This window comes from Temnothorax nylanderi, unplaced genomic scaffold (genome assembly GCF_030848795.1).
Source record: "Temnothorax nylanderi isolate EJ_2023f unplaced genomic scaffold, tnyl_v1.0 TNYL_tig0167_pilon, whole genome shotgun sequence".
Classification (NCBI taxonomy): Eukaryota; Metazoa; Arthropoda; class Insecta; order Hymenoptera; family Formicidae; genus Temnothorax; species Temnothorax nylanderi.
Window position 1 is genome coordinate 152,036 of NW_027249229.1, and position 246,944 is coordinate 398,979.

The following is a 246,944-nucleotide window of genomic DNA, read 5'->3' on the forward strand; positions in this document are numbered from 1 at the left end:
CCTGAATTTCAACTGTCTACCTAGACCCGACGGCCTCCGGATCCGTCGAAAACGCATTGTCGTGTGAGAGAAATAGTCGGCTCTACAACGATCTTAGATCGACATTGTAAAAAAGAAATACGTTCGATTGAACGACAAAAATTGGTAGTCGTTTTCGTTCAAAACGAATGTCTAATTAATTGAACGGATTATACGGTAGTGCAATAAATTTCGTCAATGCAATTCCACTAATTATAGTAATCATCGAATCGACTACGTGTTTATTGTATTAATAATATAATTTACCCGATCAGCTGAATATATTTGTCTAAATGAGTTTTATTCGCTCAAGCGTTAATTTTATCCATCCAATTGATGAGCGATAAAAAAAAGAAATTCACAATTAAATTTAAGAGCTCTCGTTACATTTTTATAAGCCGTTAAGATTCGCAAAGCATCCGTAACAACCGAATGTATTACGAATATTAACCGCGAATAACGCAGGAATATTTTCGCTTGTCTTTGTTGCACACGCTTATATACGACTTATAAATGACGGAACAAAATTATTCTTGTTGTTTCTCGCGATTTTACCCCTTACTCGCCATCGTCGTATACGAGAAGCTCGCGCGTTATACAAGGGATCGCTATGTGTCCGGTTTAAAAACGTGCCGCATGACACACAAGGGTGGTGTATCCACTTGTATACGGAGCAACCAGACAGGGGATCGAGAAGGAGTGGCGGGAGCAAGGGAAACACGCACGAAGATTGCATACATTCCCGACGGCAGGTGGGGGAATTCGGTCCGCGAGTAGTGCCGACGAAAACCGAGACCGGCCGAAGCCCACCGGTGAAAGATGGAGGGAGAGAGACAGCGTTGGGAAAAGAGAAAGAAGGATGGAATGTCTGTAGTCGCCGTCGTGGCGAGGGAGCACCGTAGGGGCCGAGAAAAGAAGAGAGAAAGAGAGAGAAAGAGAGACGCAGGCAGGGACCTTCACATGAGTCTTCTCTTTTCTCGCTACCCTAGGTTAGGTGCTATTGTAATCGATTGGAGATGTGGGACTTCCCCTGATCCTCTCTATCCTTCTCTATCTTTTTCTTTCTCCTTTTCTCTCCCTCATCTCGCTCTCCCTTTCTCTCTTCAACCCTTGCCTGCTATATAGACTCGTTATTCATTGTCTGGCAACCCCCGAGTGCGCCGAGTATGAAGGCATGCGCACCGACACACTATCACGTGCACATGACCCACACGCACAGGCGGCACGGAACTCCAAACACATATACACGCGCGCGCGCGCACCGCACACAAAATGGATAGATACGAAATATCGCGTGCGGGGTATAGTTTGGTTTGAGACGCTCACCGTGAGGTTAGAAGCGAAACACCTTGTGTTTGCGACGTTTCTTTGCATAGGACTCTGCCCGTTCATTATGAGGTATCATGTCCGGCAGGGCATCTGTGCCCTCGTTCAGTAAAGGGTATTATATGCGCCCTGTGTTTCCCAGCGTGAGATCTTGTTATATAAATTTCGTCGATGTGGATTAAGTATTTTTGCTAGAAGCGTACTCTTGCGCAGCGAATGCCCTTGATTGGCATGAAAATTTTCATTAGCGTGTGTCTTTCGCATATAAACCTCAGAAAAAAAAGAGATTTTATTTTTAGCCTTTCCTTCAAGAAAGGTTGAATACAGTGTGGTTGTATTTTTTTTTATTGAGTGATCTTTATTAGCTTTTCCAGTTGTTTAAAATACGCGCTCGTTTCGTTATGAGAGAAAAGAAGAGTATACTGTCATCTATGGACATGCAGTACGGCGGGATGTGATTCCGTGAACACACTCAAGGAGTGTGCTTCTATGCATATTACAGTAAAAACCGAATAAACAATTTCCTAATTATAATATTGTCCAAGACCTGGATATCAAGCACTTTTGGTTAGTTCAAGTACAGGGGATCACGATGATTTGTCTAGAAGTTAGTCAGTCTTTTATGATTAATAAAATGATCGGTCTTAAATGTGCAGGTAAAGGTAAAGGTAAAGGCACTTTTCAAGGAGGCAGGCCTTGCCTAGTTAGTTACTTTTGTTGATTCTTTAGTCATACGTTTGAGTTTAATAGCGATTGAAAAGTCGTATTAACAAGTAAACGCGTATTCTCGTAGAAAGATGTGAGCGCATTCCAAGTCTTTTGAAAATTATCTGCTGTAAGTGTAGTATGCTTCGTCGCCATCTTCAATTATTTCAAAAGTATGTAATTTATAAGGTTCTTGATAACCGAGATATTTTTCTTCCGTTACTTTCAACCCATTATAATGAAAAATGCCATTCAGCAATAATTTTTGTATGTTTTCTTTTAATTCTACTTCTGCTTCAGTTACTGGCGTTTCTGTTACATATATTGAATTTATTGACACCAATAAAAGTCTAACAACATTAAGCGGATTGATAATCATTTCCAAAGATGTTAAACTTTCTTAAGATTAGTCTTAAGATACTGTAACTTCTCAATTGCTGACACCAATTATTTGTGTTATCAATTAAGAGTATCTTATTATCTAGTTATAGATATATAAAATATATTCTTTTAACTCTCGCTTATATTGCTTCTTATTACTTACGAATTCTTATATTTCATTTCCGCCTCTTTCAATACCAAATAAACAGGTGATTGTAATTGTCCGTTTGCAGAAATTGTAGGCATGACCAGTTTTGTCCGATTTTTTGTCACGTCATCTGAAACAAGTCGTTTAGATACATATTTTTCCCTGTCAAGGACCGCGACATTCTCCTTTCTGTTGTTTCTTATTATATTATTGAGGGTCTTTAATTATTTTATTATAATTTTACAGAACTTCCTTGGTATGCAATTTGTAATTGTTCTTGATTTGTCTTAGTTGAACGGTTTATAAATTTTGTTATATTTCTTGACATTGTGACGTGTTTTCTTTGAAAATTTAATATTCACGTTGCTCCTGGTTTAACCCGTTGTGGTCACACCTCCAAATAATTTCATAACGGTCACACGGGGTCCAAGCGTCGAGATAAAAGGCGCGACGCGCTCGTGTTTGTCGATCGATAAACAGTCTCGCTCGGCGAGACTTTCGGTGGGCCCACGTTTATGTCACAACGTCCGTGGTATCGACCGTGATCGGTCGTGCGTTGTCACGCGTTACGTTAATTCCGATAGTTGTTCTCAAGCAGTGTATGCTTTATTCTTTCTGTTCCTAAACTGTGCGATTAAATACACAGTAATAATAAAACCGTGTTGTGGCGTGCTATTATTTACAACTCTACAACAGGTTATGGGCCCAGCACGCTTCCACTGCGTGCAATTCTATAGAGAGATTCTATAGAAAAACTTGATTCTTCTTCAAAGAATTTGATCTGTCGTGGATGTCGTGGATATTTGTCAATAATTTTTTTTTGATTCGTGCGTCCTCGCCTAAGGTCAAAATCCATTTTTTTTTAGACGTGACACTACCCACTAAGACCACACGGGTGCCAGCCTTGCGCCTTATTGAACAATAAGTAGTGGAATGTGAATATATTCATTTATTTTAATGTATAATACAAGAAAATGTTTACATATGTTTTCTCGCTTCTGATAATCTACTTCAATATAGGACTTATTTCACAGTCTCCGATTAACGATAGACTGATGTTTTCAGCACGAAAGCGCCCAAAGCGAACGCAGTCTATATAGTACGTAGAAAAAATCGATAATCTTCATCTTAATTATTACCAAGAAAAGTTTCCCTTCAAATTATCTGCTATGTTTGTGGACATGTTATGTTTATTCCTAAGCAAAACATAAGCACATTCTTTCCTTTAAAAACTCATCTATCCTAACGCGTGCTAGGATTTTTCCATATTAAATTGGTAAATGCTCTAATTTTTTTGTTACTTTCAGCCAGTTCTTTTTCGAACTCATTAAGCCTTGAATTGAGCTGTTTGTTTGATTTCTTTAAATTTTTTTTAATTCTTTGTTTGATTTTTTTGAGCTGTTGAATCTGTTGTTGAAGTGATTTCTCGTTTGATTTTTTTTTAATTCTTTAATGGCATCGATCTCTCTAAATGAGCATAATGACTTCAATGATTTGGTCGAAAGCAATTTGGTCAAATTCTACTGGGAAAGTTTCCCTTAAAAAAAAATGCTAATCGTTTTATTTCATTATAGAGTTTGCCGAAAGGGTCCTACGTTTTCGTTAACTTTCTGGATTTCGTACTCTGTGAGATGTACCAATTTACAAAACTTGTTGCCATTGAACTCAAAGTAAATAATGGATAGATTATTCCTCCAAATTATTCTTTCGAATTTCAAATTCTTCGTTTCGCGTATTATCTGAGCTTTGTTGCATAATTGCTTATGAGGAAAGAAATCTTTCATTCACTCTCAGTACAATACGAGCTGCATTCCCGAAATTTACTGCCAGTTCTGAAAGTCTTTATTCCATAGGTCGCTGGTTCAAATCCGGTTCGAAGGACCAATTTATGTGAAGTAACTCTGCTGAGTACCCTCGCGATGCGGTATAATCTCGCGACGCGGCGCGTACTCTGTTACACGGCGACGAAAGAATTACATCGAAGAAGCTACGAACGAAACTATTACGATCCGCTTGCCGCCCGTGACGCTCGACGTCCCGCAGGTAGACGCTAAATGGCGGAAAGAATTTCGCGAATCGTGCGGCCAACTTCACTCGCCAGGAGCAACCGTCGCGAGAACGCCACACTTGTCAGGCGACTTTGATTAACTCCGAAATCATCGATTTATGAACACACTGTAGCTATCCCCCACGGTCGAATATCAAAACACGATTCAATACGAAGTTAAACGTACGACATTAATAGAGACTGTGATCTCTGTGATTGCTAATTAAACACGTCGCAGCACTACTCGATTGTACGGCTCCGCCAGTATCTTTAATCCGTGTTCCGAAAACGACGCAATAGCAACTTTACTCCGAAACCGTGCGACACGACGCCGCGACGCGAGTCAAGTCGACGGCTGAGAAAAGCGAGACCGATCACCCGAAAGAATGTAATCGAATGCGATATACCTCGTTCATGCGCGAAAATCAGCAATATCGTCACTTATGATCGCGCGACACTTTGCACGGCACTCCCGGTATTAATCTCGCGACGCGGTCTTCTGACCAATCCTCCCGCCCGCATCATCTCTCTTGCTATCTATTCGCGTAATAATATAATGAGATAATTAACTCGAGATCAACCTTATTTATCTTCTTTTACAAATATACATGTTTACTTATACCATATTTCTTTTCTAATCTTTATTTTTACTTTTCAATACACAAACTTAGATAATGAATATTTTTGCCAAAAAGGATTTAAAATATTTTTTAAGCTGAAGTAGATTACATTCGGATTTATATATTTATTCTATACTTCCTAATGATAATTTTTATATAAATTTAGCATCAACGCGACATTACATTAGAATATGATAAAATAAGCGTAAGAGTTGTTTTTCATAAGATTTAATAAATGTGCTAAAAATACATCTTATTCATTTAGGCGCCAAATGTAACATTGAACGCAAAAACTTCGTAAGGCATTCGTCCTATACCGGATCGATCGTAGCATGAAAATTCTTCTTTACCTGAAACACAAATGTAACAAGATGATTAATATAAAGCAATGTTTATTCAATATTTTGTATTGGAAAAACGAGTAACTTACCAGTGTTCTTCTTCTTCTTCTTCTTCTTCAAAGGCCTCCATATCGAATAAACGACGTAATCCAAAAATATCGATGTTCCCGTGAGTTTCCCAGAAATCAGCGTTGTATTCCTGGTCAATCGTCCTAAACCAACGCACCCAACGCTGGCGCGCCAAATTTACGAATCCTCGTATATTTATCTCGTGCATGTATATATTTTATTAACAATTTATTCTCTAGTTAATAAAAAATATGGGCCGATTTACCGTCTCCGATTAACATGATCCTCCGATTAAACTCTTCGGCTCTTTCTAAGGGGGGGGGGGGGAGATCCATAGACTTGCAAGTTGCGAGGAGAAGACGGATGAATTGATAAGGGGGATTATTTAAAAATGGGAGAATATCTCTTGGAGATTGAGGAAAGGTTTCCTCAATGTATTTGAAATAAGAGGCTTTACTAGAGTATAATCCGCAATTAAATATTACATGGTTAATATTTTGTTAATATTTTCCATTTCTTATGTGGCTCCACTGGCTCTTTTGCCGGCAATAGTATCTGGTTCACAGAAGCAGTTAATGCACGGTGAAGTTGCACATTTGTGTATTGAATTTGACATTTGTATGATTCTTTTATTTTATTCAATTTATCGTTCAATACTTGTCTCAACGTTTGACCGTTCCTCTTATGTGTTGTCAGACAAAGACAGAAGGGGTCGTGTTATGATCGAATCAACGACGAGCATTGCCGGTCAACTTACTCGTTGCCGCACAGTCTGTCGCCGTTCGGCTGCCTTGCCAAACGACTCGCATCGCTGATGTTTGATGGTAGATATGCTGAAAATGTTTAAAATCGGAAGTAGGGCCCCCGAGTAAATAAATGATGAAACACTTGCGAATGCGTCAGCATATCGCATCTAATGTCTGGTAGCATTGCACTCTAGCTTGCGTGCGTAGTTCCTGGTTAGGAATACCCTCGATGATATAGCTGATAATCTCCGTATCTGAGACGGGCACTCGATTTTTCCAAGCGTCACTTTTTCATGCAGGTAGTCCGAAGATTTTATCTGCGTTCTAAATTTTGTTTCGAGTTCGAGTTTTTTTTAAGTTTAATACAAAATTTAAGTTTAATACGAGCATATATGAAGACAACGATCTCGGTCGTAACATCAAATTGCATTTATTTTTAATAGTATGTTTTTTATTGTTGGTTCTGGATAGTCCTGATCAACTACTTTCTTGAAAGTTTGAAACTTCAGACGCACTCGTAACATCAAATTGATCTGGTCGTTGTCCATACATTCTTCTTCATTCTTCTTAGTTCTCGTAGGAGGTCATTGCAACTTAATTCGACGCAGTCAACCTTCGAGTAATACCATTTCAGCGCCTTGTCAGACAATCTACTGGATATAAATTTGTCTAACTTCCGCATCCTTTTCAGAAGTAGTCTTCTTCTTCCTCTAGGAAACTCTCCATCATTTTTGCTTCCTCATAGAGGAAGCTTTGTTTTCGTAAAAAAAATTTTTTTTTATTTGTTTTTCTGAATGTGTTCAGAATGTTCTAAAACGTCGAAAAATTGTAATTTTAAAAAATGTCTGTATGTATGTATGTGTGTGTATGTGTGTATGTGTGTATGTGTGTATGTGCCAAATTTACCGAAATTTCTATAACTCCAGAACTAATCAACCAAATCTTAACGAATTGTATATGAAATAGGGGTAGAATTTTCCGGGGAGTGCTATAGAATGTATAGTTTTTCGTTATCTATTTTCTGGAAACCGATTTTTAAAATTTTTTTACCCGTAAGAATTAGAAAAATTAAAAAATCGGTTTCCAGAACATCGGTAACGAAAAAAATACACACTCTATAGCACTCTCCGGAAAATTCTACCCCTATTTCATATACAATTCGTTAAGATTTGGTTGATAGTTTTTAAGTGTGCAAGTAGAAACCTTCGCTCACAAAGCTTCCTCTATGAGGAAGCCAAAACAAATAAATAAATACTAATAATTATGCATCGAATAAAATAAAAGCTTAAGAATTATAAGTAAACAATGTGCAGATTTCTACTTGCACACTTAAGAACTATGAGGAAGCAATGTGCAAGTTTCTACTTGCACCATTTCCACTTTTTATTACTATAATATGATAAATTCATTTACATACTATCTGCAAATTAAAAAATCAATAAATAAATAAACAGATTATACTATATATAAATAAATATAACCACACGCACAATCTAAATATAAATGTAAATATATTTATGATAAATATCGTGCAAATTTTGATATGTTTTTTATTTATTTTACTTCCTTTAACGAATAGTCTTCGATTCGTCGATAATTCAGTTCTTATTGTGCTCTTCCATTTAACATAGTCCCTGTAGTAGGGATACTGTTCAAAATAATCATAAATAGAAGCTACTTTCAATTGTCTTTTGGGTGCCGCCTCGAGCGCTTTTACTATCAACTCCTTGATAGTCCATGCGGGACGCGGCGGTGATACGGGAGATCGAACTTTTTGTTATTATTTGCATTAGCTCAAATTTTTTTCTGTTTCTCGCATTTTTGTTGAATCTCTTGTAAGACAGGATATTGTTTCTGTGGGCATTGTATCTCTTGTATCGATGACGATCGGGAGAACTTTAAAGCCTCTCGCTCCTAGAAGTATCTTTAGCAGGGTTTAGAGATGCGTATTTTGCCAGCTTGTCCCTTTTGTATTCTATTGTAGATACGTGTTTTATGTATTATGATTGTAGATACTATGTTAATATGTATTATGAAAGATAATAGGGGTACTCACCTATTTGCATTTTTTTAGTTATGACAGCTGTCATGTTTCCCGTTGGTATCACAGGTGTAGAACAAAAAACACTCCTTTTGCGCCAGAAGTTAAATTTTACATGATTGCAATATATGTAGAAAATACTCACGGCAACAATAAGGGTCCCAATTAACTCGGCAAGTACCATCGTGAATCTAAAATAAGGGGAGAAACAATTCTTTTACTCATGTTCTACTCACAGCAATATGTTATTACTCTTTCACAAATTGGTAAATAGACTCATGATCCTCTCCTTCCACTACTTTGTTGACTTTATCTACATAAGGATATTCGCAATCAACATAGGTCTCATAATATAGTTGAGAATGGGATGCCATATTTTCTTTCTGGAAAAAAAGATGAAAGATATGGGCTGCATTCCGATATTCACCAGTACTGAAACATTTATTTTTATTTCATATTTAGCGAGTCGCGCGAAAAGCCGATTTTGTTTGTGTACTTTGACAAGATTTATAATAACCGAAAAACACAATAAAAGGTTCCCATAAAATAATTGTTAATATGGAAATAAAAGTTCACTTACAATGGTTTTAGCTGAGATCCTCGGATCAACACGCTCGCAAGTAGCTTGGTAATGTCTTTAGAGATCGCTGAGTCTTTCAACGATTCGCAATGTCAAGACTACTATAATACCAATCGTATTCTAGTATAAAGTCAGGTCTAACGTCGTTATCCGACATTGTTTTTGTCCTAATTATTTTAAGTAAAGAATCTTTTTTTCCGACTGGACCACCTAAAAATTGAGATTACAAAGTTTTCACGTATTTGAAAAGAGAATGCAACCTTCTTAATTTGCTGCTTGTCGCCGGACCCATTTTTGCAGGTCCCGTTATTCTTCCTGTCGATGCCGCTGCTTTATTTATATCAGCTACTTTATCACCATCACTAATAAAGAACTTCTCGAATGGGCCAGGACACCAATTCGCGGTTTCTATCATAAATTTTGTGCTTAGATACACATCCTGTGGATGGAAGAAAAGCTTAGCACAGGACTTGCATGCGATCACCTCAGTTTTTAGTAGACTTCTTACATGCCGAGCATCGATACTCGGCGTATTCCTCGTTTATTCCGCTAATATCAGCAGAGACAGTTAATTGATTCGTCACTTTCACACGTCAGCGTCAACTATTCCAATTGGAAAATTTAAAAAAAATTTTTTTTTCAAGTTTTTTCTAGTTTGTTACGTTTGCAATGAGCAATGCTATTTCTACTTTTAATTATTATATTTATATCTTCTTTAAGTAATTTTATCGAATATTTATGTTTTTCCAGGTTGTTTTCAAGAAACCCTCTGTCTTTACTAGTCAAGTTTTTTAAAACACTTCGTATTTGCCGTGCATCCTCTCCCAATACTAATAACCAAAACACATTTTGGAACTCTCTGATCTGTCGGTTTAAATATTGAATTTCTTCTTCTTGTGCTCTGATTTTGTGTTCGCCGCCGATGTCTACCTGTCGTACGAGGCTTTGATGACCTCTATACGAAATGCAGTTCAATATTCCGGCTCGATAACACTCATGGCTAACCCCGGTCTATGCAGATATTCTTTACACAACTTTTTAACACTCTCCCTTACTTCTAAACCACTCAAAAATTAACACTTTTACGGAGCGATGTTTCACACGTCTGCTTCTGCTGAGAGAGAGAGGGTGGGGGGGAGAGGGAGAGTAACGATGTATAAAACAAAAATCAAAATAATTGAAAATACGATTAAGTAAATAATTTGATAACTGGTTTGTAGCTTCTGGTATATGGCAAATAAAGCGTCTATCAACATTAAAAATACTATATCCACCAGCTCCATCTCTAACCGTTTAGGAGTTGTGATTTTTGTAAGATACAAACGTTAATTTTTCTAAGTTCCAAGGGGTGGCCTTAGAAAATTTGACCTCCAAGTGTCTATGCCAGGTGACTCCAAATGTCGAGAAACGCGTTTTGGTTTAAACCGATTTGGTATTATACCGTCTCAGTACTGGCATTCAATGCTCTCTTTTTGCCAATTCCAGTACGGGCATGGTACCTTAAATTTACCGGCATTACACCGTCTCGATACTAGCATTCGACACTCCTTTTGCCAATACCAGTACGGGCATCGTACCTTAAATTTACCGGCATTACACCGTTTCGGTGTATTCATTATTCAATACTGATTCAGATAATGGGCTAGTACCAAAATGTTATTGTTTTAATACTGGTCTTGTACTAGACCAGTACCGAAATGTGAAATCTGTTTTTCGGTACGGTTTCTGTACCTCGCCAATATCTAATACTGGTCCGATGTATGCTATTCCCACATGGGTATCTTTTAATTTTTGAATTTCTTTGAAACTAGGTTGAGTCCTTGAGGCGATATGATGCTTGAATGCTGTCTTTGCAATATTCTTCTCTTCTTCGGTCCAACATTTGCGAATACATTTTCCAAAGGGAGATGCTAATAATAAAGCAAATATGTAACAAATATGTCGTACAATTCATACTGTAAACAATGGTACTTACTTGATCGTTTCTTTTTATTCTTGTTAGTCACTTGTGAGAAAGATGATGAAGAATTATTTGTTGAAAGACTTTCATCTGTATTATTTTGATTTGCGTTCTTTCTATGCAATTTTAACCTCGCTTACACACACACACCTGTCACTCTCGCTAGCACCGGAAAAAACCTGGATATCTTTTATAATAAGTTATTCAATGAATGTACGATGAGCAAATGGACAATGGAACAAAGCTATTTCGTGAAGGAAACAGGGTTAATTAAGAGAGCCGTTCGCTGTTCTCGGTGCGAAAGTTTTATTCAATCAATAATTATAATGTTTGAATGTTTCGGTCTTTGTTTAGACCATCTTCAGCATATGATAAAATGTATGGTAAATTTTTGACACTCTAACGCGGTGGAATTATCAGCTATGTCAGCGAATCAGATTTGTGCAATCGAACATATCTGTAGGCTCACAATCAGCAAAAGCGGAAAAAGATTCTCTGCTGCGAACAGCTACTATTGTAACTGCGAAGTGCGGGTAGCGGTCCTACGCGCGCGCTTTTATTTACTCGACCTTCTAATATCTCGATAATGAGTTGCCGATTTTAGGCTTCTGTATCTAAAGCATAGAATAGCTTTCCGAGGTTCCGCGTCATGTACTCGTATGAAGTATCTTTGCATACTGGTCTCCTTTTTCCTTCTTTTATTTGTCATTTGTACATGATTTTAATAAAATATTTTGATTGCTTACTATTAAAAAGAAAGAGTGTTGCAAAATGGCGTATTACTTAACCATAAGGGTAATATGCCACAGTATAAAATACTATATACATATACAAAAATGTAGTAATTTAACTTCAAAAGTTACGTTATTCATAAAAACAGTGCAAATAGTCTTTAATTTTTAAGATATGGAGTATCGCAATTCGAAAAACGATGAATAATAATATTGTCTGTATAAAGAAAATCCATTTTAAATTTCATCACAAACAATTCCATATCCGTCAATTCTGAAACAATTCTATAGATACATCTGTTTGTTGCACATATGCTAATGGCGGTATAATGATTTCGTTACACGATCGTCGAGTTCCAGTAATCGTTGTCTCGATCATATACATAGCTGGCAGAAACAGCATCGATGTAAATCAACGAGGAAAAAAAAACTGTCCGACGTACAAACGTAACCGTAACAACAAAAACAGACGGATTATGTGTATGTACGCAATATCAAATGTATACGCCATTATGCTTGGATCGATAATCTACGCAGCTGTAATTAATTAGTACGCAGGTATATCACACACAGCGGTACGCATCCGTTCCTCCCTTCTCACATCTTTCGAAACACGCAATCGTATCACGAATTTGGCGCGCTAAAATAACACTCTCGTCCAGAAATTTTTTTTTTTTTTTTTTAATATATTGTTATGTATGAAAGAGTTATAGGACATATTTCCCGTAAGTCGGCGCTGCGCATTGTCGTAGCGCTTTCGATAGTCACGGAGCGGAAGCGTGCGTGGCGCGTGATTCGGCTCTGCTCCGGTATTCAGAACCGAGTTACACGTGAAAGGAAACACACCGTTTCTTAGACTCTCCGTAAATCTATCCAAAGTTTTTGCCTGAGTTACAGTTTTCCCATGACGAGATTTCTCAAAAGCTTGAAGAGAAAGTACTCGTGAAAACAAAAAGTCACTAAACTCAATCCAGGTAGGAGGGACCTTAGAAGATCCTAACGAATACTCCCACGCCTTTAATGACTCGGCATCCAATCGTTGAGACGCGATAAAGACTAAGAAATCATCCCAATGTTCAACGGGACGGCCAAGGGTTTCTAACGTTCTATAAATCTGAGTGATAGAAGAATATAACTGTTCGAGCTCGCTTGCAGAATCCTTATTCAATCGTTTAAGAGAAAGCAAAGATCTCAATGAATCATTGACCAACAATCTCTTATTTTCATAAAAGTTAACCAACGAATCCCACGCTTTTTGAAAATTATCCGAAGTAATGCTAGTATTCTTAATGAAGAGAGATGCTGAACCAACAAGACTCGATTTTAAATATTGTAACTTTTCAACTGCTGATACGTGAGGATTTGTCCCGACGATAGAGGTAAACATGTCCTTAAAGAGCAACCAATCTTGTGGGGATCCATTTAGGTCCGGAATACGGATTCGCGGTAGTCGCGTATGTTGCGTGATCGCAGCACTACTAGACGGCTGAGAAGCAGATTGAGTTGATGTTGAACGAGCAATCGGATCTTGATCAGATTCTAATAAAGAAGTTGTAGTAAGGGACAGTCGTCTCGTCCCTCTAATGTTAATGCGGGTGCCTGATGCATAGGCAGGGAAATTAACAACTCTCACTCACTTAATGTATATCAAGATATTAGTATATTTAAGTACATGAGCTTCAGAGAAGTTGTTTGGCAGATTTCTTTTGTCTCTCTCGTTCCTATTTGCTCCCTACTTCCGTACTTTTTTCGTTCTTCCACGCCGATCATCGTTACAGTTAGTTACGGTCAATGCTACACCTATCTTTTTATCTTTCGTATTCACGATCGTCAGATATTTTTTCCTCCAAGTAATAAGGAGATACTCTGTCTTGTATTTCTTTTATTTTTTTCTAGTTCAAGACAAGTTCAATATTCATATTATGGCCTTGAAATGAGATTTTAAACTTGCCTTGATGTTTTATTTTTTGATTAGGGTTTTTATGGCTGATTGCTTCAGCATAGTTATCCCGAAGTTCTCTATTGACCTTTTTCAGCTTCTCGTTCGAGGATTCAAGCACTGTGATCTTTCTACACAGAATTAAATAGCCATTATTTTTCAAATTTGTAATAAAAAGAATTTTGTACTATATATTATTAAATTCACTCCCTTTCACTGACTAATTATTCGTTTTCTGTTAAACTTTGTGTCAAACGTACAGACACTACATCTTATAGATTGTTATAAAATGTAATTTAATTAATCTATAGAGAAAGAGATGTTTCTCTGTCTTTTAACTTTTCCTATACAAAACTATAAAGATAATATTTTTTAATGACTAGAATTTATTATTATGTTGAAATTAAATTGTAAAGAAGTATTATCGAAGAATAAAAATGTCTTGTTTCGGCAATTCAATGCGATTGAACACAAAGAACAGATTATAATTGATCTAAATTACGTGGAGATACTTTGCTTTTCCTTATGTGTAGGGTTCGTCACTAGATTCTTCATTTATATCTGAATAACTTATTGATTAATGATTCGAATAATCTAGAAATCATATTAATACTATTCCTCCAAATCCATTGTACACTAAATATTCGGCTCAGTGTATTATTTTGTGAAGTGTCAGTTACTATTTCGTACGTTTCATTTACACGTTTTGTAATAGTTTGTTCACCGACTGCCATAGTATTCGAATGATTACGTGTGATATTAAGTTTTTCACGTGTAGTAATATATGAAACATTTTTGAAGTTCGTGTATGTTGGTTTACTGAGATTAGTCGAGTTTTCGATTCCATGAGCATCAATAATTACCATGAGCACTCCAACAGTCAGAATAATCAATTTCGACATTTTTTAATTTGTTATTAGACTCTGTTATTAGACTCTTGTTATTACACACTGGCTTCTAATGGTATCTTCACATGCAAGCGTGCGAACTTGCAGTATAGAAATTGAGACATAAAGCCAGCGGCGCGCGTTGACACCGGCACTACTACTGTCCGCGGCAACGTTACAACCTGGAGAGACTTCATCGTCTCTTCATGAACGCGGTAGCCGAACATTAACTTTTCATAAATTTTCTTGTGTTCATTGGCTGTGTGTTCCGTACTGCGTTGGTCGCGGAACTTTTCTTCGCGCAGGTTTGAACGTCGGCGAACTGCCGGACTGGAGCGTTTTGCTTTTGAAACGCCAGGCTTCTCTGCAATTTCGGAGAGCTCAGGTTGATCTTCAACCTTTCTTGGGTACCTGGTACCCCTCAGAAATTTATTATTAGTAATCATGATAAGACGAAAATAATTACATAAATTGTCATTATTTTCAAATAAATGCTACTTTATAAAGCAATTATCTGTACCTTCAAATCCTAAATTATTCAAGTACCGTTAACTTCGAAACATCCAACGAATTATGATAAGGCAAAAATGGAACGAATGCTTACCATCTAGAACGCACTCATGTTATTCTATACTTTAGAGAAACCGTATCTTATATTGGAACTTATATGAATTTAATTCAATAAATCATTTTAATTTATATTATTTAGAATTTTTTCTTGAATACACCGTATTCAATCTGTTAACGTATTTTTTTTCTTTTAATCATTAAGCTATGAGATTTAAATTGATCGTATAAAATTAACGAGATATGTCGGAATTAGAACAACCAACATCATCTATATTGGTTGTTGTAATTGCAATTGTATTTTTTTAATTTTACGATAAATCTGTTTTATCTAATTAAAATTAATATTATATATTAGATGTGTAATTTTCGAAAAATGTTGATATATCGTTTAAATATATCATTTCATTAATATATCAAGATGCACACGACGTGAAAAACGAATGTACGTATATAAATATTCAACGAATGAAACGCATCGCACACTGAGACGAATGTATGTTCTATATAAAATACATTCTCATTTGTAAGCTATTTTTTTCGTTGATACAAGCGGGTCGATCGTCCTCGATTTTGTTGTCGTCGTTAGCAGGGACGGATCGTCGCCACAAAATGATTTGAGGCTTTCTCAATTTCTGTAACTATTTTCTTTCAATTTCTCATTTTACAAAGTTTGCAATTACATCAATAACAAAAAATGGAATAAAAAATAACACAGCTTTTTCGACACATTTTTTGTAAGACAGGTTCAATGCATTAATATTTAATTTTGTTCATATATAATGAATTAATATAATAAATTAATAAAACAATTTTACTAAATTTCATAAATGAAAGAAAACCAAAATTAATACTAAAAAACAATGGATATACGAAATTTGGGGAAATTAGCGCATCTCCAGTCAGCTGTGTAGCGTGATACGAAAACTAAATTTTATCAAACATGAATCCGCAAGACGCCGAACTTAATTTGATTCCCCTCACTATGAAAACGGAAAAGAAAATAATTCAGCTTAACTCTTGCCGCAATAATTATAACTTAAAATGTATTCGCGCTCACGCGCTGCTTATCCTATTTCTATCGCCTATATCTATTTCTCGCACCTCGCCGTATCACCGGCAATTCCGGTGTTGCTGTTCCTGCCAACCGGCTGGTCGTCCACCCTCGATACGATGACCACCGGCTTGGTGATAGTTTTTACCTTTACCACCACTGGCCTCCCGCCAGCTGAGGTCCTGGGGGAAGTCACATCAGTGGTCGACATTCTCCCCGTCAGCCGCGTAGGGGAGGTAACTTCCGCCATATATAATGAATTAATATAATAAAACGACCTAATATCTTAGTAATAGTATTATGATATTTACAATTATTATTTAGAATTTAAAATTATTATTTACAATTATTTGATTTTATTATAATTGTTGCTATATATTATTATCGGTTAAATTGTTTAAAACTTCCTTAAGGAGTACAATGTAAAAAGTAGGATTAATTTCACTGGTAAATGAAGGAACCCAATTTTTACATATTAATATTCTTTAGATAAATATAAAAGCAAATGCCTACGATCGTAGATTGGCAGGTTACTTATTTACTATTGGTTTTGGTTACCGCACAAAGAGCGCATAAATAGAGGCATAACTATATAATTTCTTTGTTAAATTTTGGTTATAAGATGAGTTGTTTAGGCAGACGTCAATTATATCTTCAAACTTACGTTGGACGAAATTATATCATCCAAATTCGATGAAATTGTATTATTCAATCCAAGTTTGGAATTGCAATTGAACCGTCGAAGTAATTCAAGTTTGTCCTTATCTGTCTTTAAACTGTCGCACAGTATATGATTTTTGTGTCTGCTTCCTTGCATGTGATTAGTGCACTGTACGCTGTTCGCTATAAGTAAAGTATGAAGCGCTGGTATAAAGTCGTCTCATGAAGCTGGCCATGGTGGCTCAGTTACATGATGATGCGCGCAGTAGAAGAAAACATCTGCCGGTCCTAAATAATATGGACAAACGACAGCGTCTATTCTTAATTAACGAAATTCAACGACGGAAATTAGCTGTTGAGCTATTATTGGATTATTAGATAAACAAATAATCATAGATGCAAGAAAATAAATTGCATGCAAAAAAATAAAAAAAGGGAATTTTACATATGATATAAAAGGTTCAGTACATTAAATTTATACTGAGTTATAAAATTAAAATTTTTTGCCACTTTTCACATTAATTTCAATTTTCTATAGTTTGTATTATATGAATTGGATACTAAATTTAATAGTTTTTTGAAACTTGTAAAAAAAAATCTGTTATCATCTTAATTACATTACTTTGTCATTTTTAGTCGTTTTATTCAATTTTTTGTTATTATCTAGCTCATCATCTGATGTTACTTTTATATGTAGAATTTGACTCCGTTTTTGCAGATATTTCACTTGATGATGTAACATTAGGAATTGTATAATTACAAATTTTTATTATACTATTTTGAACAACCGATGTCACAGATTTTTTTATTTCTTTGTTTTTTACTCAAATTGAATAAATTCTTTAAAATTGAAAAATCTGATATTATTGAAATAAGGAATTCGATCGCCACCTCTCGCAAGGGAATGGCGACCTACCGAGAGTGTAGGTATCTTTTGTCACGAGCACCCTCTATATTTGAGGACTGCTAACAACCTGCCCCGTTAAAAAAAATTAAAAAAGAAGTTACTACTCAGAGAGATAATTATGGCAAACATAATAAAATTTGTTATTAGTTCAAGCTTCATGGACTTCTTCTGTCGCAATTCATATATTTCGGGCGTTGCTAGATCTCTGTTCGTTTTCCTCTTTCGTATATTCGGCATTCTAAATTAATAATAAGAGTCATTGGAAATAGATATGCATTCGTGATTATGTCAAAAAGATAATTCGCATACGACACAGCTTTCTCGCAGAATGATGGTCATCTAAATGTAGATGTGTTTGGTAAAAAAATCACACATTTATATTCAAACTTAACTTGCCTGAAATGAGGATTAATCGCGGATCGTGTAAGATAAACAGGGGAAACGCCGATCGTTGACTCAATCTTCTTCGTTCGTTATAAATGTAAAAATAAAATGCACAAATGGCAAAACGTTGCGTCAGCAAAATATTTCAGGACGACACACGAGACACGTATCCGTGTACGTGCTGTCGTACGTTATTCTTTGCTACGCGGATTGACGGACCCCAGTGCCACCGCGAACGGTCTGATCGCGGTACGGCACAACAAATTATTTATTGTAAGAAATCTTTATTCAAATCAAGATGGTGTACATTTATCGTGGATCACGGCCGATCTGACTTGTCTGTTGTTTAGAGAGGCACTAAACTCAGGCCGTTCTCGTACCTGCTACATCATAGTTCGGTTGTTTTGAAAGCCGTTTTCGACTAAAGTTAGAAATTTCGAACTGTAGTCTGTTCTGGCTTAATTTAATCGCTTTAATATTAGTTTTTTTTATCTTAATGACGAAAATTCTGATGAGGACCACTTTAATTTGCATTCTCGACGCGAATATCCGCACAGAATTTGTATAATCATTGAAGAAGAGCATCAAGAGATACAGAGGTACGTTCAGTAGCTTGTTTGTGAATCTCCGCCATCGTCTCTTTACTTTTAGAGAGTCTAAACTTCTCTAGACGGCGTTTGGATGAAGGTTTTGGTCCTTTCCTCTTGGCTTTATCCTCAGTCTCTGAGCTAGCTACAGCTGATAAACAACTTGTAAAGGCGTTTGATTCTAAGTTTTCTAATAAATTGGTTCTATCCGATTGTGATTCCTCTGCGATGAATTCCACTTCAGTCCTATGTATGGGCGAATTTATTTAAAGAAAATTGACAACTGAGAGAGAGAAGGTTTTGGTCCTTTCCTCTTGACTTTAGCCTTAGTCTTTGAGCTAGCTACAGCTGATAAACAACTTGTAAAGGCGTTTGATTCTAAGTTTTCTAATAAATTGGTTCTATCCGATTGTGATTCCTCTGCGATGAATTCCACTCTTCAGTCCTATGTATGGGCGAATTTATTTAAAGAAAATTGACAACTGAGAGAGAGAAGGTTTTGGTCCTTTCCTTTTGACTTTAGCCTTAGTCTCTGAGCTAGCTACAGCTGATAAACAACTTGTAAAGGCGTTTGATTCTATAAGTTTTCTAATAAATTGGTTCTATCCGATTGTGATTCCTCTGCGATGAATTCCACTTCAGTCCTATGTATGAGCGAATTTATTTAAAGAAAATTGACAACTGAGAGAGAGAGAGGGAGAGAGAGAGAGAGAGAGGGAGAACGGCTTCGTGGTCACTCATATATTGAAGGTCTTTGTAATTAATCGATCGAGGTATCGGATCCGCACCCGAACGGTATTGTCTTATTATAGTCTCCGTCGAAGATTTTTCAACGGATGATAAGTATTTACATTTCTGCGTCTTTCCTCGTCAGAAACGTTTTCTGATTCTTTATGAGTCTTATGTCGCCCCAATGAGAGAGTCCCAGATCGTCGATATTTATACCCATGTTATGGACAATTTAGGTTAACCTGTGTAAACACTCGCGTAAACGTAGTAAACAGTAATAATAGATAATTACATAATAAAACAATTACCTTGAATTAATCGTCGCGTCGCGTAAAGAGTTTAAATTAGATATGAATTAATTGATATATAATTGCTCCACCAAGTGGAACCTGCACTTACTATTTAGGAGATCTTAGAAAGCCGACAACCCCAGTAGCAGAGTATGTGTGTACTTGGCGCGAGACACTACCGTGTCTCTTGATCTAAGGTAGAAAGAGACTAACAAATATCGCAAACTATAAAGGAATGCGAATTTGCGCAAGCGATGTCCAAGCCTGCTTAAATTCGCCAGAATTTGTATAATCATTGAAGAAGAGCATCAAGAGATACAGAGGTACGTTCAGTAGCTTGTTTGTGAATCTCCGCCATCGTCTCTTTACTTTTAGAGAGTCTAAACTTCTCTAGACGGCGTTTGGATGAAGGTTTTGGTCCTTTCCTCTTGGCTTTATCCTCAGTCTCTGAGCTAGCTACAGCTGATAAACAACTGGTAAAGGCGTTTGATTCTAAGTTTTCTAATAAATTGGTTCTATCCGATTGTGATTCCTCTGCGATGAATTCCACTTCAGTCCTATGTATGGGCGAATTTATTTAAAGAAAATTGACAACTGAGAGAGAGAAGGTTTTGGTCCTTTCCTCTTGACTTTAGCCTTAGTCTCTGAGCTAGCTACAGCTGATAAACAACTTGTAAAGGCGTTTGATTCTAAGTTTTCTAATAAATTGGTTCTATCCGATTGTGATTCCTCTGCGATGAATTCCACTTCAGTCCTATGTATGGGCGAATTTATTTAAAGAAAATTGACAACTGAGAGAGAGAAGGTTTTGGTCCTTTCCTCTTGACTTTAGCCTTAGTCTCTGAGCTAGCTACAGCTGATAAACAACTTGTAAAGGCGTTTGATTCTATAAGTTTTCTAATAAATTGGTTCTATCCGATTGTGATTCCTCTGCGATGAATTCCACTTCAGTCCTATGTATGAGCGAATTTATTTAAAGAAAATTGACAACTGAGAGAGAGAAGGTTTTGGTCCTTTCCTCTTGACTTTAGCCTTAGTCTCTGAGCTAGCTACAGCTGATAAACAACTTGTAAAGGCGTTTGATTCTATAAGTTTTCTAATAAATTGGTTCTATCCGATTGTGATTCCTCTGCGATGAATTCCACTTCAGTCCTATGTATGGGCGAATGTATTTAAAGAAAATTGACAACTGAGAGAGAGAGAGAGAGAGGGATGATGATGAATCGCTATTTATTAAGCGCTCCGGGATTTCTCCCTTCAAGCGCATATACAAAAGATAGAAAATACAAAGTGACAAAATAACAAAAATAATATGTACATCTGTAACATATGTATAGAAAAAAATAGAGAAAAAGAAAAAGAAAATAACAAAATAGGAGTATCGCTATTGTTGACTTTGTGGATGTGTGTTTAGTAAATATTGAAATAAGTCACACTTGAAAATCCCCTTCGTGGAGGCATTACGCAAGTCTAGTGGTAAGCCATTCCATAGTTCGGCCGCAAAACTAATGAACGATTTTTTATATAGTTCCGCTCTACATTGAGGGAGGGACAACGACCTCGGGTGAGATCTTGTATCGCGCACTGCCTTATCGCCCTTGTAAGGGGGGGAGAGAGAGAGATTGATTGATTGATTGATTGAGCTTTATTAGCCTTCTCGGCTATTTTTTACATAAAATATCCTTAAATTAATTCCTCTACATGAGGTACAATATATTCTCTTAACCTACGTTTGAATGGTTCAATTCTTTCGCATTGTTTAATTTCTATCGGTAGGGCGTTATACATATTCAAACCTTCATAAAATAGACTTTTCTGTGCGCTTCTCGTCCTGCGATATTGAATTCTAATATTCTCAGCCTGCCTCGTTTGCCGTCCACTCACATCTCCTACTATTTCTATTCTATTACTTAAATGTTTTGGCATTATGCCTCTTACTATCTTAAAAATAAAAATACATACATTGTACATTAGCCTCTGTCAAACTTAAGAGTTTGCAGCATCAATTCTACCTTTGTATATCGCGAGCATTGCAGTATGACTCTCATGGCACGGTTTTGTGCCACTTGCAGTCGATTCAGTTGCGTTTCACCCATGCCTACTAACATCGTTGCGCAATATTCAAAGTGAGGCGCTATGATAGACTTATACACAGTACATCGAGTGTACACCGATATATCATTTCCTATTCTATTCAGAAAACTCACTTTTTTCCCTATTTTCTTTAACATATAATCACAGTGATTCTCCCAACGGAGTTTACTATCGATCATTACACCCAGATGTTTCGTTATTTCGACACGCTCAATTATAGTTCTATCCAAACTTTTTACTATTATGTCTGCTTTTATTTCTTTCCTTATACTTCTAACTATCATATATTTGGTTTTATCTGCATTCATTTTTGCTACAACCCTCCTCGGGGACAAAGCTCCTTGTCCTGTAGGTCTGGTTACACCAGACCCTCCACTTATTGCTGCCATCGGATTAGGGGTACTATCACTTGATGTTGGAACACTACTATCCTTCTTTGACTTAGTCCCCTTTCCTAATGGATCTGATTTAGGCATCTTAACTTGATCTTAGCAACCTAGATGATATATCAGTGGTTGCTTTATAGTGAGCTGGTGAAGTTGGAACAGGAGATGCAATTCTTTCAACTTCTGTGGCTGTAGACTTAGTGTTAATCACTAATTTAGTAATCAAATCAACCTTGTTTGATACTTCTTCTAGCTCCTTCTTAATCTTATGCTGGTTGTAGCAAATACAGAGAGAGAGAGAGAGAGAGAGAGAGAGAGAGAGAGAGAGAGAGAGAGAGAGGAGAGGGAGAGGGAGAGGGAGAGGGAGAGGGAGAGGGAGAGGGAGAGGGAGAGGGAGAGGGAGAGGGAGAGGAAGAGGGAGAGGGAGAGGGAGAGGGAGAGGGAGAGGGGGAGGGAGAGGGAGAGGGAGAGGGAGAGGGAGAGGGAGAGGGAGAGAGAGAGAGAGGGAGAACGGCTTCGTGGTCACTCATATATTGAAGGTCTTTGTAATTAATCGATCGAGGTATCGGATCCGCACCCGAACGGTATTGTCTTATTATAGTCTCCGTCGAAGATTTTTCAACGGATAATAAGTATTTACATTTCTGCGTCTTTCCTCGTCAGAAACGTTTTCTGATTCTTTATGAGTCTTATGTCGCCCCAATAAGAGAGTCCCAGATCGTCGATATTTATACCCATGTTATGGACAATTTAGGTTAACCTGTGTAAACACTCGCGTAAACGTAGTAAACAGTAATAATAGATAATTACATAATAAAACAATTACCTTGAATTAATCGTCGCGTCGCGTAGAGTTTAAATTATATATGAATTAATTGATATATAATTGCTCCACCAAGTGGAACCTGCACTTACTATTTAGGAGATCTTAGAAAGCCGACAACCCCAGTAGCAGAGTATGTGTGTACTTGGCGCGAGACACTACCGTGTCTCTTGATCTAAGGTAGAAAGAGACTAACAAATATCGCAAACTATAAAGGAATGCGAATTTGCGCAAGCGATGTCCAAGCCTGCTTAAATTTGCCAGAATTTGTATAATCGACATTGTACAATTTTTCCAAGTTGTATAAAAAAAAAATAAATGCGATTTATGAGTAGAATTGATTGGTCGAGAATGTTTTGCTTAATAGCAAAAAAAAAACTGCAGAATCATAGAAGGCACCGCGATGTCCTGGGGAACCTTCCGCTAAATCGTTTCATTCTCCGACATGCGATCCGCCGATCACGTCGACGCACCGCTAAAACTTAGGCGACAGATAGCAGTTTACTTTTGATTTCGTCGAAACAACGGCTTTCAAAACCTGTTATTATTGTTATCGCGAGTCTTAATATAGCGTGTTATTCCCGATAATACGTGACTTCCGAACTTGCGCAACTTGCAAAAGACTTGACTCACGAAACTTTATACTTTGTCAACTTTGGAAGAAAATTTATTTTGTATCGTAGAGAGATAATTATTTGCACGGAGTCAGTTGAATTATTTTTATGCGGGAATTATTATTGTATTCACGCTGATGCAGTTATGAAAACATGAGTAAAGCATTGAATTTTTTTTTTGAGGTATCAAAAGGCACGATGAAATATCAGAAAATAGAGAGACCGAAGTTTTCATACACGGGGCACAAATTGTTGCTTGGGAGCTTTGCACGTTTTATAAACGTTCACACGAGTTATCGCGGTAAATGTACCTGAAACGATTGCGTGAAAAAATATTTATTCCGTCTGTTTATCCTGACACAGTTTTATCTGTATTTGCTTTTGCGATATATATATATACACGTGTGGATTATTGCAGATAAAAACTCACGCAGCTTCGTTCTTTTGTGTTTTTCCGAAGTGGTCGCTGTAACTAAGCTTCATCAAGATAAAGTCTGACACATCACCTTTAAAACCTATATTAATTTTTTTAAAATCGCAACGTACACGAAAAAGAGCATCTCTCTTTACAATTCGATTAAAAGCTGTCTATTTGAATATTTATTAATTTTATGAAGTGGTATTTTCTTTCTGTCTCTCTCTTTCTCTGTCAAAATTTAAAACTTTTGACCTTTCTCATACATGTCAAACGCAACGCCCTGTGATTTCATCATTATATATATATAAATACCTGCATAATTAAATTCCCGTTAAAATATTTTGTATTTTCAATGTCTCGCGTTTCAAAAGAGACACATTCGACAACTTTCCCGTGTCAACGTTGAGCTGTTTAGACTGATGCAAAGTTAATGACGTCTATTTCCGACGTGCATTTGCTTTTGCTAATTAAAAGGAGCTAATAATGTCAACAATAGGCGAGTTTCTGTCTCAAACAGGTAGCGGATTTTCATTGCAATCCAATACTCGCTAGAGAAAGCTGTTTGAAACACTAGTTGCTTAACATGATGCAAGGTGCTCGTTACGACGACGAACATCAATTCGTGTTTTTTTTTTTCACGATTCGGTAATCGGGGACGATAATCGTTTCTGACTGTTAATGAAGCTTAGTGACACGCCGACAAACCTCTCACGAATTTGTATAATCGCGTTTAATGAAGCTTAGTGACACGCCGACAAACCTCTCACGAATTTGCATAATCGCGTTACTTCCGTTCACATGAATATTATTTATGGTAAATCACGAGATTAATTTTTTTCTTAAGAATGTTTATTGAACACCATACAAAAGATATAAGACTTTACAGCAATTCCAATAAACAAGAATCTTCTTATTGCGAGATTACTTTGCGGTAATGTGGGTACCTTCGAATGAGAGACGGCATTTCTTCCTTTTTATCATATGTATTTAGATTTCACCAAGATCAGAGTTTGGCGGCGATCGTAATTAATACAATTGACTATCGTGCTTACATCGTCTTTTAAATCAATCGATTAAACCACGATACTTATTAATCAACTTTGGTAGATTCCCAATCTATTGCATTTGATTTACTTGTCCATCCACAATGCAGCTTCGATTTACGATACTGCATACGATTATAACGGCATTCGAATTGAAGTGATTGACTGGTCGACTTTTTGCCAAATCGAAATACTCGAGAAATAGTATCGGGATAATCGAGAATGGACGTAGCGATCGCGCGATACTGTCTCTTTTTCCCGCCCTTCGATTATTCTGTTCGATAAAGTAAGTAGCTTACATATGATAGAGCCGCGTGGAAAATACCTCGAATGTTTGAACACATTGTAAGTAGCTTACGTATGATAGGCGCCGCGATGAAAATACCTCGAAACATTACTGCTGTACTGTACGATTGTATGCCTTAAGGTTCAACGTTAATTTCCTCTCGATTTTCCCGGGAAATCGCGAGAGGTGTCGATATCTTCGATCTTTGTTTTTTTTTGTCTTTCTCCTGTTATTGCGTTTAACTGGCTTACTGACTTCCGAGAAAGAAAATTGCGGGTGTCGATCCGCACCGGCACTTCTTATCAATGTCGCGTAGAATTTTGTAATTTCTTATTTTTGCAATACATAGTGCATAATGTGTGAAACTTCTCTTATCGGACAAAGTATGATAATAAAATATTTAGTAAATACCCTCTTGATTGTCGTATCTACATTGACGTAGCAACAACTGGTCTTGTGTTCCAGGCAATCGATATTTCTGAAATAAAATATAACACATATTCAATTGATAAGAGATTACAATATTCTACAGAGATTTCGCGCTCTTTTATCCATTGTAGTGAATAAGGGCGTAACTCCCCCAGTGAGCTCACTTCTGTGTTTTAGACACGCGTGAAAAACGAATCCGCAATGTTTATTGCAAGGTTTATTGGGAACAACGGAGATCGGAGATCGTAAGATACATCTCCTCTCGTAACTGTAACGTCAGAAATTGAGCTCACTGAAATTATAATCTCTACCGCGCCGAACGGACGGGCCGCCGCGCCGCCGTCGCCGCCGGGGTAATAAATCGCGATCGAGACTTGGCGAGCGAGCGTTATGTACGCATGTCTTCTCGATCCGGATCCCTTCTTTAACCTTAGGAAAACCTTCGCGCTTTAATCGGTTCGACCTGAGGAAGCGGATAACTCGCGCGTCGCGAACGGATTTCAACCCTCGTTCGCGCGCCGCTTCTCCTCTTCCTCCTCTACCCGTATCCCGAGCGAATCGTATCGTGGGGCGACTTGGTGCGAAAGAGGAAATACAATCGATACCGAGAGAGAGAGAAGAGAAGAGAGAGAGAGAGAGAGAGAGAGAGAGAGAGAGAGAGAGAGAGAGAGAGAGAGAGAGAGAGACTGGGAGGGAGAGAGAGAGAGATAGAGAGAGATCGAGCGAGACTCGCGACGATGCAACGTACCATCGCGTGTGTGTGAGCGAGGCTTATATTATATATATAAAACTCTTAACCCGAAATATTCCTCTACCGAAAAATCTCGAGGAAGACGAGGCGATCTCCAGGGTTTTGATCTAATTAACGTTATCATGTGTACATAATAACGATTGAACGTCATATTTCGTGAAAAATTAACCGAGCGGTTTGGTCAGATCTTGAATTCGCAAATTTTTCCAGTTTTATTTCTGATCGCGAAAAATTTGTCAGGATTCGAGAATTCGTCGCGAGAACTCTGGATCGCTGAGAAACCAACGTAAAGCGGATATTTCGGTTTAAGGCTCAACGACATTTGTGTCAAGTAGAATTTACTATCGCGCGTATATATGTGTATATATGTGTATATATGTGTATATATATGTATATATACACGTATATGCAATATATATACACACACACACACACGTACGTGTGTGTATATGTACGTATAGGCAATATGTATGTGTGTTTGCGTATGGGAGAGAACACGAGCGGAATTCGGCCTGCTGATCACTCCGTCCGCGACAGGCACACTGTAATTATATGCATTGTAAATACTCAATTGACGAAGTACGTTAGGCAAAACACACGTACGCATCGCGTAATTGTACATATTAAACATGGAAAAGATATTTGTTAAATATAGAATATGTTACGTTTTTCAAGAAGCCATAATGTTTCGTTTCTCATTTCTGCCCGCTATATGTGTCTCCCCTATCATAAAAACTTCCGAAAAGGTTCTCCGTTAAGAAACTTTTTCTTCTATTTTTTTTAGAAACATTCTTCCTGCCGAATCTTATTATTATAGATTGATGCAAGATAATCATCGTCTTTATACTAACATTTATGGATTTTTTGATTAATATGAGATATCGGTAAATATTTTTCGAGATATCGAGACAAATATTTTGATTAAAAATATTGGTGTTGATTAGTCAAGTAAATTCCATAAAAGATTACAAAATAAAACATTTCATGAAACTTTCGTTGAGAGAATGTCATTCCCGAATATATATAAATCCTGAATAATGAAATTCAACTATCTTATGTTATTCCTCATCCCTTACGTATTCGAATATGGGCAACAATGCCGAAGATCAGAAGAAGGGAAGAAGATACGCAAGATACACGAGGTAAGTGCATTCTCTACTCTGTTAGTCTTTCGGTCTGATTCGGTATCAATGATATTACCGAATAGCATGAACTTGAAATAAAACGCGGAAGAAAATCGACGAGTGTGAAATTACGCATGAACTCGCAGGACGAGGAATAATTCGTACGTCGTCCGCGAACTTATATAGCACGGACACGCTCGAACGCCGCACGTATGAACGGACGGGGATAATTCACGTTGATTAACTCGGGCAAACGTTATAGACAGCGACCGGCCGCGGCGCGCGATTAAGTCGAGTACTTATTATTACTTAATCAATCAGCGAATTAAACGGTTTTATCGCGCGCGGTCCCGTTGTGGTAAAAAGCGCGCGCTTAAGGCGGTCCGCGTCTAATGCACACGCGCGCGGCGACAATTAGCGACGCGTCTCGCGCGCAATTAGCGGACGCGGCGCGAATAAATGCGCCGTAAACCCGCGCGGGTTTCGCACAATTAATACGTAACATTTTAAACAGAGATACGCGCCGCGCTACGTTCTCGGGCGATCGGGACGCGCGTGTTTTACGATACGTCATTAACGTAATTACGATTCTCGAAGTCGGTTGCCTCGTGTTTCACGTGGCGCCCACCTACGCGTTTTACGCCGCGTACGTGTACAGCACCGTACGGTATACGCGCACCGCGGATCCTGGCACGGCGAATAAAATGTATTTCACTTGAAAAATTAGCACCGGCTTGATTTTACCGCGTGCGAAATGCACACGGCGCACCCCTCCGCGCGCGCGCGCGCGCGTGTACGTAGCAGCGGGCGGAAAATTAATTTTGCGTTTTCGTATAACCGCGATCTATAATGGAAGCGCGGTCCGGTATCGATACGCTCGGGTTTCACATTCGGGGGGGGGGCTCTACCCGTTTATATAATTCAAACGGAATAATAGGAAACACGCTCTCTCTCGGCGTCGAATTAGGCGTCGGTCCGCGCATTAGCGCTTGGAGCGCAGATTAATTAGCTCGGTAGGCTTCGGAGATAAATTAATTCGCGTTTTTCGCGAAAGTAAACATTTTTCTCTGGAAATTTACGCGTAATTTTTCGTCTATCTGTTCTTAATTTATTTTTAAGACAATCGATTACAAAGGTAACGTCTGATGACTGCAACGTAACAGGATGGAAAATATTTGTTAACTGGTCGTTCACCGGGCGCGTCTTGCCTACTGCAATTTGCATGCGTGTATAGTTTTATCGCCTATTGCAGTTGAATTATGGATTGCTATTGAGCTATTGAAAGCGCTATCTACTTGCAGCACACATATCATTACGCCGCGTAAAAGGTTCGCAATTTTGTTTGGATAATTTTATTCAAAAACGCCGCTTTAAAACTGCTATATCTTGTTATTCAAATTACGAAAGTGATATTAAAAAGGCTCGAAAAACGGAGGAAAAGGCAAAGGAGAAAATCTCCATAAAATACACGCGAGATTCTTTTAGCTTTGCGCCTCTTCGATAAAATGTCCTCATTTTTGTATCCCCGGCGCGCATCTCTTCCTCTTCTTTTTCTTTTTAATTATTTATTTCACACGTCGCAGAGGAGGTGGAAGGAGCCTCGCGACCGCCATTGAAATGGAGCCTTCAATTATCGGGATTGGATCGGGATAAATACATTAAAATGAAATGCGCGCGCGATAGTAACGCGACATCAAAGATCGCGATCGGCCGCGCGATACGCCGTGTTTCGGGTTTTCATTATCATGAGATATTAGTCCGCGTCATTTGTTGCGCGCCGCTGCCCTTTGCCATCGCGGCTCCTGTAAATGGCGCTACTATGTTCGATCGATCGCGAAACAAACATTATAAAATGACACGCGGCGCGGCTCCGCGGCCACGCGAATGCGGATGACATATTCGCATGGAAATGTAGCCCACATTAATTTATTCGATGTGTTGTTGTGCACGTGTTGCTAAAGGAATATTCATTACGATCCTCGTCCCGATATCGCTACGGCTGTAAGGGAGAGGGGGGGGAAAAATTGTATATCTCTATGCTGATAATTATACGCGTACGACGTCGCACGACACTATTCTCGTCTCGCGCGGTTTTCGGGCGATTTACACGGAATTTCGCACAGAAAACAAAAAAAAAGGGTATCGACTAGTTGCGAAACGCAAAACAAGCGACTGGTACAACAAAGAGAATAAATAGATACGATATTTTTGGCGATGGAAATATTGCATATCGGGCAAATTACATGTAAATTAACGCGAATTCCTCTCTAGATTTCCGAATATTCTCCTTTTTTGTGGGAGTCTTTCATCTCTCGGGATAACGATATATAGCATCGAGCAAGATATTTTCACTCAAGTTGCAAATGTTTTAAAATCATTCCTTTTTTTCCCCTCGTGCACAAAGCCAGCGAGCTGTTTGTCAAAGTCGAAGAGCGAGAATATTCACTGTCAGCCACTCTAGATATTCTTTCGATCCGTAGCAATTTGCCCCGCCTAATAAAAAGCTGTACAAAATGTTGCAAAAACATATTTCTGCCTCGAAAATGATACAAAAAAGAGTTCTGTAAACACGAGTTTGGAAAGGCTTTCCTTTCCGAGAATCGGCTTGGGAGTCTCTAAAGATACAAATATAGCTGATAGATGAATAATACAATAAATGAGATAAAATAAGTAGATGCAAAATAACGAATTCTCTTTCTTTTGTTCAATTTTGCTAGAAAACATTGCTCCTAATAAATGCCGAAAAATGCACATAAAGAAAGATGGAGGTTCAACAAAAGGCGCAAATAATATGTCGAGAGTAATTCGATTTATTCAAAGCGGTAACGCTATAGACCGAGATATGTCGTACATATATTTGGCAGATTCAATTATTCGCGAGTGACAAATTCCTGCCAGGAGTATGTGAACGTGAGCGACAATAATATAAACACAGCCGAGTTATTCGAGTATAGAATCACCTCTAAACATTCTAACAGTAGCCTACTGTGTAAGCTAATGTGAATCTGGAAATTCCGTTTGAAATAAATTCCGAATAGATTTTCCTTATAAATCTCACTGTTTGTTAATTACCAAGATATTTAAAGTTGAAAATGAAGATAAAAGCGAATAATACCGATATAAACTTTCGCGTACATCAACGAGGAGGCTCGTATCGCTCGGGAGACCCGAAATGGACCGAATTTGTGTCGTTCCTGCGAGCTATGCGGCCGGCCAGGTATGAAAAACGCTAGGTGCAACGGGGAGGGACCCTTCGGATCTTCGGAACCTACAGTTATGTAGACGTTCGATCGAGAATGCCGAGAACACGCGGTTCGAAAAAGGCGTGTAAGGAATCACCATGTGCCGCTCGCTCGCACACAAGGACGGCGCGACGGCACAAAGGAAGGCAGGTACCTGCCGTCTGGCCTTTCCCGAAAACCCGAAACGGGGCCCGGACGACGACGAGAGGGAAAGAATTACGGGGAGTGGAGAAGGGGGAAAGAGACGCGGGAGTGGAAGTAATCGCACAATCGGGGCCCCCGTGAAATCCTTGCGCGATCTTTTCCGTCCCGTTCCCCCCGTTGCACGCGCGCGCGCACGCACGCCGCTACCTGGCGGAAAGGGACAAATCCCTCGTGCCGCATGTGATTAAGTCCTTTTCACGGAGTCGCGGATCCAAAGGAAAGGAGAGAAGGACCTTAGGAAGGGCAAGAAGGGGCGGGGGAGCAAGAGGGAGAATGCAGCAGGAAGGCATACCACGGGCCTCGACGCCGCGGGGCATTGTGCGCGTCGTGGACGACAAAGGACAGCCCGGGCGGACGGTCGGGCGGGAGGAAGGAGGAGGTTGAATGGGGTGAAACGGAGGGCGGGAGAGGTGAAGAGGGCGAGAAGGGGGAGAGGGGAGAATGCCTTCGGAGAGGAGGGACCCACGCGGATATTCATCACGGAGCGGGGTGCTCCGGGGCGGACAGGCATCGGCGCGGCTATGAATGTAGGAAACTACCTGAGTGTTGCATCGCGCCGCGCGCTCTCCTTCGCTCTTGGAAATCACCGACCCGTCCGTCCTAGAGCGCGCGGACCGTTATCCCGGCGCGGCGGTTTCGGAGACGCGTAGGCAGCAGCGAATCGGCCGCTTTTGAACAACGTGGGCTCTAATACGCGTATAAATGAATGAGTAATACGCATCCAACGATGAGGCGTGAGGTCAGTCTTGAAATCGTCTCGCGAATCGTCGGAAATGCCGAGTAAATTTTCCGCGTGTCACGGATAAAACGGCAGAAGCAGATCTTGAGAAAATTCTCGGGATTAAAGGACTGCGTCGAGATGTATCGAACGATTGTGCGAATAATAAATTCTCGATAAAAATTAATATGAAAATCTCGCGATATCACGCGAATTAACCGAGGAGAGGCGGTTCTCGTCGCGAAATAAGATGCGTCGTGGATAGAAACGCGGGCACGCGAATATTCGTCCAATACGGTATATAATGAATAGCGTTTTTAGGTATATGTACGTACGGTGTAGGGGACTCCCCGCGTTTTATTACCGGGTGGTGCAAGTCGTAAAACTGCGTATAAAACAATCGATGAACTGATATTTTCGCGTTGGACGGGCGCGGGCGGGGTATACGCGCGATGGAACTGGAACGAAAAGGCACGAGAGAGTACGTCAAATTGGTTCGTTTCGTTTTTGTGCGTGGCACACACGGGCCGTGATTTATTGTCACAAAATGCTCATTACTTGTTTGCACTGAAATCGAAGTTCCCCGTTTCTCTCCCCGTGGCTCCCGCTGGGTGAAATGAAAAATATTACAGTCATTACACGTACATTGTAGATCACTTAAATGATTAATTAAAAATAACTAATAATGATTAATAACAATTTAAGCTTTACGGTCAGAATCGGACGGGTCTCTGGGGCTCGATAATAATTTATAATTCGGAGTTTATGAAATAAATACGTATTTATTAAAATTTCACGTGCAGTTTATCTTTGTAGGCCGCAAATTCATAAAATTGTTACTTTTTTGTATCATATATTTCAATATTTAAAAGTATGTGTGAAAGATGCATTTTGAAAGATCTTGGCGATCATTAGTGCTTATGATATTTTGCGAAATAAAAATTTTGAAGACAGTGACGTAACAAATAAATATCACTAATAATCGGCACACACATCAATTTCTTTGACTTCCACTTTACGTCACAATTCTCATGAATTGTTAGAAAAAGAGATAATAATAATAAATCAGTAACTGATATACTTAGTAAACTGCATACCTACTGTGTACTGTATCATTCGTTGCATCTTGTTATCTCTGTATAATAATATCTCTCTCCTCCCGCTTCTCTCTCTCTCTCTCTCTCTCTCTCTCTCTCTCTCTCTCTCTCTCTCTCTCTCTCTCTCTCTCTCTCTCTCTCTCTCTCTCTCTCTCTATCTATCTATCTATCTATCTATCTATCTATCTATCTATCTATCTATCTATCTATCTATCTCTCTCTTTCGCAAGGCAATGTTTTTTTTTCTAGATTAAAAAAGCTCACCGTTATTGAAAACCGACTGGAACGCAGAATCATTGTTGGATCCTTTCTATCGGTCTATATATCTCCCTCTCTATTTCTCTTTCGTTGGAAGAGAGCGGGTCGGTGACGCGGTGCGACGCGACGCGACCGCACAGCGCTTTCTCGGAAGCGGCAGAGTACCAAGAATTTTTGAGGCGAGCCGAGAAGGGACAGAGAACGCCGGTGCCCGAACGAACGATGCCCGGAGGGTTTTAGGAGGCGTGGTACGGTGCAGTCTCTGCGTGGGACAAAGAGTGGAAGAGGGCGACCGAGTTAAAATCTTTATTAACATCGGCCGCGCACATATAGCCGGGGGAAAAAATGTATCGCGGTCGACAGTTTTTCTTTTTTTCGTCTTTTTTTCGTCTTTTTTTCGCCTCAACGCCGCGAAAGAAATCTAAACGCGATCGATTTCGAATTCGCGCGATTAATATATATGCGAGTTGAAACTTCGCGTATTGTTTAAAAAAGAGAAATGGAGTAACGGAAAGTTACTTATGCATGTCTGGACATGCGGATCGATTCTTCTGTGGCTTTTCTCGCGTGCAAATTATAGATTAGTATTTGTGTGTATAATATCAGTGTGTACTAGATAATTCGATAAATATATGGTATATGGAATGACGTCTCTCTCGACGCGCTGCGGGCGTCGTAAGCCTCGAGGAATTTCGAGAACACTCGAAGATTGTTTTCTTAGCGTGCGTTCGAGTTCGGGCACGATGATCGATGGATCACATTGTTTTCACAGAGCGTTCTAATTTTTAATATTAAATATTCTGCTAACGCGCGCTGATCTTCAGATAAAAATCCTATTAAAGTAAAGTCAACTCGAAATTAAGTGAAGAATAACGTTTTTCTACTAATTTCCACACCCCCTAAGCTTAACTCTCAAACGGTCTCCCATTTCCTACGGGCTACAAACGAAGAATCGTAGAACCTACAGCCTGTAGAAAGTGAAAAGTCTTTTCGCCGGTGGGATTCGTCGTAATATATCCACAAGGTTCAGATTGCTTAAAATTTAGTAGCCGTGTACATTTCTCTTGCATTTATTTACTCCTCTCGCGTTTCTCTAATATGGTATTGTAATATCTCATTGTGTGAGGTGGCCATGAATCGGTAATTTTCGCTGATCTATTGACTATATACACGGAAAAAAAAGATTAGCTCCTATAGCAAAGCCAATCGTAAAATATGGATAACTAACATTTTTTGTAGCGAGAGCTATAATTTAGCAATAGTAGCAAAACCTTTTGTTAAAGTTTAATAACTAAAGTTTAATAACTAAATTATAGCTTTCGCTACAAAAAATATAGCTCCTGCTGCAAAAAAATGTTAGTTATTCATATTTTATGACTAGATTTGCTATAGTAGTAGCTAATCCTTTTTTTCCGTGTACGTATTTCACACAAGGAGTTTCAATGGAGTTTTTCCTTCTCCTCCTCTTCCATTTCCATTCCTCTTCTCTCTCTCTCTCTCTCTCTCTCTCTTTCTTTCTCTCGCCTTCTATTTCTCGAAAGCTCCGCGCAGGCAGGAATGCGTCGAGAATTCGTACAAGAGCCGCGGCCGAGTGTTAAAGGATAACGTAGAATGTGGCAGGAGTGGCGGCGGGCTGTATGATGGTATTACCCAATAACAAACGTCAAAAGCAAAGAAATGTACGTACACTCTCCCGCTGTCACTCCTGCGTCACTTTCTGTCTTTACCTGTCTTGATCCGACGCGAGGTAAGGCGCCAGTGACACGAAGTACTGCGGCTCGCGAGAAGGGACGAGACAAGGGCGTATCGATAAGGCTAAAGAGGGATAGGGACGAAGGGAAATAGGAAGAGATAAATAAAGGTAGAAGAGGAGAGATGTAGCGAGACGACTAGAACGGAAATAGGGAAGAGATAAGAAAAGATAGAATGATAGAGAAGCGGGGAGAAGGAGGAGATAAAAAGTGAGACAAAGAGGAGTAGGGCGAGACAGGAGGCGATAGAGAGAGCAAGAGGAGGAGGAGGAGGAGGAGGAGGAGGAGGAGGAAGAGAGGGAGGGAGAAAGACGGAGAGAACAAGTAGAAAGAGAAGAAAAGAAGGGAGAAAGAAACAGGAAACGAGACTCTCTCTATTCCTCTTTTTCGGTTCTTACCTTCTTATTTCTCTGAACATGCGAAGCGGTTTTATAGAAACAAATGTATATAGCTGTACGATTATAAAAAGATGATTACTGTTTCGGGCTGCGAAGAGCCGAGACATTAATCTTCGGCGGGTCTCGGCGCCGAGTCGATAGTACCGCTTGCAATTATCGATCACGCTAAGGGCACCCGTAAAATCGGTCATTTTATATATGGAACGGTAGCGGGCAGGAATTCGCGATATCGAAAGATAATTCGCGCTTACATTTCGCTCGCGCAAGCGCGAGCGCTCGCGCGAGCGTTCCGCCCCGTTTTATTAAAGTAACGTAATCCACCGCTACGCGGCGAGTAAAAATTATAGCCATTACCTGCATTATCGCGTATCGGGTTCCACGGGCCACGCCCGACCGCTTATTAACTTCATTAACTAATCAGGATTTCGAAAGGTGCGTGTGCGTGCGCGAAAGCGCAACCGCGACGACATTAATGTAACATTACATATCTGGTAAATGCAATCGATTTTACGCATCCGCATACATAGAGATGGCGGAGGTATTATCGATCTTTCTGATTTCCATAGCCGAAAGCAAGAATTGAGTATCGTGGTCCGCTCTCTTTCTCCAAAACTCGAACGCGGTGAGGTACGTTATCGAAAAATCGATACTTCAGGCTGATATCCACGAGACAGTTTGAGGAGCTCTAAAAAGATGCTAGAGATGCAGATGAAGATATTAATAATCGTAGACGATATTTTTGAAACGTGTATTTTTACATTGTGGAAATTAATATCATTAAATGTTATATTTATGTACAAAGGGAGTCAATAATAAATAACATTATACGCACGAAAATAATTAATATCGAATATCACGGGATGGAATCTCTCAATGCTAGATTCTCGAGCGAGAGTTTCGAGTTGATCTTTCATTAAAATTTGGTACGTCATCACTCGTCGCGACTTCTCGACTTCCAATATTCAATATCCCGACGATTAAGCGTCAAATGAAATTTTCTGTTAAGGTAAAGTCGAAGTTAAGTCTAGTCTACTTAAAATTAATCGAGTGCCAAGGTAGGTATTCTTATTTATCTTGTTACACCCGCGAGGACTTAATTTGCGAGAGCAATTTCGACGTCGAATATATTCGTAATTAGGTTCGTCTGGAAATTTTCCGCCGAGAAGAAAATCGGGTCCAGGTATAAAGCCCACGCTTTATAAAATTTGGTGACGTAGTCACAGAATATATGTATATAAGTAATATATATAACTAATTGTACTCAAACTAATTGAACTTGCGTCAATTGAACATTACCAAAGTAGATACGGAAAATTCGTTGATTAAAAGCTAGGTCTGACAAAATCGATTGAGCGTGGGCAACGTATAGTATGGAATTTCTGAACATAGACAGGCGACTATCTTCTATCCCCCAGTATCTTGAGAATTATCAGGCGATATTTTATGAAACAGTGACACTAGGGGAACTCTGCATGCGAATATACGCGAAAGAGTCAACAGCTGACCGACAATAAAAAGGAAGTGGTCCGTACTGCCCTTGGACCCTAATAATTTAACAAGGGGGAACCGGGACCCTTCTAACGATGATTTCCTCTGGAAAGAGATCGAAGCTTTTTCGTGACGTAACGAAATCATCTCGGAACGACGCACAGTGGATCAAAATGACAATCTAGCTGGACAAAGGTGTTTTTTTTCGAAGGTTAATATTTCTTGTGATAAATAATTGCGTTTTTAAGAGAAATAGCAGATAGTTTATTTTCTAAAAAACACTTACATTCGTATTTGAAGATGCGTTACAATTGCTTAAATAGGCCTTATAAATCTTGTCTAATAAATACATTAGTAGCAAAATATTAAGTTGTTATTCTAGCACATGAATAACAAGAAATATTCCATTAATATTGAGGTACAGTTTGAGTTAAAATAGGTAAATATTGTTTAAGTTAGATAAATATGGAGAGAGGCATATATATATATACTTTTTAACTTTATTAACAAATTTCACAATAGCCTTTTGATAACATTGTCAATTTTTAATTATTAAATTTCTAAAGTTTGAAACTTAATAATATTTAGAAAAAATATGCTGCGAGATCGTGCTATACTGCCGTAATCTTACACAGCATACTATTCGCTGATAATTTTTTATCATTCTTATTATTTAAAATTAGCTGTTGCTTCGTAAATATAATATTTTTTAAACATTTAATTTTCTGCCATTTTTCACAAATATGTCAAAAACGATTTAAAAGAAAATATCACGTGTTTACATCATTGTAGAAGACCAATATTTTTGTTGTAAACATACGTAGAAAGGAAGTGATAAATATGTTTCACTCGTACTCACAACAGGTACAATTTTTATATTTAAATTTTATATTTAAGATGACATGATTTGATTTGACTCGCAATGGACGACAACTGGCTTTCATTGGCAACCAGCAAGACGAGCAGCGAATTCAATTAAATGTCGAAAATGAAAAAAAAACAAAATGAAGAAAAGTGATCTAACTAGAAGTTTAAGTTTGTCTTACAGTTTATTCCATTTCAAAGCGGAAAAAAGTTAAATTTGAATATATAATGAATAAGCGGGAATAATTTAAATTATATGTTTTACTCAATAAATAAAATTGTGTAAATTAAGTATTAAATGTACGCAATTTTATTTTCCTTAGGCATAGTATTACAATTGCAAGACGTTGTTCTTTCGAAGTCTGGCATGAACGTGCAGATAAAACACGTCTTGAGTTCTTCATTGTATCTTGCATATATGTTTTTTTAATGATAACAAACGATATGATGACGGAGTTTATGATATGATAATGGAAAGTCACAAAAGAGCAAGATATCGCATAATGATATCTTGCTCTTTTGTGCAGACTTTCCCATTTATTTCCTTCATTCTGTATAATTATTTTATGAAAACATTTTGATACGATTTTAGTCCACTCTGTATAGATAGAAATATACAAATATGTTATTTGCCGTACGTATTTCACATTAAGCTTATATATGTATATTATACGCGTTTATTTCCTATTTTGGAATATATACTTGCGAATATTTATTTTGTACGACGAAGTCTCGACGGATATGTTTCGACGGGTTCGACACGAAAATGGCGATTTATCGCATCGCCAGATTATAATGCGCGATTAATTAATATGTCGCTATTTCATTAAAAAAAAACACGTTTAAATTCTTCTCGAAAGTTAATACAGCATGGTTTACGATTTAACTCACGACTCGCGTAACTTGATATGAGGGAGTCGCGTTCGTGAGATTCAAAGTATACATATCGCGAATGATAAAGTTATCATGAAATTATCATCATGAGTAACGCGTTTATCGGCACGGGTAAAGTTACTTCGAAGCTGAAAATGTATCCAAAATGTCGCATCGTCGCGTCGCAACAACAGATATCGAGGTGTGTGAATAACATGGACAGAAAACGTTGCATAAAATAAAAGACTTCCGTTAGCACAGAACGACTACAAATAAATTGTCGTGGATAAAGAACGCGCAAATATATAATAACAATAAGATTTCAACTTCAATAATAACGAGGACGATTTAATCGGACATGTCAATTTTTAAGCGAGAAATCGTATACTAAGTGTACAGACAAATACGCGAACAATACGTTGCATCGATTTAATCATAAAATTTGTTTATTTAAAGGTACATGTATAAATAAAATGATCGACGATTCTTTTACACTGTAGTAAACTAATATAGGAAACACACGATACATATATTGCGTCAGTCTAACACGATCTGTTTACTATACATAGTAAACTGATAATTTCGGATATAATGGAAGTTAACGGATTCTGCAATTTTTGCCCGATTTTTCTCGAATAACCAAATAAAGCTGCAAAAATGATTTCCACGCAAATGTAATGGAGAACAATATTGCGCATACGCCGTAAAAAAAAAATGTGCGTGTAAAAATACACAAGAATATCCCTTTAGGGAACAAGCGATTTAGATTGAATGTAAATAAAATCTATGCCGTTTTTTGCACGACATTTGCTTTATTGATAAACAATACCAGCTGTGTATGTGAAAAATATCCGTACGCGTAGTGTTCTGAAACTTATTTTTTTTGCTGTTCAATTGGTATTTCTTTTTTCTTAAAAAAAGTTTCTTTTTATTTCTAATTGTTTCTAGCAGGTAAAATTTTATCCAGGTATATCATATTTGTGGCGAATATTAATAAATCCATCTTATGGAACACGATCTAGTAAATAAATTTGGCATTTTAGAAAATACAATCTTCTAAAATCTTTGCGTTTAAATTTAAAAATAGAAGCACATTAGTATAATTATGTAATAGAATTCTAATTTTTTTAAAACGTTTATCACTTTTATTAAAATATCTCTCTTCTTCTGTCTCGTTTTCTCTATTTCTTATAGAACAAGCTTCCTCTCAAAATTCGAGATGCGGTAAATAATTTTAAAGTCAGTAATTTATAATTCCTTATTGGCATTGAATGATTAATGCAATATCTTTCTTAAAATTCTTCCTCCTTTGTCTCCCTACACTTTCCTGTACACCTCTTGTACGTTAACGTTACCTGTTAATTCTGCGCGTTCTTCGTCTATGTGTAATTAATTTTATATTTCAAACACCCAACGCTTGTGAAGTTACTGTTTCAGAGTGCGAGCGAATTAATCTATTTATCTTTCCTGTACCATATCTATCTCCTTCATCAACAAGCTGGAGGCTCTTTTCAAACGAACAAATAAGTGTGTCTGCATAAAAGGCGCGCATGTACAGCGAAAACTCATTTTCGACATTTTCGGAATGATCCTTTGTGGAATGAGCGATTCGATTTCAAGCGTAGTAGAAAAAGGCGCTCCTGCCGCCGCGCCGCTTCGGAGCATGCACGCCGGGCTCGTCCGTTATGGATCTTACGTCACTCGGACGCTCACGCGCGGCTCCCGCACATCGGCGGATATATTTCGTGGAATTCTCGTTTCTCGGCTCTCTCCCTCTCCCTTTCTCGGTCTCTCGGTCTCTCCGTCTCTATCCGCGTCCCTCTGTCCCTTCCTCTCTCTAGTTATCCGTCCCGCTCCATCTCTTTGTGCGTCTGTCTCTCATTTCCATTAACTCTGCACAGCGTTAATATATACGTACTTATTGCCCGGCGAGGAGGACGCCAAAGCGCGAGAATAGCGTTCCGCCCTGCGTTTCGACAGTTCCGCCGTACGTATATGTCGTATGTGCACATACGCGTGCACACGCGCTATACGTGAAAACTCGAAACGCGCTATCTCGAAAACCGTACGACGACGGGGAGAGAGACGGGGGGAGGGATATACGCTAACCGTACGTAATAACGCCACGAAAGAGAGGATACACTGAAATACACTTGGCGAGACCGAAGACCGAAACGCTGAGACACGCCGGAAGCAACGAGATGTGCTTACCCCCGGTGTCCGCGAACCGTATACAGGGTTCCTCCGAGACGGGTGCGGGATAATGCCATCCTGGATACCTTAAAAACAGAAGAGATGCGAGACAAACATGGTCGTGGGAGCGATATACGAAGTATACGTATATTAGCTCAGGATTAAAAGTGTGTTTCTCGCGGGCGCGGCTTGTATTTAATGTATTTTAAGTTTCTAACATATCGGGTTTAACAACCGCGGGTTTAAGCCTGGCGAAATCTCCCATCCTGCCTATGACCTATGACAATCGCATTACTCGTTTTGACGCAACAAGATCCGTTTTGTCAACGCCGTTACGCGTTCGAGTAATGGGGACTTTCAACGAAATATTCGCTGTGGAACGTATCACCCTCTCCCCTTTCTCTATCCGCAAATTATGCAGGGATCCATCATCGGGATCTCGTTTGCGGCGGTGGTGAGAGACAACCCCGCCGCGCCGTAGGAAACCGCTTCTTTCGACGGCGCCGTCGTCCGATCGAAGTGGCAGGCTCGCGCGAATTTCCGGAGTCGCGCTCGATACGCGCAATACTAACGTCTAGGTGACGTATACCTTTCCAAAATTGCAACAAGCGCGCGGCGTCGCGTTGTCCACGGTCGAAATACGTCCGTTCTTACGTCACCGTTGCGGGAACGCGAGCGAGCGTGAGTTCGTCCGCGCGCGCCCGCGCGCGCTCCTCTCCGCCCGCGATTGGCAGCTACATTTTGAAGAATTCTCCGGACTAACCCGTCTATGGATGGACGGGTTCCTTCGCCACGCTCCTTCGCCCTCCGCGCGCCGGCTACCGCCCCGTTCCATACCTTCTCTCTCTCTCTCTCTCTCTCTCTCTCTCTCTCTCTCTCTCTCTCTCTCTCTCTCTCTCTCTCTCTCTCTCTCTCTCTCTCTCTCTCTCTCTCTCTCTCTCTCTCTCTCTCTTTCTCTTTTTTCTCTCTTTTTCTCTCTTTTCATCTCCAACTACTCTTTTCTGGGCCTACGAGACTTCAACTCCGCGCCGGTAGGTTAGGTGCCCCTTTTTGCTTCATTGTACGTTCGTCGGTACGTTTTTGTGCACATCTTCCCCATTCCCTGCCCCCGGCCCTCTGCCCTCATCCCCCTCTGCCCCTATATCGCCGGTCCGCCGCCTCCACCTACCTCCGGACCGCCCTCTCACCGGCCCACCCTATGCCCGAGCGCTCGCTTTTTCCTATTTTTTAACATTTTCTTTTCTTCAATGCCTTAAAATGCAAAAATAAACGAGACCCGGCCGGCCGGGAAAGGAATTGACCGTCGCACGGCGGGCCGGGATTTTTGCAGAATTCACGCGGGCGACGCGAAAAAAGAAACTTCTCTCTGAGAATGTCGGCCGCGGCCGGCCACGTCGAACCAGAGAGAAATTTTCTTTTTGCGCGCACTCCCGAAATTCCGGCCGGCGCGCGCCCGCGGCGGTGCGCGGACAATATGAACGCCGCCGTGGCCCGGAGCCATCGTCTCTGCCCGTTCGCCTCGTGCTCTCTCGCTCGCACTCGCGCTCGCGCGCCCCCCGCCCTGCGCCCTCTCACCCTGCTACGGCGACGGCTGTCCCGCCCGCACCGACCGCGCCCGCCGCCACTCCTCGGCGGATCTCCTTGTCGCTCGGCATCGCCGGCCGGATAACTATTGACCGGGCCTGCAGCGAACGACGGCGTCGTCTCGACGACGCCGGGCCCCGCGGCGTCGCGGCCGCGTCGCCGATCTTCGCGTCGCCATCGACTCTCGAGGACGATCCCGTCGTCGCGCCCGCCGATCGCGCGGAAACGACGCGGCCGTCGCGTCGCCCGATCGCCGGCGCGGACGAAATTTTTCCGGCCGCGCGGCCGATGCAGGCGGCATCTCCCTCGCGCGCCGCGGCCCACCCTCGCTCGCTCTCGCTCCCACTCGCCGCCGCCGCCGCCACCGCCGCCACTGCGACTCACACTCCGCGCCCGCTTCCCACTTCCCACTCCGCCGCCGCGCTCGCGCTTCCCCATACCCTCCCGCGCTTGCTCGTTCCCACTCCCCCGGTCGCTTTATTCGTCGTGAAACTTTTTATGTTGTATATATTAAAGGGAACGTATCAACCTCCTTTCCGTTAAAGCGGATAACGCCAAATTAACCCGCGCGGCGCCGGCCACGGCCCACGTCCGCGACGTTTCCGGCGCGTTCCACGGAACTCTCCGCGCCGATCGCGCGAGGAGGTGAGTCATCGAGCGGGGCGATGGAGGTCGCCGATGATTTTTGTTCCGAGTAATTGTGCGGCTCCGGACCGCGACCGGTCGGCGAGCCGATTCATCTCCGCTTCGTTCTCCAACGGCGAAACGAGTCAAGGTGTTGCGTGTAACGGGGAGAGGAACGCGCGCGTCCATCCGACAATTGCGATTTTGGGCGCGGACTCGCCAGCCGGGTGTCTCGCCGTCTCGGCGTCGCGCGCGCGGCGACGTGTTCACTGACGCGGACACCGACTGTCGCACGTCGGGGTAAGATCGACGTGCGCTCTCTCTCTCTCTCTCTCTCTCTCTCTCTCTCTCTCTCTCTCTCTCTTTCTCTCGCTCACACTCTCTCTCTCTCTCTCCTCTCTCTCTCTCTCTCTCTCTCTCTCTCTCTCTCTCTCTCTCTCTCTCTCTCTCTCTCTCTCTCTCTCTCTCTCTCTCTCTCTTTCTGCACGCTTACGTGGCATAAGTAATTACGCCGGAAGCGCGACGCAACCCTCTCGCGCGCGTCACGTTCGCCATTTCCAGCTGGAATGTGATCGCGAAGCGTTGGACGCCTCGTTTTCAATATTTCTTGCTTTTTCTTTAAAATCGCAAGGAGAGTAAAAACGTTGCTCCTGATAAGCGCTGAAAAAAACGGTACAGGATACATTTAAATTGTCCAGACCCCAACGTTCTCCGTGCCGCTGTCGGCAACGACAGGCGGCACGGCAGTCACGGCACCCTTGAGCGAAAGGGTTTCACGAATTTCGCCGAGTCACCACGATATTCTCGTATCTCGCCGCCGCCGTCGCATGGCCGGGACCTTAAGGGCCGGCAGGTGAAAGTACCCCCATCGGGCGCGCAAGACTGTCTTTTTTCCTCGCTCGTGTTCCCCCGTTCCCCCCCCCCCGGTCCCTCTATTCCGCCTGTCTCCCCTCTACAGCCGCGCCCCGCCGCGCCGCACCGGACCGGACGTCGCTCTTTCGCTCTTTCTCGCGCGCGCACCTCCTTTTTTTCGGGGCGAACGATCGGGAACATGTGGCGCGAAGGTTAGCGAGTCGCGTAGCGTTGCGTCGCTTGTTTCTCTCCGTTACGTTTACTTTTGTGCAACGTGCTCGCCACTGGCGTAAATACGTTGGAATTTACGACACCTCGCGCGCCACGCCGCGCCGCGCCGCGCCGAGCGTAAAAATTGTTTGCCCAATCGATACGATGACGTAATAATATGTTACGCGTAGCTGACCGGTTTTTTCGAAATTTTATCCGCCTGTGGACTCTGTGGAGAGCCGCGAGGAAAAATCGGAGGTGCGTCCGATCTTAATATTCAAGATGCGATCCTCTGCGCGCCGCGCCGCGCGCGCGAGAAGCGGAGTTCGACCCCGCCGCTGTTACGCTGGTAACTGCCGGTGCAACCGTTTGCCGATTGGCAACTTGACGCGAGCGTGCCGTAATAACGGCCGATATATAAAAAGTAATAATCGCGGACGACGGGCACGCGCGCGATTGGCTGCGCGCTCGCAATTCGAGGCACATTCCCGCTCGCGCGCGCGCGCGCACGCGCTTTGATTCTCAACGCACCTCGTCGTAACAGCGATTTCGGGGCGATAATTCCGCATGGGCCGATCGATCTTGGAGCAATAATTCTACCGGGCAACGCGCGAATGGCTTTTAAGTATACGTTTCTCGATTCAAATATATACATACGAGATAAATTATAATCGGGAGGCAAGAGCGAGAGTGGCTCGACGGAAGGTACAGGACTGACGAGCTAGTTTTGCGGCCTCTTTTTGATCGTATTATAGTAAAAATTGAAGAGAGGAACAGATATATACGTTATAAAGATTTCTATATTAATTAATAATAATATTTAATTCTCTTCCTTGCCACAATTTCATCCCTACTCACTTATTTCTATTCCACCATTTTATGTATATAAAATGGCGGAATAGGAATAAGAGAGGGATGAATAATAATTATATATATCAATAAATAAATTGAAAAGGGCACAGAGCCGCAACAAGATCACACAAGATGTTAGTGTCGTAATCTTTAATTAGTCAAAAATTGACAAACGTTTCGGTCTGACATTAGGCCATCTTCAGTGTAATAAATTAAGCGTTACATATAATGTAAAAAAATTAAAATTAGAGCCGCAGTATACGCAAGAAACAAACAAAATAACCGAAATTAAATCTAATAAAATTAAAGAACCGCATATTTACGCCCGCATAAAAATAATTATATATATATATATGCTCTATTCTTTTATTTTGTCGTATTTTAGCCCCTAGCTAGACGCGACAAATGGCGTGATTTTTCGGTGATGCGTACGGCACGCGCGACGCGACGAATCGTTGCCGCGAAATTCGGCAACGCGCGCGCTTTAATCTTCGTCGCGAACTTTCGATACGTGGCCAGCATTCCTAATTCCGATCGGTCGCCGATGCGATGCCGCCGCTGGGGCACAAAAATTTCTGCGCGTCGTGCGTTTTTATTTCCTTTTTCTTCTCCGCTCGCTCTGTTTTTGCTCTCCCTCTCCTCGGGGCGAACGGCGAGAGTTCGCATTATAAATGGGGGGAAGGAGGGTTGGGGGTGAGGAGGGGAAGGGAAGGGCGCTATTTTAACAGCGGCGCAATTCCATTTTCCTCCGCTTCGGGATACGAAACTTTAAAGACACAAGAAAATAGGAAAAATTCGAGAGCCAGTATCTTTAGAGAAGTATATGTCCAACAAAAAGCTTTGTCGAATCTGCCTAATTTCGAGGCTCCATCTTTTCCGGAGCGGGGGAAAAAAATAGGAATTGCGATGAAGCAACGTTTTTACCCCGTAAAATACAAGGATATTAAAATAATACGAAATATCTTCATAATGCGAAATGCTGTTGCAGCTTTGTGTAAATTCTAGAATTTCTCTTATAGGCAAATAGAATGGTATGACTGAAAAAATATCCACTCTGACTCTGCTCGGGAATTACGTTATCGCGAATACGTTAATTGTTATCGGAAGATATTCTCGTATGGCGTCCCACCACCATTGCTGCTGCGTATTATCGTTCATCCGTTGTTACGATGTTTGTCTTCCTCCTTTTAATATCTCATTTTATACTCGGCTTTGTGCTCATCAATGATAACGTAAGATACAATTTAAAAATAGAAATATAATTTGTTATTGTTAACTTATATCACTTATTCACACGCACGCATGTTCCTGATGATTTTCAGCATAAACTTTTTTTAACATTAAAACTTGCATAAATTTCATACCTTATGAAGTAATTACGTGAATTAGAAATTCGATTATTTCGTATTAACAGATTTCGCAATTTTAGATTTCAATTGTTTTGTTCATTTTTCCGGATTCTAATTTTCTACGTAATAATATTCGTGTCACACGCGAGAAATTACGAGTTTCATAGAGTTAAATTCGTGGAAATCCAAAAATTTTGAAAACTGTGATTATTCCGGACGCATTAATAGATTTCGCGATTTATATTTTTTTCTCTAGCTTTCCTACTTTTATTCATATTCTCCTTCTCTTTCTCTCTCTTTAATTATAACTATTTTTTAAACAAACTCTCAAATTTTATGTCGGAAATACATTGTGTATGAAATAAAATAATATAAACTATAAAAAATGACACTACATATAAAAATTCCCTTAATCAAATTCGCAAATTTTGTTTTACCGATACATTTTTGTTAATGATTAAATATATAATTGTTAAATTATTAAATTCGTTAAATTCGTCGCAAGTCGGTGAATTTCTCGTCGTGAGTGTATTATGTCATGACGTGAGGAGTGCAATCGACGTGGGACGACACACAGGAAAGCTCCTGAATCGCTTCCGACTACTGTTCTAGATGTGATTGCAGCGGAAGATGCATTGGTGGACGTCGAGGGATATCGCGAAATGATGAGTGATAAATTTCAATTAATTTTACCGTCGGCGTGTTTCTTTTAGTCACGCTCTTCTGCATTTCGCTCTGAATTTCACGTTAATCACGTTATATTTCATACAATCAAATATTGAATTATTAGAAAATCAATATTAATTATTTAGGCTCAAAGTAAAATCCTCTTTTGAAAAGGTTGCATAATCAAATCTGACAAATCTATAGCCTGACATTTCACACCGTGCCTCATACTTCCTCATATCTCCATATCCACGCGTCTCACGTCCCCGCGCCCCACACTTCACAGCCCACATCTTCATACCTCACATTCCGGATCTTATATTTTCATATCCCACACAACTACATCTCGCCCTTCGTATCCCCACACCACACATAACTCATACGCACATACGGAGAGAGGGTTTTTTTTTTATTCGGCAGGAAAGCTCTTATTAATTTTAATTAAGTCCGTATACCTTAATATATTGACTATTAATTGAGTTAATAAGTAGAAGCTAATATACGAATTCTTATAAAAGAATCAAAGATTTTTATTTGAATCGTAAAATGGATTGATCTTTTAAATACAGGTTTTTAAAACGGAGATCCGTGAAAATAATGTATCCAAATGATTGAATAAGCTATAAATATGCGATTTTATCTACGCTTTTAAGTGATCATCGAAAATGATTTATAATCGTTTTTATAATGGATTTTGTTGACATTATGTCACTGTAAAAATAATCTTTCGATTTGCATTGGACCTGAAAATTAACTTGTAACGTCAGAACAATCTTTTCTTTCAAAAAAAAGGACTAAATTTGGAAACTTTCAATGATATTCCTACGATAGCCTAGTCGTAGTGAACGTATACTTCCTAAAATAGAATGTACAGAGGATAATGGTTTAAGTAGATGATACAAGGTTTATCATCGGCGTTAAATAAATAAATATTACGATCGAAATTAAAATTATATCGAGTGGCCGGCCGCCGAGTGAACGTGTAATAAGGTCACCCGGAATTCATTTCATTGCGTTGCATATTATGCAAGTTGACGTGCAGTTTGATAAAGAGAGCAAGAAAGCAACGGCTATATTTATCATCGGCGCGCAACCGTTGTGCAACCGTTCAGGAATACACGAGACCTAGAAACACGCACGTAGGGCAAGATACACATTTTTTTTCCAGCCGCACACCGGGCGATTTTATTAATTCGCGAAAATACCGCTTAAGAATGTCAAAAGCATCGCGTTAATTCTTTCATTAGCGAAATATTTTTTGAAAGAGAAATATTATACATAAAATTTATTATACTCTGCTTCAAATATTTCCAAAACACGTTTTCCAACAATTCCAACAGATTTTACAAGTCTCCCCGTGTTAGTCCAAGAAGACCTCGCTACAAAATAAATAATGCATTAATTCTGCATCGCCTGTATACTGTTTCTCTGTTAGACACGTATATACTATTCTACGTGTAACATAATGTCGGAGATCGAAAAAAGCTTTCAGCTTTTACAAACAACGTGTAATGATATTACAGATCAGTCCTGTGAAAGTTTGATAAACGTCACCTTAAACCACGCCGCTGACATCGACATTTTCTAGGGCACCATTAACACATTCTTCAATATTATAATTGTTTTACACGAAGTTGTAGAACGTATTTAATAAATTATCAGCGAAAAGTACGCGAGATTCCGCTCGTTGCGTGCACATCCCAAAATAATCTGTGCGTACGCTGCGACAGAAAGAGAGAAAGAGAGAGAGAGAGAGAGGGAGAGACGGAACCACACACCGGATCTAAATTCCGTGAATAAATGATATTTCATTAGGGCGGACGAACGAAACCGGGGCTTTGTTGCGAAAACGTCACTGCGCACTGGCTGGCTGTCTGTCTGTCTGTCTATCTGTCTGTCGGTCACGCAACGAAAAAAAAAAGAGAGAAAAAGGAAAAAAAGGAGCGTGCGTTTAACACCGAAACCGATTTTCGCGTTCTCCGCCCGCTCCGAAACGGAAGGCCGGCGACCCACGCGCACTGGATTAACTTTAAAAAGTACACAAAACCTCGTTGCGCGGTTCTTTTTTTTCTTTGATCTTCAGGGAAGAGAGAGAAGGAGAGAGAGAGAGAGAGAGAGTGCGCTCGCGCGCGACTCCATCCCCTTTAAAGCGAGTTTTTATTTTCTCCGCGCTACGCGCGCCTCCACCCTCCCTCTCTCTCTCTCTCTCTCTCTCTCTCTCTCTCTCTCTCTCTCTCTCTCTCTGTCTTTGTCTCTCCTCCACACTTTTCCTCTCCCTGTGATTTGCATTCGCTTCGGAAAAAAAAGGGAAAACGATTATCTCCTCCGTCACGACAAATGATCTAGCCTGATTTCGAAAGAGGGCGGAGGAAGAGGGAGGAGAAGGTAAGACGGGTTCATGTTTCGACTTAAATCCATGCAACTTTAATCCTTGGGGTGCAAATTCTAAAGTGCGACTAGTTTCGAAAAGCTCATTTTTTCAAATTTTTACTTCTTATACAAATCGCTTTACCCCCTTCTTCCCCCCCTAAAAAAAATCGCGAAGCAAAATATTTATTACCAAACATTTTTTTCTCACCTCATCTAATTTCTTTTCTAATAATAAGTTTGTCCTTTTAATAATGACGATTCGCGAGAAAGCGCATCGTTGTGGAAGAAAATATTAGTAAGAGTTGTGAACAAAGCGCTTGTTCCGTTCCCTCCTCCCTCGCTAATTCCGTAACGCAAAAATTGAAATCTGAAAGCCGCGAAATTACTTCGCGTTACATCGCATTATCCCGGTGGGATACGCGCGAACGAAACACGAACGGAGTCGTGAATTTCGCGTAACTCAAATTATTCGCCTCGCATCCATATACATTAACGCGTTTTCGCGTTAGTCTTCTTTAAGGTTAACGTATGAGTCGTTATTGTTATCAAAGTGGCATAAATCAAATTTCGAAGTATGCGACGAATTTAAGGTCGATCCTACGTTAAAAAAGATACGATACAATTATTTTTACGAAATTGCTATACAAATGGCATTTGGAGCCTCTTATAAAACGTTTAGTTTCCGAGCATTTTCGAATCCTTTTTAAAAAGAAACGGGACTCGCGAAAGGAGTACGGTATGCAATCGCAGCATTTTCATATCTATCTTTTAGCTCCTAACGAGTTGATATTAAATATACTGCTCTCCTATCAACTCGCTTAACATCATGAATTTTTATCACGCGTAATGTTTTAAAACAGTTCTATCTAAAACAGTAATAGATTATAATATATAAAGATGATATAATTTTCATATTATAATTCGGTGTTCCGATTATAACATAGAGCTTGCAATGAGAAATAATTTTTTTAAAACATATAATGCTTCTAATCGTACTTACAGCCGTGTTTTTGCTAGATATATGAAATCAATTGTGTGTGTATGCGCGCGCGTGTGTGACAACATACTATTTAATAAATAAATCTTGAGAATTAACTTGATATTCGTTACGTCGCGTATTTGCGATAGCAATTCAATTAAACTCAAATAAAGTTTGTCTTGAAGTAAAACTTAAGCTTTGTTTTTCGCAGGTTAATATTGATTCTTGAGAAAAGCTCACATATGTATGTACATTAATTTTAAATTTCACATTTCTTCGGAGACGTGGGAAGAAAACAATTATTTACATAATATATATCTGATTTAAAATCCAAGAGATTTTTAAAGCATTAAATTATTTTCTGAAGAAGATAAGCTTTGATTCTCAAAAAACAGATTTACTAATTTTTTAAATAGACTTATTAATCAAACAATCAAGCAGATTGTCACTTTAAAGAAAGAAATAATTTTTGTGTAATAGATTAAACGATTATATTTACTAATATAAATATCAACTAAATTGAAGTAATTTTTTTGAATCAAATCAGGATTCGAGTTTCAGATTTCTATTCTAAAACGTTCTCTCACTTCGAATGAAATTGTTATCTTAGGCGATCAGTTCAAGAAACGAATCGTAAAATGTGCTATAACAGCTCATTTATCGGAATCAGTTTGAAACACGCGGAAATTCAAAGTATTCAGGAAATTTTTTTCATAGTAATTTAAAAATTCCAAGTAGCGAGAGCGATTGAGGTGTCGTTTGTTTGGCAACGCACGCAAGGTCGTCGCGCGTGTTGTCATTCACGCGGCGAAGTTCGAGCGAGCGGGTAGATAGCGGCACAAGCCGTTCCGTGTGCCATCACTGCCATCATATTACCTCCCGAAACACGATCATGTGTGCACGAGAGAATATTAGAAAATATCAAACACCGTCATATACCTCGTGATTATTATATACAGTAAGCAATAATAATTACGTGCGATTGAGAATTCGTGAACATATCGAGACGGCTGCTCATCGAAGCAGATACATTTCGCGCGATTTATCATTTCTCGGAACGATATGGAACGGAAATTGTAAACCGCGTTTCCCGTTACTTAAGGGTGACGATTTTCCTCCTAACGATGCCTGAATCCGAATGTATCTCGCGTTGCACTTTGAACTTTTGATCTAAATGTAATTTACCCACCGTTTCGTGATTGATAACGCGGAATAATGTACGAATCGCGACGGATCGGGGTCGTTCGTTTGCCTGTATTGATTCCGCATTGATAATTGATTTGAAACGGAAGAAACGGAATATTTGAATTTGGTGTACATTGTACATTTATTTCGTAACGCGTTATAAATATCTCGTAGAAGGCTAGTCTGGCTGGCATTCGGCCTTGGTGTTTGTCGCGGCTCGTCGAAAGACCACCGCGTGTTGTCATTTGCGCGGCAAGACTCGAGTCAGCGGCACAGGCCGTTCCGCGTGTCGCTATATTACCCCTCGAAACGCGATCGCGACGAATATTAGAAGATACTAAACGCGATTATTTCCTACAACTAATCAGCTGTTATACTGTAAAATTCGTTGTGTCAAATCATACTCAATTTGAGTCACTTTTAACCATTCACTATTCCTAGGTCGCCACTGTTCTTATTCAAAATATATCGTTAATTTAACTAAAACAATGTTAATTTAATTAAACCAATGAAATTATAATAATATTGTTATAAATATTGTTTTGGGTTAAAATAATGAATTTTGACATGACAGTTAAAAGTAACAAAATGCTATCTAACTCAAGGTATTGGTTTAAATTTCATCCTTTAATATTTAACAGTGTATCGCCTGTGCGATTAAAACGTTAATTGTCGTGATGGGCATTCGTAACTGGCGCCTTTTAGCCCTGATAGTCATTGATCGGCACTATCATGATTTTTTAAAACGCTTATAAATCATAAATGTCATATAAAATTTTGTTATTGAATATTTATCATTAACATCGAACGTTACGATGCTTACAGAATTTTGAATAACATAAATAGCTGTCGAGAATAATAATCATTTTCTCCATAAATAGCTAGTTAACAATGTGAAGTGCGTTACTCCGCGCGTTATCCCAGAAAATATAGTCTTATTTAATCATATTACACGATATTTCATCATTATATGCTTATGACAATGGGAATTCTACCGTAGCGTGCACGGTAAGGGATATATACCGAACGCGCTCGGTAGACAACGTGTTAATTAACTCCCACGATTAACGACTGTAAATTCATCATTTCTTTTATCGAAGCAAGTATTTCGCGCAATTTGTTTCACTTCACCAAATCGAAGAGACAAGGGATGCGAGTCACGGATTACTGTTTATTGCATCATATCTGTAAATGCGGGCGATATAATAATTTTTTTAACAATTCGAATGTATCTCGCAAAACGCGCTTTGAATTTGCGTCATTTTCGGATTGATTGTGAGAGCGCAGAGTAATACGCAAATCGTCAAATGTTCGACGTTTCACTGTGCGGGATTCGCGGATGTCGAGCGGATCGGGCATAGAGCTTTGTTTTTTTTTTTCGCGTTATTTCTCCGTCGCGGTGTTCAATAATAAAGTGTGCGTCGTTCGCGATTAACATCACGAGAATGCCGTGTGCAAAGTGCCGTGCGATTATCCTATTCCGATGATTAGTACGCGCGGTCGTAATTAATCATGCTCTCGCGTGTGTTGCGTCGTCAAGTGCAGCAAACGAATCTAAGAGGAGAAGAAGGCCTGGGAGGCATCGAGCGACCTTGAGCTGAGTAAACTAGGTTTATTTCTAACAAGTGATAAGTAAAAAGGGGACTCTTTTCGCTCAAGTTATGACTGTCATTTTGATTTTGATTATGTAATAAAACTATGATCATTAGCCAAGTTTTACTTGGATTTCCTAGCAGAAAATCACGCTATTTTTAGACCACCAAAATTTGAAGGTAGTCGCCGTTACTTATTTCTCGCCGGAGAACGTAAAATCATTTCGATTTTGTTGTTATACTGCTGAAAATGGCTCAAAACGGAGTTAAAACGTCCGATTTATAATTATGTATCTTATTAAAGATCGATATAACGTCAACTTACGCACCGTCAACTGCGTTGAACTCTCAAAGCCCCTTTTTACTTGTCACTTATTAATTTCATTATCGAGACTCTCTCTTGTTAATTTGTTAGTTATCCAATTATTAGTCTTTTTTCGTTATTTTATTTGTTACTTTGCAGAGTTATTATTTATAATTATTTTATGTGCAGGCAACAATTATTCTTTTAGATATTAATTATTCCGGGCATTGTTACAATTTACATATATTTTTCTGTTTTATAGTTTCAATCTAGTCACAACTCCGCCGCTGCGTGTCGCATCGGTGAGTGACATATTTTTTTTTAATTTTATTAAAGTAATAGATCTGTATGAAAATTATATCATGTATGTACAATATGCGTGTTCATAAAAGTGTGTATATATCAAGTTAAGAATATAAAAATATTATATCTTATAGAGATCTATTACTTTAGAATAGACAGGCTAGAACAGGTTAACAAATATTGATAAATCTTGGAAATATTTAATTTTAGAAATTGTGTAACCATCAATTTATTGAACACATACGTGAATTGTCAAGCGCAAGCAAAATTCCTCAAGAAACTTCGATTGAGAACACTATCAAGATATAATATATTAATAATTTTAATTATATATTTTTAATATAAATTTTTATACTGTGTGGATTATAATGGATATAATTTTCAATTTGGTTTATTGCTGAAATAATTAGAGAAAAACAAGAAAAAAAAAGAGAAAGAAGTAAAATGAAATTACGCTAGATAGAAGCGCATGTTGTGATGCATTTTTAGAATATAACAATTTTACTTCAATTTCTTTATGGCGTTTATATTTCATGGATAATGAAGATTGGAACAAGAGATATTTATTTACACCGTATGATTTATGGCGGATTTATGCGAAATAAAAATAAATTATCTAGCACAGTAAAATTGTTAATTTAGTTGTGTATTACTTTTATTTTCCCCTTCCTAAATATATTTTTAATAGAATTTGAGATGTATATATATATTTGGCCTCTCCATATGTGCTGCCAGAATTAAATATTATATAAGCTAGTGCACGAAAATATATATTTACAGATTCTTTTTTATATTTTATAAACACAAATAAAAGACGTACAGGAAATATATTATTGTCAGATAGCATATTTAATTAATGAAAAACGCGCTAATAATTATTGATCATTTTTATAATAAATAAATCCTAGTTTTTCATAGCCTATCTACCTTCATGTATTATATTTACTGTGCTTTTTACATTACTTGAAACAAATTTTCATCACATTTCGCGATATTCGAGCAATATTTTAATTCTACAATCAGCTGAGGACATACTCTCAATTGATTTCTAATCGAAATGTTTATTAAGCCGTCTGTATCTCAAGATACGAAACTTCCGAGTGTCTCCCCTGATACGGTTGATACGAGATTCATGTAACGACTATAAACTACAAGCCTTATGTGTTTTTTTTTTCATCGAATCTTAAGAGTATAAGACTATAGATAAATATATAAAATATAAATTGTTATCCGTATAACGTTTTCGTTTGCTGATTCCGCAGCCACGCGGAACGAAGGGGTTGGCAAGCCGGTCTTTCCCTCCCTCGACTCGGGAAGGGAATATTCAAACGCGACGTCGCTTCGCCGTCCTCCCCCATTGAATTCTCCTGTTTATAATTTAGTCCCGCGTCGGTTCCTAGGTGCCTGCGGATTGAAAGAGGGAGGGAAAGAGAGATGGAATTCACAAAAGTCACTATTTCGTTTTTTACAATATTAACATGTACGAAAAAATATATTCGTATACGCATTGCTTTGCGTTAATTTATTTTCGCCGAAATTGTTTCCCCTAATTACCGTATTGCCGGTGCAATAGCATTTAACAGAATTATATGAATTCATAATATTATGCCGCGATGGTAGCTTCAACGTCGATTTTTTTTAATTTTAAATTTTATAACTTCTATTGTATTTTGAGAAAAAAATATCCAAACTTCGTGTAATTATTTTATTCTCGCTAACAGAAGCGGATTTCAAAATTTCGCAAGCCTCACCTCTTTCGTCAACCCTCGGACGCTGCTCGCGTAAAATCAGTTTAAATCGATAAACCGCGGTGTATTTGTATAAACGGGCATTTCGAAAAATCACCGGCTGTATTTCGATTACGATCCGCGGTTTGCTGAGAGCGCGAGATAAACATCGGGAATAATTTGTCTCTTTCGGACCAAGTAAACTTCTCTCGCGACAAACACAATCGTCACTCGGGCAACGTCGTGCGCATACCTGATCGATCATAGGAAAACATAATTTCATTACGAGACGGAATATTATTTCCATTAGAGCGTACGCGCGCTCCTATTTACACGGCCGCGCTCGCTCTCGCTTGCTCGCTCACTCGCTCTCCCGCTCGCTATAGCATAACAATAACAACGCGGTGGAGCGCGTATACGTGTGTATCTGACAATCAGCGTGTGTGCGTTTATATATACGCGAGCTCGCGCGTCGCGGATAATCCAAAATTCAAAGGAAAGAGAGAACTTTATTAGAGTAGGATACAGCATGCGCCATTCGTGCGCGTTAAATTTTTCAATTTCCAGAAAGTTGCGCTGTGTTGATAAAATATCGTGTATTTTACGCTACGCAGTCGCGAAGCAAAACCCTAACGTGTCAAAATACGCGATCTTTACAGTGACACACACGGTCGTTTACGAAGTCACGCACAGCGGGAATCAATCGAGAGAGAGAGAGAGAGAGAGAGAGAGAGAGAGAGAGAGAGAGAGAGAGAGAGAGAGAGAGGGAGAGAGAGAAACGAGCGACAAAGAAATCCGTCGAAATTTCCGTGATTTCGAGTTTTTAACTTTAACCCGCGCGTCTCCTTAGTCGGGGATGTAAAGTCGGAGTTTACAAGCTTCGCTTCTCGCGATTTTTCCGTAAGGGGTGAAAGTAAGATCGATAAAACTTGTCACGCGGGTGCAGGATTTAGGGTAGAGTGCCCGAATGTTCTTCCATTTCGAAATTATATTAAAAACGCCGGAGCTAATTTTGTTATGTACTTTTACCCGGAAACGAGATGCGACAGTAAAATATAAAATAAGATATTCTGCCTCTCCTCTTCTAACTCAATATCGTACAGAATTGAAGAACGTCAGTTGCGCATCCGTATCACTCGGATGCATTAGACTGTAAAAGCGACAGGCAAAGGGTCTGGCGTTGGCGCGACTGTATAGGATGAATAGTTTCTACAAGCTTAATTAGGTTTTTACAAATCTACGTGTTCCTTGAAAATAGACCGTAAAAACGCGCAACATTGTAGCCTATTTCCTCACGAAGAGCTCGCCGGACGAGCTAAAATTTTTGCGACTAGCCCGTATCAAAAATTCGCAAAGGCAAAATCTCGCGAGCGAACGACGCAAATTAACGTCCAGCGAACCACGGCGGTCTCATTAAGGGAGAGGGTGAGAGAGAGAGAGAGAGAGAGAGAGAGAGAGAGAGAGAGAGAGAGAGAGAGAGAGAGAGAGAGAGAGAGAGAGAGAGAGAGAGAGAGAGAGAAACAGAGAGAGAGCGAGACAGAGATAGATAGATAGATAGAGACCGAGAATTCCGTGTCTCTCGTCGGCCGAAATAACCGATCGATTTTGCACGTAATGTAACCCTATATATTATCCTGCGACGGTGCACGAGGGTGCCTTGAGATTTTCAATTGAATGCGTCACAGGACGTCCTTCTGGGCTTGGCGCGCTCGGGCTCTCCCCCGGCCGCGCCGCTCTCGGCCGGAATAGTATTGTCGCGGCGCGCGACCTGCGATATTTTCCATAATTACCATGACGTCGCGTTCGCGCCCGATCTTCCCGACAACGTCGCGCCCGCGACCGGAGCTACCTTCTCAGAGATAAAATTTTAATTTTCGGCCCATTCCGGGGCCGCCAGGCGAGCTGCGGTCGCGACGCTCGCGGCGCGACTTCGGCCGCCGGCTCGGACAAACATCGTCGCCGGCGAATGTTTCGTCCGGCCGCGGACGACGTTCGCGCGCGTTTCGCGTGCGACGCGATCGCGACTGGACGGCCGCGTCGTCAACGCGTCCGCTCGGCGTCGCGGAGGACGCGACGAGCCGCGAGACGTTCGCGCGGCGACCCGCCGCGCGTCGCCGAGCGTCGCCCGCGGCTCGCGCGCCGCAACAATACTTTCCCGGCCGGCGCTACGTATGGTATATTAGGATTAAAGTGGATCTCGCGTTGCGCTCCGTTCCCGGAATAAAGGGAATGCCACGATATTAAAGCCCGCGAGACAGGGCGAGCTACGGCGGTGTCCCGCCGGGTGCACGGCACCCCGAAATACCCGACGGTCCTTCGTTCCCTTACCTATCTACCTGTCTACCTATGTGCCACGACGCTCTCGCCCTCGCCCTCGTCGTCCGCCCGCAAAAATCCCACCTGCCGCTAAAGGGTTCAGAAACGGGCAAAGACGCCCGAGATGGACGTCTGGCGGTGCTCGAACAGTACGCGAGCGATCCGCTTCAGAAATATATTTAAATTCTAGACGTTTATTTTTCCAGAGAGAAAGAGAGATGAAGAAATACTATATATGTCCGCGTTGTACTTCAATTAGCGTTAACATCTTCGAGCGTCGTTAACTTCACTTGAAAGATGAGCGAACTAATAATGAAGACGAAATGACTGAAATTCGAAACGTAATTGAAAGTTACTAATGCTGCATTAGGAAGATATTTATATCAAGTATAATGAAGTAGTTTTATATGAAGGGAGAAGCTTCTCTCTCTTCAGGCGTAGATTCCCAGTAGCCATTTTCTATCACAGACTCCGATAGATGGTTCTAGACGGTTCCACGTCGACGTACCCGCATGGCTTTGGAGAAAAGATAATGAACGTGGCGTTAGTCGGCTATGTAGGGCCTGCATGTCGGAAAGTTAAGCTTCATTCGGGGGGAAGTAGTCTAACTCCCAGACGACCATAAGCGCGCCGGTAAGCTCCGGGCGAAACAGCGGCCATCAGTGTATCATAAATACATCGGTGCCGCGTCACGTGTGGGTCGTAGGTTACTAATGGGCGAATTAATTAATTATTAATTTATTCCCGCGTATTAATGGATACTGACGCGATTACGCGGATGTATATTTGCGTTACGATTAAAATCCGTCGTCGAATGGAAGTTTCGCGCGGATTTACAAATCGAAAAATACTCGCCGATTGATTTTACGGGCGGTTAATTTTTTTTTACGCGCCGCCACGCGCAAATCGAATTTTCTTACGCGCGCGCGCGACGATCGCAAACCGGCTGTCTAGCCGGGCCGCGTTTTTAAACTTCGACTCTTACGAAGCGACGGCGAGCTCGCCTCGTATAAGTAAATTTCGGAGCTTATTGGTATCGCTGATGTAACGTTACGCGAAATTGTAACATAATTTCGTTAGTATTACGCTGCATAATTATACGCTAATGTAACGCTGTTTCCTCCTAATATAATGTTACAGCGTAATAAAATTCTTAAGAAACTTGTACGTACATCATATTACGCGTAGCCGCGCAAGCCGGGAGAGAACTGGTTTATTCTACCGTAAATAATTACGGTACTAGAGCTAACATTCTCGCCCTGAACGTTATTATAATATACGGGGAGAAAGAAAAAAGAGAGGCGGTCCCGTTGAGTCGGGCGCGATGAATTTGGATAAAATACGATTATAAACTGTCGCGATGTGTCCACGTCGAAATTCTGACAAATGCTACTTTCCGACAAACATGCGTTTCGCACGGTACGCCCTCCTAAATTTTCATTTACGATCGTTGCGTTTTGATATCGCGCTATCAGATAACTGAATTCTTAAGAAGCTCGCATGAACCAAGTTTTATGGTGCAAATGAGTGAAATGGTCGGTCGACATTTTCCTTATCTTCGACAAAAAAAAAGCACAATATGTTTCTTCCTTCGACAACTTTCGAAACGCGCAAGAATCGTGAAGACGATCCCAAGATTTGTCGACACTTTCTCTGATAAGAAAGTTAAATTAAGTTAAAATATTCTTTCTGTCGGCGACTTTCGAAACGCGAAGATAATCTTGCGATTTTTGTACATTTCGAAACTCATCGAAGAAAGAAAAGTTTTGTAACCTTTCCCTCAACGACGAAATGTACCTAACTAGAATGTGTGAGCGAAGTGGTCGTTCCTTATGCTAATTACGCAGAGTTCGCGTCAATATTCGATCGTATTATCGAGCAGAGACGCGATCGATAATGGCTGGCAAGTTGTTTAACGTCGATACTCGCCGTCCGCCGACGCAATATCGCGAAATGTAATTTTTAACGGGGGACTCAATCATTTTTCGAAACGAATATCGGGTTACTGCCCTCCCTCCGCCTTCCACCCCTGGTGTTTCCCCGGCGATTGTTAGAATATTTCGTTTACAGGCAAAAAGTCGTGCTCTCTAGAGGCGAATGGGGTGTGTATCGTGAGTACTTCACTTTACGATACCACCACAACATTGAGAAAACTTCGTCTCTCCCTCTCTCTCTCTCTTTCTCTCTCCTCTCTCGAACGCGAAATATATAATTTAATTCTTAATTTTTTTTCTTTTACATTACTTACATAATCTTACGTATAACATTACCTTTACCGATCTATTTTTCATATTTGCACTCTTCCATTTTTTTTCTTTCGAAAAATGGCTTTCTCGGAGAACTGGCGTTACTCAACGTTCAATATTCCCTCTCTGCAACCTTCTATAAATTCTCTCCATAAATTATGTAACTTAAATTTTACTTATTCCTGCCACATTTTTCTCTGTACTTCTGTTTACATATCTCTCCCTTATACGACTCTCTCTCACTCTCTCCGAAATTTTTCTTTCCCGATCGGCTTTTCTCAGGACTCGCGTTGGTCATGTAAAATACACATTCCCTGAGATATATAATTTAGATTTATTCATTTGTCGTTATTATAATTTTGCATATCTTCATTGATCTACTTTTCAGTCGTATATTTTTACGCGTCTCTCGTTTTTTTAAGGGGACCAACCCTCGCGGCTTGTTCCGACCGGCGCGGCGTGGCATCGGTCGCAAATGTCAATTCCGAGACTAAGGATACGCGCGCATGCTGCGCGAGAGCGCTATCGCGCGCGGAAAGTAATTTCGGCAATACATCTCCGCGGAAGTTTCTCCGGTTTTTGTTGCTCTCTGAAAAATGGCCCCGACTGATAACGCGGATACGGCGCACGCATACACATGCCCACACCATACACACACAGGGATGAAGATATTATTTCATTATATTCCGCGTCACGCTCCTTCTGAAATTACGCCCGGGGCTACGCGCCATTCGTCTGTTTCTCTTTCCCTTTCCCCTCTCTCTCTCTCTCTCCTCTCTCTCTCTCTTCTTCTCTCTCTCTCTCTCTATCTCTCTCTTTCTCTCCTCTCTCTCTCTCTTCTCTCTTCTCTCTCTTCGCTCGCCTCCTTCCTCTCTCTCCCCCCCCCCCTCTCTCTCTCTCTTCTCGCGCTTCCGCATCATTGTACACGCGCCGAACGCGGAACAAATACGCCGCATTAGGTATACATGAGCAAGGCGTTTGAGAGTTTTGGAGTCCAATCGGACGTAAAACATTATAACGTTCCCGGTATTTTCGACCGTTCCGTTTTTCCGCGGTTCCTGTGACAGATTTTTTCCGATTCGATCCGATTTTTCTTAGTGAGGAAAATTATCGGCGTAGAGCCGAAGTTCGTATTTATCGCGATTTCTTAATTCTCGACATTAGATATCTTGACGCAGCTTTAAGTTAATTTTATTGCATTAAAGTTAACCGAGAAATAATTTTTCGGCAGCTATTTAAATTCTTGCGGAATAATTCGCGGTGAAATCATGCAGTTCTCGAAAGAAGATCTATTAATTTTGAATAATTCTTCGATAAGATTATACAATTCGCGATATAAGATATACGCTTGATACATATATGTACAACGCTTGAATTTTGCGCGGATAGGATCATTTGAATCTACAGTACGTACGGTGAAAGAGAGCCGCGCGTAGAAGGCAAAAATGATTAAAACGCGGTAGGCGCTATTTATCGGCGAACATGCAGTAACAATGTTCGATGTCGCCGATAATGCGTTGTTACGGGGTTACGAGGTTTACGCCAAAATACGATAACAATAAAATCACCCGTGGTTACCGTATCGAACTCGATTACACTCTACATCGGACATTGTGCTACCGCCCAATAGAGCCCCGGCACAAATACTGATTTCGTGGTGCATGTTAATTGATCTTCTTGTATGGAGTAAAAAAAAAAAAGAACACACAAACCAAAAAATATGTTTTTAATCGGAAACGTGGTAGAGCTTAAACGATCAGAGTTCTGTTAAAATATTTCATACTTATATGCCAACATTATCGTCGAAGAGCGATTCGCATTAACATGTCCGAGAAAAAGGAAGCCCAAAAATCACGTTTTTTTTCAGAAGCAACCAGTAAAGGTGTAGAATCATGAATATATGTATTTTCAAATTAAATAAACGATACGAGTGATAAATCCGATCAAGTTTTGAAGCTCGTATACGTGTAAGCAATCCTTATTTCAAAACAAGCTTTTTAACGCAATTTTATATGAAACTACAAGTGTCTTATTCAGTTATCGCGTTCTTTGACTGATTGAATCCACCTTCCTCATTACAACAGCGTAGATGCGTGAAAACTGATAATGAACCTATTTCCGTCCGCTTCTCAGACACTCGGGTGTAAGAAGCAATAAGAAGCGTTCCCGAGGGAGCTCAGAGGAAGCTCCTCCGCGCGGGCGAGCTATCGCGAGTTTTCGCGCGAGCCGCGCGCGGCACGCGCCGCCGTATTTCGCGCGACGATTTTAATTTCGGCGAATTTCAAAGGCATTTTTGCGAAGGATGGGGAAGCGTCAGTTAAAGAGCGGCAGGGGGTAGGGGGGTACCGCGAGGGGGAAAGAGGAGGAGGAGGAAGAGGAGGAGGAGGAGGGTGGTGGGATGAGGCGGGAGGAGGTGAAAGAGGAGGGAATCGTCGATTGGCTTACATGCCACCTGTAGCACCGCGGGAATGCGGTCGACTCGCGCTCGTTGTGATATCGCTTAGAGGTCGGGAAGGGATTCATCAATAAAGTTTACTATTTTTCCGATATCGTTTTTCCAATTCTATAAATCGTCGTGTGCTCGGCCCCACGGCTCGTACACGGCAACCGTGCGCGCGCGCTCACATATACATATACACACGTGCGTGCGTACGTGCAACGTATCCGCGTACCTACTCGCGCGCCTCGTTCGCGCGCTGCCATACACACGGCCGCGGCCGTGGAGCCCAGTTATGAATGGCCTACGTCGGTTGACGTTAATCTGCCACTTCATCTCTCTCATCCAACCTCCGCGCGCGCTCTCTGTACCGCGCCAATCTCACTCCATCCCGCCGTACCCCCGGTCCTCCTCCTCCTCCTCCTCCTCCTCCTCTACCTCCTCGTTCTCCTCATCCGCCACCCTCACACGCGCCCGCCTCGAGCACCCCACACCGGCGCGCCCTTCCGCGTGCACTCCATCCCCCAACCAATTGTTTCGTCGGGGGAGCAAAAAAAAGGAGCACGAGAGAGAGAGAGAGGGAGAAGGGAAACGACGGGACGGAATGAAAAAAAGGAGAGAAAGAGAGAGAGGAACTCTGTCCCGACGAAAAAATGCTTCGGCCCGTCCGTCCGTCCGTCGCGTTACATACGCGTGGTCACCAAATTAAATCGCTCGTTGTTTCGGTCGCACATCCGTCCGTTCGTCCGTCGGCGTGCGAGAAAAAAAAAGGTGCGGGCGGGCGAGCGGGGAGGGGATGGCATTCATGGGGTATCTTGAAACGCGTGCGGACCGTTTTGCAGAAAACGCCACAGGTTTTCCGCGATCTACTCGTCGCCGACGAGTTTCGCGGTCGCGTTTCAGTGGCGGATTTAAACTTACCTTAGAGTGTAATACGGATTAGTCGCTCTTTCTCTCCTCTATCTGTGAAATAAACAAATGATGAAAAGATATTTTTCTACTATGTCAGGTCTATTTTACAGTTACATTTAGTTCGTGTGCGAAATCAGTCTTGGATTTTGCGCGAGAAGCGTCAGATCCGAAGTAAAACACTATGAAGATTCTCCAGACAGCTTATTATAATGAAAAAGAGACGTGATTTAAAGATAAAATTGTTTAAAATGACAAATTTATTTGCAAATCATATGTGATAATGTCGATTTCGTTTACAGTATATACCTTGCCTATAGAGCACAATATTACCTTTCCTATAGGCTCTCTATAGAGAGCCATGCAGAATATTAGCGTATCTAAGTCTATCATATTATTTATAATTTCAATTTTTCACCATTGCAATTTTCTCTATATAAATGTAAAATTATTTAACATTTAAAGTTCCAAAGTTCTGACAAATTAAGATTTCTGTAACACAATACCGATAATGAAATCTTATCCCTTTCGTACATTTCCAGCCGGCTCTAATAATTCTTCGCGAAACTTAATTTGTGGCTCGCTTACTAAAATTAATGTCGAACATCCTAAAGTCATCCGCGCGACAAACTCTTGTCTGAGGGAAAATCACTGGGGCCCGTCGTTAAAATTAAGATCGAAGCTTTCGTGATATTCTGTTTGGTGCATTCGTTGGGCGATTAAAAATTTAAGGGCGATGTCGCTGCAAGCTGCCGAATAAGAGCGCTTTCGCACGGCCCGGTTTTAGCATCGGGCTGCGGTGGTGGTCCAGTAGTCGCTCTCCCGACGATGCCGAAGGATACCGATCGCTGTCCTGTAAGATTTATTTGACGACACGAGGGTGGAAAACGAGGGCGAGGGAGGAAACGTGGGAGATTTCAAAGGGAGCGCGATCATTCATTCGGTGTAAGGTTGAAGAAGGGGAGAATTCGATCGAGAGGGAAAGAAACATTTTATTTTTAACTCTTGTATTTTATTCCCTTGTGACAGACGAATAGTTATATACTATTTTGTACATATGGAAAGTATCAAGATAACAGAACGAATTCTCCGGATCATACATTTCACGAGCCGCATAGCGCTTGGAAGCGCTTTTTTCATTCCATATACAATTTATATATTATCTATTTAACACTGCGCGGACACCGTGCTTTCGGAGCACTCACCCGGACACCCTGGGACTTTTAAGTCCAAAAGGTTTTTGAAAGCGTTCCTGTGTTACAAAAAATCTATAAAAATTCATGTATCGTCCTTAAGGTTTCAAAAAGTGATTTCTATACTTACGTAGGCCGGAACTATTGCATTTTTTCCATTCCCGTGGGAATCATAAATGAAAAATCGACTGTGCCTTAAAAGGCCCATGGTGTCCGCGCAGTGTTAAATTTATGTAAAAATCTTAGCATAACGACGCGAAAGTTCTGAATCATCAAATATTCACTAAAGAGTAAATTATTGATCTCAGGATGAAAATTATGAAAGAATTTAGAAGTTTAAAAATGTAAAAATATATATTATTATCTTTCTATGTATATAAAACATTTTTTCGTTTTAATCTTACGAGCATTCTCGGATTTAGTTACGGAGAAATATATATATATAAATTCCGATGTTTCATGATCGCGAGGCCATAAAAAAGGGCGTTGCCTTAGGACTGACAGCTTTAAAAAATAATCTTGAGTAAAAAGTAAGTATAGAGCATACATGTATAGCGACACGCGCACGTGCGTACACGATCGCGAGACGTATCACAATCGCGCGGAAGGTCGGCGCATATAGGCTAATTAAATTACATATAGTAATTACAATCTCGGAGTCTCTTACGACTGGCGCAGCGTTCGCTCTCTTTAAAAATACGATATTCTCTACGATATATGTACAGCACCCGCGATTATACACACGGTGGCGGAAATCAGCAGGTGCATTAAATAACACGCTTCTTACGGCGGTATAAGACGTACGTTGTAAGAATAACAATCGGCAGCGTTAAAGCGCACTCGAGCACGACGTAATCACTTCAATTTCGCGTAACTTACAATCATCCGTCCGCGTGGCTGCATTGTAGTATATATAAACACTACTTGTATTTATGGTCCATAACTTCGACAGACGAACACTTCGTGTTCCCTGCGTGCATACGTTGTTCAATACCATTGCGGAAGGTATTGGAGCACGAGGCTCGTCGAAGGATGCGTTCTTATCTAATAACTTTTCACCGATTAAAAAGGCCGATGTGAAAATTTATTTCGTACGCGATTAAAAAAAAAGACGTTCCATTAGCGACGTATTAACGTCCACCTCTAAGGTCTGAAGATGATAAAACGAGACAATAAAATTATACTACGTAACTGTAAATAATACTACTGTTTATAATACATGCTCCTTTCCGAGCATCCGTATAAAGGCACTCCTTTTGTAATAATGTATAAATCTCACTGTTACTCCTCCATCCCTCGCTCGCGTAAATAAATTAAAAAAAAAAGAAGAATATTTTCGCAAACACACATTAAAAGTATGTATGTACACTTGAAAGCTGCGCATGGAATGTGAATACAAAAATTCTTAGGTACCTACGAAAATATTAAATATTACGCGAATACCTAAATTATAATTTCCGCCCAACGAGACTTATTTTCCAATTATTCTCTCGGCTCCAATTATTCTCTGACTCAATCTTCCCGACTTTATTCAATTTTCATTTCGCTTAAAAATCGTGCGTTACGTGACATAAAAATTAAAGCAACTGAATTTTCACCACGTTACAAAATTGTACATACGTGTGATAAAAAATTACGCGCGAGTTTGCCCTCGTTTTGGGCTCCGTCCGCGTTCAAAGTGCATCAGAAGGTTAAAGCTACGGTGTTCTTAAATAATGTAATCAACCGCGGGAGCGGAAGTGTAAATTACTGATAAGAACGAGCGGAGCATTTGAGACGCCGAGAGAGAGAGAGAGAAGTCGGCATGAGAGGGGGCGAGTTTAAATATCTCGGGTGGACGATTACTAAGTTATCTCCCCCGTTGGATTATCATCCCGTGCGATTAATTGGCTCGATACTTGTAAGCCCCGCGAGTTTCTTACATTATATATCGGATCGGTGCAAGTCGGTGATAGGCAGTTCCGCGCGGATCGCCTGCGAGCGTTCTTCCGACCCTAGCTCGTCACACTTCGCACCTGCATCGATGTGCGAAAAACCTCTCGCGATCGATGCATCCGTAACTCTGATATGTGCATTTCTTGTTTTTTTCCCCTCTTTTTTCCAGTGGAATGTAAAACGTTCGTACTCACTATTTCGTACTGAGCAATTTGTACGTTAATACGAAAATAAATCTCGTGCGTTCCCCGGCATTCGATCGCGGCTTCGAGGAAAACCACCACTAAGAGCTCGCATGTTACACATTCCTCCCTCCCCTCCTGATCGAATCAATCGCCTCGGAAAGGACGTTACTCCGAAATCCTTATTTCTTGGGAAACGCGAGGGCCATTTGCCAGCATCGATACAATCGTACGGAGCCATTCTGTCGCTGTCTCATTCCGTTATCGCTCATTTATCAATGGCCGCGATGCAGCCGGGTTTGTTGCATAAATGCGCGCCTACTTACACCGCGGTGAAATATTGTAATTCGTTACTTCCTGATACTCGCTTGTCCTCATCTCTCTCCCATTCTTTAAATCAGCTGTTTCTCTATATACCTATCATTTCTCATTTACAGTTCTGATGTATTTACTTTATTTATTATCATTTCGTGTTATTTCTCACTTTATATCTACATTTATCTTTATTATATTCTATTATTATTTGTTTTCGTTACCCCTCTCTCTATCTATATGTATAATTCTTCTGTACAGAATGTATTTAAAAATACGTGTGCGTATCTACGCCCGTATATGTGTATGCGTACTTTGTATATATGTACATCATTAAGCTAAGAGAGTGTTAAAGGTTAAAAAGCATTGAGCCAAAACAAGTTAATACTTATTTTTATATTGACGTCACTGGTTTAAAGAATTTTTTATTATTATACTATTATTAGAGTATCTTTTCCTAGTATTTCTCCTTTGTCTTTTAAGTCTTATTTTCATATGCACGAAGGTAAAACTTCAAGTTTAGATGTTCATATTTGGAACTTTAGTATCATAGAGGTGTAAAAGCGGTATCATTGCCCTCGCTCGTTAGTATGCAACTTTCTATTATGCTTCTGCTCCTTTACGTACGACACGTTACGACTACTGTACTCGGTAAAATTGATATTATTATTATTATTATTATTACTTAAGAAAAAATCAGGTACAGCAAAAATATACCTATATTTTTGGAACGGACGAGTGATTCGATCTTTTCCGAGACGAATGACGTGATTCCATATATTCCCCGCACCTTGAAATCGCTCTCTTATCGTCTAGGTGAATGTGTCGCGCTCATTCCCTCCAGGTCGTGATGTCCTTCATCTCCCGGCCCTCCGAGACGTCGACGACGCCGACGGCGGGATTGAGCAGCTTCTTGGCGCTCTGCTTGCGCCGCACGTCGTAGCCGCCGATCTGACCGTTCTCCAGGGGCTCGTTAAGGGCGTGCGTCGCCGCGACGGCGGCGGTGCGCTCGAGACAGAAGTGCCTGCACGGCACCGTCACGACGAACAGGCCGAACAGAACCCCGAGGACGTCGCCGGCGAGAACGTCCCACCAGTGGTGCCGGTGGTCGCCCACTCGGGTCATCGAGCACGTAACGGCCCACATGCCCATCAGGCACTGCAGCCACGGCTTCAGAAACAACGTTCGGTTCGGCAGACGGTTCTGCAGGTACCACTGTACGCGGATGCGACAAAAAAGCGAAGACGTTTTTACAAGATGAAAAAAAAACGGAACTCTCGTGTTAATATTATTTATCTGCACGACTGGTTCTATTCTCGTATCATTATAATAATATATTTTTATTCGGCGGTGAGAAAAGAAAAGCGAGAGGAAACCGTTCCGTAATATATCTTCTAACCGAGCGCTTTGTTTTTTTGTTCTTCCTTCTTTCTTATTTAGAAGCGGATGAGTTATACGTTCGTTTTCGAGAAATTTCGCGGCTCTCTCGCATTCGTCCATCCGTCGCGCGCATCCGTTCCGTGAAAATCGATATGCCGCCGGTGGATTTTTTTGCGGATTCTTTTCCGTCGTTTAGATACTGACTATCGATACCGGACGGAAGTACTCGACGCCGACACCGCAGTTCTCTGTATTGCCAACCGGTAGCCGAGCTTTACGGATAAATTAATTTGGACGTTCTCCTTTCCCGATTTTTTTAACGGTATAAAAGAATGATTTTCGTTAAGTTTTTACGTTGTAAAAGAAAATTTTCTCAAATTCTTACCACCAAGAAGATGCTCGTGTAGACGGAAAGAGCTGAGTGACCGGAGGGGAAGGATTTGCTGGAGTCATTGACGAACCAGTTGGAGAACTCGGTATTCGTGCACGTGTAAGAACTAACGTATCTACAAAGAAAATTCGGAAACTTCATTGTTTTCGTTGTCTCGGATTAGGCACGGATTAAGATAATATTTAAAGTAAACGTTTTTAGAAAATTCGGAGTGATATTTCGAACAAAATTCTGATACAGCTTCCATCTCGATTTTACTAATAATATATGGACAAATGGATACTTTATTTTACTGCGAGGATATTTTTGAATGGCATATAAATCAGATAATCCGGCAAGTACGTTGAACGTGTTATAGAACTCTATGTAACCGACCGCATGTAGCAGCGAGCAAGTTTACCTTCCTCGCGATTGATAATATCTTCTATGATTAACTATATACAATGTACACTCTGTTTTACATTTAAAAAAATCTATCTGATAAAAAAGATAAAAAGCTGTCGATTTATTTTGCGATAGAGCGTGAATAATAAGTCCGCTCCTCGTGTTTTATTTCTCGGCAATCTCGGCATTGCTGAGGACTTACGCAATTATCGCGTTTTATACGTAGGTGCCTGGCATGCGTATTTTTCCGTATTTCTTTGCCGGTGCCCGTGTCGCGTACAATGCCCACGAACACCACCATTCGCGTCCACCAGGCTACCTACACGCCGACGACATAAAGGACGACCCGATTCGGCCTAGATGGCATAAGCCAGCCGGGACAAAGAAAGAAGCGGGTAGAAGAGGGTCGGTGTGCTTACTCATCGGTGCAGTTGTCCGCCTCGCGCGGTTTGCACGTGTCGAGAAAGTGCGGCCGCGGCTCGCCGATCAGGAATTTCATGATCTCGCAGACGAGCGTGAGCGTCGTAATCCCCGCGCCGTAGTGGCCGTACCAACGCCAGATCTGTCTACCCCGGGTGCCGTAACACGACGCGCTCTCGTAACTGTCGGCGGGATAACAGACGTATTCCACGATCCATATCTGAAATCGACCAAAAAGAATCCTAATATTACTCTCGAGCTGACTCGTTTTAACCGAGCTGAATCGAGAAAGAAAGATGGATCTCCTTTTCTCTGTACATACATCAGAGTAAATTGTTGTTTTTTTTTTGCATACTGCCACTCGTTTCGGAGTGGAGATTATTGAAATATATAGGAGATACATCTATCTTCTTTTAGTTTTCTTATTAATCAATAATTCAATGGTCTTACTGGATTCTTGCATGGAACTTTTCAGTTCCAAGACAAGAAATAAATTCAAAATTTATGAGCGTTCACAGCGCAACATTTTAGAAAAGAATAAGAATTATATTATACGACATACAGTCGTCGATTTTATCGAGACTAATTTACATTTCCAACATGACTTACATGACTTACATATGATAAAGAAAATGTAAATGTATCGTAATATCTGGTTGAAGTAGCATTGCATAAAGCATATTCAGCTTCAAGTATCTTTTGTATAATAGGCGACTTATACAGAGCTTCAATAACAGTTTTTTCAGTTTAGCATAGAGAGCAAAAATACGAGAAACAAAAATACTTACCACTACTAAAGGCAGGCCTATACTGAAGCCTATCAATATGGCCACGGAGATTGTGTCGCCTGTGAATTTGAACGAGATCTTCGGGTCATTGCAAAAGAAGCCTATTTGCTGGTATGGTACCACGTTGAATTCCAGAATCGCCAGGAGTACGGTCACTAAAATGTAATAAACAGTCACGAATCAGGATAGACAGATAACAATTTATTCCGTTTAGGAGAGATTGCAACTCTCTGAGATACAATATTTGGAAACTAACTTACAACCTAATCGCAAGTCAGAATATCGACCTTATACACGAAAGAATAGTTTTGCAAGAAGTATCTAAAAATCTAGCTAGATACAGATTTGAAAATAACTTTGTTGGACCATCAAAATAATTATGTAGGACGCTCGAGCATTGATGATGATGCAGCAAAAAGTTTTGACATTCTAGCCACCAGCTTAAACGTCCTACATAATTATTTTGACAGTCCAAAAATATTATTTTAGGTCTGTATCCAGCTAAATTTTCAGATATTCAGCAAAATCGTTTTTCCGTTAGAGATGACGTTAAGGCTATTCGGCGCCTGCAATACTTAAATCAGCACTCTGTGCATGTGAAGAAAATGACTAATATATTCTGAATAATTTAATGACGAAATCTGCTTTTGTTATACATTGGGTACTTATTGTTATTCTATGAAAGATACCAATTCAAATCGTTTGATTGAAAGAGTATTTAAATTGGCAGAATCTTTCAGTCATTTTTTAAAAGTTTACGAAATTTCCTCAGCCCATCTTATTATTAATTACAAAAAATAGTGATCTAGTGAAAGTGACTTAATTAGGGGGAGGGTGGAGATTTTAATGTTCCAACAATAACTGTGTTATAAGTCCGACAAAGAATTGACGCGCAGTTTAATAAGTTATAAAATATGCGTACCTATATATGTTATGGTCAAAGCTCGAAACATGGGCAATCCTAGGATTGATTAATCAATTCTGCTGAACGACCAAGCGTCTTGGTCAAAGTCTTCATAGTAATTTGCTGATATGTGTGTATAGACAGTACAATACCGCGGCGGAGTCCTTCCTCTGCATAAAAAAACTAATCTAACTCCAAGCCTATTCCTAAAAATTGCATTAACCAAGACGCTTGGTCGTTCCGCAAGATTGACTAGTCAATCCTAGGAATACCGCGTTTCGGACTTGACCGTAACATATAGATACACACACGGAAAAAAAAATAAAGTTGCTTCAATTAAACGTCGACGTCACGGGCTGCCACAAGCATATGTAGTTAATTGAATTGGACCAAATATTTAAATTATTAAAACAATTATCTGATGTTTTTTGTTCATTAATATTGATGTTGCATCAATAAATTTTATCTCAATAACACTGATACTGTTGATACAAAAAATGATGCTGTTGATACATCATTTTTTTTCCGTGCACAGAAATAATATTAGGTTATTAAGATCCAAGCTCGGATCGTAAGTGGAATTTTATTCTAATTTGATCGTATATCGTAACTGTCTTATGTCTCTTATTAAAATATTTAAGAGCTTGGTATTGAGTATAAAAAATTGTGTTTACCATGACATTTAATTTTTTCATTGTTATGCTTGTTAAAATAATAGATATTTCGCCCAAAAAACTTGGCGTTGCTAAATAAATATGCATGAAAATGTTTCATGCGCATGTGTGAAGTTTAAATGAAGGACGAATTTGATTTAAAATGTGAATACATATATGTGCAAAGTAGATTTAAGATAATCTACCAGTATATATATGTATATATAGAGAGACGGCTTCCTTTCTCCACGTGAAACATTCGCATGGATATTTTATTGGCAACGCCAAATTTTTTGGACAAAATATTCTGTTATTTTAATAAGCATAATAATGAAAGAATTAAATGTCCTGATAAACACAATTTTTCATGCTCAATGCCAATTCTTTTGCATTAAATATTTTATTATTCTTTCTTAAAATATACAACAGTTTGTTTCTAAAGATTTATTCCTACTTGGTGATGCCATTCATACTTTTTGTAGATAGAATATACAACAGCTTCTTTCCAAAAATTTAAAATTAATAAAACATAGGCCCAATAGCTTTTTCCTAAAGATTTAAAATATACAATAGTTTTTTTCTAAAGATTTTTATGTATGATAGAACATAGCAGAGATTAAAACAACACGGTTTCACACACATAATGATATTTCGGCGCGGACACTTGTGACACTCCTTTTTATCATTTTTAAAAAAGTATGCGTGTTATGCCGCCCCTGCTTTCCTTGTACATGTCATATGACTAATACAAAGTCTAACATGTGAATCAAAAGCTCACGTATTTACAGGAATCATCATCGCATACGTGACCGAATATGTCGCGTAATCGAGAGATTGCGACTTCCTTATTGATTTTTAGCGCCATTCGAGAAAGATAATAACGGAGAAAATATTTGCCAAGCTTCTCCTACTATATTTCTCGCAATTTTAATACTCTTCAAGTTTAATGCTTCCGACAGATGAAACGTTTCAGCGTTTGTTGGTAAAGACTCTCTGATAAGAATCATCGGTCCTTCTGATAAATAAATCTGTGTCTAGACATGAGAGTAATCACTATATGAATGAGTCGTCTAAATTCCGACGAGTTGCGTAAGGATAAATAAGATTTCCGGAGCCGCAGGTTGGAGCGCGCAAATGAGCCGGAACGAAGCCTATATGCCGCCGATGCTTTCCGCAGACCGGCGAAAACATTGGCCCGTATTCTCAGTTAACTTTTATCGATAAAAACGCGCTTTTATTTCTGAGATGCTATAGTTACGTATACGTTCACATACCTCATACGTTCATATACTTCATACATTACTAGCGCGCTTTTATCGATAAAAGTGAACTGAGAAGACGGACCATTCTCTGCGTTTCGCCCACGTCAGTCGCGAACATGAAGCTCATCTTCCGGAATTAGCGCGCAAGATTGAATGACGCGTTCCGAAGCGTACAGCGATATATAGCGCTGAAAATCTAACATATAGTTCACGTTATGTGTACTGTCAAGTACATTTTGGAATGCGTCCCAAGCCAAGTCGCGATTGCAGCACGATCGAATGAATTTGTAATCAGATAACGCGCGCGCGGTATGACGAGCGTTTTATCTCTCACGTACGTATATTGAAAATTCAACGTTTTTTTCCCCCCTCGTACGCACCAACGGCAAAGTGATTGCGACGAGACCACTTGATCAGCAGACGCGGCGTCATCCTTCGTCTCTCGACGGCTCTCTCTATCTGTCCTTTTTCTTCCTTCGCGATAGAAGGATTTTCCTCGTGACGGTGCATCGTTCTCCGACGAGCGGACGATCGCGCATCCCGCGGCAGGAAGGAAACGTCCTTTCGACGACACCGCGATGTTACTTACTGCTCGTGCGCTCGTCCGTCACGCCGCACGCGAACGGTTCTGACCACCGAGGCGCTCGCATCCTCGCATGTCGCACGTCACGTTGTCAATGTGATTTAGCGCGCGTGCGCAATCGAGATACGCGCGAGATCACATTCCAATCGCTGCACACGAGAAAACAATTTCCTCCTTTCGGAGCAGTGGGAAAAAGTGGCGGGAAGAGACAAAAGATTGATTCGGATCTATAATTCGTGTTTATAGACTCGTCCGTTACGCATCGTGTATGTACATGTTAAATATTAAAAGATGAAATTTAAACCAATAACCTTAATTTAAGTAACATTTTGTTATTAAACCTTAAATTGATAACAAAATATTATTTAACTTAAACCTTTTATTGATCTTGAATCTTAAGTTAAATAACATTTTGTTATTTTTAACTACCATGTGTGTCGAAATTTATTATTTTGACACAAAACAGTAAGATACTATTTTAAATTTTAACTCCACTGCAGTTTACTTAAATTAACGAAATATTTTGAACAGTAATGGCGACTTATAAGAATGGTCAAAAATGACTCAAATTGAATATAATTTGACACTACGAATTTAACAGTGTATATCACTTATCGATATGTATGCGAATTCGATTTACGACCAAAACAGAGCAGAGAACTCGCAACCTTGATTTTAGCGAGACATTTTCTGAAGAATACATTTCAAATCGAATTCTTTCTCGGGTAAGATATTCTCGGGCAGTATATTTTATTATAAAATATAAATAAATATAAACCATTTAGTGTAAAGTACAGTAAAATGTTTAAAAATTTTATGTAATTTTCGAGGAGATTCAATTTCTATATTAGGACTTGTATATTATACGCAATGTATTTTTATTTAGGATACTATAGGTCTAATCTCCCGTATAATATACATCCTAGTATAGAAATACATCTCATATTTGCATATTTGCGGGAAAAAATTTTTTATATACTAATAATTATATATAAAATATGTTCGCATATGTTTTCTCTCTCTTGTATAATCTCTGTTCGCTCGTCATATATAAGAAAAATAATCTTTTGCATTGTTTTTTACAACAAATAAAATTGCGATTAAATTATATATTCTTATATTTTGTATATATAATTATTACATATATGTATATGATTATATATAGGCAATTTTTTATTTCTTTAAACTTTGTTTTTTTTTTGTAAAGAAACAACGCGAAAATTATTCTTTTAATTATTTTCTATAATTTTTCTTCTTATTACTTTTCTTGTCTGTACGAACGAGGAGATTATACGAGAGAAAGAAAACATATATACGGACATATTTTATATATAATTATATAAAAAAAATTTTTCCCGAATTAGGATATGTACAGCCAAAATTATTAAGCACTTTATTAAAATAAAGTTTTTTCAAAATAGCATTTATCTATTTTTGAAAGAAATAAAAAAATTAACGCACTTATAATAATAATTAATAAACGCTCCAGTAAACACCTTTTAAACAATAGAAATCTTCCCTGATATTAGATTCAGTACAGCATAATGATTATAAGGGTGCCTAATAATTTGACCAAGGTTGTATATTATGCATCTCGTATTTCTATATTAGGCTGTGTATATTACACGCTAGAGAAACCAAATTTATTGTTAGTCAAATTTCAATGTATCCGGTCATAAATATTAGATACTCGGGAATATTGGCTCGGTGCGTAGGGTTACGCGAATAATATTAATAACATAGTCGTTCGGTGAAGCGAACAACATGGTTTAGTCAATTATCTGAATGATAATTCTATAGGTAAATTATGCAATATACGCATCTGTCAACGCATATACGCATCTGTAATTTTATTAAACCGTTGACGGTGTATAATACGTCTATCGATTCGCTGCTCGCATTTGTTGCAATTGTAAAATTTGTAACGTCGAAAAAGACAGTACCTGATATAAAGTGTATCGAATGCTCTATGCAGACATCGTAAAAATACAAAAATTAGTACGAACGACATACGGAAGCCTCGTATCACAACTATGATGCATTCGAATAGGAAATTTGTCGATAAAAAAAAACACAAGGAAGTATATGTCAGATTATTCATTCTAATGCTGTTGTTTCCGTACCGCATGTCCTACCACAAAGGGATTTCCATTGTGGTTACTTTAGATTGCGAACAGGATTTTCTAATGATATATGATTAGCAAAGTGACAACTCAATGACATTGTGCAATAGGTAAGTTATCGTAGGTAAATAACTATGCACATACAAACTCTCGCTCTCTCTTTTTCGTACAAAAATTCATATACATAGCATATAAGAGCACAAAGATAACAGTAAGGGCTTGAGTGAACTGGAGTAAAGAATGCAAAGCAGATGTAAAATTCGCTTTTGCGAAGATACCACTAAATAGAGATAATATTGGAACACACAAAATGTTTTTAGCCAATGTTTATAATTTGCATACTTAAAATTGTGAGAAAGTAATGTTCATATTTATAATTTGCATACTTAAAAATTATGAGGAAGCAACGTGCAAGTTTCTACTTGCACACTTAAAAACTATGAGGAAGCAATCTGCAAGTTTCTACTTGCACACTTTTTATAAAATTTTGAATTTTTTGAGAAATGTCCGTGGTTGCTCCAACTTCCGCAAAATTTTTTTAATTTTTACTGATTTCTAATATTTCATGAGCGATTAAATTTAAAATCTGTGTCCGGGGCAAAGTCGTCACCAAGCCACCGGGGCGGACTCGTCACTGTTACAACTTTATCCCGGTAGTTTCATTCTATTTTCCGTTGCAAATGCATCATTGTATTTCTCAATTGCAAGAAAATGGTACGCACGTACGTACCATCGCAAAATGACTCCCGTCGACAAGGAGCAACTCAGGAAGGCAGTTCTTGCGGTGAAAAAAGATAAAATTAAGACACAAAAGTAGTCGCAAAACAATTTGGAGTCCCAAGAACTACGTTGAACGACTGGCTGAAGACAAATAATAAAAGAAGAATAAAATAGCACACTTGGATGACGTGGCTGTACAATGTCATGGAGGCTTCGGGCGAAAATCAAAGTTAAGGAAGCAGCAGTGGTCGGAATCCGACGAAAACTTGGATAATATGTGCTGCGTGTGCTCAGAAATGACTGAGAACAGAGCTGACAAGAAACAGTGCATTTTGTGCGAGCGTAGGGCACACAAGTGCGTGCGCTTTTCTCGTAATTATTTTCCGCCATCGTGTTTTTAATTAATAAATGTTTCCATTTTTCTATTAAAAAATAATTAATAAAATGCATCCTATCATTTTTTCATGATCGGAATTATGTATTTTTATTTAAAATCCAGTCCGAGAATGGAGTGACAACTCCGCCCCGGGGCGCGGGGGTGTGACGACTCTGCCCCGGCAATTTTGACATTTCAATTTTTGCACCTTTGTCGTTTTTACTCTATACCGATTGAACAAAGCGACATGGACCAAAAATGCCCTTATAAATTTTGTAGCCAAGGGTTTATTCTTTACAACGGTACACCACATTTTACTAAAATTATTTGTTTTGTTGTTAAAAATCGGCACCGAAAAAATAGTGACAACTTCGCTCCGGTCTCTCCTATATAAAGTGGTGCAAGAAATTGTACTCTCTAATTGCACTTTAATTTACGAAAATTTTTTAAAATAAACAATAAAAAATATTCAAAACTAAAGAAAATTTTTTCTTTATGCTCATATATTCCTTGACTGATTTTATACCAACCGTTCTAGAAATCTGTTCTAGAAATGTAAATATCTATAAACGTACATATACGCATGTATGTATACGCTGACGCATGTATGTACAATATATAAAGGAAATGCAAGTATTGTGAAATACTCTAAGCCTTTCTCAAAATAACTTGAAAACTATTAAAGATATAACTAAACTCAGTTTTTACTGACAATGAATTGGCTACTATGAAAGGTGTATTTAAAGTTTTAAAAGTAAAAATATATTTACAAGAATTAAGTGCACTTGTACAATGTAAAAGGTATTGCGGCTGGAAAAGCAAAATTAAAACGTTTAGTTTAGGGTAACTCCGATATTTACGCTGCGCGGGGATTTACGCCGCAGAAGTCAGAAAAAATAGAAGGAATGAAGGTATTTGCTCGCAATTATTCTGTTATGTGCCTTTATGCCATATTAGTATTGTGTTGTAATTTCAGTTCTTTACTGTTAATATTAACAAAACCGTCGTAAGTTAAATCGATTTTTCAATGTAGTAAGTAGCGAAATCATATATTACGACCTACGTAAAATGATTACTGTAAAGAGTGTAAAAGATTTAATGATTATTTTATGATACATAAGTGTAAAGGGATAGTAAAGGATGGAATACAGCAAAATACACGTGCATAGCTCTTGTATTCTTTGTTTAGCTTGATATCTTGTATATCCCACTTGTTTAGGATATATGGCATTATTAGCGTACAGGATTTATGCCATAATACAAACACTCTGTAAAAATCAAAATCTCCTATGTGTTCTTTTTTCTTCTTTTTTTTGGATTATATAACAATAACCTTTAATGCATCTATTGTTCGTCTATTTTCTTTTTAAAATGCTTGCATTTTTGAATGTAGATGCTAACGAATTATGGAAAATAGCAGTAGGATATCTCCTAATTAATGGTGAATAAAAAACAAATTCTTTAATGTTTATCGATGTTAAGTATATGATAATGGCATATGTATAAAATCCGTAACTTTATTTACGAAGAGTTCTTTCCTGATCGAACATAAATTGTCCAAAATTTTGAAATCTATTGTCACATGACTAGTTTGTTTGTATTTTATTTGTATTTTGTGATTCATTTTAAGAATAATTAAAACAAAATTTGTTATAATATTTTAATAACTGACGGCATTCTTAACAATGTAGAATTGTGCAAAATAATGATTTATATGATAACAAAACATTTAAATAAATAATAACGTTTTTCTGTTTCAATATTATTTTAGATGTAAACTTGCAAGTATTTTTTATAAGGTTTATTTAATACTATAATTACAAAATTATTGACAAGTAAATATATAATTAAAATGCCAATCTGTTACGTGCACATTCATACGCATGCATGCACATTATAGTGAAAGAGCTAAAACTATAAATTTGTATCATATCCACGATAAAAATTTTAATAAAAAGTTTAAATAGATTTGATATTTTATAAATTGCTGTTAATTATTTGTTTTAGTAGTATATTTATAGCTACAACCATTAGCTATAAATGATCTGCGACACAATGAATTTAAGACGAGAATGATTAAGAATAATCGACTTGTTTCAATAATCTGCATTAAAAATGTATATTTTTAATATTATACTAAATCTAACATATTCAATTATGTGGTTTTTCTTATAATGCTAAAATAAAAATAAATTAAATAAGGCATGTTAAAAGAGCTGTTTTTATTTATTAAAATTAAATGTATTGATAGGACAAGCGAAACTTTAATTGACATAAAATATCGTAGAAGAATATTAAACAACGATACAAAGTTCTTCTTTTAATTCTAAATGCAAAATTCAGTACTTTTTGTGCTGAAATGATAAATTAATAGTCTTTGCATTGAGTATTTATTCAGTAAAGAGAGAATTGCGTCGCAGCACAAATAGTTAGTTAAAAAGAGCAACAAGAAACGCTAGTTTTTGCTTTATCAATCATCGCAGATTGATAAACTTCGAACGTTTTAAAAATATACAGTCGCGACATCATATTTCAAGGAAATCTTACATATGCCTACATTTGTTACATATAATAATTGCAAAAAATGTTTTAATTTTGGTATTCGATCTGGCAAATTTTACAGAAATTTAGAAAACAAATCGTTTGTCTTATTTTATTATTGATACACTATCTCAGATGATATAAAGATTTTCGTATAAAGAGAAAAATTATACAAAAATATCTTTAATAAATCTTATTTGTTGTAATATTGTTTGATAAAGATAGATTATAAATACAGATCATATATACATGAAGAATCTAAGAAAATGTTAACTTTATGGAATTACTTTTCTGCTTTTTTATATACAAAAATTTTTTAAAAGAAAAATATTGATTTAATCTTTCACTAAATATAATTCGGCAATTTTTTTTTAGTAATGCTGTACTTCTAAAATTGTATATATTTTAAATAAAATTGCGCATTTACAAAATTGATTGAATATAGTTGCTTTTATTAATACTTAAATTTTTATTTAAATAAAATATTTACATACACACTGTTTTTTTATGAGTGGACATTGCATGTGTTAATTATGTTTTTAATTAACTAGACATCCCAGACGCGCGCTATTTAGTTTTAACATTACACACAACTGTCAAAATATACGATGACAGCTACTCATGAAGTAAGCGCAGCAAGAGAATCAATCGGCATCGCGGAAAAGCGACAAAAATAAACTTCGATAGATTCGAGTATCGACTTTACATGCCTTTTTTAGATATGATGATGATATGAATGATGATGATGATGATGAAAAGCTTGTTTTTATTTCCTATGAAAGAAGATGTTATTGTATATAATACGCAATTGATATATGACCATGTTCTTTTGTGTAAATCATTGCTATATATAGAGACAAGAAGAAAGAAAGAGAGACACCGATTATTAAATCAATGCAAAGAAAATATGTACGTGCATATAAGCTTGATCAGTTGCATAAATCTGTCTTGATATACGTTCGTCGTACATCTGTTAAGACTGTTGTGTAATATTTAAGTTCTAGGAAGTGTTACTTCGCAAAAGGAATCACTTTGGTTTAAAATATGTTTGCTGCTATTTTTGTCTTCGCACTTTTAATAATACATGCTGCGGCCCAAATATGTGAGTAAATGAGAAATACGTAGAATCTATATCATCGCGCGCATTTGATTTATTCCATATTATCAGTGAAAAGATGATTTTGTCGTGATTTTTTAAGCAGGTTGGTTGCCGTCACGTTGCGGGGCAGGCGGCGGGTCAGGGGAAAGCCCATGTGTTTTCAAACACAAACTTGTGTTTAGTTCGCGTGAAATAAACGAGTTTTAGCAAATGAATATGTGGAATGCATTTAGGGTAACTCCGGTATATATGCCGCATCTAAGGAAAACTTAATTTATTGAGTACTATTTATTTTGTGAAGGAGAAATAAAGCTACCACTTAGGTTGGAATTTTGAATTTACAAAATACATTGCGTGTACTTGGCGCCTTTTTTTACCTTTTTTGAAAAAGGTAATTTTGTACTGATATGTATTTACACATGCAATGTAATTTGATAAGTTACATCGATACAACGAGTAGATACGCTGTTCACTATTATAGTAATTTAAATTTATTCAAACTTTGCTTTGAAAAATGATGTAATGATTATATGTTGTGCAAATAAAAATTCTTAATAGTCTGTGGTTTTTTTTTAATATTTGTAAATTTAAACTTTAGTCGTAAACACGTAAAAGAGATGAACGACGAGACCGATAATATAATCCTCCAAAAAATTTTAAAGTCTCTCTTTAACCAAATTACTCAGAAATCTTCATGATGCTTCAAAAAAACGGCGATTTATCTGTATAGGTTTGGAGTACGTTTTCCACGTGGAAAGCTTCATAAGTTTTGGCTCCGTCAAGCGTGAGTGCGCCCGCCACGTGTCGCTCGTAACCTTTTTTGTCGTTAGATAAAACGCGCACGTTCGGCGTATAATCCAATTAGTCGCGCAAGGCACAAAAAAAATAATGCGCTACCTCACACGCTGAGTACCACGTGATAATTACGATTTTCGCTTACGTAAAAAAAAAAGAAAAAAACGAGTGACACGAACGATCGTGACGCTCCAAAGCGCGACTTATAAAAACATTTTACGGCTTGTATATTATCAATATAAAAAATATAAAATATGCCGTTTCTACATAATGTGACATTAAATACAACATGATATAGTTGCATCGTTTATTACCTTGAAAATGACTAATTTTTTTACACATCTATAAAATCGGTTTCATTCATCGTTTTCCATTTTTTTTTTAAGGCGATTATTAAGTTAATATTCTCATATTCCATTAAATCGTAAATTCTCATTATAGATATTATATATTTTGAATTTATATATTTAAAAAAAATAGGAATTTTATTCGCTTTATGCAGAATTTCTTATCAACTTGCCGTCAAAGAATGAAAGAAATCGCAACATGCCGTGAATTTGTACCGATGAGTGTTACTTCGTGTGGTAGTCACATGTTAACACGTGTATTTAATTACGTATAAATAATCGTGAGTGTTTCATACTTCGACAAGTGCTAACAAAGTGATTGATGATAACGTGAATAATTTCATTTAAGGTCGGTTGTTCCAACCTATTGGTAAACTAACTAATAGTTAAATCATATGTCTATCCTTGTTTAATTTAAAAGAAAAACAAAGACATATATGATTTAACTATTAGTTTGTTTACCAACAGGTTGGAACAACCGGCCCTTATTCGTGTTTCGCAGAATCTTTCTCGGCGATTTTAATTACTTAAGGATAAATTTGATATATATCATTTTATTTATTTCTTGGATAAACATTTCCTTTTTACGCATTTTATCTTTGATTCTAGAATAACCAAGTACAATCTCACAAGTATAATCAGACTTCAAAGCCATAAATTTTTTATAAATAATTTTATAAATGAATTAAGATGTAATTAACCCTTACTCGCATGGAGTATAAAATACACTCCAGCCTTAGGAATCTACTAAATTTACAGAGTAAAACTTTTTTTTCGATTAAATGCACAAATTGTTTTTCAATTAAAGAAGAATTTTTGAGCTTATCTTTATCTAGAAGATATATAAAACATTATCAACCTTTATATGATTGTAAATCATCAAAGAGAACAATGAAAATTGAGATATAATGTTAGAATGTAATGCACCTCACGCGAGTAATTATGTTTAAAGAACTCGCGAGAATAATGTAGAGTTAAACGTCTAAATCTCATTTTAGTTTAGAATATTTTACAATTTACGCTGTATATACATTATGAAATAAAGTTATGCATAAGATAAAACAACAGTTGCGCAGTAAAAGTCAGTATCAGCTGAACAACAAAAATTAATAATAGAATACTAATTGGTATGCCTATATCATCTGTAAACATATTCGTTGTAAACATAAAATCGAATGGAAATGAAATGTAAATGAAAAAGCAGTGCCAAGTCTTGTAATTCTCGCGTAAATCAATGGCAAATTTTTATCGATTATTCTATTAAATACATATAATTTAATATACAATTTTAATATAACTTTTTGTTATAATATTATCGTATAACATAAAGCAATATCACAGCGTCAATTATATAACATTTTGTTTAGATATTGGTAAAATCTAAAGAATCGTGAATAAACGCGCTTAAATTCCACGTGTCGTTGATGACGTGATGATGGACTCAAAATTGTCAGAGTTAATTTAACAATTTAACGAAGCACGTAAATCTTCCACTACGCAAACTGAAATTGACGACTTTCCTATTTATCTTACATATAAATTTGGCCTGACTCATCTTATCAAGTCACGGAAAATATTCTGCGTCACATATGAATAATTAAAATTCGTCGAAATAAATTCTGCGAAATTGGAATAAATCACATTATGTTTCACGCGCGTATTTCTCTTTGCGTTAAAAAAGGATCTTATCGATTAATCGCCGAAACAGTCACACTTGAACAATCCGAATATATTCTGTGTAAATGTGCGTGTCATCTTTTTTCTCATTTTTATATGACAGATAAAACTCATTAAATTTGCTCACAGCGAATGAATCATCTTCGAAGTAGAAGCAAACAAACTCGATCGGGAATCAAATATCCAACCTGATTAAATATCACCCTTGTTTTTTCTTTGTGATACATCTCCGGATTCGTGGCAGCCTTGATCTTTCGTGCTGAGTGACTATTGCTATCATATATACATATATAGAGATGAACGAGACGAGCAAATTACGGAAATTAAGTGCCCTTTGTCACACTTTCGCGACGGGGGATATCTCATCGCGGCGGAGGGAAAAATGAGTAGACGAGTAGGGAATTGCAACATGTATCGTGATTCATTCCTAATGCATTTCAGCGTGTAGCTATGTAAGCCGGGAAACAGTGGGATGCCTTAACACGATACACCGTTGAAAATGTTCTTCTAAAAATTTAATCATAATATACAAAAAATATTATGTATATCTATATATTAATATAATTATATGCAATATGTATTAATATATTTATATATGCTCAGCTGCGGCTTTGAAATCATCGAAGTACCAACATTTCTTATTGATTTTATTATCTAGCAATACCAATATTATCATATTTCGCTATTCTAATAATTATTTCAACGATTATAAGTATGCATCTTATATTCGATGAATATTATTTTATTATATTTATTACTTTATTTTGTAATCATATTTTTTAACACATTTTATCGGAGAGGTCACTCTTTTCTCAGTTAATATTCAAAAAATTATAATCTCAGTAGCTCGTTATATAATTTTCCATTTCGCGGATCTTGCGTGCTTACGGACGACCGTTAAATCGCACGATCCAGCATCGGTCTCGTGATCAAAAAGATGGACCGGACAACGTTTTAACTTCCACGTGGTCCGGCGTCGTACGTGTGCGCGGGCACATTTACGGCATTTACGCCCCTAGGACGATCCCTAAACTCAAATTAGCCTTGAGTTCTCCTTAATCCGTTCCTGACTAACCGTGCGTGTCACGCTCGCTGCATATGTGCGAGCCGGAGAGGAACGGGCGATGAGTGGCACACATCTGTAAGCCACAAACGTTGCGGGGGAGAACACAACACCCACCAGTGTGACATACATGGCTGCGTCGTAATCGTTTATAAGAGGTTAAAGCCCTGTTTCATACTTCGGGATACATATTTTTCTCCTTCTTCCTCTTTTCCGTTTTTTTCTCTTGCGAAAATCTGCGCAGAGTTCATCCGCGAGACATGTGATTAAGTCGGCACAAGGATAGAAGAAGAGGATAAAGAAGTTCAGTCATCCCTCCCTTCCTCCCATCGCCGGGAATAACATTAATCTAAAATTAACTTATTTAATTTTTACTTAATTATATGGACATGACTCTTGTCAAATTAGAATCATTAAGATCGAATAAATCTAATTTAAAATAATTCACTATAGATATGCATGCGTAAAAAGGAAATGTATCTAATTGTAAGTTTCTTTTTTACTTTTCGCCGTCTTTTTGCAACATCTCATCAGTCATGGTGACATCTTATCAAGATAAGTATATTTTAGTTTCTTACGTAAAGATAATTGCGTACGCAAAATAGTCAACTTTGATTATAACTCGTTCGAAATGAATATTAGTCTTATCATGTTCGTTATCTTGGATATTCTTTCTGCATATAAGAGAGACTTGGCTCATTAAATAACATTCGTATACGCTTGTATTGTCGCATCACGTATACGGTGCTTAGAACGCGAGATCGTGCAGCTCATTGCCATCATTACGCGACAGATGCACAGGGGTATTTAAAGCGACACGCTCGTAAAAATTCTAATTAAACACCCGCCCGTAATATATTGCATTACACAAAGCGGCACACCCGTAAAAATTCTAGTCAAACACTCGTCCGTAATATTGCATTACACAGTTCGTGGTTTCCCTGTCAGGCTTCATTACACGCGCGGTTTCACCCTCGGCGAATGCGCTCCCATGCAAAAGACTGCACTCGTACCGCATAAGCGACAGGAGAAAAAAAACGAAGAGAAAAAAAGAGAGAGAGACAAGCCACCTCGGTCAGAATTCGATTCTCGCGTTTCTATTCTGCGTCTGTGATTCGTCTGACGTATCGAATAACGATTGATTAGAAGTGACCGAGAATCTAAAGTTAAATGTCGATAGATGCAAAAGCTTTACCTCTCTTTTTATCGATACACAAAATTATTAAAAGTATTAATTAAATTCAATTTAGTTATCCTATAACAAAAAAGGTCGTCAAGTGTAATAAATAATAAAAGAAAAATAGATCTAAGAACTCTCCATTTTTTATAAAAGCATTATAAATGATAAATTTTTATAAAATTTACATTTTATTCAACTTTCCTATTTTATGACTTCTCCTCGTTTATAAATATAAATATATCTCTTGATGTTTTTTTCAATCGAGAAGAAAGTTAGCTCACAATTTTATAAACGAGATAGTTGCCAGCGAGAATGCAATGCTCGCGATTAAATTAACCATAACAGCGCGCCAGTTTCCGCGAAGTTTCGCGCTTTTAGCTGTTCAGGAAGAATGCGCGGCATGTACTTCCGACTATTCACGGTTTGCTTGCTAATGCAATAACGCCAGACGCGCCAGTTAACAAGCTAACACTTCCTCCCGTCGGGCGTAAAGACATGCACATTCGCCGGTTACGAATATTTATGGGGCTAATAAAAGCCATGCCGCGCTCAATTAGCGAAATGGGCTTTAAATACTAGATTTGGCAAATTGGCTATCATAGACGGAGTAGGCAGTATGACTTGCATCGAGGAAGTAACCGCAAAATTCAATTTGAAATTCCCCATCCGTGAGAAGAATATATGTCTGATAAAAGGGCAACGATAGCGCGAGTCTTTTCTGAGAGAAATCAACCAGCTATGGATTCATATAGCAAAGCCGAGTGTATCAAAATCTGAAAATTGTCGAATACATATAGGTATGCGGATAATCCTCGAGCTCACTTTATGGAATTTCGGTGCAAACGTGAAATTACATTCACGGCGGGAACGCACAATAAATGAAACTTCAAAATTCAATTTACGGGAATTACGTGACAAAATGATTATTTCCGCAATCTTTAATCGCGAATTTCGTAAAGCACGCCGGTACTCGCGTATTGATGAAATTTCTTAATTAATGAAATACTGAGGAGAAACGATTATAAGCTTTTGCCGAAAAAATAATAAATTAGTCTCTTCCACGCGGAAGAGAGCAAATAAACTCGACTTGAATATTTGTAGAATTGCTGCATAAATAATACACAATTTCTCTTGTGATGACTTTTTCCTCTTTTATCGTAATTTTTGTTAGATAACGAATTTTATTGGATATCGAGACGAACAAGGATAAGCGAAGAACAAAATAATATATAGATCAACATAAATGCGAGAAAAGTAATTATTATCTTTCGTTATATCGAGTTTGTATCTCTGTGAAATTAATATCCCATTTTCAAAATTTTATTATATATATTTGTAATATAATTATTAATTAGGTAGTTCTGATTCTTTTCCAAAGAGTTCTAAAGTAGCCCAACACAATTCGAGAAGAACTGAGGTTAAAAGCAAAAAACAATTTAAAGAAAACGGGACGCCAACTTTATGTTTCCGTTATTTGGAAATTGATCTCACGACTTTTTTTTCAATCAGAATATCGATTTAAATTATAATATTTTTAGTCATCTATCTTTTCGGATCCCTATCTTTTGCACTTAAGAACTCTTTTCGAAATTCTTATCAAGAATTCTCGAACGCTTTAAAAACGAGAAAGCTGGGGAATCGATTGTATCGAAATTCTGAAAACGGAGTAGTGCTTAAATCGCAGAGATCAGAGATAGTTCAAGTACGGTAAGAATCCGGGACTTACTTCCCAACGCCAGGGCCAGATCCACCATGTATATCCAGCGTAATGTTTTTCTGCAAACACTCATGATCTTTTCGGTGCGGGACGCCGTTATGTTGTTGATGTCCTCCACGGTTTCCTCCGCCAACGTTATAGTGCTGCACCTCGTCAACTGCTCTGTAGATCTCTGAAAAAAAAAAGGAAAGAATTTGTTGAAAGATTGACACACAGGTTAAACACACACTGTCAGAGATATGAAAAATATGAAACGTAAGACGTAGTAATACACAGATTAGTTAACAGCGCGCGCATTCTCTTCCGAAATATCATGCTTTATATTATATTTTATTATATAATAGATAATAGCATTATGTAATCCTATATCTCGAATTTCCCTACTCTCGGTACAGTATCTAGATTTCTAGATGATCAAATTGATCGGCCGGCTTGATTACGATTTATAATACATCGAGTAAACTATTACCCGCTGAAGTCACGCTTATGTGACTTCATATCGAAGTCCAAAAGACGGGGTGAGTTTTGCTAATGACGCCGATGACGCGTGTGTCGACGGATTGAATAACATGATACATGAGTGTTGCTACATGCCGATCCGCGATATACCGGTCGCATCGGTTTTCCACCGCAAGCTGTAGTCTCGCGCGAGATGCAAGCGAGTTATTTATTTTTTTTTTAACGTGGCGGTGCGTTTTTCGTAAAGTGATCCCCTGTCAACGGATCGCCCGTTTCGACAACACGACAACTTAATCGAATTACGCTTCGTCGGAAAACATAAAGCAACTCGTTTCGTTGACCGTATTATCGTGGATGTTATCGCTAAACGAGAGCAGCGCAATAATTTTCTTTATCATGGCTTGCGTATTAAAAATCGTTAAACGATATTGGGAAATATATTAATAATGTTTTTGTCGCTAATAACAGCGGTTAACAGATCGCAGATGTTGGAAATTCTATCACGCTGCTTGAACGTCCAACAGGAACCAACCTCTTAACGGCTCCCAGCCGCCCTTGGCATACTTGTCGCCCCCAAACATTAAGCTTTGTTATATCTAAATGTTCTAATGCGATATCACGAAACGATAGCTTTACTTACATTAACATGAATATCAATTTTCGCACGATTATACCAGCGTGAGGAAACTTCGGAGTTTTTGAAAAAATATAAAATTTTGAACGTAAAATTTTAGTAGTATTTTAAACAGCATAATATATTTTATTCACACATATACTATTTTAATAGTATAATATACCTTAAATTATACTATAAAACTTGAAAGAATGTTGTTCGTTCTCAAAATGAGGGAAACAAGATTTATATTCACAATTGTTCATTTTATATGAAACGGCCAGAGCAATAAATAGATATACCAAGTTACTTTTGAATACTGATCAAAATTATTGAAGTAGATACTTTAGCATGCTTGTGAAAATAAATACGTGTAGGTTGAATGGTATTTGATTGTATCTTCTAAATCTTGAAACAGTCGCGTATACAAATAACTTTGTAGCGGGACACGCGCGGGACAAAGACGAAAATGCAGTCGTAAGACGCACGTGAATCACTATCGTTCTCAAAGAACAGAAACATTGCCCTTAAATTTCCTGCCACCAACGTCGCAAAGAAATTATTTCGACCACCTGTTGGATCTACGGCTTTCTTTCACGGCCTACTCCGGTCGTAGTATACACAGTAAAAAATTTTGTGTCAATGGAAGTCCACTCTCAATTTTGTGTTAAAATAACTCATTCATTGTGTTATTTTTGACATTTAGAAATGTTATATCGACATTTATAACATTTCTAAATGTCAAAAATAACACGATGAATGAGTTATTTTAACACAAAATTGAGAGTGGACTTCCATTGACACAAAATTTTTTACTGTGTATACGTGCAACTCTAAATCACTTCAACCCGTTTTTTCTACTTCTTGGCAGAACATCGTTCATGAATTCGAATGGATTTGTTGTGTACTTCCGATGAAAAAAAAACAATACATAGGTTGTGAATATGCTTTGACTAACAATAGCGGATGGGGCTAAGTCAAACCCTAATGTCATCTGGATTTAAAGAATTTCTTCTGTGACTCCCCGCTGGTTTATGAATTTAAGTCAGTTTCGGCCCAATGGTATGCACCGGACTTACGAGACTGCTCACCTTTTTTTGGACCCTTAGTTTCAAGCAACATACAGTCCCAGGATCCGTATCTTTTATGGGCTAATGCAGGATAGTGGACATAAAAAATATAGGACATAAAATGTGTAGGCTGTCCTCACTTTCTGTCCCGCATAATCGGCAATTCTTTTGCTCAGTAAGTTCGAGTTTGAGCCTTGAAGGTCTTGTGAGGTCAATTCCAATTCTCAGTTTGTTTCTATTGCCATATACATTGCCAAAAATTCCTTCGTCCTATTTGACAAAGGATTCTTAGCGGTTTGGATTGTTTGCAGCCACCCACGGCCTCTGATGAGATCAGGTGCTTCTACCCCAAGTGACTCTCTTCATGGTTTTTTTTTTACCAACAAAAGAAGACATCGACAATCTGTTCAGCCGGGTCGATCTGAGTTCCTAGCTGTGCCAGCATATCGCCGAGTATGATTTGATTAATTTTACTCGGAAATTGTACATGTTTGCTTATACATCCTTAATATACAAGACATCTCATAAAATTTGCACGAAATCTTAAAATTCTTCGTTTTTAATGAAAAATCCAGAGCGTAATAGCTTTCTTGAATTTTGAACCTCAATTATTGTAATGTATTGTAATGCTTAAATACAATTTCTACATTAAGGTCAATTTGAAATTAATTTAAAAATCGAATTTTGTAATATATTACGACTATTCAATTTTTCAAATCTTAATCAAAATTTTAATTTAAAAAAAATAGTTTTTTTTCTTTTTTTTTTAATTTAAATGTATGCTTCTCTCTATTCTGTTCAATGTTGCTGAAATACAATGCACATAGCGAAAACGTATAACTTTTAGCTGGCTTTACCATCGCATTCAAATTTTACTGTAAATATATATATATCCGCGATATATTCTTTACAACTCGAACTTTTGCTGTAAATCCAGGATGCAATCTTTCGTCCATCGTAAATAGAGGTAATAATAATCGAGCGTGTTCCGAGCGGAAAATCCGGCGATTAATCGGACGTCGTCGTATAGATTGCGGTACATCGATTAACGACACTTGTGCTCTAAAACGCGATAATACATCCGCGTTTCGCGGAGGGGGACTAGGTACGCGTCCAACTCGGTCATCCACTATGAAATAATTAAGGGGAAAACGACCGCGGGGCCCCGTTGGACAACATCGAGGGGTTTCGCGTATAACGCGAGGGGGCCAAACGTTGCGTACGCGTTCCTGCGACTTTCTGCGCATCATTTTTCATTACTCGCGTCAATTCGAGGCTCGCGGGTGTCGTTATTCCCCCTTTCCCATGATAAATTTTAATCTTTTTACGTCCGCCGTACATATTTGCACAATTCCAATCTCGCGCGTGCTATTTCTACATATTGTTAATCATCATGCGCATGTTGCCCACCGATAAAATACAACCTATGCACGAAATCTTCTCCGTTTTCTGAATAAAAAATCCAGAGCGTGATATCTTTCTTTTTAATCTCAATTATAATTTTAAATCTTAAAAATTAAATTTAATTAATTAATTAAAAATTAAATTAAATTAAATTAAAATTTAAAAATAAAAACGCAAAATGCAGTTGCAATACGATCTTGAGATCAATCTTCGATCGGTTTTCCTTCTGAATTTATCTTCCGTCCGAATTTTAATAAATAAGTATAGCAAGATAATTATAGAGGAACATGTACACAGAAAAAAAAGAAGTATCAAATCAGCACTGATATACTTGTATGTACACAAGAATATATAATCTTTTTATAAGAATTTTAACTTTTGATTTCAACTTCTTTTTTATTGAACCATATAAAACTTCATTTAACTATATAAATGACTTCATTCATTCAAGCAAGTTTTCTTCGTTTAACGCAATATAATCTCATTTCAAGATTATATATTGCATATATACAAGCTTATCAGTGTTGATTTGACACTTCTTTTTTTTCTGTGTACAATTACATATTACAAAAAAATAAATTATTTTATTTATCGTCAAGAAGCTGATTATTAAAGTAGCGAATAAACGAATGAGCTTCGATTGCAATTAATTGGGTGCGAAGTATTTGTAAGAAACATTTCGTAGATTCTCTCACGTGCGCCGACGGCAGTAAAGGATTCAACAGATAGTTAAATCTGTCTTGAAAGCGATATTGCTGCACAATAGCGCAATCAATTTCGGCAGATCAGCGAATGACAGTTCCCACAATCTGATTCAAAAGTTTATAAATTGGTAAAGTTTTCATTAGCCTTTTAACGCGTCATGTGTATACGTATTAATATTAATAAACTGTGGTATAGTTTGATAAATTATGTAATAACTACTGTGTCGGATATTACGAGGTAAAAATTATCCGAGATACGACAGATAATGCGTTTTCTATCTGTTGATAAATGGAATTATCTACAACTTAATGTGCAAACATACAGGTGCTATCGGCACCATTATTCGACGCATCGAATAGTGCACATTCCGACTACAGTCGTTGCTCGGAAAAAAAAATGAATATTTACGTTCGGCCGCATTCGTAATTTTTCGACGCAGCAAGCGTAATAATCATTACGGTTAGCTATCTTTTCCAAAAGCTGTAATTTTTAGATATATGCCGATATACTTTTTCGTTATCGAGAATATCCGTTTTCACGTAACGTTAGATAAAACACGTTTACGGTCGATTTGTCGGTTCAATGTTCGGTGAAATATACCGGCAACAAAACTGCCGTTGCATGTTGCAACAACGCGAAATAAAAAAGGAAAGAAGAAAGATATATGACAATCGCGACAGACAGATATTTTAATTATAGCTGGCAAATAAAAAATTCGAGCCGTATTATGTTAATTAGTTACGCATGAAGCTGAATTATGTATATAAACGTGGTACATGGGCGTGCTAGAGGGCGAGATAAACAATACTAAATTTGCATATTTACCATTGTATGTACATTACGTTCGTCTCTTACATTTTTTTACGGGCACGTCGCGTCCCCTTCTCTTCTAATTTTTTGACGTGTAACTCTAAATTCCGTCAAAAAAGTAGACTGAAAATATATTATAAAAAATATAAGAGAATTATGACGCGACTATGAGAAATGCTCGTTATTTTTTTGTTAATCTGATCTTTTTGAAATATATCGCTTTCGAAATTAGATTTTACGACAATAAGTCGGTAGAGGTACGTATTTTGCACTACCCCTCCCCCCTCCAAACCTGCCAAAGTTTTCATTGGGGTATTGAAACAGGTAGACCGTACGCAAGAGATGTGTACACACGTCCTACATAGAATCCAACCAGAGCTAAGTTTAGAACGAAATGTTACAGGTCACGAGGCGCACTAAGCACACGACAAATTATCATCGACTATTCTCAGTGATAACGCGAAGGAGTACCTGCGTGAGCTGCACTCAATCCCAAGATCTAGAACTTATCATCGCGCATCGTTGTCGACTGGACTGACCACAGCTCGCTCGTCGGAGATAACTTGATTGTCGCTTCTCACCTGGCCGCTCGATAAACGTGGAACTTGCGAATTTGCGCGCGACAGCGAGGCCGATCGGAGTCGGTCAAGCTCATCGCCGGAACTCGTAAAAGGGCTTTGAAAAAAAAAAGAAGAACAGTTTCGCACACCAAAAAAAAAATGTGCACACGTGCGTCCGCGAAATCGTTCGCGAAATCGGGATCGCGGCGGGTCGCGATCTCAGCGAGGGGATCTTCCGGCAGGTCTAACGAGACCGACGGTCAAGCTGCAACTGCTCGCCCGCCAATGAGTCGTACCTCGCATCTCCAATCAACTACTTCCTCGCAAGCTCAAATTAAATGTTCTCTCTACCCACCCTGCTTCCCCACTACCATCACCAACCACCACCATCGCCGTCATCACCACCAACGTGGTTTGTCGTTGTCGCGGCTGCCGAACGGACTCCCGCGTGTTCTCGCTCTGCTCACGGTTTACGGTTGCGTCGCGCATTGTGCGAGTAAGACCCTCTCTCTATCGGGGGGCCCTTCGTATCCTCCGGCCCCCTCTCGGATCGTCGGACCCCAGGGTGAACGAGGTTCGAGTCGGTCGGATCCGAAAATGCGCCGCGTCGCATCGTGCAGATGTGCTCTCTGCCCTCATTCGACCTTTTCGGGGTCTTTATGTTGCGGAGACGAAAGGAAGAATTAATTCTTGCTTGTTTGAGATGGATTTATAAATGTATCGAGTTCGCGCGATGTGACGTTAATTTAGCTCGTTGTATAGTTTATCAGATTCAATATTTAATAATAGGAAATATATTGTAATAAATTATATAAATAAAATTTAATATAAAATATGAGAGACGTCCTTTTTTGTGTATAAAAAATATACTTGGAATTTCTAACTTTATTATACTTTAACTCCTTTGAGGCCTTTTATATTGTGAACGGAAACAGAAATTGTAATTGTTATTCATTACTAGACTTATATACAATAATTAATTCCGCGTTTATTTGTTTTTTAAATCTAGTATGTAATAATTAGATTTAACAATAATTAGTTTAAATAAAGCAGACATAAAATGTCATATTAAGCAATATTTGTAAATATATTTTTACTTGTTTTTATTAATGCAATATGCGTGTTTTTAATATAATATGCAAGTCTATTTTCAACATACACTGTTGAAAATAGAGGTCCTGTGTGTTAAAAAAAGTCCTTGTTAAAATTTTTGTGTAAAATAATCAACACATACGTGTGTAGATTTAACATATGCCTGCTATGTTAATTGAATTTTACAAATTCAAAATGTAAAATAATTAAAATAACTTAAAAAATATGTTAAAGTAACACAATTTGAACGTATTTATTAATTAAAATTTACAGAAAAAGAATGTTGATTTTACTCTATAAAAGAAGTAGGAATAAAAATTTACAGAAATAGAGTGTTGATTTTATCTTACAATCTCAACTTCAACATAAAAGTTATGTTAATTGTACACATAATTAACTTCAAATTACGATCAGAATTACATTTCCTTTCTGTTGAAATATTTTAACATAATATCAGTGTTACCACTTAACACATCCATATTATGTTAAATTAACACAAAAATTTGAGTGGACCGTTTTGGACATGTGATTTATGTTATATTTAACACAAATTTTCCAACAGTGTACGGCATAATATAAAAACAGATGGATGTAGAAGAAAATATTGTTTTGATATTTAAAGTAATCAAATACCGAAAATTATTTCTTCATTTGTTGAAATTAGCAATTTAATTCTTATATAGTATAATTCTTATATAACAATTTAATTATTATAAGTCAGTTGTAATGTAGTTAGTAATTTCATATTTAGTATCATATTTAGCGTCATATGCTGATCTTTTACATCGAAATAAGTATATCATCACATTCATCACATAATCTGTATATTAAGCACACAGTGGCGCAATCACAATCGATTTAATGATTGAATCTGATTACTCTCTACAAAGGCAAAGTAAGCTGTTCGATTTCATTTGCTCTCCCATCAATCGGATAATTCATTTCTAACAAAATAAATTATAGCGGTGCATTCATATGTCAAATAGGTATGAAGTTGAAAAAGTCAGCAAAATCCAGTTTCTTCTAATTTACTATTTCTGGCAAGCAGAGCGATACAACAAGACCCAACAAGCTACCTTTCTTCGTAGATTTTTTCGCTTTTGTTGCAAATGTCACATATTATACGTTATACTTCATCAAACCTGAGACTGATGATATAGTTGAATCGAGTAAAATTTCCAGTACATTATCAATAGATATTTCTTGATGTTGTTTGTATAAGATATAAGATTATTATTTTATATTAATTAATGTGCAAACAGAAAATTGGGAAAGTATCTTGTAATTCTACAGGAGTGCTTCTACCTCATTTGTTAGGAATCTCAAACAAACTATTTTACCTGTTAAATTGTTTACCAACTCAGAATTGATCTTTCCTTCAAAATGAAAATATTAAGGTAAATGTCCCAATTAGTGACGTAGTAACCTCATCGTAATAATAAATTGATAAATTAATAATATACATGTTAAAGAAGGTATACAAAATTGATTTTGTTAGACAGCTTGAACATTTGGGATTTTAATTGTGTTATCTTTTTTTTATTTATGGACAGATTTTAATTTGTTTATAATATTTTCTCAAAAGTAGCTGAAGTACTATTTAGTGACATTTCAGTTTGGTTTTGTCCCAATTTATAACATATACATGCCTCTGACAGGCGACAAACATATAAACGTCCCTATTACTGACAAAAGGTATATATATTAACATTCTTATTACTGATTATATATTACTGATATTACTGTTTTTATAAGAAATATTAAACACATTTAATAATACCGTTTTGTATTTAACATAATTTATTTATCGCCGGCATCGCCAGGTACTCACACTTTTGCGGGAGTCACACTAACCTCTCCGGGACTGGAAGCCTAATATTAGGCGTTGGAGTGGCGCCGTCTTTTTCGTAGTTCAACTGACAAGGACAAAAATGTTCTAGCACTAAAACTAAAAAGATCGTCCAAAAAAGGGGCCGGTCTTGTAGAGGTTAAGGAGCCTCCTCCTCCCGTGACAGTTTTCTCTTCGGAACAGTATAATAGTTACTCGGATATCATAAATTGGTACAGAATTATATGAGTGTTCCTATTACTGACTTAAACATGATAACTTATAGGTTAAGAACTTACATTTATACTATTTATTAAATTGTACAGAGGTAAGTTATGATATTGATGCTATTTTTTAACTTTATAATAAATAAGATTTATAAACTACATGTTCTTTTTAGAAATAGATACGTTTATATCATTTTATATGTATTTATTTCGGAGTTGTCAGTAATAGGAACAAATAGATATTCTAATACCGATTAGTGACATATATGAATTAACTACGAAAATTACGAACCTTGATATTTTTCTGCTTAGAAATATTCTTAACTTTCTCTCGACTTGACAAAACAATTCACTTACTTCAAGTTATTTAAAGCATAACTGCATAGACCCAGCAAACAGACATCTCGAATCAACAGTCAGTTTCTAAGATGACGGAGAGCAACTGCGTTCAGACTGTCGCCGTCAGTGTACGCTTGTAATTATGATGTTTTAACATTCATTACGGCTTTTAATTTTATTCAAAATGTATTATAATCGAATATAAATAAAATTTAGAGTCTGAATACATATTTAGAATAAATATTGGATCCGTATTAGTTGATTTATTAAGGAAAATGAGTGCGATTGTCATAAATTGGGACACCGTCAATAATTGGGACATTTACTTAACCGAGTTTGTTGTAACTTTACAATTTTTAAGTTTAAGCTGAACAAGCATATGAAAGTACTCGAATAACAGTATATTGTACATATGCATTGCATAATAATGTTTGTACATGATAGCATGAGTTATATACAGCACGTCTAGATAAAATTTGTGCATTTCTTAAATCAACATTAAATAGTGCGCACGCGCACACAGATACACACACACACACACACACACACACACACACACACACAATATTGTATAGAAATTTTTTATTGAAGTGAGAGATATATTACGAAAGTATACAACAGTCATGTTCCGAAATTAAAATGTAAATTTTGCTCAGTTAATTTTGCCTAATCACTGCATGTGTCATACAAGTTATTTTCCTAATTACATCAATATGAATCGCAAGAAATCAAAGACGTGTAAAGAAAAAGTAAAATGGAAGTTATAGTAAAATGGCAAGAATCATATGCAATTGCACAACCTATATAGAAACAAATCTACTATGTATTCATTATATAAAATGCAAAAAAGATAATACATAATGTAGTGTATGGTCAATAAGAACAATTAACTGGGAGAAAAGGGGAAATATATTTGCTACACAGCAGCATTAATTATATTGAATTTTTAATATTCAGATTATTTAATATTTAACTATTTAATTTTTAATATACTTACAAAAAAAGTTTATCCAGAACAGTGCCGCGGAATATTAACTCTTTTATTCTCAAATTATTTAATAGCTATACAAACAAAGTATTTGTTTATATTCTTTCGTTTAAGAACTTTTCTACGTATTTTATTTTTATTTTATTATACTATGTATAATAGAGTTTGCATTGTGAAATTATTGTATATGATGAAAACCTTTATTTTTAACTTTGATAAGTCATAAAATATTTCAAGAAAGTTATTTTGCAAGACTTTATTGTATTTATGATAACTCTTATCACCAAGCCGTAACGACAATAACTAAAACATTCTATTTTACCTTATTTTACCGAGTTGTAAAATACGTATCAAGATATGTACATACGTGTTATCTATACAAACGTAAAGTCGTGACAGTCGTAGAAAAGACTAAGGAACTAATATACATATATTCACCGATATGAAAATATAGACAGCAACAATATTTTATTTCATAATTCTAAATACGCAGCCATATGGCTACAATGGAAACGAAAAGGTTAAGAAATAATAATTTTAAAATTTATTGCAAGGAAGAAAAGGTGTTGTATGATAAAATGGGCTAATTTCGTATCAATTCGATTGTTAGTAAAATCTAATTAGAAACTAATAAATAAAGTAACTCAGGCAGTAGCTGTATAATTTTGGCAAATTTATTTAATTTAAATATACTCTACGCTCGTGCATGTGCACACAGCGCTGTTTTTGTATAAATATTCACTATATGTTGCATAATTTATATGTTTTCAAACCATGAATATTACGAACGTTCGCGAATGCTTTTACGTGTCCGTATATATTTTTGTGAAAAATCCACAAATTACGCATTGTTAAAATCCACATCGAAATTAAAGAATATAAGATTTTAGTTTCGTGTGAAAAAATAAGTTTCCGCGAAAACTTGTTTGTTTGCGATAATTTACGTGTAAAAACTTAAAAACTACCGAGATAGATGAGATCAATTTCAAAAAAGGAGGCTGATTAAAAAATCTATATTGTTTACGTAGATTACGTTCGTCCTTCATTCTAGAGTAGATTGCTAATCAACAGTCTTTTCTAACTAATCAGCAGTTTGAGGTATAATATGTATGATTATTAGGGTTCATATGAGACTAACCATTAGTCTAATTAACTACTAACCGTTACTTCCGTAGACCAACCTCTTAATTAACCGTTAGGAGATCAGTGATTAGTAACCTACAGCGAACAGCGTATCTGAAGAAATATTATATATTCAAGATGCTCATTCGAGAGCTTAAAAATCGCGAAAGACGAAAGAAGAATTGAATCAACATAAATAAAAAATGAATAAAATTGATTTTCTCTGTAAAAAGTAGATTGAGATAAATCGATAAAAATTGGTTTTGCGAAATCATGACAGTTCGAATCCCCAAAATTGGAAATTCTTGAGATTATCAAATTTCTTTTTCCATTTCCTCTATGGAAGATAAAAAGTATCAAGTATCTCACGGAAAACAAGTATCTATATATATTTCTTTCTGTTGGCGTCTACCTACATCGTTAAATCGACGACAGAAAGATACAAAATCAGAAATTTCGAAACTAATCTCAAAACATTGAAGGAAACAGGTATATTAAGCTATCTAAGCCAAATTATCAGAACAAATTTTATATAGAATTAATTTGCTAATTATTTGCTATTTTTTGCTTTTAAAATTAATTTTTTTGCTCCAGCTATTAAAAAGTTACGAAGGGCTGGATAGCAAATAATTAGCAAATTAATTCCATATAAAATTTTTTGTGTTCTGAAAATTTGGCTTAGATAGCTTAATATACCTGAAGGAAACGTGAGAGCATAAGCATTATTCTTTCTCGCTTATTTGTTAAATTAACGACATAACTCAAAAATTGTCATTTTTTAGTTGTTTGCAAAATTTTAATAATTAAAAACATTGAAACTTATCTTCTGGAAAATTTCGTTTTCTTAGTTGTGTCATTGTTGCAGCAAATGAGCGATTTATTGTACATATAACTATGAATTTTTTGTTTTTTTCATTTAATTACGTATCTTTCAAGACTCTTGTTCAACATCTTTCAGATTTCTCTCGGAATGTCTCTCCTGTCCGCTCGAGCCATTTCATAAATCCGATTCCTTTTGCTTTTTATCAGCCGGGAACCGGGAACTCGTTCGCGCAATCGTAACCGCGCGAAGCGAGACGCGAAACGGGAATTGCGGGAAATTCCAAAAGCACGTCACGTTCGCGTCGCAGCGTCCGCTGCATATTCATGAGATGCAGCTAAACAAGAATTCCCAATCGCGCGCGTTCAAGGAGAATCGAGGGAAAGAAAGAGAGAGAGAGAGTGAGAGAGAAGAAAAGAGAGAGAGAGAGAGAGAGAGAGAGAGAGAGAGAGAGAGAGAGAGAGAGAGAGAGAAAAGAAAAAGAGACGTTTCCTCGACGCGTTTTCGATCGTTTCTCTTTTCGATCGACGCTCTTTTCTCTCGACTCCCTCGAGCGCGCGTAAAAATACGTGCAGAATCAAAAATTGAAAATATCTCACCTCCATTCTCGTAGCTTCCTAGCGATCCTCGAGTATCCCGAATAGCAGCGCGGTCAGCAAATATATCTCGAGTCGACGATATCCAGTCTGCGGGATCAGGACACCTGTCCTGATCGCAGGTATCCTTCCTCGCGGATCGTTTACACTTTATTGGAGTAAAGTGGATGCGAAGTCCGGACGGTCCGGACGTAGCAAGGGACCGGACCTGTCACATACGTGACAGCACGCTGACACACACTGACTCAATACTGACACTACTCGTAGCACTTGCAGCGTCCGCGTCACCGCCGCCGTGATTCAACCATAGGGAGGTGAAAGCGGGGGGTCTCCACCCCCTCGTCCCCGTCGCGTAGCTGCTACCAGTCCTTCGGTTCTTCGGTATTCGCGGCATTCCGCGAACGGTCGGTACGGAAGATATTCTACTCTCGCGTACCGACCATGTGCTTTCACTTTCTGCAATTAAAAAATAAGACAAACATTATAATTGGAAAACTAGAAAGAAAAAGAGAAGAGTACAAAAAGGTTCAACGACAAAGCACAAATCCACGTTGAGCCTTCTTGGGACATAAAATGTCCACTTTTCTTTTTTTACTTCTCTCTCATTTTTTTTTACTTTTTGATTTACTCTTATATTTCCTAAATTTTTTTATTGGCACAAAGAGCGAATTATTTTCTCATTTGCAATATTTCTTTTCTCGTTTCTATACTTAAAGATTATAAAGTATCGAATTAATCTTAATTTTCGTTAATCACAGTTAGGTACGTCCTCTTTATAAGGCTGTGGGTAAATCCCATGTTTTCTTATGCATTTTAATTTATCTTTATTAGCTAATACAGTACCACTTTCTTGTCTTTCTAGGATTCCAGAAAGGATGCTGCTTTTAAATAAATGTCTTGTTCATAGTTGCGAGTTTTTACATATCTTTCTACTCTTTCTTTTTACTTACTTTTCCCGAAATTTTATGACAGAAAGATATCTTTCATCGTCGTTATAGATTTCGTCATTATAGTTGCTTTCCATTTACTCAAGTGATCTGAGTCACTCAGTTATGTGAGTATTTTATACTCAGGTAAGATAAGTCATTTTGTACTTACCTGTTTATTTTGGTGACAATAAAGCTATCGCATAATAATACAGATTCGTAGCCTCACTTTTAATGTGAGTCTATTTAGATTCATTAAAGCACACTGTCTCGATTGTGGATAAAAACTCAGTTGAATCTCACTTGCCAGCATGCAAAAAGAACGTGCATTTAACTGAGTTATGACGTCACAAGTGAAAATTATTTGAGTTTTGATGTAAATGGAAAGCAACTATTAACTTGAAATTGCGAATATTATTTTTATCGAAGATAAATACTTATTATAGCATTCAAATAATCTGCAACAATCAATAATATAAAGCGCTTTTAAAAAATTGCAAGGAGAGAAAATATAAATAAAGAAATTTACATATTTTTCAAGTAAACTTCAATTGTATATCTTACAATTAATTCAAATCTTATTTGCAATGTATGATGTTATAAGAATTTCAATTATGAAGGAATAAGATATATTTTATTTGATGTCACAAAATTTATTCAAAAAGAACAAATCTGCTTTTTAAGCCGCTCTCTTTGTGCTTTCTTCTATTTAAATAGCGAAAGAGAAAAACTTTTTCTCCTCTTTCTGTCTTCTAATATACATTTATATGAATTTAATTTTCATATTTTAATTTATTTAAATTGTATCTCAAATTTAATTCGCTTTTACGGGAGGTGGATGATATCGAACCTGTGCAATTATATATGCGTTTTACTTGCATTTTGAATCTTTTTCTTTCCTCCCTTGCAAAATCTGAACAAATATCCATCTAATTATACAAAATAAATACATATGTTGGAGCATCGCGGAGAGTGGAGAGAGAGAGAGAGATGACGAATGAAAGCGTTAATAAAACCATTGCAGTTAAAACGCAGAGATTAAAAAACAGTGCAGAGTACACATAAAAAATATAGGAGTTCCCAACATTTCATATTAAAATTTTTATAATGACCGCGGGGGGCCGGAAATTTTATCTCTGAAAATCATATAAGAACAAAATATCTTCGTTAAAAAATTCCTTTATATATATTATAACGTTGAAATTTCTTGGCAAGCCGGATAAAAAAACTTGACGAGGTCGGATCTCGCTCGCGAGGAGCCGATAGATCGGGAGCCCCTGGTGCAGAAGATTATACTAACTGGATTTGCAGGAAACGCCTTTAAAAAACGAACCTGGAGCTACTCGCCGCATTGACACGCGGACAAGTGGGATGTGACAATAGGATTTTCATGAAACACCGACGTCACCGACGGCCCTGTTCTTCATTAGCTGCGCTATTTTACACTTTCTGTACTTAGGATGAAATAGGCGCGCAATTAGACGTGGGAGAGAAAAGGAGAAAAGGTAAAAAGTGCATATACATCTATACAAAGTTACAAAGGACGGGCCTCGAGTCGCGCGAGCGCTGCGGTACGGTCTCGCTCTCGCGTGGAAGCGAGTTGCAGCTTGCGAGCCTGTAGTACAGCCGCCGGGCGCCGATACCGACAGCGATAATCGACACACTGCGTAATCGTCGTCAGGGGGGCCGATCCCTGGCGGCCACGACGAGCGTAACCGTCGCTGCTCCGGCCCGCTCGCCGCCGTCGCTTGACAGAACCGAGGAAGATGGCCGATATGACGGAGTCGCCGCCTCTGTTCGACACCAACGAGACGAAATTGGACGACCTGGAGGACGACGACGAGGATATCTTCGCGTCCGCGCTGCAGGTATCATCGGCGACCAGCGATTAATCTTTTACGAGCAGAAGGAGCGAAAAAAAAAATATATATATGTATATTGTAATCCCGACGAGCTCCTGTACCGCGATGCTGCGAGAATGATCTGCATTTGTTCGTAGTTGCGCGTAGTTGCGCGAGATTCGATATTAACACTTCACAAAAAAATATATAATAAAAATTCACGGGTTTGCGAGCAAATTGAGCATATTCGCGTTCGTTTGCAGGAACAGAATCAACTGGAGGATGCGTCGCCTTACAACGGAGTGTCCAAGGTCCAGGCGGAATTGCCAAAGCTGTCCCTGCGAGACATGCCGGAGGAGAATTCGTTCTCCTCGATGTCCAGCCCGGCTCCGGGTCCCCTGAGTCCTCCGCTAGGACCGATGAACACGGATATCGGGGATCTTCACGATGTTCCTATCAACGACAACGCGGACAGTCTGTCTACAAACATTATTCATTCTCGATCTTTAGAAGAGGTACGTGTTAGATTGCGTAAAATGTACAATTGTAGCTTTACATTGTGCTATTTATTATGTGCTGTATTTGTGCAGGTCCCGGCAGATATATCTGAAGTTTTTCTGAAGATTACTGTTACCTCGCCTCAGAAGATAGGTGACGGAATGGGTGCCTATGTCGCGTACAAAGTCGAGACGAGAACGAATATGCTTATTTTTAAGAAAAGGAACTTTAGCGTGATTCGGCGTTTCAGCGATTTTCTAGGTCTTCACGATAAATTGACGGAGAAGTATCTCAGGAACGGCAGGATAATCCCACCGGCCCCAGAAAAAAGTGTAATTGGTAGGAATATAAAATTTATTTTTGCTCAGTTTATATATTCGCGGTTGTAGAAAAGTCATCGAGAAACGTGAATTATGTTAACAGGAACTACGAAGATTAAAATGTCCGGGGACAAGAGTCAGGAGCAAAATTCAAGTTCCACTGAATTTATCGAGCGGCGTAGAGCGGCTCTCGAGAGGTATTTGAACAGAACAGCTGCACATCCAGTTCTGAGTATTGATCCTGATTTCAGAGAATTTTTAGAAGCTGGTAAATGATGACAATTATTAACAAGTTACATGACACTTTTAATAAATTATTAAATCCTTTTTCGACTAATATCAATGATTCTTTTTTTTCCAGATGTAGAATTGCCCAAGGCCACCAATACGTCTGCATTGAGTGGTAAAGGAGTAATGCGGCTTTTCAACAAAGTCGGGGAAACGGTTAATAAAATAACATACAAAATGGACGAGAGCGATATGGTGAGATTCCTTGATTGTAAACATATTTCTTCTTGCATGTATTTCCTATGAAGTATCGTGAAACAATTTTTTGTTGCTTGCAATAGGAGGGTAAGGTACGTTCATTTGAAATCATCGTGTGGATTCGTTATTTATCACGTATTTTTTAAATTTAAGTCCACAAGGCTATCAATCAAATTATCATTAATTCTTATCGCACAGTATATAATATCGTAAAAATATATATTACAATAATTTATATCAGTACAGTTCAAAAAACAATAATATATACCAATTGTCATGCATGATTATTTGTTACTTGAAGAGAAATGAAGTGAGTAAGAATCTGTATTCTTTTGCAGTGGTTTGAAGAGAAAACATCGCAGATAGATTCCCTTGATATTCAGTTACGCGCTTTGCATTCCGCGGTCGATTCCTTAACGAATCAAAGAAGGGAATTGGCAAACTGCACTGGTGCTACGGCGAAGTCGATTGCCGTTCTTGGTCACGGCGAGCCGGGAGCGTCTCTTGGCAGAGCTTTGGCGCAATTGGCTGAAACTCTGGAGAAGGTGGAAGTGATCAGGAAGACGCAAAGCAACAGCGATCTCTATCAATTTGCAGAAATGTTGAGGGATTACGTCGCGCTTATTGGTGCAATTAAAGTTGGTGTTTACCATTTACGATTGCATTTGTGTTTTTAATGCTTTTACATTTTTTTCTACATACAACGTTGCTTTACAGGATGTTTTTCACGAGAGAGTGAAAGTCTTTCAAAATTGGCAACACGCCCAGTTGATGTTGAACAAGAAACGAGAACAGAAGGCGCGACTCGAGCAATCAGGCCGAACGGACAAGACGAGTCAAGCAGCTACCGAGGTCATAGAATGGGAGGCAAAGGTGGATAGAGGCCAGGAAGAATTTGACAATATCTCGAAGATGATAAAGGAGGAGGTCGAACGCTTCGAATTAGTCAGGGTGCAAGATTTCAAGAAGCAGCTGATTGAATACCTGGAGTCGATGCTGCAACATCAGAATCAACTCGTTAAGTACTGGGAGAGTTTCTTACCGGAGGCACGAGCGGTGGCGTAAAACATTCCGTTGAAAGCGAAAGGAAGCGATTATTACGATAATAAGGCCGATACCTACCGTATAACACGAAAGAAGAAACTTCTGTGATGTTCGTCGGGACAAGTTACTCGTTCAGTATCAACGATTGCGGCGTATCTTATCAAGAGAATTCTTGGGCTTCGTCAAGAGAGAAGCTCTTCCTCTGTTCCTGCTTTGTTTCAGTTTACATATGAAATGAAATAAAGCAGGAACAGAGGGAGAGCAAACGTGCGATTCGGGGGTATGCCAGTTCACTGGACGTGCAAGAAGAGAAATACATCCTAATTAGACGAACGTAACTAGAAGTCTCAAATTTTTATTACATTTCAATTATTGTCAATATATAATATATTCATTCTTTATGATTACTTTATATCCATATTATATATACATTATACGCAATATGAAATATTATACAATTTGTTAAACAATGTTACTAAATAATAAAGAACAAGCATGGTTATATAAATGTCTGCATTCCACGCGTTTAGCAGGATGAGATACAAATGTAATTACAGACCTAAAAAAATTAGAACTCTTACGTTTGGTAAAACAACTTTGCGACGAGTTGGACGAGTACGTTTAAATTTTGGAAGAGGAAGGGGAAACATTTAAGCGTAAAGTTTAAAAATTGCAGCTAAGAGGCTAAATTCATCATTTTATTGGGACGCAATTGAAAAAAAGAGAAGATAACGCTGAACAGGTGCGCATTTTCCGAGAGGGAAAGAGGAAGAAATAAAAGAATGCGTAACTAAAATGAACAGACTTTATCTTTGTAGTTGCATTATATTTTCTGCAATTACAATGAAATAATTGAAGAAGAAAGATAAATGGTTAAAAAAAATTTAAAAGCGTTTCTATGTTACAAAAAATTTATGAAAACTCATGTATCATCTTTAAGGTTTCAAAAAGTGATTTCTATACTTACATAGGCCAGAACTGTTGCAATTTTTTTTGTTAAGTGTTGAAACGTCAGAAGAAAACTGTAAAAAATGCGAGTTTTTACAAATAATATCATATCTCTTAAATGTGTGGCTACAAGGAAAAGTTGCTCAAGGGTTTTGTAGTTAATGATACTTGAAAGGAAAATACACGAAGAGAACCCCGGTTCAAAAAAGTTAAATTATTGAAGCACCTGAAAATTGGTAATTTCGGTATACGGAAAAAATTAGATTTGGAAACAAAAGCAATTATTATGTTATCGTTTTTGGAAAAGGTTACTTTTTGTTTATTATTCATAAGTAGGATCAATATTTAAAAAACGAAATACATAAAGGACCGATCCAATACACCATGTGGAAGACACTCCTATACTCAAAAAGCCTACTCTCAGGTACCTATATCTTCATGGCTCGTTAATACAAGTTTTTATTTTTTGAATTTGATTGTTCGTGAGCCTATTTACATTACTTAATTATTATTTTTTAATAAATTTAAAAAAAAGCATTTACGTTGGCCAAGAGTGGATTCTTACCATTTACACTTTTTTTATTCTTTATTTCTTTAATTAGCAGGGTTGTAAAGTAACACGTTACCGTTACAAATTACTTTATTTTAGTAATGATTTAGTAATTGAGTTATATTTTTCGGTAGTAACTGTAACGATAACGTATACAAAGGCAGCGTTCAGCAGACACAACTGTTGAGTGTCGTCTTATCAACACGCTACGTTGATTTGTTGGGTCTAAAAGTAAGAGCCAATCACGTTCGATTGCTACTGAGCGGTTTGTTCTGCTGAACGCACCCAGTTACATTTTTTGAGTAACGAATTGAACAGTTACTTTAATCCTTACTTCAGTCTTGGTCTATACAATAGTGAATAGGCGATACGATAGAGCATCAGCTTGTATACTAAAAGTTAATAAAGAATTTTGGTAAAATTCAACGAGTTTGTTTATTTAACAAAAAACTATTAAAATCGTAACTTTTTATCTTTATCTTTATTTGTAATAAATTTATCTTTAATAAGTAGACGTATGGTTGGACATGTTAAATTTAGTTTTTTGTTTAAATTAAATACAGTAACGAAAATAATAACGATTCGTTACTTTTTGAGTAACGGTAACGATATCGAGTTACTTTTCAAAATTAGTAACGATAATCGTAACGAATTATTTGTTTATAGGAAACAGAAAGAAGTGTTCGAAAATAACAAAATTATAAATAAATACTATTTTGTTTTTATTAGGCATTAACTTCTTTTACAATCTTGTGCACCGAATAATTAAAAAAAATTAATAATTTTTATATTTCAAAATAGTAGACATAAACTTTATTTTATGTAAACAAAAGTGAACAAAAACTATTCAAATTATCAGTCTCTTTATACGTCGTATGTATAGACGGACACATGCGGATATCTTTCCTTCCATTGATTAACTAATTGATCACTTATATTACAGATCTTGAGATAAAACTCCTGCAGTTTAGGACATTGTTTCAAAATAAGGGAACAATTATCAGGTATATCAAGTTTCACATTTTCAAGATATAACTTTTTCAAGTTCCTGCACTGCGCTAATAATTCCAACTTATGATCAGTGAGGACAGTAAAGGACAAATAAATTTCTTGCAAGTGTTGATTAGAAGAAAGTAATCTAAATAAGCTGTCATCAGTAACTGGGTATTCGTCTCTGTAACAAAAATCATATAATTAGTACAGTATTTTAATTGCGAAGAAAAAATTCATGTAACTTTTTCAAGATGCTCGCAAGAAAAGCAAACAAATTTCAATAAAGAATACAATAATGTGTATTTTAAAAGAAAATGTAGCACACACACTTACAGATCAAGGTGCACTTTTTGTAAATTCTTACAGTTAGCGAGAGCATTAATACCCTGAGGTGTAAGATCACATGCGAACAGTAAATATATTACTTCCAAGTCACGACACGAATTTGCCAACTCTATTAGAACTGCATCATTTGAGAAGTCTCCCAAATGTACCTCACGCATCCGTTGATTATTTTGCAGTATTTTGCAAAGTTGTTCATCTGTTATAGTTGTACCAAGAAAGTTTATATGTTCCAAATTATTTAGCCCCTCGAGATACCAAAAACCTTCGTCATCTATGAGATCCAAATTATTTAGCCCCTCGAGATACGAAAAATCGTCGTCTCTGAGATAACAATAACTTAGATCCAATTCTAAGAAAAATTTGCATTAGTTGTTATGCGATTTACCCATAATCTTGACAATTATATACATATACTATATGCATATACCTTTCAAATTTTTGCATGTCTTTGAAATTTCAAGTAGGACAGGATTTAACTGTGCCACGTAGCATTCACTCAATCTTAAATGCGTTAAACGCCAGCCGCAATTATTAAGAAAGTTTACGAAATCATTAATATAAAACTGGTTTCCTGTAAGATCTAATTGTTGCAAATATTTACATCTAGGTGTAAAATAACGAAATATATCGCACATATATTTGTCAGATTCAATCCATCGTATGTTCAAACGTGTATAGAGTCGAGGATCCCGTGTTAAAATATCAAAGCGCCTATTATTTACTTCATTCATGCGGCATAATGTTACCAAATCTAAGTATTTAAATATTTTTAGTAGTATTTCGTTCTGTAAAGATAGAATATAATTAATATAATACAAAATAAATACTTTAATACTCAAAGTACGAAATGTCATTGCAATAAATATTTTGATGAGAAATAGACTTCTTAGAATACTTTACAGGAAGCGCAGATAAACTGCAACGTGATGGCTCCTTATAACTTTTCGATAGAATACGACGCGAGTATCTCTGTCCAAGAGGTTGCACATATCCAGGGATTACCTCTTGCCGCAGGGATGCCTTTTTGTGCTTCAAATTACTTTTATAATTAATCCTTCTTATTTCGCTGCAAATATCATCGGAACACATTGATTTTCATTATTAACAGGAAAAAAGGATTTAAATATTACCTAATATACAATAGTAATACCTTTTATAAATAACACAATATTCATGAAAATTTCGTTGCAGATGAACTATATCCAAGTGCGCACTTTTTGAATCTGCTGTTAAATTATGAACATCGTCGTGGTGTGGAGAGTACATGCTGTTAATTCTTTTTAACAGATTACTTAAACTCTCGTTAGGATTTCTAGGAAGGATCAAATCTGATGTACCGATAAGCATCACAGCATCCAGTTTTGTATAAGATTTACGTGAGCTGTCCTTAAACACTAGTCTGAGCATTTTGGTTTTGAAATTGCACGGATGCGATAACGGTGGAGAAAATAATCTTGATTTCGGGGGTACAATCTGAGACGATTCATCCCACAACTGAATCCAGTAATTATTGGAATCTTGAGCCGAAATTTGAATTACGCTTCCAGGATTATATATTTCGTAAACAGAGACTCTGACTGGATATACAGCTTCATGAAACTCGATATCTTAAAAATAGAAAATATAATTATATTCTCTTCTCAACAAAAGCGTATCTTCTTTAATAATATCTTATTTATCGATTCGAATATTACATACCAATATAATTATTTTCGCTCGTCATATGGCCCCCTGTATACCATGGAATACCATCAATGAACATGAAGACTTCGTTTTGCCACGGAGATATTGAAATATCGAAACCATTCTTTCTCGACTATATTAGAAAATCGAAATGTGTCAAATAGAAAATCTTGTAACATAAATTTATAGATAGCGATTACTTTGTACAGGACAATAACAGATAATATCAGGAAATACACATACTCCGACATCTTCTCCAAAAGAACATGGTAAATGAAATTGTTCGCCATAATTTAAAGATCTGGGTGGTCCAATTATGTTAGGGGCAGTATAGAATATGCTATGATTTCTTCTCGTGGTAACAAATCTTTTCTTCACAAATTGATAGATAAAGTCAACACTACCCTCTTCTCCTACGGATACTCTGCCGATGTAGGGATATCGACTACAACTCTCGCAATTTAAAGATTTATTGTGGGTTGTCATATTGTCTCTCTAAAAGAAGATAAAAAATATGGAGAATAATAATCCTTTCTTTTTTAGCATATGCTAAAATGCATTATAATATTATATATATTTATAATTATAGCGTTAAGATTATATGTATAATCTAACAATAAGTTTATCTTACTTCCGAGAATTCGCAATGCTAGTACTGACATTATTACAGTCTGCATGTGTGTGTTGAATATTATTATTAAATAATTTATTATTTTAAAGAAAATAACAGTTATTTTTTAATTTTGTTAATGTAGAAAAATGTTCTTTTATAAATCTGAAATGTCAGGAGCTCTGTGTTCTTCTACTACCACGTGGCACACACGTACACGAGCACAAAAGAAAGTACAAAAAAATTACACAATTTAGATTGCTCACATTCGCCAGACTTACGCTTAATTTCTAAATGACTATAAAGTTCCATTCTACAATAGTCATGAGAGTAGATGTAAGACGCGTAAGCAGTAAACTATTGACTAATGCGATTTTTACAATCCAAGAATAATCGATTGTAGTTGGTCAACTTTTACTGCTTACGTCTAACCGCATACTCTTACTCAATGTATCTTTTATCTCATTTTCCGATACACGTTATAACATGTACCACCACGTGGTAGTGGTGTGTTTCACACGGTAGAAGAATATACGGCATATATACATACGTTCACGTGCACCAAAGAAAAAAAATTGCAAAATTTAAATTGCTTACGTTCGCTACACTTACGCTTACGCTTTTAAATGACTAAAATTTAAAAAAATATATATTTTTTTAATTATTTAATGTATCTTTTATCTCATTTTTTGATATAGGTTGTAGCGATCTAACAATAAGTCGCACAAAAGATCACACAGTGAATATAAGAATTAAATTATCTACCGGAAATTTAACTCTCGGAACTGAATAAAAAAATTAATCAGAAAAACTAATTTCTATCGATTTTCATGCTACTTACTGTTCATCAGCAAGGCAATTTTGATTTTTTCCGTATAAAATAAAAAAATCATGAAAGAGAAGAAAAATGTTGGAACACGTGGTGAGCACATACCTACTATTGCGTACTATTTCTGTGTAGGTCCACACAGTGCTGTTATTTCGTGGACGCTGGCGGCTGGGGTTGGTTATACTATGCGTCCGCTGGAACGGAATGATCCGGATGGCCGCTCTCAGGAGTCTCAGGTTTCTTCTTCTTCTTCTTTGTGATATCAGTGATATGGCCTTTGAGCAGTACTGCTCTTAATATGGCCAGGGCCCAGGACGAACCAATTGTCGTATGAGCCGTAAGGCGTGTTTTAATTTTCAGTCGCACTGACGCAATGAATTCAATCGGACTCACAATGCAGACAGCAACAGTCGCAATACTTAAAAAAATTTTTCCCGGACAAAACACATCCCAACCGGTCCGCGCCCGTTGCCAGCTCTCGTCTCAGATGCGTTCGGAAACGTCACCCGAGTGCACACGAGTATACTCCCTTCTCTTTCTATCTCAGCGAGTTAGAAGGAGAAGGGAGTATACCCGTGTGTACCCGGGTGACGTTTCCGAACGCAGCCCAGGTTTCTCTGGCCTGAGTTCATATAGGTATAATAAAAAAGGAAAATACCTCATATTAAGTGCAGAATGGTGCAGAAAGTACAACAGTGTTGAGTGTAGCCACAAAGAACAGACATCTAAAAGCAGATAACCTCAACGGTATGTTTTTGCGTCTTACGGACCGCATACAAAGATCCTAATTTATCGATAATGACGAAAAATCGAGCAGTGTAATATGTTTTTTACGATGTCGTCCAACAAGGACGCCCAAATGCAGGCGTACAAAGACGATCCGCGAGTTCCCTGCCAGTACGGTGTTAAGTGCTATCAAAAAAATTCGCAGCATCAGAGCAAATATAAGCACCCGCCAAAAAAGGAAACGGTAACGTCTAATCTTCAACTGATGAAAAACGTAACAAACTTGCAGTTGATATGCTAAGATTAATTAATATATTAACATATGATTAACTTGATCGGTGATTAATTTACAATAAACCCATTTGATTAATATGTTAACATTTGATTCACTTTTGTTTGGTAATTAACTTATAAAAAATAACACCTGTACTGTATTATTAACTTGGATAGAATTGTTAGTTTTTATTGTACATATGGAAGAAACAACGAATTATATAGTTCGAAATTTTGCTTTAAACAATTTTGTCAGTTGAATTCAATCGCCGATTAAGTTGATCGGAATCGCCCGAATGCGCAGTCGTTGTTACTTATCTTTTCGATTTTACAGGTAGAAAAAAAAACTGAGAAAGCGACTGGAGAGAAGAGAAAAAATCCTTTTAAAGATAACGGAAAAGCACGTTCAAAAAGTCCAGAAAGAAAATTGCAGAAGACACAGGAGCCTTCTGAAAGAAATTTACATAATCTTTCCCCAAGTCCAGAGAGAACTGATGTCGTTAGAGATAACAACGAGAATGATAAGGAAATTTCTAGCGATAAAGTAGAAGCAAATAAGAAAATATCGCTGAATAAATATAATGCACATAATTCAATCGAACATAATGCATCTGAGAATAAATCTGATGCTGAAAGAATTATTATGGATCTATTTCTGGTCGAGATGCCGGACGATTTTTTTAAATTCTACGAGTTTTGTAAAAGTATATCAAAAGATAATCCTCTTTCGGCTTGTAAGTCTGTTCGCTTGAAACTTGTGGGTCCATACGACGTGCTGGATGGTAAAATAAAGATATCCTCAAGTGAGAACGATAAGGAAGAATATTTGACACACTGGAGATATTATTATGACCCTCCGGAATTTCAGGTACACAAAATAAACCAATATCTACAAATGACATTGTATTAATAAGTATTCTAGAAATATAGATTCAGCACAAGAATTATATCCACAGACTATTGTGAAATGCGATGATAAGGAAGGGTTACATTTTGGTTACTGGCGAGATGATGCCGCTGAAAAACCAGTGTTTGTAGCGACGAATCGTGCAAACGTGAATGGCGTGTTTGAACCTGTCGCAGAAAATATATTCGGTGCTATCGAGTAAGTAGAATATGAAAATTTTAGAAAGTTAATATAGATCTGCGTCTACAGGTTTATATCAGTCTTTTATATTATTCCTTTATTATCTATATTATTTAAATTACAGCGGTTATTTGCAAAACAAAGTGAAGTCAGCCAATCCCTTCGAGAAGACCAGCATAACGCGTTTGCATTCGCAATTGAAGAATTTTGCCAAACAGCACAATATAACTCTGGAGAAAAATACCGCAGACATGCGAGCGAGAGAGAGACGGGTTGTAGCACGAACCTTTCACAGAGCAGGCATCATAGTTCCTTATGATAAGAAGACTCAATTGGGTTACAGAGATTTGGCAGCGACAGACAGTAAGTACGATTAAATGCATTAATGTGGTGTTTCATGCGCTTAAATTTAATGTTTAAATAAGTGTTTTTCTATAATATTTAGGAAGGATATTTTTATATGATAAATTGTACTATTCGATTGCTTTGTGTTTTTAAAAACGAAAAGAATTATAGAGTCGTGTATTGTGAGGTTGCACCACATACCAGATAACTAATGTATTCAATTATACATACAGCAAAAAGTATTTCAAATCATTATTTTCTAATTTAACTTCAATTTCAAATCATTCACGATTATTATTACATAAATTTCGTGCAGTTATAGACATATGCAATGTAAATAAGTATCTCCCTGGTTTATATAGGTGATCTGCAAAAGATATTGAAGCAGATAGAGGAAGCTGGTACTCCGGAAGAGAGAAAAACGCCGATCGCGAAACTGGACGAGATCGTAAGGTTGGCGACGATAGCCGCGGACGAATGCGACTTCGGTACTTGCTTAGAGCTGGGACACGACCTCTTCTCGAACGGCAGCATTCACGTACAAACTAGAGCTCTGCAAATGCTGTCTATCGCTTACACTCATTTAAAAAGGCCACATCTGTTGAAAATATTCGAAGCACATTTGAAAAACAGGAAGAAGGGTTGTGAATTGAGTGTGATTAAAAAAAATATATTTAAAGACGACTGACTTTCATATATATTTTTAAATTAAATCTTGATTGCATTACGGTCTTTTTGGAATCTGTCTGATACCTTATTGCGAACAAATTACTGCATTTTGTATGTATATGTTATATGTGTGTGAATTATTATTTAATATTATTCAATACTTTGATTCAATGTCAAATTTTTTGAAATTTGGTATTTATAAAGTGATAATTAGTGATAATATGAACAGTAGGATCAGTACAGATGTAATATTTTCCAGTGACAAAATAAATATAAATAATAAAGGAAAATGATAAATATGATGAAAGATATATCTCAATACAGATAAACATAAATTTTTCATATTAAAATAAAAAATATCTCTGAATATAATTTACTTAATTCAATCGAGCATAATACAATTGAGAACCCAGACAGCTAAATCTGTCGAATACAAATTATACTAAGTCTACGGCAAATTTTGTTGGGAAAGATTACAGATTTGATGCTGGATTTGTTATGTCTAGTGGCATCAGCAAAATATCAACAGAGACGGACACAGATTTCGTTATCTGGATACTTCTGGTCGAAATGTCTTCTTATACAAATTTTGTAAAAGTATATATTTTGAATTCTCTTTTATTCGAATTTATGTTGCGCTTACATACACTCACGGATAGAAAAATTGCGAAGTAAAACTCCTTTTTGAAGTATGCTGAAAAGATCATTTTATTAGGAATAAATAGTCTCTGTGTTTACAAGTGTACACTATAAAAATCAGTTCCCAGATAAAATTGTAATTAAATCTATCCCGAATCAATAGTCTCTGTTTAACTTATATTTCGAAGAAAAAATATCCGATATGAGTCATGCGTGCATATAGATAAGAGGTAAGAGTATGAGAGGCTATCGAATTCTCACAGGCTTTCCCCTTCTTTCGAAGGAAAGAAGAAGCGAATATACCGACATGAGTCGTGCGTGTGTGCAGCAGATAAGAGGTGAGGTGCCGGTGCCATCAAAACAATCCGCAGGCTGTAATTTAGCTTGTTTCAAGAATTCAAGCAGCGTGCCGACAAATAGTCTTCGATTCCACCTGATATTAGGTATTTTCGATACAGGTAACAAAGCAATAGGTAAGGAAGTTTGGCATACACTTTATATACCCGAATAGCTAAATCTGTCAAAAACAGATCTATAACAAAGTGCTATAAATTTTTTCAATAAAAATACACCAAAATCTGCAGAATTATTATGCATTATAGTAGATGGATGGCAGAAACCGAGTAAATCTGTCATTTCGTAATCATTTAAATGAACGTAATCATTTACGTTCCACTTAAATAAAGTTTAATAAAATGACGAATTTCGCTTACTTTCTGCCGAGGTCAATTTCAACGTGTTTATCGATAATAAAATGTTTACTGATGAAGCGTGGGATTAATACCCAAAAACTGACTATCATCGTGAAAATATCCTCTATGTCGGATAAACAACAAAATACGATGAATCGATTAACTTGATAGATATTTCCAAGTATCCAAGGATAACATTTCACTCGACATCGCTAGTCGTAGTGGATCAAATAATAATTGTTACAACAATTTGTACAAGGCCTTGTGCCAATTATTATTAAATGTTAAAGGAAAAAGATGTTGTTTTTCATTTTTTTACCATTGACTTATTTTAAGTATATCATTTTAGGGGAGACCGGGGCTAAGCCGACACTATTTTTTCAAAGGCAATTTTTAATATTTAATTAAAATTTTTAGGCAAATTCAATGGTACATATTTAAAGAGTGTTTCTTCAGGTACAAAATTGATTCAGGAAGTTTTGCTGTACGTCGCTTTGTTTTGCCGCCAGGAAAGGAAAAGTGACGCGAAGACAAATTTTCGAATTGAAAAATGCCGGGGCAAACTCGACACCCCGCCGGGGCAAACTCAACACTTTGTCTGATCGACACAATTTGATCTGGAACTTATTTTTTACTGTCTGAAAATGAAAATACATTGTTTATTGTGTATTTAAAAAGTACAAAAATTCGGAATAAAGTAGCTAGAACAATCATTTAAAATAATGAGAACAAAAATTGTTGAACTTTCAATTATCTTCATCTAAACTCATGTCTGAAAAACAATTAATGCAGGTAAACTCGCAATCGGACGTGCGTATATCATTTTATTTTATCTTATTAAATTATTTCAATTTATTGATTTATTAGTATTTATTATCGAGTAATATAATGTTTTGTTTCAACACACACACACGTTTTTTTACCATTTGAATACTGAAGCGAAAATGGAAGAATGTATAATATGTATATGTATGAAATAAGATTTAGGTGATAACTTTATGTTAAACTGAAAATAAAAAATATACTAATATAGAGAGAGTTTTATCAGTATTGAAATGAAACAATGAGTTACCTTGTTATTTCCCTCCCATGTTGATGTGTAAAATTATTTATTATAATTCATAAATAATTTAAAGATTATTGAATTTGTACTTCAATTCAGCAACATGAGAGGATTATAAATATTTATTATTATATCAATTTGACTTTTTATAGATTGGTAAGTGAATAAATTCATATTAATTTTCTTTAAATAAGAAACCTTAGAATAATATTTTTAAAATACTTTCGGAAAATCTTCAGACAAATCATTAATGCTGTATGTTCTGAAACAATCGTATATAAAATTAGTAGCTATTTACTTGAATTTCTTTAATACAATTTCGGGGTTTACTTAACTTAATTAAATTTGAATTTAAACTAATTTTAATATTTAGTTTAGGTATTTATCGAGAAAAATATATCTTGAGATTATTACAAATTTTTCACATTAATTGTACTTTATAATGTTGAATCTCATTTTATAATATCAAATCAAATGATTTAATATATAATGCTTAATGGGAGAAATGTAAAAATAATTCAGTAAAATGTATAAAAATACAAGTAAAAATAATTCAATCTCTGTAAACAAACTGTTTATGTCATATACCTTCATATACGAATATTATTAAAGTGCAACTGAGACGATGCTCGAAATAGAACGAACAGCGAACAGCCAAAAATACTTTACGCTTCTGCTTAGTCGTCGATGTCCAGTCGTTCCGGTTAACAGCGGTGTTTCGATGAAAGTGTTTTATTTTACTTGAAAAATATCATATATATACCCGTGCACTGTCCTTTCTGGTAAATTATCTTTGACATATCGCAAACCGTTCATAATCAGCAATGAATTGTTCTGTTTAGAATTGTGGAATTCAAATGTTAATATTAGAAACATTTCATTAATACAGTCATTAGCTCTGATAATTCATGACAGTCATGTTGAAAATTATTATTTAATATTATTATATTAGAAAGAGAGAGAATATATTATTATATTAAGAATCTAGCGCATGACATTCTATTCGCTTGAATAGAGAACGTAATGTGAACAAAAGAAAAGTATCAATCGTCTGTTTTTTTTTAAGTCAACCGTCTTTCCCTGCTGTCTTTTTCCATTCTCTTCGTGATTCGGAATTACCACGTTGAATTGACCGTTACAATAAAAATTACAATTTTCATCACCATTGTAGAAAAAAGGAGAAAGAGCGATGTCGAAAGTAGAGGAATCAGATCTCACGGCCGGCGGAGACGCGCCCCCAGTTGAAGCGATAAAACCCGATTGCGCTGACAATACAGTCGCAATTATCGCGGTGAAAAGCACCGATGTAACGCCGGAAGATGCAGCCGCATCCGCGGGAGAAGTTGCAAAAGAGGTATTAAACGCGCAGGCTGAAACCGAGCGTTCGACAGAAGCAACAAACGACGCGAACATACCTGTCCGAGAAGAAGTCGCCAATCCAGATCTACCCACTGCAGAGACTATTAATATAGTCACAGAAATCATTCGTGCACCTGCGGAGGACGTGGATGTGGTGCCAGCCGAGGCGCAAAAGACTTCCACTGAAGAATCTAACAGTTCTGCGATCGTTCTTCAAAGCGAAGAGACGTCACCGTCAAAATCTGCTAATAAAGAAAAGGTGTGAAAGCAAAAGCGATAAATAACTGACAAATTTCACTATTTATTATTATTATCTACCAATCTCTGTCTCTAGGCCGATACGTCAAAGCAGAATGCAAAGGGTAACAATGCGGCGTGCATATCCAAATTGGAGGCGGAAGTGCGGGTGAGAAAATCCTCCGGGAGCGCGGACTGTCCTGAAAGAACCGAATCACCTCAGCTTGATAATGAAGTTGAATCTCCAGTAAAAAATCAGTTTTTCTTGCGGGGTCGTTTTGTCATATCTCTTTCCACAGAATTAACGCTGAAACATATATAATGTATATTGATGATATCTTGGATTTAATTCTAATTATTATATTTCAAGTGTTATTGGTTTTTAAAAAATCCTACAACTCTTTCTACAATAAATTAAATAGTTGACTTTGCGAGCGGAATCTTGCCATCCCTCATACACCTTATATGTTATTAACATTCGTGCAAAGTCTAACAATCCTTATATGACCGACAGAAAAGAACAAAGGAGTGCGACAGTTACCGGAAGAAGTTGGAAGACACGGAGACGAAGCTGGCCGCCTTGCAAACATCCTACGACGCGATAATGAATCACGGCGGCGACGAGGATATTCCTCTACAACAATCGGTGGAACAATTACGCGGACAGCTGGTACAGACGGCATTGATGTACGAGGAACGTAATCGCGTGGTCGCGAATCAGGAGAACCAGATCAACGCCCTGAACAATCAGGTGACCTCGTTGAAGGAGGTGGTATCGATCACGCGGGATCTGTTGCAGATCCGTAACATGGAGGTGAAACAGCTGCAAGTGAGCTGATGATTTCATTCCCTTTCTACATGCGCGAGTTACAATTAATGAAAAAGATACCCCAAACAGGCTCTTGGTTGAAGAAGAGATTTCGCATTCATCATTTCTTTCATTCATTTCTCTTCTCGAGCTCTCTTCTGGCTTTTAGAATAAGAAGGAATTCGTGAAGGATTAATTTCGAGAATTAGAACTATCCATATATAAATTGAATTCCGAATTGATTCCTCTCAATTCACCTGCTTTCTTCAGCATTCTAAAGTCTTTTACTAAAAATTATCATTGATAGATGTGCATCATTAGTTTTAGGATTACTGTACGTTTAAACTTTAAACTAACATGTGATTGCAGGCTGAAGTTGATAATATGGAAAAGAAGATTTCCGAGGAACGCGATCGACATAACACGATGATTAGCAAGATGGACGCGGCGATGCGGCTCAACGCCGATCTTAAGAAAGAATATGAAACCCAGTTATCTCTATTTCAAAGTCTTCGTGAGAAATACGGCGAGAAAATTACTCTATTGACCAGGGAGAAGCAAGCCCTCGAAACGGCCGCCTCTGCACCTGAATGAAGATAACTTTCGCATACCCTCAATATCATTAATAGATGTATTTGGCGAATTCTTTTTTATTTGTCTATTATTCAATGTGCATTAATAAAAACTATATTTTCTTCGTTGTCATATTTGAGTTTTATTCCAGTAATGTAATCATAGTCAATTTCGCCAGTATTCCAAGAACCAATACTTTAAGAAAACGCTAGATTTGCATTCTGGCAATTTGTGCGATGGATGCACGATATTGGAAATGTTACATCAACACGCAAAAAGTAGACCGCGCACAAAGTCGTATACTGCTGAATATTTACAATCGTCTTAATTAAATAACGGTCTATGGACAAATTGAAATGGAAATTAAAGTTAATTCGTGGAATTAATTTTCAAGAATTAAAATTTCAAAGCTAAACTATTAGAGCAACAATTTTCTGTTTTTCGATATTATACTTAATTGCCAGTCTTAATTACACTTCTGTAGAGGACAAATTCGAAATTAAAAGCATAAATAAGATTGAGCAAAAAAAGAGGAAGTCTATCTACTTCGACCATTTCATTCATTTTCTGTTAAATAAATAAATATTTACAATTACCGTATATATCGTATGTTTTGCGTCACTGTCGAGTCAAAAGGGTAAATGGCACTACGCAATAATGTTACGGATGATACGGAGAAATGATTTAGTAATGAAATAAATGTAATAAAACGGCGTTATCGATTAATAGCAGTGAAAAAAATCTTATCGCCGACGTTATAAAAAGCAGCTCGAAGAACTTACTCCTCATAATTTGTGTCTAAAGTGACCATCGACGAGTGAAGTCACGAAATAAGAAAGTATTATCGCTGGAAGAAAACAGGTGAATTAATTATAATTCACTTTATAAAGTTATAAATTTTTTTTCATGATAAATGATAACAGATATTGTTCAAGAAAGAACAATTTTTTTGAAAATTCATAGAACTCTTGTATCAGGATCACTTCATTCTTGTTATATTAACACAATTTTATCTTTAAGCTCGTGGAAAACTGATTTGTAACTATAATATTCGACGTTTTTTTTTTTAGTAGATATTTAATATTGCGACGGTAAAACGTCACTTTTTATAATTATATGTGATACGATTTTGCAGAAATAGAAAGAAAGATGAAGACGTTGACAATATGCTTACTTATGTTTTGCATTGTGGCAGTATCTTCGAAACCGTGGATATGTGGATATCATCCGCTATCAAGGGTCAGTTTATACATAAATTAATTCCAAAACTATTAATTAATAATTGCTGCAATTGAAATAAAAATGTGTTGGCTTCAACATGAAGAAATAAAAGTAATGAATTTGTTAAGTATTTAAGTAAAGAAAAGATATATCTTTTTTTAATGTAACAAAATGTACACGTGATAGACATACTGAGTAGGAAATATCTGTTTTAGGGCTATATAAGGTGTATTTATTCAAACGTAAGTATCCAACGATCGATCGGCCAGTTCAAAATACATAGGGCGCATCTAAAAGAAATTGGCAATAATTTAATCGTATAACATATTTATTATTGTTATTATTCGATTCGCAAACTCCTCTATGTATAAAGTTAATTATAAATTAAATTGAACTCTCATGTGTACTTATAGCAACCGCGCTGGGACCGGATTGACACGACGAATGATAGGCAAGGCGAAGTAAAAGAAGAAGTAGAAGAAGAAGTCAAAGATAATATCATGCCACCGGAAATTGAAGTTACACCAATACACAAATTAACGGATAACCGTGATAGAATCCCGATATTAATCCCGATACAAAGACGCGTGGTGAGTTTTAAGACGTATAGACTTATTATTTATAATTTTCTAATTCGTGTCATGTGTCAACGAGATAAGCTATTAGTGTATTTAACCTTTTGATGATTTATAAAACAATAATTGCCATCTTCAGTTTCTCGGTAGAGCTTCGAAATACTTTGTTTATTTTCACATTCAGCTGCGGGTTATGGGAATGAAACTATTTGATCTTTCTCTTCCGAGATTTCTAACGAAATTAGAAACTCTACATACATAAGATTTAAACAAACAGCCTACATCTTGTATAATTGTATTAGAAGCTAAATATTAGTTTTATTAGAATATAATGCACAGAAGAAATAGGATAATATATATACATAAGATGCTAATTCAATGTCGAAAAAAACATTGTAGAATATTTCTCTCCAATAATCTTACATCGTATTGTAAATAGTGGAAAAAAGCAAGCAATACGGTTTTGTATTACACACTGTGTGAATTTGTTGTTTTCTAGTTGTATTCTAGTCGTACTGCTAACGAGGACAGCGAAGAGATTAAAGAAACCAAGGACATCATGGCAGTTTTGTGATAGTTACTGGAATTCTCTCTCTCATCTACAGGTTGAGAGGTATCAGCACGTTGTACTTTAGTTAGAAAAATAAAATATATGTACTTCATTGAAATAGAGCTAAATCAACCAGTTTGTGAGAAAAAATAAATATTTTAACTTGGATGACTAAAAGTAAGAAAATTTTTATAATTGATTAGGCGTATATATTGTTAATAAATTGTATATCGAATTTAGTGAATTAGTAAGATTTTTTTAGAAGCCTGTAACCAATTTTCTGTATCTCTAATGTTAATAAATAAATAAATAAATAATAAATAAATCTTAAAATAAAATAAATCTCACATATTCAATTATTTTATTATACTATGAAGTAAGTACGTAGCGAAAATGCCTCACGGTATATGTTTCCGTGGTGTAGTGGTTATCACATCCGCCTAACACGCGGAAGGTCCCCGGTTCGATCCCGGGCGGAAACATTTTTTTTTTAATCCTTCGAAAAACTGTTGTTTATTACCTAATAATGTAATTACTATAATAATACAATTCGTACAATTATTATATAATATAAATTAAAGATTTATCAAAGTATAACTTTTAATTGTTAATATTTTCAACTGTACTGTAACTTTACTTGTGATTTGAAATAGCTATCAAAGAAGTAATTACAATTAAAATAGTAAAATTAGTGAAAGAGAAAGAAAGGATGATTTTGGTGTGGGAAAAAATCAAATAAAATTTAAAAATTAAATATAATATTGATCCATAAGAACTATAGATAGAGTTATATAAAATATTAAAAAATATGATTGATTTATAATTATTTATAAGTTATGTAAAGACAACGCTGTTGGTTCGTACCTCATGATCGTTATTTATTTGCGTTTATGCCAGAGTTACAACAACAGGCGCTTCATCGTCCGCCTCTTCGAGCAAATTCGAAAAGTCCCACAGAAACTTCGCGGTTAGTCGGCCCTGCAAACGCTTCGCGTACGATTTCAATCGACCGTCCACCTCGGAATTCGACTCGATGTTCCCGAATAACTTGCATAGACTGTGATACACGAAATTATTGCTCGCCACGATGTCGCACAGCACTTCTTCCGGCACATACGACAATTCCACTTCCAGGGCTTGTAGAAATTCCATATAGATAGAACGATACTGTGGAATCGCGTTGTCCGCGCCACAAATCAATGATACAAGTTTCTTCCATTGCTCAAAAGCGTCCAAGCTCTGACCAGCTAGGAAACAGACGAACGTCAGCTGCATCTCCCCGATGATCTCAACGGGTCTAAAAATTTGCAAACAATTACTTTTAGACATTCACACAAAATCCGCTTTTTTCACGAATCACATCTTTCCGCCTTTAGGCCTTTAAAGCTCTAAAGTTTCAATTCCGGACTTACTCTCGTAATTTTTTCAGAGTGGTGTCCAAGACGTAACTGGTGTCGAGAGAATGCCGCGTTATCTCGCTCGGAGTCGCGTCGTCGGGATAATGCTTATCCGGCATTTCCGTGAGCCTGAGTTCTGTACCAGGCCTCGGTTTCAGATCCGGCAGCAATTGCTCCTCCTTGTCTTCCTCCGTGAGCCTGCTGGATCTCTTTCGTTTGCTCTCAGATTCTCTGCCACGTGGTCTCGAAGCGTCGCTGCAGTGCTCCAATTCCAAAGCAGATCGCACGTAACTGAAATACAATGTTCCAACAGCTACACATTCAGTTTCAATTTTAGGTAGACAAGATTTCGCATTTCGCTTACTTACCCACATAGTGGCGAGCATCTCGTCACGAGAGACGCGGTGATCCCGTTTGTTAATTTCGCCCATGGTTTTGATATCTCGTACGGATACGGTCCTAAATACCTGTCTAACTCTTTTATGTTATCTCTCAACCTCTGAACTGTCTCTTCAGGTACAGCTGTTTGAAGATTTCATGTAATACATTAATATGGGATCTCGCGCTATTATCAATAATCCTGATTGCTTACGTTCCGAGCTGAAATCTTCCTCCTTGTTATCCCATCTCTTTACTAAGAATTCACCTTTCTGGAAATCATGGAAGAAGCCAACTCTAGGCGCCAACTCGCCAAATTCGTTCACCGCGCTATAAAAAATAAATACTGGATCATTCGGCGAATTTAACAGTCTCTGTACACGCAAGTATTTGTATAGTTTGATAATTGTGATGTAAGGATTTTTGGAATTGCGCTAGCACGGGTGTATTACCTGTAATGTACAAAGTGAATCCCAGGTGGAATCATCTTGATCCCTTTAAAATTCTGTCCTACATTCCAGGACTTTATATCAATACCGACGTCGGTGCCCCGCGGTACGTCTAGCAAAACTAGCGTGGCACCTTGTGTCAATAGAGCTTGTGCAACATTTTGATCCACTTCCATTTTGCGTCACTACGTTTGTTACAAACGTACTTATACGCTCAATATAAATTATCCGAGCAAACACTGCGTCGTTGACATAACAGTAGGATTTATAAATGATAGACTCGCGTTATCGCAAAGGACCTAACCTTTAAAATCACTGTACGAGCATAATTTTGCATCTTGAGATAAAAATATCAATCTGTATTACAGACAAACGTTCAATATACTACGCTGGGTCTTACAATAAAACGTAGCAACCATTCGTCACGTTTATATTATAAAATTATAAATTAATTCGCGAATGTCATTCGAGAAACAGGATTTATTGACAGAAATTTGTTTCTCGCGAGCAGCGACATCTGCGGTGACTGCGGTCACGCTTCGAACTTCTTCGGCGCGATTTTCTGGTACATTTAAAACGTTGTAGAACACCGACGCGTTTTATCGAATCTTTTATGTTTATTTGTATCAATGCAGATGAACTTTAATCTTAGCGCTCACGGCACACATCACGAATTATATATAGGGATTGTCCGCTGTCGCCGCATCTCGCTGGTGGGATCATCTCCTCTCGTACACGCGTAAAGGGCGCCCGGCCCGGTCGTCGGCGCGCCTTCGCCCGTTCAGGAACGGACAAACATGCTGCGTCGGGGACGGCAGTTGCTCTGCCTTCTGGCGCTCGGCCTCCTCGCGCCCGCGGCCCGCGCCGACGAGCACAATCACGTCGTGAGTATATACGTACACCTGCTACGCTGGCGGCGCGGCCGGCGGCGTCGCTCCGGCACCGAGTGTCAGGTCGCGACAGCGACCTGCTGTTGGCATTTAAAGGCCAAACGCCACGCCGCCGCGGACACGTCTCTTTACGCTATCTCTTTCTCCCTCTCCTCTCCACCACGTCTCTCTCGCTCTCCGTTTATTTGCACTCCTTTTATTTGCACTGCCGCATCGACGCGATATCGGCTCTACTTGATATGTATCGGGAAAAATCGTTTATCAGTATGCCTAATTAGCACCGATAAATTCCGGTGTCGATTCCACAATGTAGCTTTATTTCAACTCTTAAAATAAAGGCACAGTTCAAAATGTGACGTGGATCAGCTGGAGTTTGTTTTCAGTACGAGGATGGCGACGAGGTCGTGCTATGGATGAGCACCGTAGGGCCGTATCACAATCGTCAGGAGACGTACTCCTATTACTCCCTACCCTTTTGTAGAGGCACCAAGATTATCATTAATCATTACCATGAGACTCTGGCAGAGGCTCTACAGGGCATCGAGCTAGAGTTCAGTGGCTTAGATATTGATTTTAAAGGTGTGCATTTATATATCGATATATATTTATACCTGGCAATGATACAAACGTACAATTGGTTCGGCCAGTATTGTTTGATCAAAAAATGTACAAGGTACAAAATCATGAAAGTTTAATGGGATGTTTCAGAGGATATCTCGAAGACAGAATACTGCCAGATAAATTTAAATGAAGAGAGCCAGAAGGCGTTTGCATATGCGATAAAGAATCAGTATTGGTATCAAATGTACATTGACGATTTACCAATATGGGGTAATTAACATAAGTACTTCTTATTGCGCGTATTGAGAGCCGGCAGAACCTGACATCTAAACATCATTGTGTTACAGGGGTTGTAGGAGAGATGGAAAACAATGACGGAGTTGCGGTATCAGATTCCTATTACATCTGGGCGCATAAAAAGTTTGATATCGGATACAATGGTAAACAAATAGTGGATGTTAATCTGACCAGCGACAACAGAGTGAAACTGGTGCAGGGCGCACGTATAACTTTTAGTTACGAAGTCAATTGGAAAAAGAGTAATATCAAATATGAGGATAGATTCGAGAAGTATCTGGATCCTAATTTCTTTCAGCATAGGGTAAGTTCGTATGGCTTAAGATATCTTTATTTAACCCTTCGCAGAACAAGTGGGGCTTTAAAGACCCGGTCGATATTTCAGTTTTGAATTTTTCGGAGATTTTAGGGACTCATAAAAAATACCCAAACAAGAATCAAGCATATATAACGATATAAATAGATCTTAAAGTATACTTAAATTTTTTCAGATTTTTTATGGCACTATTACAGCTTGAAAATCTTAACTGGCCTAAAAGACCCACACGTTCGACGGAAGCAGCAAAATTACAAACGTTTAATATATTGCGCTGGGTCTTACAATAAAACGTAGTAACCGTTCGTCACGTCTATATTATAAATTAATTCGCGTATGTCATTCGAGAAACATGATTTATTGACAGAAATTTGTTTCTCACGAGCAGCGATATCTGCGGTGACTGCGGTCACGCTTCAAACTTCTTCGGCGCGATTTTCTGGTACATTTAAAACGTTGTAGAACACCGACGCGTTTCATTGAATCTTTTATGTTTATTTGTATCAATGCAGATGAACTTTGATATCGGCTTAAGTTACTTTTTATCTTATCTTTCAACTTATTTTTATTAATTTCTTTCAGTTCTAAGAATTAGAAAAAGATAAAAAGTAAGATAGAAATAATGGACATTAATGAATTATTTATCGCGAAGGTATTATAATCTCTTAGTAAAATATTTTCCGAGATTTTTAGCTTATACTTTATCTGCGCTCATTAGCCGTCGTGTAATTTCCACGGCTGTGGCGATTAAATTGCGAAATACTGATACAGGCATATCCGGCAAGGGAAAATCGTCGCAGGGCACCCAAACTCGCGTACCGTCGTCCGAAATCTTCAAACATGCCGGCTGTGAAAACACTATTCCACTCGGAATACCGAAACTGCCTGTAATGAAGACATCATGGTTGAAAATTTTACCTTTTAATCGTCCCAAACGAATATTTCTAAAGAATGGAGAGCGTGCGTTAAAGAGAGCTCTCCATTGCTTCATAATGCATGATCTTAATTTTTCTAAAAATGTGCATTCAAGTTTAAAAATAAAATTTAAAAATAAATTCTTCAACTACGCAAATCTTATTTCCATCCCAACTTTTTTAAAAGTTTAAAATACATATTGTTTACCATCGGACGAGATTCCTAGAGCTATGATTTCATCGCCGACGCTTTCCTTGTACCATAATTTTAATAGATCACATATGGCCCTGCATTTTCGCAAATTTTCTTTTTGTGGATTAGCTTGGTGTTGAGTAGTGACCTAAGATATATCTGATTGTAAGGTTCAGATCTTTTTTTAGATATTTTAATTTAAAAAAAAATTAAAAAAAAAAACAAAAAATGTAACGCAAAATATATATGGGCAAAATGTCAAAAACTTTTAGTTACCCTACGCCGCAGATAATCCTCGTATAGATTTTCATTATCCTTAAAAGCACAAAACCATTTTAATTCGGCTTGCTCGACCCCTAGCAACTTCGAAGTCACGCTCTCCTTCGCTTCTAAAGTATCGCCGTTCCGCAGACTATATGCATTACACTTCTGAACCATATGGCACACATCTACAAACTGACTGACGCCTATAATTCACAGTATTGTTCAATATATATCGCATGTTTCCATATTTGTCTCAACAGATCAAAGGTAGTCGGATACTGCACCCAGAAATCCCCATACCGGGGGACAGCCGAAATCCCGACGGTCTGTACCCAGAGACTCCGTGATATCACCTATCACCTCTAATCCATATTGAGCGCTAACAACAACGATACTCGTTTCGGGTAGCTTTGCTACGAGATTCCGCAGGATGGTAGCGCAGAGGCACGCCGCACCCGTAAAGCAGAATACGATCTTAATGTGACATGAGGCGTACTCATTAATTTGCTGTGACAATGTTTTCATACGGTCGTAATTCCTCTGATACCAATTATCGTGTTCCTCACACTCTTCCCTTAAAATATTTTATCTCATAACGTTATCAAAGAATGAAGCGTTTATCTTATTTCTAAATCTCGACATAATGCTTATTTTTAGAATAAGCATTAGTTTATTATAAGCTTTTTTTTATTCGTACCTTGTTATATCCTCGAGAAATATTAATATATCACAGTCGCGTAATCCATTTGATACATCTTGTATGATCGTTATTGCATTTGAACTTTCATCGACATTCTTTATATCATTCGTTATCCTTTCAAGCTTAGACAAATTTTCTGGCTCATCGTACAAACTAAGGACAATTCCGCGTGACAAATGTAACTCCTTTACTGTCATTAATTGAGGAATTAGGTCTAGGCATAGCGATCTACCGGCGCCTACAATAGTCACACGGCGATATTCGTTCTCTGTCTCTAAACGGCCAATTTTCCGTTCTACTTCGTGTGCCTGCATAACGAGAGTACAGGAATATAAGATGGAATTGTTAACCGTGCCTTTTTCTCCAATTTGCTTACGCGCAGCAGATCCGTTTTTAATAATTCCAATTCCTCTCTCGTAAGGTCAAAACGTATATTGTAATATTCAAGCAAGAGTCCGCGAAACTTGTCGACATCACCTATGTAAGTGACTTTGGTGCCGCTTATTCCGCATTGTTTCCATATCAAAGGAGGTTTCACGTGTTCCCAGCCGTGCAATTTGCAAACTGCACGAATCCAAGCCTAAAAATGATTCGAGTTTAAAGACAATATAATATTGTCAATAAGAGATCAAATTATAAAGATGTTTTTGTGTGTACCTCCCATTCTGTGGCATCTTTACAAATTTTTTTGAAGTGGAAATTCGGCAATGACCTGGAAAGATTCATAGCGATGAAGCAGGCGTAGTGAAATGATAAATTATCCATAGTTCCTGCTATCACGATAAAACATTTGTCTGACATTTTTACAGTCAAAAACTGACATATACATTATTTCGTGTATGTCGTATTCATATGAATATCGTTTTATACGTGAAAACTAAAACAAAAAATCATTTAAAAATAAAATAATTTATTCATATATAAATTTACAATGTAATTTATTTTAAGATATATTAATAAGAATAAAAGAACATTTACATTAGTAATTAAAATGACTGCGAGCTCATAACATAAAGACTCAAAAAGCACCCAAATTATATGTTATCTTTGTTATACATATAAATATCGTGATATAAACTACATTTGTCAAATCTTTTTTTTTTTATTTAATGTAACTTAATGAGTACTTAATTATTATAGTGTGTTCTAACGATATAAATACAAAAATACATATCAATTACAGAAAATAAATTATTATAATACTAGTTGGGTCTTAAATATCCACTCTTACAAAAGCAATTATGAAATTACAATATTAAAATAATTCTTGTTAGTTATATCACTACAGATTTTCGTTATCAGATATATCAGACACTTCAGCTAAGTCGGGAGAGAGAAGCTCTTCAATGGGAGATTTATCGACAACAAGTTTCGGAATATCTAGCAAGAGCACGTTTTCTGAATCTAGAAAAAACAAATTGATAAGCAAACATATAATATTATAAATATTACATAACACTAAGGTATCATACCTGACGCAAGCACATTTTTTTCGCAAGGCTTTATGTTTTCTTTCTCCTTAGAGAGCAAATCTTTAAATTCTTTTTCTACAGCCTCAATGTATCCGTAATCTGTACGAAAAATTAAATTGTAAGTGTTTCAGATCTGAATAGCGCAATTAAATTATGAATTGTCTATTTCTCTATCAAATAAAGATAATTGTTTACCAAAATCATGCTGGGTGTCACACCAATGCGCCAGTTTTTCCGGTTTGGGGGTTCTTCTAATATTCTTCTTAAGGAGCAATGGTTTCTTAAAAACACCATCGTTTAATTGCTTTTTTGTAGATTTATTAGTAGCTTCTTTCAGCACGAACTCTTTAAGCTTGGGTGACTGTGCAAATAGTTTCTATAAAGAGAAATATTACTAATAATTTGCAGCAGATAGACTAAATATCTTTAGCTTTCTTCTAAAAATCTTTTAAGACTTAAAAGAAAATTCGATTTTAATTGCTTAACATATATTATGTTAATATATACTGAAAATATATTTATACGACAAAAGTAAGTTTTACTACCTTTGCTGGCGTTTGCTTTCCAGGAGATATTGGAAGTCCGTGATAATCTACTTGCGTTACTTTCAACTTCGAACAATCCTGTTCTTTACCATGCATACTTTTCTTGGCCGAAGATATGCTCGATATATTCATATCAGAGTTAGATCTTATTGATAGCCCCTTTGGTTTTGTACCTCCCATCGTCTTAACGGAATTCAATCTAATCTCGTGAGACGTTTTGGATCGTGCCATGGGCTTTATCTGACCTATAAACAAGTTGATACATTACACACATTTTCCAACTTTGTTCTCTATCCAATATAACGTTTCTCATATATTACAGTAAAACATCATTCTTATTCAAAATAATATAATTGCTCAGTTTAGAACGTTCCTCAAAATCTTGTAAAATTATTCACAATTATTCCCCTTCGCGTACAAATCATCTTATGCCAAATATTTTTAATCTATTAAAAATTTATGTATTCAAAATAAAAATGTCCCAGAGGTACGATATATATTTTATGAAAAACTAACCGTAAAAACACATTTTGCTTACCTTCGTCAGGCACGGGGAGTCCGCCTAACAAATTGAATATGCTGGACATTTTGCGACTGTATTAATATTTAGAATCAGTGATCGAAGCCTTTACTTTCAGTTATTTCCCCGCAATCTTTCAATCTCTAATGGCACGTAGACACGGAGTAACCTCACCGGTTCGCTCGACATTTGAAAACAAAAGCAACCGTTTACGTTAACCTCCGCACGCGCAATAGCATCCGTTTGATTTGTTTGCGCTGCGTTCACCGGAAGAACAGATGGTCATGAAGCCTAAAAAAAGAAGATAAACAGCCATCTTGATCACCATCTATCGAAGGGATCAACAGGGATCACGATCAACTACGAGTGGCGCCATTTTAGAATCATCTATTCTACAATAGCGTGATAATTTAGTTGTAAAATCGGTTTATTTTGCCATTTACAAAAGAGAAATTTGAAATATACACATATTAAATATTATCAAAATCGAAGATTATATTTTGAAGATGACAAGAATAATTTTTAAGTGAAGAGAAAAATGAATAAAGCGCAATGTATCTGCTAAATTTGAAATATTCAAGAATTATCCATTAGCGATACCGAATAGTTGTAAAATTAATTTATTTTGCAATTTATAAAAAAAGAAAGATTTAAAACACACAATATATATACAATACAAAAAAAATCGAAGATATTTTGAAGATGCTTGAGTAAAATAATTTTCGAATGAGGAGCAAAATGGATAAAACGGAACGTTTACACAACTGAATTTGGGATATTCGACAGTAATCCAATAGTGATAACGAATACAAAATAAACGCATCTTTTTCTTGGATTGAAAAACATATCGCAATTGGATGGACAATCAGGTGGAAGGACTGCTTTATAGATTATAGATACAATCACTTTAACATGTCTCATGTAAAACAATATATATCTTTATTGATAATATACTTTATTAAAAGAGACAATGTGTGCACTGTCAGTAGCAAATATCTCATATAGACAAATCATTCTTTGAGAGTATAATATATATCTGTATAAGTTTATGTTTATAATGACCTGTCGCGAATATTGCCTATAACGCATAAGCATCGTACAAAGGCCATTATAACAACAGAAAGCTACCAACTGCTTACAGTGGAATGCTTTGAAACAGATCTGTCCAATCATCGGAGTTGAGCTTACGCGCTGCCAATTGGGCAGATCTGCTTGTGGAGAGAAATCTGCATGATAAATCATTCGTGGGTGTATATATACAATTATTTACTACATACACATAGACGAAAGAATACATTTGGAAGAAAATATTATAAACAACCGCGCTAACAGAAACGTTAAACGTTCGGAATATAATAAATTGAGTACAAGCAAATTCATTTTCTCTCTCCCGATTCGATTGAGTTTGGCAGAGGGTTCCTCGGGACAGCATTTTTTTTTTTTTTTTTTGTTCGAGTACTCTCCCTTCGTCTATGCGTAGCGCAATTAAATTAAACGCTTATAAATGCTAGGTGTTATAAATAAATTCTTTGAGCTTCTTCTGCAAAACGAAAATAATTTCTCAGCTACTGTCTAAACTTTTGCCATGTTTCCCGTAATCTCCGATCTTCTTTACAATCTATATTAAAACGGTTTGTCAGTCTCTTTCGCATAATCGACGAATTGTAAACGAGTTGGTTTGTTGGTATAAAGATCAACAGTAGCGCCTTCATCTCCCTCATCTTCAAGCCATTCTGATACTCTGGATGATTTGAAACACGGCTGTAACAAACAATGTCAATTGAAGGGTGCTTCATAGAATAATACAAACATATAAATCTTTAAATGGAGGGGTAAAAGCCATAGTGGTGTAAGTCAAATTTTTTAAAATATTGATTCGTGTGCATAGATGCAATCTATACAATATATAAATTGCATCTATGCACATAAGTCAATATTTTAAAAATTTTGAGTTACACCACTATGGCTTTTACTCATCCAAATACAAATGACTTCTGACTGATAAGTGCTTGAAGGACAAATTCACAAATTTACATAATATCACAAACAAGTTGGCGTATAAGGTTACTGCCAAACTTCCTTATCCCCAGCATACTTAGCATCTGTACTTAGCTTCTTCTCCGCTCCCATTATGTTACTTGGCCATGCATGCATAGAATAAAAATATTTTTAGCATACTTTTGATTCACGGACGTTTCATTGTAATAGAATGAAGACTGGAGAGGAAATACGAAGAATAGAGTGTTTGATTGCTTCTAGATATTAAGGATAGGGAAGTTTGATTGCAAACTGACATATCTAGATCATCACACGTATACTCACCAGATCCACAAACGACAAAGAGAAACAGAGCCAAGAGCCAGGGCCCAACCGGAGATCCCTCCTCTTGCGCCTTCTAGCGTAACAAAAGTTTCTGTTTTAGCTACAGACATGAGTATCAGGTGACAGATGGAACACATACATATAAACGGAAGTAAATCGGATACGCCAGGCACGTCCATTTGAGTAAACAAACGGAGCATATGGATAAACATCGCGACAGAGACATTATCGATAAATTAATTCAATCAATAAATTAATTAATTGATTCAACGTTTGTTTTGACACGTATGCCTAAAAGATGACTTAAAGATGTCTTTACGGTCTGGGTGCTTTACATATGGAAGATTTCTGCCTGTTGACACGCGCAAGATTCTTTCGCCACGAGGTAAGTAAACCGTCCTCCGACCGAACGTCCAATCTCATTTGACAGCCATCTGTCAGGAACGAACGTCCGTCTATAACCTCAATATTTCAGACTGACAGTTACGCGCGTGACTCGCGCGGGCGAGGAAAATCATCGCGGTCTCCCGATCGCGCATACAAATTGAATCTTTCCATCTCGACCCATTTCGACCCTCGTCCATATGTTATTTGCGCCGGTCGCGACGGACCTCCGTGAAGATCCTCCTCTCGAAATTTCCGCCGGATTTCGGCGGGGACGATCCAGCGCGATTTTACAACCGAATTGCCAGCCGCGAGGTCGCTTCCGGAGCGGTCCGTCCGGAGTGCCGCACGGCCGGCGATTCGGGCACGGCGAGGACTCACTGGGACTCACCGTCGACTTGGGAACGTTTCCCCGTAGCGTGATGTTCTTCGTCGCCTTCTCGTTCGCGATGCGCATCCGCTGCTTCGGCGCCATCGTCCACGTCCGTACGATTCCCTCGGCAAGAGCCCGCGGCAGGAGAGATGAGAGATGAGAGATGAGCGCGGACGAGACGAGAGTGCTCTCCCTGACAAATCACCGTTAACGATGGATGTACCGTCCGAGCACCGTGTCCGGCGTCCGCGAGACGTGTGACGCGAGCGTCGTTACGTGCCCCCGCCGCCCGCGACGCGTTCGCCGACGTGTGTGCGCCGTGTGACACGTGAAGTTGCGCGACAGCCCGCTCCGGCTCCCTCGTGCCACACTGTCACCACCGTGGTCGATTGAGCCATTGAGCGAGTTCCTCGCGCTCGTCCGCGGCGATCGACGCTGCTCTCCCTCGACAGCAGCTGCGATATTTATTCCCGAGCGTGACTGTGTAAATGTAAGAAAAAGAAACAGCGAACGCGAAAGCGAAAAAAGAGTACAAGCGTTCATCTGAATCGGAAGAGGATGGACGTCCGCCATGTTCGCGGCGGGAAAATTTTGATTTTCCAATATAGAACGAGATGTTCCATTAAAATTATTTCACTTTACTTTAGGATTAATTCATTGATTGGTTTTGATTTTTTAATATACGAGAGCGAGACGTAATCACTGCCGTTAAAATTATTCATTTTACTTTGGAATTAATAGAAATATCGATTAAACTTTTGAATTTTTACACTCTGTCCAATATAAAAAACATAAACTCGTCAAATTCCGTCTTTTCACATCAAGAAACATGTAGGACAAAATTCCAGCAACAAATTCGCCGGAGCGCAGGGAAAGAAACGAAGCCTGCGATCGTTGTTGTATACGTAGAAATTTTATATATATATTTTTTTCCAGAATCACTACATCTAACAACAAATTGTTTATTTTCGAAGACTCCCACCAACATTAGTCTCTCGGTAAAATCACTGAAACATAATACTCTCATCGTTATATCTCTTACTCGGGCACCTAATTCTAATCGCGCGTTTGCGGAATTAAACTTCTCTCGTCTCTCGACGGCGATCGATTTGCGGAGTGATTGCCCGCCCGCGGAAGAGAAACGTGAGCGTGGACTCATTCGCGAATCCTACAGGCAGGAAATTCAAATGGTAAAGAAAGGACAATGCGGACGAGATCATAATCCATGCGACCGTCGTACCGCAAGCAAGATCTCGCATCTCGGCACTTTGCGTCACGATTCCTGTTCCCCCCTCCTACTCCGAACCATTTAGCTTAACGATAAGAGCTTTCCGTTGATGATGAAACGTGTAATTGGTGAACCGACTCGACAATCGCGAAATTAGAAAATGACTTTAAGTCACAGTCACTCCAATACACTGTTTGTGTATCAACGAAAGAGTCTTGTAAAACTATGAATTTAATAAATTATAATGAATTTCGCACGTCTAATTTACCGCGGCTTATTACAATCTTCAGTATTGCAACATTCTACTTGGCGTTTTCAAGAGTCAGGAAAAATTATTTTGCATAATTTTTTTTTGTATTTCATTGTCCGAGCTGAAATCCCTAAATATATATAAAAAGCAAATCGAGACTTCTTGATTTTTGTACGATGGCGATCAATTTTTTGTGCCGTTCGCAAGCGAGACAGCAAGAGATAAACGTATGTGATGAAGAATAGTCGCGACCGTGCAATTATATTTTATTATATATATGTAATAATTAATATATTATAATATTAAATATATATATTACATTATTAAATATATACATATATATATATATATATATATGTTGATTATTATCTTTTTACGGGCGTATTTGGATCAATAAAAAATGTATGACAATATTAAATTTGCACGATTGCGGAAGTTTTGTTCGTATAATAGCTCGGACTCGCACATGGGATTCGACTAACACTTACAATTATTATTTTATTATTGACAAGTGACTGTATTTGCGACACGCGCACATGTACCAATACAGTAGGATCCGTTTACAGCGTATCTTTTATTTGCATCGAATAGCGAGAAACGACTGGAAAGAAAAGGGACAAACGAACGAATACGAGATGACGACGTTCGAATATCTAACGATAGACACGCGACGGCGTGAGTTCCCGTTGGAAGAGTAATAATACATCGAGGGACACACGTCGTGCCGCTTCTAGAGCGGATATTAATTAAGTCGATGATGAGTAAAGCTGAAAAAAAAACCAAGAATCGCACTCTCGACGTGACGGACAGCTACTTCGGACAAATGAAGTATATACTTCATTTCGTTGAGAGCAGCGAGTGTCGCGCGCGCAGTTTTAGGAATTACATCGTACAATCCACGATGCGAATACTTTAATCAGTGATGTACTTTTAGTCTATCTTGACTGTGGAATATATCTTTCGCACGAATGCGTTGGTACCGATATATCCGACCGTTCCGCACATGATACCTAGGGCCAAGCTGAACAATGCCATGTAGCCGAAATAAAACGCCGTTTGGAAGAGACCATACATTCTGCGAAAGCAAAACATCAAACGAATGTTAATGGAACTTTAAATATTTGCTCGATCGAATTGCTTGCTATCAGACGCGTATATTTACTCACTTAGTTTTGAAGAAGAAGTAGTAAAAGGAATAAATGTAGACGTAACCGGCCGTCGAAGCCGCTGCAAGAAAGCTCGTCCACTGCCTGCGGATATTTACACATTGTACAAAAGAAAAAAAACAAGATGTACACGATGCGGACTTACCATCGATAGTCTTCGGCATTCAGTAAGAAATATGTACATACGATAGTGACGCATACCGTCACTATCATGAGAATAACGAACACTAGTAACATAAAACCATAGACGTAGTAGATCTTGTACGCCCAGAATGAGGTAAAGACGAAGTACCTGAAAGCGTCGACGGATGTAACGAATGACTATTAAATGAATAACTTAAGATATCAATAAAGTGACTCCATACATCTCAATGAAGATCGAACCGAAGGGTAGGATGCCGCCGAGCATTATGATCACTAGCGGTTCCATGAACCATTTCTTCTCGGGTATTGGTCGTGGCACTGCGTTCACGCGGCACGGAGCGTCCGGTGTCCCAGCGAGATTACGGCCTAGAATGGTACCTACCAGCGTCAGCGGTAATATCACAAATATGCAGATACACGTCACCGCAACCTGTGCACGTACAATTGACGTGATCATATTAAGGTGATTTGAATGCAAAGTGGACACGCAACAGGAACGATCAAGTTCGAATATACGGGTTACAAACCATGGATCCGAAGGGTATCGCTCTGCTAGCGTGGTAATACATGGCGATGAAATTGATGAAGAAAGCGGTGCCGCAGACCATGAGCGGCAGCATAAAAGCGCTGAGAATCATCTGTTTGATCCACACGCGTCCACCCATCCGCGCATACAGTCCGCCACCGGTGTAACCATTGATAGGCGACGTGACGGCATAGACAAATATCGCCGTTGACAACATTGAACCACGTTCCGTATAGAGTTCGCCCAGGATAGCGAAGATAATTACGCTCAACACCACCACGGTGACCTTTATATACAAAAATAGAGCTACTCACAACTTTTATTCTTTTACTTTAAAGAATTAAAATATCGAAATAAATATGTACCTGATAGCCTGCGCCTATGAGAGCTGAGAAGACCATAGCATGACTCGCAGGCCTGAACACGTCTCCGTGTACCTGTTTCCAACCGTACTCGTCGCCCAAATCCCTCTCCATATCGTCCATTTCCTCGTCTCTGCTATATCTAGCATAATCCTTTCTCAAAGTGCGCATCAAAATCATTGAGACAAGCCCGACGAGGAAAATTACCATCATGAAGCTGTTAAAGATGCTAAACCAGTGTATCTGGAAAAAGAATAAGATTTGTACATTTATACAATGTATACTGTTGCTCTTTGTTTTATATTCGTTATTTTAACCCTTCGCAGAACACGTGTAATTTTGTTGCTTCCGTCGAATATGTGGGTCTTTTAGGCCAGTTAAGATTTTCAAGTGTAATAGTGGCATAAAAAATCTGAAAAAATTCAAGTATATTTTCGAAGACTTTAAGAATCTATTTATATCGTTATATATGCTTGATTCTTGTTTGGGTTTTCTTTTATAAGTCCGTAAAATCTCCGAAAATATCAAAACTGAAATATCGACCGGGTCTTTAAAGCCCCACTTGTTCTGCGAAGGGTTAAATAAAGATATCTCAAGCCATACGAACTTACCCTATGCTGAAAGAAATTAGGATCCAGATACTTGTCGAATCTATCCTCATATTTGATATTACTCTTTTTCCAATTGACTTCGTAGCTAAAAGGTATACGTGCGCCCTGCACCAGTTTCACTCTGTTGTCGCTGGTCAGATTAACATCCACTATTTGTTTACCGTTGTATCCGATATCAAACTTTTTATGCGCCCAGATGTAATAGGAATCTGATACCGCAACTCCGTCATTGTTTTCCATCTCTCCTACAACCCCTGTAACACAATGATGTTTAGACGTCAGGTTCTGCCGGCTCAATACGCGCAATAAGAAGTACTTTATGTTAATTACCCCATATTGGTAAATCGTCAATGTACATTTGATACCAATACTGATTCTTTATCGCATATGCAAACGCCTTCTGGCTCTCTTCATTTAAACTTATCTGGCAGTATTCTGTCTTCGAGATATCCTCTGAAACATTCCATTAAACTTTCATGATTTTGTACCTTGTACATTTTTTGATCGAACAATACTGGCCGAACCAATTGTACGTTTGTATCATTGCCAGTTATAAATATATACCGATATATAAATGCACACCTTTAAATTCGATATCTAAGCCACTGAACTTTAGCTCGATGCCCTGTAGAGCCTCTGCCAGAGTCTCGTGGTAATGATTAATGACATTCTTGGTGCCTGTACAAAAGGGTAGGGAGTAATAGGAGTACGTCTCCTGACGATTGTGATACGGCCCTACGGTGCTCATCCATAGCACGACCTCGTCGCCATCCTCGTACTGAAAACAAACTCCAGCTGATCCATGTCACATTCTGAACTGTGGCTTTTTTTTAATAGTTGAAATAAAAGCTACATTGTGGAATCGACACCGGAATTTATCGGTGCTAATTAGGCATACTGATAAACGATTTTTCCCGATACATATCGAGTAGAGCCGATATCGCGTCGATGCGGCAGTGCAAATAAAAGGAGTGCAAATAAACGGAGAGCGAGAGAGACGTGGTGGAGAGGAGAGGGAGAAAGAGATAGCGTAAAGAGACGTGTCCGCGGCGGCGTGGCGTTTGGCCTTTAAATGCCAACAGCAGGTCGCTGTCGCGACCTGACACTCGGTGCCGGAGCGACGCCGCGCCGCCAGCGTAGCAGGTGTACGTATATACTCACGACGTGATTGTGCTCGTCGGCGCGGGCCGCGGGCGCGAGGAGGCCGAGCGCCAGAAGGCAGAGCAACTGCCGTCCCCGACGCAGCATGTTTGTCCGTTCCTGAACGGGCGAAGGCGCGCCGACGACCGGGCCGGGCGCCCTTTACGCGCGTACGAGAGGAGATGATCCCACCAGCGAGACGCGGCGACGGCGGACAATCCCCATATATAATTCGTGATGTGTGCCGTGAGCGCTAAGCGGCTAAGCTCTGGTGACTGACAACACGCAGGCGGGGGAACACACACGGGGACGCACGGTGACGGACGGACACGTATCCAGAGAATGCCGGAACGAGAGGATGTATTATGTACGCCGCGGCCGTAGATATGCGGCCGTGTCGATTGAGAGGCTGCCTCGCCCGCCGCGCCGTCAGATGGCGCTCTCGCCGCTCTCGCCGCCTCAAGCCGCGTTCCGAACTCTCTTCCATCTCTCCTTCCTTGATTCGCGCCTGAGCCGTGGTAGCGAGCGGACGTCCTGTTTCTCTCTCCCGCGACTCCCCGTCATAGTATCCGTGCATAATCGTGCCGGTTGGTCTTTCTCGCGCCGCGAGTGTTTCTTTTAGTCAGTGTTTGATATTTTCTGTCCGGTTTATCGGGATTTTCGAGAGTATTCTTTCTTTTCCGGTTCGTTGTGATATCTCGGCAAAAACAACTTAGAATCGCGCACGCACACGGGGAGATGCAGACGGCTTCGGCCTCCCGCATTCTCGATCCCGGTGAAACGTTGCTCCCTCAACAAAGGACATCGGCCTCTCTGAGTGAGTTTGATAATTTCGCTAATAATTTAGCCAGTCGCACAGCAATTTTGAGCCGCTTGCCCGCGAGCCCCATCATTTCCCCTCTAGATCGTTCTCGCTCTTCGTCGAGGGAACGAGACCATAGCGACGGATCGGCTAGCGATTCGTCGGACAGTCTAGAAAATACCATGGGGGGAAAAAACAAAAATAGGAAGCATCATAATTCCGGGACGATCAAGGGGACGGGCGGGTCCCCGCCCCTTCCCCCTCGTCCCGGCAAAGATTCAACTGTTCCCTATATTCCGAACATGAACGTTCTCGAAAAAATTGACGGCGCGGTAGCCGCTTCCGCCGCCGTACGTGAGGGATCATATATCGCCGAAAACAACGATGTTAGCTGCTCGAAACCTAAAGATACGGTCAGCAATACAATAAAGTCATCCGCGATAGTCCCTATAGATTTTAGTAACGATGGCCCTCCCCAGGACTCGGATATGGGTTACGATCCTGCCGTCGAGACGAGAAGGGGGGTCAAGCGCGCATCCGAGAGCGATTTGGCTACTGCCGAGAAAGGAATGCCATCCCCTGCCTCTGTTTCTTCTAGTAAGAAACATCGCAGGGAGGCTAATCGCTATTCGGCCACTGATTTTCCGCCTTATCTCGTCCATTTCCAGTACGCGGAATCCAACGTCACCCCTGATTCGCTTCTAATCTCCAAAATCATCAACGGATTCGACGAGAGCATTCAAGAAATACGTACAATTGGAAATAACAAAGTTCGAGCCAAATTCGAAACGTACCAGGCGGCTAATCGCGTTATCGGCCACCCTTCGCTTAAAAAGCATAACTTAATAGCTTTTATACCCTCGTTCAAAATCATGCGTATTGCTATTGTCAAGGGTATCCCATTGTGCCTCTCCGATAACGAAATCACGCAAGAAATTGAATCCTCTGTAAAAATTATCTCCATCCAACGTCTCAACCGTCGGGTTAAGAGAAATGGGGAGTCTGTGTTTGAACCATCCAAAACAATTCTAATTAAATTCGAAGGTCAAACTCTGCCCCTGGAGATTGCTATTTTTAAAACAAAATTAAAAGTTGAGCCCTACATTCCCCAAATTCAAATATGCTTCTCCTGCTTTCGTTTTGGCCACATCAGCTCAAATTGTCGTAGCAAGGCAAAATGCGGCAAATGCACATCGGAATCACACGCTAACAAAGATGACTGTCCAAGAATTAACTTACCCCCGGTATGTATAAATTGTAAGGGCGATCACCTTCCCACAGCATCCACCTGTCCCGTTTTTATTAAACAAAAAAAAATCGTCCAAATAGCGGCCGAACAAAACATCCCCTATTTAGAAGCCCGCAACAAGGTTGAAAACTGCCAATCCTCAATCTACTCTCCCCCCCCCTACTTCAGTTCCTCGGACTCCTATCCTTCTCTCCCAGGTTCTACGAGCTCTTCAGACTCCCCAAAAAATACCCGATTCAACTTTAACGCAATGCCCTCGCTTAATAGTTCTCCCTCTTCGTCTCCGCAGTCGTACTCAGGTATCTTAAAAAACGGCTCCTCCCGCAGCCAAGGCAATTCTAATCCTTCTTTCACTCAACGCGGATATGCGAGAAATTCTTCTCAGGAAAACAATCAGAATATTAATCAACACAACCTCAAAGAGGCACACAATGACTGCCTATACTATCCACACGGCAGAGAACAGACCTTCAACTCTCAATCTCCTGTATTCAATTATGGCAATGTACCATCCAACGACAGAGGCAATAATTCTTTTCACAATCCTAATCCTCCCTTCTCTTTTGAGTCCCTACGTAGCCTTTTTAAAGTCATCATCGATTTTGTTCGCAATCTCCCAGAATTTTTCCCTGCAGTTCATGACTCCCAAATTTATAAAATGGTGCTTCAATTTTGCACCATTATCCAAGGTGTCTACGGCCTTTAAATGCCTTCTAACACCTCCAGATTGGCTTCCTCCCCCAGTTTTAACATTATTTATTGGAACTGCAGGGGCGCCTCTCTCAGGAAACCCGACATCGAAAAAATGTCAGAATCCCATGACATAATTTTTCTAGCGGAAACCCTCCTAAACCCCTTACATTCCTTCTCCATTCCAGGTTTCAAAATAATTCGACAGGATCGCGACACAGGCCGCCAAGGTATAGCACTACTCATCCGCAACAGTATAAACTTCACTCCAATCAATTTAGATAACATCCTAAAAACAGATGACTCTGTCGAGGCTATTGGTGTCAAAATTTCGGTCAACAACACTAGTACAGCTCTCTTCGGAATTTACAGACACCCTATCGGGGCCTGCCCTCAGAGAACCTGGCAGAGATTTTTCAACCTGGCTAACTCCTTCCCTCAATCTCTTCTTCTAGGAGATCTTAACGCACATCACCCTTACTGGGGGGCTTCTTCTCCCAATTCGGCGGGACATGTTATCATGGACCTTCTGGATCGCTTCCCCTTTACGCTACTTAACCCAAACACGCCTACATTTATTCCTCCCCCAGGCATTACACCATCCCTTATAGACCTCGTCATCGCCTCTTGCAATCTTGTTCCTCTCCTTAATACCCATGTGCTCAACGACACGCGTGGTAGTGATCACCGTCCAATTGGCACCACAGTAAATGCAAAAATTAAAACTAACTGCATCTTTTCCCACAAATATAAACTCACCAAAATACAACTTAGAGAGCTCGCTTCCTCTCTAGAGAGCAAAACGCAGGAGATTGAAACTCTCGTCCTTCGCGATGCAGATAACGAACCCTTAAAACAGTATGACTCCTTTATCGACTCTCTACAGAAGGTTGTTGACTCCATCTCCCTCCCTTCCAATACACCTAGAACCTGCAACCGCAATAGTATCCAGCAATCAAATAATTCCCACCAAAACCCTCCTCCAGCCCCTTGGTGGAATGCAGAATGCGAAGAGGCGGTTAAGGCAAGAAGCCGCGCGTGCAGAACTTATCGAAGAAATCCTACTGTGAACAACTTTCAGGTATATCGCAATCAAGTAACCACCACTCGCAAAACCTTAAGAACAGCTAAAAGAGAAGGATGGAAGAACTATTGCAACTCGCTCGATTTCATGACTCCTACGCCATCGATTTGGAAAATGATCAAAAGATTCCGCAATCGCAAACTAGCACCATCCGAAGACTCCTCAGCGATAACTGAGGCGCTTGCTGATGAGACCATGGCAAACATTACCCCCCCCTCCTGCACGTCAGACCGTCCTAACCAACTTAATAATTGCACAAATCCTAATGGTCCATTACAATGGCTTGATAACCCATTTGTATACAATGAATTTCACCATGCTCTCAACACATGCAAAAGCAATTCTAGCCCGGGTCTGGACTGCATTGATTACAAAATCCTTAAAACCCTCCCGATCTCCCTCAAAAAACTTCTGCTCAGAATCATTAACAACATCTTCGCTGAAGGTGAATTCCCAGAGGCCTGGTCCCACTCACTAGTCTACCTTATTCCCAAACCCCATGGTAAAGGAGCCCGCCCTATTGCCCTCACTTCCTGCCTACTCAAGCTCCTCGAGAAAATGATCTTAAATCGCATTCACTGGTGCGCCGAGTCCGGAACCTCAAATCTTATCCCAGACCACCAGTTCGGCTTCCGCAAATTTCGTTCATGCTCCGACAACCTTACCATACTCAACGCTGAAATCCACAATAACAACCTCCTTAACAAAAATACTGTAGCCTTATTTATAGACATCAAGGGGGCCTTTGACAACGTCATTCCCCCCATTTTAGTTGATGACCTTGTCCAAGCCAATTTCCCCCCCAAAACATGCCAGTTCGTCCAAAACCTCATCACAGAAAGAATCGTTCAGTTTGTCATTCAAGGTAAGCTCTCTTCCCCGCGCATCTCGCGAAAAGGCACTCCTCAAGGATCAGTACTTAGCCCCTTCCTGTTCAATTTCTATCTTAAAAATATAGCCTCCCTTCTACACCCTGGGGTAAAAATTTTACAATTTGCAGACGACATAGTCATCTTTGCTTCGGCCAAGAAAATTAAAAAAGCCATCCACCGAATCGAGACAACCCTTGCCAATATCACAAATTACCTTTACAATCGCGGCTTAGAGATCTCCCCAAGTAAAACGCAACTTATGATTTTTTCCAAACACAAAATCTTCAATTTAAATCAATTTAAAGTTCATTTTGGGAACGACATCATCACCCCAACGAACACAGTTCGCTTCCTTGGCATCATCCTGGATCCTCAACTTACAGGTGCACAACACATGGATGCAGTTATCAACAAAGCCAGAAAAGTCGCGGACGTAATTTCAGCGCTAAGAGGCGTTTGGTGGGGATCGCACCCCCAACTCCTTCTCAATATTTATAGAGCTGTCTTGAGAGGATACATAGAATATGCATCCCATATTTTCTCCCTCAAATCTAGTCCTAAATTCCATCGTCTGGAAATAATACAGAATAAAGCCATAAGAGCCTGCCTAGGATATCGTATTTCCACCCCCATTAACACAATGTTTGCGGAAGCTAAAGAACCTCCTCTCAGACTTCGACTCCAACATCTAGCATCTAAATATCTCATCAAATCTTTATCCATTACCAATCACCCGGTTATAGAAGCCATGTTTCAACTGGCCATAACAGCGCAAGATAGACCACCCGACTTGGAATACTGCCGCAAAAAATTTCCTCTCCTCGATCTCTTCCTACAAGTAAAATCTCTCTTACCCTACATACACTCCAAAGTAGCTCCTTCCCCCTTTCAACACTCATATCATTCCATACTATTCACCCCTTCTCTATACCGACCTGATTCTGACCTTTTAGATCTAATCGACAGAACCCCCAAGCCTCTAGTACAGAGCATATTTCTCCAGGCGTTCGGCCCGATCATTCAAGACTCCACAGTCTTTTATACGGATGGCTCAAAGATTGACTCATACAGCTGGGTTGGCGCCTCGTGCTACTCCCCGCAACTCCAAAATCACTTGATGTTCAAACTTCCTGCCCAGGCCTCGGTCTTCACAGCGGAAGCCTGGGCGATATACAATGCGGTGCTACTTACCCTTGACCTCCCCGGTCCTAAATTCTCCATTATTTCGGACTCTAAAAGCGTGCTCGACGCTCTATCCAACCCTGTCACATGCAAGTCAAATTATATAATTCCACTCATAAAAAGTAAAATAATAGAAGCCCAAAATCGCGGCAAGGAAATCCTTTTCATTTGGATCCCCTCCCATAAAGGCATCTCAGGTAACGAAATTGCGGATGAACTGGCCAGAAAAGCCATTCGCTTTGGAATTGCTAACCCCTCTTTTAAGATTCCCCACTCAGATTTCTTTATTGAACAACGCGAAAAATTAGCAATAGAATTTCATAATTATTTATTTAATAGAGCTCGGTGCAAGGGCAACCACTTTTTTGTCAACCTATATGCCAACACGCCTAAACCTTGGTATTACCAATCCGGTCTTAAACGCGATGCTGTGGTCACGATCTCGCGGCTCAGGGCAAACCACTATAATTTGAATCACAGTCTTTTTAGGAAAAATATTATTGATGATGGCTCGTGCGCTTGTGGCGACCCGGTTCAGGATATCAACCATGTTATATTTGACTGTCCGTTGACGTATGACAAAGCAACTTATCTCAGACAGGCAATTCACTCGAGTGAGGGACCTCAATGCAACGATATCTTTCCAACTCTCGCAAAGCCCACGCGCAGAATCTGTCGACTAATCATGTCTTTTTGTAAATCAGCAGAAATCAATTTGTAATGCGCGCGCTCGCGCGTGCCTGACCGACCGCCGGCTCCCCACTGCCCGCCTGGTGGCTCTCCCTCTCTGGTTTCTCCCCCTCCTACCACAACACGAACGCCGTCTCGGGAACCTAAGTCTATTTACACGGCAACCAGTAGCAGCTACAAGCTACTCACAGTTGACTATACAAACAGAGGCAAAAGCTGGCCATATTGTCCTCGGAATAGAGGCAGGAGCCAAATAAACAAAGAAGAAGAAGAAGAAGATCTCTCCTTCCTTTCGCAGCCGTGTGGCTGCGCATTTAATAATTTTACTGTTATGTTATCTAAATTTTCATATCTGTGAATACTGAACATATGTCGGATACTTTGAGGCTTTATAGATAGCTGAGAAGATTTTATAATTACACTTGTATAGATAGCACGTACCTCGCGACTCGCGATATGTATTTTTAAAAACTTCTGGTATTTAATTATTATTCAAATAAAAGATACTACATTGTCATTCTTTACTTGTTGCAGTTTGATAATAAAAAAGTTATCAACAAGTTATAAACAAAAGTTATAAACAAGAATTGTTATAAAATTAGATAATAATTATTATAACATCGAAATTATTATATAAATACAAAACAGCTCAGCTTGCGAAATTGTAACTTCTTTAAAATATTTCAGGTGGATTTACTGATCAATTAAGATAAGAAGAAAGTTTTTATCATCGGTGTTTGCTGGGTTGATCCAAGTATAGCAGCCCAGATAGCACAGCTGATCTTTATGAATTCATAAAGATCAGATTCAGATCTTTTTGAATTCATAAAGATCAGCTGTGCTATCTGGGAGGACACTTATTATATAATTAAGCGCGGCTTCGACTTAATTCTGATTATAATTTAATTAAGCGGCGATTAACTTTTTTATAATACAATATATTACTATATTTTGTTGACATTTAATAAAATAATTCATTTTTTATTTAATAAATAGAAATAAGATTATGGAACAACGAATTATGTAATTAGAAATTTTGCACCAAACAGTTTTAGCCGTTAAATTAATCATTAATTGAATTAATCGAAGTTTAGTCGAAGTCACTTTTATGCCCATTTCTATATCAATTTAATACAGATTAACTTTAATCTCGGTTAACTCGGTTATCGGCTATCTTATAGTTAACTTTTATCTTTTTCTAGTTCTAAGAATTAAAAAAAGATAAAAATAAATAAGTTAAACCAAGATTAAAGTTAATTTACATTGATAGTAAAATGGACAGATTATAAGTATATTCCATGCAAGACTTGTGAGAGTCATTTTCAAGAAATCGTAAATTCTAAAAAAATTTTTACGGTCTCTTGACTGTAAGAAAAAACGTAAAAATAATAAGTATATAATAGGAATAAGGAAAGTTTTCAATCAACCATATATAATAAAAAATAGTGAAAGGAATTTTTGACTTTCCCAGTAAAAGGATAAATATTCACAAAAAGGTAAAAGAATTTTATTTAATTAACATACAGAAATAAATCATATAAGCAACAAATTTTCTGGTATAAGATAACTATTCTTATTTTTTATTTTATTTCATATTTTCTTATTCGATTCGAAGTCGGAAGCTCTTTCTTGCGCATGTGTCGTCGGTCATCGTCGGTCACTATAGCTACCAAATACAAACTTTCGAGAATCTCGCCGGGCAGCCGGGCACCGGCCACCGGCTGTCATAAACTGTCACAAACGATTCACGGTATTTCGACACATGGCGACGAGTAACATAGACGTGATTCTGAGCCAGCTGGGATGGCAGGATGGCTTCCGAATTCCCGTAGCTAACGAGGAGAACAAACGTCTGGAGGAAGAAGTAAAGCGACTCGGAGATTTACTTCGACTAAAATCTTCAACTTCTCGATCAAGCTGCGATTGACTCAATCGGCAGGATTGCTCACAGCAAAATTTCTATACGATTCGTTATTCCTAATCTAATCTTTCTTTCCAAATTTTAAAAAATTAATAATTCTATTTGTGCTAACAAAATACTATTCTTCAATGAGTTAATCGCCGTTTAAGTTAGTCGGAACTTGGTCAAAATCACCCTTATGCGAGTAGTTCTTTTCTCGACACATTAGAAGAGTTGACCGCTATTGAAACAGTGTTCTCCAGCGAAAATATGATAGTACAAGATGCTTTAAATGATTTTGGCAATGACAAACAAATGGGCAAAATAAATTTGATATAGTCGTTCTTCTATTTGTTGGAATAGAAAATCGCAATTGTGATCTAATAGGCATTAAATATGTTCGCGAAATAATGAGAACATCAATGAGTAAAGATTTCATTAATATGAGTAAAGATTTCGTTCTAAGGCAACTTTGACTTACGTAATTACTAAATGTAAACAGGAATCGTTTTCAGAACGTTTTAGAGAAATGAAAATTTTCATGGTTTTTCGAACATATACGTATATGTATAATGTATCACGCTTGGGTATCTTTATACTTATTTATTATGACAGAATAATTATCATAAGTAAATAGGGATATACAATCTTTGGTCAAACTTTGTAGCTTGAGTGACCGTTTGAGTGGAAAAAGTATATAAATTCACACAAAAACAATATTAATCTACAAAGCTCCAGCTTGATCGAAAATGGCATATCCCTATTTACTTGCGAGAATCACTTATCGGTCAAAGTTTCACTTATTATTAGTAATTATCATATCTAATAATTAATATATCCGAATATTAATTTTAATTAAATACTCGATTATACAAATAAAATATATGGGAAAAGTAATTACATCACACGATAATGAATCAAAGTTAATTTAATTCAAAGAATTAATTTAAAAGTATAATCATGAACATCTTAAGCTGGGTATACACTTTAACGAACGAACAGCGAACGCAAACGTTCGTTGTCATTATTTAACGGATATAATCAAAAGTCTCAAATTGCTGCCTGTAGCAAACACCGAATCTGGTCGAATTATGGTGTTTGGTGAAAAAAGACAAACAAAAAAAAGACCTAGGAATACAAACACGAATGTTCGCGTTCACTGTTCGTTCGCTAAGTGCTAAGTGTATACCCAGCTTTAGACACATTTGCATGGTCCGAACAGGTTGCTAGAAAGACGAAGCACAAGATTTCGTTAAATGCTAAATTGGAGAGTCTCGAAGAACGGTTGAAGATGGTCAGAAAGCATGCTGGCGATTTGGCTGTGCGACATGACTTCAATCAGAAGCTGCTCTCTGAGCATTCGGTCCAGCTGGACACGGAGGATCACCTCTACCGATTAAGCGGCAACACCGAGTCGTCGCTTCGCCAAGAGGCGCGTGAATTCGAGAAGGAATGGACAGATGTGAATCGCAGAGTATCGAACGTGGAGAAGGAGTTACTTAAGATGACGAGAAAACTGGCCGAGGCGAAACAGATGGTTCAGTTCGACGAGGATAGTTTACGCAAGTGGGAAGAGATGCTTGCGCAAAAGGAGGAGGATAATCAGTTGATAGAGAATTACATGAAGCAGGATACACAGAAATACAAGGTGTATATACATATATCTATAGCAATTACGGCATGTAGTAAAGATGTCGTACGATGATGATCAAAGATGCCTGGAATGCGTATAAATATTACTAGAGAAGCATTGCAAGAAATTATTCTGGTTAACTCGAAATAGTATAGATATTACAAATACTACTGATTTCTCGTCGTTTTATTTTATTTTTTGTAGAAGAAAATAGGGTTTAGAATAAATTAAAAATATTAGAGAATTTATTCAATTAGGAACTTCCTTAAATATTTAGTTTAGATCACTAATTTGCCTATATTAATTCATATATTTGTTTTAACAAGTTCTAGGATCTAAAGTTGTTTACAATTTTCTAAAATGTTTGTACAATACAATATTAGGTGACACTGTACTGTGCTGAAGCACTGAAAAATTATAAAGTTGGGGTTTAATGATAATAAAAATAAGCGAAAGATTCCAGGAGCCAGATTTCTCTGTATGAGAGTTGATAGATTTTAACTGTCGTGTGCTATGTATAATTATAGAATACAATTTGATCCCCTTAGGAATTGGAGCAGAAACGGCAGAAATTCAGCATGGAACTTGAGACTTATCGTCAAGCTATTGTCAAAAACGTCGGCGAGGTACAGGAAATGGAGATCGTTCTGGACCGTACAGCGAAATTGTACATGGAAGCGTTAAAAGAACGCAGACAGATGATAAATCAATGGACGCAAAGCGTCAATGTTCTGCGCCAGAGGGACAACGATATACAGAATAGTCTAAAAGTATGAACGATGAATCCTTCTCCAATTTTGCGTCGAGTATAAGTTATAAATCGTTGCAGGAAATCGAAACGTTGCGAGAGATCGGCAGGGAGAAAAAGAATAATCTCGAAGAAGTAGAACAATTTTTAAAGGATCAAGTTGTCAACAATAAGCAGCTGGAGGAGTTGATTAAACGATCGGAGAAGGAACTTGGTGTGGTCCAAGAAAAAAAGCACAAAGTCACGGAGACGATTGATATCTACGGCATCGAGGTAAGGCAACAGAAGAAAGTTTTAGATTATAATTTTCATAAAATTACAAATCTATTTTTGCATATTATTACATGCTAATTTAAATGTAACTGCTATTGGCTACTTTATGTTTTAAATTTTATTGAATAATTATACGTTTATCGATAATTATCGAGATAGCTGCATACTCAGAAGAAATTAGTGGGGGATTTGGCACGTCGTACGCAACAAATCCGGGCCAATGCAAAGCGCAAAAGAATCGAGATCGAGAACAAACATATAAAGGTGGACAATTGCAAGAAGCGAATCAGTGATTTAACGTTGACTTTAGAAGAGATTGAGAGTCAAAAATTAAACGTCGAGGAGAGAACGAAGCGTTTGGAGAAAATGATTGAGGTATATTTCGACTATATATTCAACTATTACAGTATATTTTTATTATATTATTATTACGAGAAGAGAAAGTAATTCTCGAGCTGCTAACAAATCATAAAAAGATAATTGATTTCATTGTAATATCTATCATACCATTTGAAAGAGTTGTAACTCATTATAATCTGTTTCAGCACGATGAAAAGCGAAAATCCGCGATCGTCAAGGAATTGAATCGGCTGCAAGGTGCGATTTTACGCGCAACGAAAAGGATTGTAGAATTGGAGAATGAAAGGAAGATCCTGCAGATGGAAATGCAGAGCGAACACAAGAAAGTTGATCTGCTCAATACCTTGCTTACGAAGGAGAACAAACTTCTGGGGGAGAAGAAAGAGGCTCTTTATCAAGTGGATTTCAATCTGCAGAAGTGCGAGATGAAACTCGAACAAATCAGAGGACACGAGCGCGACAAGAATGAAGCCGAAAAGAAACAAGCGAGAATCGAGGAGTTGCAAGCTGTACTGAAAGAGAAAACAGCTACATCTAAATTGCTGCAAAATCAAATTGTCAGTTTGGAGGTAAGGTCTATTTTGTATTTTTTGAAAAAAAATTCCATTAATCTAAGGAAAAGAAAATTTAAAAAAAAATTAGAAAATTAAATTTAGTCAAATAGAACTTGATCAAAGAAAATATTCTTCTCTGGTTTTTTTTATCTGCAGCACGATATGAGAAAAGTATCTAGTTGCCTATCGAGCGAAAACGATGAGCTCGAACGGTTACGGAGCAAAAAGCAGGATCTATTGTTGCTGTTAGACGGGGGTGAAAAGCGGCTGAAAATCGCGCAATCCCGGAACGAGGAGAGGCAAGTTGAAGAAAATATAATGCGCCTTCGGGTGTCGCAGCTCGAGAGAATGACATCGAATGTGAGCGATAAAGTTTACGATTTGGAGAAGTACCGTCTTCATCTCGAAGCTGTGAGTATAATTTCCTGACTTAGTTATTTCGTTAGAATTAATGAGATTGACAAGAACATTAGTCTAACAGAAGATTCTGTAACATGAAATCGATTGAATTCGGTATAATAGTAAATTACAGAGTCAGATTATCTCTATTTGACTGATTTGACATATTCATTCATTCATCTTTGCTCACAGGCGCTTAGGGAGCGCGCAACGGAGATCGCGGCACAGAAAGAGGCGCTTGCCGTGCAGAAGAGGGTCGCTGGAAACGAGTGCTCGGAGCTGCGCAATGCTATTGCCGAGAGAAAAAGCAGGACACGGCAGTTGCAGGCGCGATACGACAGCGGCGTCGCGACGATGGGTGCCACCCCGGATGGAGCGCCGATGAGCACCGCGTACTTGAAGATACAGAGCGCTCAAGAGCGGTACATGCTGCGAGAGCAAGGCGACAAGCTGGACGAGGCTATAAAACGAACCGAGCAGGAAATACGTAGCATGGAGAACACGCTGCGGGTGGTAAATGTGTGTAACGACAAGTATAGGGATAGTATGAGCGCGGTTGACCAGGACGGACCTGAATGGACGGAACAGAGAAAGCTCGACGAACAGATGCATGACGCGCGGCAGAAGCTACTGCAAAAGCAGATGCAGCTGCAACAATTGTTCGAGGAACTGCAGGTACTTTCGCGTGCATAGGAGCTTTTTTGTACTTATCAAAAAGTCGATAAAAAAAATATGATATAAAATTAAAACAAAATAAAATATTTATCAGAATAATGAAAAATAGAGGCTGTATGTATGTTTGAACAAAGGAATTACAGTGACAGAAAGATCTAAAAAGTGAAAACTATGACAAAATTTTATTTATTTATATTTTATAACACAAAAGATCTCTAGTCTTCTGTTACAAGTAATGCGTCTATTAAATATTTATTAGTTTGTGCAAAATATGAAATCAATATAAAGAATAAATTTAACTAATAGTAATAAGATATAGAGTCAATATTCCAATTTTATTGGGCAGAAAGCGCAGAATGATTATACTCAATTGCTCAATGATATCGAGAAAGCAAAGGAAGAAAAGGAAAACAAGGAACGTTACTTATCGGGTATTGAGAAACAGACGACAGAACAAGGAGAGAAGATATCCAGAGCTGACAAGAGTCTTCGTAAGGCACAGAAGGATATACAAAATTTATATATTTCTAAAAGGGACGACACCGTGCTTCTGCAACAGGTAGATACACAAATAATAAAAATCTGCCATTAAAAATCATACCCTTTGACGATTTTACCTCGAGATACTTCCTAGAGAGAAGTGGAACTGCGAGAGCTTCAAGAACAGAACGCGCTAGTTCTTCAAGACATCGCCGAGTTCACGATTCGTCATGTGGAAGCTGAAGCGTATGTTAAAAAATTGCTGATGGCCAAGAACATCGAGTTACCATGCTTTCCCCCATCGATTAGATCGCCTATGAGTCCTTCCGGTAGTTCCATAGGCTCGATAGATCAGCCTTTAAAGAGCACGAGCCGCATGAGCATCTTTACATCGTCGAGGGAGAGCATCGGCAGTGTAGTTAAGATAGAGCCACAATTTGGAGAACGTATGTGCATTAGGATATCACTTGAACGTCTTCATATTTTTTTTTTTAGATTTTAAACATTGTCCAAGTTGTTAGGAACAAAAAATTTTTATTAATCAATTTTTGTTAATTGATTTTTTTAAGATAAACATAAAATTTTCATCAAATTCTAATAAAAAATACTAATTCGTATTCCATTCGATTTTTAGCAGCAAGTAACGCATCGAGGAAAACTACAAAGGGTGATCCCGCATCCAAAGAATCTCTCAGTTTACCGAAACGGTCCACTATTGTACATAAAAAGCAACAATCGCGGAAAAAATTATGATAATAATTTCGATAGTATAATAATTAAAATTGGGCAGACTTTATCTACATGATTGTCAAGGCATAGCTTTTTTCTTATTCCGTCTATTCCCTGGTGAAAATTTTTCTTAAAATTACTTCATATAATTTTATAACTTTTTAGATAATTTCGCAGATTTTTTATACGAATTGCAACACTTCAGAAATGTCGAAAAAATCTACATCTTTTTAAAAATTTAAAATTGTATATGTGAATTTTGTGCGTGTGAAATATTCTAAGATTTCTCATTTTATTTCCGAAGAAAACTTATAAAATCTGGAGAGGTTTAAAGTATTTGTTTAGAAACCTTCATAAATTTAAAATATAAAAAATTCTTAAAAATACGAGATGAGAATGTTTTTCCACCAGGGTTTAGATTTAGAACAAAAAAAAATTAACATGAGTGATAATAGCTATCATATCAAGTAAGTTGTATTATCGCACCAAGTTGTGGAGACATGCATGTTGTTCTCGAAGGTCAATGCGAGTGTGTGACTTTGCCGTGACTTTTTATGTTAAGAATAACGTTACATCGCATAAGTCTGCAAGCAGCTTGTTCAAAACCACAAGTGTCACTTGTACATTTCGGAGATAAATATAAAGTGAGTGCAGAAGATGCTTTGTACTTGTGAAAAACAGCAGCCTTATATAATATTTTACATATCTATTTTTCTGCTCTCCAACATACTTACTATACTTACGCAAATAGTGAATTGTTTAAGTATATATCTGTTAACTTTTAACAGTATTTGCTGCTGAATATCATCCAAACTTTTTTGTAAAAATATTATATATTGATAATGTTATTTGCATTTGTAAAATAATATATCGGCGAAAGATATTGGCGATTTATCTAACGTGTATCTGACTCTATCCTTTCTCTAACCTAATCCTATCTGATTCTAACCTTTACCACCTATCATCTATCTACCATATCTACCCAAAGTTTAACTATTTAGGAGGAAGCAATTGCTCACTGAGGATTAAATATAATTTCTAGATGTCTAAACGTCTAACAGAAGTTGAGAGCAGTAAAAGTTTCGGAGGATGTCAGAAGGTATATACACACAACAGGTAAATATATAAAATATATGATTTATACAAAAGATGGTTATATCAGTATTACCTACAAAGGATTTGTTCCTGAATTTATTTCGAAGTATTTCGCATGTACTGAAAAAGTGATTGCAATTATTTGACAGTACAGAATTAGGATGCAAGATGAGATTCGCTGTTTACATACCACCCCAAGCTGAGAAGGAATCAGTACCCGTTATCTACTGGTTATCAGGTCTCACCTGTACCGAGGCTAATTTTACTCAGAAAGCCGGAGCGCAGAAACACGCTGCGAATTACGGCGTGCTTCTTGTCATACCCGACACTAGTCCAAGAGGATTGAATATTCTTGGAGAGGATGACAGTTACGACTTTGGTAGTGGTGCTGGATTCTATGTAGATGCGACGCGCGAGCCATGGAAAAAGAATTACAGAATGTACAGCTACATTACCAAAGAATTGTCAACGTTGATCCATGAAGAATTTTCAACTTTGCCAGCTAAACAGTCCATAATGGGCCATAGGTATAAAAAAATAATCCTTTGGTGGAGCATAATCTTGGAATATAATCTTTAAAATGCTTCTTCTTTCCTCTTGTTTTAGTATGGGAGGACATGGCGCTTTAATTTGTGCTCTTAAAAACCCTGGGATGTTCAGGACCGTCTCAGCTTTTGCACCCATATGTAATCCAATCTTGTGCCAGTGGGGAAAAAAAGCCTTTTCAGGGTACCTGGGAGGATCAGAGGATAATGCCGCATGGAAGGATTGGGATGCTACAGAATTGGCAATAAAATATAAGGGCCCAGTTTTGGACATTTTAATCGATCAGGTCCTAATAATCTTTAATTATATCTCTCTGACATATGTTTATATCTAATTTACTCTAGTAAATTTGATTTCTTTAATCTTTAGATTTAAACGATTCGTAATTCTTTAATAACGAAAATTTGGCCGTTTACAGGGCAAGGAGGACACGTTCTTGAAACAAGACCAGTTATTACCAGAGAATCTACTAAATGCTGCGAAGGATAATGGTATCGCGCTTACTCTCAGATTTCAGGATGGTTATGATCACAGTTATTACTTTATAGCTACATTTATTGAAGAGCACTTCAAGCATCATATGAAATATCTTAAAAGCTAAGTCTGTGCCCGAAATTATCGTTAAAAACATTGGGACTTTGATATCGTAATTTACATTTTTACGAGATTTATTTTTCATGTTTTTAATGGAGATTATATTGAAATAAATTTAAAAAATACTAAAAATATTCGCAATTTTCAAAGTTTTGCTTATTGATATTAATGTACTTCTTCATTATTTTTTTCAAGGGATAATGAATTGATATATTATCATATATATATAAATGGAGTATAAATAATAGAAATATATAATTCATATCTGAATTTTTGCTTTTAGTAAATCTGTTCTTGCACTATGATCAAAACTTTACAATTTTTGTACAAAATGATTTAATAAAAGATTTAATAAAATATCATTGTGATCTTCGAGGTTCTCGGAACCCATGCCAGAGAGTCAGCAGAGGCTCCCGTTTTTGCCAAATATTAGCATTGCCCCACGCTTGCCAGAATCTGCAATTTTCAGAAAAGAATTATGATGCAATTTATATCTATCTACTGATCTCTTGATTTATATCTCTTGACGAATAGCGCAATTATTTTACTAGAAAAATTAGCTGGCATTGCTTAAATCTATAAAATAATGAGTATTTATGTTGATATTTTTCACTTTTCAAATTCACTAACAATAAGATATAATTGCGTAAATTTTTCACAAGAATTATATTTCGAATTATATATATGTAATAGGACTCACATTCCAAATAACGCGCCACCCAAATGCGCAGCATGATCGAAATATTTCCATCCTAAGATGCAACCGACAACGTCCAAGGTCATTATTCCTTTGATTGCCTAAGTAAAAAATATAATAAATAAAATGAACACTATTATATCACGGAAGAATACATAATATTATTTTTACGTTTGCGTTTATTATTAAAATTTGGAGAAGAGATGATACGTACCATACCCGCGGTAAATGTGAGCATAGGAAGGAAAATGATACTGAGTCGTAAATCAGGATATTGTGTGCAAAGAAATCCGAGAACACCCATAATCGCTCCGGACTGAAATAAAACCAACTGTTAAAAGTTGAAACTTATATAATGATAGATCCATTTCTAAAAATATAATAAAAAAATGCATAGACATAAAAAAAAGTGAAACTATCGTGTATTTTCAGAGAAAATTTTCGAGATATCTACAATATATGAAGTATTTGTTATTCTAACTTTTCAAAATAAATTTAGTTACCGCTCCTAGAGAAAGGCCTGGCACTCCAAACATAGTTTTATACACGTGACTAGCGAAGCTGGAAATCACACCGCTCGATAAATACAGAGCCAAAAATTGCTCTTTCCCCAATGCTGTCACAGCTATTGTGCTGAAGCTGTGCAACACGTACATGTTCGCAGCCAGATGGAACATGGAGTAATGTGAAAAAGTGGAGAGTACCATAGGCCAGCATGACACACCTTACATGAAAATTATCTTGACGTTCATGATAATTCAGAGGCAAAATAACTGCTGCGAGCTTTTACATCAGTTGCTCAAAGCGATGGTATCACTTACTGGAAGCCGGGTTAGCGCAAAAATAGCGCACCATTGTCTTCTGCAATGCCGGCACTCGCCAAGCTAAGAATACAAGCGCGTTTATAAAACATATAGGCACAAACATCTTCTGTCCTTCGGTCAAGTTTCGCCACCATGTCTCCATTTCGCTCCTCCATCCTGTTCGCTAACCGATACATTATTGTATATATTACTTAAAGTATCTATTGAATGTTTCCCCAAACAATACGTACGTTAACTCGAAACTGTCTGTAACGATGGATTAGTCTGTACGTCTGGCTTCTAATACGTTCGTACTCCCAAATTGCAGCACCCACTATGGAGGCTCCACTAAACTAGTAAAACAAAAATGCAAAATATTTATAAATCGCTCATTTGAAAGTACTTCTGAAATAAGTATATGATGATGAAATAAGATGTCTACAAGCATCACATTGAATTCTGTTTTCAATATCATAAACTATTTTACAGTAAGTTCTTTCTTTATCATTGTTAACTTTTTAAATCTTTTTTTATACACAAATGAAACAATACAGTCTGTTATCACAGCTGTAAAATCTGTTGATAATTCTATAAAAGAAAGGTGGAAGTAGCTTTAGCAGTTTTATTTATTTACCATAATGGTGAAACCAAGATGTTTCCATAGTCTCGTAGGAGGTATAGTTCCAGTCTCGATATGAATATTAGGAAAAGGAGACTCTGGTTTGAAGGTGATCTGCGACCTCTTTAAATTTCTTATTTGTCTATACTGTAGTACTTGCATTTTGGGCCTGTAGTATTGCGCAGTTGTAAAGACACTAAAATTCCATAAATATACGTGAATTTTATATAGCATATATTTCAATTGTAGTAAGAAATTATTATATAATTATACAATACAATTTTTAATAGAATATCTCTGCTTTAAGGGACATGAAATAAAATGGAAATGTCATATAAATAGAAATATGATGTTGCGATCTAATCTAATATATTTTACTAATTTATAATCTTGATATTACACGACATAGAGATATCCATCATTATATCTTCAGCAATTTTACCATTTATTTTACACGTAAGTAACAAAGTGATATCATTAGTGAGTTATAAACATCTAATTGCTTGTCGAAGAAACAATCAAAAAAAATTTTAATATAATCTACTGCAGAAGATGGAGTATTTTTATAATTTATTATAAATTCGATAAGAAAGCATAAGTTTTATGTAATTCTAAATTCATCCCCTGAAGTGTGAATGTGCTTCAAGAGATGTAAATTAAGAATCGTTCTACATCAATAAATATAAGAAATCATGAGATAATTTTATATTAATAGATAGCGTTGCTTCTTTCTGGGATAATCTTTTAGTCAATCTTGCAGAGAGTTTCATCATAAACTTTTTAGGTGGGAAAAATCTCAGTTTCCTTAATCTTTAAGGATCTTTAGATATGTTAATTTTTAAAAGCAACAAGAAAAAAATACGTGAAACGAGGCGAGAAATTAAAAAAAGTGAAGTCATAATACTAGAAACTGAAAATCCGTCGCACCATCTGTTCGCCGTGTCGCCCAAACGTAAAAGCGTCCTGACCGTCATGCTATCGGAATTTTCTGTGCGTTCGCAGAATGCATAAATATTCCATGTACGCTAAATCAACGAAATTTTGTTCACGCAGAATCCAGATAACCTCTCATGCCACAGCCACAGGTCTGACAGCCGAATACAGCCGAATACAGCCGAACGAAGTGACGTCGCTCCGCCTCACGTCGATAGCTCGATTAATCTCGCGAATACTCGCGATATCGTTCCGTTATCGCAAAAGAATCCCCAGTCGCCGGCGGTTGTGGGCGGTTGGTAGGCCTGGGCAGGCCGCGCCGGCGTTCGGCGCGGACGGCGCGACGCGCGACGTTCAGCGCGATGGCGGGCGTGCGGCGTTTGACGTGAGAGAGAGTGCCGGGGAAGAGAGCACTCCAGTACAGCAAAACAGTCCGAAAATACTACGGCGACAATGGCGGACGAGGAGCTACCAGCCGGATGGGAGAAACGCCTCAGCAGATCGACCGGTACGTCGAAGTCGACGGATTTTCACGCTCGCGCAAAATCCGGTCGCCACGTCGAGTCGCGAATTTCGCTGCGGGGGGCCGCGAACGATCCCCTCGTCCCCCGTTTTCGCCGGCGCGAGGACGTATGGGCCGTATGGCATTTCGCCGACGTTTCGCCGACGCCGATCAATTCGCCGCGGTCGAGGGAGACGCGCTCGATACACCCGCCGAGGTCCTCCTCCGAGAATCTCCGTTCTCGACGCGAGCGTGCTCCGATCGCGATCGGTGGGAATTCTTAGACGGCGAGGGATCGAACGCCGGCCGCCGGGTATAGCTTGCCGGAGATGGTCGGTCGCGTCTCGTCCGGGGGGGATTCTGCCGAAAGAAACTTGGGAAAATATCCCACTCGTTATCAATTAATTTTTTGCCGACGCTGTATATCGATTCGTCGAACTTGAACTTTTTCGCGAGCCTGCGAGCAAGCTTGCGGGGATGTTGAATTAATTGTCTCATTAATCACATAAACTTTTCAAGAATCAGCACGCGGTTGCTTTCATTATTTGTGCATCAACTTGCAATGGAAATATATGGTTCTAGTTCAGTCTAATTTATTTCTATTTCTGATCCGAGTCTGTTTCTTTGAAAATTGCAAGTATACACAGTTTTGTCCTCGAGTTTCTTGAACATAATCATGATATTTGTCGAGTTTAGAGTATTGAGTGTGTCAAAAATTCTACCTTATATGAATACAGAGCATAAAAGTGGTAAAAAAAGTGCTTAATATCAATGTTTAGGTGTTTCATCTCAAATGGATGAAATTGTTGTAGGTCAACACTATTATTTAAATATTTATACCAAGGAAAGTCAGTGGGATAGACCAGATAAACCTGCGGATCCATCTGGCAATGGCAAGGCGGACGGACCTGAAGAAGTGCAATGCTCTCATCTACTTGTGAAACATTCAGGCTCTCGACGACCTTCTTCCTGGCGAGAGGAGAATATTACTAGGTCAAAGGAAGAAGCTCTCGAAATGGTTAAATGTAAGTCTACAGCTTTTGATCATTGACAAGTATTCATTATTGCATTGATCATGTAGAATTTTTGTCTGTTGTTGCTATATTTGTTTCATTGCATCACAGTCCTAGGGTAGGACAAAGCTTCTAAACTGGTTTCGTTACAATTGCAATTTTTTATAGAGATTGTAAGCCACTTTTATTGTGGAAGAGTAAGTTTGTTTTTAAAACTTATTTATTGTTATAACTATTTGGAGATTTCTTCTAAGAAACGATGCATCGCGAATTGTTTATCTCCTTGAAATTAAATTCATGTTTTGTAAACTCTCCCTATCAAAGTAAAATATTCTCCCTAAATTTTTAATATCAATGCAGGGCAGTGGGAATTGTACCTGGTAGACCACTGTTCTAGCACTGGGCTATTCAGCACCTTCCATTGTTGCTTTGATTACCATAAGAAATATTTTGTTAACAGCTTATAGAGAACAAATCGCGTCTGGGAAAGCGACGTTCGCTGAACTCGCCTCCAAGTACAGCGATTGCAGTTCAGCAAGGCGCGGCGGCGACCTCGGACCTTTCAGTCGGGGCGCGATGCAGAAGCCCTTCGAGCAGGCGGCATTCACGCTGAAGGTTGGCGAGCTGTCGTCACCTGTGCACACAGATAGCGGAATTCACATCATTCAACGGACTGCATAAGCCAGCTCAGCCTGAAACGAATTGCCGATACTTTGCGAGAAATCGCTTTCTCTCTCTTTCCATCTCTCTCTGTCTTTTAATCTTACCGTTTATAAAATTATGCCAATGGTATTCTCCCAACATTCTATATACTGGCTGTTGTGGTATACTTATTTAAGTCAGCATTTGAACTTTATGCTTATTTGAAATCACAGTTTCAAAAAGCATTTCTTTAGGCGTGTCATACTTGACTCTTTTACCATATGTTTGGCACTCGCCTAGGTTTCATCCATTTTCAGAAGATATATTAAATGCTTTACTTAACTCCTCATAATTTGGACGCCTGTTTAATTCAGTCACATTATGTATGCGTGACAAATTTTTTTTGATATTTTTCTTTTAGATTGCACATTCTATTTGAATGATTTCTTTTCTTGTTTTAGTTTTAAGTATCCAACTATGTGTGCGTTCCGTTTCACGCATTATGCGCATTATGCGTGAAACGGAACGCACTCTATACTTATTATTTGGCATTTTAACGCGATCTTACTAATACTGGTCACTGTTCCAAACTGAAGACATCACTCGAGAGAGCGTTTTTTTATTTTTTGTGTTTTTTTATAAATATAATTCCGCTTTGCAATAAGATAATAAATTAATGGTGCAATCATAAAGAAATTAAGGCATCATTAGCACTTTAAAGACAGATGCATGTTACAATGTTATCATATAAAAGCGACGATATTATACCCTCCCTTAATATTAGAAGAAATAATAATTGAATGAAGAATAATTGAACATGTTCCTTAACAAATATCATTATCCTACGACAGAATGCATAATTGTGTTAATATAATATTAATGTCTTCCCTGACCTGATGGAAGTTAAAATACTGGCTACACGATGATATTACATTAGTTTTTTATCATTGTAATTAGAGCGAAATCGAAATCATGCAAAATATTAAAAAATATGTCAATGCGGTATAACATTTTTAATAATTAAATCATGACATTGTAATATTGATTGCATGTTAACTGGCTAACTCTAATAGTGAAACTTCTTATTGTATTTTGTAAATTTAACTGATTTGTATTCAAATGATAAAGATTCATTGCTGTATAATAAAGTTGATCTATAAAATATTTTATTCCATGATTGGAAAAAAATTATGATTAGGCCAAAAGTAAATTTTGTTTTTGCGCAAATGCATTGACAAATAATATTAATATTATGATAAAATATTTCTTTTCTTTAAACCTTAAATAAGATGTGTGAACTATGAAACGTGATATGTTTATTTTTTGCTTTTCGTTAATTTTTCACCACTATGTGATACTTTACGTATTTATATTATGATACGTACTTGAACATTTCAATAAGCATTTTCATTGCTTTGCCTCGCTAATGGAATATGTATGTATTTTCAATATATAATGTTGGGGGAAGAGAAATCATGAGCGGCTAAAAATACTGCTGATTGAAACGATGTAAATCACATATTTCCGAAAAACATTATCTTCCAATCTAAGATTAACATGAGTTTATTGTCGTTAATGTAGTATGGTGAAATCAAAAATGCCTACTCTCCTTCGAATAAATAAGTTATGGACAGGCGGATAATAAATTAAGGAAATATTTTGAGGTATTTCGTCTATACATATGTTTCCACGTTCTGAAAGACGTAGATCTTTTGGAGATAGTTAATTTTTAAAATAGATAATTCATATGTAACCCTGTTACATGTAATTTGTAACGTCATTACGTTACGGAAGAACGTAATTTACGTTCGTAACGTAAAATATATGAGACTAGCACAAGATATGAATCGGTGCAATTTCAGGAAATCAGTTTTAGCTTTCTTGCATAATGTAATTGAATTAATATATGACGTGTGAATTCATGATACTCGCCATTATGGTTTCACAAGGTGATTTATATTTAAGTGAACATTAAATATACATGTAGCAGAGGAATAATGTATACCAATGTGTTAAACTCGCACTCCAGCAAGACTTTGATTGTAACTCTAAGGTTTGCATGTAATTTTACACGCTAGTACGACAGTTAGATTTATTTCAATGATCTGTTTCATCGCTTTTTCCTTGATCTTTCTAATATTTTTAAAGGATAATACTGCATAATAATAATGCTGTTTAATTGAATTGTATATAACATACAGGTTACAAAAAAAGATTTGCATTGTGCTTTCGGAACATAGATTTAAGCTAAGATTTTCGTGCTCAATTAAAGTTGCTGGAGTATTTCCAGATAGATTTGATTACGAAATATTAATTCTGAAAGGACCGACGTATTTATATATATGTATGTCATAGTGGCTCATTTAGATAGAAATGCAATTACACGCAATATAAAGGTTTTCTTTAATCCTTTCCTCCTGTTTCTCACGTCTGTTAGGCAAGAGATTATAAAATGTACAATTCTGTGCGAGAGGAAAATACGATTACTTGAATCTGACGAAAGAGCAGTCTTTTGACGCTCGCTAGCGAAAATTTAAAATAATTTTGACTCTTAGCGTTAATGCGGGAAACGTTATTGAAGAGTACACACGAAAAAAATCAAAAACTCGAATTAAAATCGCTCGCAATATTATTGCAGACCGACAAACATGCGCGACTACTATGATGACTCACGCGATTATGCTTACATTTAATCAAATCATTGTCTTTTTAAAAATTAAATTAAATTTTTCTTGCAGGAAATAAATGTTATCGTTGATGTTAAATTAAAATATTTAACGATTCAAGCATGGCACGATATTGTAGATAATTATAATTATTATCGTTAATTATTAATCACTATTAATTACATATTTTCTAATTTTATTGTAAATATATGAAGTGTAATTTGAACAATAAAACAACAGTCGCCAAATAAAATCCTACGAGTCAATCGCTATGTATTCATCGGTTTTGCTTCTATTAAAAAGAATAAAATACAGTTTAACAATAAAATACAGTTTAACAATATTGAAATGTCATATCATATGTATATATACCAATATATACATTTTGTATCTTTAATTCTTTTAAGACAATTTATTGTTTTCATAATTGTTTTAATTTAAAAAAAACCTTTATTGTTTATTGTAAAGAGTTTTAAAATGATTTCTTTTCTAGTAGGAGTTTTCTTTAAGGAAAAAAATGAGATTAAAATTTTGCATAACTGTCGAGACAATGGAATATTTGGCGTTTTAACAATTCAGTGCGCCTCTTGAGAAATTTTTATTTTTCAAACGAATATAATTATATTACAATTAATTGGCAATAAGAATATTAGATTGTTATTATAATTTAACGTAGTATCGCATAAAACACCTTTCAACCGTTTGTCTATCGGTTTATATTGAGTTTTGATCACATTCTTAGCTTTCTAACTGCGATGTTTACTCTCATAAACGTTACTTAATCGTTCGCATTTTATTACGTATTTTTCAGCTTTAAAAGATGAAAAGTCAAGGTTGTGTGTAGATGTATGTACAGTACGTTAAAAACGTTAAACGAAATATCGCACGATCGTCATGGTGTGTTAATAACAATATATTCATCATGAACGTTTTGTCTTAATGTGATTATCTTATCACTCTCACTTTATTTAAATTTAAATGAACGTAGCATCAAATCAGTATTTTATATTAATAATAAAATGTTTGCAAAATTGGTTGGTCAATTTAAACGTTGATCATTTAAATACTGAGAATTTTATTTAATTGTTGAAGTAATCATCTTAATTGCTATTGATTGTAATATTTAGATTATGAGATAATTATTTATTGAAATTCAGAAATGTATTAAAATCGCATTTTGTTATTTCCACATGCCGAGTTCGAAGTTGCTTTTTCATAAAAAATAATTCGATCGTACGAACGAAATGTAACGCGATCGCGACCGCTATATTTCTTCGCGTCGGTACCTACACGTTACTTAATTGCTCGTTTATCATCCATTTAAAGTAGCCAAGGAAATGAATGTTTCTGAATGTCAAGAAGATGCCGGATGATATATTGCGCGATTGTCATCAGTATATTAATTAATATTCGCAATAAACGATGTTGCTCGCGATTTAAATGATGAACGTCGCGCCAAATCAACATTTTATAAAATGCCATTTACAAAATTCATCGTTAATTTAAAACGTTTGAATACTGAAGATTTTATATTTTTGAATTATCTCAATGCAGATAAATTATCTGCATTAATTAATTATCTCGGTGTTGGTCACAATAATTAGAAAATAAGATAATTAATTATTTGTCATATTCAGCAATGTATATATTGAGGTCACATTTCATCACTTCGATTCTTAAGCCGAGTTCGAATCGGAGTAAAGTCGCGTGCGCTTTTTTCAATTAAAAATAATTCGATTGTACGAACAAATGTTGCCGAGCGAAGTGTAAAGCGCGGCGGTCGCAACCGCGCCATGTTCGTTCGCGCCGATATAGGCGTCATCACTCCGTCTCAAAGACGTACTTAAGTATTTTCACCGCTCCTCGCTTTTCGCGTTTTTGCCCGTGGAAAGTGAACGCTCCACGTAAAGTGCGTCGGGAGTGCCGAATGAAATGTCGTGCGGTCGTCGTGACGCGTTAATTATCGCGCGCGTTCGTAAGAAATTCACATCTTCAGCATCAATTGACGAAATTAAAACGACGAGATGAGAATGACGGCAATAGAACTGGAAAGAATATGCGCGATGGTGTGCCGCTTAGGTGAGTAAATTCGTTGATTGTATCATATTAATCCAATTTAACTATATATTTATGCGCGATCGAGCTTAATTAGTTACATATACTTTATAGAAATATCAAAAAGTAAAAGAAAATAATTTATTAAATAAATGATCATTGTTACCTTAATTAAATTCTTTTTGATACTTTTTAGATTCGTTAGGTTTAAAAAAGCGAAAATTGTGGGATGCTTTCGTAAATGTATTTTGTAAGAAATCTTCGATTTGCCAACGTTTCAACAATTTATCGCTTTTAATAAATTATATTAATTACCTTTTCCACGACCTGAATCCTTCATGAAAATGATCGCGGCCGCCTCATAAAATGACTCTCATTAAGTGCGAAAGGGTTAAAGTGGTCACGCTACCTCGATCGGCAGTAATGCGCGATACACTGATTACTCGAGTGATTCGCTCTAGTGCGTATATTTGTACTTACCTACGCATGTAACAACGTTGTATCGCGCCAGCAAAATTTGCGTTTTTTTTTTGTTATAGAAAATACGTTTTCTACTAATCTTAGCGTAAGATTATTTTTCAATTTATTATTTTTATATTAATTATATATTGAATTATATTATTATTATTCGATAATTGACACATTTGATGCGTTTTGCAAAATTTTTTATTGAAACATGAAATCTTTTCCGAAACAAAAATATTGATGGGACCATGCACAAATGACACATTCGAACCGCGACTTATCAAAAGGAGAAAAATTTTAATTAATTGAGTTTATATTATATATTTATTACGTTCGTTATTATATATTTATTTTTTTATTATTAAAATTTTTCGCGAGTTACGCAGCCTGTAGCTTTGAAATATTTTTAAATTTTTATACAGCAAACTTTTTACAAATAACAGACAATTATTGATCCTATTGATTTTCATTGCACAGAGAATCGGCTTTTGCTTGTAAGCTTCTGAAATAGTGATCCCTTAAACTTAAACGGGCCAAACGACGGTGATTGATATGCTATTATGAAACTGCGAACACGATGTATCGCCGCGCGCATTACGTCAATCGCGTCCCCAGGTTGTTCGAGCGGTGTGTTGATACGCGCGATTACATAATAATTTGGAGCAAATTTCGCGCGGTGTTCCCAGCTGAGGGGCCCCTGAATGGCGGATTTCCTCCGACTGTGGGGCGATATTAACGCGCGGCGCGTACAGCGCGCCCATTAACGGCTAATTCGATATCGTGTGTGACCTTAAAGAAGTCCATCTATCAAAATGGAGAGACAGGTCGGAGGTCGCGTGATAGGATGGGTCGTCTAATTCGGAGGCCCACCCTTAAATAACCGGCGCTCCATACCTCGCCGGCCGTCGCAGTTGAAACATTTCCGCAATTCCGCATTTTTTTCGGCTCCGGTGACCTGCAAAACTGCGCGACAATTCCAATTTCATTCCCCGAAGTCTGCGATACGTATATAACGTCGACGGAAACGTTTCGTTATACTTATCTCTATCAGTCTTCCTTTTCATCTTCCGCGCGAATACGAGTGCGCCGACATGTGTGGAGCGTTATTTGAGGAGAAGTTTCAGACTTCATCCGCAGTTGGGATGAACAATATTAAATATTATAATAAAGGATGAAATTTAAACCAATACCTTGAGTTAAATAACATTTCATTATTTTTAATTACCATATGTGTGTCGAAATTTATTGTTTTAGCACAAAACAGTATTATTTTAATTGGTTTAGTGAATATTGTTTTAGTTGAATTAACGACATATTGAGTGGAAGCAGTGACGACCTATGGAAATGGTTAAAAATGACTCAAATTCAGTATAATCAGTATAATTTGACACTACAATTAACAGTGAAAACACGAACGATATCGCGCAATTATATGTCGGTCGCTTTCCAGGTAGCATATATTAGTTTCATATACGTTTTTTGAACGTATACATAGTTTCATAACCGTAAAGAACCTGAGCAAAAATGGTTTTGAAACCATGATTTAAGAAACGTATTTTTTACGTTTCTACAGTTAACAAAAATACCTATTTGTTAAATTTTTCCTTTCAAAATTATAATTTGCTTTATCTATATATATATATATAATAGCTTTAATAGCCTTTTTGAAACATTGAAATTTATATTGCACTAATTATTGCACAAAATAAATCATTTTATCCATGCATATATATCCACTTATTTACTTAAATTAATTTTGTCCTACCGGTCTTAATCTATTTGTCATCGGACAAATCTGAGCTTAGAAAACTTCCAACAGTTGCAAAATAAAACATTCTGCTGAACGTGGCCATTGAAAGAACATTTATACATGTGTTCCGTTTTGAATAACTTCCTGAACTGGTGCACATCAGTAATGCAATTAAGTTAGAGTGAGACAAGTATATTTTATTTCACTTTAACTTATTGCACGAATGTGCACCAGTTCAGGAATTTCTTCGAAAAAGAATAAACGTCATAGATGGTATATACATAAAGCTTCTAGAATCTAGAACATTCTCACGCATATATGTCTCAAAGACGTCAGCATAAACACGTTCAAAAGACGTGAAAAGTAGGGATTTTAAATGTCTTTATTATTAAAACAAAACGTTTCTATAATAGTTTTTTAAACGTTATTTTATCGGAAAAGGAACGTTCCAACGAACGTTTTTCGAATGGACATTTTTACTCATGAGAAACGTTTCTAGAAATCGGTTATAAAACGTTTCGGTAAAACGCTTATAAAACATTTCTGAAATGTGTATGTGCTACCTGGGATGTCGGTCGTTTGGTATATATATTGCTGATGCTAATTGTTCCTGTCTCTATTTGGTTTATTTTTAAATTATCTATTAAGTATCTAGGCAAAGGGCTAGAGCGGCTTCCCATGCAGGCAGCAAGAATATCATTTGATTATTGACATTAGAGACGTTATTAAGATGTTATTAATACATTTGATGTCAATTTGCTACCTGGGTACCTTTATGGAAATACCGAAATAGCTACTGTAATTTGCGAAAAAAGTACACAAAATTATAGCAATTACTGTAATATTTACTACGATTTCGGAATTACTCTTACTTTTTCGCAACTACATTAGTCTTTCTATAGTATTTTTCCGTAAGGGAGAAGACGAAGGCATTCACGACGCGCGCGTCGAACACGGAAATTGCTTGACCGGCGATTTAGCGCACGATGTAACTTTTCGATGCGACGTCCGTTCCGGCGCACGAGAGTGCGACGGAACTGCGCTCGTATTACTCGCGTGCGTGCATCTCCGCATTAGGATACGTGTCTCCGCATGACCCTGACGAGATCATTAACGATCAACAGCGGTTGCGCAAACTTCAATTTTTCGTCCGCGACCGACCCTCTGCCATCGGTTACCGTAAATTGGTCACGACATTCGAACCTTTAAAAACTTGTAGCACGCAACGACGAAAATGATTCTAGACGAGTCGGATCCAATGAATTAATTTCTCTCTTTCTTTCTTTTTGTCTCTGTCCGTTTATCACATTTTATGATTCATATCGTTATGCGCGAAGTGTACCGAAATTATTGCATATTTTTTCCGGTTAAAGTTTTTTTTTTAAGTAAAACTATAAAGGTAGTTTCCCGTTTATTTCTTTAGGATTCGAATCATTCTTGTCATTGTTTCTCTTTTGCTTGTATAGAACGTAATTGTATAATAAAATGCATCACTCTCGTGAACAAGAAAAGGAAATGCTCTCATCACGCGAGAATGCGTTTTTCCTCTTGTGCGCTTTTTTTTCCTGAAGTGGATGGACTTTTCCTTAAGCGGACTGAATAGTTGTAATATCGATACGTGTCGGTTCTCCTTGAGGAATAAAGAATATTTTGCGGTACGATACCGCGCTTTTGCGGTCAGATTCGCGTTGACATCTCGCGTAAAATATATATATCACGAATCAGTGAGATCAGTATCTTTATAGAATTACTACGAATGGAAAATTTTATTTCGTGCTTATATAACTAATTTCATTTTTTTTTTAAATTTGATGAAGGATTAATAAAAGACTTTCAGCAGCGCGCGCAACAAATGCGATAATCCAAAATAAAACAATGAAATTTTACAAAGTTAACTGCGATATTTTATTTTGTGGTAAGCAAATTGGACGCAAAGCGAGAATAGTTCCTTGCATTATAAATAAGCGATACCGCGCGGAAGTTTATCGTCAATTTTTAGCATGCATAGCACTTTCAGCAAGCAAAATACGAGGTCAGAGATACATGTATAAATACTGATTTTTATATTAAATATCTGTATACGCTCATATTATACATTATGAAGAAGATAAGATTCCTGCCAGGAATCACGGGAATACACGGATCATTGAATGTGAAAATATCGTTGCAAACAATATCAATCACTAATCACGGACAGCGCATACGAACATTATGCAACAGGAAGAAACATAACGTAACGTTTCAACTTACGTAATCAATGCTAGATTCGATAAGTATAATTTTATTAGACGCATACATTATCTAATATTTACTATTGAAATTTTATTTTTTAAATATCTTTTCAATAAGCACGTGCTTGATTTTCTCTATCACCGCGCGCGAAGTTGGGTTTACTTTATCTTTTGCTCGCGTGATTTAACGAATTAAATCTCAGTATCCTTAAAGAAAGTGTTTTGCAGCTGACTCGCGTGAGGCAAAGATATATCCTGAATAATAATACATTAAGATTCGTCTTTTAAAATGACGTCATTGTATTATTTGCTCTAGATCGCTAATATCCTGGTGCTAGCTTTTTACTTTGCATGTATAGGGTAAATTCGGGTGAAGTGGCCTTAGAGAAGAGATAGCCCATCGATACTAGATGGCGAGCTAAAATTGAAAAAACATGGATGGGCCATCTCTCTTCTATGGCCATCTCACCTGAGTTTACCCTATTGAACGTCTTATAAAGAATTATATTCAAACGTGATACGCATCCTTGACGCAAACTGATAGAACTGTAGAATATTGAAAAATAAGAAATATATAATTTTCTTATAAATAAGGTAACCAGAGTCCAAAAGAGTTAAACAAAATTCAGCAGAATCATATTTCTATATCATATGTTATATATAACTATTTATTGTTATATAAGTACACAAAATGTTTTAAACGAGAATTCTATGATTTTTTAATGTACTTTGTAGTCAAATATTTAGATTTATAGAAATGGTCATACTTTTCAAAATAATCCCTTTCTTTTATTATTTTTGTTGATATTAACATTTTTTAAAAAGCATAAGAATTAAAAAAATTTTTATACTCAATTTGTTTATACATAACCAATATGTTTTCTAAAATTGCTATTTTTTGAAAAATTAGTTAATAAGATTAGTTAATAAAAAATGTATTAATAAGAATTAGATAGTACCTAACTAATCTCACTACACGTGTTCCTTCATTACACATCTATATACTTGTACAACTTATGAAATGATAATATAATTATTTTAAAGTATAATATTATTCTAATAATAATCAAATTATTTTAAGTTGTTAATATTTTATTACACAGTTTAAGGCAATAGAAACGCAGAAAGTTACTGTAACTACTGTAAACTGTAAGAAAAAAAGTAAACAAATGAACAAAAAAGTGCGTTACATCTGAATATCTTCCTTTGTTAAGTTTCACAAAATCTTGAAATCACATATTTTTACTTTCGTTAAATCCTGAAATTGTATATTTTCTTCAAAATCGTAATACCGCAAATCCTAAGTTCTATCTTAAATTTATGGATTTCTGAATCCGCACCAGCTTGAATTCACAAAACCTTAATATTGAGAATTTTTACCGTTAGATTGTTAAATGCAAAAAATAAATTTACGAATGTTTTAGTTTTACCTTTGATCTTCGGTGCATCACAAAGAGGGGGAGGGGGATCCTCGATATCACACAAAGATACACTGACCTAGATAGATCTCCAATTACGCGCAAATATCTCGTTTCGTTCTGATTGCGAGGATCTTCGGTCCCCCGATTCCCGCGTGGCCAATTTGCATGATTCGCGAGCATCGCGAGAAGAATTTCCGACATGTAACGATTTACGATGGACGCGCGATCGTGGGGGATAATCATGCCCATCACGAAGAGGTGGAAACCGGCCAGCGGGAGGTAAGTGACGCTTGCGCTGAAAAGCTTCCCTACATAAGTATCGCGAGCTAGCCACCACTGCTAGTATCGCAGATCGCGGTAGTAACGTCCTAGAACACCTCAGCAAAGTGTTTGAGCAAGCAGCCCTCATCTCGGTGGACCAACTAAAGGTGAGTTCTCTCTTCGGTAGGATGCAACCGGTGGTCGGTTTTTACCGACGCGATTTCGTTAAAATTATCTGACTATCTTATATAACTTCGTAAGTGCACATAATTTAATAATTTTCTAAAAAAGTTCACAATGTGGCAAACGAAACGTTTTATAATTAAAAATACAAATATTACAAAATTTTTAAAAATATGTTACCAATAAATATGGTTTTGAATAGAGATTTTAATTTTTTATTAGACAGACTGTATTTTAGATGCAAGAAGTAAAATTATTTTGTCAAGAATTGGTTAAGGAGGAAATTTTTATCGTATCTTTCAAACATTTTACTTTGTATAACAAACAGATTTATTGAACATTTTATTATTAAATTTTTAATTATTTATTTGGTTATTTTTGTTAAATCTTTAGATGTAATAACTGGTTTAGCAACAATAGTCCGTTAAAGATTGAAATAAAGATTAAAACATGCTTCTAAAAACAAGTTTTTATATTTGGAGTACAAAAGCCAAATATAACATTCTTTTGTCTTCCCGTTTTCTACTCGAAATTTCTATTGCATTTTGCAACAATGTTTTAATTGATTGTCTATTATTTGAAATATAAGATATCTTATAAATTTCTATCTATTACAATTAAAACGTTTATCATATTCCTTCTTTCTGTTTGGCGCAATTTTCTGATTTTATATACTTTGCTTGAAAAACTTTTATTATACTAAACTTGAATACTTTTTTTTGAAAACATTTTAAAAATAAAATGTCAAACAATACTTATTATTTAGCTAAATATTCTTTTTATCAACATTATGTTGCAGTGCACAAGTATTTAATATTCTTGATTGGATATATTAAAACAATTTTGTACAATAGATTTTTTCAATATAAACTGCGTTTCGATATTCACTGCCAGTACTGAAAATCTATAGTTTATGTCACGTATACTACAGATTTTTAGTACTGGCAGTAAATATCGAAACGCAGCCATAATATAACAGTTTTTCATACTGGCGTATGCACTTGGTCTATATTTTTACCTTTTTTTAAAAAGTAGCGATTTACTTGACGCTATGAAATGATAGACTCAATTACGTTTATAAAAAAAGAACGTGGCATTGAAATGCTGTTCAACGATAAAATTGTTTTAGAGCCATTAAAAATGGCGACTATGCGTTGAGTATAACATTATGACTAATAGAGTACAATTAAGATAATCACCGTACATTTTCCAACATTTTCATAATTATGCTGTACTATTGGTAAAATGATCTTGGCGGTTATATAAGTATACTATATATATATAATATATATATATATATATAATATATATATATATATATATATATATATATATAACCGCCAAGATTATTTTACCAATAATACAGCATAATTATGAAATATCATAAACTGTTACGAAAGTAAATAACGCGCATCTCTGGTCTGTCAAATCTTAAATCAGAATTTTATGTTGGAATAAATTTTATAAATTATGTCCACTCACGTTTATAAATTATTCTGTTTTAGTTTGCTGTTATATAATATAATATTCATATATAATATTCATTGAATATAAAATGTTTGTACCTTTGAGAAAATTTTCGCGAAGCTTATGCCAGAATATAAATCAAAATGTGCGCAAAATGGATAAGAAGAATAGACGAACGTAATAATAACCACGATAATTACGAATTTTTGTTTAAGAGTTGCACGCGCGCCAGTCTTATGTCATGCTGTATTGTTCATAATAGTAAATTGGTGTGACCGTTTCTTCACACCGATCGTTATTCTTTCCGTTTCACGTACTAATAATGTGTCGTAATGTATGTATGTCGTGTATATGTTTCCTCGTTAAGAATTGGATACGGTAATGAATAAATTATTTGTTAATAGTTATATTTACGTAATATTTTAGCTATTTTTGAGTTTCTTGATTATGCACGCGATGAGACAGCGCGAGAAATATAATAAGACATCTTTATTTTTAAATCTTGAAATCATTTTCCAAATATCTCACGAAACACCCCATCTTTCGTGGTTAAATATATTAAATTTTTAACTGTTAAATATATGCATATACAGCCAAACGTCGAACTAGATTCCTTTTGAAACGTAACAAAAGTGGAATTAGTATTAAAATCGTTGCACCTTTTGTACTTGCAAATGATACGTTTTTTTTTCCACGAAGATAAAGTATTAGATAAGAATGCCGCAATGCTAATTTCCCTGATAAGCTGTCCTGTCATTCGTGCACGATACAAGGGCGATCTTTTGTAACGTGCCGTAAGTAAATGAACCACCCGCCGCCGCCGCGCCGCCGACACTGACCCACATCGCGAGAATAGAAAAATGTCGAATCTCATGAAAGCTTTATGCGCCAGATACACTGTCGCGAAGTTTAATCCGCGAGTGTGCCTGCCCCGCGAGTGCCGCGCCCAGATATGTAAATAATTAGAACGACTTATTTTCATCTGCAGCAATCCTATAACGAAAATATCGCCGTGACTGTTTATTGTCGCGTGACACGAGGCAAGAGCCTCCCGCGACACAAACACGGATATGGAAAACCGCGAAAGAAAACCGGCATAAATTGTTTTTCTTTCACAAACATCTTTTAGTGTTAATTTCTTAATGTGTTATTATGTAGGACGACAATGCGCGTGTCGACTGCAATTTGCACATCCAATTTAAAAATTTAATGTCATAGAAAATACCACCGCACAAGACGTTATACGGAGATCATATTAACATATGAATGCGTACCTACGTGTAATAATATCTGTTCTCCTTGTTTCGCCTACTTATTGCCCGGTAACGGTGTTTTTTCCGCGTATATCTGTACTCACGTATGTTTACTCTGTTTTCTCGTGACGAGGTTCGGTCATGCTTATACCATTCTAATTGATTGGTTTCGATCTAACTGGCCTCAGTGGAAAATATGTTGTTCAGAGTTTTGTTTTTTTTTCAAATAAGATGGGAAATATGATACTATTTGTCTCTGCCGTGTAAAATAATTACGGAGATAATAATTATGCACTTCCGTAAATAAGCAAGCCCGATTGATGTGTATTTGCTCATATATGTATCTTATTTTGCTGAAACTCACAATATACCTGGCTATTATGTATACATAATATAATTTTCATTCATTTCAAGATTCATATTAGTCATTATAATTAGTCATAAATAACGCAAACAAGGTAATAGTAATCAATATTTATTAATCCAATAATTAATTACAGCGTAATAAGTATACATATGGTCGGTAATTAGATTTAATTATAAAGTGGAATCAATAAATTTGTCTCGTTATAATTACGTGATTATAATATGGTGTACGACATACTTATTGACAAATCATAATTTTTATTTTATCTCGTTGAATGACGGATTCCGTGTGTTGTTCTACAGTTGCAACTACATTGTTCCTGTGAATGAAGAAATGAAATTATGAAAAATAATTTAAAAAGAATGTATTATAATTGCGACAGATAATTTGAATGTTTATCACAAAGAAAGAAAATTATAAGAGAAATTTCGGACAGAGGAAAAAGTTATTTTTAATTCGTGAAAGAGTTTGAGAAATGTAAACTCCCGTTGAGGTTGAGGGTTGAAGAAAGCTCTCGCGCCTGGAGAGGAGAATACTGAACTCGGTTTCGATCCATTTCGTGCACGTGACACACTGAACTGTAGAGTTTGGGTCAAGGTAACACGAGGGTCGCGCCGATGTGTCCTAGTGAGTAGCGTTACACGAAACATTGGCATAAATTTATCGATAAAAGGCTATTATTTTCGAATAAACTACTTTTTACGACATTCTTGAAAAAGGTGCACACCCTACTTCTCCTTTCGTAGCCTCGAGGACGATTGAATTCAAGAAAGTCCGAGATTAGACGAACTTCAAGAACGCGATGAGGATCAACCCCCGAACGTCAGCAAACTCGGGAATTTTAATAATTTCGTAGGGTACAATTTAAATGGTTAAGAACCAAAGCCAAGAATTTATAATCTACGAAATTTCGGTTCTACGTACCTACAGAAAAAGATTTTAACAACAATGATTGTAGACAGCTAAAAATAGGATAATCTTTGGTAAACCTCTGACATTCAACGAAAGATTCAGAGATCTCAGATTAACAAAATCTTTAATTTTTTGAGAATCTTTGATATGAAAAAAAGATATACGTTCGTCGCATCGTAAACCGTTTTGTCATTGATCGTAATTTCGATTGACGCAAAGTTTATAGGTGTAAATTGAGAGCTATTTGGGCCAATTTAATCTGGACGCGTGCCAAATTGCCGCGTACGAGCGACCTCGAGCTTTTCGATACCTGCGAATTAGCCGTTAGCGAGCACTTTCGCCACTTTCTTCGTGCAGGTCGAGGGATGGAGCTCTCGGTCACTTTTCTGTCGTATACGTGACACACTGAACTCGTGCGGCTTACTGTGGGGGTCAGCCAGCGTGTCTATGCGATCGCACGTATTTGTTTTCGCGTGTCACCATGGCGATGTAACGTCAGTCGCACAATCGATTGTCGTCACTCCCACTCATGTTATGTGTCACTGCGTGCGGTGCAGGACGTTTGTCGTGTACGAACATAATAATCGGCTGCCACGTGACGCGGTAACGTCATATTCCCGAAATGCGAATGAACGGAAGGGTTGCCGTCGCTCGCGCGATTGGCGCGCGCTGATGATCTTATCCGCCCAGAGAGATTTGTCTAATGCGAGATTAATGTATAATTCGGACAACACCCGTGGATTAAAGATAAAACGTAATCCTCGTATTAGAGAATAAATATCTAAATCAATTTATCGGATGATAGATTCGCGATATCAAAGATCTACATCCACGAGATTGTAATATCGAGAATTTGTAAAGTCCTACGTTCAATTCTATGTGAAACTTGCAGTACAATTATCGGGATCTGACGAATCCATGAATTTGTGCAATCGTACATTCGCAAATCCGAGGGAATTGAGATTAGGATTCTGCAGCATCGAGAATCCGTAAATCCAAGAATCAGCAGATCAAAGATTCGGAGGATCAAAGAGTTCGCAAACTTAAAGTTCAAGATTTTAAGATAACAAAAACGTTAAGACTTTGCGAAGAATTTGTAATTTGAGGAATTACAATTGATTTAGAAAATCATTTTATTAAATATTGGAATTTTATAATATCATAAATATTTCTTAATTTCAACATGATAGCAAAGTCCTACAATATCACAGATCTGTGATCGAGAGGAGTTATAAAATCCAAAACCTATAAGATCGAAAAAGACAAAGACACATAAATGGTTTACAAATTTGTAATATCTGAGATTCTTGGGTACAAAATGTTAACTGAAGTCTATTTAAGGTTCAAGATCAAATTCTGTACGTAATTAATTTTTTATATGTCTGTATACGAAAGACATTTGAAGAATCAGAATACAACACATGTAAAATATCAAAACTAAAATACATATATACGTCAAAATTCAAAATACATAGCGTCTAAAATTATAAATAGAATTCTATCTTAAAATCTGGCGTGAATTGTATATCTGTTAAAGTAAGCTTAAGATTTCACTGGAACTTAAAATATTCATTTCTGGTGCCAAGATACTATCAAAAGCTTTACGCTAGCAAAAATTTAGAGCGATTACTGCTTACTATTTTTTTTGTTTCGGATGATAAATTTTCCATTGCATCTATTCCATTGCCTAATAATTCAACGCTATTGTCAAAGAGCAAACAAATTGCGGGCGTTTAGCCAGAGATTAGTGTTGGGTCGTTGCATTAGTGAATTAGCGAGTGCTGTATGAGCGTTGATTTGTCATCAACTGGCATCGTTCATACCTTCCTACGCGTTGCAAGCCGCGCTCATTAATTTTACTCCAAAGAAATAATTATCCTTTTTTTAGATATCTAATAAAAATATACTTAAACAATTAAAATTATAAATACAAAATACACAGATGTTTGCAGAATATAATTTAGCGCGGTTTGATTAAATTATTTTGATGATTTATTACATTATTCCTCCAAAGGGTAGAAATCCTTCTGGATTAATTTGCGCGCTTGTTGATAATGTGCATCGTCAGAAATCTGCATTCCGTTTCAGACAACTTACAAGATTTTAACTCTTTCTCAATTTTTATCATATAACTATTAATATTCTCCACGTGACGGACTTGTAGCCGTTACAAAATAAGAATAGCGTATCTAAAAGATGCAGCCCGATGCACTTACGTGGTGCATACCGCGAACGCGTGCTCGAACGTGGGGTGGGGATGTATAAAGAAGGGTAGGCCTGCGTTCTTCTCTTGCCCCTTCGTCCAGTGGATGACGCACCTCTTCGTCGTCGTGCACGCCGTCGTCGTGCCCGCGTACATCCACGCATCCGGTGCTCGGTTGTCGCTTACACGTGACACTATTTTCGTGGACCACGTATATATCTACATGCATCGTCGTCATTGACATCGTACACACGTTGTCCTGGCCTGCACTGCCAACTGCATCTGGCAGTACGCTCGTATCTCTGCTCTGTGCTAAGTGTCACCCCCGCGGATGAACCCCATTCGTCAGCAGTGAGAAGGAAAGTCGGCGAGGTATCTTCTTTTCATTTATTATCAAATTTTCCAGCACTACAAATTTTAAATACTTTATCGCCTCCGCGAAAAAAGCGTTGCACACTTTTTTTCGCGCAAAAAATTTCCTTTCTTTTACTCGTCGTACTACAAATAAATTGGGGTCGGCCTGTGTATTCTGTAATGGATTTAGTTAATTAAGCGTTAAATTAAAAACTTACGATGTCCAAGTAACGTATTTCTATAAAGCTTTAAACGTATAAAAACAGTGAGATCTATTCTTTTCATAAAAAGGAATAAAAATCTTAATAAACTGATCGATATAATCTTTCGCTGCGCATTGAAATCGTATCGTTAAGGATTTTTATGCAAACTTTATTCGCGAATAATTCTTTGAATAATTTGATAATAAGAGACTTGACCTTGGTCCAGTCTTCGCTCCCGCGGAAACAAGAATGCACACATTCTGAGAATTTAGTTGGACAATGAATTGAAGTATTGTAAAATCTTTTAAGATTACAAGGAGGGATGAAATTCGCGGAAAATAAGCTGCATGTTAAAAATGAATAAACGTATAGAATTCTTGGAAGCCGAATTGGTACGTCATTAGTCCTTACACAAGTGTATAAGACTTAGACTTATAAAAAGAGAGAGTATGTCTATCAATAAAAATCACACTTGGCAACATGATTGCATTCTCTAAACGTTTGAGCTTCTATCATTAGCGTTCGATTGAGCTTACAAAAAATAGCCAGTGTTATATTATGCTTTTATTTCGCAATTATCACAAGATGTAATGAAGACGTTTTATAATCTGTTCGATATTACGGTTCACAATTTTATTTATGAATATACAAAAATATTTTAATCAATAGAATCTTGAATCAACATATCAGTTAAGTATTTTTTATAAAAATATAGAATTATAATACAGATTTATAATACAATAAAATAAATATTATAAAAATTATAATATAACAAATAAAATATATGTTGACAGTGATAAATCTTATAAATACTTGTGGAAATTATAAAAATGTTTGGTTATATATAAGAATTGATGCATTCATCATTTTGCGGCGGAAAAGCGCTTTCCAGCTGTATTGGCATACTATTCTTGTAAATTACATACACTTGGCGAACATGCGCGAAGTGTATATTTTGATTATAACATAGTAAATGACACATTTGTCTTTCATAAATAATTGATTGTACGTTTATCGAGAGATGTATGTATCATCGTTCATTGACCTTTGATCTTTAATCTGCGTATTTTTAATGATAAATTCTTTTTAAAAAATATAATTCAATAATCTAAAATTGACTCATAAAATTGATAAAGCTATTAATATTCTTGCACAGTTGTAGACTTGATATATTTCCAATCGTGACTTTTGCGGATCTGTTACTATAATTTAATTTGCTTTTTGAAATCGTTGATATTATTGTAATATGAATTATGTACGCATGCTCATTAATAACATATATGTTTCAAAGGTATTCCTTACATTACTTATGTTACATAACATAAGTTATGTATAAAAAAAGGAAATGCTTTTATAGACATCATCTTATATCTTATAGATTAAAACAAATAGTTATGTATAAAATATTAAGGTCCGGTTACACTAACGTCACATAACTTTAACCTTAGCTGAACTGTCTAACTGTCTCCCTTAGAAAGAGACGAAGAGTAAGTTAAGCTAAGGTTAAAGTTATGCGACGTTGGTGCAACTAGGCTTAAGTGAAAATAAATAAGTAAGCTCCATATTAAAGTATGGAGTTTAATTGCGCTTTATTTTTCTTCAACTTAACTTATGCAAATAAAACGAAGGAAATGGGTTCCTTGGCAGTGAGGACTTTTACAGAATGCCCTTGGTGACGGTGTGCCGGAAATAGTTGGCATGATACTGTCATTGTTCGTTCGACCCTGAGAAGCAACAAATAGTACGTTCCGGAAACTTGGCACGGTATAACGGACCGTTGCTCCCACAGTAATATTTTATATTATATTATATAAAATTTTATAAGGCGACATCCGCAATGGAAACCCAATTGATCTTGTTTTTCGCGATCTAATGTTTCAATAAAATAAATTAAACGATCTTCTGATTAGTATTATTATATTATTTTGTATTGACAATTTTTAGGAGAAGCGCGAGATAATGTAATTTTTATTAAGTAAAATTTTTCATATATAGCAGTTGCCTGTTAATAAAATAAAAAATAAAAGGGATATGAATGAATTACATCTCGGCAATACAGATGTCTTTACTTTGATATAACTTCCGATCAATAAAGTAGACATAGTGCAAATATAAACGTTGTAGGGCTTTACAAAGCATCAATGAACCTCAATGAAATCCGCTTATTTCATATAGTGCAAGATAATTTTTAAAAACTTTTAGAAATTTTATATGATATTAAAATAACGTGAAAATTCTCGTAACAGCATTATAGAATGTTCCACATTATTTCGATATAGATATCGATATCTATTGAAGACCAAGGAGTGTGTGCACCTAAAATTCCTTAAACGCATGAGCGTCTTCCTTTCAAGTCGTAATTAACACTCTTGATTGACTTCACGGCTTCTTTTCAATTTGGTCCACCGACTGTGACGCTCAGCGTGAGGCTCTTCATCTGAAAACATACCTACGAAACCTGCCGCACAATTAAAATCAGAAATTCCACTAGTCTATGAAAGAGAGGGGGGGGGAGAGAGAGAGAGAGAGAGAGAGAGAGAGAGAGAGAGAGAGAGAGAGAGAGAGAGAGAGAGAGAGAGAGAGAGAGAGAGAGAGAGAGAGAGAGAGAGAGAGAGAGAGAGAGAGAGAGAGAGAGAGAGAGAGAGAGAGAGAGATCACAAAATCTTATTTTAAATCTTAAAGCTAGGAAAATAATACGCTCTCCTAAAAATTATTTTCCTAAAAATGCTCGGAAAATATTTCAAAATAATTTCTCTAATTGTGAAATAAATTTCTACATTTTTTAAAAGTATAACGTCATATATATGTATAGATTATGTATATGTATATTTATAATATTTCAAGTAATTTTGTTTAAGCATTTATAAATTTTTTTATTTTTATTTTATAAGTGGATATATATGTATGTAGAAAAATGTCAGTTTTCTTATATTTCAATAAATATCCCGCGTTACATCGAACGATCGAAATATCGATTATAACCAGACTGCAGTTGGTTGCTATTTTTGCAGTGGATATAAGATCCGCGCATGCATTGGCGCACACATTTTTGCAAAGACGTCATCATGTGACATAAACAAAGCTCTGTAACAAAAAATCTTGTTTCGCGGGCGTCCTGATGCATAAGACATCGATCTCTCCTGCTGTCATGTCAGCCTCGCGAAACGCGGCTCGCAAATATATTTGATTTCCGCAAATAGATATATTCGAAAGGGGTTAAGTTCTTAAATGAATGATCTATATAAGGACCATTGACTGATGGCAAGTGTAGGTCAGTGGAACGCTTTGCCCGCCTCCATACTTTATCGTGCGACCTCGTAAATTCGTAACGTAACGTGACATAAATAAAAATGCGCGAAACGCTGTGCAAGTGACACTGCAGTTTATTTTTTAAAAATTGTTATCAACGCAGATTCGCTGTACTGTTGCAGTCCTTGTCATTGCTGTACTCTAAAGCACAACACGAAGTAATACAAATAAAAATTTTGAATGTCAAAGTTAGTAATTATTATTTTTTAGTGATTTTATTTTATGATGATTGTGAAATCAAAATCGTCATCTCCTAGTATTTTTATAATAATTACAAACTTTATTGTTAAAAATTATGTTGTTCTATTTACGATTTTGATCTTAAAAAAATAATTATATTCCGAAAGTTATTCCTCGACTCATGTTTAGAAAGTTATTTTTTATAGGAAGTTTAGGAAATTAGTTTATTTTTTAGAGGAAGTTAGTTTTTGCTATACAACTATAATCTATATAAGTTTAAAAATCAAAAGCAGAATATAAGATTTAAAGGTATATCGATTTTCTTCTCACATGAAACAAAATAAATGTTTGCTCAGTGCCTTATCAATATGGCATTTCGATAAAGTGATATTTGATTTTGCTATATGTTAATTTACTTTACGTTATCGTTAACTTACGGCTTATCGTTGAAGTATGTTTTCGAACTTCAATCATTTCTTGATTCTTTAAATTTTATCAAGCTACGATTATGAGATTAGTTTCTGATTGAAAAGACTTCAAGAAATACAATTGGAGTTACAGTTTGCAGTCAATTTAATTTATCAAATTTTTTTAATTTACATAGCTCAGTGATCGAATTAGTAAAGATGGCCATTACGAATTGTAGGGAGATCCAGATTTGACCCCTGGGGTTATTTTTTGCAATAAATTCTTTACAGTGATTTAAAAAGAATGCTTATTAGCATCAAAGTTAAACCGATTATCGATTATCGATTATTGATTATGTCATATTCCAACAAGAAATATTTTAAGATCAACAAATAATCGGCGCGCAGTTTACTGAGTTGGAAAAAATATACAAAATTTACACGGAAATATTATTACTAGGTTACACCAAAATCCAGCCCGATCAAAAATGGCATCTTTTCTAATTAATTGTAAGATTCACATGGTCCTGTTCACTCATTATTGTTTACCCTAAAATTATCTAAGCGTTGTCTAGTGGAATTAGTATGTCTCTTGTGTTAAATATTTATGTTTGTATATTTTCCCGAACGCTGAAAAGCTAGACTGTTCACCGTCGATATGCGGAGCTTATCTATAATTAAATGGGCGTTTATCGACACACATTGTGTCGCTTATAAAATTCGGATTTTCTCACATGTGTTACGAGTACCTGTCAGTAGTAACACTCACAATCAGTAACTAATTAGCGCGATATCTTTTATCACTTACGCTCTATCTGCATATGTAAACAGATTTTATACTTGAACTCATCGTACGAGATTTTTTTCTTTCTTGATTTCAAACTCATTGTCAGTAAATAAATTATAAAATGTATCTATTTCTGTAAAGATCTTTTGACACAGATACAGCAGAATGAAGAAAGTTTTAAACAAATATCGTAATCTGAAAGAGACGTTTAATTTAGATCAACATTCGATTGACATTACGTTAGCAAATAATATGTAACGTAGAAGAACATCGATCGCTGTCTATGGTAGCGAATAAGTAAGTAATTTTATCGACCAAAAGGTAGATTCAATGGGAACGTACCGTCGCTTTTCTCAAAGAAACCGGCCCTAAGTGATACAGAGACATATGCTATTATAATCTGTATTTTGTACAATACTATTATATTATAAAACGTAATTAATATAAAATATATAATGTTATAAACTGTATTTAAAAATGCGTCCTTATATTGTTTTAATGTGTTTATCAATATAAATTTTTATTCTATAAAAGAGAATCTTAGGACCTCGAAGGACTTTGAATCCTAGATGAATAATAATGAAAAGAACTGTGTATGTCAAATAATTAAAGATTATAATTAAGATTTTGCAACACTCTTTCTTTATGTTTCCGAACTCCGTGGACATAATCTGTTTACGGTTTGTCGAAATCAAATTTCCTGAATATCGTCATTCGTTAGACGTCATACGTCTCGTGAGATACGAGATTTAGAATTTATCTGCGGAAGGCAGCGACGGAGAGGTCAACGATACATTGTGATTTTGCAATCGGCTGAATGGTTAAAAACGAATATATTATCGTCAGCATATACTGGTAAAATTAAGAAATTGCTATTAATATATGCTGAAATAAGTACTAATTTGTTGTGTTGTTAAATGTTCGTCCATCAGTTATCATATCGATCGACATTAATGACCGATTTAATAATTTTATGCTGAATTGTGCTAATCTCCTTTTATAGTTTGCCTCAGTCTGAGGAGGTCTGCAAGATTCTTCAATGTTTGCAAGATCGCAAGTTTTTAACATACAGTTTTATTAATTATAGTGAAAAATATATTTATATAAAATTATATTATTGATATATAAACTATTTAACATTTCATTTATAGGTTTTTTATTTTAGCACTGTATGTACAGTACAATAAATTCATATTAGAATAGATAAATTTAACATTTACTATTTATATCGTTTTTATATTGATTAAAATTATATATTGGAGTCCCTGTCCCACTAGATTAGCGACGAATAAAATTTTCACCAACAGATAATGACGCTTGATATAATAATTAATAGCGCTTTGTAAAAGCAATTACTTTAAATGATAAATGTAAAACCAACGCAAATTCATAGTGATTAATTAATCGCATTGACGTAATAGTCGCTTTAACAATTCACTGATTAGAGTAATACATCTCTTTAATGACGTTAGTCACGCGGGGGATATAATTTGATTTCACTTACAATTATCAACGTACGAAGAGAGATGTGAATTTTTTCTTTAATAAAAAAAAAGAGATATATGGTATGGAATATAAAGTATGTTTTGTCGTAGGAAAATTTACGAAATTATATTTTTGTCTGTCATTTAAAGAAAGATGATAATAAATTGATCGCGTATGTTAATTCTGAAACATTTTATAGAATTTTTACAACATTTTAATGTTGTAAAAATGTTAAATAATTAAATTGAAATATATTTGTATATTCAAATGGTTATGTATATTCAAATAGTTAAAATAAAAAAATTTTAATAGAAAGAAAATAATTTAATGAAATATTTTAATAAAACATTAATTTTATTGAAAAGTAGAAGTTACGATAATTGAAAATATATTAGATATAATGATGTAACTATATGTAACTATATGTAATAATTAGTCGGAAACATCAATGTCATAGTGTCATGATTTTTTTATAAAGTATAATTAATATTGTATATTAATTAATATTGTAATTAAATTTAAAATCTTATACTTTAGTTCAAAACAAAAGAGTTAGTTTTTTAAATGTTTTTCATTATAAAATAAAAAGCCTTTTTTTGTTATACTACTATTGACTACTACAACAAACATCATAAAATGGCACAATTAATTCTATTCATACAATATGAGACAATTAAAGAGAAAGAGAAAACGAAAGATAGGACAAGAACGAAAGAGAGAGAGAGAGAGAGCGAGAGGGGTAATTATTTATCATATTCACAAGGACAGAAACCTCGTAAGCAATGATAAGATAAATAGAAAGTTCGACATTTTTATTTTCCGTACGGCAGCAAATAAGTAAAGAGGAGAGATCAGTTGCATATTAGAAATTATCGATGGATCAGTGGAATATTTTGAGAAAAAACCTTTTAAAAAAAGATAGGAAAATATTTACTTCTGCGACAACTTTTACTTTTTATATTTTGAAAGTATGAGAATCTTCTCTCTCTCCTCTGTCTCTCCCTCTTCTTTTTTTATTTATTTAGAAAGATTAAATTCAGCGTCTTCGGAATTCGGATATAGCAGAATATCCGGATGCAAATTCGAATAATAAATTATTGTTAAATATATAAACCAATACTAAAAAATAATCATAACTGTGATGCTGAGAGAATCATTATTCGCTCTTATTCGCTTGCGTAATGAAAACAATTAGTGTCAGACTTCACATAAAGTCATACATTTCTTCTTTCCTGTACTTTTTACAGAACTTATTACATGTTGAAGATATGACTCAAGATATGACTATTTTCAATTTTGATAGCGAATGCAGTGCTTAAGAGATTTTTCACGTTTATTGTTTAACGATTTAAAATAATTAAATTATTAAATAATTTAAAAATAACTTATTTAATTATATGAAAAAGGCACCTCTGTGTTTATCTAAACAAATTACACATTACAAAATTCTGAAATCCACGAATAGTAGAGAGGCGAGCTAAATAAGAGCCTAAATTTTGAAATAATTTCGATATCCGTATTGAATTAATCTAATTATAAGTTCAAGTCTTATAATTAGACTTATTCATTTAATTCAAAATGTTTAAATAAATTTCTCTACGTATTATACGTAGTTTAAATAATTATAATTTCTTATAATTTTATTCATATATGTAATAATTTTATTTTATAATTATGTTTAACTAAGCTATAACATCATGTAATTGGTTTATAGCATATTATATATATAAAATAACATTCAGGAAATTCAAATTAAAACGTAAACACATCTCGTACATTTTTAAGCATTAAAGTAGGCTCATCTGCTGTATCGCTATTAAATTAATAACGTGTTCGAAGACGCGTACTTATAAAAAATTCACGTGTGAAAGTTAGTCACGTGCAAAGTCCGTCAAATCGATCGTACCACCTACATTAAATAATTATCGAAATTTATTGACCATCTCTAGTTGTCCCACCGCGATTCTCGTAATAATCAATTAACGTGGATTTGCCTTTCATGTATGCAGATATCTTGACATAGTATTTGCGAGTATGTGTTAATCGTGCGTAAACGCGTCGCGTAAACATTGTCCGTGAACTGATTAAACGAGTGAGTGATCACGTGAACGCAAAGTGCATACTTACATTCGTGCTGGTTCAAATATCGATCAGTTATACGTTAATTTGCGAATCCATTTGTAGGTATATTAAGTCTTAATTCTCGGCCTTTAAAACTCGGGCTTTGAATTTATGTAAAATAAATTATGATCTTGTAGTTTTATGAATTATACATATATATTATAATATATATAAATACCTTGTTATATATTTATAACATATAATAATATCTTTTTTTAAATTTTATATTTTATATAATTTTTCTCGTTTCTCCCTATCTCTTTCCATATTATACTGTTCATAAAATATAGCTTTAAATCAATTAATTATAATTTAATCGTCTATTTAATTTCAGTACTTGTTTGCATTTAACTTACTATTAAATTACTGTTGGCAATAATTTTCTATGCTTATTTTTACATTATCTTTTAAGAATGATTAGTGTTTACGATTGATATTTAAATTTATTAATTATATAAATAAATATTTAAGTGAATAAGTCAAAGAAATTAAATTTGATATAATCGATTCTTTATATTTATCAAATATTTATTTATAAACTCACAATGAAAAGATCCAAAAACAACATCGGTTAATCTTTCGGAAGTCAATGACCACATTTTCACTCTTTAACATGGGGTTCTCACGACAATTAACTACTTGAATAATCACTCTTTTGAATGCTCCATTATCCACGTTAGCATTTTTTATTCAATAAACGTGCCAACCGCGCGTGACACATTTTATTTCTCTTCTTTCATTTCCGCCTGCATATTGTGGTTCGACCAATTGGTGTTTCAGCCACAAAACGTCTCGACAGCTTTTAACTCGTCTCGTTGCGGTTTGTTTATTTATCTTAATTTTGATCGTAAACGAGCAAGTAAGTTTAAACCTCACTTTTATCTGTTATATATTTCGTACTTTTTAAATTCCTATTTATTCCATTATACATCGAAAGCAAGTATTATCAATTAGAGTTATTATACATGTAACAGATTTGATTTATATTTTGTAAGAGCAAACCTCTGTTGTTTGTTGTATGATAGCACATTAGTCTTATTCATTTTTATTATATTTATTATGCTTTTATCCACTTCTACTAATTTACATTTAAAATAAAAATTCAAAAATAATTAACGATACCAATTATATGTATATTAGTATAGAAAATAATATCTTAACACATTTAAGTGTATTTCCAAATTCTATAATATATACTAAAGTTTATGCTTTCAAAATACCGTGTTGCAAAAGAATAATAATAAGTCATAATAGTACAAAGAATAATACAAAATGGAAACTCTCACGATAATTAATTATTGTTATATAATAGCAATAAAATATTAATGACGTGATGATTTAGAGCACCGATGTAGTCATGGTAACTGTGGACAAGATCTGTAGCATTTACTTGATAATTTACTGTCTCCTCGAAACGAGGAAGATAAAATTAACACCGCGGACGAGCCCCCGTCTCTCGTCGTGTCTAATGCTATCTCTTGAATCGTGGAGTTAATTGACCACGCGCTAATTAGGAAATTATTTGCATCAGTTGTGGAGCATTATTTTCGCAAATAGTCGACGAGAAATGTAAAGAAGTTATATCTATATATAACAGCCAAAATTATGCAATAAAAACATTTATTGAGATTTATAAGCACTGTTTGAGTTATAAGATTTCCACTTTTCCGGCACGTGAGTCTCTCTCTCTCTCTCTCTCTCTCTCTCTCTCTCTCTCGTTCTCTGCCAGTGATGTTTGAAACAGTGAAAAGCAAAATTAACTTTTGGCACGAACAAACAGCGAGTTAGTCGAGAGACTCTGGTATTCGACACGTGGCATAATCGCACTTGTTGTCCGATCAGGTGGGCGACAACAGGTGAGGCCGAGTGGTTTGTTTATCGCCAATCGCGGGATCTTCCGCGCCTCGCGTCATCGCGAAGAGGCTCGAAAGAGTCGCAGACTCGACTCTCGGGCCTCCTGAGGCGTTGATTGGGGAGGGGCGCCTATATAAATGGTACCACTCTCACTCCTTGTCGACCAGTTCTCAGGGTGCGTTGCTCCCACGTGCTTTCTACTCGGTGTGGCTCTATTTTCGTTCGCTCTCTTTTCTTTCTTTCTCTCCCGCCTCTTCTGTCGAAACGCGCAAAGGACCGAGAATCTCTTTCGCGAACCTATACAAGACGAAATTCCGCAACGATGGGCACCAACGTTCTCGTCAGGATTTGCGGGCCAAAGCTCTTGCGCGCCGCAATGACCGAGCAAAAATCATGGATCGCCGTCAGCAGATGTTTTAGTCTCAGGTTCGTAGAGACCAAATTTATTAGGATTGATCGGTGCTTGGATCTTCAACTCATTAATTAGGACAGAGAGTCTCCAGACTGTCCTAATACGCATTTGTTAGACTTATTCTTTTTAGCCGCGGCGTACGTTAGTCAAAATGTGCATCCACATTTTGAAGAAGAACTAAAAAGTAAAAGATGTGCAGTTTGACAGAACAAACCTATCATCGGCCAAAAATTGGCATTAATCTTCCAATAAATAAACTTTCGAAACCGTCGCGGTATCTTTATAACAATACTATAGAACAATTTAAAATTGATTTTTCTTTTAAGAAAATTAAACCAGATTTTATTCTCTAATTCTATTCTTGAATTTCTAAAATTAATTATATTGATTAATCAAGTTTTGAATTGAGTTGCTTTAAACCAAATTTTAATTAGATATAATAATTAAAATTTAATTAGCTAATTGATTTGATGAGGGACGTCTGTTAGTTAGAGGAATTAATAAAAGGGCTGTAATTGTATAACTTTTATTAATTCTATTATAAAATCAGTAGGCATTCAAGTACAAATACTCGAATTAACAGTGTTAATTTTTATTAAATAAAGTTGATTTTTTCGACAATTAGTTCAAACTATTTTAACCGTCATTTTATGTAATAATTATTGTGTATATTTTTGGTAGTTAAATAATTTCTTAATGCTTCTTTTATATAAAATTTTTGGAATATAAATATTTCCATCTTTTATGTTTGAAGTTTATATCTTCAAACCAAAATTTTTTTAATTAATAAGAAAAAGTTTTTAGCTACATGTTTTGAGTGGTGTTTCAATTCAATTCTTGCTCGATATCTAAGTCGTCTTTGCTACATTTTGTCGTTCTTTAAATACCTACAAATGTGTCGCTCGTAAATCACAACTGATTAGTCCGTAAAACAAACCGCAATAAATCAAAATTTCTTGAAAATAAGAGACAAAATATTGCTTGAAGCAATGTACAATGCATAATCGTACAGCTATAATTTACTTAAGATAATGAGTGACAGAAGAAGCTAATATCAACAACTTTGCATTTAATAACCTGATATTGACCGTCGTTACGGTGCTTTACTCGTAAATGATTGCGCATTGCTGTTAGAACGGGAGTTACGGCAATGGGCGATTCTGTGAGATTAATGATCCCGTGGTTAATGGAATGTGGCCAAAGTTAAGGTCGGTAGCCGCGAAGCTTTCGCTTCATTACAAAGCAGGTTTCTGATGAACACGAGTGAAAGGGCGCGACTTAACATGACGCTATGTAGACGATTTGTTTGTGAATTTTTCACATATGATAATTCATTACGAACGGGATTAATCAAAGTAAAATATAAAATAAAAGAAATATATAAATTGTACAATTAAAATAATCTGACGAATATAACAACGTGAGTAATGAGAATAATAAATTAAAGAACTTTTGATGAAAGAAATCGTTAAAATAATATTAAATTAGAAATGATATATGATAGAATAGAATAGTTTTTGAGTATATATAGATTTGCGTTAAAAATAATGTATACTAATACAATTGAATATATAATATGTAATATATAAATATAAATTTACGCATATTTCTGGGTTATTTGTGTACTGTCACTCGAATTTGAATATTCCTTACGCTTCAAGGAAATACGCAGAATACTTTCAAAGACACTCTTTGTATCAAAATCTCAATATATTGATTTGAAATACATACAACTTTGAAGGAAGGTCTCGTCGAGGTTATTCATACGCGCGTCCGAATTATTTATAATCTCGCCTCCTCGCACACATCACTTATCACGATGCCGCGATAACGCGTCGCTATTTTTACGGCAATTTAACGTCAACTGGAAACTGAAACTGGTCTGCGATATTGAAATGCATTATGCATTCGTTAACAAAAGTAGCCTCTCTCGAAGTCAGATAACGATACTTATAACGGAGTTACGGAATCTCGGATAATTCTCTGATATTTAAATGTCAAAGTTAGAACGAATGGAATTAGGTACTTTTGTAGCAACTAGCAAGATGAAATTTCAAATAAATTACGCGTGTTCTCAGCGTGAGTATTTGTATTGTGTGTATGTATGAGAGGCATCCTCAGAAGTCACTTTACTCTTGCGCAAGCCATTCTCTTACGGAAGAAGGGCTTCGAATGTCGTCATTTTTTGATAAAGACCGGACTGGAATGCTGATAAAAGGAACAGAATAAGGAACACAAACACAACATGCAACGAAAGAATTAAACAAGAGTCAAACGCAAATGGAATAAAAAAAGGAAAATAATAATTGGTATCAAGATACTGGTATACTTAGATATTGTTATTCTAATAAGAACAAATTAAATTGAGATTTAATTTGTTCTTATTAAATATATTGAGATATCATAAGAGTAAATTACAGTGTTGATACGAGACTTCTTTGGTATATTGGCGATATTAGAAATTGACGATTATTAGAAACCTGAAAAACAAATAAAAGATTCATACTTATAGGCAAAAAGCAGAATTAATTAAGCTTAATATAAATTAAGTATAAACGTACAAATATTATACATATATATGATAATACGCAACGAATGCTTAGCGAGTTACGATAATAATACATTTCGTTTATTGGTATATGACGTTACAACAATTTCGTTTACTGGAAACGTTATAGCAATATTGATTACAGAAGCATAAGAAGCAATGTATCATCTTTTAAATCTTTTGCAGCTAATCTGACAATTTTATTTTTAAAAACTCTATCTCCGAATTTGAAAGAGACAATACAACGTTGGTAAAAGAAACAAAATAAATAACAAGTAACTTATAAAAGAATTGAACATCGTCGAGAATCAAACGAAAAAATTACACATTTTAAAGGAATTTTCTTGAACTACATTCTGAGAGAAGCCAGCACGTGCCGATTCGTGTCGCGACGTCTTACGAACCACTGATATAAACCGTTTGCTAAGGAGGTACATACGTCAATTGTACTTTTATCGCTATTTTTCTCCCGTTGATGAAATGCTTCTTTATTCACGTCGAAAGATGATACTTTTTATCATTCCTTGTTTTAAGTTGAAAAGAGCGTGATCAGCTTTTATTACGGATTCCAGGGCTAGTGTTACATGTAATAGGAGGTCAAGGATGGCTTCGTCCAAAGTAGGTTTCCACGCGCCTTCTTTCACCTTATTATATACATTTTGATTATCTTTTTTTTTTTTTTTTCGTTTCATCTGTTCGTCCCAGATGCTTTTTACAAACGTCGATTAATCTGAAAATCGGTAAATTATACGTTTAATCCCGACTGACCTTAATGCGCGAGTCATCAAAATGCGCGAACATAGTGCGAGTAAAATGTTAGCCACAAAACCTCTCGCGGGATTCTTTACGCAGTGAACCGCATCCGTTTTCTGTATGTATGAGTTAAGAGAAATCGCGAATGTCCGATTATATCCAACGGTAAATTGTACGCACAGCATAATGAAATATTTTACTATACGGAATTATTGTAAAATATCCTATAACAATTAATAACGATTAAATAAGACGTTTTTTGTTAATATATTAATAAATTTTGATTTATAAATATATCTATATAATTGCATTTCTTTCAAAATACTCAAAGAAAATGGAGCAATAACGACGGATCGGAGAACTTGATGAAATACATCGACAGTTCGTCGTGTAACAGAACGCGTAAATAAACATTTACACTAATATTATAAGTGACGATAAATTTATATTGTTTCGCTATCCGAGTTTGGAAAAATTTGTAAGGAAAATTTTGCGGTCGAATCATGTGAAAATCCAAACACGTCGCAGTGCCCTGCACATAGTCATCATACCGAATCGCTGGAATAAAACCGAAATGCCGAACGAAAGAAAACGTAAATATACGACGTAAACGACCGCAGTCAGCATGGCTTTCGAGGATGGCTTTCTTCAGCATGTGTCATATCTGGCTCTCTTGACGTGATATTCTCGTGTGAACTTTTAGATTCACCGTGATAAATCTTTTTCGTTTTTAACTTTTAGCTCGTTTATAAGAGAGAGAAAGGAGTGCTTGAATTGAGCGCGTGTCAAGGCATTAACGCTAATGCAGATGGTATATCATATTTCTCGAGACATTTTCTGTCCGCGTGTCCAGATACGCGAGCGAAATGACGCATTGACGCGCACGTGCGCACTATTGGCCGCTTATGGCAAAACAGCGTACTCGGATCGAGCAAAGATCGCTGATCGTCACGAATACACTCAACCCTGCATCCACGCGAGTTCAGCAGGAAGTACATTAACCTCCGCACTTATTTTCATCCTTCAGTCTTTCCCCGAGCTCGTAGATTACGAACGAAAACAAAAAATCCGAATGAGAATGCGCGAAGAGGAACACCGAACAAAAGCAATTGTTTGCAAAGCTATTATGTTTGTAATTTACATTGATTGTAAATACTTAATAATATTAAATATATTAATCATGATTAATTAAATATATACATTATTAAATGTATTATTTAAATATATTTAATGACAAGAGGTCGATTTCAATCAAACGGTTAATTTAGTATTATAATAAATGTCGAATTCCCAACGGAACATAAATTCATCAACGGAAAGTATAAAATTTTTACTATACAAGATATTATATGTTTGACTTGAATTTTGAAAAATGTCACACGATTTTCATTACTCCCAGCTGAAAAACTCAAGTTACATCGAGATATCGTAAATTATATTGTATTATCAGTGCTATTAGTGCGGCTGTTAAATAAATAAATAAGACTTATTGGTTATTTACGGTTTAAAACGCTTGAAAAATTGTACTTGTCAGACTGTCAATTGCACTCTCAGACATTCGATTGGTCGCAATCGTCTCGCAATTGTCACAAAAGTAGGTCACCATCCGACAAGCATATAACTTATCGATTGAAATGATTAAGACGATTACGTATGTATTGCACAAAAGTGACTTCTTTATCGCACGTGATCGAAGATAATACAGGGCTCAATTTTTTTTGTCTGACAGCCCTACATGCTATATCAACTATATTCAAGATACATCACATAAGCTTTTGGGAAAAAGTGACGCACACAGTTCTGATATAAGTATAAAGCTCTGAAAAATTAATTATTTTCAAATCACACAGTAGCTATATACTAGAAATTGATATTCATCGAAAGAGATAATCTCTCGCAATTCCACGAGATGAATCAGGTATAAATCCATTGATTTCTATAGACATATCGTTCTCCGGAGTTCTACGTGTCTTTAGCGACGACGAAAGACGCGTGGCACTAATTATGTAATGTCGAAATGACGTAAGCGAACATCTTTCGCTTTACAGTTATTAATCCTAGGATCGCAGCACCATATCGACACTCTCCAAATTAAGATCAAAGTTCGTGTAACGTGTACCAACTGCCGGCACCAGAACCCCGAAACATCAGCCAAAGAATTATTTACTAATATTGTCCTACTATTATTAGCTCAACTAATAATAGCAAACTAAACTAATAATAGAAAACTGAAATTCGATTTTAAACACGTATTAACGACTAATTCTGAAAATATGTATTTGATAAAGTTTTTTTAAAATCAAGCGAAGAATAAACTGTAAAACAAGTTGCATTTAAAACAGAAGTTTGATCTTCATTCGATTTATTTTTTTGCAAGAAGACAAGCGCCTTTAATGGCTTATTTGAGAAGCATGTTAATTTTAAAGTTAAATTTTAAATTTTAATTTTAAATTTGTTTCAAAGAATCTAAAAAAAGTTAAAAGTTATGCATTCCGGATTCCATATCACTTTGTTGCATGTCTTCTTAAGATAACAATTTGAGGATAAACAGATAATGCCAAAAAAATTTAAGTACGAGAGCTGATGAATCTCGCGATAATCGTAGAATCGTGTTATCTGTCGAAAACAATTTTTATGACTCGCGGATGTACGTCTTATCTATAAATCAGAGATAACGATGGAATTTCGAACCCGAGTATTCGATCACGATCAGCGTGAATTACGCAATCGCCGGAAAAAACATTGCACAAAAAGTACACTTAGCCTTGCCGAGACGAAAGTTGAGAGTCGAAAATTTTCTGCTCGATCGATCCTCTCGTCCCAGGATCGTTTCGATCACTTCCCACTCACGATGCGACTTTTATGGCATCAGACCTTGATTACACACGTACACGACGTACATAAGTGTTAGGATCTTAAAAGCGCTTTATAATCGCGCGATCATGTTTTCGAGGAGAAGTAAAGTAAAACCGTTAGTAATATAGATTCAATTGCTTTATAAAAGCTTCATTGAAAGAAAGTAAAAGTTCCAATATCAACAATGGAAAAACAAGGGTCAATAATCGAGCAAATGGTAGATGTCAAATTTAAAAGTTCATTTCAATCTCAATAATACATACTACGTCGGGACGTTTCGAACTACAGAGTCTTCTTCAGCCGAAAAAAACGATGTTAATTAAATAAATGAATTAAGTTCCAATATCGTCCGATACCGGAGAAGAAAATATCTGTCCTACTTTGCGATGTAAAAGTTCCACCGGTAGAGTGGAAAGATTTGTGTCGGGAAAACCGGAAAGTACCACGTAGAACGATTATAATTATTATCGTTCCAGACTTATGGAAATCAGTTTGAACTATTAAAGCCCTATAGGACCAAACAGATATTACACGATAGGACCAGGGAAATTCCGTATCTGTTTCGACCTTAGGTTTAATGGTCGTTCGTCGGAGAATTTAGCCGCGAAGGTTTTCGGCGAGGAACCAGAAGAAAAATCCCGTCGTTGCGCGCCGACACGACGCGACGGTCGAGGCTCCGACACGCCGCCGCGCCGGAGCCCGGAGTCCGGAGCACGCCGAGGCGCACGCACGCCTCGCGTGCTCCGCGCGTGAAGCCCCTATATGTGGGCGCACCTATCTTTTCACGGCACCACCACAATTAAAGCCTTTCCTTCGCGCGCGCATTGCATCGGCATCGCGGATGCGGCATGCGCGTCATGCCGTCGCCGCCGTCGCCAGCCGATCGAGGACGGGCGATGCGCGATGCCACGCGGCCGTCTTAAGCCTGTTTGTCACGGTTTCGCTTTCCAGGAAGCGCTTTCTTCACGATACACGAGCGAGACGCGCCGACGAGATGAGATCCTTAAGTCGAAAGGAACTTTCCTCGCAGCCTAAAGTCGATGCGAAATTTATTTAAATCGGACATATCAAGATCGAACTATTAAACATGCAAAGCTTGATGCGAACATAAAAAAGGGATTATAATGCAAAATTAGTAGAACTAATGTAAATAAATGCGTGATCTTGTTTTTTACGGTATTATTTTTTGTTTGGAACGATATGGGACGTGCGCACGTGTGAGAAAATGTTCGTAAATTACGTAACTCAATGATAGGCACGTGTATGCAATTATCTGAAATATGAGTTAAATACTGTAATAATTATACTATTATAATTACATATATATATATATATATATAGGGTGAGTCATTTTAATTTACCATCCCCAAACCCTTTTTTATTTTTAATTTAAGAAACAAATGCTTTTTTAAATATATATTTGTATTATAATATTAATATATTATATATCGAGATAAATTATAATATACCTAATATTAATAAAGAAGCAAAAGAAAGAAAGAGAAAAGAAAGTCTTTTCTTTCGATAGAAAATTTTTGCACTTTACGATTATAGCTCCCTCCTAATTCATATATTCTCCGTGCTATACGAAAAATGATTCCGATATTCGCAAAAGTATATTTATTTTTATTAATCTTCAATATTTTTTGTTATAGTACCACTATGTCGCGCAGTATGCTAAAGGATTCGCCGAATGCGGCGTTGGACAAGACTTTGTTGCAAAAATATCTCGATCTGCCCCAGCCGGAAAATGCGATCCAGGCGAAGTACATCTGGATTGATGGTACTGGCGAAGGTTTACGTAGCAAGACCAGAACTTTGAGTTCTGTGCCGAAACATCCTGCCGGTAAGCATATTAATAATTTGATAAGTGTTAAAATTTCATACATTTTATACGCAAATTATAATGTTTCGAAAATAAATCGAGGTTTACAGATTAAATATGCTAATTACATTACATACCAATTATTATTTGTTAATAATTAGAATGTTTTTTTTTAAATTACAAGTTTGATGAAAAAATAAAAGCCATTAATGGATCAAATCGTATCAATGTATATCGATAAATGGCAACACCTGTTTCTCATTTAATCGGTTTCTCTCGGAAAGAAAACAAATTTGAACATTTCATCAGAACATTGATTTTTAAAGACCTTTACATTTCGAAGTTTACTTTAAACATATATCCTTCAAGAGTAAGGACTAATTATTAAAATATTTATTATAAGTGTACAACATGAGTATAAAAAAATCAATAAATTAATAACGATTAATTTTTCATAAAATTGCTCGCGGGAAATTGTAATTGGAGAAAATCGAATCGCTGATTTGCTGAGGAAGAAGCTTCAGTAAACGTGACCTGCTTTATAATTGATCGCTATTTCTATACGATATTATATCAAACTCAATTATCTTTCCAAGATCTGCCAACATGGACTTACGACGGCAGCTCGACGTACCAGGCCGACGGTGCCAACAGTGATATATTCCTTTACCCGGTGGCAATTTATAACGATCCCTTCCGTCGCGGTAACAACAAGCTCGTGCTCTGCGACACTTACTACAGCGACAAGACGCCAACGAAGTCGAACAAGCGGTATCGCGCGAACCAGGCGATGGAGTCTATCAAGGATCAGGAACCCTGGTTTGGTATCGAGCAAGAGTACACTCTGTTGGACTTCGACGGTAGGCCGCTCGGTTGGCCCAAGAATGGTTTCCCGGGCCCACAGGGTCCCTATTATTGCGGCGTCGGCGCCGATAAAGTGATCGGTCGCGAGATCGTCGAGGCCCATTACAGAGCCTGCCTCTACGCCGGCGTGAAGCTCGCGGGGACCAATGCCGAGGTGATGCCCTCGCAATGGGAGTTCCAGGTGAGTAAATCGAAGCTGACATAAAGAAAAGCAGAGAGAATACGTCTAACGTTGTTCTCCTATAACTTTGAAGTCAATCTTTCTTTGGTGACAAATGAACGAAAGATCAGGAGATTCTTATAGAATCTCAAATTTAACCGTGATGGTCTAATCAGACAACAAACTCCGATTTAACTGAAGATTTAGCTTTAGGTGTTTGTGTTGTAGTAGAAATATAGTTTAAGATCTTTGCTCTGTCGCAAGTTTAATTTGAAAATTATAAATACTTATCAGAAACTTAATTTACGGACTTTGCGTAACTCGAGACTCACCGAAATATAATTTATAAAGTTCTTTTACCCTCTACGAAGAGTTATTATCATGTTTTTTACTATGGATCCAGGTGGGACCATGCACGGGCATCGACGGGGGAGACGATCTGTGGATCGCTCGATTCATCCTGCAGCGCATCGCCGAAGAATACGGTGTGATCGTCACCCTGGACCCGAAACCGGTCGACGGCTCGTGGAACGGCGCCGGTGCCCACACCAACTTCTCGACGAAGGCGATGCGCGGCGAAAACGGTATCGCCGAGATCGAGAAGGCGATCGACAAGCTCAGCAAGCAACATCTCAGGCACATCCAGGCGTACGATCCGCGCGGAGGGAAGGACAATGAGCGCAGGCTGACTGGCAAGTGTGAGACCAGCAATATCCATGACTTCAGTGCCGGGGTAGCCAATCGAAACGTCAGCATCCGCATTCCCCGTGGCGTCGCTGAGGATAAGAAGGGCTACCTGGAAGACAGGAGACCTAGCAGCAATTGCGATCCCTACTCCGTTTGCGACGCCCTGGTCCGTACTTGCGTGCTCAACGAATAATAAAGCCGCGCGGCGACGAGGGTGCGCGTGGAAGACACGCCGGACCGACACGCACACACCCGCATACACCTGGAGCGTACAATTACTTGTAGAACTTAGAATCCTGTCTGTTTCTTTATTTGGAACGGTGGTTAATGTTGAACTTATCTGCCGGAAAAGTAGCGCAAAATTTGAGCAATCAGCGTCTTATTAAGTATCATTCGAAATGCTTAACTGCAGGTTCTACAAAAACGAAATTTGCCATTAACGATCGGGCATGGCAAATGCCGAAAGAGAATTGACCGGTTAGTGTTACACGATCGGTTCGGTTCTCTTTAGCTGTTCACGTTATGGATAAGATATTATTGTTTAGAGAAGAGCAGAGCGGACCATTGATTCGTGATCGATTTATTTGGATTGTCGATGCCAGCTCGGCCGTATTCATAGTCAGGATATAAATATTAGGTAATTAAAAGCGAGCTTGTAATTATAAGTGCGAGGCATATGTTACTGTTCAAGTTAATCGCGTTAAATCGCTTCCTAAAGCTCGTCTTTTTATAGATTTTATAATACCATTTTAGAAAGCAACATGAGAACAAATAAGGAGAATAAAGAAGTTTATAGCCACGCATTGTTTGAAAATAGCATAAAGAATATAATACGATATAAATACAAAAAAAAACAATATAGAAATAAACAAATTAAGGGAAGTTCGTAACATATTAATCGTCACACATGCACCGACTTCTTTTGCGCGCATAAAACTGTTGAATGTGAAGCAAATCGTGAAACAAATGAGAAAGAATCCAATTTTTAGAAAAGAAATTTAACCATAAAGTTCTAACATAATTATGTTTTTAATATATTTTATAATGTTTAATTTTTTTAGAAAGCTTAAAACTTGACCGTTATTACCATTTAGTTTTATCGGTACTATTATGTCGACAGTTTTTGTTTTTAAATTCAATTAATTTAAATGTATCATTAAATAACATCATATATAAATTCATACATGTATACACCTAATAACTATATATAAACATACACAAAATGTAATACAATTACGTTAAACTATACATGCAGTCACTTATAAATTATGTACATATTATATTGTGTATTGTAAGCGACTGGAATAGTGAGATGGTCAGAACAAGTTATCACTTGAGACGATGCCTCACTTGACATAATATCAAATTAACGTGATGAATACTTTATGGATTAAGGCGTTTGCATTATATTTTTGTATATATAATTGCATATATTGCAGCTAGGTATATTGTAATTATTGTGCTTTAATCAAATAGTGTTTAGAAGAAAGGAACAAAATACAAGCTGTCCTTACTTTAGCCCGGATGAATAGTTGTTATGGGAAGGCAAGACAAGTTGTTTAACGCATGAAAAGTTCTAGATAAAAGTTTTAAACATATAAAAATTTACAAGTATTTGTTATTTTATATTTAAAAGCAATGTTGCGTGTGCAAAATGAAATTGCAAGGAATCGAAATTTTTATAATAAACAACTTCACTACTAACTGAACTTGTACTCTCTCATCGTGCTCTCATATCACATTCCTTGTCTTGAACGTCATTTTAATTAAAATTGGTATTATGTTTTCCAGATGTTATTTTTATTTAAAAAATATACAGTAATTACAAGACTGAGATATAGCTTATCAAGAAAAGAAATTTATTATCTTCTCTAGAAACACAATTTTCAATATTGAAATAGTTATTTTGCCTTTAAAATAACATATTTAAGAAATAAGTATTTTATTAAAAATGTTATATTTAATAATATTAAATATATGTATCTATATTAAAAATATGTTATCAGAATCTAACGATTAAAAATATATCTTAAAAGAAACGAGAAGAATCAGTTTTGAATATATCTTCGTTGTTACAAAATTAGACATAAGATGAACTCGAGAAAAATAAGGCGATCTTCACGTGAATTATGTTTTCGATTTAATTAAGCTTGGACTACGAATACGACCTGATAATGTAGCCGCTGAAGTAATTCTGAGTTTTCGCATATTCGTTTTTGATATGAGAGATTGTGTTCAGTATCATTAAATTCTAAGCTTCACTTATGTAAAGATCACATCGAACTTCGAAGCAGATTCGTTTCTAACACTTTTTAACGCTAAATTATCCAATCTGTCATCCAAATCTGAATTTTATGACGTTACAGCGTGGAAATTGCGTTTAATATAATTTATCAAGAAGACACAATGTACATGCGTGCGAAATCGAAGCGGCAACAAGATCTGAGGGATAATTTAAGAGTGCGTGAAAGATAATAGATGCCTATGACATCCATCGAACCGAGCGTTTTGCTGAAACGCCCATGTTTTTCTTACAGAAGCTAGTTAGCTCATCGTATACAGCACGTTCCATATAGTTCGACGGAAACATCGGTACTTTCAGACGAAGAACATCGATGCCATCCAACGTCTGTTCTTCGTTATCCAGTTAGATGAGAGCCGCGATTGTCGATGCTCTCGAATATTTCTAAGTGGAAAGAAAGTTGTCCGAGAGCAACGGATGTTGAGTCTCTCATGGTCGCATATGTAAAATTTGGAAGTCACCATTGATAAAATGTAGTATAACGTGAAAGTAGTATATAAGGACGTATCCTTAGGGATATGCGAGGGATCAATAAGGGTGTGACGATCGACCGCTAGAGAGTAAATCGATTCGCGACTTGCCTTCTTCGACGTTCATGCGACATTCTTGCAAGGACGTCGCACGAGCAGTATATCTAGTAAATATGTAGAAAGTTAGCGCAATTAATTACGTCTAAGAAAGTTTATTATTTCGTAAGTTTAAGGCGAGACTACTAGGTTTACGGAGTCGGAAAACGTACGCGGTGGCTCCGAAGGAAGGTGGTGTCGACCGTTGCCAAAGCGATAGTTCGGAGACGCGACAGTTAACGTCGACAGATAAATTTTTAGAGGATTATAAGGGTACATATTATAACAATTGTTATAAATAAAGAAGTTTTATCTTTCCATCATTCTCAAATTTATTAGATGCGAAACTCTAACTTGACGAGACTTGTAACAGCTATACGCAGTTAAGCGATTCATTCTTTTCTCTTCACTTCTTCTAATTTTAAATGCTTTCGAAACTGGAATTCTCCTGCCGATGTACATCCCTTTCTCTCAAAGCACTTCGTGTACGAGTGAAATACGTATAGAGTTTATATGCTAACCCTTTCTCAAAAACAGATCCCATATATATAAATAAGAAAGCTTATATCAATGTGTTTGAATTTATTTAAGGCCATCGCATTGATACCGCGACAATAAAGTATACGGATATCCTTCTTCGTAAGATAATGACCACGAATATCGTCATAACGAATACCAATGAAACGAAAGTGTTAATCAACATGAAATTTCAGCGATCTTGTCGGCGAAGACTTTTCACAATAAAATAGCAGCGAAATGCAATCAATTAAACATTTTATTTTAAATACTTTAACACACATAATTTTCACGTAAAATAGTTTTAAATATAAAAATAGTTTAATGTACAATTTAAGTAACGATTAACCAAATAAGAGTGTCTCAATTGTCTCATAAATTTGTAACAATTTGTATAAAATGCGCATTGTAAGCACAAAAACGATCTTAATGAAAGAATTATTTTACTATTATTATCTTCTTTATTACGTCCTGACAGTCTTGCTAGTCCTTCTTGATTTGCTTTTCTATGCAATTAATACTACTTTCAACGTTATCATTATTACCGTATGCTATAAGTATATGAACCATACAGTCGAGGCAACTTATTGTATATTGTATTTCTTCATATATGCAGTATATATTTTATGCTGACTCTTTATGGGACTAAATTGTGCACCATAACCATCGTTGACGATTTTATTAAGCGATGACTTGTAGCGATCATGCACTAGCTGCTACAGTCATTATTATTGCAAAGAGCGGAAAGATTTTTTCCCCGGGGGAGTAATTAGTGCCTAGATATTTCTCTTCTGCGAGTGATGGAACATGCGTTCATAGTTGCTACGTTTACGAAATAAAAACTTTTGTAAATTACGTTTTTCTTGCTAGTTTTGTATCGTTTATTTCGCACAGATCGATATTTTTTTACTTAAGTTTTCCATAAGATAAAAAATAAACTACAGATATAAATGAAAAAAATGAAATACAGAAAATGTAACGTACAATTACAAAGTTTTAAACGTCCTTGTCAGATTCATGTTTGACTTTTAGTTACACAAGAAGCAATATATGAATTCCTATTTCCTATATTTTAAATCATAAACGATTGTCACTGTTGCATGCAAAATTTTGTGACAACTCAGGTGAGGCCGAGTGATTCGCTTATCTACCGCGCGTCGTCGCGGAAAAGTTTGGAAAAGTCGCGGACTTGACTCGTGAGTCTCCTGAGGCACCAATTGGGGAGAAGCGTCCACTCCTATACGTGCTACCACTATCACTCCTTCCTGACCAGAGGGTGCATTGTTCCTACGTGTTTTTTACTCGGTATTGCTTCTCTTCACCATCCAGGTGCTTTTTCAAAGTAAGTTCTCTTGCCTCTCAGCTTGGGGGATGCTTTTTAAAGAGAGTTCCCTTGTTTCTCATCATGGATGTTTGTTATATTAGCGCAAATGCTCCAACAAGCTTCTATTGATAGTTGCACATCAAACGTAATCAAAAGCTTTTTTAGACTATCTACCTCTCGAAATATTTACGGAACCTTAATATACCAAAATCAAAAATTGTGTAACTCATGGAAAAAATAAAAAAACCTAAAACAAATACACATAGTTAAATTTGTCTCAATGAGACCTATAACTTCTGTTAAGTGAAAAAATACGATTTCTATTTAAGAAAAGTGATCAATAGTAAATTCCTCGAAAATGACACCACGTGTAAGCAAATTCATATCTTGTGTCCTCTTCAAGGGGAAGAAACTTTTGAACGATACATTTTTATGTATAAAAGACGTAGGAAAAAAGATATTTTATGTGCACATTTAAAATAAATCACCCTATATATATTCATATAATATCCCGATTCTAAAAATATTTAATATAACAAATATACAATAATTTTTTAATATAAAAACAGAGTTATATTAACAAGTAATTAATTTGTAAATCAAATCTTATTATAATTCTCTCTAGGGTAAAGTGCATATTTCGGATCAGATTCTAATTTGGATCAGCAAATTTGAAATGCCTCTCTGGCTGACTGTATTTATCATATGTGGATTTTTATCCCTATTGTCTATATAGCTATCCCTTATAGCTATAGACAATTAGTGAAAAAAATCCACATATGATAGGTATAGTCGGCTAGAGAGACATTTCAAATTTGCTAATCCGAATTAGAATCTGATCCGAAATATCCACTTTACCCTATAAGTTATTCTTTATATTTGTAACATTACGTCTTTATTATAAATTTTAGAATTTATAATAAAAAAGACGTTTATTCCAACAAGCTCTTTTGAAAGACCATACTCGACAAATAAATAAATAAATTTGACACCTTGGGTCATTGGGTAAGATCTTATGCCTCATTTGAAAAATTTGTTTGTGTCTAAGGTCGCAATTCGATATCTAATAGGAGAACGCGCTAGGGACCCTAGACAAAGAGAAATTTTATCACTACTTAATATACATTTCAACTGGATATCGGATTCCCGGATCAAAGGTATAAACCCCCTCCAATTTTCGTGTATAGCATGTGTATATAGAAGTCACCTATCCAGGATTACAGAACGTTTGATAAAAATTTGCAAGTCGGAACACAAATACACAAATTTATACTAGAAATTCGATACCTTATAGGAAAACGCGCTTGGGACCCTGCATAAAAAGAAATTTTATCCCTATAAAACATATCTTTCTATTGGATATTAGAGGTGTAAATCCCCTCCAATTTTTATAGCACGTGTATGCGGAATCCCTCATCCATGATTAAAGGACGTTTGATAAATTTACAAGTCAAAACACAAATTCATAACTTTATACTGGAAATTGTCTTTATATCAGCAACAATGTTGGCGTTCCTCAAACAAATAATGGAAGAAAGACAGGCTATCCTTCAACTCGGTAACGCATATAAGTAATTTAGTTAGATAAATGTCCATGTAATGATTTATAACCATTAATTCTCATCGTTTATACAGAAACGGTACCGGCCGAATCTACTACAAGTATGAATATTAGTGAGAACTTTTTGGACATTCTACAATTGTCGTTTGAAATAAAGTACATAGATGAAGACACTGAACTTGCTAAGAAGAAAAACAAAATAAAAGTGTCAGAGGAGAAAATGAACGTATTATATCATAATGTAGTCGATGTTTTAACGGACCAAAAATTTGATGATATTGTTGCTTTATCGATAGCTCATTGCAACATTGGCTTAGAATATGTTACTTCCACGGATACTGACGATTTAAATACTGCTGTACGTTATCTTTTAAGATGTTTGGAACTGTTAAAAGAAAAAATATTTGACCGTAAAGCTATATTGACATATATAGGTGCACTGAACGGATTATATTTTGCAAAGAAGAAAGAGGAGGATGCTTTTAAATATCTGGATCTAGCATTAGTATATTATGAGGGATACATGGAAAATTATTATTCTGATCCCATCCACATACCAAGTCTTGTTGGTGTTAAAGAAGAAGAATCGAATCCTAGGATTATCTTGAACACTTTGCATCACACAACTTTGCAGGAATTAGAACGTTTATATCTTGAAAGGGGCAAAGATAACCAATTTGGAACGTACATGCCTTGGTACATGCATAAAAGATTAAATATCCGACTGACAGACATGACATCTAACAAAACAAAATTCGATGAAAAATGTCTTGATATGGCTTTCGCCTTATTTGATCTGTCTAGATATTTTCTAGCAAACGGAGATTTTGTTGAAGCTAAAAGTCACATTGATATTGGAGATTATGTAATACACAAATTTGATGAAGATATTAGATCGGAAGAGAAAAAAGCACCTCTTGATTCGAATAAAAGTTATAATAATGCCTTAGCCGTTAGTGCTAGATCTTGGGGTTTCTATGGAGTTTCTCTTTTACGTTTCTGGTTGGAAGAATTCTCACAGAATAAAGAAAAATCTTCTGAGATGCAAAAAAAAATATTAAAATTAGTAATAGAATCTGAGGATTCAGATTTAATGTTTTCTGATTTACTAAAAAAAGAATTGGCATATATAACAACCGAAATTGCAGAAATATGTATATTAAATTTTAATGATGCCAAAACAGTTTTCGTAAAAACTCTGAAATTACTTGAAAAAGCGAGAGAATATTTTACTGTAGATACTGACATTGACAGTTACATTGAGATAACAATTAACATTGCCGATACATACAAATATTTTGCAGATTTTGAAGAACAAAGAAATGAACAAATAAAATTACATAAACGGCGAGTAAAGTGTTTACGCTTGTAAGAATTTTCGCACAACAATTGAGAATTATAAAGAATTACGAATCTACAAACGCATTTGGTACGAAATGGTGATTTCATGTTCCACGGTTATGGATTTAATGGTCAAGGAAGGATATTACGACGAATCATTTAAAAAGACGTCAATGAAAGCTGATCAATATGCGAAAATAATCGCAAAAAATTTCGATTTTTATTTAAATGTAGTTTAGATATTGTTAAACATTTAGTCCTTATTAAGATATTATACGTTTCTCATTATTTGTAACTTTGCATTGGAGAATATTATTTGAATGTATTACGCGTTAACATAAGTTATAAGAAACATATAATTCATGATTTAAAAAATGTTTTATTAATTATCTGCATTAAATTCGTCTAAAAATAAATAATTCTTGAATGTGAGTCATGTTCCTTATAATATTTCTATATGATGGACAGATGTGTAAAAATATTATTCTCACATTTATTATATTCTTTTATTTTTATAATTGACAGTAATTTACGATCATATAAGATTATAAATAGTATAATTTATATATGTATATATATATATATATAAGATTTTAAGTAATTTACTCTAATTGTATATTAAGTGATTTAAAGAATATATTTTTTATAGATTTAAATGCATTGACAAATAGACTCCAATATTACCTTCTCACAGCGGCGTGTTTGTTTCTAAAGTAAAGTGTTGCTAGTAATTAGAAAACTAGTCTTGCTCTGAAGTCGAATTAATATTACGTGATTGCAGTCGCTGTGACATTTGCAGCAGCTCTGGCCAGAAACCCATTACCTTATTTATACTTAAATGATCTGTCTGACTGGTGACGAAAATTATGCGAACTTCAATATCAATTTAAATAGTTATAACCAAGAAACAGAGATCTGAACGTATGTTATACAATACAGAATGTATAATTAAAACTTTCTCAAACGCATGCAGACAATCGACCAAATATGTATATATTAATATAGTGAATTTGAGATAACAGAAACTTTTCTAACTCACTCACAGCTCGGTAGAAAGTCTCATTTGCTAACTTCGTATTACACATGCATATTCCGTTTCTACTTGTTCCTTCTGAGATTTTCTCTATCGACTGAAAATTGAAGATTATCTTACAGCTAAATATCAGGTATTATTAGTGAATGAAAATTATTCGCTTCCAGTTGAAATTGTATCTTTTGCAATGCTATCAATTTTCGAAGTAGTCGAGAATAATAAACTTTTCTGGCTATCAATTTTCTTATCAACACAAGAGGAATTTCAAATAGTTAGTAATAAGTAAAATAATTGAATTCTTGATGTCAATTTAAAATAATCTGGTAGAATGTTTCAATTTAAGAGAAAGCAGGATCGCATTAAATTCGAGAATTTTTATATTTTCAAACATCGCTACTGAATTCGTTCTAAATATCCAATTTTTTCCGCACTTTATTGTACCATTCGTACGTTGTAAATTGTATCGCTGAGTATGGCACGGCCTGATCATTTAAACGATTGCTTTTATACAAAATAGAGAAATTTTCGCGTCAAATAATTTTCCTGAAAACACTTGCAAATTTTCACGTACTTATTCATTTATGTCGCAGACGAATACTTCATATCATTTGCATCTATTATTGACGAAAGATCATTTACGAAAGTTACATTTTCACCTAAATGTTTGTAGTGCTCGTGCTGCGATTGCAATAAAATTTTAATTGAATGATGCCACGACCGTTTTCGTGCTGGTAACACATGCGCCTAATTCTTTGTATATTGATATTTATAATGTGATAATAATTCATGCATTTTTATAAATGCCGAAAGTTCCGAAATTTCTGTCACGTCGACGAATGTTAAACAAATCCCCGGCGAAAGAACATTTCCATACAAAAATTAACATACATTGCGGTGTTGCGTTTTTTTTTTTAAACAGAAGGCGTTTCAAACTGACCAATCAGGTTCGCGTATGGGACGCATTTGAAGTTAGACATTTTCGTGTCAAACGCGTCATATCTTAAGCTGGATGCACAATACAAAGTACATACAAGCAACAGAAACAGGGAATAACACAGGCAATAGATTATTTTTAATCTATCGAAAGCCGTGTATCATGTTATATTATACGTCTATGTATCACACAGGGACGATTTAATCTGTCCATGGTATCTCGGAAGCTATCAAAGTTAGATGAAAAATCAAAAAAGGTTCTTCAAGGGATTACTTTAAAATGATTTTCAGCGCGATAGAACCGTACCTTTCCGTACTGGATTTCGAAAACGGAAAAGGGAGTCACACACACACCACACAACACCACACACACAAATTTTTTAAATAAAAACTTCCTACAAGAATAACACCAATTAATAGGACTCGAAAATTCGAATCCAACGACTTATATTTTTACATGTTTATTGTGAAAATTACGACTACAGTCAATTTTTGAATGTAGCCTATACGAAATCGATCATCAAATATTCGACGAGGGATCGCAATCCCTCGTTGAAAGAGTATTTGATTTAATGTAAAGTTATTTTATTTCTTAAAAATTGCGTGTGTGTGTGTGTTTCAGCAGATACGTTTTTCTTATGGTATAATTATATGAAAATGTGTTCACATTTATATAAATAATTTACATATAATTATATAAACTCATAAAATTATATGTGTATTTATATATGTAAATGTGTGTACACAACATTACATAATTTATATATTATATTGATATAATTTTAATTAATAATAGAATTCTTGAAGGATACTGAATATCGATATTATCAAATCAATTTTTTATGACATATTTATAATGTATTAAAGAATACGTACGTTTACATGACAAATAATTATTTTACAAAAAGAGACAAGATAAATGAAATAAAGAAGATAAATTTCTCTCTCTCTCTCTCTCTCTCTCTCTCTCTCTCTCTCTCTCTCTCTCTCTCTCGAAATTTATGAATAATTCCAAACGTATTGTTATTTATTTTAACTTTCTTACGTTATCGATTTCATAAAACGTGCATTAAGTAAATCTACTATGTTTGCTTGATTTTGATTTAATAATATTTCCATTCATTAATATAACAGTAGCGATGTCTGTGTAATATCAAAATGTCATGTGTTTTTATTAGATTATTAAAATTTTGTTTATACATATATCGATATTCAACGCTCGTTACAAGTATATAATTAATGGTTTTTGTCATTGCGTTTTCATAAAAAAATAGACATATCCGGTACAAATATGGAAATATCCCGAGAAAAATGGGTATATATTATTACTAAGAACATATGTTATTAAATTTTTTTCATATTTAATTATGGATTTTTACATCTGCGCGACCATATTATACCCATTTTTTCTCGGGATTAGTAAAAGTCAATATTGAATACGTTAATTGTTCGGAAGCATCATAGATGAAATTGTCCTTTTCGAAATTGTGTCCAAATTCTTCCTCTCGAGTTGTCTAACTTGTTTTGTATTCCAAATTTTGCAGATTATATAAACGTTTACAATAAATAGAAAAAAATCTTTTATGATTCATCTTCGTCAACGATAAAAAAAAAATAAAGATGTTTATTCCAATGATCTTGCGAGATTAGCACGTAAAGTCACCAAACTTTGTTCATTTCTCAGTTCATTCATTGAATCAATTTTGCCGAATAGAGGTAGTAATACCCTGACGTGTACAGAAAGAATTATAATGCTATAAAGTAATATTGTAATACTATAATATTAAATTATAATATTATTAAATTGAAACCGTCCAGTATTTGTTATTTGTTTTATCATGGAAACTTATAAAACGCGCCATTATATAGAATAAACAAATTGTAGAAGAAACTATCAAACTTATGAAAGAAGTTACCTTTTTTCCCTTAAATCATCGAGTTCACCAGATAAAAACGCAGCTAAACCAATCGCTGCATTAAAGTCGTCGATGTTATCTTTTTTTAATTCATGTTCGGCTCTTACAACCAAATTATCATCTACCATAATAGATCTGTCAAACAAACAATTTAGCACGCCTCTAGAATCTTCATGCCATGTATACTCTGTCACGGGAATTTCCAATTCATCAGACGAATTTGTTACCTTTCTAATATTTTCAACATGACTATTAAAATCTGACCTATAGACCTCCTGAAAATTGAGATTTTTATGTAAACCACAAATTTCCATCCAAAGTGGATGCTTGTTGAGTCGAATTACGATTCATTAGACTGAATTGAAATACAATAACTTTCAATTGGCAATTATAAAAAAAACCATTTGTTCACTTACGATAACTTCTATTTCTAAATTTAATCCTTTGATAGCCATTGCAATACCGGTTATTAATCCACAACCGTTGATCGTCGTCGGTAATATTACTGCATCAAACTTCAACAAATATTCCATCATTTCGATGCCCAAGGTAGCCTGGCCAATGACCATATTTGGATGATCGTTCCTATCCGATTATTCCATAAGAATAAGAATTTATTTTGTAACGTTACTTTATACATTTCTATTTATCTGTATATAATTTTTATCTTCTATGATAGATAGTTTTTTCTATAAATTATAAATAATGACTAATGTAAGAACTTGTATCAATGCTGCTAAAAAATGATCTTTTAGTTATATAGTATAGAGAGAGTTATCACTTTTCCATAAGAACTCTAAAATTGATTGTCTATATTTAACGCAATTTGTTTTTTTAATGTTTTTCTTTGTAATAATGTAATATAATAATGTATTTAAAAAACTATATGCATATACAGTGATACATAACATTAATTAATATATCTAATTTCGTATCTTATTTCCTTACCCGAGGGTGGTATTCCACATAATATTTTCCATTTATATTTACTGCTCAAATTTATATATAGATAATATCAGGATTCTATATTAATATAAGAAGTAACAAGAAGGTAACTTCCTGTCAGTTATTAAGTACCTAATGGCAACGATGACTAGTTCTTTTTATAAAACAACTTTTTCTACAATAATTTCAACTTAATTGAGATTTTTAATAAAAAAAAGAGTACCCGTCAATGTAAACTAAGCCTTTCATCGAGGCAAAACGCAAGGCGATATTGTGTGCTTCTACCATATCGCAACCATAGACGAACACACTTGTTCGTGAATCTGCACAACTTCGACACATCTTAATCTCTTCATCTGTCGTTGTCAACGGCATCACAACAGTCACCGGTATTCCAAACTTCTTTCCAAAATGACAGAGAGAATAAGCGAAGCTGCCCGTTGAAGCTGTTATCACGCCCTTACGTTTCTGCTCGTTCGATAGCTGTAGCAGAGTATAAACCACGCCACGTGCTTTGACGGTTTCCGAAAACTGATAAAGTTCTTCCTTCAGATAGATTTTGAAAGCCTTATCGCCGAGAAATTGACTCTGAAGCAATATATTACATTCGGTTGACGATATGAGTCTCCAGATTATTGGAGATTTCAGAATTAGATTTAAAGTATTTGTATATTTTGAAACGTCAGTTCAAGAAGGTTTTGTGATATCTCTTACTTTATTACATGCTGTTCTCCAAATGTGCTCTCTTATCTGACACAGCGCCGATTTGATACTGTTGAGCGAGATCTTACATTTTTTCGTTGGGTCTGATTTCTCGGAGCCTTTTTCAATTACGCTCTACAATAAAAGCACTAAATTAGCGAAATTACATTTTTCCTATTGTATCGAATGTATCTGATATATCGTATAGCGCGAATATTACTTTCAATATTTAATATTTGATTGATATTCAAATGCAGACGAAATATTGTTATATTTCTTCATACATTTCAGAAAACTATTTTCGAAATACGGAAACATCATCACAGGTACACATCGATGTATATTCTGCACGAGTATATTGAGCTTTGAAACTAATATTAATCAAATTTGAAATACCCATTCTGTCGCGGCAAAATCCCTGTTTCGAAGCAGTGGACAGACCAGATTATAAGAAAACTGCAAGTCATTCCTTTCTGTTGCAATTATTTCCATTCTTCTGGTGTTTCTTCAACGGAAGAGACGAAACGTTATTTGTTCGATGGCAATAATCACTCGACACGCAGGTAATCAGTGACAAAGAATAGTACACGTCAAACTTGATTTGGCATCTGTGGGAAACTAATCTCTTCCTCGCCGAGAATAAATGTTATTTGTCATTAGCAATTCGTCTTTCGACCTTTCAGAACGTTCGCGTTTGTTTCTTCTGCAACTATCTAATATTTATAAATTTCGCAAATAAACTGACTTTACTCGGTAAATAATGAAAAGAATATTTATACATGTTATCTGCTACTTAAGGAAATAACGGTTATATCGCATATTTATTTATTTCCGAATTTCTGTTCTACGTCTTACATAATTTTCATTTTAAAGATTTTTATACTGATTTTGTTTTCATATTTTTCTAGATGTTGATAAAATTTTACATCAATTAATATTTGTTTAGTTTTTTATGATTCTGCTTCATTAAAAAAAATTTTTGAATTAATTTAATCTTAAATTATTTTAAACATTTACGAATTGCCTCAATAGCTACGTATAATTATTGTTTGTAATAATAATTTATATGTTTATATCCGATTTCGGGCATAAGAAACGAAATTAATCAGAGTAATTATTTTATGTAGAAATAGAATTTATGATATTTTAGTAGATGTTAAAGATATTATCAAAAGAGTAAATTAAAATTACACTACTTTGTTTAATATAAGTTTCGATATTAAAATTTAATTTTAAAAATATTGTGATATGCGGTAGAAAAAAGACAAGAATCTAGAGATCTGTGTGTGTGTGTGTGTGTGTGTGTGTGTGTGTGTATGGGGGGATGGAGAAAGTGTGTTAATATGAAATGATATGATTGTTTAGCATTCTAAAATTATATGTAAATTTCAAAAGTATACGCAAGGCGAATTATGGGTATAAATCTTACCGTATTATATATTTTACTGCGGAAGGCTAATCATTAATCAACTCAAGTTTGACTGTTACAGAGCATGGCTATTCAACGATAAAAATTGGAATATTTTCACTTGAAGAAAGAGTTTAACCAATTTACGAACATTGATATTTATGGCCAATGCACTTTTCATTAGTTTCACAGTTTCCCAGATAGCAAAGCGTGTTTGAGCAAAATCGCGCAAACCTGTGATTCCTTATGATGCTGGCAACTTGCTGTACATTTTCTTCAATTGATTTCGAATAATTTAATACTTAAAGCAACACGCAGGCAACATTGGATATATTTTATTATCATTTTTCCGAACTTTTAATCTGACCCAAGTTGACCCGAGTCGGGTCGAGTCAACAAATCGAAAACGCTAGTGTATTTCGTTTGTAAATTATTTGTGATTGATTGTAAGTTCGTTTTTAACGTTTATGAGCAAATAGTTTTTTGTAATTAACAATTTTATTTTAATCGTGATATCTTCCAGTAATAAACAGATTTTGTGATAACCGATAACTGTAATTAATAGGAAATCGTTTGTGATTTACAAATATACCAGTGTTACCTTCGTGAGTTAATAAATTCTTAATTATTTGCAAAATAATAGTTTAGTCAATAAGTTTAGTTAACTGTACTGCATATGCGCGAAGTGCACGACGAACGCATCGATGCGCTTTTTGTGCGCAGGAGCCCTGAGTACACTTCGCGCATACACCAGTATAGTTATTACCCAGGTAGCAAGCACTCGTCATTTTGACGTCAAATGACGTCAAAAGACGTCAAAATGACAGACTTTTGACGTCAATTGACGTCAAAATGACGAGTCTTGCTACCTGGGTAATTAAACTTATTTTGCAAATAATTTATTAATTCCAAACATAATACGACTGGTATATTTGTAAATCACAAACGATTTGCAATTAATTATCAATTATAGTTAATTATCAGTTATCGCCAAATCTGTTTATTACTAAAAGTGTCGGATAAGCAGGACATTACAACTAAAATAAAATTGTTAATTACAAAAAAACTATTTGATTACAAACGTTAAAAACGGACTAACAATCAAACGATTTACAAACAAAATACACTTAAGAGAAGATATAAAAATTAAGTCAAATTTAGTAATTTCGGCTAGCTTCATAGAGGTCCTTCCATACCTCCATCCTCTAGCTAGTCTTTGCTTTCCAGTAATTTACCTGAATCCCTGGGTTTGGGATGTAACACTATTCCACATGTATTAAGCCTTGTGTACACGATACTAGAAATCGGTCCGAGTTTCGGTTTAAGCCAATCAACTTGCAGCTCTTACAGAAAAGCAGCAGTTTCATTGGCTTAAACCGAAACTCGGACCGATTTCTAGTATCGTGTACACAAGGCTTTAGGTCCATGTATTTCATAGGAGTTGGCAGTCTTGTATATAATATACATAGATATAGATCTACACAGGAGTATGAGCTCCTCAGTCCTCACCAACCACGTGTTCCAACTTTTCTTCTCTTTCATGATTTTTTCATTTTATACGGAAAAAATCAAAACTACCTTGCTCATAAACAGTAAGTAATATGAAAAGCGATAAAAATTAGTAACTAGAGATTAGTTCTTTTATTTATTTCCAAGACAAATTTTCGGCAATTCTCTTTATTCACTGTGTGATTCTTTGTTGGATTCGAGTGTTAAATCGTTGTATAACCTGTATCAAACACTAGATAAAAGATATATTAAACAAAAATCAAAAAATACATTTTGAAAAATTGTAGTCACTTAGAAGCGTAAGTGTATAAAGTGTAGCGAACGCGTGAGCAATTTAAATTTTACAATTTTTTTTTCTTTGGTGTTCGTGCATGCGTGTGCTCTGTGTTCTTTTACCACGTGGTGGTAGAACACAGAGCTCGCGATATCTCAGATTTACAAAAAATATTTCTCCATTAAAAAAAAAGTTTAAAAAACTGGTTTTCCTTAAAATATTTAATTACTTACAATGAGATATATATACCTATATATAGTTTAAGTCAAATTTTTTTTGTTAAAAAGAAGAACACAAAGCACATGTTTGCAATTTCATATTTATAAAGGCAATACTTCGCTATTTTAAAAAATTATAAGAAACTGTTTTTTTTTATTTTAATTGTTTAATAATGACATATATGCTGTAAAAATATAATTTTTATGTCAAACACGAGCACATAATAGTATATTGTGCAACAAGTGCTGGAAGATGAAAATTCACGGGTGCGGAGTTGACGCACGAGCCGAAGGCGAGTGCGGTCACCGCACACGGGAATTTTCAACTTCACGCACGTGTTGCACACCCTATTTTATGTTGCAAGTGCGTGGAAAGTGGTAAATCCCGCACGCGTCGCGTGCGGAATGTGTCACTTTCCATGCACGTGTGACATAAATCTTAATTTCTCCTTTCACATGACAAGCGGTCAAATGATAATGCTTAGATCACGTACACTCACAAACAGTGCGCACACCTGTGTACATAAGAAACATTTTAAAACGCCAATTTATATTTATGTTACATACAATGCGGCATATACGTAATTTATTCTATACATTCAAATAAAACATATTTGTAAATATCATGAAATATAATGTTTTCATTCTTTTTTGATTATTTTTGTTTCGTTTGTTCTTCTTTAAGAGCTGTAACCAAAAAATGTTAAGATTCAGAAAATAATATATTGCAAGATATATTTAGAAATGTAAAATAAGTATACATATAATACATTATATTTATAATAAATAAGTAGGTGTTATAAAGCAGAATATAAATTTGAGATCAAAATTAAAATATATGAAACAATTATTTGTTAACAATTTATTCCGTTATAAAAGAATGATGCAATAGTGAAGAAATTTTTTAGTTTGACTGTTATGAGATATATTAAATATGTATGTGTACATAATATTCCATAATAAAAGTGCAAGTTGTTAATATAGGAAAGTTGAAGAAGTTTCAGTGAAAGTAGTAGAGCAATTTTGTATTGTTAATTCAAATCTTTTTCTACGAGGTCTGCATTCTAATATTCACCGCTAGTACTAAAAATCTATAGTTTACGTCACGTACACAGCACGCTTACAAAAATGTCAATACTAGCAATATGTATGGAAGCAAGATAAACTAAGATCTCATAATCTTTACGTTATAATTATAAATATATGATAGGGGAGACCGCGCGCGCGCGGGGCTGGGTTGTCACACTTTTCAAATACTGATTTAAAAAAATGTGTGTGTGTTAGCAAAAGTTAATATCGTATACTACTTTATAATGTAACTACATTCTTTAAGTGTACAAAAAAATATTAGACTTATATATATTTGTACACAAAAAAGTTATTTAATTCTATAAGCAAAATCGTGCAAATGTGACAACTTACCCCATATCCAGGGTTGGTTGTCACGTATCTTTCATACACTGCAAATCCAAGTGTGTTATTTTAACTAAAGCTTTTCTTACACATTTTTTGCCGTTTTAAATCATGTTATTTGACACAGTTGAACGTATTAACTTTTAATTTAATACGATTAAACGTGTTACTTTAACACGCAACAAAATATATAAAACGCGTTTCAGTCAAATATGTCATTTCTAAACGTTATATGCGTGTAAAAATAGCACACTTAGATTTACAGTATAATAGAGGAAACATACGACAAATTCTATTTTAATATTTTATTAAAATCAGTATGGTAGTTTTTTGTAGATTTAACTTATTGTTAGTAATATAAAGCAGCATAAATTAAATAAAAAATTAATACTTTTCATAAACTTTGTAATATAATTCTCATAAACCTAGAATAAATAAAAAAACAATAATTTCTCATAAATTTTGAATCCCATCTCATTTGAGACAACTTACCCCGAACGGTTATTTTGAATGAAGAAGATTATATTTATAAGCTATGTTGCAATGACGGTTAACTAAATACAGGAAAAACTATTTGGAACTATAATATTTCTTATGACTAAATTACAACTAGTAATTACAAAAACCAACGGAACAATAAAAATAGAGATAAGAAAAATTTACTCACCACAGGTTCAATTTTTAAAAAGTGCTCGTAAATGTCAAAAGTGATGATTTTTGAAACAAAATATTTTGTACAACCGACTAACACAATAGGAGCTACCTACATTATAGAGAAAGATATGCCACTTAATCTGTTAAGATGAGATATAAGTTTTGTGACAACTTACCCGTGTGACTTCTAGCTCCGGTCTCCCCTACTATACATGCATTTTAGCATATGCTATAAGAAAAAGATTATTATTCTCCATATTTTTGTCTTCTTTTAGAGAGAAAATATGACATCTCATTGTCAACCTTTATATTACGAGAGTTGTAGTCGATATCCCTATGTGGGCAGAGTATCCGTAGGCGAGGAGGAACATGTTGACTTCGTCTATCAATTTGTGAAGAAAAGATTTGTTCCAGCTATGTACCAGCGGCATCTTAGCATATTTTATACTGCTCCTGACATAATTGGGCCACCCAAGTTTCCAAATTATGGAGTACTATTTCATCCACCATGTTTTGATAGAGAAAGCAATGTCAAAGTATGTGTATTTCTTAGTATTATCTGTTATTTTCCTTTACAATGTAATCGCAATCTAAATTTGTGCTACAAGATCTTCGACTTATTTGACACATCTCGATTTTTTAATATAGAGGAAAGAGATCGATATCTCACTATCTCCGTGGCAAAGGGAAGATGATTTCGTGACACAGCTAAATGTGGATCATACAGTCTGGCAGATCTGGCTGAATAACAAATCGTATATGGGTATGTAATACTTAAATTGATAAATAAGATATTGTTAAAGAAGATATGTTTTTGTTGAGAAGAGAGAGTATAATTATATTTCTTATTTTGAAGATATCGAATTTCATGAAGCTGTATATCCAATCAGAGTCTCTATATACGAAATATACAATCCTGGAAGCGTAATTCAAATTTTGGCTCAAGACTCTAATAATAATCAGTGGATTCAGTTGTGGGATGAATCATCTCATATTGTGCCGCCAACGTCAAGATTATTTTCCCCACCCTTACCGCATCCGTGTAACTTTAAAACCAAATTGCTCAGACTACTATTTAAGAGTCTGAATCCATCTGAATCTCACACAAAGCTGGATGCTGTGATGCTTGTCGGTACATCAGAATTGATCCTTTCTAGAAATGCTAACGAGAGTTTAACTGATTTGTTAAAAAGAATTAACTGCATGTACTGCCCACACCATGAGGAAGTTCATAATTTAACAGCAGATTTAAAAAGTGATGCACACTTGGATATAGTTCATCTGCAAGAGAATTTTCCCGAATATTGCGTTATTTGTAAAAGGTATTATAATCGTTGATATTAAGTAATATTCAATATTTTTTTATTTTTTTAATAATAAAAATTGATTTGTTTGGATGTGTTATTTGCAACGATATAAAAAGGAAGACTTCTTATAAGAATAATTTGAAACACAAAGAAGTATCTCAGGAAGCAATTCCTGGTTATGAGCAACCTCATGGAGAGAAAAACTCACCTCATATTCTATTAAAAAGTCATTCGAATTGTGTAAAGAGTATGAAACTCTCTTCGGATGAATCCAAGGAGCTATCACGCAGTTTGTCTGAGTTTCCTGTAAAGTATCCTAAAATATCTATTTCTCATAATAGTATTTATTGCAATGTAATCTCGTGTATTAAAGTTTTATATTTTATTTTTGCAGGATGAAATACTACTAATAATATTAAAAAACTTGGATTTGATGACGTTATGTTGCTTGAATTATGTAAATAGACGCTTCAGTGATTTGATACAGGACCCTCGACTCTATACACGTTTGAACATACGTAATATACGTATTGTACCTGACAAAAATATACGCGATATATTTTGTTATTTTACACCTAGATGTAAATATTTGCGACAGTTAGATCTTACAGCAAGTAACTTTAATGTTAAGGATTTCGTAAAGTTTATTGATAATTGCGGCAGGGATTTAACGCACTTAAGATTAAGTAGGTGCAGATTAATTGACAGTCATGCTCTACTTAAAATTTCAGAGATATGCAAAAATTTGAAAGGTATGCATATTATATATTATATTATACATATATATGATTGTCAAGATTATGGATAAATTGCATATAACTAATACATATTTTTCTCAGAATTGGCTTTAAGTCATTGTAGAGTAGACGACAAAGAATTTTCGTATCTCGAGAGGCTAAATGGTTTGGAGTATTTAGACCTTTTTAATACACATATAGAAACGCAACGTCTTTGCAAAATACTGCAAAAAAATCAATGGATGCGTGAATTACATTTGAATATGTGTTTAATAAAAGGCTTTTATACAAACGTAGACGCAATCCTAATAGAGTTGGGAAATTCGTGTCGTGACTTGGAAGTAATAGAATTACTGCAACCATATCTGATGGGTTATGGGCTTACATCTCGGGGTATTAATGCCCTCAATGACTTCAAGAATTTACGAAAAATAAAACTTTTTCTGTGAGTGTGTTTATTACATTTTCTTATAAAATACATATTATTGTATTCTTTATTGAAATTTGTGTGTTTGCTTCTCTTGCAAGCATCTTGAAAAAATTACATGAATTTTCTATTTGCAATTGAAATACTATACTAATTATATGATTTTTGTTACAGATACAAATGCCCAGATGCTAATGACAGCTTATTTAGATTACTTTCCTCCTCTCAAAATTTGCAAGAAATTTATTTTGATTATTATTTCCTCTCTGATCACAATTTGGAATTACTGGCGCAGTGTAAGAACTTGAAAAAGTTATATCTTCATAATGTGCATCCTCATAATTATATATCTGATAAATATTCCATTATTTTGGAACAATGTCCAAAACTGCAAGAGTTTTATCTCATATACTGTCATATTGATAATAGTGATCGCTTAGTTAATCAATGGAAGAAAATATATCCGCATGTCTCCATCTATATATTCTGATAATTTGATAGTTTTTACTGATAATTTAAATAGTTTTTTATTACTATTTTAGGACATATTAATTTACTTCTTACTCGTGTTTACTTTTTATATTTTTATGCTTACAAATTTACTTTGTAAAAATTGTCTGATAATATAGTATTGATACATGGCTTATGATAGGTTGAAAATCTATTGCCTGTGTTATTCCCTCTTTCTGTTGCCTGTATGTACCTTTGTATTGTGCACTCAGCTTCATTATTCGTGCATTGTGACTCGAAATCGCATCTAGTGGAATTATATAAGTACTTTACGCGTAGACTTACGCGTAACAAAAAACGTTGGATTAAAAAAATTAATAAATTAAATTAAATAGTTGTGTTATATTGTATCCATATGTAGAAAGATAATATTGAGACTCGATACCTGAAGGCAATTTCACTTATATGTAACATCATTAGTCAGGCAATTATTGAACAATCTGATTAGTCGAAAACTTTAAACATTTATCTTTTAAAAATTGAAACAATCGAGATGTTTTGGTTATTAAAATTTTTATTTTCGCAGATGTGGTTTTGGCATTCACCATTTAACACAAAACTTAGATAATTTCTGTTTTAATACAGATAATATATACATTTTAATACAGATAATATATACATACGTACATATATTTTTACTGGATTTCTCAAAAGTGTGGAAACCCTTAAATAACGTTTGTAGAAATAAAAATATCGGTATTCCAATAAAAAAAAAATATCTTTTGGGTGCCGATCATTTCCCACCCCAGGTGCGTGGAATAAGGTTCGAAAATTTTAAATGGCACTAGGGGTCAAATTAAAGCTCATTTGAAAAGTATTTAGAAGACAAATAAAACCCGACCATTTTTAAGTCGCTATACGACACTCCCATGCAAAATAGCGGCCGTTTAATTTAGATCAAAATTTCATGCACTTAATGTTACCTAGGATAAACTGCGTGAAAGTGGCATGAATCTGATCCCGTGTATCATTTTTAGTCAAACGTTTAATTTTTTATTTATTAATTCGCGAACTGAAAAAATAAAAGTCCTTGACACAGTAGAGAGTGCGCTACTCCGGGCATTGTCATGGGCCATCTATGAGTTAGATAATCTATGCGTGAGAAAAGTATCGAATAACCTCTGATCTATTAAGCTAGCAGAATCAAACCAGCAAAATCAAACTGGACCTATCGGATTATTCAGTACCTATTTTATACTAAACTGTACCACTAATAATAATTTTATACCGCGTGCATTTCGAAGAAAACCGTGGTGCTACTAAATAATATTAAGCTAGTAGGACCATAATAAAAAAAAGAAAAACCCAAGTACAGAAATACAAAAGACTGAAATTGTACTAATTTGTATCACCAATAAACTTAATAACTTCATTCATTCTTTTGCTTCAAACAACCGCCAATTTAAAAAGAATGATTTTTCCAACGAGTACTTTTGGATAAACATTCAAAAAACAAATAAATAAATTTGACACTTTCGGTTACTGGGTAAAATCTTTTACACCCCTTTTAAAGCCTTGTGTACACGATACTAGAAATCGGTCCGAGTTTCGGTTTAAGCCAATCAACTTGCAGCTCTTACAGAAAAGCAGCAGTTTCATTGGCTTAAACCGAAACTCGTACCGATTTCTAGTATCGTGTACACAAGGCTTTAAGGTCTATCCAGCCAAACTTGCATAGCGCATAAACATAAGCATAAGGAAATTGATTGATCCATATACATATGCATAAGGAAATAGACCAATCCATTTCTTTATGCATATGCTTATGCACCTATGCAAGTTTGTCTGGATTGACCTTTAGAAAGCTTATTTGTATATAACATTCGGTATGCAATTCAATATCCTATAGAAGAACACGCTAGGGACCCTAGATAAAAATAATTTTTAACCCTATAAAACATATTTTTCTATTTTTCTATTGGATATCAGATATGTAAATCCCCTCCAATTTCTATATATAGCACCTGTATGCGGAAATCCCCTATCCAAGATTAGAAGACGTTTGATCGTTAGTCGGAACACATTACATTCGAAATTGTCTTTAGATCAGCATTGAGCAACAATGTTCACGTTCCTCAGACAAGTAATGGAAGAAAGAGAGGCTCAAATCCTTCAACTCGGTAACGCATAAGTAATTTAGTTAGATAAATGTCCATGTAATGATTTATAACCATTAATTCTCATTGTTTATATACAGAAACGGTACCGGCCGAATCCACCACAAGTATGAACATTAGTAAGAAATTTTTGGACATTCTACAATTGTCGTTTGAAGTAAAGTACATGGATGAAGACACTAAACTTGCTAAGAAGAGAAACAAAATAAAAGCGTTACAGGAGAGGATGAATGTGTTGTATCATAATGTAGTCGATGTTTTAATGGACCAAAAATTTGATGACATTGTTGCTTTATCAACAGCTCATTACAACGTGGGTTTAGAATATGTTACTTCCACGGATACTGACGATTTAAATATAGCTGTAGAGTATTTTTCAAGATGTTTGGTACTGTTAGGGGACAAAATGTTAGACCGTAAAGCTATATTGACATCTATAGGTGCACTTAACGAATTAAATTCAGTTGGTGAGAAACTTAAGACAGAGGAGAATAATGAACACTTGAATACAGCATTGTCACTATATTACACACACACAAGGAAAAGCAATTATCCTGATCCCATTCACATAGCAAGTATTATTGGTATTAAAGAAAAAGAATCGAATCCTAGGATTATCTTGGAAACTTTGCATCATACAACTTTACAGGAGTTAGGACTACAATATCTTAAAAAGTCGAAAGATAAACACGAATTTGTAGCGTATATGAATAAGATATTAAACATCCGACTGAAAGACATGTTAGCTGACAAAACAAAATTTGACGACAAATGTATTAATATGGCTTTGACCTTATTTGATCTATCTAGATATTTTCTAGCAAACGGAGATTTTGCTGGAGCTAAAAGCCACATTGCTATTGGAGAATATATAATATGCAAATTTGTTGCAGAAACAATGGAAGAGAAAAAAGATTCTCATTATTTGGATGAAAGTTATAATTATGCTTTTGCCGTTAGTGCTAGATCTTGGGGTTCCTATGGAGTGTCTCTTTTACGATTTTGGATGAAGAAATTCTCACAGAATAAAGAAAGCAAATCTTCTGAGATACAAGATCGTATATCAAAATTAAAAATAAAATCTCAAGATTCAGACTTTATATTTTCTGCCTTGGAAAACGAATTGGAACATCTAACTATTGCGATCACAGAAACATGTATATTGAATCTTTCTGATGCCAAATTGGTCTTTGTAAAAACTTTGAGACAACTTGAAACAGCGAAGGAATATTTTACTGCGGACACTGACATCGAAAATTATGCGAAGATAACACTGAAAATTTCGAATACGTACAAATATTTAGCAGGTTTTGAAGAACAAATAGATAAACAAATAAAATTACATAAACGGCGAGTAGAGTGTTTGGAGGACGCTCGTAAAAAATTTCAGGCAATTAATGTGAAAGACAGAGAATTACAAATCTACAAACGGATTTGGTACGAAATGATGACTTCATGTTCTACGGTTATGGATTTAATGATCGAGGAAACATATTACGACGAATCATTTAAAGAAACGTCAATGAAAGCTGATGAATTTGCGAAAATAATCTCAGAAAATATCGATTTTTATAATTTTCTACGCTGGAAAAAGAATTGGAACATAAGCTACTAAGATCAACAAGATCACAGTAACATGTATATTGAATCTTGCTGATGCCAAATCGGTTTTCGTAAACACTTTGAGAGAACTTCAAGCAGCGAAGAAATATTTTACTATAGACACTAATATTGAAAATTATGCGATATTAACACATAATTTCGGATGCATACAAATATTTAGCAGGTTTTAAAGAACAAAGGGATAAACAAATAAAACTACATAAACAACGAGCAAAGTATTTAGAGGAAGCTCATAAAGAATTTCAAACAATTACTGTGAATGATAGAGAATCACAAATCTGCGAACGGATTTGGTACGAAATGGTGACGTCATGTTCCACGGTTATGGATTTAATGGTCGAGGAAACATATGTTACGAAGAATCATTTGAAGAGATGTCAATGAATGCTGATCAATATCCGAACATGATCGGAGAATATAACGATCTTTATTTAAATGCAGTTTAGATTCTTTTTTCATAATTAGTCCTGACTAAGATTTCTTCATTTATTATTATTTGCAACTACATTGGAGAATATTATTGAATGCATTCTCTATCGTATATAAATCATATAAGAAACATGATATGTGATTAAAAAATATCTTTCCATTAATTTATCTGTATTAAATGTGACTGAGGATAAATAATTTTTGTATAAATCATGTTTCTTAATATTTTTATATGATAGACCTACATGAGAATAATTTATTCTTACATTTATTATACTCTTATATTTTTATATTTGACAATGATTTACATTTTACAATAATTGACAGTAACACACAATCATGTAAGATTATATATTATATAGATTATGTATGTTATATACATTAGACAATAAATATATTCTTATTTATTATAGAAATGTATTAATGTATACATAATGTATATACACTATGTATATTATTAATACATTTCTATAAGAATATATTTATCATAGAAATTACATAAGATTATATAAATAGTATAATTTATACTTATGTATATATATGTATATCTATAATCTTAAATAACATAAATTATTAATATAAATATATAATCTTATATATAAACAGACAAATTGTACAAATTATCAATGCGTAAAACTGTGTGAAAAGAATATTAAGCAAAGAATTGAAACTTTTAAGTAAATTTACTCTATTTGCGTACTTAATTTACCTCTTTCAGCATTCTCAAAGCGGCGTACATGTTTGATTTCAAAGTAAAGTATTGCTGGTAACTTGAAAGTCTTGCTCTGATAATGTTGAACGGATATTACGTGAGTCCAGCCGCCGTAATACTCGCAACAACTCTGGCCAGAAACTCATTACCTTGCTTAAACGTTCCGCCTAAATGCCGACAAAAATTATGCGAAATTCAATATCAATTTTAATAGTTATAACCAAGAAACAGAGATTGAACGTTTATGTACAACACCAGATTGTATAATTAAAACTTTCTCAAATGCCTGCAAACAATCGGCTAAATATGTATTAATATAGTGAATTTGAGATACACTAACAGAACTTTTTCAATTTTCTGACTTCTCGGTAGAAAGTCTCATCTTCTTACAAATTATGTCTCTACCAGTACTGGTAGATTGCGGGACGTGAGAGCCTCCATCACTTGGCATGGGACGCCACTACACTGCAAATTCAAGTGTTATTTCAGTTGAAGCTCTTGTTACACATTTCTTACCGTTTTAAATCATGTCATTTAACAGTAACATACATGATATATCGGTGTAGTCTCAAAAACGGATCCCACATGTACATATAGTAAGGTGCATAAATTCGCGTTGGGTCAGTAGTAGCTTGACTTATCAGCCTCTGGGTCTTTCATAATCAACACGTGCGCGGTTCATCGAAATATTAAAATGTATGAAGAATAAGAAGTAACTAGTTCTCTCATTTTATTTTATTTTGCATTTTTATACGCTGATAATTAAGTCAGGTTACTATGACCCAGAGAATTTTTGTACCTTATTGTACAATACAGTAAGGTGCATTAATTCGCGTTGGGTCAGTAGTAGCTTGACTGCTAGCTTATCAGCCTCTGAGTCTTTCATAATCAACACGGGCGCGGTTCATCGAAATATTAAAATGTATAACAAGAAGAATAAGAAGTAACTAGTTCTCTCTTTTCATTTTATTTTGGATTTTTTTACGCTGATAAGTCAGGTTACTATGACCTAGCGAATTTTTGCACCTTATTGTACATAAGAAAGCGACGCTTACAGCAATGTGTTTAAATTTATTTAAGGCTCGGATCGATAACGCACGACATGAATGAATCGACATAATAAAATTTCCTTGATTTCTTCGGCGACAACTTTTCACAACAGAATAACAGCAAAACGCAATCAATTAAGAATTTTATTTTAAATACTTTAACACACGTGATTTTCACATTAAATAGTTTTAAATTTTAATTAAAATAGTTCAGTGTATGATTTAAATAAGGATTAACCAAACAAAGTGTCTCAATTGTCTCATAAATTTGTAAAAATTTGAATAAAATGCGAATTGTAAGTATAAAAACGATCTTAATGAAAGAATTATTTTACTATATTACTAACTTCTTTATTACGTCCTGACAGTCTTGCTAGTCCTCCTTGATCTGCTTTTCTATATATAATTACTATTATTATTAATGTTATTATCATTATTACCGTACGCTATATATACATGACATACAGTCGATGCAACTTGTATATTACATATCTTCATATACATATATATATAATATTTTATGCTGACTTTATAGAACTATATTGTGCACCATGACCATCGTTAACGGTTTTATTAGCGACTTGTAACAAGCATGCACTATAGCTGTTACAGTCATTATTATTGTTGTTATTATTAATGATAGCAAAGGGCGGAAAAATTTCTTCTCCGGAGGAGCAAATAGACGAGATTTCTCTTCTGCGAGTGATGAAACACGCATTCACATAGTTGTTACGTTTACAAAATAAAAAATTTTATAAATTACGTTTTCCTTGCTATACAAAAAATGTAACGTATAATCATAATTAAAAGGTTTCAAACGTCCTTATCAGATTCATGTTCGACTTTTAGTCACACAAAAAGCAATACATAAATTCCTATTTCCTATATTTTAAATCATAAACGACTGTCATTGTTGCACGCAGTTTTGTGACAACAGGTGAAACCGAGTGGTTTGCTTATCGACACCGTAAAATCTACCGCGCGTTGTCGCGAAAAAGTTAGGAAGAGTCGCGGACTTGACTCTAGGGCTTCCTGAGGCGCCAATTGGGGAGAAACGTCCAAATATCATGCTACTACTCTCCTTCTTGATCAGTTCTCAAGGTTCCACGTGTTTTTTACTCGGTATTACTTTTCTTTTCATTATCCAGATGTTTTTTCAAAGTGATCTTTGCCTCTCACTATGGATATTTGTAATATTAGCGCAAATGCTCGAACAAGCTTCTATTGATAGTTGCACATCAAACGTAATCGAAAGCTTTTTTAGACTATCTATACCACTCTAGGGTTAAACCTAAACAAATGATTAGGTTTGTCTCGACGGGACCTAAGTTTTGTTAAAAGAAAAAAATCGATTTCTATTTAAGAAAAATGATAATTAGCAAATTTCTTGAAAATGGTGCCATTTTTAAGCAAATTGATATTGCTATCTTGTGTCTCCCTTAAGGAGGGTGGTTGCTTAAATCAATTTGATAAGAATAAGTTCAAATTTATGGGAGATATTCGTCTATGGGAATCTGTCGTCCATGCCAAAGTTGAAGATAATTGTCTGCATGGTTGTCGAGTAATTAATTATTGAAGTTATATTCTTGTCTCTCTCTTATACACGGGCGACATAGCAAAAATGTTACCTGTAATATAATTCTCGAAACCATATTAAAAATGATAAGAATTTAATGAAAATAGGTGCAAATAATTCTTTACATATTTAGCAAGAACTTTCTCAAAGACTGAAATGATTCGTCCTTATAGTTATTAAGAAATTGTAAAAATAAAAAACAGGACCACATTTATTATTTCCACATTTCAACGTGGATAATAACGTATTTGGGTTTCAATTATACAAACAACTCTTTTTAAACCTTAAGAAACAGCAATTGAATGCATTCCACATATTTATTTGCTAAAATTCGTTTATTTCACGCGACGAAAATCTAACCTACATGCTTTCCCCCTGCCGCGCCGCCTGCCCCGCAGCGGGACGCAACCAACCTCCTTAAGGGAAAGAAACTTTTGTACGAAATATTTTTATGTAAAAGACGTAGGAAAAAGATATTTTATAGGTTCGTATTTAAAATGGGTCACCCTGTATATATTCATATAATATCTAAAAATAATTTTACAAGTTAATTTCACAAACATCTACACAATAACTTTTTAATATAAAAATGGAGTTATATTAACAAGTAATTAATTTGTAAAAATATAATCTTGTTATAATTCTCTCTAGTCTTTTTTTTATGTTTGTTATATTACGTCTTTATTATAAATTTTTAGAATTTATAATACAAAGAATGTGTTTATTCCAACAAGCTCTTTTAAAAGATTATTCGACAAATAAATAAATAAATTTGACACTTTGGATCATTGAGTGAGATTTAATGCCTCTTTTGGAAAACATGTCTGTGTTTCCAACGTCGTAATTCGGTATGTAATAGGAGAACGCGCTAGGGACCCTATATACAGAGAAATTTTATCACTATAAAATGCACATTTTATCTGGATATCGGACATGTAAACGTCCTTCAAATTGTATACATAGCACTTGTATGTAGAAATTCCTCATCCAGGATTACAGAACGTTCGATAATTTTGCTAGTCGGAACACAAATTGAAATTCATAACTTTATATTGGAAATTTTCTTTATATCAGTATCGAGCAATAATGTTCCGGTTCCTCAGACAAGTAATGGAAGAAAAACAGGCTCAAATCCTTCAACTCGGTAACGCATACAAATAATTTAGGTAAATAAATGTTCATGTAATGATTCTAACCATTAATTCTCATTATTTATACAGAAACGATATCGGCCGAATCCACCACAAGTATGAATATTAGTAAAACATTTTTGGAAGTTCTACAATCGTTGTTTAAAGTAAAGTACATGGATGAAAATACTGGACTTGATAAGAAGAGAAACAACTTGGAAGCGATAGATATGGCAATGGATGTATTACATCGTGATGTAACCAATAATGTTTTAACGGATACAAAATTTGATGATATTGTTGCTTTATCGAATGCTTATTACAACATGGGCTTAGAATATATTACTTCTAAGGATATTAGCGATTTAACAACTGCTATAAAATGTTTTGATAAATGTCTGTCACTGTTAGAATTAGATAAATGTTTTGACCGTAAAGTTATATTGACATCGATAGGTGCACTTAACGAATTGTATTTAGCTAGTGAGGTAGAGAAGAAAGAGAAAGATACCGTTAAATATCTGAATAGAGCATTAGAACTATATACGATATACATGGATAAAAATTATCCTGATCCCATCCACATACCAAGTCTTGTTGGTGTTAAAGAAAAAGAATCGAATCCTAATAGGATTATCTTGAACACTTTGCATCATACAACTGTACAGGAGTTAGGACGTCAATATCTTACAAAGTCAAAAGATAAGCACGAATTTGTAAAGTACATGCATAAGATATTAAACATCCGACTGACAGACATGGTATCTGCCAAAACAAAATTTGATGTAAAATGTCTTGATATGGCTTTCACCTTATTTGATCTGTCTAGATACTTTCTAGCAAATGGTCGCTGAAGCTAAAAGTCACATTGTTGTTGGAGATTATGTAATATTGAAATTTATTACAGATAACCTGGGAACAAAGGAAGAAAATAGAGATTTTCCTCACTTTTCTAACTATAAACATAAACTTTATAATCTTATCTTTACCAATAGTGCTAAATCTTGGGGTTCATATGGAGTTTCACTTTTATATTTCTCGATGGAAAAATTCTCACAGAATAAAGGAAACAAATCTTCTGAGATACAAAATCTTATGTCAAAAATAGAAATAAAATCCGAGGAGCAAAATTTAATATTTTCTGCCCTGGAAAAAGAATTAAAATACGTAACTATTGAGATCACAGAAACATGTATATTAAATTTTGATGATGCCAAATCAGTTTTTGAAAAAACTTTGAAGCAACTTCAATCAGCGAAGAAATATTTTACTCCAGACAGAGATATTGTAACTTATGCAGAGATGACACTTGAAATTTCGGATACATACAAATATTTTGCAGATTTCGAAGAACAAAGGGATGAGCAAATAAAACTGCATAAACTGCGAGTGGAGTGTTTAGAGAACGCTTGCAAAAATTTTCGTACGACAGTTCGGAGTAAAAGAGAATTACAAATCTACAAACGGATTTGGTACGAATTGGTGACTTCATGTTCCATGATTATGGATTTAATGGTCAAAGAAGCATATTACGACAAATCATTTAAAGAGACGTCAATGAAAGCTGATCAATATGCAAAAATAATCGCAAAAAACATCGATCATTATTTAAATGTAGATTATATAGATTTTTGTAATATTTAATCTTTTCTAAGATTTGTATGTTTTGCTTCCTCATAGAGGAAGCTTTGTTTTCGTGAATTTCATATATGAACCTTTGATTGCGCATAAAGTTGGGTCTAGTCAATCAAATTTAAATGAATTATATATGAAATAGGGGTAGAAGAAACTAACGAAGAGATTGGTTTTTGAGTTTTTTCTGTCAATATGTTCAGATCGTTGTAAAACGTCGAAATATCGCCTAAAAAAACATGTCCGTATGTGTGTGTGTGTGTGTGTGTGTATGTGCACATTTGATGTTGTGGTTGCTCTAACTTCCGCAAATATTGAGATATCGGGCTGTTTTTTTTTTTAATCGATAGAGTATCATTCAAGGAAGGTTGGTATTGAATTTGGCGATGATCGGTAAAAAGGTTCTTTTTTAAAAAAATTTTGAATTTTTTTAAAAATGTCCGTGGTTGCTCTAATTTCCGCAAATATTGAGATATCGATTTATTTCTAATTTTATTATATTTTTCAGTCTTTTCTACCCCTATTTCAGATATAATTTTTTAAGATTTGGTTGATTAGACCCAGCTTTATACGCGATCAAAGTTCCATAATTTTGATCGCATATAAAGCTAAGTCTAATCAACCAAATTTAAAAGAATTATATATGAAATAGGGGTAGAAAAGACCGAAGTAAAAATTGTTTTTTGAGTTTTCGATGCCATTGGTTGATTAGAACCAGCTTTATACGCGATCAAAGGTCTATAATTTTGATCGCATATAAAGCTAAGTCTAATCAACCGAATTTAAAAGAATTATATATGAAATAGGGGTAGAAAAGACCGAAGTAAAAATTGTTTTTTGAGTTTTTGATACCAATGTGTTGCTTATGTTCGAAAACGTCGAATTTAAATTTTTTGAGGATTGAGGCCTGAGAAAGGAGGAGGGTTAGAGTGGGCAGTCTTAGTACCCACTCCGTAAAACTAATTATATAATTTTAATATTGTTTAAATATTGTTTAAATATTGTTTAAATATTGTTTAAATATTGTTTAAATATTGTTTAAATATTGTTTAAATATTGTTTAAATATTGTTTAAATATTGTTTAACCTTCGCTCACAAAGCTTCCTCTATGAGGAAGCCAAAACAAATAAATACAAATAATTATGCATCGAATAAAATACAAGCTTAAAATAGAGGAAGCAATGCAGGTTTCTACTTGCACACTTAAAAACTATGAGGAAGCAATGTGCAAGTTTCTACTTTTTTTCTTTATTTGTGACTTTGTATTGGAAAATATTATTTGAATACATTACGCGTTAACATAAGGCATAAGAAACATGATTCATGATTTAAAAATTTGGTTTTATTAATTATCTGTATTAAATTCGTCTGAGAATAAATAGTTCTTGAATGAGTCATGTTCCTTATAATATTTCCATATGATAGACAGATGTATAAAAATATCGGTAAATATGCATTATAGGGGACCCAGCCCCAATGACCTTGACCTTGACATATGTTGTCAAGGTCACCCTCCTGAGTGACCTACAAAAAGTTTTAGCCGTCGCTCGTTTTTTATTAAAAAGTTATTAACAAAAAAAGTTTCAAAAATATAGTAGTTATTTTGAGTATATTGAAAGGCATAAATGACTAATTGTAAGTGTATGTAAAAATAGTACACGTATGAACAAAGAAAAGTCATTTAAAGCAGCTAATCGTTGATACAATGAACACCCAGGTAGCAAGCACACGTCATTTTGACGTCAATATTTGGTCATAATTGGTCAGTGACGTCATTCGTCGATTAAGTGACGTATATTTAACGTCATGTTTTAATACGTCAAAAAGACTTTGTAAAATGACATTATATAGACGTTTAATTGACTATCCAGGTAGCAGACAGTCGTCATAATGACGTGATTCTTACGTCATTTCATGACGCATGTTACGTCATTTATTTCTAAAGTTTAACATAAAAATAACGTATTTTTCACAGTATTTTTCACAGGAATATTCCTACATTTATAGTGTTTCGTAACTTTATGATTGAAGTGGTGAATTTATGGTATAAGTGGATCTAGTTGCGTGTAATTATAGTTTTATGACAACTATTTCATGCAGTGTTATGACTATCAAGAAGATATCATTATAAGATTTTTGAACACTAAAGATGTACCTGTTATAGACAAGTACAGTTAATAAGGAAGGATCAGGAGATCGTCACTGTCCACTGGATCATCGAAGTCAAGCGACTCGGACGCGGTACTGTACTAGGATGGGTGACCGCCTTGAGAGCAGCTATACGCACATGGCATATATGTAACGAAACGGTTAAAAGTTTTTTTTTTCTTAGATAAAGAAAAAGAACATTTTTTTATAAACGTTTATCAAGTAGACATTTTAATTTCATAAAAAACATTTCTAGAAACCGGTATGTCGTACATTGGACCTATTTTTGCCGTCAATAAAACGTCAGAAAATGACGTCGTTGTGGATGTGACTTAGGACCGTGAAAAATACGTCATTTTTACGTTAAACTTTAGGAATAAATGACGTAACATGCGTCATAAAATGACGTAAGAATCACGTCATTATGACGACTGTCTGCTACCTGGGCAGTCTTTTTGTTAAAGTAGAGATATATACTTTTCAATATACTAACTATTCTCTGCCATGAAATTTAACTGTTTAAAGCGCGTCACTAACTTACATAGGTTAGATGACGCGCTTTAAAAGTATTTAAGTGTTTAAAGCGCGTCATCTAACCTATGTAGGTAGGATATTTTAAAAAATACATAGGTTAGATGACGCGCTTTAAAAGTATTTAAGTGTTTAAAGCGCGTCATCTAACCTATGTAGGTAGGATATTTTAAAAAATACATAGGTTAGATGACGCGCTTTAAAAGTATTTAAGTGTTTAAAGCGCGTCATCTAACCTATGTAGGTAGGATATTTTAAAAAATACATAGGTTAGATGACGCGCTTTAAAAGTATTTAAGTGTTTAAAGCGCGTCATCTAACCTATGTAGGTTAGTGAGGATGTAGGAAAGTGTATGTGTGAACTATTTCGACATATTTATTAGTCATTTATACCTTTCAATACTCAAAATAACTACTATATTTTTGAAACTTTTTTTGTTAATAACTTTTTAATAAAAAACGAGCGACGGCTAAAACTTTCCGTAGGTTACTCAGGAGGGTGACCTTGACAACATATGTCAAGGTCAAGGTCATTGGGGCTGGGTCCCCTATTATGCATATTTACCCTTTACGACTCGCATTGTAGACCTAGCGTTACAGTAAAGTTTCGACCAATCGAGTAAAGCCGTGATCAGACTACGGATTGAGATTGAGATTGGATTTAAATTTGACCAATTAGAGCAAAGTTTACTAAACTTGAAGTTAGTTTTCTTTATTCTGATTGATTAAATTTCAATCCAATCTCAATCCCAATCCGTAGTCTGATCACGGCTTAGGGTGCTGTTACATGGCAGACAGAAATTCGGAAAACGGAATCTCGGAAAAGTCCGAAATTTTTGTGACTGGGCTCCCCATGGACTGATATTTCCGGAATAAGTAAATATTAAAAAAATTATTTTTATTGTTTTAGAAGAAAAAAGATACTTACCGTAGTAGTAGAGTCTATTAAAAAATAAAGCTTCGACGTATTTTTTATTATACTCTAAAATTATATAGAAATTTCTTTAATTTAAAAATATGTTAAGGTTAGAATGCCATTTAGTTTTCCGTAAAAGTCGTTCCATGGGGAGCCTGGCCCTTGAAAAATCGCACCGATCGAGCTGACTCTGATTGGTTGACCCCCTCTCCGTTACTTTTCCGAGATTCCGTTTTCCGAATTTCTGACTGCCATGTGACAGCACCCTTAAGGGTCGACAGGAGTTAGAGTGGAGACCTCTGGCGGGTTGCTTAGCTGCGAGTCCGTATTTTATTTATTATAAATTTTTTAAAAGCCAAAATGGAAAATCCGGCTATGTACCGGGTTGCGGCTGATCTTACTGATTAAAACGAGCATAAGTTTAATGAGATTCGTTAATTAATTTGGCTAAAATTTGGGAAAAACCGTTTCTAAGCAGCTTTTTAGGCCTGAAAAGCTGCTTTGAGACGGTTTTTCCCAAAATTTAGCCAAATTAATTAACGAATCTCATTAAACTTATGCTCGTTTTAATCAGTAAGATCAGCCGCAACCCAGTACATAGCCGGATTTTCCATTTTGGCTCTTAAAAAATTTATAATAAATAAAATACGGACTCGCAGCTAAGCAACCCGACAGAGGTCGGTAGTGTTACTCCTGTCGACCCTTAAGGGTGCCGTCCCATGCAGGACGGAATTTCGGAAAACGGAATCTCGGAATCATTCTGATTGGTTAGCCCCATGGGGCTTGTACTGTGCCCCATGGGGCTAACCAATCAGAATGATTCCGAGATTCCGTTTTCCAAAATTCCGTCCTGCATGGGACGGCACCCTGACGCGATTGGTCGAAATCCTACTGTTACGTTCTACGGAAAATGTGTGTGGCCAGCTTTAAGGGAATCCTAAAGCCGTGTAAATACCGATAATTAAGCGGGGAACACAGACTTTTGCATAAGAGCCACCGCACAAGACTCTCGTATGGTCACGTAGCGTAACGTAACGCGAGCCAACGCACAAGAAACGTATTGGTTACGGCCGTTACGGCGTTATACGTTTCTTGTGCGTTGATCTACGTTACGTTACCATGCGAGAGCTTATGTGGAGGCTCTTACCGATACGTTTCTTGTGCGTTGACTAACGTTACGTTACGCTACGTGACCATACGAGAGTCTTGTGCGGTGGCTCTAACGCATAATACGTAAGCATAAGAAAACTGATTGGTTTATTTCCTTATGCACATGTGTATGGACCAATCAATTTTCTTATGCTTACGCATTATGCGTTGTGCAGAAGTGTGTGCTCTCCGCTTTACAGTCAAAGCTCGTTCTTTGAAACGGCTTTATAGATCGCAAAATCCTTTTACAGGAGTAAAGTATAGGTACTAATGAAGAGTGGGATTATAAAAAATTAGTAATAATTGAAAAAAATGTAAAAATGCTGTCACCTTATTTTCTAATATAAACAGTTGTATAAGTAATATGTACGAAATGAAATGTTCCCACTCTTCAGAAGACGTGCACAAACAATAACGTACCTTTGAAATTGAGATTGAAAGCCTGTACCCCTATTCTGTAACTCTTAACGACAGTGTCGGTATCGTTATGTTGTCGTTGCGCAGGTATACTATATGTGAAAAAAGCTGCGCAACTGTCGTTATGAGCACATAACGACGCATAACGAGTTACAGAATCGCACTACTGGCATAAATATGAGAGCTTCGAAGAAATTATAACCTATAACCATGTCTATATCCTTGTCTATCATCATTGTCTATACAAGGACAGATATAGAATTTGGTCGGTAATACACACGGCTTTAGGATCCCCTTAATGCCCGTATCAGACTACGGATTGGGATTAAGATTGGATTGAAATTTGACCAATCAGAGCAAAGTTTACTAAACTTGAGATCAGTTTTCTCTGTTCTGATTGATTAAATTTCAATCCAATCTCAATCCCAATCCGTAGTCTGATACGGGATTAAGGGACCATTTTTACAAAAAATGTTATTTTTTAATTTCCGTATGTACTTCCCGAGCTAATCTTATATAAAACTAAAAAATTTTTTGTTTTTTGTTCCAGGTCAAAAATTGGAGGAGAAATTTTTCCGGCCGCAGAACACTTTCGGCTTCCTTTACTGAGCTCTGGCGCCACCATTTTGTAAAAAAAAAAAATTGAAAAAAATTGTGAACACACTTTAAAGTATGTGCAATAAAGGCCTTTAAACAGATTTTGTATTTTATTCACTATATTCCCATAAAAAATTGTCAAAATTAGGGGGCGCTAGAGTGGCGTTACCCCTTAAGCCTCGTATATATAAGTCTTACATAGTTTATATTTGCAACAGCTTCTATATTAATCACCAAATATAAGATTATTATTTTTATGATATATACATAAGTTAGATTCTCATGTTTAGTTTTACTTTTTTATAATAGGCATCTAATAAAGAAGCAGATTATCTTAATAAGTAGTGTGAGCTTCTTGGAGTTAAAAAATTACGATTGGAGTTGGCTGCGAAACATACAAGCATTATTCCTCCTAAAGATCCTATTCTTGCAATGTCGAAGTTAAAAAGTATTTACATATGTCAGAATCTATTATCGAAGATCCTCTACAATGGTAGAATAAAATGAAGTTGTCACTGCCGAATTTGTACAAATTGGTATGCTGCATTTATGCCATACCGATTACAAGTTCAGCATCTGAACGCGCGTTTTCTTCTGCAGATTTGCTTATCACAGCAAAACGTTCTTCGTTAAAACCATCAAAATCTAATAAAATATTATTTATTCACGATAATTTCAATTAATAAAAGATATGTATTTAAAGTCAGTAAAATAAGTTTTACATTAAGTATAAGTTATATTATTCATATTATTTATACAACTTAATATGTGAAGAAATGTTTAATAAGTAAGAGAGAAAGAAGTCTGATATCTGATGGTTATACAGTGAATTACATTTTATTTTTGTTACGTATGATGGTCAGGAATAACATTTTAAGATAAATTTTATTTTCTTTTGTTAAAAAAAAGATATTAGTAATGCTAATAAAGTGATCGTATTTTGAAAACAAGTGCTGAGTATTTATTGTTTGCTATTTTTGTTCATATTATTTATGAAAAATTAAAATTGAACTTTATTTTAAGTCAGGAGGATTTAAAAAAATGTACCTACTAACGCCGCCGTTCGTCGTCGCCGCCGATAAATTATTATCTGCCAATTCCGCCGCCGCTGAAAGAGAAAATTATCGGCGAACTTTGCCGCCGCCAAACTATTTTGCTTCAAACGCCGCAATTCACTACCATTCATTATTGCGCTGTTCATAGAGCCTGTAAACGCTAAAGCCCCGCCCTGGCGAAAATAGGAAGTTTTATAAGCGTTTGTTAAGCGTTTACGTGAGCGTTTGCGGGAGTTTGTTGAGCGTTTAGAATCGGTCAGTAAAACGTTTAAAAAGCAGAAATTGCAACGCTTTAGCGTTTGAAAGACGTTTGTATTAAGCGTTTTGAAAGTTTGCACAGCATTCTCACAGCGTTTGCACAGCGTTTACGGAAGTTTGTTGAGCGTTTGAAAACGGCCAGTAATCCGTTTGAAAAGCGTTTGAAAAGCGGAAATTGCATCGCTTTAGGGTTCTTCTTGCGGTCGAAGAATAATTAACTGTGATTGGCCAATTCTTACGACTTACGACCTACAATACATCCATTGTAGACCGGGCCTAAAACATTTAGAGATCCTCTGTTAATAAGTCGAAAGCGTTTGCTTTCATCATTGGAAACTGCGTGCAGCCTCTATTGAGCGTTTAACAAGCGTTTACTCTTGTCGTTAGAAGAAATGGCGGAAAGAGCGTTAAATGTTAAAATCTGCTTTTCGCCTCGCAGAGGGTCTGCTTATATACGCGGCTAGATGTAATTTAAATGCGAGAAAGATGCGCCGCCTAGCGGCATTGTTAGAAGAACGTTTGTTGAACGGAAGGAAAACGCTTGTCTTAAGCCTTGTGTACACGATACTAGAAATCGGTCCGAGTTTCGGTTTAAGCCAATGAAACTGCTGCTTTTCTGTAAGAGCTGCAAGTTGATTGGCTTAAACCGAAACTTGGACCGATTTCTAGTATCGTGTACACAAGGCTTTACGACGCCGGATAAAGCGTTTCTTAAGTGTTCTCAAACCGTTTGCACAAACGCCCTACAATTCGCCGCGTTAGAAGAGCATTTGCTGAGCAAAGGGAAAACGCTTGTCTTACGGCGTTGGGAAAAGCGTTTGATAAACGTTTGTAAAGTCTGACAGCAAACTCTCTATACGAAGTTGTATTAGCGTTCACTAAGCGTTCTCTGAAAAGCGTTGGCTTAGCATTACAGAATTTTCACGAAACGTTTTATACAGCGTTTGATAAGCGTTCCGAAAGCGTTTACAACCCAACAGCGTTGTGTAAGTGTTCTTACAACGTTTGAAAGCGTATAAACGCTCAGAAAACCCTCACCAAACGTTTGTCAACGCTCTATAAGGCTTCTTATTTTCGCCAGGGCGGACACACACTTTTTCGTAACAGTAACAGTAAGATTTCGACCAATCGCGTTGCTCGATTCGGAAACGTACGGTCGTACGTTTCCGAATCGAAATCCTACTGTTACGTTCTACGGAAAGTGTGTGTGGCCAGCTTGTTAGCTTTAAGGAGGTTCGGTTGCTTCATCGGGGGGAGTAGTAGGACGCGGGGGTTCTGGCAACAGCGCACTAGCGTTTGAAGTAGTGGGAGAGAAGGGGATTGCTCTGATTGGTCGCCGCGTGTATAGTGCGTGAAGCTGCTCACGATCGTGGCAGTCTAGCAGACGAAAAATCAAGCAATTTATGCTTTAATAATTAATTTTTCTACGAAATGTGCGATAACCTTCCCCTTTCTTTCACTCATTTATTTGTAAATTATTAAGTTACATGTGCATATTTTTTTCCTTATTATTTGCATTTTTCTTGCACTTATTTCATTCTGAAGGTGTGCAATATGTCATTTCCCATAAGAACCTATGTTAAAAATACAGCCAGTTTCATGAAATTTTAATATGTTGTTCTGGAATGCAAAATAGAATTATGTGAATTTTTTGGGAATTTTTCACCGTCCCGTTTTGAAAAAATCTACTCCAAAAATTGTACTTTTTAAATTTTTGGAGTAGATTTTTTTCAAAACGGGACGGTGAAAAATTTCCCAAAAATTCACATAATTCTATTTTGCATTCCAGAACAACATATTAAAATTTCATGAAACTGGCTGCATATTTTTGTAGTGACGGAACCTCCTTAATGCACTACCTCGGAAGGAAGAGCGTTGGTAGCGAGCAGTTATGACGTATAACACTACCAGTAATGACGTCACGACAGCGTTTGGTAGCGCTATCATAGAGCTCCGTGAACAGCCAGTAGCGCTAGGTAGCGCTAATAGCGTCTCCCCAAACGCACCCCATGTAAGAAGACAGGTGTAGCAAGTCCAATGCGCAGTAGTCATCTTCTTTGACCAATCAGAAACTGATCCAAGATACGAGAAGTAACATGGCTCCTCCCATGGTTTGTAAATAAATATCTCTCTACCGCGTAAAACATTATAAATATACTAGATTTTTCGCCCGCGCAAAGCGCGGGCTCAAAATCTATTCCCCTCTCCCAAAACTCACCCATTAATTAAAAGCACCAATAAAACCCCATGAAACCCCCAATTTTTAACCCCATAGTAACCATCTCCACAAAAATTAGTAATCTTTTGGTACCAGTTTCATCAAAATCATCAACAAAACATTAGAAAAATGTTAGTACCGGTTTCAAGAAAATCGATCCATTAATAAAAAATTATCCATTAATAAAAAATTGAACTTATCCTCCAAAAATTAAAAAAATTTTGGCACTGGTTTCAAGAAAATCGGTCAATTAATACTCATTATTTCTCGAAATTTGAATAATTTCCAAACCGGTTTCTAAAAAATCGGTAACGAAAAGTTATCCATAAAAATTATCCATAAAAAAATTCAGCTTGATATCTCAAAGTTTGCTGAAATTGGAGCATTCACGTACATTTTTTTTTTTAAACAGAAATTGGAAACCCCTTTACTATTAGCAATTTTTCTAATTCTATTACATTCTTTAGTTCTTTCTATCCCTATCTACATATATAAGTAACTGACGTCTGTATGTCTGTCTTACCGCGAACTACTTGTTATTTCCCGAGAAATTGGAAAAATTTCGTAACCGGTTTCCAAAAAGATCGGTAACAAAAAATTATAAACTTTATCTCGGAAAATTATAAACAATCCCCTGGAAATTCTACCCCTACTTCATATACAATTCTTTGAGATTCGGTCAATTATTTCCGGAAAAATCCAAAAAGATCGGTAACGAAAAATTATATGCTTTATAGCACTCCCCGGGAAATTCTATCCCTATTTCATATACAATTCTTTGAGAGTCGGTCAATTATTTCCGGAAAAATTGGAAAAATTTCGGAACCGGTTTCCAAAAAAATCGGTAACGAAAAATTATACACTTTATGGCAATCCGGTAACGAAAAATTATACCCATCATGGCAATCCCCGGAAAATTCTACCCCTACTTCATATACAATTCTTTGAGATTTGGTCAATTAATTCCCGAAAAATTGAAAAAATTTCGGTACCGGCTTCCAAAAAGATCGGTAACGAACAATTAAACACTTTATGGCACTCCCCGGGAAATTCTACTCTTACTTCATATTTCCCGAAAAATTGGAAAAATTTCTGATATTGGTTTCCAAAAAAATCGGTAACAAAAAATTATACACTTTATGGCACTCCCGGGAAATTCTACCTCTACTTCATATACAATTCTTTGAGATTCGGACTGAATCTCAAAGAATTGTATATGAAGTAGAGGTAGAATTTTCTTGGGAGGTAGAAGGTGCTGCTACGGTAAGAAGAATATCTTTCAAAATAGTGTTAAATGTAAAATATATTTTATAAATAGATAAAAATAAAAAGTTATGTGTTATTATAGTTACTGAGCACGCCAGTGTCGTATTTCACCGTTCTTCATTCGATGCAGAATTGATGTAAAGCAAATCAATTGATATAGTGTACCCATACAGCATGGAATATGCAAAAAATGTGCTATAAACAATCTATAAATATTTTAATATTCCACGGGTTATTCAGAATATTCTGTAGAAGTTCTGTAAATATTCCATGAAATTTTGTCTATTTGGAATAACCATAAAATATTCTACAAATATTCTAATAAATGTAGTACATTTAAAAAATGCATAGAATGTACTATAAATATTTTGACAAATATAGAATATTTGGAATATTTACAGAACATTTTGCTAATATTCTTAAACATTTATAGCATGTGCTATGAATATTCTGAGAAACTTTTCTAGAATTGCTATGAATATTTCGATAATAATCTGTGAACATTGCGATGAACATGAAATATTCAGAATATTAATAGAATATTTTTTACATATTAGTAGAATATTTTTAAAATAATCTATAAACATTTTAGGAAAAATATTGAAAACATTCTAACTATTCTAGGAATATTTAAAGAATATTTTGGAACATTATATAAATATTCTGGAAAACATTAATAAAAACTTTTTAGAAATTTTTCTGCAATATTTATAGAATATTTCGTGATTTTCTTGAAGTATCTACAATATGTTATGCATATTTCAAGAATATTTTATGAATATTCTGCAAACGTTTTGCGCATATTCAACCCTAGAACCTCCATAACGATCGAGATAATAAGAAAACAAATATGATAAGTATCTGTCAACGTCAACCGTAGAAATCAACATTAATAAAAATTTTTTGGAATAAATATAATTATTTCAATGGAGTATCTGCACAAGCAGGTATGTATCTATACAGGTAGAAAGTTGCCACTGGTCTCCCGTAAAATTTGATAAAAATTTAGTATCTACGTTAATCGTCGTGATTACTGTAAGCGATTTACCACAGTCTCCCCTCTAACTTCGGACCTACCCATACAGCACAAAATGTTTTTAAAAAATATTTCTGAATATTTCTATAAAAATATTACAAGAAATATTTTAAAATGGTTTTAAGAATATTTTAAAAAAGTTAAAAAACCTTTTGTGATAACATTTTTAAGAATATTTTAAGAATCTTTTAAAAATATTTATAAAAATGTTCTTTTTTATTACCCAGACAATATTTTCTTAAATATTTGAAATATATTTTTAAAATATTAATTTAAATCTATATATTTATTGTTTTATAATCTCGTTCCAAAATATTTAAAAATATTTTAAATTTATTATTGGTTCCATATAATCTTCTTTAAAATATTTTTAAAATATTATGAAATATTTTTAATTAAAAGATGCATAGTAGCGCATTTTTCCATGCTAGTTTGGAACGACGCCGCTAGGCGGCGCATGATGGTAAGACTAACTCGTAAGTAAATTTCAGTTGAGGGCTAATATAAGCAGGTCTCTGGCGAAGCAAGAGTATGACATTCGCAAGATATGTATATATTTCAAATATCAAGATGTACCTATATTATTTTACAGATATTAAAAAAATCTTTCAAACATGAAACACACAATTATTGCTGATTGGGTTAAACATATTTTATTTTTTGAAGTAATATTTCTAAAAGATTTTACAAAGATTTTATAAATATTCTCGAATAATCTACAAATGTTTGTAAATATTCCCAAATATATTAAGAAAAATGTCTGTATTCCAAGATTGTTTTAATAAATTCACAAATATTCACAAATATCCTATAATTGTTTTATAAATGTATACAGAATATGCAATACCCCATTTTTAATGTTCCTAAAATAATCTATAAATGTTCAATAAATATATTTTGCATATATAAAAAATTATGGATTATGCGGAAATATTTATAAAACATTTGTAGATTATTCGAGAATATTTACAGAAATTTCTAAGAACATTCAAAGCGGGACATTACACGTTCTTTGCACATTTATAGATCATTCATAGAAAATTCATGAATATTCTAAAGAATATTTATAGAACATTCATGGAATATTTCATGCTGTATGGGTAGTGAAATAATGATAGTGAAGAAACTAATTAGCACACTAAAACAAATTACATACTATAATCTAAAAAGTTATATTGACCGATAATCTCGATAAAATTGTAAGAACTCTTAATTCTAAGAAAATATAAAAGTGTTTAAAACGGTGATGTTTACAGTAAGTTAGCAATAATATATTAATAATTGATATATTGATATATATATCGCACCATAAAAAAAACAATGTCACAACTCAAAAATTCACAATTTTCGGGAGAGAAGAAAAACAAACAATTCAACTTTTTATTGAATTGTGAGACAACTAACGCAATTGCAATTACGACATTTTGTTATAATAAAACTTATACTGTTTTTTTGAAGACGTCTGCTGTAATTCACTTGTCAATTCACTTATGACACTATTCATCCAGCGATTGCAACTTAATCGGTTTAAAAGAATATAACGATACTTCTGAGGAGAATGTAAAAGTTGGAAAAATATGAAAACATCTATAAAGCAAGTGGTGCTTATATATAGCAACACGTACATTGGAAAGTGTATTTAATAATAATAAATTACTGGCCAATATATCGATATGTAGGGTGAGTGCACCAGTGAATGAACGATTAAGCGCACGGTCAGTTTTGGGAAAGGTTTTCTTTGTACTGGATGGTTATGGACTGACAAAACCAATTCTATTCGACATATTATATCCTAAATATTTGGATTAGATCGTTAAAACGTATTATTCGAACAGAAATATATATAAAAAACCCTATTGAAAGTGAAAATAGCAGTTCCCCCAGTAATTAAACACTCGGACCCAATCAATGAACAGCCCCTGCACCAGTAATTGAACAGACCAATCCAGTGAATGAACACTATCAAATAAAGTAGTTATAGGTATTAACTAGATATTTCCTGTACCCCGCAACGAAAATAATTTAATTCTGATAGATATTAGTATTATCAAAAAACATTCTAATTCAAATAACAACATCTCACAGCATTACTAGATAATCGAATTTCATGTCGTTCATTTACTGGAATTACGGATTCCAATGAATGAACGCCGTCGTTTTCATGTCGTTCATTTACGTTCCAGTGAATGAACAGCAAAATCCAGTGAATGAACACTATCAAATAAAGTAGTTATAGGTATTAACTAGATATTTCCTGTACCTCGCAACGAAAATAATTTAATTCTGATAGATATTAGTATTATCAAAAAACATTCTAATTCAAATAACAACATCTCACAGCATTACTAGATAATCGAATTTCATGTCGTTCATTTACTGGATTTACATATTCCAATGAATAAACGGTGCCGTTCATTCACTGGAAAAATCGCGGTTGTCAGAACCAGTAAGTAAACATTGAGTTTGAGAGTATTTTGAGGTTAAATAGGATCATAAAAATTGTACAAAACGAAGGTTTAGGCATCTTATTGATCAGAGAAAACAATATCATGACTTGTTCGACACTTCTTAAGTAAATAATATTACCTATAAGTGAAGAGGGGAAGCGATCATACTTACTATTTTTATCAATTTCACGCGATGGGCCGCACACTCTCGTCGAAAACAATTTATTATATCTCTTCACGAGCGAACTTCACGTATGTGACGAGTGATGCTGCTACATAACGATACATAAATTCCGCTTCAAAAAAGTGCGGAAACCAAAGACTGCGCTGACACCTTATTTTTTCGAGAAAAACGTGATACTGTTCATTCACTGGTGACTGTTCATTCACTGGTGCACTCACCCTATAACTGATCGTTTCCTCTAAAATCAAAATGTAACTTATAAGTTTACGCACTACGAAACGAATGAGACACGACAAAACGCGCTACTGAAAATACGCCTGCGCGATTCTTTGTCAGGAGATACATTTAGAAAAGTATTTTTCTTTCCTGAGAAATAAACGTTCAATTACCTTAAATTACATTGATCGCTTACTCGTCGACCTATTCCCAGGTCCCGACGTTGCGAAAATGCGATCAATGTAATTTAAGGTAATTGAACGTTTATTTCTCAGGAAAGAAAAAAACTTTTCTAAATGTATCTCCTGACGAATGTTCCGATCTCACGGTAACATTTTTTTGCATTTTACATCGCATTAAATTGGGCAATTTACATTAAAATTTAAACTAAATAAATAAGGGAATACGCAACTGCAAACTAGTCGAAAGAAGAAAATAGGCGCATCGACCCTTTCGCTGTTACATGCATGTATATGCTCGTGAAAAAATGATCTGTATAAATTCTTTACATATTGGTCTCAATCGGTATCTACTACTTACATTTGGTCTATGGCCTTATCAGCAATCTAAACTCGTTCAATTCCAATTAGTTTTGTTTCTTAGTGTTTTGGCAACATTTATTTTATTTCAGGTACGTGAATAGTTTTAATTCCATGATATGGGACTTTAAGGATGTATGGGTCGTACAGTCCTTGCTAAAAGTTAAACTTTCAATAAAAGAAGACTTTGCATGTATGTCAAACAACTCAAAATTTTTTATATGTTAGAAGGGATTACCGTTAACAGTTTGAGTATGATTTTTTGTTATTTAAATAATTAGTATTGTTTAAACAATTAAAAAATTTTTTTGTGGCAAAAATTTTGGAACTTAAAATACAATATCAATAATGTATGTTTTACATATAAAAAAAGTTTAAGAAATATCTTAATGGTTTATTTATATTTTATTTATATTTACAGCAAAGTGTCGATTCTCTATAAGAGATAATGTTAATTTTATCAACTTTAAACTTAAATAACTCTTAAATAACTTCAAAATTTTACAGAGTATTTTTAATTTAATTTAGAAACAATTTACAGCACTTTCTGAATATATTTGAAATACCCCCAATACATCTTTAATTACAATAACTTTTAAACCAGTAAGAGAATTGTGCTGAAATTTTACACAGATACTTAGACGTAATAATAGAACAATCTATAAAATTTTTAGATTTTTGGTAATGCTTTGAGATGTCACCCATACATCCTTAATTACAAAATACAAAAAGTTATTTTTAGCAATTGACTTTGCAATTTCACATATTAAAACCATTATATCACTCAAACTCAATGTTGTGTATATTACACATCAATATTAATATTATAATACGCACGCGCATGTGTGTATTACAGAAAAAAACAAAATTTATAATTTTATACTTTGATTATTTAAATAGATTTCTAATTTAAATTATTACATATTGAAAAACAATCAATTAATGACTTGGGGTCTTTTTCTAATTGCATAAGAAAATAGTAATTTTAATGGAAATTTCGGTAAATAAAAAATATCTTTTTGCAGCTCACAACGTTTCTGACTTCACAATGTACTCCGGATCTTCTTATCAAT

General features: G+C 36.1%; 21 protein-coding genes, 2 long non-coding RNA genes and 1 other non-coding gene across 38 annotated transcripts; 14 read left to right on the forward strand and 10 right to left on the reverse strand.

The window, feature by feature from the left end:
- Positions 1 to 64,248: 64,248 nt before the first annotated feature.
- Positions 64,249 to 100,171, reverse strand: LOC139777884 (phospholipid phosphatase 1). Of its 4 annotated transcripts, none has more exons than XM_071715553.1 (6): positions 99,938 to 100,171; positions 87,311 to 87,473; positions 70,262 to 70,416; positions 69,473 to 69,693; positions 68,664 to 68,784; positions 64,249 to 68,113 (listed from the first exon to the last, which is right to left on the reverse strand). In XM_071715553.1, exons 1-6 carry the CDS (start codon positions 99,941 to 99,943, stop codon positions 67,730 to 67,732), a joined length of 1,050 nt encoding a protein of 349 aa, XP_071571654.1. In that variant the 5' UTR covers positions 99,944 to 100,171; the 3' UTR covers positions 64,249 to 67,729. The 4 variants fall into 4 exon arrangements, with proteins under 4 accessions (XP_071571654.1, XP_071571657.1, XP_071571655.1 ...); XM_071715556.1 differs by lacking the exon at positions 99,938 to 100,171 and adding an exon at positions 92,834 to 93,252; XM_071715554.1 differs by lacking the exon at positions 99,938 to 100,171 and adding an exon at positions 92,378 to 92,395.
- On the forward strand, positions 80,068 to 81,082 carry LOC139777866 (uncharacterized). Its single transcript, XR_011719442.1, has 2 exons — positions 80,068 to 80,525; positions 80,626 to 81,082. It is a non-coding gene; the product is annotated as an uncharacterized lncRNA (long non-coding RNA).
- A 2,220-nt stretch (positions 100,172 to 102,391) lies between the features above and the next one.
- Snx1 (sorting nexin 1) lies at positions 102,392 to 105,557 on the forward strand. The gene is made up of 7 exons (XM_071715543.1): positions 102,392 to 102,728; positions 102,965 to 103,216; positions 103,292 to 103,538; positions 103,623 to 103,787; positions 103,881 to 104,002; positions 104,344 to 104,643; positions 104,723 to 105,557. Exons 1-7 carry the CDS (start codon positions 102,627 to 102,629, stop codon positions 105,068 to 105,070), a joined length of 1,536 nt encoding a protein of 511 aa, XP_071571644.1. The 5' UTR covers positions 102,392 to 102,626; the 3' UTR covers positions 105,071 to 105,557.
- Positions 105,558 to 107,252: 1,695 nt separating this feature from the next.
- Positions 107,253 to 111,601, reverse strand: LOC139777877 (F-box/LRR-repeat protein 4-like). Of its 2 annotated transcripts, none has more exons than XM_071715540.1 (8): positions 111,113 to 111,601; positions 109,812 to 110,063; positions 109,584 to 109,701; positions 109,036 to 109,492; positions 108,786 to 108,951; positions 108,313 to 108,670; positions 107,874 to 108,234; positions 107,253 to 107,721 (listed from the first exon to the last, which is right to left on the reverse strand). In XM_071715540.1, the coding sequence occupies exons 2-8, from the start codon at positions 110,052 to 110,054 to the stop codon at positions 107,412 to 107,414; spliced, it is 2,013 nt and encodes a 670-aa protein (XP_071571641.1). In that variant the 5' UTR covers positions 110,055 to 110,063; positions 111,113 to 111,601; the 3' UTR covers positions 107,253 to 107,411. The 2 variants fall into 2 exon arrangements, with proteins under 2 accessions (XP_071571641.1, XP_071571642.1); XM_071715541.1 differs by having other exon boundaries at positions 107,595 to 107,721; positions 108,035 to 108,234.
- Positions 111,602 to 111,662: 61 nt separating this feature from the next.
- Hpf1 (Histone PARylation factor 1) lies at positions 111,663 to 114,404 on the forward strand. 4 transcript variants are annotated; one of them, XM_071715546.1, is made up of 6 exons: positions 111,663 to 111,754; positions 111,858 to 112,007; positions 112,341 to 112,874; positions 112,963 to 113,111; positions 113,218 to 113,456; positions 113,801 to 114,404. In XM_071715546.1, exons 2-6 carry the CDS (start codon positions 111,867 to 111,869, stop codon positions 114,124 to 114,126), a joined length of 1,389 nt encoding a protein of 462 aa, XP_071571647.1. In that variant the 5' UTR covers positions 111,663 to 111,754; positions 111,858 to 111,866; the 3' UTR covers positions 114,127 to 114,404. The 4 variants fall into 4 exon arrangements, with proteins under 4 accessions (XP_071571647.1, XP_071571648.1, XP_071571645.1 ...); XM_071715547.1 differs by having other exon boundaries at positions 111,858 to 111,977; XM_071715544.1 differs by having other exon boundaries at positions 111,687 to 112,007.
- A 48-nt stretch (positions 114,405 to 114,452) lies between these two features.
- LOC139777883 (uncharacterized) lies at positions 114,453 to 119,610 on the forward strand. 3 transcript variants are annotated; one of them, XM_071715551.1, is made up of 5 exons: positions 114,453 to 115,219; positions 117,673 to 118,119; positions 118,195 to 118,344; positions 118,612 to 118,926; positions 119,275 to 119,610. In XM_071715551.1, exons 2-5 carry the CDS (start codon positions 117,691 to 117,693, stop codon positions 119,497 to 119,499), a joined length of 1,119 nt encoding a protein of 372 aa, XP_071571652.1. In that variant the 5' UTR covers positions 114,453 to 115,219; positions 117,673 to 117,690; the 3' UTR covers positions 119,500 to 119,610. The 3 variants fall into 3 exon arrangements, with proteins under 3 accessions (XP_071571652.1, XP_071571651.1, XP_071571653.1); XM_071715550.1 differs by lacking the exon at positions 114,453 to 115,219 and adding an exon at positions 117,154 to 117,283; XM_071715552.1 differs by lacking the exon at positions 114,453 to 115,219 and adding an exon at positions 117,154 to 117,283 and having other exon boundaries at positions 118,195 to 118,266.
- A 586-nt stretch (positions 119,611 to 120,196) lies between these two features.
- LOC139777890 (uncharacterized) lies at positions 120,197 to 122,063 on the forward strand. The gene is made up of 5 exons (XM_071715565.1): positions 120,197 to 120,339; positions 120,614 to 120,717; positions 120,915 to 120,941; positions 121,113 to 121,289; positions 121,774 to 122,063. The coding sequence occupies exons 2-5, from the start codon at positions 120,628 to 120,630 to the stop codon at positions 121,846 to 121,848; spliced, it is 369 nt and encodes a 122-aa protein (XP_071571666.1). The 5' UTR covers positions 120,197 to 120,339; positions 120,614 to 120,627; the 3' UTR covers positions 121,849 to 122,063.
- Positions 122,064 to 122,233: 170 nt separating this feature from the next.
- Trnav-aac (transfer RNA valine (anticodon AAC)) lies at positions 122,234 to 122,306 on the forward strand. Its single transcript has one exon. It is a non-coding gene; the product is annotated as a tRNA-Val (tRNA).
- A 375-nt stretch (positions 122,307 to 122,681) lies between these two features.
- LOC139777882 (protein AAR2 homolog) lies at positions 122,682 to 124,562 on the reverse strand. The gene is made up of 5 exons (XM_071715549.1): positions 124,052 to 124,562; positions 123,814 to 123,929; positions 123,590 to 123,743; positions 123,237 to 123,512; positions 122,682 to 123,121 (listed from the first exon to the last, which is right to left on the reverse strand). Exons 1-5 carry the CDS (start codon positions 124,222 to 124,224, stop codon positions 122,713 to 122,715), a joined length of 1,128 nt encoding a protein of 375 aa, XP_071571650.1. The 5' UTR covers positions 124,225 to 124,562; the 3' UTR covers positions 122,682 to 122,712.
- A 134-nt stretch (positions 124,563 to 124,696) lies between these two features.
- On the forward strand, positions 124,697 to 127,175 carry LOC139777888 (transmembrane 9 superfamily member 3-like). Its single transcript, XM_071715563.1, has 5 exons — positions 124,697 to 124,932; positions 125,322 to 125,517; positions 125,647 to 125,769; positions 125,847 to 126,100; positions 126,288 to 127,175. The coding sequence occupies exons 1-5, from the start codon at positions 124,846 to 124,848 to the stop codon at positions 126,312 to 126,314; spliced, it is 687 nt and encodes a 228-aa protein (XP_071571664.1). The 5' UTR covers positions 124,697 to 124,845; the 3' UTR covers positions 126,315 to 127,175.
- LOC139777867 (putative malate dehydrogenase 1B) lies at positions 126,807 to 129,068 on the reverse strand. The gene is given in 7 exon segments (XM_071715518.1): positions 126,807 to 126,997; positions 127,235 to 127,367; positions 127,496 to 127,686; positions 127,747 to 128,057; positions 128,181 to 128,596; positions 128,599 to 128,763; positions 128,841 to 129,068. Coding segments are annotated over 7 exon segments (1,551 nt in total). The 5' UTR covers positions 128,985 to 129,068.
- Positions 129,069 to 129,104: 36 nt separating this feature from the next.
- Positions 129,105 to 130,990, reverse strand: LOC139777887 (uncharacterized). The gene is made up of 5 exons (XM_071715562.1): positions 130,739 to 130,990; positions 130,201 to 130,445; positions 129,851 to 130,031; positions 129,656 to 129,754; positions 129,105 to 129,587 (listed from the first exon to the last, which is right to left on the reverse strand). The coding sequence occupies exons 1-5, from the start codon at positions 130,785 to 130,787 to the stop codon at positions 129,466 to 129,468; spliced, it is 696 nt and encodes a 231-aa protein (XP_071571663.1). The 5' UTR covers positions 130,788 to 130,990; the 3' UTR covers positions 129,105 to 129,465.
- A 647-nt stretch (positions 130,991 to 131,637) lies between these two features.
- Positions 131,638 to 134,126, reverse strand: LOC139777891 (stress-associated endoplasmic reticulum protein 2). Its single transcript, XM_071715567.1, has 3 exons — positions 133,818 to 134,126; positions 133,043 to 133,115; positions 131,638 to 132,481 (listed from the first exon to the last, which is right to left on the reverse strand). The coding sequence occupies exons 1-3, from the start codon at positions 133,899 to 133,901 to the stop codon at positions 132,444 to 132,446; spliced, it is 195 nt and encodes a 64-aa protein (XP_071571668.1). The 5' UTR covers positions 133,902 to 134,126; the 3' UTR covers positions 131,638 to 132,443.
- A 564-nt stretch (positions 134,127 to 134,690) lies between these two features.
- Positions 134,691 to 139,664, reverse strand: Tm9sf3 (transmembrane 9 superfamily protein member 3). Its single transcript, XM_071715542.1, has 10 exons — positions 139,248 to 139,664; positions 138,669 to 138,864; positions 138,417 to 138,539; positions 138,087 to 138,340; positions 137,479 to 137,718; positions 137,115 to 137,399; positions 136,809 to 137,017; positions 136,589 to 136,735; positions 136,444 to 136,527; positions 134,691 to 136,352 (listed from the first exon to the last, which is right to left on the reverse strand). Exons 1-10 carry the CDS (start codon positions 139,332 to 139,334, stop codon positions 136,208 to 136,210), a joined length of 1,770 nt encoding a protein of 589 aa, XP_071571643.1. The 5' UTR covers positions 139,335 to 139,664; the 3' UTR covers positions 134,691 to 136,207.
- Positions 139,665 to 143,552: 3,888 nt separating this feature from the next.
- LOC139777876 (coiled-coil domain-containing protein 39-like) lies at positions 143,553 to 153,764 on the forward strand. Of its 2 annotated transcripts, none has more exons than XM_071715538.1 (14): positions 143,553 to 146,123; positions 146,483 to 146,549; positions 147,267 to 147,291; positions 147,411 to 147,659; positions 148,918 to 149,343; positions 149,877 to 150,098; positions 150,158 to 150,349; positions 150,509 to 150,724; positions 150,895 to 151,278; positions 151,420 to 151,674; positions 151,855 to 152,337; positions 152,684 to 152,896; positions 152,972 to 153,263; positions 153,452 to 153,764. In XM_071715538.1, the coding sequence occupies exons 4-14, from the start codon at positions 147,558 to 147,560 to the stop codon at positions 153,568 to 153,570; spliced, it is 2,904 nt and encodes a 967-aa protein (XP_071571639.1). In that variant the 5' UTR covers positions 143,553 to 146,123; positions 146,483 to 146,549; positions 147,267 to 147,291; positions 147,411 to 147,557; the 3' UTR covers positions 153,571 to 153,764. The 2 variants fall into 2 exon arrangements, with proteins under 2 accessions (XP_071571639.1, XP_071571640.1); XM_071715539.1 differs by having other exon boundaries at positions 153,455 to 153,764.
- Positions 153,765 to 154,049: 285 nt separating this feature from the next.
- On the forward strand, positions 154,050 to 155,915 carry LOC139777886 (S-formylglutathione hydrolase-like). Of its 3 annotated transcripts, none has more exons than XM_071715559.1 (5): positions 154,050 to 154,190; positions 154,589 to 154,662; positions 154,791 to 155,168; positions 155,248 to 155,473; positions 155,606 to 155,915. In XM_071715559.1, exons 1-5 carry the CDS (start codon positions 154,101 to 154,103, stop codon positions 155,786 to 155,788), a joined length of 951 nt encoding a protein of 316 aa, XP_071571660.1. In that variant the 5' UTR covers positions 154,050 to 154,100; the 3' UTR covers positions 155,789 to 155,915. The 3 variants fall into 3 exon arrangements, with proteins under 3 accessions (XP_071571660.1, XP_071571662.1, XP_071571661.1); XM_071715561.1 differs by having other exon boundaries at positions 154,051 to 154,190; positions 154,548 to 154,662; XM_071715560.1 differs by having other exon boundaries at positions 154,052 to 154,190; positions 154,535 to 154,662.
- A 124-nt stretch (positions 155,916 to 156,039) lies between these two features.
- Positions 156,040 to 159,014, reverse strand: Rho-7 (rhomboid family intramembrane serine protease rho-7). The gene is made up of 8 exons (XM_071715557.1): positions 158,828 to 159,014; positions 157,916 to 158,096; positions 157,533 to 157,634; positions 157,300 to 157,465; positions 156,982 to 157,202; positions 156,693 to 156,794; positions 156,482 to 156,579; positions 156,040 to 156,237 (listed from the first exon to the last, which is right to left on the reverse strand). Exons 1-8 carry the CDS (start codon positions 158,872 to 158,874, stop codon positions 156,141 to 156,143), a joined length of 1,014 nt encoding a protein of 337 aa, XP_071571658.1. The 5' UTR covers positions 158,875 to 159,014; the 3' UTR covers positions 156,040 to 156,140.
- Positions 159,015 to 159,159: 145 nt separating this feature from the next.
- Positions 159,160 to 163,999, forward strand: LOC139777889 (putative peptidyl-prolyl cis-trans isomerase dodo). Its single transcript, XM_071715564.1, has 3 exons — positions 159,160 to 159,341; positions 160,148 to 160,360; positions 160,809 to 163,999. Exons 1-3 carry the CDS (start codon positions 159,287 to 159,289, stop codon positions 161,027 to 161,029), a joined length of 489 nt encoding a protein of 162 aa, XP_071571665.1. The 5' UTR covers positions 159,160 to 159,286; the 3' UTR covers positions 161,030 to 163,999.
- A 1,577-nt stretch (positions 164,000 to 165,576) lies between these two features.
- Positions 165,577 to 202,215, forward strand: LOC139777892 (glutamine synthetase 2 cytoplasmic-like). 3 transcript variants are annotated; one of them, XM_071715569.1, is made up of 4 exons: positions 165,577 to 165,735; positions 197,149 to 197,339; positions 197,915 to 198,363; positions 198,746 to 202,215. In XM_071715569.1, the coding sequence occupies exons 1-4, from the start codon at positions 165,713 to 165,715 to the stop codon at positions 199,220 to 199,222; spliced, it is 1,140 nt and encodes a 379-aa protein (XP_071571670.1). In that variant the 5' UTR covers positions 165,577 to 165,712; the 3' UTR covers positions 199,223 to 202,215. The 3 variants fall into 3 exon arrangements, with proteins under 3 accessions (XP_071571670.1, XP_071571671.1, XP_071571669.1); XM_071715570.1 differs by lacking the exon at positions 165,577 to 165,735 and adding an exon at positions 171,850 to 172,006; XM_071715568.1 differs by lacking the exon at positions 165,577 to 165,735 and adding an exon at positions 189,076 to 189,350.
- LOC139777872 (uncharacterized) lies at positions 175,202 to 176,611 on the reverse strand. The gene is made up of 2 exons (XR_011719443.1): positions 176,332 to 176,611; positions 175,202 to 175,428 (listed from the first exon to the last, which is right to left on the reverse strand). It is a non-coding gene; the product is annotated as an uncharacterized lncRNA (long non-coding RNA).
- Positions 202,216 to 205,178: 2,963 nt separating the features above from the next.
- On the forward strand, positions 205,179 to 207,163 carry LOC139777875 (KIF-binding protein-like). The gene is made up of 2 exons (XM_071715537.1): positions 205,179 to 205,295; positions 205,373 to 207,163. Exons 1-2 carry the CDS (start codon positions 205,241 to 205,243, stop codon positions 206,668 to 206,670), a joined length of 1,353 nt encoding a protein of 450 aa, XP_071571638.1. The 5' UTR covers positions 205,179 to 205,240; the 3' UTR covers positions 206,671 to 207,163.
- Positions 207,164 to 209,767: 2,604 nt separating this feature from the next.
- Positions 209,768 to 214,778, reverse strand: LOC139777868 (L-threonine ammonia-lyase-like). Its single transcript, XM_071715519.1, has 5 exons — positions 214,773 to 214,778; positions 211,690 to 212,054; positions 210,938 to 211,106; positions 210,522 to 210,796; positions 209,768 to 210,332 (listed from the first exon to the last, which is right to left on the reverse strand). The coding sequence occupies exons 1-5, from the start codon at positions 214,776 to 214,778 to the stop codon at positions 210,230 to 210,232; spliced, it is 918 nt and encodes a 305-aa protein (XP_071571620.1). The 3' UTR covers positions 209,768 to 210,229.
- A 271-nt stretch (positions 214,779 to 215,049) lies between these two features.
- On the forward strand, positions 215,050 to 220,764 carry LOC139777873 (F-box/LRR-repeat protein 4-like). The gene is made up of 8 exons (XM_071715534.1): positions 215,050 to 215,168; positions 217,920 to 218,180; positions 218,293 to 218,407; positions 218,501 to 218,966; positions 219,068 to 219,257; positions 219,346 to 219,703; positions 219,791 to 220,133; positions 220,290 to 220,764. Exons 2-8 carry the CDS (start codon positions 217,929 to 217,931, stop codon positions 220,603 to 220,605), a joined length of 2,040 nt encoding a protein of 679 aa, XP_071571635.1. The 5' UTR covers positions 215,050 to 215,168; positions 217,920 to 217,928; the 3' UTR covers positions 220,606 to 220,764.
- Positions 220,765 to 222,566: 1,802 nt separating this feature from the next.
- Positions 222,567 to 224,992, forward strand: LOC139777865 (KIF-binding protein-like). Its single transcript, XM_071715517.1, has 2 exons — positions 222,567 to 222,745; positions 222,823 to 224,992. The coding sequence occupies exons 1-2, from the start codon at positions 222,688 to 222,690 to the stop codon at positions 224,355 to 224,357; spliced, it is 1,593 nt and encodes a 530-aa protein (XP_071571618.1). The 5' UTR covers positions 222,567 to 222,687; the 3' UTR covers positions 224,358 to 224,992.
- The last annotated feature ends 21,952 nt before the right edge of the window (positions 224,993 to 246,944 follow it).

Coding starts and splice junctions, on each gene's coding strand:
- LOC139777892 (XM_071715568.1), top strand. CDS start 189,247: ATGGGCACCAACGTTCTCGTCAGGATTTGCGGGCCAAAGCTCTTGCGC. Junction 189,351..197,148: donor AGCAGATGTTTTAGTCTCAG/GTTCGTAGAGAC, acceptor TTTTTGTTATAG/TACCACTATGTCGCGCAGTA. Junction 197,340..197,914: donor TGTGCCGAAACATCCTGCCG/GTAAGCATATTA, acceptor TATCTTTCCAAG/ATCTGCCAACATGGACTTAC.
- Snx1 (XM_071715543.1), top strand. CDS start 102,627: ATGGCCGATATGACGGAGTCGCCGCCTCTGTTCGACACCAACGAGACG. Junction 102,729..102,964: donor TCTTCGCGTCCGCGCTGCAG/GTATCATCGGCG, acceptor GTTCGTTTGCAG/GAACAGAATCAACTGGAGGA. Junction 104,644..104,722: donor CGCTTATTGGTGCAATTAAA/GTTGGTGTTTAC, acceptor GTTGCTTTACAG/GATGTTTTTCACGAGAGAGT.
- LOC139777875 (XM_071715537.1), top strand. CDS start 205,241: ATGTTGGCGTTCCTCAAACAAATAATGGAAGAAAGACAGGCTATCCTT. Junction 205,296..205,372: donor ACAGGCTATCCTTCAACTCG/GTAACGCATATA, acceptor TCGTTTATACAG/AAACGGTACCGGCCGAATCT.
- LOC139777865 (XM_071715517.1), top strand. CDS start 222,688: ATGTTCACGTTCCTCAGACAAGTAATGGAAGAAAGAGAGGCTCAAATC. Junction 222,746..222,822: donor GGCTCAAATCCTTCAACTCG/GTAACGCATAAG, acceptor GTTTATATACAG/AAACGGTACCGGCCGAATCC.
- LOC139777882 (XM_071715549.1), bottom strand. CDS start 124,224: ATGGAAGTGGATCAAAATGTTGCACAAGCTCTATTGACACAAGGTGCC. Junction 123,744..123,813: donor GGAAGATTTCAGCTCGGAAC/GTAAGCAATCAG, acceptor ATCTTCAAACAG/CTGTACCTGAAGAGACAGTT. Junction 123,513..123,589: donor AGATGCTCGCCACTATGTGG/GTAAGTAAGCGA, acceptor ATTGTATTTCAG/TTACGTGCGATCTGCTTTGG.
- LOC139777886 (XM_071715559.1), top strand. CDS start 154,101: ATGTTAAGAATAACGTTACATCGCATAAGTCTGCAAGCAGCTTGTTCA. Junction 154,663..154,790: donor AAGGTATATACACACAACAG/GTAAATATATAA, acceptor ATTATTTGACAG/TACAGAATTAGGATGCAAGA. Junction 155,169..155,247: donor CAGTCCATAATGGGCCATAG/GTATAAAAAAAT, acceptor CTCTTGTTTTAG/TATGGGAGGACATGGCGCTT.
- LOC139777891 (XM_071715567.1), bottom strand. CDS start 133,901: ATGGCGCCGAAGCAGCGGATGCGCATCGCGAACGAGAAGGCGACGAAG. Junction 133,116..133,817: donor GAAACGTTCCCAAGTCGACG/GTGAGTCCCAGT, acceptor TTGTTACGCTAG/AAGGCGCAAGAGGAGGGATC. Junction 132,482..133,042: donor CTTTGTCGTTTGTGGATCTG/GTGAGTATACGT, acceptor TGTTTGTTACAG/CCGTGTTTCAAATCATCCAG.
- Rho-7 (XM_071715557.1), bottom strand. CDS start 158,874: ATGACGGTCAGGACGCTTTTACGTTTGGGCGACACGGCGAACAGATG. Junction 157,635..157,915: donor ATCTTGGTTTCACCATTATG/GTAAATAAATAA, acceptor TTGTTTTACTAG/TTTAGTGGAGCCTCCATAGT. Junction 156,238..156,481: donor GGTGGCGCGTTATTTGGAAT/GTGAGTCCTATT, acceptor TGAAAATTGCAG/ATTCTGGCAAGCGTGGGGCA.
- LOC139777876 (XM_071715538.1), top strand. CDS start 147,558: ATGGCGACGAGTAACATAGACGTGATTCTGAGCCAGCTGGGATGGCAG. Junction 152,338..152,683: donor AATTGTTCGAGGAACTGCAG/GTACTTTCGCGT, acceptor TTTATTGGGCAG/AAAGCGCAGAATGATTATAC. Junction 153,264..153,451: donor AGAGCCACAATTTGGAGAAC/GTATGTGCATTA, acceptor TTCGATTTTTAG/CAGCAAGTAACGCATCGAGG.
- Hpf1 (XM_071715544.1), top strand. CDS start 111,831: ATGTTTTTTACGATGTCGTCCAACAAGGACGCCCAAATGCAGGCGTAC. Junction 112,875..112,962: donor ATGACCCTCCGGAATTTCAG/GTACACAAAATA, acceptor TTATATCCACAG/ACTATTGTGAAATGCGATGA. Junction 113,112..113,217: donor AATATATTCGGTGCTATCGA/GTAAGTAGAATA, acceptor TTTAAATTACAG/CGGTTATTTGCAAAACAAAG.
- LOC139777873 (XM_071715534.1), top strand. CDS start 217,929: ATGACATCTCATTGTCAACCTTTATATTACGAGAGTTGTAGTCGATAT. Junction 218,967..219,067: donor TATTGCGTTATTTGTAAAAG/GTATTATAATCG, acceptor CGATATAAAAAG/GAAGACTTCTTATAAGAATA. Junction 219,258..219,345: donor GCAGTTTGTCTGAGTTTCCT/GTAAAGTATCCT, acceptor TTATTTTTGCAG/GATGAAATACTACTAATAAT.
- LOC139777890 (XM_071715565.1), top strand. CDS start 120,628: ATGAAGACGTTGACAATATGCTTACTTATGTTTTGCATTGTGGCAGTA. Junction 120,942..121,112: donor TAAGGTGTATTTATTCAAAC/GTAAGTATCCAA, acceptor GTGTACTTATAG/CAACCGCGCTGGGACCGGAT. Junction 121,290..121,773: donor TCCCGATACAAAGACGCGTG/GTGAGTTTTAAG, acceptor GTTGTTTTCTAG/TTGTATTCTAGTCGTACTGC.
- LOC139777883 (XM_071715551.1), top strand. CDS start 117,691: ATGTCGAAAGTAGAGGAATCAGATCTCACGGCCGGCGGAGACGCGCCC. Junction 118,120..118,194: donor AATCTGCTAATAAAGAAAAG/GTGTGAAAGCAA, acceptor CTCTGTCTCTAG/GCCGATACGTCAAAGCAGAA. Junction 118,345..118,611: donor ATAATGAAGTTGAATCTCCA/GTAAAAAATCAG, acceptor TATGACCGACAG/AAAAGAACAAAGGAGTGCGA.
- LOC139777877 (XM_071715540.1), bottom strand. CDS start 110,054: ATGACAACCCACAATAAATCTTTAAATTGCGAGAGTTGTAGTCGATAT. Junction 109,702..109,811: donor CTTTTGGAGAAGATGTCGGA/GTATGTGTATTT, acceptor TTTCTAATATAG/TCGAGAAAGAATGGTTTCGA. Junction 108,952..109,035: donor TATTGTGTTATTTATAAAAG/GTATTACTATTG, acceptor TGATATTTGCAG/CGAAATAAGAAGGATTAATT.
- Tm9sf3 (XM_071715542.1), bottom strand. CDS start 139,334: ATGCTGCGTCGGGGACGGCAGTTGCTCTGCCTTCTGGCGCTCGGCCTC. Junction 138,865..139,247: donor CCGACGAGCACAATCACGTC/GTGAGTATATAC, acceptor GTTTGTTTTCAG/TACGAGGATGGCGACGAGGT. Junction 136,528..136,588: donor AATGCCGAAGACTATCGATG/GTAAGTCCGCAT, acceptor AAATATCCGCAG/GCAGTGGACGAGCTTTCTTG.
- LOC139777888 (XM_071715563.1), top strand. CDS start 124,846: ATGCTGCGTCGGGGACGGCAGTTGCTCTGCCTTCTGGCGCTCGGCCTC. Junction 125,518..125,646: donor CTTAGATATTGATTTTAAAG/GTGTGCATTTAT, acceptor GGGATGTTTCAG/AGGATATCTCGAAGACAGAA. Junction 125,770..125,846: donor TGACGATTTACCAATATGGG/GTAATTAACATA, acceptor ATTGTGTTACAG/GGGTTGTAGGAGAGATGGAA.
- LOC139777884 (XM_071715553.1), bottom strand. Junction 69,694..70,261: donor TAGGCCTGCCTTTAGTAGTG/GTAAGTATTTTT, acceptor GGTCGATTTCAG/ATATGGATCGTGGAATACGT. Junction 68,785..69,472: donor GCGGACAACTGCACCGATGA/GTAAGCACACCG, acceptor TTTTCTTTGTAG/ATACGTTAGTTCTTACACGT.
- LOC139777868 (XM_071715519.1), bottom strand. Junction 210,797..210,937: donor ATTTAGAAATAGAAGTTATC/GTAAGTGAACAA, acceptor CTCAATTTTCAG/GAGGTCTATAGGTCAGATTT. Junction 210,333..210,521: donor GATGATTTAAGGGAAAAAAG/GTAACTTCTTTC, acceptor TGTACACGTCAG/GGTATTACTACCTCTATTCG.
- LOC139777887 (XM_071715562.1), bottom strand. CDS start 130,787: ATGTCCAGCATATTCAATTTGTTAGGCGGACTCCCCGTGCCTGACGAA. Junction 130,032..130,200: donor GAAAGCAAACGCCAGCAAAG/GTAGTAAAACTT, acceptor TTCTCTTTATAG/AAACTATTTGCACAGTCACC. Junction 129,755..129,850: donor TGACACCCAGCATGATTTTG/GTAAACAATTAT, acceptor TTTTTCGTACAG/ATTACGGATACATTGAGGCT.
- LOC139777889 (XM_071715564.1), top strand. CDS start 159,287: ATGGCGGACGAGGAGCTACCAGCCGGATGGGAGAAACGCCTCAGCAGA. Junction 159,342..160,147: donor ACGCCTCAGCAGATCGACCG/GTACGTCGAAGT, acceptor AAATTGTTGTAG/GTCAACACTATTATTTAAAT. Junction 160,361..160,808: donor AGCTCTCGAAATGGTTAAAT/GTAAGTCTACAG, acceptor TTTTGTTAACAG/CTTATAGAGAACAAATCGCG.